Source organism: Pongo pygmaeus, chromosome 1, assembly GCF_028885625.2.
Source record: "Pongo pygmaeus isolate AG05252 chromosome 1, NHGRI_mPonPyg2-v2.0_pri, whole genome shotgun sequence".
In the NCBI taxonomy this organism is placed as follows: Eukaryota; Metazoa; Chordata; class Mammalia; order Primates; family Hominidae; genus Pongo; species Pongo pygmaeus.
The window spans coordinates 206,857,369-207,142,009 of NC_072373.2; the positions used below are offsets into that span (position 1 = coordinate 206,857,369).

Consider the following 284,641-nt stretch of genomic DNA (forward strand, 5'->3'; position numbering starts at 1 on the left):
GTGGTGGCTCACGCCCTGGTGTGTAATCCCGGCATTTTGGGAGGCCAAGGCGAGCAGATCACCTGAGGTCAGGAGTTTGAGACCAGGCTGGCCAACACGGTAAAACCCGTCTCTAATAAAAATACAAAATTAGCCAGGAGTGGTGGTGCATGCCTGTAATCCCAGCTACTCGGGGGGGCTGAAGCAGGAGAATCGCCTGAGCCTGGGAGGCGGAGGTTGCTGTGAGCCGAGATTGTGCCACTGCACTCCAGCCTGGGCGACTGAAACACTCCGTCTCAAAATAAATAAATAAATAAATAAAATTACAACAAATTTAGTTTAAAGATCTTAATTGGCATTTATTTGCAATTCTAGAATAGAGCAACACCTCATTCTGTAAAATGGAATAAGTGTTCCCATGAGCCAAGCAGAAGATTTTAGTTTTACAGACAGGAAAGGGGCAGGGAAAGCAGAAACAGAAAACAAAAGGGGGATTCATTTCCTAATAAAGGTTAAAGCAGAGGGAACATGGGCCAGGTGTGGTGGCTCATATCTGTCATCCTAGTGCCTTGGGAGCCCAGGACGGGAGGATTGCTTGAGGGCAGGAGTTCGAGACCAGCCTGGCCAACATGGTGGGACCTCGTCTCTATAAAAAATAAGAATTTAAATATTTTTTTTTGTTTTGTTTTGTTTTTTGTTTTTTGTTTTTTTGAGACAGAGTCTTGCTCTATCACCAGGCTAGAGCGCAGTGGCACGATCTCAGCTCACTACAACCTCCGCCTCCCAGGTTCAAGTGATTCTCCTGCCTCAGCCTCCCAAGTAGCTGAGATTACAGGCATGCGCCCACCACACCCAGCTAATTTTTGTACTTTTAGTAGAGACGGGGTTTCACCATGTTGGCCAGGCTGGTCTCAATCTCCTGACCTGTGATCTGCCCTCCTCAGCCTCCCAAAGTGCTGGGATTACAAGCGTGAGCCACCACACCCAGCCTTAAAGTTTCTAAAAAGCACGCCAGGTGCAGTGGCTCATGCCTGTAATCCCAGCACTTTGGGAGGCTGAGGCAGGCCTATCGCTTGAGGTCAGGAGTTAGAGACCAGCCTGGCCAACATGGTGAAACTCTGCCTCTACTAAAAAAAAAAAAAAAAAAAAAAAAAAATTAGCCGGACATGGTGGTGCATGCCTACAGTCCCAGCTACTCGGGAGGCTGAGGCAGGAGAATCGCTTGCAAAAGGTGGAGGTTGCAGTGAACTGAGATCATGCCACTGCACTCCAGCTGAGTGACAGAGCAAGGCTCCGTTTCAAAAAAAAAAAATGTTTTTAAAAAGTAGAGAGCACTTTATTATCATGCCCACTAAAATTGGCTTGTTTGGAGGTTTGGTGTTTATCTGGCTCTCTCCTGGTTTCTCAGAAGGTCAGATAAACAACTTAGTTCTGGCTTGGTAGCGTGGGCTTTGGCACAAGGAACTCCATTTCGGTCTGCTCTATTGGGCCTCATGCAGGAAGCTCAGTTCAAATCGATGGCCTCCTATAAATTTTAACATTACTAAGAGGAGACGTCAAGAATATGGAGATTCTTGTTAAAGAGACCTAACAAGATTCTTGCTAAAGGCAGGCCCAGGACATACACATCAATGGTGGGCGATGAAGAACTTGATCAGATATCCAGGGTAGGGGGATGACTTAGCAGGATGTTTTGCTAGGACTGGGCTAGGCAGACCAAAGACAGGACAGAGCCAAGTTCAAGTTCTAATTGAAAAGACAGAGGAACCGAACTAAAGTTTGCTCAAAAAGAGTGTTTGTCAGTGACAGCATCTATATTTATCTTATTATCTTGTTTATACCAACCCCTGATATTTATATAGTGTTTTCCATTTTTTCTTTTTCTTTTCTTTTTTTTGCATGTAATTACTAGGTGGTATTACTAGATGGAAAAACTGAAATTCAAGAAAATTAAGTCACATTCAGTGGCAAACTGGGAACAGAGGCTCAGGTCCCTCTGGTTCAGAGCCCAGACTCTCAATCCTTGTGCTATGTTGCTTCTCATGGAAGCTGAAAATCCAAATCTAATCTTCGGCTACCAAAGCTGCCTGCCACAGTCCTCTTTTGGAGAGAGGAATGTTATCAGCCTGTGCTTGTACTGCTGGCTGAGCTCTGTGGTGAGAGTCGAGGCAATCACTAAATGCTCTCAGGTCCCAGAGCCTGGTAGGCTCAGATCTGATCTGCCTTGGCCTCTGCCCACATGGTTATTTATAAAATTGACTGTTTACTGCTGGGGCTGGGCAGGGGCTGGACTGGGGCTGCGCAGGAAGGGCAAAGGGCAGCGCTAAAGAAATAGTCACGTGCTGGACCCTGGCATTTTTCAGACACTGGAAGCCCCAGTTTGGCTCCAAGCTCTGGTTCTATTAATCAGTCCTCTAATTCATCTGTTCCACTGTGTTCTCTCCTCTGCCCCATGGCCCAGCCTGGGTTCCTCAATACATCTGGCCTGGAATTGTGGCAGCCCAGAAAGAAACACATCTAAAAGTTAACAGCAGCTACCTCCCTGTGGTGAGATCAAGAAGCATTTTTGTTTTCTTCCTTCTATTTTTAAAAAGTTTTCCAGCCAGGCGCGGTGGCTCACGCCTGTAATTCCAGCACTTTGGGAGGCTGAGGCGGGCGGATCACAAGGCCAGGAGATCGAGACCATCCTGGCTAACACGGTGAAACCCTGTCTCTACTAAAAATACAAAAAATTAGCCAGGTGTGGTGGCGGGCGCCTGTAGTCCCAGCTACTCGGGAGGCTGAGGCAGGAGAATGGCGTGAACCCGGGAAGTGGAGCTTGCAGTGAGAGATCACGCCACTGTACTCCAGCCTGGGTGACAGAGCGAGACTCCATCTTAAAAAATAAATAAATAAATAAGTTTTCCATACCATTAATGGGCATTTAGGTTAGGGGGAGAAAAAAAAAATAGAAAGAAGTTTTCCAAAATGTCCAAAATAAGAATGTTGAGTTTTTCAGGGGGACCTTTTGTGGGTTTATTGCCTTAAGCAGCCCCCTGCCGTCTATGACGCACTGTCATGGATTCTGTCCAAGGCTCCTCTTGTGGAATTGGTTCATCAATGGATTGAATTTTTATTTATTTATTTATTTTGACGGAGTCTTGTCTGTCACCAGGCTGGAGTGCAGTGGTGCGATCTTGGTTCACTGCAGCCTCTGCCTCCTGGGTTCAAGCAATTCTCCTGCCTCAACCTCCTAAGTAGTTGAGACTACAGGTGCGTGCCACCACGCCTGGCTAATTTTTGTATTTTTAGTAGAGACAAGGTTTCACCATGTTGACCAGGATGGTCTCAATCTCTTGGCCTCGTGATCCGCCCGCCTCAGCCTCCCAAAGTGTTGGGATTACAGGCGTGAGCCACGGCACCTGGCCGGACTGAATTTCTTTTATCCCGTTTCCTTCCATTTCCCACAGCACCAAAAGTAACTCTCCTCTGGGGTACTTCTGGGTGGATAAGTATCCTTAACTTTAAATGTGTCCTTGTGAAATATGTTATACTCTTGTATATATAGAAGTTTTCTAATTTACAAAATGGTCACATGTTAGAAGCCTTATTTTGCTTCCTTTTTGACATGGCACATTGTTGGTTGCTTCTGTTTACTTTCTTTCTTTTCTTTTCTTTTCTTTTTTTTCTTTTTTTCCAAGATGGAGTTTCTCTCTATCGCCCAGGCTGGAGTGAAGTGGCATGATCTCGGCTCACTGCAACCTCTGCCCCACGGGTTCAAGCGATTCTCCTGCCTCAGCCTCTTGAGTACCTGGGATTATAGGTGCCCGCCACCATGCCTGGCTAATTTTTGTACTTTTATTAGAGACGGGGTTTCACCATGTTGGCCAGGCTGGTCTTGAACTCCTGGTCTCAAGTGATCTGCCTGCCTCGGCCTCGCAAAGTGCTGGGATTACAGGTGTGAGCCACCGTACCTGGCCTGCTTCTGTTTACTTTCATAACTGGGGGAAAAAAGGCCTGACAAATGGGCAAAATTTGGGTCTGATGGATTTCTTCTTTTTTTTTTTTTGGAGACAGAGTCTTGCTCTGTCACCAAGGCTGGAGTGCAGTGGCACAATCTCGGCTCACTGCAACCTCTGCTTCTCAGGTTCAAGAGATTCTCCTGCCTCAGCCTCTTGAGTAGCTGGGATCGTAGGGCCGCACCACCACACCCGACTAATTTTTCTATTTTTTAGTAGAGACAGGTTTCATTACGTTGGCCGGGCTGGTCTTGAACTCCTGACCTCAAGTGATCTGCCTGCCTTGGCCTCCCAAAATGTTGGGATTACAGGCATGAGCCACCCCACCCCACCTGGCCCAATGGATTATATTCTTGAAAATGATGGAAAGTAGATTTTATTTTATTTATTTATTTATTTTTGAGATGGAGTCTCGCTCTGTCCCCCAGGCTGGAGTGCAGTGGCACAATCTTGGCTCACCGCAAGCTCCGCCTCCCAGGTTCACGCCATTCTCCTGCCACAGCCTCCTGAGTAGCTGGGACTACAGGCGCCCGCCACCATGCCCGGCTAATTTTTGTATTTTTTAGTAGAGACAGGGTTTCACCACGTTAGCCAGGATGGTCTCAATCTCCTGACCTCGTGACCCACCTGCCTCGGCCTCCCAGAGTGCTGGGATTACAGGCATGAGCCACCGTGCCCAGCGGAAGGAGAGTAGATTTTAAGTGTTCTCACCACAAAAATAAGTATGTGAGGTAATGCATATGCTAATTGGTTCAATTTAGCCATTCTACAATGTATATGTATATTACAAAACATCACATTGTACATGTTAAATGTATACAATTTTTGACAATTCTAAAAAATTAATTAATTTTAAAAGGAATACTGTACAGCAGGGTTTAAAAGGCAAAACATAACAACAGTTTTGGTGAAAATATGTTATCCCATATGATTGCAGACACATTTTGTTTTATTTTCCCAAGTTAATTCAGGCACCAACATTTACACTGAAAACTGAATAATCTTTTTTTTTTCTTTTGCTCCATCGCCCAAGCTGGAGTGCAGTGCAGATCACAGCTCATTGCAGCCTTGACCTCCTGGGCTCACATGACCCTCCTGCCTCAGCCTCCGCAGTAGCTGTGAGTACAGGCATACATCACCATGCCCAGCTAATTTTTTATTTTTTGTAAAGACAGGGTCTCGCTGTGTTGCCTGGGCTGGTGTCGAACTCCTGGGCTCAAGCAATCCTTCCTCCTCGGTCTCCCACAGGCCTGGGATTACAGACATGAGCCACCATGCCCGGCTTTGAATCATCTTAGGGTCAGTTGGTTCAGACAGTGCAAAGACTGCTTCCCTGTGGCCTGACAGGAAAAGTATACCTCTCGGGAATGTTCCTCCTCAGATCAGACCCTCAGTATGACAGCACTCGGCCCCAGCACGGGGTAGATCCATCCTGTAGATGGCGGCATCTCACAGTACAAGGGCTGCTGAGGCCAGCTCTACCCAAGGAGCTGAGAAAACCACCTCCTAAACCCTCACCTACAATTGCTCCTGGCCCTCCCAGGGAAAAAAGAGAACAGACTTCCTCTGTGGGCCCCATCAGCCCTGCCCAGGGGACTTAGAGATCATGGAGCTTCCTTATTGATTCTCTTGTCCAGTGCTGCCCATAGGGAGTCCAAGGACCGACAGCCTCTGCCTCTCCTGGGAATTAGTTAGAAATGCAGATTCTTGGGCCCCACCCCAGAATACTGAATCAGAATGTCTGGGAGTGGGGCCCAGCAATCTGTGTTTTGGGGTTTTGTCTTTTAAGAGTCAAGGTTCTCTCTGTCACCCAGCCTGGAGTGCAGTAGCATGATCAGAGCCCACTATAACCTCAAACTCCTGAGTTCAAGCAAGACCTCCTCCCGCCTCAGCCTCCCAAAATGCTGGGATTACGGGCATGAGCCACCTCACCCGGCCCCAATCTGTGTTTTAACAGGCCCTATGGGTGACTTCGATGCACTCAGGCGTTTCAGGGGCAACTGTTATCTCCAACTTCCTCATTTTAGGAATGGAGAATTTGAGAACAGATACAAGAAGCAACTTGTTGCTCAGCCAGGCAATGGCAGAGACCACACAAAAACTCAGCTTCCCAGTGTTCCTTCCACTTGAACTTTCAGTAACTTCCTTTCTTTCTTCCTTCAATCACTCATTCCTTCACTCATTCATGCCTTCCACCTCCAATTACATGCTTCAGGCTGCAATGGAGGACCAGGCGTTTGGGGACAGCCTCACCCTTCTTCCTCATGTGGGGCTTTCTCAAGGCCAGAGGTCTAGGATTTAGGATTGTGGAAGCATCTGCTAGATCTCTTCCAGCTCACCCCTGGGTCTCCAATTCCAGCCCAGATAGGAGTCTGATGTAGGCTGCAGGCGGGCCCCAATCCTCAGCTCCTTCTGGTCTTCTTTTCCTCTTTCTTGGCACCTGGGGCTCTCTGTCCCATTCCTCACCGCCAATGTCTTGCTCTTGGGAGAGATGCAAGGGCTGGAGGCTGTTACTGTTCCATTTCCCAAAGGCACAAATGATCAAATTAAAGGCCCTTCCCAGCAATGGCTTTGCACTGAAGGAGCCAGGACTAGGTCCAGACCAGGGTTCACAAGTTAGCATTTTGAGCTGGATAATTCCTTGCTGCAGGGTTGTTCTGTGCATTGCAGAATGGTTAGCAGCATTCCTGGCCTCTACCTAGCAGATGTCAGTAGAATTCCTCCACCAGGTTGTGACAGCCAAAAATGTCTCCAGATATTGCCAAGTGTCCCCTCTAGGTGGTGTTGCCAGATAAGACAGAGAATGCCTGGTTACATTCTTTTTTTTCTTTTTTTTTTTTTTTGAGACAGAGTCTCACTCTGGAGCCCAAGCTGGAATGCAGTAAGGCGATCTTGGCTCTCTGCAACCTCCGCCTCTGTGGCTCAAGCATTTGTCATGCCTCAGCCTGCCGAGTAGCTGGGACTACAACTACGCACCACTACGCCCAGCTGATTTTTTGTATTTTAGTAGAGACGAGGTTTCACCACGTTGCCCAGGGTGGTCTTGAACTCCTGATCTCAGGCAGTCCATCTGCCTCTGCCTCCCAAAGTGCTAGGATAACAGGCGTGAGCCACCACGCCAGGCTGAGCATTCTAATCGCAGATAAGCAACAAGTAATTTTTAGTGCCTGAATGTCTCAACTATTGTTGCATTACCTCACATACTTATTTTTGTTGTGAGAACACTTAAAATCTACTCTCCATTGTTTTCAAGAATATAATCCATTGGGCCAGGTGGGGTTGCTCATGCCTGTAATATTTTTTACTTGAATCTTGCAACTCTACCTCAGGGGCAAAATCTTTCTTCATTGGCCCAGATCAGGGTCTGGGGTGTGGGGAGCAGTTAGTGAGAGGATCTGATGAGATAATCATAGGCCATGAGTTTACAAGGGCAAAAACTTTGCCATAATCATCTCTGTATCCTTAGAATATAATGGTGTCTCATTAAATATTTTATCTGATAGTGGGTGTGAGGACACTGGGAACTATATCAGATACCATACCTGAGTATTTACGTCCAGCCCAGGACTGGACATTAGGGACACACTCCCTAATAAATATAAACTGAAGATAATGTTTAGTTTGACTCACATAGCATTTTTTAAAGGTGTGACTTTGGGCTTTACATTCTAAAATTGGCAACTGGCTGAGCATGGCGGCTCATGCCTGTAATCCCAACAGTTTTGGAGACTGAGGCAGCGGGAGGATTGCTTGAGCCCAGGAGTTCAAAACCAGGCTAGGCAACATAGTGAGACCCCCATCTATACAAAAAATTAAAAAATAGCCAGGTATGGTGGCACATGCCTGTTCTGCCAGCTACTTGGAAGGCTGAGGTGGGAGGATCACTGGAACCCAGGAATTTGAGGCTGCAGTGAACTATGATCGTGCCGCTGTATTCCAGCCTGGGCAACACAGCAAGACCCTGCCTCAAAAAATTAAAATAAAATAAAATAAAATAAACAGGAAGTGGTTGGGCATGGTGACTCACACCTGTAATCCTAGCACTTTAGGAGGCCAAGGTGGGTGGATCACTTGAGGTCAGGAGTTCAAGACCAGCCTGGCCAGCATGGCAAAACCCTGTCTCTACTAAAACTACAAATTAGCTGGAGGTGGTTGTGCACACCTGTAGTCCCAGCTACTCAGGAGGCTGAGGCAGGAGAGTTGCTTGAACCCAGGAGGCGGAGGTTGCAGTGAGCTGAGATCGCGCCATTGTACTCCAGCCTGGGCAACAGAGCGAGACTTGGTCTCAAAACAAAAACAAACAAACAAACAAAAAACAAAACACACACCTACACAGGAAGCTATCACATAAGTCAAGATTTCTGGTATCTCTTGGAAAATACAGCACAACTTCCAAATGCTTGGAACATCTGACAGTTTGCCTATACTCCCAAGCAGAAAAGCTTGGCTGGAACTAAGAGGTACCTGCCCCTCTCTACTGGCCCAGATCAGGGTCTGGGGTGTGGGGCAGATACCTCTCAGCTGGGCCAGTGGAGAGGGTCAGGTACCTCTCAGCTCCAGCCAAGCTTTTCCACTTGGGTCCTGTGTTCCCCCTATTACCCACAGTCCCTACCACTCCCTATTGCCCCACACCAGGACCCATCACCCATTATGTTAATCTGCCTATAGGCATTTGCATTTCAAAGCTCTGGCCTAGTGGTGAAGAGGCATTGGAATGGCATGTCCTTTTAGGTGATCTATTGTAATGCTGGTGCATTATCCCCATTTTACAGATAAAGAAACTTGCCTTTAGGGAGGTTAAGTGAATCAACATTTTAACGAGGCTGGATTAGAACCCAAGTCCCTTGACTCCAGGGTCTAGGCCCATGCCCCACCCTGGCCAGAGTTCGTTGTGAGAGAGAACTCAACCGCAGGGACAAGAGCACTGTGGCACCAGGGACCTGGAGGGGAAGTGGTAACAGGCACGGAAGGCCAGACCTCCTCACACTCACTCATCTGTGAGAAAGTACAAAAGCGAGAGAAAGCTGGCTTGGGGGTGGCACTCAACAGGTGCTCTGAGTGGCACCCACGGCCAGGTCCTGGGAGAGGACAGAAAACAACTGGGACTCCTCAGCCCCCGGCAGCTCCCGGTGCCCAGCCACCCACAACACAACCGTGAGTAGCTTTTTTTGTTGTTTATTTTAGGCTTCTTCCTCATTCCCCAACACCTGTATTCTTTTTTGTTTGTTTGATTGTTTTTGAGACGGAGTTTTGCTCTGTTGACCAGGCTAAAGTACAGTGGCACAATCTCGGCTCAGTGCAACCTCCACCTCACAGGTTCAAGCGATTCTCCTGCCTCAGCTTCCCGTGTAGCTGGGATTACAGGTGTGCACTACTGCGCCTGGCTAATTTTTGTATTTTTAGTAGAGACAGGGTTTCACCATGTTGGCCAGGCTGGTCTCGAACTCCCGACTTCAGGTGATCCGTCCACCTTGGCCTCCCAAAGTGCTGGGATTACAGGCATGAGCCACTGCGCCTGGCCAAAACCTGTATTCTTACCTTATCCCTTCCCTCCAGGGACACAAGAAGCCAGGTGGGCCTGTCTGGGGCAGGGGACAGATGTCATTTCAGGACACCTGGGGTTGCGGAGGACCAGTCACAGAAATGCTCAGGGCTGGCATCCCCCTCCTAGGACCAAGAATCAGGACTTTGGCTTTCATTTCATTACAGAGACAAGAATCACACACACACAGATGGCCTTACTGTGTGCCAGGTGCTGCCCGAAGAGCTTTTAGTGGTTTGATTTATTTAATCCTCACAACAGCGGTATGCAGTAGGCGCTATCACTGTTGCCCACTTGATAGGTGGGGGCTGGGTGACTTACCTGAAATCACGCGGGCATTGAGTGAGAGCATTGGCTAGAGCCTGGGCACTCCGGCTTCGCGGCCCACCCTTCAGCCACCAGGCTATCCTGCCTTACGAGGTGTGGACTGCAACAGCAGATGGGGGCCAGGAAACGACAGGGGCTGGCAGAGGCCTTTGAGAAGACCAGGTGAGTCCCGCGCTCTCATTTTATAGATGGGGAGTCCACAAGGTAGTGTTAGGGGCACACTGGACTCAGGAGGCCAGGGGTCTGCTTTGGTGTAAGTTCCACTCAGCGGAGGGAAGAGCAGTATTTTCCAGTGTGCCCTGGGGTCAGCGTCTGGGTCTGAATCCCAGCTCTGCCACTGGTAGCTCGATGGCCTCAGGCAAATCACTCCATTTCTTTCCCGCTCAGCTTCCTCTTCTGAGAAATACGGGCCTGAGAAGGTCACTCACAGGCTTGTTGCGAGGGTCGACTGTCTGATGCGGGCACAGGGCGGGCAGTGGCACAGGGCTCGGGAATGGCTGTGGTGGAGAGTTTGATATTCACCCCATCTGCTCTTGCTGTGGATTTGAGATGAGGATAAAATGAGCCCTGGCTGCTTTTCCCGGGAATGAGTGGCAAGTAGACACGTTGGCAGCGTGAAAGCCAGGATGGAGGCTGGGGAGAAGTTCAGGGAGACCTCAGGAGGTGGAGTCCCAATAATCCTGTCCCTAGCTCTGTAACCACCTTGTGGCTTACCAGAGTGACCCCCTAACCTGCGCTAGGCAGGTGAAGCATATCCTTTACCCTTTGGCCGGCTAAGGCCAGGCTAAGGCAGTGAAGACGGGAAAATGGCAGCCTGGCTCAGCCAAGCAGAGCCCTCCAGCGTCAGCCCCCTCTCTTCTCTCCTCATTCTACAGTACCAGTCACTCTTACTGCACGCCCTCAGGTGTGCATAAAATGGTCTTTTCTTTATTCAGATTAAATCACATTCAATAGGACCCTGAGCCTCATCCTACTGGGCTAGGAGGAAATGAAATCTCCAAGTGCACTGAGCTTCCCTCACTGCCACCCCCACCCATGCACATTGACCCGGAGGACACACAGAACATAAGCGTGAGGGAGGCTCCTGGGTCCTCCTACGATGGATGCCCATTGCCCAAATGGGCTCGATTGTCTGAAGTCCAGCCTTGCCCACTTCCCTGGCATGCCTGGAGTCCAGATTCTTTGTAAGACCTGAAACCACTGTGTCTCATTTTGACATCCAGGATGTATCACCCAGTAACTTCCCCCAGAGGTCCTGCCATCTTCCCAGAAAGCAGAGTCTAGGTGCCCATGACCTCTGGTCCCCTCCCAGCCAAGGACAATCTCTCCTCTCCCCTTGGCTGTGGATGGCAGATGGACACTCTTCTCTCCCCACCCCCCACCCACGTGGCCTAACCTTCTCACTGCGCTCAGGTTCTCAGGAAAGGACAGGAAGAAGGGTTGTCTTCAAATAGCTTCTGCTTCCTACTCTCACCCCTGAAAAAAGTCCCCGAGCCATGAGACATAAAGGGCACTCTGAAAAGAGACAGGCAGCCCTATCTTACAGATGAGAAAAACCAAGACTCAGCAGCAGTGTTGACTTGCTCAGTGTCACACAGCCAAGGAACAGCGGAGCCAGTGTGAGCTGAGAGTCCTGCGCTGTGGGTTCAGAGCTTGTGCTATCAATCACATGGAATCACATGGAAACCCAAGTCTCCCTCATCAATTATTCAGGCGACCTGGGGCAAGTTACATCACCTTTCTGAATCTCAGTTTCTTCAACTCTAAAAATGACGCTATCATAGCATTCCCAACCTGCCTCAAAGGGGCTCTTGTTTTTTATTTTTTGTTTTTTTCTTTCCTTTTCTTTTCTTTCTTTTTTTTTTTTGAGACAGCGTTTTGCTCTTGTTGCCCAGGCTGGAGTGTAATGGCATAATCTTGGCTCACTGCAACCTCTGCCTCCTGGGTTCAAGCGATTCTCCTGCTTCAGCCTCTCAAGTAACTGGGATTACAGGCATGCACCACCACGCCTGGCTAATTTTGTATTTTTAGTAGAGATGGGGTTTCTGCATGTTGACCAGGCTGGTCTCAAGCTCCCGACCTCTGGTGATCCGCTCTTGTTTTTTTCTTAAGCGAACATTGATGAAGCATTTTCTACACATTTGAGCTCTGTGACCGTTCCTCATTCAGTCCTCACCACAGCCTAGGAGGGGGCTGCTATCACTAACCACATTTGCAAGGTGAGAAACTGAAGCTCACACAAGCTTAAGACTTGTCCAAGGGGCCGGGCATGGTGGCTCACACCTGTAAGCTTGGCACTTTGGGAGACCCAGGCAGGAGGATAGCTTGAGCTCAGCAGTTCAAGACCAGTCTAGGAAACATAGTGAGACCATATCTCCACAAAAAAAAAAAAAAAAAAAAAATTAAAAATTAGCCAGGTGTGGTGGCACATGCCTGTGGTCCCAGCTACTCAGGAGGCTGAGGTGGAAGGATTGTTTAAGCCTGGGAGATTGAGGTTGCAGTGAGCTATTATTGCCTGGGTAACTGAGCAAGATACTGTTTCAAAAAAAAAAAAAGGAGAGAGACTTGTCCACAGTCCCATAACTGGTGGTAATGGCAAAGCTGAGACTCAAGTCCAGCTCAATCTGGATCCAGAACCAAGCCATATTGTGGTGGGAATCAAAATAGGAGAACGGGAGTGGAAATGCCTATAGGTACGGAGATGCAGTGCAGGCTCGGGGACTCATCATCAGGGTTGTCTTTACTGTGTCACTTGCCAGGCTGCGTTTCGGATGCCTTCACATGGACAACCCGAGAACCTGCGCTGGGGAGGAAATTGGAGGGATATCATATTAATATGGCCGGCTTCTCTCCCCCTACCCCAAACTGAGCAGTCCAATCCAGTCTTGCAAGGTGTCCACTCTGTGCCAAGACCCTGAGGCTCTAGCCCTTGGCCCAGGTGACTTCCCGTTTTCATGATGATCTCTGACAGACCTTTCCTGACCGTGCTTGGGCATTATCTTATGTAATCCTCACCTCGGTCCTATAAAGGCAATTCTCTTTCTCTCCCCAAGCTATAAATGAGGACGCTGACGTATTGGGAGAGGGCAGAGTGGGAACCCACGCACAGCCAAGGCTCTCAGTCCCCAGCTGCGCTGCAGGGACCACCAGAAGAGTAAGATCAGGTCTCAGCCTTCTTCCAGAAGAACCCAGAACAGTGTAAAACTTCCAGCAGAACCCAAAACACGTGAAAAGAGAACAGTGTAAAACTGTTCTCTTTTCCCTCCATCTCCTGGGGAGAGAAAGGATGTACTCAGTCCTCACGCCATGCAGCAAAGACCTCAAATGCCAAGGAGAGAAAATGACAGACAAGGGTAGATTAATGGGGGAGGAACTGCATAGTGGAGTTAGGGCCAAGCAGGGAGGGAAGGATTCCCCAGCAGGCGAGGGAGTGAAGGCTGCTGGGGCCCCATCCAGTCTGGGAGGATGTGGGTGAGCCCATGAGCAGAGGGGACTTCATGGTTCGGTGTCCCGTGAGCTTCACGGCTTCTCCTCCCCTCCCCGACCTGCTCCCACTGCCCAGAAAGGAGGTCTCTGATCTTCTGTTCATACAGTGAGTCAAAGGCAGCTTTTCCCACTCCCTCACCCCCACCACCCCACCTGTCTCTCAGAGGCTCCCTTGCCTCCCTAGAGGTTGAAGCAACCCCTAAGTTCCTCTTTGAGAGCCACAGCTGCGTTCACAGTGTTGCCTCCGCCCAAATTCATTGAGTTTGCCCTCTGTGTCTCTCCCTGGGTCTGTTTGGGTCCTGGAAAATCTGATGGAGCTGGAAGCTGGGGAATAGAGCCCACTGAAAGCAAGGGAGGAGCCAGAGGGTGCTTCACTGACCTTCTGTAGCCCTCCCTCCCTTCTAATGTGCCCATTTGACAGGTAAAGGCCACTAAGGCTTAGACACAACAGGCAGAGACAGGAGTCAAACCCAAGTCTGTCTTCCCACTACTTTCTACCAGCTTTTCCCACTAGGGAGGGAGACGTTCCAGAAGGTTCACATCATTAGAAGGTCTTGATGCCTGTTTCTGTTTTTTAAAAATTAGTGAATAATTATTGTAATATTTAAAAGATATTTTTCTCAACATGAGATCTTCCTAGGATAAGTGGAAGAATCAAATCTGGCAGGTACAGCCAGGCATCGCTTGAGCCCAGGAATTCAAGGCTGCAGTGAGCCGAGATTGTGCTACTGCACTCTAGCCTGGGTGACAGAGCAAGATCCCTATCTCAAAAATAAAATAAATATTTAAAAAGCGATAGTCGGCGAGGCACGGTGGCTCATGCCTGTAATCCCAGCACTTTGGGAGGCCCAGGCGGGCAGATCATGAGGTCAGGATATCGAGACCATGCTGGCCAACATGGTGAAACCCCGTCTCTACTAAAAATACAAAAATTAGCCGGGCATAGTGGCATGTGCCTGTAATCCCAACTACTCAGGAGGCTGAGGCAGGAGAATTGCTTGAACCAGGGAGCCAGAGGTTGCAGTGAGCCAAGATCACGCCACTGCAGCCTGGTAACAGAGGGAGATTCCATCTCAAAAAAAAAAAAAAAAAAAAAAAGCAGTAGTTAGTGGTGATAGAACAAACTATCTCATGACTCACAACCAGGCAATTAATCATTCAGCTACAGCTTTGGCTGATATATGGCTTTACATCGTTTTTGCTCTTAATCTGATATCATTTAATTTATACCCTTACTGAGCCAATGATTAAAGACAGCATAAGAAACTGATATCAAAAATACAAGGAAGCTGGGTATGGTAGCTCACGCCTGTAATCTCAGAACTTTGGGAGGCTGAGGTGGGTGGATCACTTGAGGCCAGGAGTTTGAGACCAGCCTGGCCAACATGGTGAAACCCCATCTCTACTAAAAAAATACAAAAATTAGCCAGGTGTGGTGGCACATGCCTGTAATCCCAGCTACTTGGGAGGCTGAGGCTGGAGCATTGCTTGAACCCGGGCGGCAGAGGTTGCAGTGAGCCAAGATCACACCACTGCACTTCAGCCCGGGCAACAGAGCAAGACTCCATCTCAAAAAACAGAAGAGAAAATACAAGGAAATGACGGTGTTAACTCCTCTGCAGATTTGCTTCAAGATTCTTCTTTTTTCTCTCTCTTTTTTTTTTTTTTTTTGAGACAAGGTCTCCCTCTGTCACCAGGCTGGAGTGTAGTGGCGTGATCTCAGCTCACTGCAACCTCCACGTCCCAACCTCCACCTCCCAGGTTCAAGCGATTCTCCTGCCTCAGCCTCCCATGTAGCTGGGATTACAGGTGCATGCCACACGCCAGCTAATTTTTTTGTATTTTTAGTAGAGATAGGGTTTCACCATGTTGGCCAGGCTGGTCCCGAATTCCTGACCTCAGGTGATCCGCCCACCTTGCTCTCCTAAAGTGCTGGGATTACAGGAGTGAGCCACCATGCCCGGCCTGCTTCAAGATTCATAAATTACATTTATCTGATCAACTTTCTTATATGGCATATTAGAGAAATCCTAGTACTTCACAACATTTCGAAGGTTGGTAAGAAGAGAGAAAGATGTAGTCTGTCTTTTCCTGTACTGGGTATAAAAGAGATCTACACCTGCAAGGCATATACAGAGAGGCATGCAAATAGGGGCCTGAGACATATTTTTTCTTTTTTTTTTTTGACACAGAGTCTCACTTTGTCACCCAGGCTGGAGTGCCGTGGGCAATCATGGCTCACCGCAACCTTGACGTCCTAGATTCAAGCCATCCTCTCATCTCAGTCTCTCAAGTAGCTGAGTCTCTCAAGGAGCTGCCACCACTCCCAGCTGAATGAGACCTATTTTATCTCATCATATAGCAAACATAAAATTACTTTTAAAAAGTATACATTGGCCGGGTGCGGTGGCTCACGCCTGCAATCCGAGCACTTTGGGAAGTGCTGAAGCTCAAGGTGGATCACTTGAGCTCAGGAGTTCAAGACCAATGTGGGCAACATGGCAAAACTCCATCTCTAAAAAGAAAGAAAGAAAAATGAAAAAAAAGTTAGAGAAAAATTTTAAATGATACACTTATTGTAAATAGTACATTTGATTTAAAATCACTTCCTTTTTCATGGGCCATAGAAAATTATGAAATGGCTCCAGTAGTTTCCACTGGGGTTTGTAAAATTAAGTTTTCCATGTCCCATACATCCCGTTTAATCCTCACAACAGTCCTGAGTGGAGGTATTTTCATTATTCCCATTTTACAGACAAGGACAGTGAGGCTCAAGGAGACGACGTAATTTGCACGAGAGACCACAGCTTTAATAAGGGGCAGGAGGCGGATACAGTGGTGTGGGCCTGGAGTCCCACTGCTGGACAGTCTGAGGGGGGAAGACAGCTTAAGCCTAGTTCTCCAAAAAACATCAGAGTGGGAGCAGAATCAGAACTCACAACTATGACTCAGGCTGCCTCTGTCTACCTATTTCCTCCTTATTCTCAGTTGGTTCTGAGGATAAGTTCAGGACCAACTGAGAATCTGTGTTCAGAACCAACTGAGAATCTCTTTTACACAGAACAGGAACAGGAACTAGAAATCCAGGCCACCTTGCAAGTTTGGCTCCCAAGGCCTGAGATTGGCTTGATAGAGTGTCCCGTGATCCCGCTAGATCCCAAATCCCAGGCCAGAGATTGCAACATGTGTTCTTTGTTATGGTCCCAGGGACCAAAAGCCAACAGATGCACAAATGCACCTTAATTAATTCTATTATAGAGAGGTAGAAGGAACTTACAGGAGGATCAGCTCCCCAGATGTCTGGCCTATCCCTGGCTGTTCCTCGTCTCTCCATGGCCTGAGTCCCCACACCAGGTTTAATTCATCCATCAGCCTCTGCCCAGCTTGTCCCTTTGTCCCCTCCAGCCCCTTTGCCACCACTCACAGATCTTATCAGCCCCATGAGTCAAGCCTCTCTGCCGATGCTGGTTTCCCCAACTACAGAACAGGAGTGATACTTGTCCCCCATCATGGATTTGTTGTGTAGAATATATAAGTTAATATATAAATATATATAATATATAAAGTGCAAAGACGGCCAGGCGCGGTGGCTCATGCCTGTAATCCCAGAACTTTGGGAGGCCAAGGCAGGTGGATCACCTGAGGTCAGGAGTTTGAGACAAGCCTGGCCAACATGGTGAACCCCATCTCTACTAAAAATACAAAAACTAGCTAGCATGCTGTCAGGTACCTGTAATCCCAGCTACTTGAGAAGCTGAGGCAAGAGAATCGATTGAACCTGGGAGGCGGAGGTTGCAGTGAGCCGAGATGCACTACACTCCAGCCTGGGCGACAGGGCCAGACTCATCTCAAAAAGAAAAGAAAAGAAAAGAAAAGTTAAGTGCAGAGAATAGTGCCTGACACACAGTATACAGTAGGTGCAATTTCAGTATTAGCTGCTACTATTGTCATAATCACCAGAGTGTTTCAAGAGCTGAGCCTCCGTGGCTCTCCACATGGCTTCACAAACTCCCCTGTTCTGGGAACCAGCCTGAATTGCAACCTCAACCCCGCACTGATGCAACCCTATAAGCAAACCAGAATCATGGCTAGCGCAGGGGCTCTACCCTTTGGGATCTGGCCAAACCAGGAAGAGGTAGAGTGGCCTGGAGGCAAACCACAGGTGATTCAGAATGTTCACCACGTGGTTAACCCTGTCTTACTCCTGCTTTAGAGAGAAGCCACTATGAAAAGTCCTCATCATCAGGGGACAGGCCTCTGTGTCCCCTGGTTATAATGCGTTACTTTGTATGAAAGTTTCCTTTCCTACGGAGATCACTTCACGGACAGAATGGGTGACTGGCCACTTCCAGGTGTGATTTTAACGATGCTCCTCCCACCCCCAGACAAATGCATACTTCCCCGATGGCTGACAGATTTCACAGTAACAGGCTACCCTCAGGGTGAAAGAGATCCACACATGCTTATCAGTCATTTACACTGTAATATCACAGAGCATCAAATAATTTTCTGTAGTAGACTTTCTTTGAAAGAGGGAGATAGGCCTTTTAGTTCTTGTTATAAAAATGAAGATTAGCCAGGTGCAGTGGCTCACACTTGTAATCCCAGCACTTGGAAGCAGCACCAGGTAGATCACCTGAGGTCAGGAGTTCGAGACCAGCCTGGCCAACATGGTGAAGCCTTGTCTCTAATAAAAATACAAAAAAATTAGCTGGGTGTGGTGGCAGGCGCCCGTAATCCCAAGCTACTCGGGAGGCTGAGCCGGGAGAATCACCTGAACCCGGGAAGCAGAGGTTGTAGTGAGCCGAGATCACACCACTGCACTCCAGCCTGGGTGACAGAGCGAGACTCCAAAAAAAAAACAACCAAATGAACAGAAAAAACAGAGGATCTGAGTGACATCACCTAGATCACAAGGGAGCTCCCTAGTGGGGCAAAGCTAAGATGCCTGTCTTTAGGCAGTGTGAACTCTGGAATCTGGTAAAGCAGAAAATGGGGAGCCCAAATGCAATTTTTCAACATTTCAAAGGGCCGCCCAGAAAGATTAGAGAGAAGTCCCCGGGAGAAAGCCGCAGGAGCCAGCTGAGCAACTAGGAGGCAGGCCCCTGTGACAGTTGCAGACCTGGGCACAGGTTTGGGTTCACATCGGGCTCTGCCCTTTTGTGCAACCTCAGACAAGTCACTGCATCTTTGAGCATCGGTCTCCTTGTCTGCAAAACAGAGATGATGATAATAGGACCACCCTTCCTGACTTACTGTGAGGATTAATTGCATGTTACACAACCAGCTATTGTTAAAGTGAAGCTCCCCACAATCCCATTTTCACCCTTGCATTTATGGCCTGGCAGGTTAGGGTCTGCAAGGCTGTTTCACAGATACTATGAGGAGCACTTTTGATATGTTAACCCAGGCATGCCCTTCTTACTGATGCACGTTAAAAAAAAAAGGCTTTTTTTTTTTTTTTTTTAGGCCTGGGGTCTCACTCTGTCACCCAGGCTGGAGTGCAGTGGCATGATCACGGCTAGCTGTAGCCTCAACCACCTGGGCTCAAGTGGTCCTCCCACCTCAGCCTCCCAAGTGCCTGGGACCACAGGCATGAATTACCACCCCTGGCTAACTTTTTTTTATTTGTAGAGGCGGGGTCTTCCTATGTTGCCCAGGCTTGTCTTGAACTCCTGGGCCCAAGGGCTCCTCCCACCTCAGCCTCCCAAATTGCTGGGATTACAGGTGTGAATCACTGCACCCGGCCTCACTTTGAAAATTAGAAAGCAGGTTACCCTCCTTGAGGATGTTGGCATGTGTCAGAGAGAATACCTCCAACCAATCCATTAAGAAACAGTTATTGCTGCGGCCGGGCCTGGCCCGGCTGCGCTAGGCTAGGCTCTGGCAGGATCGCAGGGGCGGGGGTTGTAGGGGCACGGGTGGCAGCCCCGCGGGTCGCAGCGCCGCCGCCGCCGCCCATGAATGCTGCTGCCCCTGGCCTGCCTTCACCGCCGCGTCGCTCAGCGCCCGACCTCCCTGCTTTTTGCTTGCAGAGCCGCTCCCGAGACCCCGGCGCGGCGCGAGGGCGCGGGGCGGGGGTCCACAGGCGCCGAGGCTGACCCCGGCGTCCCGCCCGCAAAGATAGCGGCGGAGCTCTACGACCCCGCCAGCGCCGCGGCGGCGGTCCTAGCCCACAGCAACGCAGGCGCCGCGGTGGGCAGGAAGGCCGGGCAACGCAGCCTGCACAGCGCCCCCGCGCCCGCGCCGCCCACACTCGGCAACAACCACCGGGAGAGCCCCGAGTGGCGCTGCCGCCGCACGCTGCGCGAGAGGAACGCGCTCATGTTCAACAACGAGCTCATGGCCGACGTGCACTTTGTCATGGGACCCCCGGGGGCGACCAGGACGGTGCCCGCCCACAAGTACGTCCTGGCTGTCTGCCGCTCAGTCTTCTATGCCATGTTCTACTGGGACCTGGCGGAAGTCAAATCTGAAATTCACATTCCAGACGTGGAGCCCGCAGCCTTTCTGATCCTGTTAAACTACGTGTACAGTGATGAGATCGATCTGGAAGCGGATACGGTGCTGGCCACTCTGTAGGCGGCTAAGAAGTACATCGTCCCAGCATTGGCAAAAGCCTGCGTCAGCTTTCTGGGGACAAGTCTGAAAGCCAAGAACGCCTGCGTCCTGCTGTCCCAGAGCCGGCTGTTTGAGGAGCCCGACCTGACCCAGCGCTGCTGGGAGGTCATCGACGCACAGGCCGAGATGGCCCTGCCGTCCGAAGGCTTCTGTGAGATGGACCGGCAGACGTTGGAGATCATTGTCACTCGGGAGGCCCTCAACACCGAGGAGGCGGTGGTCTTCCAGGCCGTCCTGAACTGGGCTAAGGCAGAGTGCAAGAGGCAGGGGATGCCAGTCCACCCCACGAAACAAGAGGCGTGTTTTGGGGCAAGCCCTCTATCTGATCCGAATTCCAACCATGACCCTAGAGGAGTTTGCCAACGGTGCTGCCCAGTCAGACATCCAGACATCCTGACTCTAGAGGAGAACCACACCATCTTCCTGTGGTACACCGCCACCAACAAGCCCCGCCTGGACTTCCCCCTGATCAAGAGGAAGGGCCTCGCCCCGCAGAGGTGCCACCGATTCCAGTCTTCTGCCTACTGCAGCAACCAATGCCTGTACCGCGGGCTCTGCGACAGCATCCAGTTTGCAGTGAACAGAAGGGTATTTATTGCGGGGCTGGGCCTGTATGGGTCCAGCTCTGGGAAGGCTGAGTACAGCGTGAAGATTGAGCTCAAGAGGCTCGGGGTGGTTCTGGCTCAGAACCTGACCAAATTCATGTCGGACAGATCCAGTAACACCTTCCTGGTCTGGTTTGAACACCCGGTCCAGGTTGAACAAGACACCTTCTACACGGCCAGTGCTGTCCTGGACGGCAGCAACCTCAGCTACTTTGGGCAGGAGGGGATGACGGAAGTACAGTGCAGAAAGGTGGCCTTCCAGTTCCAGTGCTCCTCGGACAGCACCAACGGGAGTGGGGTCCAGGGTGGGCAGATCTCTGAGCTCATCTTCTATGCCTGAGGTGCCTGGGGAGGCTGCAGCAGGTCTGCGAGTGGGTGGAGGGGAAATCAGGACACTAACTGCTTCTTGACACCATGAAAGGCCACACTTAACCTTGTCTGTCTTTGGCATGTAGTCAACTGAAGCTTGATGCTGTGAAGTAGGCACCTTTTCCACACAGCCAGAGCTGGGGGATTGGAGTCTTAGGCATCTCTGGTACACTGGGGCGCACGTCTCAGGTGGAGGAAGATTTAGGGCACAAGACAGGCCCCAGATCCCCTCCCAATGGCACCCATGCCACCTGCTTTGAGGGGTTGGATGTTCCTGCCACCCTCTCGGATACTAAGTGGTTCCAAGCTTAACTGTAGACCTTCCCCTCAAATCTAAAATCGGCAAAAGCCACTTAAAATAAGAGACTTCTGTAATAATGGTTGCCTACAATTAAAAAAAGAAAGAAAGAAACAGTTACTGAGCAGTGACCATGGGTGAGGCAGGTGCACTTAAGATACAGGAGTGAACAAAACAAATAATGAGCCCTAACTCCCTTGGAGCAACCATTCTAGTGTCCTATTACTCAAATCAGTCTCCCCCAGCATTCGAGGATCAGAGTTTTTAAGGACAATTTGGTTGGTTGCTGGAAGCATGGCTCGGTAAAATGGTCCAAGGTGGGAAGGATAAAAATGAGATCAGGGAGGCCAGGCGCGGTGGCTCATGCCTATAATCTCAGCACTTTGGGAGGCCAAGGCGGGCAGTTCACCTGAGGTTGGGAGTTCAAGACCAGCCTGATCAACATGGAGAAACCCCATTTCTATTAAAAATACAAACTTGGCCAGGTGTGGTGGCACATGCCTGTAATCCCAGCTACTTGGGAGGCTGAGGCAAGAGAATTGCTTGAGCCTGGGAGGCAGAGGTTTCAGTGAGCCGAGATTGCACCATTGTACCCTAGCCTGGGCAACAAGAGTGAAACTCTGTCTCAAAAAAAAAAAAAAAATGAGATCAGGGAAGAGATGGTTGCCCAGAGGCATAAGAGAGACCCCATGCCCCTCCGTCTATAAGCCTCTAGGGGTTCACCTTGCCTGCCACCCAGACAGAGCCAATTCATCAAGACTGGAGAATTGCAATAGAGAAAGAGTAATTTATGCAGAGCTGGCTGTGCGGGAGACCGGAATTTTATTATTACTCAAATCAGTCTCCCCCAGCATTCAAGGATCAGAGTTTTTAAGGACAATTTGTTTGGTTGCGGGGAGCCAGTGAGCCAGGAGTGCTGATTGGCCAGGGATGAAATCACAGGGAGTCAAAGCTGTCCTCTTGCACTGAGTCAGTTCCTGGGTGGGGGCCACGAGATCACATGAGCCAGTTTATGGATTTGGGTGGTGCCAGCTGATCCATCAAGCGGAGGGTCTGCAAAATATCTCAAGCACTGATCGCAGGAGCAGTTTAGGGAGGGTCAGAATCTTGTAGCCTCCAGCTGCATGACTCCTAAACCAACCTTCCTTCCTTCCTTCCTCCCTCCCTCCCTCCCTCTCTCTCTTTCTCTTTCTTTCTTTCATTCATTCATTCTTTCTTTCTCTCTTGACGGAGAACCCTCTGTCGCCCAGGCTAGAGTGCAGTGACACAATCTCGGCTCACTGCACCCTCCACCTCCCGGGTTCAAGTGATTCTTCTGCCTCACCCTCTCGAGTACCTGGTATTACAGCGTGCACCACCACACCTGGCTAACTTTTGTATTTTTAGTGGAGACGGAGTTTCAGCATGTTGGCCAGGCTAGTCTTAACTCCTGACCTCAAGTGATCCACCCGCCTCAGCCTCCCAAAGTGCTGGGATTACAGGCGTGAACCACCACACCAGACCCTAAACCATAATTTCTAATCTTGTTCCTAATGTTAGTCCTACAAAGGCAATCTAGTCCCCAGGCAAGAAGGAGGTGTACTTTGGGAAAGGGCTGTTATCGTCTTAGTTTTAAACTAAGTTTCTCCCAAAGTTAGTTCAGCCTACGCCCAGGAATGAACAAGGACAGCTTGGAGGTTAGAAGCAAGATGCAGTCGGTTAAGTTAGATCTCTTTCACTGTCTCAGTCATAATTTTGCAAAGGTGGTTTCACATCTAGGCTGCCTAACTTCTGTGGTCAGGGCCTGGCACCAGATATATGAGTTTGAATTCTGACTCTGCCATTTACAAATTTTGTGACCTCGGCAAATCCAGTGTAGCTGAGCCTCTGGTTCCTCATAGATAAGATGGTGAAAATGAGACAGTCTATCTCCAAGGGCAGTTTGGAGGATAAAGGAGACAGTGCATTTCTTTGTGGTAACAACATTTAAAATCTACTCTTTTAGCATTTTGATACGGGTATTGTAACATCACATTGTATTCCATAAATATATACAATTATTATTTGTCCATAAAAAATAGAATGAAAATATTTAAAAATAATATATAGTACGGGCCAGGTGTGGTGGCTCACGCCTGTTATCCCAGCACTTTGGTAGGTGGAGGCGGTTGGATCACCTGAGGCCAGGAGTTGGAGACCAGCCTGGCCAACATGGCGAAACCCCATCTCTACTAAAAATACAAAAATTAGCTGGGCATGGTGTTGCACATCTGTAATCCCAGCTACTTAGGAGGCTGAGGCAGGAAAATCACTTCAACCTGGGAGGCGGAGCTCGCAGTGAGCCAAGATCGCGCCACTGCACTCCAGCCTGGGCAACAGAGTAAGACTCTGCCCTGTCTCCAAAAAAAAAAAAAAAGGTCAGGTGCAGTGGTTCACACCTGTAATCCTATAATCCCAGCACTTTGGGAGGCTGAGGCGGGCGGATCACAAGGTCAGGAGATCAAGACCATCCTGGCTAACATGGTGAAACCCTGTCTCTACTAAAAATTCAAAAAAAGTAATAAAAAATAGCCAGGCGTGGTGGCGGGTGCCTGTAGTCCTAGCTACTTGGGAGGCTGAGGCAGGAGAATGGCGTGAACCCTGGAGGCGAAGCTTGCAGTGAGCCAAGATCGCGCCACTGCACTCCAGCCTGAGTGACAGAGTGAGACTCCGTCTCAAAAACAAATGAACAAAGATTTAAAAAATATATAGTATGGATTTGAACAACAACAGAAAAGGACAGAGTGCTTGTAAAAGGCCTTTCACAGTGCCTGCCACAAAGGAAGCACTCAGGAGAGAGTGGCAAATTTATTTTCTTCACATAGTTTAACCACAACAACGTATTGCAACAGTTTGCATGCTGAAGCAGAGGTAAGAATCCAGCTGCCTTCTCATAAACCAGACAAAGAGATTTGCCACAAAAAGTTATTTTCATTTAAAAATGTGTTACTTCAGGGCAGGCGTGGTGGCTCATGCCTGTAATCCCAGCACTTTGGGAGGCTAAGGCAGGTGGATCACAAGGTCAGGAGTTCAAGACCAGCCTGGCCAACATGGTGAAACCCTGTCTCTACTAAAAACACAAAAATTAGCCGGGTGTGGTGGCACACGCCTGTAGTCCCAGCTACTCAGGAGGCTGAGGTGGAAGAATTGCTTGAAACCGGGAGGCAAGAGTTTGCATTGAAGCAAGATCGCACCACTGCACTCCAGCTTGGGTGACAGAGTGAGACTCAGTCTCAAAAAAAATTTTTCTATTAACATGCAATAGGATTATTAATTTTTTTTAAGTTCTCAGTTTTAGTCTCTAATATAGTCAGTACTAATAGGTGTAAACTACATCAACAAAAGCTCTTTATTGCCGAGGTAACTTTTAAGACGGTAAAGGGTCACTGAGATCGCGAAGTTTGAGAACTGCTGCCCCAGGCTTTCGTGATCTGCCTTTCTCACGCTAGCTCTTTTGCAATCTGACAATGCCCCCATTTTCTGCCCCATGTGATTAATTGCATAACTTCCATGTTGGAAAGGCCTTTTGAGATCTCATCAAAAAACCACTCCTGGCAGGTTACAGTGGCTCACACCTGTAATTCCAGCACTTTGGGAGGCTGAGGCGGGTGGATCACCTGAGGTCAGGAGTTCAAAACCAGCCAAAATAGTGAAACTCCATCACTACTAAAAATAGAAAAATGGTGGCAGGCACCTGTCATCCCAGCTACTTGGGAGGCTGAGGCAGGAAAATTTCTTGAAGCTGGGAGGAGGCAGCTGCAGTGAGCCGAGATCTCGCCACTGTATTCCAGCCTCCGGCCTGGGTGACAGAGCAAGACTCTGGGAAAAAAAAAAAAAAAAACACTCCTGGTGCAGATGGACCTACTGAGAAGGAGGCTGTTGTGCCTGAGGTTACACAGCCATCAGTTCCACCTGGGACTAGAACCAGCATCCTTCCTATCTCCTTAATCCAGGACTCTCGTCATGACAGCAAGCTGGCAGGTGCTCCCTGGCACAATCTCAGCTTCCTGTTCTTTCATATCTAAAAGTCTTGAGTGGAGACAGGGTCTTCCCCCTCTGCTTTCCTGTCCCACCCTTCCCTCCTGCCTCTCACCTCCCTCTTTGACATTCCTCCTACTAGCCCAAGGGCACAATAGAGATGACATCATCACTCTCATTGGTTACCAACTAGCAAAGAACTTGAGAAAGTGAGGAGAAAGCTCTAATGTGTACACATATATAGCATCTATACAAGCTGCCATTCATGGAGGGCTTAGCATGTGGCAGGCACTGTATTAGGCCTGAGCTAACTCAATTAGTCTTCATGCCTCCCCACCACTGATGAGACAGGTACTACTTGTTACTCCTGTTTTATGGGTGAGGAAACTGAGTGAAAGAGATGAATGAAGTGAGTGGCTTTACTTGAGAGCAAAAAGCCAATAATACTTGGCAGAGCCAAGATTGGAACTCAGTGATGTCTGACTCCAAAGCCCAACAGCCTGATGGGCAAATCCTTGTTGGTGAGAAGGTCCGGACTCCACCAGTAAGGTGGGGAAAGGACTAAAGTCTAGGGCCTGGCAGGGTGTGGTGCTTCATGCCCGTAATCTGAGCATGAACTTTGGGAAACCAAGGCGGAAGGATCACTTAAGGCCAGGAGTTTGGGACAAGCCTGGGTGATATAGTGAGACCCCATCTCTACAAAAAGTAAATAATAATAACAATAACTCAAGGCCAGCTAATGGTAGCAATGAAGGCATTACTGAGAAAAAATGGTCAGAAAAATACAAAGTCAAAAAGAGAGAGAAAATAGATGGGATTTGCCCCTGGAAATAAAGACAAAAGATTGTGCATGGTATCAGGGCCCCTCACCCTGTGCAGAGTCATACATTCAATCCTGCCTCTTTGCCAATCTGACCTTGTCATGACACAAGGACTCAAGTCCTGACCGGGCATGGTGGCTTACACTGTAATCCCAGCACTTTGGGAGGCCGAGGAGGGCGGATCAAGAGGTCAAGAGATCAAGACCATCCTGGCCAACATGAAAGCCCGTCTCCACTAAAAATACAAAAAATTAGTTGAGTGTGGTGGCGCGCACCTGTAGTCCCAGCTACTCGGGAGGCTGAGGCAGGAGAATCACTTGAACCTGGGATTCAGAGGTTGCAGTGAGCTGAGATCACGCCACTGCACTCCAGCCTGGTGATAGAGCGAGACTCTTTCTCAAAAAAAGAGAGAAAAAAAAAAAAAAGACTCAGGTCCTGGCTTTGTCTGCCACTTGCTATGGGTTTTTGGGCAAACGACTTGCCCCCTCTGAATCTATTTGCTCATGGAATAGTTGAGCAAAACCTGCCTCACATAATAGCCGTGAGCCTTCCCAGGCTGTGTAAATTGTCAAGTATGTTATGAATGTGAGGATTATTAGTCCATTCTCTAAAAGAGAAGTTGCTGAATTATAAAATAATTGAAAGAGGAAGAAGATATTTGAAAATACTCAACAAAACTGTCCTGTTGGCAGATTTCTTTTCTTTTTTTTTCTGAGTTTTGCTCTGTCACCCAGGCTGGAGCACAGTGGCGTGACCTTGGATCACTGCAACCTCCACCTCCCAGGTTCAAGCGATTCTCCTGCCTCAGCCTCCCAAGTAGCTGGGATTATAGGCACATGCCACCATGCCTGGCTAATTTTTTTGTATTTTTAGTAGAGACGGGGTTTTGCCATGTTGGCCAGGCTGGTCTCAAACTCCTGACCTCAGGTGATCCGCCCGCCTCGGCCTCCCAAAGTGCTGGGATTAGAGGCGTGAGCCACCGTGCCCGGCAGTGTTGCAGATTTCTAATTAGTCAGTTAATTTACCAAGTATTTGTTTGGAGATGGAAGGGGAGAATGCAAAGCAACTGGATGGGATCCTAGGTTTTCAAATAAATGGACAAGAGTGTGGATTCCCAATGTCCCCAGCAAGTTTCTTTTTCTTTCTTTCTTTTTTTTTTTTGAGACAGAATTTCACTCTGTTGCCCAGGGTGGAGTGCAGTGGCAGGATCGTGGCTCACTGCAGCCTCTGCTTCCCAGGTTCAAGTGATTCTCCTGCCTGGCTGATTTTTTTTTTATTTATAATACAGATGGGGTTTCACCATGTTGGCCTGGCTGGTCTTGAACTCCTGACCTCAAGTGATCCACCACCTTGGCCTCCCAAAGTGCTGGGATTACAGGTGTGAGCCACTGTGCCTGGCCAAGTTTCTTTCTCTCCCTTCCTTCCTTCCTTCCTTTTATTAAAAAAAAATTTTTTTTTGAGACAGAGTTTCGCTTTTGTTGCCCAGGCTGTGGTGCAATGGCATGATCTCAGCTCACTGCAACCTCCACCTCCCAAGTTCAAGTGATTCTCCTGCCTTAGCCTCCCGAGTAGCTGGGATTATAGGCGAGCCACCACACCCAGCTACTTTTGTGTTTTTTACTGTAGAGATGAAGTTTCACCATGTTGGTCAGGCTGGTCTTGAATTCCTGACCTCTGGTGATCCACCCACCTCGGCCTCCCAAAGTACTGGGATTACAGGCGTGAGCCACTGTGCCCAGTCTCTCTTTTTTTTTTTAATTTGAGACAGGGTCTTGCTCTGTCATCCAGGCTGGAGTGCAGTGGTGCGATCACGGCTCACTGCAGCTTCAATCTCCTGGGCTCCAGCAATCCACCACCTCAGCTTCCTGAATGGCTGGGACTACAGGCACACGACACCATGCCCAGCTAATTTTTGTATTTTTTGTAGAGATGGAGTTTCACGTTACCCAGGCTGGTCTCTAAGTCCTGAGCTCAAGTGATCTGCCCACCTCAGCCTCCCAAAGTGCTGGGACTACAGGTATGAGCCACGGTACCCAGCCCCCAGAAAGTTTCTTAACATTCCTGAGCCCCAATTTCTTCATCTATAAAATACAGAAAATAATAAGATTCTTGAAGGGTTGTTTTGAGATTTAAATGAGATAATGTGTAGAAAGTGCTAGCACAGTGCCAAGTACTCATCGTTATCCCCCAATCTTCTTTACAAATGGCAATACTGGGACAAGAGAGAGTAGGTGGCTTCTGAATAGATCCAGCTGGTGCCAGAGCCAGGGCTCAAACCCTGAGCACCTGAGATTCCGAACTCAGGACCCTTTTCTTTCCACCACATCCAACACTCTTGATAGTTCAATCAGGCAAACAATCTCCTGCTTAATTAGTTTTAAGTAATTATTTAATCTGCACATACAGAACATAGGGATTAGTTTCCCCATTCACAGAGGAAGAAACTGAAGCTCAGAGAGTTTGAGTAACTTTCCCCTAGGTCACATAGCCTATCAGTGGCTGACCTGAAATTTGAACTCAGTGATGTTTCCTTCTAAAACCTTGGCACTTAACCTTGACTAAAGTGGAAAGAGGCCTCAGACATCATTTAGCTCAGCTCTGCCCAGGAGAGAGGCTGGAGATGATGATGCAGAAGGAAGGTCCAGGAAAGGTCCAGGGAGACTGAGTGAATCCAGACAGCCTTGGTGGGGTTGATGAATGGTGAGTAGACAGCAGGCTGGGGATGGAATCCTTCAGCCCCATAGGGAAGACTGAGTTTCTTTGATAACCCATAGACATTTGAGAAAGGAACTATAGATAGAAGACCTTAATAACAATCCTTTGCTCTTAACCTATACATTACACATGCTTTCCTTTTTTTTTTTTTTTTTTTTTTTTTGAGACAGAGTCTCGCTGTGTCGCCCAGGCTGGAGTGCAATGGCGCGATCTCTGCTCACTGCAACCTCCACCTCACAGGCTCAAGTGATTCTCCTGCCTCAGCCTCCCAAGTAGCTGGGATTATAGGCACCCACTACCACTCCTGGCTAATTTTTGTAGTTTTAGTAGAGACAGGGTTTCATCATATTGGCCAGGCTGGTTTCTAACTCCTGACCTCAAATGATCTGCCTGCCTCGGCCTCCCAAAGTGCTGGGATTACAGCATGAGCCACCGCCCCCAGCCTACACATTCTTTCCTTAAAAAGACTAGAGGTGGCTACATTATCAATTGGGGCAGTTAAAATAAAAGCAAAGCATTAGAAACCACTAAAAGGAGCAATAAATAAATCAGGAACCGACCTTGAATGGCCCCGTGACTGCAGTTCCACACTGCATTTAGCTCCGGGCTTGCTGGCAGCCAAGGGAAAAAGAAGCACAGAAGTGGGTCTGAAGAAGGCTGCTTTTCTCCTAATAGACATTCATTGATTCTATAAATCCATTTTAAATATTTAGATGCTTACTTTGTGCCAGGCTTCATGCCAGTTGAGGTGCTGGAAACCCCAGGAGGAATTTATTAAAGGAACTGACTCGGGAAACAACCCCTTTGCCAGCCCTTTTCATCTCTCCTCTAGGAAAGCTTCCATATTTTGCCTTATATCAATAAACCTCCCCTGGGGCCTATATCACTAGAGAGATTTTAAGTTCCTTCCCTGCCCAGTGCTGTCCCGCCTCCCCTGCCAAACCCATTTTAGGAGTGACTGTCCTGGTGGCCTGTTCACAAGGTCAAGAGCCTGGGCAGGCACCATCCTTCTAGTTCACACTCTGCTTCGGGGCTGCTGCTTGTGGTTCCAACCTCTTTCTGCAAGTCTGGTTTTCCGGGCCAGGAGCACTAGGGTGAGAAGTATGGTGAGGCTCAGGGGGCACAAGGACTTGGAGTGGTGAGAAGTGTCTGTCATGGGCTTGGGATTGAGGAGTGGGAGCTTGAGGCCATCAAATTGCCTTGCCTGGCTGGGCTGAGTTCCATCTCCCCAAGACTGCTCTGCTCAGCTCCGGCTCCTCATCAAAAGACCTCCACCAAGAGTCTACTGTGGGGCTACCATTGTGCTAGGAGACACTTTTTTGAGCAAGTGGGATACAAAGATGACTCCACTTCCAGACCCAGATATTACTCTCAAGACAAGGAGCTCACAGTCCAGGAAGCAAGATGTGGAATGGACACATATGATACAAGCTAGACAGTGGTCTGTGCAGTAAGACTCAACAAAGGGAGATCAGAGAATGCTTCTTGGAGGAGGTGGGTTTTGATATCAAAGTAGTCATAAAAAGAGGTAAGATTTGGGCCTTCTTTTTTTTTTTTTTTTTTTTTGAGATGGAGTTTTGCTCTTGTTGCCCAGGCTGGAGTGCAATGGCATGATCTCGGCTCACTGCAACCTCTGCCTCCCAGATTCAAGCGATTCTCCTGCCTCAGCCTCCCAAGTAGCTGGGATTACAGGCGCCCACCACCACACTCGGCCAATTTTTGTATTTTTAGTAGAGGTGGGGTTTCACCATGTTGGCCAGGCTGGTCTCGAACTTCTGACCTCAGGTGATCTACCTGCCTCAGCCTCCCAAAGTGCTGGGATTACAGGTGTGAGCCACCATGCCTGGCCTGATTTGGGCTTTCAGTATAATTCATAGGTTCACACACACACACACACACACACACACACACACAAAAGATATGGTCAAAAAAACCCCACAGTCTACAGCCCCAAATCCCAGAAAAGTTTATTGCAACTGCAATCAAGGGCTACAAAGAACAGAGGGAGGCCAGCCAGGCACAGTGGCTCACGCCTGTTATCTCAACACTTTGGGAGGCTGAGGTGGGCAGATCACTTGAAGTCAGGAGTTCGAGAACAGACTGGCCATCATGGTGAAACCATGAGTCCACTAAAAACACAAAAATTATCCAGGTGTGGTGGCTCACGCCTGTAATCCCAGCTACTTGGGTGGCTGAGGCATGAGAATTGCTTGAACCTGAGAAGTTGAGGTTGCAGTGAGCTGAGATCACACCACTGCACTCCAGCCTGGGCAACAGAACAACAATCTGTATTCCAAAAAAAAAGAAGAAGAAGAACAGAGGGGGACTAGGAGAAGAAATGTGGAAGGAAGGCCCCATGTCTGAACACAGCAACAGGGGCCCAGCCAGCTGGGCAGCAGGTCAAGAGGGTCACTTTGATCTATTTCTTTTTTTTTTTTTTTTGAGACAGAGTCTCACTCTTGTTGCCCAGGCTGGAGTGCAGTGGCGCGATCTTGGCTCACTGCAACCTCCGCCTCCCAGATTCAAGCAATTCTCCTGCCTCAGCCTCCCGAGTAGCTGGGATTACAAGAGTGCACCACCACGCCCGGCTAATTTTGTATTTTTAGTAGAGATGGGATTTCACCATGTTGGCCAGTCTGGTCTCAAACTCCTGACCTCAGGTGATCTGCCTGCTTCAGCCTCCCAAAGTGCTGGGATTATAGTCATGAGCCACCTCGCCCAGCGGGTCTGTTTCTGATGGGTCATTCTTGTAGGTTGAACAAGTTTTCCAAAATGTGGTGGTTTGTCCTCAGTGGTGGCAAAGTGTCAGCTGAGAGTAAGTAGGGATTGTTCTATCTGCCTCGGCTCTCAGGCGATGGTCAGGCATGACTGGAGGACAGAATCCTTTTCTTCTTTTTTTTTTTTTTTTTTTTTTTTGAGACAAGGTCTCACTCTGTAGCCCAGGCTAAAGCACAGTGGAACAATCACTGCTTACTGCAGCCTTGACTTCCTGGGCTCAAGTGATTCTCCTGCCTCAGTCTCCCCAGTAGCTGGGACTACAGACGTGCACCACTGTGCCCAGCTAATTTTTGTATTTGTTGTAGAGATGGGGTTTTGCCATGTTGGCCAGGCTACTCCTGGGCTCAAGTGATCCACCTGTCTCTGCCTCCCAAAGTGCTGGGATTACAGGCAGAGCCCCCATGCCTGGCACAGAATCCTGTAAGAATCCTATAAACTAACTCTATTAAGCATCTCCTGCCTTTGATTAGATACCTACTGTAAACCGGGTACAGTGCCATGAATTTGGTAAACTTGTATCATTAATCTGTATAATCATGTGATATGGATAGTATTTCTCCCAGTTTACAAGTGAATGAAACAGAGGCTCAGAGAGGTGCAGTAACGTGCCCAAGGTCACACATCCTGAAAGTTGCAGAGCTGGATTTTAATCCAGGAAGGTCTGGTTCCCAAACCTGTGACATTGTGATCCAACATGCTAAGTTTCCTGGAGGAGACCTTGGGAATCACCTCCATCAATCCAACTGCTTTGAAGATGAGAAAAGAAAGGTCCAGATGGTCAGGCAAGGTGGCTCATGTCTATAATCCCAACATTTTGGGAGGCTGAGGTGGAAGGACTGCTTGAGGCCAGGAGTTTGAGACCAGCCTGAGCAACATAGCAAGACCCTATCTATATTTTTTAAATAGAAATTAAAGAAAGAAAAGAAAGGCGTTAGATAGGAAAAGGGACCTGCCCAAAGTCACTCAGTAGCAGGACAATGACTAGAACCTAGGCTTCCCTACTCCCAGTTGGGGATAAAAACGATGAGGCTTGTGGCATCAAATCTCAGCTTCCCACTGTAGGTGTGGTAGCGACAGGTAGGGTATCATTCTCCTCCTTGCCTCCAGCTCTGAGAGATTTAAACACAGCAGCAACGTGGGGCCAGCCGCTGCTGTGGCTTCTTTCACTTCATGCTTTCACTTCAGGTTAGAAAAACCCCCAGGCACACCTTTTCTGAGCAGTTTCTCAGGTCCCAAGGTTCCCTTCCCAGATGCTCAGTATGAACCAGGCTCTAGGCTGTAGCCCCTAACACCAACCCCACCATGGACGCTCCCTGTGGGAAGTGCCATATGGTTTCTGAACAGTGGTATTTTTGTTAGGTGAAGAAAGCACTTAGTCATGGTGGTTCACTTTTTTCTTTTTCTTCTTCTTTATTTATTTTTTATTTTTGAAACTGAATCTAGCTTTATTGCCCAGGCTGGAGTGCAGTGGCACAATCTCAGCTCACTGCAACCTCTGCCTCCTGGGTTCAAGTGATTCTCATACTTCAGCCTCCCGAGTAGCTGGGATTACAGGCACCTGCCCCCACTCCTGGCTAATTTTTGTATTTTTAGCAGACAGGGTTTCACTGTGTTGGCCAGGCTGGTCTCAAACTTCTGACCTCAAGTGATCTGCCCTCCTCGGCCTCCCAAAGTGCTGGGATTACAGGCGTGAGCCAGCGCGCCCGGCCTTTTTTCTTTTTTAATCAGGCAGCCCAGAATAGGTTCAGAAAGACTCCCGCTTCTCTTTTACTCTTACATCTGTACAGCATCAGGTCACAAAATGTTTTTGCATGCATCAGTGATTCTTAATATTCAGAACTCTGCTGGCACACTGATAAAAAGTGTGAATCCTTCCACCCCAACCAAAACATGCACCGACATAAAGTCTTAAATATGCCTCCAAAGGACCGATACTCCCATCCAAGCCTACCCAAGGACCCAGGGTAAGAAGCTATGATGGAGGTCATCAGCCCATTTGGCATCTCAAGGAGAATGGCACAGGTATTGTTACTGTCATTTTACAAATGAGAAAAGAAAAGGGGCTCAGAATGTTGAAGGGACTTGCCCAAAGTCACCTGATGGGCCATGGTGGAGGTGGAACTAGAACACTGTTCACTGTGGCAAACACTAAGTCTGTCTCTGTTGCGGGAAATTCAGGAACCGGAGAGACCGAACAGAGTGCAGGAAAGTGTCTATTTAAGGTGTACACCGGCTCAGCGGACATGTGTCCTGGAAGTCTGAGCCCAGGACAAAGAAAACGAGTCCCCTTTAAGCATTCTGAGGCGGGCATTATGTGAAGCAGGAAGCAGGCTTACAGAAGCAAGAATAAAGGCTGTTGTGACAGTTTTGCAACATGTCTTACATCTCTGGGAAAACTTGGTTTGCAGCTTATGCTTATTTGTCTTGTGACCTTGCAGCTATGCAGGGGAGAAAGAAACAGGAGTTTAAGGAGCCTACGAAATATGTGGAGGGTAGAAATGGTTAATGTTTCTTGGGACAGGCAGTAAATTTTTTTTTTAACTTTAACTTCGGGGGGCTACTTACATTTTTTTTTAGCCTTGGTTAATACAGCAATTCATTTTATGAGCTTTTTTTTAACTATTACTATAATTTTTACTATTATTACTTATACCATTATTCTGTTATTTTCTTAATTTCCTACTTCATCTCTGTACTGGATGTTCAGACACAGTCTTCGCCCTGGAAAAAGGCCCTGTCTAGAAGCCAGAGGTTCTGACTCCAAAAGGGATTTATATCTGTCCAAAGGGAAGACAGGGAGCTGGGTTTCCTGTTGCTCTGTGTGTCCCATTGTCAGATGTTGGCTTGTTAAGACCTGCATCCAAATGCCTGAATTTCTTGCCCTTATCTACTTTGGATAATAACCACACATGTTGGTGGCCATGCCAGGCCTAGATGAGACCTGAAGCCAGCTTCCATCAGCCCCAGCATCCCTCTTCTAGGCTGGATTCTACATGGGGTAAGCCATTTCCTGACTGGAAGGGGTTGTTTTCCAAGGAAAACAAGGGAAGAGAGTCCCTGGGTGGCAGGGGATGGGGTAGGGGGTTCCTAGCAGGGTTGCAGGGATCCTCTTAGCCACCTGAGCTGGAAACTTTCAGAAGTAGCCAGGTGGGGACGTGGGAGCTGAGAAAGGCTTGCACTGTCTGTTACTCACTAGTGACCAGGGTGGAGAGGTGAGCTGGCACCTTTTTCTGTCTGAGCTCAGGTGTGACCTTGACAACACTCAACAAAGGTTACCAGCCTGGCCAACATGGCAAAACCCTGTCTCAATTAAAAATACAAAAATTAACCAGGCGTGGTGGTGTGCACCTGTAATTCCAGCTACTTGGGAGGCTGAGGCAAGAGAATCGCTTGAACCCGGGAGGCACAAGTTGCAGTGAGCCGAGATCGTGCCACTGCACTCTAGCCTGGACAACAGAGCAAGACTCTGCCTCAAAAACAAAAACAAAAAACAAAAAACCACAAAGGGTGTCTGTCTCTAACTTGTTTGCATAGGGCCATCTCTATGCCTACTGCACTGGAGTTTTGCCTTGTGACTCGGGATATGTGGATAATTGCAGCTCTGCTGCTCATATGTTGGGTGACCTTAGGCAAATTACATCCCCATTCTTGGACTGTTTTCTGGATGGCAAAATGATGGCGTTGGATTAGAAGAGAGGTTTTTCAATCTGTTCCTAGAGGAACCTGGGCTGCCTTGAAGAAAGGATATAGTGATATGAATCCCCCTGCAGTCAAGATATGGCTTACTCCATGTAGAATCCGCCCTAGAAGAGGGATGTTGGGGGTGGCGGTAGCTGGCTTTGGGCCTCACCTAGGCCCGGCATGGCCACCAACATGTGTGGTTATTATCCAAAGTAGGTAAGGGCAGGAAATACGGGCATTTGGATGCAGGTCTTAACAAGGCAACATCAGGACGCACAGAGCAACAGGAGACCCAGCTCCCTGTCTTCCCTTTGGACAAATAGAAATCCCTTTTGGAGTCAGAACCCCTGGCTTCTAGATGGGGCCATATCTACCTGTTTTATAAACAGGGGTTATGCAGGTTGTAAAAAGCACCTCTCCTCTTAAAAATTTTAAAGTCGTTGGGTTATAATAAGAACTGACATTCATTGAGCTCTTATAATGCACCAGGCATATTATTCTTTTTTTGTTTGTTTGTTCATTTGTTTTGTTTTTTTTGAGATAGAGTCTCGCCCTGTCACCCAGGCTGGAGTGCAGTGTTGCAATCTTGGCTCACTGCAATCTCCACCTCCCAGGTTCAAGTGATTCTCCTGCCTCAGCTTCCTGAGTATCTGGGATTACAGATGCGTGCCATCACACCGGGCTAATTTTTGTATTTGTAGTAGAGACAGGGTTTCACCATGTTGGCCAGGCTCATCTCAAACTCCTGACCTTGTGATCCTCCTACCTCAGTCTCCCACAGTCCTGGGATTACAGGTGTGAGCCACCGCGCCTGGCACCTCCTTTTTTTTTTTCTAGGACAGATTATCACTATGTCGCCCAGGCTGGAGTGCAGCGGCGCAATCTCAGCTCACTGCAACCTCCGCCTGCCAGGTTCAAGTGATTCTCCTGCCTCAGCTTCCTGAGTAGCTGGGATTACAGGCGCACACCACCACATCTGGTCAATTTTTGTATTTTTAGTAGAGACAGTGTTTCACCACGTTGGCCAAGCTTGTCTCGAACTCCTGATCTCGTGATCCACCTGCTTCGGCCTCCCAAATTGCTGGGATTACAGGTGTGAGCCACTGCGCCTGGCCTAGGCATATTATTCTTAGGAACCTCACAGAGTAGGCGAACTAGCCCCATTTGAAGATGTGCCTAAGAATAATAATAACAATAACAATGGCAACAATGAACACTTCCATGTATGATAGTAGTAATTTATTTAAATACTCAGAAAATCCCATTTTACAGATGAGAAATGAGAAGACTGAGGCATTAGGTATTTTGAAAGAGGTCACTGGGTAGGATTTAAACCTACATGGTTTATTCCCATCTCCCTCACACTCATACTTGGGATCTACACTATTCAAGACAGCCCCTTTCCATCCAAGTGGATTTCATTAATTAATAGTTTTCTTTTTTCTTTTCTTTTCTCTTTTTTTTTTTTTTTAAAGAGATGGGGGTCTTTCTCTGTCAACCAGGCTGGAGTGCAGTGGCATGACCATAGCTCACTGCAGCCTCCAACTCTCAGGCTCAAGGGATCCTCCCGTTTCAACCTCCCAAAGCTCTGTAATTACTGGTGTGAGCCACTGTACCCAGCCTCAGTTAATAGCTTTTGAGGCCGGGCGTTGTGGCTCACACTTGTAACCCCAGCACTTTGGGAGCCCGAGGTGTGTGGATCACGAGGTCAGGAGTTCAAGACCAGCCTGGCCAAGATGGTGAAACCCCATCTCTACTAAAAACACAAAAAATTAGCCGGGCACAGTGGCAGACACCTGTAATCCCAGCTACTCGGGAGGCCGAGGCAGGAGAATTGCTTGAACTCAGAGGGTGGAGGTTGCAATGAGTCGAGATCGTGCCACTGCACTCCAGCCTGGGTGACAGAGTGAGACTCCATCTCAAAAAAAAAAAAAAAAATTGTTTTTGAGCACCTGCTATGCAGCAAGCATTGTGCTGAGCCACTAAAGGTCCAGAAATAATAAAGCCTTAGTTCTGACCTCGACAAGCTGTGTGGCCTCAGCCCAATGCTTTAACATTGCTGAGCTTTTATTATCTGTGAAATAGCGATAAGCATAAGTCTAATATCCTAGAGTTGCGGGGATTAAACTAGATGGTCGGCCGGGCACGTGGCTCACGCTTGTAATCCCAGCACTTTGGGAGGCTGAATCGGGTGGATCATTTGAGGTCAGGAGTTCAAGACCAGCCTGACCAACATGGTGAAACCCCGTCTCTACTAAAAATACAAAAATTAGCTAGGTGTGGTGGTGTGTGCCTGTAATCCCAGCTACTTGGGAGGCTGAGGCATAAGAATCAGTTAAACCCGGGAGGTGGAGGTTGCAGTGAGCAGAGATCGCGCCACTACACTCCAGCCTGGATGACGGAGGGAGACCCTATCTCAAAAAAACAAAAACAACAACAAAAACAAAACTAGATGGCCGCTGTGAAAAATATTTTGTGGAATTTAAATTCCATTCAAATGTTGGTCAGCATGGTTAGTGATCTAGTCGAGGGGAAAGACCAGTGCAGCACCAGTTACCATACATACAGAGCGGGTCGGGTGCTTCAGATGTGACTGCGGGATCAGGGAAGGCTTCACTGGGCAGGAGATGAGCCCAGAGGAGAGGTCAGGAGGGAAGTGGGCCAGGGAAAGGCCCCTGGTGCAAAGGCGTGGAGGCAAGAAAACAGGACTGTTTGGGAACCGTGAGGCATCCAGCTGAGCCAGGCTGGGGAATGAGTTCTGATCGGCAGGCAGCTCTCCTGGGGTCTAGAGCTGTCCCACAAAGCTATGAGACATGCGGATAATTTAAAAATTTTCCAGCTGGGCGCGGTGGCTCACATCTATAATCCCAGCACTTTGGGAGGCTGAGGTGGGCGGATCACGAGGTCAGGAGATCGAGACCATCCTGGCTAACACAGTGAAGCCCTGTCTCTACTAAAGATACAAAAAAAAAAAAACCAATTAGCCGGGCGTGGTGGCGGGCACATGTACTCCCAGCTACTTGGGAGGCTGAGGCAGGAGAATGGCGTGAACCCAGGAGGCAGAGCTTGTAGTGAGCTGAGATCAGGCCACTGCACTTTAGCCTAGGTGACAGAGCGAGACTCCGTCTCAAAAATAAATAAATAAATAAATAAATAAATAAATAAATAAATAAAAACAATAAAATTTTCCATAGACACATCTAAACATTTTAAAATAGGCCGGGCATGGTGGCTCACCCCTGTAATCCCAGCACTTCGGGAGGCTGAGGTGGGCAGATCACCTAAGGTCAGGAGTTCGAGACCAGCTTGACCAACATGGTGAAACCCCTTCTCTACTAAAAATACAAAAATTAGCCGGGCATGGTGGTACAAGCCTGTAATCCCAGCTACTTAGGAGGCTAAGGCAGGAGAATTGCTTGAACCCAGGAGGCAGAGGTTGCAATGAGCCGAGATCGCGCCACTGTACTCCAGCCTGGCCGACAAGAGCGAGGATCCAGCTCAAAAAAATAAAATAAAAATAAAAATAAATTGGTGAAACAAATTTTTATTTAACCCAATATATCCCAAAATGTTGTCATCTCAACTTGTCATCCATATAAAAAATTGAGATATTTTATATTCTTCTGTCCATGTAACCTTTGAAATTCAGTGTGTATTTTCTACCTATAGCCCATCTCAATTCAGAGAAGCCACATTTACAGCACAGCCCAGTTCTCATACTTAAAAATCTAGATCAGACCAGGTGCAAGTGTTTCATACTTGTAATCCAAGAGCTTTGGGAGGGCGAGGAAGGAGGATCACTTGAGGCCAGGAGTTCGAGGCTGCAGTGAGCTATGATTGCACCACTGCACTCCAGCCTAGGCAACAGCCACACCCTGTCTTCAAAAGAAAAAATCTATTTGTATATATATTCTTAATTTTTATTTTAAAAGAAGTTTTAAAAATACGTATATCTTTAAACTTTATAAAATAATATTGTGGGCCAGGCATGGTGGCTCATGCCTGTAATACTAGCAATTTCAGAGACTGAGGAGGGAGGACTGCTTGAGGCCAGGAGTTCAAGACCAGCCTCCTGGGCAACAAACAAGCAAGACCCTGTCTCTATTTTAAATGTCAGTTTTTGTTTGTTTGTTTGTTGTTTGTTTTTGAGACAGTTTCTGTCACCCAGGCTGGAGTGCAGTGGCTTGATCTTGGCTCACTGCAACCTCCCCCTTCCACATTCCAGTGATTCTCATGCCTCAGACTCTGGAATAGCTGGGAATGCGGGCATGAGCCACCATTTTCAGCTAATTGTTTTTTCTTTTTTTGTACTTTTAGTAGAGACTGGGTTTCACCATGTTGGCCAGGCTGATCTCAAACTTCTGACCTCAAGTGATCTGCCAGCCTTGGCCTCCCAAAGTGCTGGGATTATAGGTGTGAGCCACCATGTCCGGCCTCTATTTTAAATAATAATAGTAAAGTAATATTTTAAGTTTTAATACACTTAACTTTCAATTTTTCAATTGTAACTACTTTAGTGTTTTAATATTTAATGTTTTGAGGAAAAATAATCACTAAAGTATACATAGCCAGGTGTGGTGGCTCACGCCTCTAATCCCAGCACTTTGGGAGGCCAAGGCACGCAGATTACTTGAAGTCAGGACTTCGAGACCAGCCTGGCCAACAACCCCGTCTCTACTAAAAATACAAAAATTAGCCAGGCGTGGTGGCAGGTGCCTGTAATCCCAGCTACTCGGGATGCTGAGGCACAAGAATCGCTTGAATTCGGGAGGCAGAGGTTGCAGTGAGCCGAGATTGTGCCACTGCACTCCAGCCTGGGTGACAGAGTGAGACTCTGCCTCAAAAAAAACAAAAACAAAAACAAAAAACATAAAGACGTCTATAGAGAGGCACAGATTTTTCCTTTTGCCTCAGGCAAGGCTTGGTTTTCAACTCCAGTCTGGGGAAAATCCCTCCCGATTCTCTAAAATGTTATATTGCTGCCTGCAAGTTCTCTTCACTTTTATCTACTCATGAACCCTCTAAACTCTCCTTAAGGATTAGGCTTTACAAGGGATTGGCCCAACACTGTGGGGTTTTTTTGTTTTTGTTTGTTGTTGTTTGTTTGTTTTTTGGAGATGGAGTCTTGCTCTGTCACCCAGACGGGAGTGCAGTGGTGCAATCTCAGCTCACTGCAACCTCCGCCTCCTAGGTTCAAGCGATTCTCCTGCCTCAGCCTCCCGAGTAGCTGGGACTACAGGCGCACACCACCATGCCTGGCTAATTTTTTGTATTTTAGTAGAGACGGGGTTTCACCGTGTTGCCCAGGCTGGTCTTGAGCTCCCGAGCTCAGGCAAGTCGCCTGTTTCGGCCTCCCAAAGTACTAGGATTACAAGCATGAGCTACCGCGCCCGGCCTAACACTGTGTTTTTAAGATTCATCATTGTTGGCACGTTTTCACCACTTCGTGGTATTCCTTCGTATGGCTGTATTACAACTTATTTGTCCATTTTCCAGTTGATGGACATTTAGAATTGTTTTTCTATTTCAAAAATGCTAAAGAGAACATTCTTGTACATGCCTCCCTGGACACACCTGCAGGAGTTCCTCCAGAACATATTCCCGGGACTGCAATTGATGTATCATCAACTTCACTAGATTTTGCCAAGCTGCTCTTCAAAGTATCTGTGCCAACTTACACCCCCATTGCAATGAGAGTTCTTTTGGCTCCAAGCCTTCTCCAGCACTCAGTATGGTCAGCCTTACTTTTTTACTGATCTGATGGGAGTGAAACACATTTCTCTGTCTACTATTGAGGTTACTCATCTTTTCAAAGGATTATTGACCATTTCTCTCTCATGCCCTGTATTTTTCTTCATTGTGGTTGCTCTCCTTTTTCCTTTAGTAATCTTGCCTGTGGTCATCTATTTTATAATCTTTTCAAACAGCCAGCTTTGACTTTGTCAGTTCTTTCTCTTCCCTATAGTTTTGCCATGTCATTAATTTCTGCTCTTATTATTTCTATCTTCTGCTTTCTTTGAATGTATGCCATGGCCCTTCTTCTAATTTCATGAGTTGCATGATGAGCTCATGAGACTTTTTTATCTTGTAGTATGAGCATTTATTATTAATTTATTTATTGAGAACAGAGTCTTGCTCTGTTGTCCAGGCTGGAGTGCAGTGGCACAATCTTGGCTCACTGAAACCTCCGCCTCCCAGGTTCAAGCGATTCTCCTGCCTCAGCCTCCCAAGTAGCTGGGATTATAGGCACCAGCCACCATGCGGGCTAATTTTTTTTTTTTTTTTTTTTTGTATTTTTAGTAGAGGCGTGGTTTCACCATGTTGGCTAGGCTAGTCTGAAACTCCTGACCTCAGGTGATCCACTCGCCTTGGCCTCCCAAAGTGCTGGGATTACAAGCGTAAGCCACCGTGCTTGATAGTATCAGCATTTAGAGCTGTAAATTTCCCTTTGCATACTACTCAGATGAATCTCACACATTTTAATGTCTCACAATTTCATAGTCATTCAATGCCAAGTATCTTCTAATCTCCTTTATGACTTTTTGACCCAGGAATTATTCAAAAGTGTGTCTTTTTTTCTTTTTTCACACATCAGACTGGTAATGTGACAATGTCATCATAGGTTTGAGGGAGGAACATCTCACACATGAGCGTGAAAACCACTCATCACACTTATGAACTACAAAGGGATCCCAAAGTGTGTTTTTAAAGATCCATACCTGAGGCCAGGCACGGTAGCTCATGCCTATAATCCCAGCACTTTGGCAGGCCAAGGTGGGAGGATAACCTGAGGTCAAGAGTTCGAGACCAGCCTGGCCAATATGGTGAAACCCCATCTCTACTAAAAATACAAAAAATTAGCTGGTCGTGGTGGTGGGCGCCTGTAATCCCTGCTACTTGGGAGACTGAGGCAGGAGAACCGCTTGAACCTGGAAGGTGGAGGTTGCAGTGAGCCAAGACTGCTCCACTGCACTCCAGCCTGGGCACAACAGTGAGACTCCATCTCAAGAAAAAGATCCATACCTATGAACTTTGTTAGTAATTTTTTTTTTTAAAGACAAAGTTTCGCTCTTGTTGCCCAGGCTGGAGTGCAATGGCACGATCTTGGCTCACCGCAACCTCCGCCTTCCCAAGTTCAAGCGATTCTCCTGCCTCAGCCTCCCGACTAGCTGGAATCACAGGCAGGCACCACCATGCCCAGCTAATTTTTTGTATTTTTAGTAGAGATGAGGTTTCTTCACGTTGGTCAGGCTGATCTCGAACTCCCGACCTCAGGTGATCCGCCCACCTCGGCCTCCAAAGGGCTGGGATTACAGGCGTGAGCCACTGTGCCCGGCCTAGCAATTTTTTTTTCTTTTTTTGAGACAGGGTTTCACTCTGTCGCCCAGGCTGGAGTGCAGTGATGCTCATTGCAGCCTCCACCTCCTAGGTTCAAGCGATTCTCCTGCCTCAGCCACCTCAGTAGCTGGAATTACAGGTGCGCACCACCAGGCCTGGTTAATTTTTTTTTTGAGACGGAGTCTTACTCTGTCATCCAGGATGGAGTGCAGTAGTGTGATCTCAGCTCACTGCAAGCTCCGCCTCCCGGGTTCACGCCATTCTCCTGCCTCAGCCTCCCAAGTAGCTGGGATTACAAGTGCCTGCCACCATGCCCAGCTGATTTTTGTATTTTTAGTAGAGATGGAGTTTCACCATGTTGGCCAGGCTGGTCTCTAACTCTTGACCTCAGGTGATCCGCCCACCTCAGCCTCCCAAAGTGCTGGGGTTACAGGCATGAGCCACCACGCCCAGCCTTAATTATTAATTTCTAAATACATTTTATGTTGTCAGAATACAATTTTATACAACAGATCATTTTATATTAATTTATATTTATAATTATATTTAAATTATATGTAATATGTTAATTTATATTTAAATTACATATATAAATTATAGGCTGGGTGTGGTGGCTCACATCTGTGATCCCAGCACTTTGGGAGGCTGAGGTGGGTGGATCACCTGAGGTCAGGAGTTTGAGACCAGCCTGGCCAAGATGGTGAAACCCCATCTCTACTAAAAATATATATATAAAAAAAAGCCACGCCTGGTGGCAGGCACCTGTAATCCCAGCTACTCAGGAAGCTGAAGCAGGAGAATCGCTTGAACCCTGGAGGCAGAGGTTGCAATGAGCCAAGATCACGCCATTGCACTCCAGCCTGGATGACAAGAGTGAAATTCCATCTCAAAAAAATAAAAACTAAAAATAATGCATTTTATGTATTAGAAGGTGATAGTGGTATGGAAAAAATAAAGAGGTCAGTGTAAAGAGAACCAAAAGAAATGGAGGTTGGGCTAGGTGCAGTGGCTCATGCCTGTAATCCCAGCACTCTGGGAGGCCAAGGCGGGCAGATCATGAGGTCAGGAGATAGATACCAGTCTGACTAACAGTGAAACCCCGTCTCTACTAAAAATACGAAAAATTAGCCGGGCGTGGTAGTACACTCCCGTAGTCCCAGCTACTCGGGAGGCTGAGGCAGGAGAAAGGCTTCAACCCGGGAGGTGAAGGTTGCAGTGAGCCGAGATTGTGCCACTGCAACTCCAGCCTGGGCAACAGAACGAGACTCTGTCTCAAAAAAAAAAAAGAGTTGGAGGTTGGGATGAGTTAGGGTATTACATGGGGTAGTCAGGGTAGGTGGCATTGAAAAAGTAAGATCTGAGCAAAGACTTAAACAAGTTGAGAGCAAGCCAAGTAAGTGTTGAGGGAAAGGTGATCCAGGAAAAGGGAACAGCCAGTGCAAAGGACCTGTGGCTGAAAAGAAGACTGATTAAGAAGCCAATGTGGCTAAAGCTGGGTCACCAAGGGAATCATGGTAGAAGGGACCATAACACTAAGGACTTTGGCTTTTACATAGTGGACTAGGGAGCTATGCAGGGTTTGGGACAGAGGAATGACAAGATCCTGTATTTTTAAAGGATCACCCTGACTGCTATGTTGAAACTAGATTAGAAATGGGCCTGATTAAAAGCAGGGGGCCCAGTTAGGAAGCTATTGCAATAAACCAGAGAAGAGATGATGCCTGGTTTTTTTTTTTTTAAGCCTAAAATTAATCAATGTCTTTACCCACTTCCTAGATAAAGCTGTAACTCTATTCATCTCTTTCTTGTCTTGCATTTTGTCATTCACAATTTTATTTCTACTTTGTTTTTGTTTGAAACAAGGTCTCATTCTGTCACCCATGTTGGAGTGCAGTGGCACAATCGTAGATCACTGCACCCTTGACCACCTGGGCTCAAGTAATCCTTTGTTCTCAACCTCCCAAGTAACTGGGAATATAGGCATATGTCACCACGCCTGGCTAAATTTTTATTTCTTGTAGAGATGGGTTTCACCATGTTGCTTAGGCTGGTCTTGAACTCCTGGGCTCAAGCAATCCTGCTGCCTTGGATTCCCAAAGTGCCAGGATTTCAGGCATGAGCCACTGTGCCCAGTCTCCACCTTGGTTTTGTTTGTTTTGTTTTGTTTTTGAGACGGAGTCTCACTCTGTCACCCAGGCTGGAGTACAGCGGTATCATCTCAGCTCACTGCAACCTCTGCCTCCCAGGTTCAGGCGATTCTCCTGCCTCAGTCTCCTCAGTAGCTGAGACTACAGGTGCGTGCCACCACACCTGGCTAATTTTTGTGTTTTTAGTAGAGATGGGGTTTCACCATGTTGGCCAGGCTGATCTCGAACTCCTGACCTCATGATCTGCCCAACTCAGCCTCCCAAAGTGCTGGGATTACAGGCGTAAATTACTCACTATTATCATTGTTGTTTCATAAAGGCATTTGCTTTTCTTTACTCATATATTTGTCAACTTACTTGCTCACTATTCTTTCTTGCCCTTCTTTTCTTCCCTTTGGGTTGAATTTCCTTCTAAAATGCACATTCTTTAGATGTTCCTTCAGTGAAGGTCTGTTAGTGAACAATTTTCTTTGAATTTTTTAGACTTCATTCTTGAATGATAGTTTAGCTAGGTATAAAATTCTAGACTGACAGTTTTTTCTTTATTTTTTGGCTTCTATTGTTGCTGATCAGAAACCTGCTCTTAAAACTAATTACAGTTCTCTTACAGGTAATTTGTCTTTTCATTCTTACTGCCTTATATTTTTCTTTGTCTTTGGCATTCTGATATGTATATATATGACATACATGAATATGGAATGTGTTTTTAAAAATTCTACTTGGGGCTGGGTGTGGTGGCTCACGCCTGTAATCCCAGCACTTTGGGAGGCCAAGGTGGGCATATCACTTGAGGCCAAGAGTTTAAGCCCAGCCTGGCCAACATGAAAAAACCCCTTTTCTACTAAAAATACAAAAATTAGCTGGGCATGGTGGCACATGCCTGTAGTCCCAGCTATGTCAGGAGGCTGAGACTGGAGAATCACTTGAACCTGGGAACTCTGTCTTAAAAAAAAAAAAATTATGCTTGGGGTTCCCTGTGATTTCCAAATCTGAATAGTCTTATTTTTCATGGATCCTGAATAATTCTTTTTTTGTTGTTGAGGCAGGGTCTCATCCTGTTGCCTAGGCTGTAGTGCAATGGCACAATCATGGCTCACTGAAGCCTCGGCCTCCCTGGGCTCAAGTGATCCTCCCACCTCAGCCTCCCAAGTAGCTAAGACAATAGGCATGCACCACCATCTGTCTAATTTTTGTATTTTTTTGTAGATATGGGGTTTTTCCATGTTGCCCAGGCTGGATGGATAATTCTTTACTACTACCTCTTTGACTATTACTCACCACCAATTTTCTCTGTTTATCCACTCTAACACTCCAGTGAGATATAAACATTTTTACTCAGTCCTTCATGTCTTTTAACTTCTCTTATTTTCCATCACTTCATCTCCTTGTTCTGCATTGTGAGAAATTTCTTCAGATCTACATTCTTTTTTTTTTTTTTTGGAGATGGAGTTTCACTCTTATTGCTCAGGCTGCTGTGCAGTGGTGCAATCTCAGCTCACTGCAACCTTTGCCTCCTGGTTCAAGCAATTCTCCTGCCTCAGCCTCCTGAGTAGCTGGCGTTACAGGGGTCCACCACCGTGCCTGGCTAATTTTTGTATTTTTAATATGGACAGGGTTTCACCATGTTAGCCAGGCTAGTCTCGAACTCCTCACCTCAGGTGATCCACCACTTCAGCCTCCCAAAATGTTGGGATTACAGGCATGAGCCATTGTGCCCAGCCCCAGATCTACTTTTTTTTTTTTTTTTTTTTGAGACAGAGTCTCGCTCTGTTGCCCAGGCTGGAGTGCAGTGGCGCGATCTCAGCTCACTGCAAGCTCCGCCTCCCGGGTTCACACCATTCTCCTGCCTCAGCCTCCCAAGTAGCTGGGACTACAGGCGCCCGCCACCATGCCTGGCTAATTTTTTGTGTTTTTAGTAGAGACGGGGTTTCACTGTGTTAGCCAGGATGGTCTCCATCTCCTGACCTCCTGATCTGCCCGCCTCGGCCTCCCAAAGTGCTGGGATTACAGGTGTGAGCCACCGTACCCAGCCATGAGATCTACGTTCTAGATCAATGCTTTTCAGTTCTGTTTTGCTCTTTAACTCATCCCTTAAGGATTTCTTTTCTCAATGATTTTATTTTTCGCTTCCAGAAATTCTACTTGAATCTTTTTCAGATCTACCCAGAAACAATCTCTCATTCTGTACTCACGTTTTTAATTTTTTATTGTTTTCATATCAGACATATTTTTATAAGGTATACCCAAGAATTATATGAAGTTCTTGAAAGTGTAATTCTACTGTCTGGCGTTTCTGCTGACTCTTGCTCATGTTTCCTTATGCATTTTGCACTGTGAACTCAAATTTCACCGGCCTTTATATGTGGTATTCTCATACAACCTGTTTATAAAGTGAATCCCTCCTAATAAATGTTTAGTTTGCTTTCTAATAATGTCTAATAATAAACCATACAATATTTAGACTCCTGAGGGTTTTTTCTTCAATATTTGGGACATATACTAAAAAGTTACTTCTTATTGACATTCAATTTTTTTTTTTGAGACAGAGTCTTGCTCTGTCACCCATGCTGGAGTGCAATGGCACAATCTTGGCTCACTGCAACCTCTGCCTCCTGGGTTCAAGCAATTCTCCTGTGTCAGCCTCCCAAGTAGCTGGGACTACAGGCACGTGCCATCACGCCAGGCTAATTTTTTTGTATTTTTAGTAGAGATGGGGTTTCACCATGTTAACCAGGATGTTCTCGATCTCCTGACCTCATCATCCACCTGCCTCGGCCTCCTCAAGTGTTAGGATTACAGGCGTGAGCCAGCATGCCCAGCCAACATTCAAATTAAACTGGACTACTATATTTTATCTAGTAGAAAATGTTTTGGCCAGGCGCAGTGGCTTACGCCTGTAATTCCAGCACTTTAGGAGGCTGAGGTGGGTGGATCACCTCAGATCAGGAGTTCGAGACCAGCTGGCCAACATGGCGATACCCGGTCTCTACTAAAAGTACAAAAATTAGCTGGGTGCAGTGGGCGCCTGTAGTCCCAGCTACTTGGGAGGCTGAGGCAGGAGAATCACTTGTACCTGGGAGACAAGGGTTGCAGTGAGCCGAGATCACACCACTGCACTCCAGCCTGGGCAACAGAGCAAGATTTTGTCTCAAAAATAAATAAATAAATAAATATTAAAATAAAATAAATTGTTTAATCCTCTGTAGTTTCTCTTCCCATCATTTGATGTGAAGCCAAATCCATATCTCTGATCCCCAAATAGTTGTTAAAACTTCAGTACTTTACTTGCCGAAATTGGCAAATTAACAAAACAAAATGTAAAACAAACAAACAAAAAAACCCTCAACCTTGTCACTCTAGATTCCATTTCTTCTTGGTTTTGATTTCCTCTTGGTTTTGACTTTTTGGGATTTCCCTTGCTTCAAAAGGATGTCTTAGGATTAGTCTTTTGGAAAATGGAAGGCCAAAAATCTTATAGGTCACTTCTGCTTGTTGCATTCCCACATACCTCCCCTGAGGCAGCCAGGACAGATCTGGCTCCCCACTTGGGTGGAGAAAGGGCAAAATACAGGTGAACAAAACAGAAACTGATTTTCCAACATAGAATCCATCCATACAGGTAGCAGTTTTGGCTACAGTCAGTTATCAGGTGAGGTCATTCTTGTGCTTACTGAAAAAGATTATTTTCTTCTTCTCATTGTACTGCAGCAAAGCCTTCTAGACAAGCTCAGTGGAATCTGAAGGGCCCACCCCATGGAGGAATGCTGGGTGACAGAGATAGCCAATGGCTCCAAGGATGGCTTGGATTCCAACCCTATGAAGGATTACATGATCCTGAGCGATCCCCAGAAGACAGCTGTTGCCGTGTTGTGCACTCTTCTGGGCCTGCTAAGTGCCTTGGAGAACATGGCGGTGCTCTCTCTGATCCTGTCCTCCCACCGGCTCCGCCGGAAGCCCTCATACCTGTTCATTGGCAGCTTGGCTGGAGCTGACTTCCTGGCCAGTGTAGTCTTTGCATGCAGCTTTGTGAATTTCCATGTTTTCCATGGTATGGATTCCAAGGCTGTCTTCCTGCTGAAGATTGGCAGCGTGACCATGACCTTCACAGCCTCTGTGGGTAGCCTCCTGCTGACCGCCATTGACCGATACCTCTGCCTGCGCTACCCACCTTCCTACAAAGCTCTGCTCACCCGCGGGAGGGCACTGGTGACACTGGGCATCATGTGGGTCCTTTCAGCACTAGTCTCCTACCTGCCCTTCATGGGATGGACTTGCTGTCCCAGGCCCTGCTCTGAGCTTTTCCCACTGATCCCCAATGACTACCTGCTGAGTTGGCTCCTGTTCATCGCCTTCCTCTTTTCTGGAATCATCTACACCTATGGGCATGTTCTCTGGAAGGCCCATCAGCATGTAGCCAGCTTGTCTGGCCACCAGGACAGGCAGGTGCCAGGAATGGCCCGAATGAGGCTGGACGTGAGGTTGGCCAAGACCCTGGGGCTGGTGCTGGCTGTGCTCCTCATCTGTTGGTTCCCAGTGCTGGCCCTCATGGCCCACAGCCTGGCCACTACGCTCAGTGACCAGGTCAAGAAGGCCTTTGCCTTCTGCTCCATGCTGTGCCTCGTCAACTCCATGGTCAACCCTGTCATCTATGCTCTGCGGAGTGGGGAGATCCGCTCCTCTGCCCATCACTGCCTGGCTCGCTGGAAGAAGTGTGTGAGGGGCCTTGGGTCGGAGGCAAAAGAAGAAGCCCCAAGGTCCTCAGTCACCGAGACAGAGGCTGATGGGAAAATCACTCCGTGGCCAGATTCCAGAGATCTAGACCTCTCCGATTGCTGATGAGGCCTCTTCCCAATTTAAACAACTCAAATCAGAAATCAATTCACTCCTTGGAGGAGAGAGAGGGGTCTTGGCACTCTCTTCTTACTTAAACCAGTACCAGGCACCTAGACACGGACCCCTTTTTGCTGATGAGTGTTGGGACTGACTCCTGGAAGACAGCCTGGCCTTGCCCACCTGCACACAGTCTGTTGGATAGGTAGGGCCCATGAGGAGAAGCCAAGTGGGCAAGATGCAAAGGGCCTAGTACAGGCTCAGTTTGACAAGTCAGGTCAGGCTTCATGCCTGCATCCTCCATAGACCACAGGAGCCAAAGCAAGCCTCCAGGCCCAGCAATGAGGGACTTGGGAGAAATCTGAGAAGAATGGGTTGCTCTCTTGGGAAGTCAGGGTATCAGATGGAATGGACATCCAGGTCTTCTCCCTGCCTAATTATCAAGGCCTCCTTGGTTCTGGAGCTATGAAAGGCCCCACTTTCAGGTCACCCTTGCCACTGAGGACCCAGAACTATGCTATGATGAGGATTAAGGTGTTGACTTGCCTCTTTCAGAGATAAATGACAAGCCTTCAGTTTGGGGCATCCTGTTGTTTGGGCGAGGACTCTCTCTGATATTCTGATAATCCCCACCTGTAACCTCAGGTCCCTGGAAATACAGAGGAAGCTGGGATCGCTTGAGACACAAAAATCTTTGGAGAATTTTCTTGACCCTCTGAAGTCCTTCCAGCAGCAGTCCTGGTGGTGCTGCTGGAAGCAAGCAATGTCCTAGTCTAACCTAACTCGAAGAAAAAGGAAGATATTCACAAAGATTGTATAAATCCCCAAACTGTTCCCCCATCTGCCCCCAATTCAGCTCCCTTGCCTCCTCCACACCCCTATTACATATAATAAGCAGAGCAAGTGGGAGGAGGGGAAATGCCCTTCCTATATGCCAGGTATGGGGCTGATATTTCAGTCCATTGACCCCAGCTAGAATATAGCTCCTTGCTTTTAAAGATCTCAGGGGCCAGGCATGGTAGCTCATGCCTGTAATCCCAGTACTTTGGGAGGCCAAGGCAGGTGGATCACCTGAGGTCAGGAGTTTGAGACCAGCCTGACCAATATGGTGAAACCCTGTCTCTACTAAAAATACAAAAATTAGCAGGGCATGGTGGCAGGCACCTGTAGTCCCAGATACTCGGGAGGCTGAGACAGGAGAATTGCTTGAACCCTGGAGGCAGAGGCTGCAGTGAGCCGAGATTGTGCCACTGCACTCCAGCCTGGGTGACAGAATGAGACTCTGTCTTAAAAAAAATAAAATAAAATAGATCCCAGGGTACCCATTTTTCATATGAGGGAGGCTGGGTTCCTCCCAGAGGAGCCTAAAACAGCCAACAAAAGAAATTGTTGGCGGCAGAAGGATTGCAGAGGAATTCTAATGCAATTATTTGGGACCACAAATGGAATACAATGAAAGATATTGGTTAAACATGTCTTCGTTTAATACTTTCAAGACAAAATATCCACTAGCCATTCACTTATTCATTCATCTCATAAACATGAGCCAGGCTCTGTGTAGGGTCCTGAGTACCTAGCCATAAATGAGACCATGCCCCTGTCTCATGGGGCTTACAGTCTATATCCTGCTTGCAAGACAGCCAATAAGTCAATAAAGAAAATAATTACAGGTGGTACAACAAAGGAAATATGCAGGGTCATGTAATAGGAACAGAGTTAACTCAATAAATGGTAGGGTAGACCTACCATGTGCTCTGGTCATACAAGCCGGCTCACTTTCATTGAGCCTTTACTATGGGCCAGGCAGGGGGCTAAGTGTTTTTAAATGTCTTATTTCACTTCATCTTTCCCAACAACCTAATAAGAAGGTCTTAGTTATCTTCATTTTACAGATGTGGCAACGTCAAAGATGCAAAGTCACTTGTCTAAGGTCACCCTGCTAAGTACCAGAGCTGAGGTCTCCAACCTAGTTCTGTTTGACTTCAAAGCCTGCCCTCTTAACCACTAACCTTTTGGCCTAGTTCAGTCAAATTCTGCTTGATTATTGCTCATTAGGGATAATATTAGCTATCTGTAGCATCAGATTGCTGCAAAGTTAACTCACCGTAGATTCTTAATATACTCCATTTTATTAAATGGCCCTGTATTAATCTCCTGTAATAAATTTCTACAAATCCGGTGGCTTAACAATAGAAATTTACTCTCTCATAATTCTGGAGGCCAGAAGTCAAAATCAAGGTGTGGTAGGGCTCTGCACCCTCCAAAAGTTTAAGGGGAGAATTATTCCTTGACTCTTTCAACTTCTGGCGGTCCCTGTCATTCCTTGGCTTGTGGAAACATCACTCCTACCTCTGCCTCTGTCTTCATATGGCCTTTCCTCTGTGTCTCTTGGTGTCTTTTTTTTTTTTTTTTTTTTTTTTTTGAGACGGAGTCTCATTCTGTTGCCCAGGCAGGAGTGTGGTGGCATGATCTTGGCTCACTGCAACCTCTGTCTCTCAGGTTCAAATGATTCTCCTGCCTCAGCCTCCCAAATAGCTGGGACTACAGGCACCTGCCACCACACTCGGCTAATTTTTGTATTTTTAGTAGAGATGGGGTTTCACTATCTTGCCCAGGCAGGTCTTGAACTCCTGACCTCAAGTGATCCGCCCACCTTGGCCTCCCAAAGTGCTGGGATTACAGACGTGAGCCACCGTACCCGGCCTGGTGTCTTTTTTTAAGAACACCAATCACTGGATTTAGGCCCACCCTAATCTAGTATGAGTTCATCTTAATTTAACTAATTATATCTATAGAGACCCTGTTTCCAAATAACGTCACATTCACAGATTCCAGGTGGACAAGAAGTTTAGGGGGACACTATTCAACTCAGTACAGACCCAGGAACAAAGTCCACCCTCTGGCCTGTGATGAGTGGCAGTCACTATTTTATCCTCTCCCCCACGAGATGAGCTCCAGGTTGACCTCTGCATCCCCAGTGCTCAGTCAGGACCCAGCAGAGCATCTGAAGGGATCTGGTCAATATCTGTGGAACTGAACTGTTTCTGAAAAGCTCTGATGTATGTTTTGGAAAATCAAATCTTATTTTAACCCAGACACCAATCTTTTTGTAAGGCAAAGAAGTAGCATAAATGTTTAAAGGTGAATTTGCACGTTTATATATTGTCATTCCTAAAGTTGAAGCATGTCTTTCTTTATTCATCAGTGGAATCCTTTCTCATTTTGGCAAAGAAAATGCCCAAGTGCCTGGCACAAACAAGCACTGAGTAAATACTTCTTGAATGAATAAAACTAGATTCTAAAAATCATTTGATCAAACGCACTTCCACACTTTCTACTTCTCTCCTTTTACAACCACACTGTATTTCTGCTTTTTTTTTTTTTTTTTTTTGAGATAGAGTCTCACTCTGTCACCCAGGTTGGAGTGCAGTGGCACGCAATCTTGGCTCACTGCAACCTCCGCCTCCTGGGTTCAAGCAATTCTCCTGCCTTAGCCTCCCAAGTAGCTGGGATTACAGGTACCTGCCACCATGCCCAGCTAATTTTTGTATTTTTAGTAGAGATGGAATTTCACCATATTGGCCAGGCTGGTCTTGAACTCCCGACTTCAAGTGATCCACCCACCTTGGCCTCCCAAAGTGCTAGGATTACAGGTGTGAGCCACCACTCCCAGCCTCTATGTCTGCTTTAAGTAGAGAAGCAGAGCTTATGAGGGAAGAGAACAAGGGTGCAAAAGGGACCTAGATATCACTGAGAACTGCCCTTGCTGTTTGGTTGAGGAAATGGGCCCAGACAGTGGACAAGACTTGCTCAAGGAGACAAACAAATGGTGTCCAGTGCAACAAACCCAGGTTTCCTAACTTCCAGTTCTGTCCACTCTACATCAGTGCCTCTCACCTGTCCCTGCAGGTTCACATTTTCGTTATGTGGATAAGGAGAAATAAATTGAAGATCACAATGTCCCATTTTATCTTCCCCAAGACAAGCTCTGTAACATGAAAGACCACTATGCAAATTGATTACTAGAAAATGTGTGTGGATGGGTTTGGTTTTTTTCCTAAGGTGTTCATGCTTACTGTTTTGGGCAATATTTCAACATAATCTGGCAGAAAAAGAAATGGAAGATAAAGAAAATAGATGTAGGCCGGGTGCAGTGGCTCATGCCTGTAATCCCAGCACTTTGGGAGGCTGAGACTGGTGGATCACTTGAGGTCAGGAGTTCGAGACCAGCCTGGCCAACACGGCGAAACCCCATCTGTATTAAAAATACAAAAATTAGCCAGGCGTGGTGGCGCACCTGTAATCCCAGCTACTCAGGAGGCTAAGGCAGGAGAATGGCTTGAACCCAGGAGGTGGAGGTTGCAGTGAGCTGAGATTGCAGCACTGCATTCCAGCCTGGGCAACAGAGCAAGACTGTATCTCAAAAAAAAAAAAAAAAAAAAAGAAAGAAAGAAAAGAAAAGAAAATAGCTGTGATTCAGCAATAGTCATTTTCTCTCCTCGTCACTGCCAGAATGAGGAAGTGCTGGGTTCTGTCAACATAGGCTCTGACTTCTTATGAGGTGCAAGAAAGAAGCAACATGAACAAAGGCATAGATTTTGCACCTGGAGACACGTATTCTAGTCCCACCTCTGACCCAAACTAGCTGCATGATCTTGGGCAGCCCCCCAACCCTCTCTGGGCTTCAGTTCCCTCCTCTGTACAAGGGGAAGGGTAGCAAAGAGGATGGTGCCTAGGATCTTCAAAGTCCCTTCCAACTCTGATGTGCTGCCATTCTCTCACTGGCATGTGGGAACTGAGTGTGCTACGTGGAGTCATGAGACTTCTTCTTCGCCCAGGCTGGAGCGCAGTGGTGCGATCTCAGCTCACTGTAACCTCCACCTCCCGAGTTCAAGCAGTTCTCCTGCCTCAGCCTCCTGAGTAGCTGGGATTACAGGCGCAGCCCATGCCCGGCTAATTTTTGTATTTTTAGTAGAGATGGGGTTTCACCATGTTGGCCAGGCTGGTCTCAAACTCCCGACCTCGGGTGATCTGCCCACCTCGGCCTCCCAAAGTGCTGGGATTACAGGCATGAGCCACCTTGTCTGGTCAGAGACTTCTGACTTCTGTATTTCCCTCGCTAATGGCCTCACCTCCCGTTTGAGTATGTGTAGCATGTACAAATTGCAGAGGAACTGGGGAACTTCCCTGCCAGGCAATCCTGGGTCCTCTTGGCTCTCCACTTTCTCCTTCCTTCATTCCTTCCTTCCTTTCTTTCTTGGTCTGGCTCTGTCGCCCAGGGGCTGGAGTGCAGTGGTGAGATCTCGGTACAAGCTAAGCTATTTGAAATGCCTCGGAATTCCCAAAGAAAGCTCAGTAAATACCGGACAGATGAAACGGTCCTGCCCGCTCCCCCTCTTTCAGTACCCACTTTTCTCTTTCCTTTCCCCTCATAACGTTTCCTCCCATCATCCCTCTACCTCCTTATTTCTGTCAGGGCAGTTAGATACCCTTCCAGTCTGGTATCTCCTCCTCCAGCCTTGTGCTACAGGACAACTCAAAAGCCCCCTATGGCTCCCAAATGATCACTAAATAAACTCGTGATCTGACTTCAGCCTACCCCTGCAGGATTGCTGTGGCAAAATGTACTACTCCCAGAGGCGTGATCACGGTTCGGTTCACTGCAGCCCAAACTTCCCGGGCTCAAGCGATCCCGAACCTCCCACCTCAGCCTCCCGAGTAGCTGGGACTCCAGACGTGCACCACCACGCCAGGCTCATTTTGTTTATCTTTATAGAGACAGGCTAGTCTCCAACTTGTGGGCTCAGAGCGATCCTCCCGCCACGACTTCCCAAAGTGTTAGGATTACAGGCGTGAGCCACTGCGTCCGGCTCAATGGACTCCTTCTTAAACGTGAGTTCTCCGCACACACTGGGCCTTGCTCACCTCCACGATTTAACCTCGCAGTTAAGTCCCTTTTCAAGGTTTTTATTCGTCCTTCAGCGAAGCGCTGTCAACGCCTCCCTGCGTCTTTCCCCTTTTGAGCACCAGAGGGCGCTCCTCCGACCCGAGGAGGAAGCTACTCGGGCCAACCTGTCCAGGTTGTCCCACCCCTTTTTTCTTTCGGGCCAATCGTTAGTCAGAGTGGGCGGAGCCGCCCGCCGGCACCTGCGCGTTAAGAGTGGGCCGCGTCGCCGCCGGGTAGCGATGCGAGCTCCGGGGATGAGGTCTCGGCCGGCGGGTCCCGCGCTGTTGCTGCTGCTGCTCCTCCTCGGAGCGGCCGAGTCGGTGCGTCGGGCCCAGCCTCCGCGCCGCTACACCCCAGACTGGCCGAGCCTGGATTCTCGGCCGCTGCCGGCCTGGTTCGACGAAGCCAAGTTCGGGGTGTTCATCCACTGGGGCGTGTTCTCGGTGCCCGCCTGGGGCAGCGAGTGGTTCTGGTGGCACTGGCAGGGCGAGGGGCGGCCGCAGTACCAGCGCTTCATGCGCGACAACTACCCGCCCGGCTTCAGCTACGCCGACTTCGGGCCGCAGTTCACCGCGCGCTTCTTCCACCCGGAGGAGTGGGCCGACCTCTTCCAGGCCGCGGGCGCCAAGTGAGTGTGGTCCCGGGGAGCGGCGCCCCTTCCCGGCTTGGGCGGCAGACAGGAGGTGGGGCTGGGCGGCCAGCTGGGGCGCGCAGCTGCCGGTCGCCCCCATGACCCTGGGGCCCGCGTGTGGCCTCCTGCGGCCACAGGAGTGAGCCTGGCACACATGATGAGGAGGAGGAGGTGCGTTTGACTGGGGACTGATAAATGAAGGTTCAGGGAGATGGCGGGCTGGGAAGTCCTGGGTATCTACACCTGTGCACCGAGAGGGCTGAGTTAGGCCATACCTGATGTCCCTTCCAGATTGACAGCACTATCAGGACTCCAGGGTTTCAAATCAGTGGTGTGGAGCCTGGTTCTAATTCAACTGTGAACCTGGACAAGTCACTTCAGCCTCCCTGCAGCCTCTTCTATGGTTATAGAAGGGTTGTATCCTTTCCTTTCAGCCCTAATGTCTCTAAGAGGGAAAGAGAGGGGAGTTCTGGTATGCAGTGTATTTGGGCAACAGTACAGAGAGTCATTCGTTTGCTCCTCTCAATCCCTTTTACGTAGGAAGTTCCCAAGAAGGGTCTGACTCTCTGAGAACTGTTGGAACTTGGGGGTGGCTGGTTCAGAGAACAGAGTAGAGAGCGCTGGAGTGGGGATAAGGGGAGACCAGGACCCATGAAGTTGTCAAGGCAGGGGCTTGTCCTGAAGGAGTGAGCCTTGAGAGTCCTGTATTGACAGGTGTTAAGTCAGGGAGTGGTTACTCCCAGCTTCTAGAAAGATTCATTCGGCTGCTGGGAGAGAAGTGGGTTGGAGAAGAGTAAGAATGGAGGCGGGGAGGTTTCCCCAGCCCCTGGCTTAGAGCAGTCTTCCATCCTTATCTTGGTTCCTCAGCCATCTTCCGGGTTTTCGTTTCTCTTGAACTTTGGATTCACTTGTACTAAAGAGAAATTACAACTGGCATTTAATGTTTGCCATTAAATGTATGGGAGTATAAGACTTGATTAAGCAGAGGAAGTGTTTGTCTCCTTAGGGGCCTTAGGGATCCATAACTTACAAGTGAGAAAAATTAAAATCTGGGAGATAACCTCTTTCCATGCATTTTATTTCATGGATGAGATGACCGGCCCAAAGAGAGGAAGGAATATAATGTCCTAGACTCCCGGTCTCATGACGTCAAGGTTGTTTCCACTGCACCAGGGTCTGCAAACTGGCCAGAGGGATTGGTCCTCTGCCAGTTTTTTAAGGCCCATGAGGTGAGAATGGTTTTTACATTTTTAAAGGATTGTAAAATGTTTTAAAGAAGAATACACTACAGAGAGGAATGTGCCCCCACAGAGCCTAAAATACTATCTGGCCCTTCAAGTCCTGGAGTTCCCTACTCTGGCCAGTGATTGAACCATAAAGTGCATTACCTATTTCTCTGCCATAAAAGAAAATTAAATATTGAGTGATTTGGTTGTTATTTCAACACTTGCCTTTTCTCCCAGTTATTGGGTCTTTTGTCACCTCTATAATAAATGAGAGGCAATTTATGTAGGCTTGGTAAACCAAACAGCTTAGTTTTCTAGAAAGTTTTCTTATTTTGTTGTTGTTGTTTTGAAACAGTTTTGCTCTGTAGCCCAGGCTGGAGTACAGTTGCATGATCTCGGCTCACTGCAACCTCTGTTTCCCAGGCTCAAGTGATTCTTATGCCCCAGCCTCTCAAATACCTGGGACTACAGGCACACACCACCATGCCCGGCTAAGTTTTGTATTTTTAGTTGAGATGGGTTTTCGCCTCGTTGGCCAGGTTGGTCTTGAACCCCTGACTTCAGGTAATCCGCCCACCTTGGCCTCCCAAAGTGCTGGGATTACAGGTGTGAGCCACCATGCCTGGCCAGCAAATGGCTTAGTTTTCTATTACCTGCCATTTCCAGTAGAGATTTTTCTCCTTCAGGGCAAAGAGTGAAAGAAAGTTAATCATTCCTACCAGAAGTGTTGAAGAATCAGAGAGCTAAGGTGCACTTCTTTTCCCTTACCCACTCCTTCCTTCCCTCTGGGCCTCCTCCTTCGCTGGGGACTGAGGGTTGGGACTTCCTCAAATCTGCTTCCATTCTTGGAGCAATGCCCAAGGGGAATTGTGACTGCAGCAGCTTCCTGGATATCACTAATATAGTCACTGGTACAAGTACATTTGTTGTGATCAAGTTCTTTCAGCCATTTAAAAAGCCTCAGGCATGCTGGGCAAGTTCATGCAAGTTCACTGCCCACTTCCTTTGCTGATGTGGTTTTGCTGTCCACAGGTATGTAGTTTTGACAACAAAGCATCACGAAGGCTTCACAAACTGGCCGAGTCCCGTGTCTTGGAACTGGAACTCCAAGGATGTGGGGCCTCATCGGGATTTGGTTGGTGAATTGGGAACAGCTCTCCGGAAGAGGTGGGTGTCTAGGGATGGTTACTCTGTTATCTCTTTGGATCTGGCTGTCAAGAGTTCTGTACCTTCTCCACTCGTGTGTGTTTTCTAGGTTTTCATATAGCAAGTAGCCTGAAGGGCTTTTGGCCTTCTACTCTTGTGTGTTTTCTAGGTTTGCATTTAGCAAGTAGCCGGAAGGGCTTCTGGCCTTTGAATTGGCAATGTTTGATGCTTCACAGTTTTCACGTGACCAAAGGGGACACCATTACAGAAGTTCATGGCCATGTCTGGTTAGATGAAGGATACCCAACATAGACTACGATGCTACTTGATGTGCTGTTTGAGGAGTAGGCTGAGTGTCTGTATAAGTCATAAAGTTTGATTGGAACACAGCCATGCCTATTCATTTATGCACTGTCTGTGACTGCTTTCAAGCTACAATTTGAGAGCTGAGATAGAGACCAGATGGCCTGCAAAACCTAAAACACTATCTGGATCTTTTAGAGTTCGCTGGTCGGGTGCGTTGACTCACACCTGTAATCCCAGCACTTTGGGAGGCAGAGGCAGGCAGATTATGAGGTCAGGAGTTCAAGAACAACCTGACCAATATGGTGAAACCCTGTCTCTACTAAAAATACAAAAATTAGCCGGGCGTGGTGGCGTTTGCCTGTAGTCCCAGCAACTTGGGAGGCTGAGGTAGGAGAATCACTTGAACCCGGGAGGCGGAGGTTGCAGTGAGCCAAGATCACATCACTGCACTCCAGCGTGGGTGACAGAGCAAGACTCTGTCTCAAAAAAAAAAAAAGAAAAAAGACAAAAAGAGTTTGCTGACTCCTGTCACCTGCTCAGTTTGTTTCTCAGCACTGTGCTTTGCTTATAGTCCTGCTGTAAAACTCTGAGATGTTGATTAGATATGGACTTTAGGAGTCATGATTTTTACCATCTTTATTTAGTCCTTGGGTCATATGATGAAATACTTCAGTTGTTTTTTATCTGTGTAATTGCTTCTTGCATTATAAGGCTTTTGTAACACTCACCATTCTTAACCCAAAGCAAGCTTTATTAAATATGAAAATAGGTCATCAACCACATTTCATTTTGTGTATGTTAAGAACTATTAGTTTGGCCAGGCGTGGTGGCTTACACCTGTAATCCCAGCACTTTGGGAGGCCGAAGTGGGCAGATCATGAGGTCAGGAAATCAAGACCATCCTGCCTAACACAGTGAAACCCTGTCTCTAATAAAAATAAAAAATAAAAAATAAATTAGCCGGGTGTGGTGGTGGGCACCTGTAGTCTCAGCTATTCGGGAGGTTGAGGCAGGAGAATGGCGTGAACCTGGGAGGTGGAGCTTGCAGTGAGCCGAGATCGTGCCACTGCACTCCGGCCTGGGCGACAGAGCGAGACTCTATCTCAAAAAAAAAAAAAAAAAAAAAAAAGAAAGAAAAAAAAAAGAGAAAGAATTATTAGTAAATCTTAGATAAATAAAACAATAAACCTATATTCATTTCAACTGTGTGGAAAATGTTACTAATGATTATTTCTGAGTAAGAGTACTTTGGATATTTTATTTTCTATTTTCCAGTTTCTTTAAATATGAAATTTTATGATTGACAGGGAAGACATTTTTAAAAAATAAGACTATATGGTTTTTTGTTTTGTTTTGTTTTGAGACAGGGTTTCGCTCTGTTGCCTTTACTAGACTCCAGTGGCACAATCTCAGCTCACTGCAATCTCTACCTCCTGGGCTCAAGCCATCCTCCCACTTTAGCCTCCCAAGTAGCTGGGACTACAGGCTCGCACCACCACACTCAGCTAATTTTTACATTTTTGGTGGAGACGAGGTCTCACTATGTTGCCCAGGCTGGTCTCAAACTCATGGACTCACGGGATCTTCCAACCTCAGCCTCCCAAAGTGCTGGGATTACAGGCATGAGCCACCGCACCCAGCAGGACTATAGTCTGTTAGGATAATTGACTTAAAAGATAAAAGATGGTTTAAATAACATTTTGGTGTTAAGATATTTATGTATAAAAGGTAGTTATGTGTATAATCAAAAACACAGTAAACCTCATTTTGCTTAAGTGACTGGTGAATAATTTAAGGAAATGGTTTTGGATCCCATCCCTCTCTACATGCTCTTATGAGTGAGTGCCACTGAAATGAAAAAATGCTAGAACTGATTTTCCTTAAAATAAATTATTTGTTCTATGCTTAATGACAGTTGCCGTTCTGTTTTTCTGTTTAAGGAACATCCGCTATGGACTATACCACTCACTCTTAGAGTGGTTCCATCCACTCTATCTACTTGATAAGAAAAATGGCTTCAAAACACAGCATTTTGTCAGTGCAAAAACAATGCCAGAGCTGTACAACCTTGTTAACAGGTAAGACACTGAAATATTTTGGCCCTACGACTTTTATCAATGAAATCAGAGCTTCCTATAGGGTACCGTTAAAGTGGAGGAGGGATAGGTATGAAAAAAACCTAAAAGACATCAAAATAATAAAAAGTGGTGGTTGTATTAAGACAAAATATGTTCTTTCCTCCTGCTTTTCAGAACTTCCGTCATGTGGCCATATTGCCTTCTACATTGAAACAATCACACAAAACCCAGGATGGCAGAAAGTCAAAATTTTAGTTCACTTCTTACATGCCATTTTCCCTATGTCAGGACACTGGAGAGGGGGTGGTTTGGCATCGGGCAGATTTGTGTTTGAATTCTGGCTTCTGTTACTTACACGCCTTAAACAGAACACTCTCCTGAGCTTGATTCTCACTCTGTAAAGTGGGGATAATAATGCCTTCTTTGTAGGGCTCAAAATAGTATGTGAAATGTATCTGTCACGGTGCCTGGTACAAAGTAAGGCTGTTGTTATTACCATTATTCTTTAAATGGTCACTTTCACTTAGGGATTTGTCACTAGTTCTTCACAATGTTGTATCCCCATTTGCCTTTCTCAAGCCTGGGGACTCATAGAGGACAGTAAACCCTTAAAGCTTTAGAGGCAGCTGCCTGGACTCTCACTTTAGAGCAAAGGAAAATCACCTTTAGCCAGGCGCAGTGGCTCACGCCTGTAATCCCAGCATTTTGGGAGGCCGAGGCAGGCAGATCACTTGAAGTCAGGAGTTCGAGACCAGCCTGGCCAACACGGTGAAACCTCGTCTCTACTAAAAATACAAAAATTGGCCAGGCGTGCTGGTGCATACCTGTAGTCCCAGCTACTCGGGAGGCTGAGGCAAGAGAATCTCTTGAACCAGGGAGGCAGTTGCAGTGAGCCAAGATCCTGCTACTGTACTTCAGCCTGGGCTACAGAGGAAAACTTTGTCTCAAGAAAAGAAAAATTACCTTGTTTTCAGATTCTATCCAGATGACTTCTCTTAAGAAAATAGTAACAATTGTAAGAGACCATCAGAGACATGGACAGATTTAGACATTACTGAATCAGAGATCCCCATTCTTTTATCGTACTTGGCTATGTTGCCTTGAACAAACTACTTATCTTTCAAGATCTTGGTTTCTCTATCTGTGAAATGGGATAATAATATATCCTAGAATCATGAGAACTAATGAGGTAATGAGTTTAAATTGCCTAGTACAATTTCTTATACACAGTAAATCACAGACCATCTGTGTTATATCTTGCCACTTAGTGATCTTCCTAGAGTTTACCTGCCTAATTATGGAGTACAGTGGACAAATGGGCAGATTTGTATTTGAGTTCCACCTCCTGTTACTTACAAGCCTTGTCACCTAAAACAAATTGCCCTACTGAGCATCAGATTCTTGCTGCTCAAATGAGAATAATAATGCTTACCATATAAGTATATACATATGTATTTATATATATACACACAACATACGTGCCTTATAGGGCTCAGAGTAATAATATGCTAAAGTACAAATGGGGCTCCAATGGATTCCATAAATCTTTTGCAGTATAGACTTTGGTAATTATCCACAAAAATGCATTTTATGAATAGTTCCAACTCTTAAAACATCTTCAAAGCAAATCTTAAGTCTTGTAGTCCTGAAGCACCATTTTGTTTCCTTTGCTTCCTTGAAACATCATTCTTAATTGGAATTAGTTGCTGAAAGGAAACCAAATTGTTTGTATGCTGATTACAGCTCCAGTTTCTAAAAGGCATAAAAAAAAAGATTAGGGCAGGCACAGTGGCTCATGCCTGAAATCCCAGCATTTTGAGAAGCCGAGGCAGGTGGATCACTTGATGCCAAGAGTTCAAGACCAGCCTGGCCAAGATGGCAAAACACTGTCTGTACTGAAAATACGAAAATTAGCCAGGCATGGTGGTGCACACCTGTAATCCCAGCTACTTGGGTGGCTGAAGCGCAAGAATCACTTGAACCCAGCAGGTGAAGGTTGCAGTGAGCCGAGATCACAGCAGTGCACTCCAGCCTGGGAGACAAAGCAAGACAGTCTCAAAAAAAAAAAGGAAGAAAGGAAAAGATCAGGAGGAAATATACCAAAATGCTGTGTGTTTTTTTTTTTTTTTTTTGAGACGGAGTCTCACTCTGTCGCCCAGGCTGGAGTGCAGTGGTGCGATCTCGGCTCACTGCAAGCTCCACCTCCCAGGTTCACGCCATTCTCCTGCCTCAGCCTCCCGAGTAGCTGGGACTACAAGCGCCCGCCACCATACCCGGCTAATTTTTTTGTATTTTTAGTAGAGACAGGGTTTCACCGTGTTAGCCAGGATGGTCTCGATCTCCTGACCTCGTGATCCGCCCGTCTTGGCCTCCCAAAGTGCTGGGATTACAGGCGTGAGCCACTGCACCCAGCCTGCTGTGTTTGTTTTAAATGGTGATTTTATTAGCAAACTGGTTTTATTAGCAAATGTTTTCAGTTTTCCACATCCTCTGCACTGTGATAATTTTTTATGCCACATACTTTCAAAATGGAGGAAAATTAATTTTAAAATATTTGTTGCAAAAATCAGTCCCCAAGTCAAATGCAGTGATGTGTACCTGTAGTCCCAACTACTCAGGAGGCTGAGGCAAGAGGATCGCTTGAGCCCAGGAATTTGAGACTGTGGTGCACTATGATCGTACGTGTTGATAGCTGCTGGACTCAAGCCTGGGCAACATAGCAAAACCCTATCTCTTTAAAAAAAAAAAAGGTCCATAAGATTTTACTGTGAACATGTTCAGATAATAAGCTCTGTCCTGATCACATGTCTTCCAGCTATAAACCTGATCTGATCTGGTCTGATGGGGAGTGGGAATGTCCTGATACTTACTGGAACTCCACAAATTTTCTTTCCTGGCTCTACAATGATAGCCCTGTCAAGGTATGTGATTATATGACTTCTTTCTTATTTATCTCCTATGAAGAAAGAAAGTGCAAGGAGCCAAACTCTGGAGTGAGCAACAGCAGCAGCAGCAATAATAAACAGGAATATCAACATGGGGGCAGTAGGGACTGGGGCACTTAATGGATGGTAAAGGTTTCTCCTTTAATCTTCCCTGGCTTCCTTAGAGTATAAGCTTTCTTCTCCTTTAGTTCTTTTTTTTTTTTTTTAATTGAGACAGTCTCACTCTGTCACCCAGGCTGGAGTACAGTGGCGCGATCTCCCCGCTCACTGCAACCTCTGCCTCCCAGGTTCAAGTGATTCTCCTGCCTCAGCCTTCCGAGTAGCTGAGATTACAGGCGCCCGCCACCCTGCCCGGCTGATTTTTGTGTTTTTAGTAGAGACAGGGTTTCGCCATGTTGGGCAGGCTGCTCTCGAACCCCTGACCTCTGGTGATCCGCTCACCTTGGCCTCCCAAAGTGCTGGGATTACAGGCGTGAGCCACCGTGCCCGACAATCTCCTTTAGTTCTTAACTTTGACAGTATAGGTTTAAACAGTGGTAAATTTACATAGTAGACTAAAAATAGTAATTACAATTCCCAGACCACTACAGAAAAAATAAACTCTATTAAGCAAACAAATGTTATAAATGAGAAAACCACCAAAAAGATATTAAAACATATACTAAAATATAAAGAAAACATATAAAAGACATACAGGCCAAGCACAGCAGCTCATGCCTGTAATCCCAGCACTTTGGGAGGCCAAGGCAAGCAGATGACTTGAGTCCAGGAGTTCAAGACCAGCCTGGGTAACATAGTGAGACCTCATCTCTACAAAAAATAAACAAAATTAGCTGGGTGTGGTGGCACAGACCTGTAGTCCCAGCTACTCGGGAGGCTGACGCTGGGGGAGGCTGACGTGGGAGGATCACTTGAGCCCAAGAGGTCAAAGCTATAGTGAACCTAGATCACACCATTGTACTCCAGCCTGGGTGACAGCGAAACCCTGTCTCCAAAAAAAAAAAAAGAAAGAAAACATATAAGACATACAAAACATACAAAATTAAATGGTAGGAATAAAATGCAAATGTCTACAATCCCACCTACTCTATGTTGATTTTATAGTTTAACTCTCAAGGGGCACACTCACTTCCCTTATATCCAAATCCTTGGGGGAATGTTGCCTACCCAGTACCCCTCCCTATAATCAACACTATTAGGCAGTGCATAATGGCTGCCCATTTACAGTTTGTATTTTAGTGTACTTGCAAAATAGCAGAAACCCTAATCTTCAGTGTAGCAAATTTCAAAATTGTACATGTTCTAGATTTGTTGTGGATTTAAAAGAAAAATCTTAAGTGTAAAACCAGTTTGTACTGAGGTACCTTAGTAGTTCATAAACCTTTAAGGGTCTTGGCCAGGCGCAGTGGCTCACGCCTGTAATCCCAGCACTTTGGCAGGCCGAGGCAGGCAGATCACGAGGTCAGGAGATCAAGACCATCCTGGATAACACAGTGAAACCGCGTCTCTACTAAAAATACAAAAAGAAATTAGCCAGCCGTGGTGGTGGGTGCCTGTAGTCCCAGCTGCTCCGGAGGCTGAGGCAGGAGAATGGTGTGAATCTGGGAGGCAGAGCTTGCAGTGAGCCGAGATCGTGCCACTGCACTCCAGCCTAGGCAACAGAGCGAGACTCCTTCTCAAAAAAAAAAAAGTCTAAGGGTCTCATTGGGTCTCTGTTACTAAGCTCAGAAAATGGGAAGAAAGAAAAAAACAGATTCTATATGATGCACAGAGACAGATTAAGAGTAGTTTTCTAAAGCCAGGTGTGGTGGCTCACGCCTGTAATCCCAGCACTTTGGGAGGCCGAGGCTGGTGGATCACGAGGTCAGGAGTTCAGGACCAGCCTGGCTAACACGGTGAAACCCCGTCTCTACTGAAAATACAAAAATTAGGCCGGGCCTAATTTTTACATGCCTGTAGTCCCAGCTACTTGGGAGGCTGAGGCAGGAGAATGGCGTGAACCCGGGAGGCGGAGCTTGCAGTGAGCCGAGATGGTGCCACTGCACTCCAGCCTGGGCAACAGAACGAGACTCTGTCTCAAAAAAAAAAAAAGAAAGAAAATACAAAAATTAGTCGGGCGTGGTGGTGGGCACCTCTAATCCTGGCTACTCGGGAGGCTGAAGCAGAGAATTGCTTGAACCCGGGAGGCGGAGGTTGCAGTGAGCAGAGATCGTGCCACTGCACTCCAGCCTGGGCGACAGAGCGGGACTCCATCTCAAAAAAAAAAAGAGTGGTTTTCTGGAACTTGATGAATGTTTGTGACCTCCCAGATGTGCAGTTCATCCCTGGGTAATGAACTTTGATGTGATGTCATATCGTAATTGTCTGTATATCTGTCTCTGCTAGTCTCTGCTGGATCGTTGAGGGCAAGAACTCTGTTTTATTCACCTTGGAAACTCAGTGTCTGCCACAGTGTGAGCCTCATGATAGTTGCTGAATAAATAGGAAAAGTAGGTGGGTGTTAAACCAAGAATTCAGATTGTTAATACCCCATTTGTCTCTGAAATGGCTTCTATGTATATATGTTCAAGGTGTATACCCCTGGAGCTAGGTCGCTTGCTATGTGAGGTTACAGTCTAGTGTTTGTGCTTAAGGAGTATCACAGAAGGAAAAATGACTAGCCAAAGATGCAGGATTGGGAAAGGGAAGAAAATATCAACCCCAGTGCCATTTAAAAAGCATGACTAGCTAGACAGCCTGAGCTTTTTTGGCTTTTTTTTTTTTTTTTTTTTTTTTTGAGACGGAGTCTCGCACTGTCGCCCAGGCTGGAGTACAATGGCACGATCTCGGCTCACTGCAACCTCCGCCTCCTGGGTTCACATAATTCTCCTGCCTCAGCCTCCCGAGTAGCTGGGATTACAGGCGCACACCATCACACCTGGCTAATTTTTTGTATTTTTAGTAGAGACGGGGTTTCACCACGTTGGCCAGACTGGTCTTGAAACTCTTGACCTTGTGATCCACCCACCTCAGCCTCCCAAAGTGCTGGGATTACAGGCATGAGTCACCGCTCCCGGCCGGCCTTTCTTAAACAATAATTCCTAAGTAACCAGGACCTTCTGTGTGGGTGTGTCTCAACCCATCTTCACAGTAGCTTCGCAGACATATGGGGACTGTAGATTCTCCTTCATTTCTACCAGGATTTATTGAGAGTCGGTGCCGTAGCATGCCGCATGCTAAGCCTTGGAAATGCTGAATGAATGGTTTCTGCTCTTAGGGAACTACAGTCTGAAGAGAAAGACAGACGTACAAACAAAGTACATTGTAGGGTGACCAGTATGATAGTAGAAGTATGTCCTGAGGTCTCCACAATCCATAGACACTGGCTCGAATGCCAAACTAAAAAGTACTGCATTAGCTTCTGTGGGATGAAGGAGTGCATGGCTGTGTCTGTCCTTGACAGGCTGAGTGTACAGGGAGCATTCACATCATCTGAGGACTGAGAAAGAGGAGGTGTGGCAAGGAGACACCTTTATTCACTCTGAGCCAGAGTCTGGGCACACTGTCACTTTTATCCCTCCCTCTCAAACCCCTGTGAGGTGGGTGATATTTGCCTTTGGATTTTGTTTGTTTGGTTGGTTTTGTTTGTTTGCTTTTATAGATAAGTAACTAACTTAAAAGGTAAAGTTACCTGCCTAAGACCCCTTGACTACTAGGTGGTGGAGCCAGCTATGAACCTCAAAGCCCTTGATAATCTTGTAACCAGGTATAAACTCTGATATGATGTCATATTGTAATTGTCCACATATCTGTCTCCTCTGCTAGTCTCTGCTGGATGGTTGAGGGCAAGACCTCTGTTTTATTCACCTTGGAGACCCAGTATCTGCCCACAGTGTGAGCCCCATGGTAGTTGTTGAGTAAATACTTATTGAATAAGTGGATGGGTAGGTGTTGAATGAAGAATTAGGATTGTTAATACCCCATTTTTCTCTGAAATGGCTTTTACATACGTGTTCTTGAATTGATCTTGAGTTGTCCTTTTCAATTCTGTGACCCATGATGCCCAGACATTGATAATCGAGTACCAGACATTGGATTGAACTAGTTACAAATAATGACTATTCTTCTATTTCTCTTTGGCACTTAACTAGCTTCCATAGGAGAAACTTCATACCAATGCGAATGACTCTAAAACAGGCAAGAAATGGGAATTTTAAACTTTTATTTAATCTCCTTTTGCCGTGATGAGTTGAACATGGTTTCAGTTTTGTTTTTGTTTTTGAGACGGAGTCTCGCTCTGTCGCCTAGGCTGGAGTGCAGTGGCACGATCTCGGCTCACTGCTACCTCCGCCTCCCAGGTTCAAGCGATTCTCCTGCCTCAGCCTCCCGAGTAACTGGGACTACAGGCACGTGCCACCACGCCCAGCTAATTTTTTGTATTTTTGATAGAGACGGGGTTTCACCATGTTAGCCAGGATGGTCTCTATCTCTTGACCTCATGATCTGCCTGCCTTGGCCTCCCAAATGGTTTCAGTTTTTATCTTGTATTGGCCACCCTGTTATAAAATACACTGCCACATTTAACATTTACATTAAGATATTCCATGTATGATTTCTCATTCTTCAGCTAAACCTTGAAGGAAGAAAAAGAATTTGCTTTTTTGTTGTTGTTTTTTTTGAATGGGATTGGCTTAAGACTTTTCTTTACCTAGGTAAGGTTGGACTCATATAGTTGGAAAACAGCCTGCCATGGGTTCAGCTACCTGATTTGTAGTTCCAGCTTTTGAAACTGCCTAGAGGCGTGGCCCCAGGCAGGTCCTCTCCTGTCCATTTCTCCTCTTATAGAATAAGTGATTTACCAGATGATCTTTAAAGCAAGCTCTCCCAGCCCTGACGTGTATCTCTGCAGCAGGGTTTCTCTGCCTCAGTACTGTTAACATTTAGGGCTGAATATTTCTTTGCTGTGGGGGCTGTCCTGTGCATTGTAGGATGTTTAGTAACATCCCTGGTCTCTACCCACTAGATGGCATACCACCCCCGTTGTGACAATCAGAAATGTCTCTAGACTTTACCAAATGTCCCCTCCAGAGCAAAATTGCCCCCAGTTGAGAACCACTGCTCTAGACTAACTTTCTTGCTTCCAAATAGAGCCTTACCAAAGTGCATTACATAAAGAAGTCAAGTGGTTTTCCTCCTCATGACCAAATATTCTTTCCCTTCTTAGGATGAGGTGGTAGTAAATGACCGATGGGGTCAGAACTGTTCCTGTCACCATGGAGGATACTATAACTGTGAAGATAAATTCAAGCCACAGAGCTTGCCAGATCACAAGTGGGAGATGTGCACCAGCATTGACAAGTTTTCCTGGGGCTATCGTCGTGACATGGCAATGTCTGATGTTACAGAAGAATCTGAAATCATTTCGGTAAGAGCACCTTTGAGTTTTTTGTTTTTTTAATGAAATGGGGTCTTGCTCTGTCATGCAGGCAGTAGTGCAGTGGCACGATCATACCTCACTGTAACCTCAAACTCCTGGGGCTCAAGTGGTCCTCCCACCTCAACCTCCTGAGTAGCTAGAACTACAGGTGTGCACCTCTACATCCAGCTAATTTTTAAATTTTTTGTAGAGACAGGGTCTTGCTATGTTGCCCAGGCTGGTCTCAAACTCCTGGCCTCAAGAGATCTTCTAGCCTCAGCCTCCCAAAGCACTGGATTACAGGCATGAGCTTCGGCACCTGGCCTGAGTTCACTATTTTTTAACTATGGATCTCAAACCAGTTATTATTATTATTATTATTATTACCTTCTAACATACTATATGATTGATTTTAATTATTTTTTTCCTCTTTTTTTAAATTTTACTTTAAATTCTGGGATACATGTGCAGAGTGTGCAGGTTTGTTACATAGGTATACACGTGCCATGATAGTTTGTTGCAAACTATCAACCCGTTATCTAGGTTTTAAGCCCCGCATGCATTAGGTATTTGTTCTAATGCTCTCCCTCCCCTAGCCCCCACACTGCAACAGGCCCTGGCGTGTGATGTTCCTCTCCCTGTGTCCATGTGTTCTCATTGTTCAGCTCCCACTTATGAGTGAGAACATGTGGTGTTTGGTTTTCTGTTCCTGTGTTGGTTTGCTAAGAATGATGGTTTCCAGCTTCATCCATGTCCCTGCAAAGGACATGAACTCATTCTTTTTTATGGCTGCAAAACCAGCTTTTTTATGTAAGAGTGATGTCCAGCTTCATCCATGTCCCTGCAAAGGACACATTTTTATGGCTGCAAAAGCAGCTTTTTTATGGAAGAATGATGGAAGTACTCTGGATAGAAGTGCAGGTCAATGGAACCCTTTTAAGGACATTGAATAGACTAACAGAAACCTGTCCTAAGGAAATAATTAGAATTACACAAGAAAGTTGTGCAGAGGTCCTTCCCAGGATTATTTGTATGTATGTATGTGTGTATTTATTTATTTATGACCGAACTTCACTCTGTCACCCAGGCTAGAGTGCAGTGGTGCGATCTCGGCCTGCTGCAACCTCTGTCTCCCGGGTTCAAGCGATTCTCCTGCCTCAGCCTCCCAAATAGCTGGGAATACAGGCACATGCTACCATCCCAGCTTATTTTTGTGTTTTTAGTAGAGACAGGGTTTCTTCATGTTGGCCAGGCTTGTCTCGAACTCCTGGTAACCGTAAAAATGTTGACAAATTTAATATGGGTTAATGCTTAGAGCACTAGTGAAAAAACAAGTTACATATTGGCTGGGCACAGTGGCTCATACCTGTAATGCCAACACTTTAGGAGGCCAAGGTGGGAGGATCCTTTGAGGCCAGGAGTTCAAGACCAGCCTGGCCAACATAGAAAAACCCCATCTCTATTATTATTATTATTTTTAATAAAGTTACATATTGGCTGGGCATGGTGGTGGCTCACACTTGTAACTCCAACACTTTGGGAGACCGAGGCAAGAGGATTGCTTGAGGGCAGGAGTTTAAGACCAGCCTAACCAACATAGTGAGACCCCATCTCTATTTTAAAAAATAAAAATAAGTGGCCAGGCACGGTGGCTCACACCTGTAATCCCAGCAATTTGGGAGGCCAAGGAGGGTGGATCACAAAGTCAGGAATTGGAGACCAGCCTGTCCAATGTGGTGAAGCCCTGTCTCTACTAAAAAATACAAAAAAATTAGCCGGGCATGGTGGCGCACGCCTATAATCCCAGCTACTCAGGAGGCTGAGGCAGGAGAATTGCTTGAACCCGGGAGGCGGAGATTGCAATGAGCTGAGATTGTGCCACTGCACTCCAGCCTGGGTGACAGAGCTAGACTCCGTCTGAAAAAATAATTTTATTTAAATAATAAATAAATAAGTTACATATTATTACAACTATATAAAATTAACTACATAGGAAAAAGACTGGAAGAAGACATCAAAAGTTAATGGTGTGGTGTCACTTGGAGTACTGTAATGAATTCTTTAAATTCTTTTTTTTTTTTTTTTTTATTGAGATAGAGTTTCGCTCTTGTTGCCCAGGCTGGAGTGCAATGGCACGATCTCAGCTTGCTGCAACCTCTACCTCCCAGGTTCAAGTGATTCTCTTGCCTCAGCCTCCTGCGTAGCTGGGACTACAGGTGCCTACCACCGCGCCCAGCTAATTTTTGTATTTTTAGTAGAGACGGGGCTTCACCATGTTGGCCAGGCTGGTCTCAAACTCCTGACCTCAGGTAATCCACCTGTCTTGGCCTCCCAAAGTGCTGGGATTGCAGGTGTGATCCACCATGGCTGGCTGAATTCTTCAAATTCTATAATGAATTTAAAATTTTCTCTGTATAACCTTAGTTTTTCTGAGCTGCCTGGATATGTATAATACCTGTTCAAGGTCACAGTAAAAACACACACATCCAAATCCCATTCCAGAAGCCTTAAAGAATGTATCTCTTGGCTGGGCACGGTGGTTCACACCTGTAATCCTAGCACTTTGGGAGGCTGAGACAGGTGGATCACAAATCAGGAGTTCAAGACCAGCCTAGCCAACATAGTGAAACCGCATCTCTACGAAAAATACAAAAATTAACTGGGCACGGTGGTGCGCACCTGTAGTCCCAGCTACTCGGGAGCCTGAGGCAGGAGAATCACTTGAACCCAGGAGGCGGAGGTCGCAGTGAGCCGAGATTGTGCCCCTGCACTCCAGCCTGGGAGACAGAGCAAGACTCCGTCTCAAAAAAAAAAAAAAAAAAAGAATGTATCTCTTTATAGCAGTTTTCCCAAAGGGGCAGCATGTTCATTTATATAGCCTAATGCATAAGGAATGTCCTGAAATTCTCAGCTTCCCTGCCCACACCTCATGTTTCTGGGGCATGACCCTTCCCACTGCACCCAGCACCATGACAAGTACAGTGTCACAGAAGTGCTCCATGGCCACTCCCTGAAATTCAAGTTAATATAATATAGCATGATTTTTCATTTACTCACATGAGCCTAACCTGCTTTTATAGTGACAAAAATATATATAGAGAGAGAATTTTTAGCTCAGGTGAGGTGACTCATGCTTGTGATCCCAGCACTTTGGGAGGCCAAGGCAGGCAGATCACCTGAGGTCAGGAGTTTTGAGACTGGCCTGGCCAACATGGTGAAACCCTGTCTCTACTAAAAATAGAACGATATTAGCTGGGTGTGGTGTCGCATGCCTGTAATTCCAGCTACTCAGGAGGCTGAGGCAGGAGAATCGCTTGAACTAGGGAGGTGGAGGTTGCAGTGAGCCTAGATGCAGTTGAGCCAAGATCACACCATTGCACTCCAGCCTGGGCGACAAGAGTGAAACTCCGGCTCAAAAAAAAAAAAATTTAAAACAGCAGAGGATATTTAAAAAACAGAGTGTGCCCTAGATTCTTTTTCTTCTCTTACTGTCTATTTTAAGCATGATGCCAGGCTTGGCATTCATAGCTAGGCTTTCATTGTTTCTGTTCTCTCCAGGAACTGGTTCAGACAGTAAGTTTGGGAGGCAACTATCTTCTGAACATTGGACCAACTAAAGATGGACTGATTGTTCCCATCTTCCAAGAAAGGCTTCTTGCTGTTGGGAAATGGCTGAGCATCAACGGGGAGGCTATCTATGCCTCCAAACCATGGCGGGTGCAATGGGAAAAGAACACAACATCTGTATGGTGAGTCTTGTCTTCTGTTGTGTGTAAGAACAGGACAGTGCCCCATCCGGAACTGGTATCTCCTTGGGTCCACAATGCTACAAGCCAGGCTGGAAGTTGCTTTGAGAAAATCCAAAAGGTTATTTTCCTATAAAATTTGTACCCCATTTGAGTTATGTCTCAGGCTACTAGGTTATCTTTGACTAGTAAAGGGAGAGAGTGGGTTTGGTGAAAAGGGAAGGAGCAATAAAGCATCAGTCAATTTATTGAGATTATTACCCTGCCCCCTAAAAATAATAATGAATGCTTGGATTGTACAGAGCCCCATCCAAAATTCTTTCCATTCATACTTGGACTTCTGGATCTAGTTATTTGATCTTGGGCCCCATTTTTTCCACTGCAGAATGGAGTGATGATACTTTATAGTGTTGTGAGGATTAAATGAGATGAGTGCCAGGCACAAACTCAGTGTTCAATTAAAGGGAACTGCTTTTATTATACCAGAGAGCTTAGGTCTCTGGATCTAATCCCTCTATTAATCCCTCTGTTTTGGATGAGTTTCTGTTTAGTGGTTGTCTTAGTCCATTTTCTGTTGCTATAACTGAATCCCACAGGCTGGATTTTTATTTTATTATGATTTTTTTAGACAGTCTCACTCTGTCGCCCAGGTTGGAGTACAGTGGCACAATCTCAGCTCACTGCAACCCCTGCCTCCCAGGTTCAAGCAATTCTCCTGCCTCAGCCTCCCAAGCAGCTGGGATTATAGGCACCCACCACCACGCCCAGCTAATTTTTGCATTTTTAGTAGAGATGGGATTTCACCATGTTGGCCAGGCTGGTCTCAAACTCCTGGCCTCAAGTGATCCACCTGCCTCTGCCTCTCAGAGTGCTGGGATTACAGGCATGAGCCACTGCACCTGGCTCAGACTGGATAATTTTTAAAGAATAGAGGTTTATTTAGCTCACAGTTCTAGAGGCTGGGAAGTTCAAGAGCATAGCACCAGCATCTGGTGAGGGTCTTCCTGCTACATCATGACATGGTTGGGGACGAGAGTGGGCATGTCCACTCAGGTCTCTCTTCCTCTTATAAAGCCATTAGTCCCATCATGGGGCCCTACCCTGATTACCTTATCTGATCCTAATTACTTCCCAAAGGCCTCACCTCTAAATACTGTACCATCAACATATGAATTTGGGGATTAAGTTTCCAACACAAGATTTGGGAGATGCATTCAAATCATAGTAGTGATTTTCATCCTCTTCTCTAAACATAGTGAAATTTCAGAACAGGCTGTGTGCAGTCTCAGAAAAAAAAAAAAAAAGAAATCTCTGAACAACAAATTTGTCTTCATTGCATATCTTGTCCTTGTTATAGTCTCTGCTATTTTCACATGGATTTGGAATAGAAAAGAGATTTGAATAATAAGGTAAATGGCTCTATTTATTTGAAGTAACTGGTGTAGGAGATAATTTTTAAAGACAACCCAATTGGTAGGGAAAATAGACAATATCACCAGATAGAGTTTTATAGACTGCCTCCTTCCTGCAGACCTTCATTGGTATTGAGTTATTGGTGCTCCCTAGTAGGAGTGACAGACTCAAGGACTGGGATTTGGTAGATAATTGAAAGGGGAATGAGTGGCCTTGTGCGGTGCTTCATGCCTGTAATCCCAGCACTTTCGAAGGCCAAGGTGGGAGGATCACTTGAGCTCAGCACAACACAGCAAGTTGTGTTGGGCAACACAGCAAGACTCCATCACTTAAAAAAAGAAATTAGGTCCAGCACGGTGGCTCATGCCTGTAATCCCAACACTTTGGGAGGCCGAGGCGGGTGGATCACCTGAGGTCAGAAGTTCGAGACCAGCCTGGCCAACATGGCGAAATCCCGTCTTTACTAAAAATACAAAAATTAGCAGGTCATGGTGGCAGGCGCCTGTAACCCCAGTTACTCAGGAGCCTGAGGCAGGAGAATTGCTTGAACCTTGGAAGTGGAGGTTGTAGTGAGCCAAGATCACGCCACTGCACTCCATTCTGGACAACAAGAGCCTGGACAACAAGGCTTCGTCTCAAAAAAAATAAAAAAAATAAGGAGCTGGGCGCAATGGCTCATACCTGTAATCCCAGCACTTTGGGAGGCCAACGCAGGTGGATCACTTGAGGCCAGGAGTTGAAGACCAGCCTGGTCAACATAGCAAAATGCCATCTCTACTAAAAATACAAAAGTTAGCCAGGCGTGGTGGTGCACACCTGTAATCTAGTGACTCGGGAGGCTGAACCACAAGAATTGCTTGAACCCAGGAGGCGGAGGTTGCAGTGAGCCGACATCACACCATTGCACTCCAGCCTGGGCAACAGAGCGAGACTCTGTCTCAAAAAAAAAAAAAAAAAGAAAAGAAAAAATTAACATTAAAAAGGGGGAACGTATAAAGTTGTATATCAGGATAACAAGCCAGGTATCTTTGACAGTGTTGTTTCTGTTTTCCCAGGTATACCTCAAAGGAATTGGCTGTTTATGCCATTTTTCTGCACTGGCCAGAAGATGGAGTCTTAAACCTTGAATCCCCCATAACTACCTCAACTACGAAGGTAAAGAGGCTCAGTCAGTCCTAAGATGTAACTTTCTGTAAAGGAATTGGCAGATCCTTCCTTTCTTCCTTCCCTGCCAGGTTTCTCCCATATTCACACCTCTTTTAGACTGGCTTTCCTGCCCTGGCCCAGCGTGGCTGTTTCCCGCCATAGTCAGCCTGTATTCTATACTCATTAGTGCATTACCAGTTTGTTTCATTCCCTTTTGTTTTCTGCAGATAACAATGCTGGGAATTCAAGGAGATCTGAAGTGGTCCACAGATCCAGATAAAGGTCTCCTCATCTCTCTGCCCCAGTTGCCACCCTCTGCTGTCCCCGCAGAGTTTGCTTGGACTATAAAGCTGACAGGAGTGAAGTAATCATTTGAGTGCAAGAAGAAAGGCACTGCCCGCTGTTTTGCTGCTTCAGTTTTCCTCTTATAGTACCATCACTATAATCAACGAACTTCTCTTCTCCACCCGGAGATGGCTTTTCCAACACATTTTAATCAAAGGAACTGAGTACATTACCCTGATGTCTTAATGGACCAAAGATCTGAGATCCATTGTGATTATATCTGTATCAGGTCAGCAGAAGAAGGAACTGAGCAGTTGAACTCTGAGTTCATCAATTCTAATATTTGGAAATTATATACAATGGAATCTTCCCTCTGTTCTCTGATAACCTGCTTGCTTACTCAATGCCTTTAAGCCAAGTCACCCTGTTGCCTATGGGAGGAGGTGGAAAGGATTTGGCAAGCTCAACCACATGCTTTTAGTTAGCATCAGTTGTCACCAACACTCTTTCTGCAAAGGGCAGGAGAGCTTTGGGGGAAAGGAAAAGGCTTACCAGGCTGCTATGGTCAACTCTTCAGAAATTTCCAGAGCAATCTAAGAGCGCCAAAATTTGCTATGTTTACAGTGATACTATTAAGAAAATGAATGTGATTCTGCTCTGTCTTTTTAATATGATCAAATAAAAAAATTTGTGCATCACAATCATTTCTACCAAAAAAACATGGTATAGCTTTCTTTTCCTAGTTTCAACTTAGACTGCTTATAGCTTTATGATCAGTTTCTGGTTTGTGTGGTTTTTTTTTTAATCTTGCAAAATCTCCTTAACGCTGAACAAAAAATGTAATTCCTGTGTTTTTTCTGCTTCTCACTTCTAATACCATTCTTCTGAGTTGACTACCAGTTCAGCCTCTTTGTTAGAGATCTAATCAAGTTTTCTATTTAATTTTTCCTTAATAGATATGTTTAGAAATCTTATATCGTTTTTTTTCGAGGCAGAGTCTTGCTCTGTTGCCCAGGCTGGAGTACAGTGGTGTGATCTCAGCTCACTGCAACCTCCACCTCCCAGGTTCAAGTGATCCTCCCTCCTCAGCCTCCCAAGTAGCTGGGACTATAGGCACACACCACCATGCCCAGCTAATTTTTTTTTTTTTTTTTTTGTAGAGATGGGGTTTCACCATGTTGCCCAGGCTGGTCTCGAACTCCTGGGCTCAAGTGATCCACCTACCTCACAGCCTCCCAGCGTGCTGGGATTACAGGTGTGAGCCACCACACGCAGCCAAGTAGATATATTTAGAAATCTCTACCCAACATCTAAGGAATATATGTTTTTCTCAAGCACATGTGGAACATTTGCAAATCTCGAATACCAAAGAAGCAGTGTCATATAAGCTATTTAGTGTGTCTACAATATAATTAAAGAACAATAACAAAAACTTGGACAAGAAAAAACTATGTTTGTAAATGTTAAAATACACTAACTCATTGTGTTACTGATTCATAAATTTATGGATTGTGCCATGAGATACAAAGAATTCCAAATATGTAGTTCTGGTGAGGCAAATGAAGCCTGGTTGTGAAAGAAAAAAGTACACATTAGTGTAAGTAGATTAGCACAGCCAATTTTAATTAGGTCACTTCCTGCCCAGAGTTAGAGAGCAAGCTGATGATAATAATATTGCTTATATGGTTCTTCACAGTCTTAAAGCAACTTCATGCACACTTCTAAAAAAAAAAAAGAAAATACTTGGAATGATAGTAACACTATATATTGAACCTTATAAGATGTAGCTTTAAAAACAAAAGTACCTCAGGAAAATACAGCATTAAATGTTTATGTTAAAAAGAAAGCTGGAAAGAAGTAATGAAGGCCAGGTACAGTGGCTCACGCCTGTAGTCCTAACACTTTGGGAAGGAGAGGCGGGTGGATTTCTTGAGTCCAGGAGTTCCAGACCAGCCTGGGCAACATAGCAAGACCCCATTTCTATAGAAAATACAAAAAGTAACCAGGCATAGTGGTGCACACCTGTGGTCTCAGGTATTTGGAAGGCTTAGGTGGGAGGATTGCTTGAGCCTGGGAGGTCGAGGCTGCAGTGAGCTGAGATGGATCACACCACTAGACTCCAGCCTGGGTGACAGATCAAGACCCCGTCTCTAAATAATAAAATTTAAAAAGCAAAAGAAGTAAAGGGAAGTAAGGAGCAGCAAGGATGAAACCAAACTGTCTTTGTTCTCAGGTGATGAAACTGTCCACATAGAAAACCTCAAATAATATACAAATGAATTATTAGAATTAATGATAAGTTGTTGGCTCAGAGACAAAAATCAATTGCATTTCTACAGTCCAGAAACTAGAATACAATGAAAATATTCCATTTATCATAACAAAAGATACAAAGTAACTAAAATGAAATTAGCAAGAGTTGTGCAAGAAGCACCCAACCATTGCAGCTCCAACAGCCCCAAGTTTCCAGCTTCCATTTCCCAAAGGAAGGGGATGCAAGGGCGACAAGATGGTGCCAGGTGGCCTCTCAGACCTTTTGGAGGTTTCTTGACCCAGCCTTGCTGACTTTCTGGAGTGTGTTGGGGAAATCCTGTTGGGTGAATCCATGAAAAATTCCAACTCCTGGCAAAATCGCAAAATTGCGGCCCTAGAAATGTTCTCAGATTTTTTTTTTTTTTTAAAGACAGAGTCTTGCTCTGTTGCCCAGGCTGGAGTGCAGTGGCATGATCTTGGCTCACTGCAACCTCCACCTCCCAGGTTCAAGGGATTCACCTGCCACAGCCTCCCAAGTAGCTGGGATTACAGGCACGTGTATTTTTAGTAGAGACTGGGTTTCACCACGTTGCCAGGCTGATCTCGAACTCCTGACCTCAAGTGATCCGCCTGCCTTGGCCTCCCAAAGTGCTAGGATTACAGGCATGAGCCACTGCTCCTGGCCAAAATGTTCTCAGCTCTTAAATCTTCTAGAAGACACCAAATGTCTGGAGTGATTTACGGCATGAATCCAGGATCATTTTTATCAAGAGGAGTAGAAGAACCAAGTCCTCAAAAATTTAATTCCAAAGTATGACCCCAACACTATGTCTTCAAAACGTCCAGTGTTTCAAGTGTACCCATGCTCTTGGGTGTTATTCAATGATGGCAGCTAAGAAAACTGACAGCCCAACTGCTTTCAAAATCAAGTCCCCAATGTGTCCCCAACAATAATTCAATATCGTATCCAATGTCATTTTTTTTTTTTTTGAGATGGAGTTTCGCTCTTGTTGCCCAGGCTGGATTGCAATGGTGTGATCTTGGCTCACTGCAACCTCTGCCTCCTGGGTTCAAGCGATTCTCCTGCCTCAGCCCCCCGAGTAGCTGGTATTACAGGCACCAGCCACCACACCCGGCTAATCTTTTTGTGTTTTTAGACAAGAGGGGTTTCGCCATGTTGACCAGGCTGGTCTTGAATTCCTATCCTCAAGTGATCCGCCCACCTCAGCCTCCCAAAGTGCTGGGATTACAAGCGTGAGCCACCGCGCCCAGCCGTATCCAATGTCTTGAGTAAATCAGCTTTGTTGGGTGTTATTCAAGAACGGCTGCTATGAAAACCTGGAGAAACTCCTTTCAAAATTGAGTCCCAAATGTGTCCCTAATCCTTAAATCTTCAATGTTGCATCCAATGTCTGAAGTAAATCCACGCTATTGGATTTGATTGCAGGCTAGTTCCAACAGAGACAAGTAGATCCAACTCCTTATAAAATCAAATCTCAAACTGTGTTCCCATCTCTGAGACCCAGACTGCATCTAGTATCTGGAGTAAATCTATGCTGTTGGACATGATTCCAGATTCTAGGATAGTTATGATGGAGATAAGTTATTTCAGCTTCTTACAAATAAAGGTCCAAGGTGTGTTGTTTCCTTTCCCTGAGCAGGTGGAATAGGTCTGTGGAGAGTGACAGGCGCAGATGGTTTGCTGTGAAGATGTGGATGGAACCCCTTATAACATGGATGTCCAAGGTATGTCCTGGTTCTTAAACTTGAACTCCTGGTCTCAAGCCATCCTCCCACCTCCACCTTCCAAAGTGCTGGGATTATAGGCATGAGCTACCACGCCTGACCTCAATTCTTAAGTTTTCCAGACGGTATCAGATGTTGCTACTAAATCTGTATCCAGTAAATCCATGTTGCAGGATCTTCCACAATGGGATAATAAATTGAATGCCTTAAAAGATTTGACCTGAACTCAAATGTCTAAAGTCGTTCAGTGTTGAAATGACCGGGCAAGGTCAGGATGGATTGCAATGAAGAGTGGGTTGAATGCCTCATAAAGGCCCACAGTGTGTCTCAACTCTTCAGCTAGGGACCTTGGGAGGCCACTCACTCTCATTTGCCACAAAATCCTTGCATGACAAACTATTTTTGCACTGTGCTTATCTTAGGAAACTCCGTCTCAAAAAAAATCTTATTTTGCACTGTGCTTATCTTCCCAGGCACCAGAACCGAAGGGAAAACTTGTACATAGTTGCAAATAACTTCACACTACTCCATCCCCTCTACTGCCACAGGATCTACTTTGAGGCACTAAGAAAAAAAAAGACATCAGTTTGAAAAGTGCCCCTATCAGAACAACATGAATTCTGCTAAAATTGAAGCAAGAACAAACATCAACATTTTGTTTTTTGAGGCGGTGTCTTGCTCCGTCATCCAGGCTTGAGGGCAGCGGCGCAATCACAGCTCACTGCAACCTTCACCTCCCAGGTTGAAGAGATTCTCCTGCCTCAGCCTCCCAAGTAGCTGGGATTACAGGCAACTGCCACCACGCCCAGCCAATTTTTTGTATTTTTAGTAGAGACGGGGTTTCACCAGGTTGGCCAGGCTGGTCTCAAACTCCTGACCTCAGGTGATCTGCCTGCCTTGGCCACCCAAAGTGCTGGAATTACAGGCATAAGCTACCACACCCAGCCAAACATCAGATTTATGATGAAGCTTCGGTGGAAGAAGGTGAAATCACTGATGCTTTATGAAAAGTTTATGAGAACAATGCCTCAAATAAATCAGCAGTTTACAAATGATAACTTATTTTAAGAAAGGGTAAGACAATGTTGAGGGTGAGGCCTGCAGCAGCAGATCATCTATATCAATTTTCAAGGAAAAAATTCACTTTGTGTCTCAACTGAAGAGAACTGGCGATTAACAGCCCAAACAATAGCCAACATCATAGACATCTAATTGGTTCGGCTTACACAATTCTGACTGAAAAAGTTCAGCAAACTTTCCACTGAATGGTTGCTAAAAGTATTGCACCCAGATAGGCCGGGCGCGGTGGCCCATGCCTGTAATCCCAGCACTTTGTGAGGCCAAGGTGGATGGATCGAAAGGTCAGGGATTCAAGACCAGCCTGGCCAATATGGTGAAACCCCACCTCTACTAAAAATACAAAAATTAGGCGGCTGCAGTGGTGCGTGCCTGTAGTCCCAGCTACTCAGGAGGCTGAGGCAGAAGAATTGCTTGAACCCAGGAGGTGGAGGTTGCAGTGAGCCAAGATCGAGCCACTGCACTCCAGCCTGGGCAACAAGAGCGAAACATCGTCTCAAAAAATAATAATAATAATAAAATAATTTTTTAAACTCACCGCCTCAGCTTTATAAAGCAGAGCTTTTATTTATTTATTTATTTATTTATTTTTATTATTTTTGTTTTTGAGGTGGAGTCTTGCTCTTGTCACCTAGGCTGGAGTACAGTGTGGCACAATCTCGGCTCACTGCAACTCTGCCTCCCGGGTTCAAGCAATTCTGCCCCAGCCTCCTGAGTGGCTGCACCACCATGAGCGACTAATTTTTGTATTTTTAGTAGAGTCGGGGTTTCACCGTGTTGGTCAGTCTGGTCTCCAACTCCTGACCTCGTGATCTGCCCGCCTTGGCCTCCCAATCACTTGAACCTGGGAGGAGGAGGTTTCAGTGAGCCGAGATTGTGCCACTGCACTCCAGCCTGGGCAACAGCGTGAGACTCTGTCTCAAAAACAAACAAACAAACAAACAAAAAGGCCGGGGAAAGCTTCACCAAAGAGTACTTCCCCACTTCACGACAATGCTCCTGACTTCTTATTGTTTTGTAATCTTAAAAAAGTCTTTAAAGGGGCCGGGCGCGGTGGCTCACGCCTGTAATCCCAGCACTTTGGCAGGCCGAGGCGGGCAGATCACGAGGTCAGGAGATCGAGACCATCCTGGCGAACACAGTGAAACCCCGTCTCTACTAAAAATACAAAAATTAGCCCAGCGTGGTGGCGGGCACCTGTAATCTCAGCTACTCAGGAGGCGGAGGCACGAGAATTGCTTGAACCCGGGAAGCAGAGGTTGCAGTGAGCGAGATTACGCCACTGCACTCCAGCCTGGGCAACAAAGCGAGACTCCGAAAAAAAAAAAAAAAAAAAAGTGGGTGCTGTGGCTCACGCCTGTAATCCCAGCACTTTGAAAGTCCGAGGCCGGTGAATCACGAGGTCAGGAGATCGAGACCATCCTGGCTAACACGGTGAAACCCCGTCTCTACTAAAAATACAAAAAATTAGCTGGGCGCGGTGGCGGGCGCCTGTAGTCCCAGCTACTCGGGAGGCTGAGGCAGAAGAATGGCGTGAACCCAGGAGGCGGAGCTTGCAGTGAGCCGAGATTGTGCCACTGCACTCCAGCCTGGACGACAGAGCGAGACTCCGTCTCAAAAAAAAAAAAAAAAAAAAATCTTTAAAGGGCACCCATTTTTCTTCAGTTAATAATGCAAAAAAGACTGCATTGACATGGTTTAATTCCCAGGACCCTCTGCCCTTTAAGGATAAACTAAATGCATATCATAGCTTTACAAAAATGTCTTGCCCTTGATAGAGCTTATACTGAGAAATGAGGTTTATATTTTTTATTTTAATATTTTGATTCCATTTTCCAATAAGTTTTTAAAGTCCCCTCATATACCTAGAAGCGAAATTACTGGGTCATATGGTAACTCTATGTTTAACCCCTTTTGTTGTGATAAAATATATGTAACATAAAACTTGTCATTTTAACATTTTTAAGTGTACAATTCAGTGGCATTATTTTCACAATGTTGTGCAACTGAAACGGGTAAAGTTCCTTTTCCCCCTCGCAGGGCGTGCGAATGGGGTGTGGCGTGCGACGGGGGTGTGGCGTGCGAGGGGAGTGTGGCGTGCGAGGGGGGTGTGGCGGGCGACGGGGGTGTGGCGGGCGAGGGGGGTGTGGCGGGCGAAGGGGGTGTGACGTGAGAGGGGGGTGTGGCGTGCGAGGGGGGTGTGGCGTGCGAGGGGGGTGTGGCGTGCGAGGGGGGTGTGGCGGGCGAGGGGGGTGTGGCGGGCGAGGGGGGTGTGACGTGAGAGGGGGGTGTGGCGTGCGAGGGGGGTGTGGCGTGCGAGGGGGGTGTGGCGTGCGAGAGGGTTGTGGCTCGCTTTTTCAGAGCCAGGCTGCTCAAACCTCTAGGGGAGCATACAGACAGGCAGAGGCTGTGGGCCTCCAACCCCACGGCAGCATGTAGGGGTGGATGTTTACAGCTCCTGAAGCCCCAGTGGGCGTGTGTTACAGGGTGCTCTTTTAGTTTTGCTGTCTATAGGCGACTTGTGTTAACCAACTTAAGTGGGCTCTCAACCTTGTCATAGGACAGAGGGCTTTCTATATCCCGGGTTCTTGCCTTGGTGTACGAGAAGATCACACCTGGGCTTAGAGAATGGGTGCAAGGTTTTATTGAGTAGAGATAGCTCTTGGCAGATGTTGGAAGCCAGAAGAGAATGGAGTAGGAAGGTTTTCCCCTGGAGTGGGGCCACTCAGCAGCCCGGGACCCCCTTCCACAGTCCCAGCCAAACTCCGCGTCGTTCTGCTGGTCAGCGGCCTGCTGGCGTGCCAGTGCCTGCTGATGTGTTCCTCTGGACGTCCAGCCGCCTGTGTGTTCCTCCACTGATGTGCTCCTCTCCACGTCCGGCTACCTGTGTGTCTGCCTGCTAAGGTCTTGGGGGTTTTTATAGGCACAGGATGGGGGCGGGGCAGGCCGGGTGGTCTTGGGAAATGCAACATTTGGACAGGAAAACAAAAATGCCTGTCCTCACCTAGGTCTGTGGAGGTGGAGCTGTAGCCAAGGACCACGTTCTCACGTCCTTCTCTACCCAGCACTTCCTTCCCACCTTTCCATATCATTTATAGGGACCATGCTCTTCCCTTCCCAGCACTTCCTTTCGGTATCACAACCGTTACTGCTACGTATTTCTAAAATTTTCATTACCCCAAACAGAAATTATACAACCATTAAGCAATAACTCACCATTCGTCTCCCCACACCACCCCAGCCCCTGGGAACCTCTAATCTACTTTCTGTCTTTATAAATTTGCCATTCTAGATATTTTATATAAGTGGAATCATACAATATTTGTCATCTTGTGTCTGGCTTATTACAGCATAACGTTTAGCATATAATATTATAGCATAATATTTCAAGGTTCACCCATGTTGTAGCAGGTATCAAAATTTTACTCTTTTTTTAAGGCTGAATAATACTTCATTGCATGTTTATCCGTTCATCAGCTGATGGACATTTCAATTGTTTATGCCTTTTGGCTTTTGTGAATAATGCTGCAATGAACATTGGTGTATAAGTACATGTTTGAGTTCCTGACTTTCAGTTCTTTGGGGTATATACCTAGGAGTGGAATTGCTAAGTCATACGGTGAGTCTGTGGTTAGCGTTTTGAGGAACCACCAAACTGTTTTCCACAACGGCTGTACCACTTTACATTCCCACTAGCAATGTATGAAGGTTCCAATTTCTCCACATCTTTGTCAACACTTGTTATTATCTATTTTTTTTATTACAGCCATCCTAGTGTATGCAAAGATTCTTTTATTTTTAGGCCACTTCTTTTCAGTTATGATTTTCTAGGAAATTATCCATTTCAACAGAGTTTTCTTTTTTTTTTTTTTTTTTGAGATGGAGTCTTGCTCTGCCGCCCAGGCTGGAGTGCAGTGGCGCGATCTCGGCTCACTGCAAGCTCTGCCTCCCAGGTTCACGCCATTCTCCTGCCTCAGCCTCCCAAGTAGCTGGGACTACAGGTGCCCGCCACCACGCCCGGCTAATTTTTTGTATTTTTAGTAGAGACGGGGTTTCACCGTGTTAGCTAGGATGGTCTCGATCTCCTGACCTTGTGATCCACCCACCTCGGCCTCCCAAAGTGCTGGGATTACAGGCATGAGCCGCCACGCCCGGCCTCAACAGAGTTTTAAGATTTATTGTCCATAAATTTGTACACTAAACATTTCAGTGTTTTTTGTTGGTGGTGGTGGTTTTCTTTTTTTTTTCTTTTTTTTTTTTTCTGAGAGAGGATCTCACTCTGTCACCCAGGCTGGAGTGCAGTGGCGTGATCTCGGCTCACTGTAACCTCCACCTCCCGGGTTCAAGCAATTTCCTGTCTCAGCCTCCAGAGTAGCTGGGATCACAGGCGCCTGCCACCACCCCTGGCTAATTTTTGTATTTTTTTTTTTTCAGTAAAGACGCGGTTTCACCATGTTGGGCCAGGCTGGTCTTGAACTCCTGACCTCGTGATCCACCTGCTTCAGCCTCCCAAAGTGGTGGGATTACAGGTGTGAGCCACCACGCCCCACCTTCAGTGTTCTTTCAAAGGGCAATAAATGGGCCGGGTGCGGTGGCTCACGCCTGTAATCCCAGCACTTTGGGAGGCCGAGGCGGGCGGATCACGAGGCCAGGAGATTGAGACCATCCTGGCTAACACGGTGAAACCCCGTCTCTACTAAAAATACAAAAAAAATTAGCTGGGCGTGGTGGCGGGCGCCTGTAGTCCCAGCTACTCGGGAGGCTGAGGCAGGAGAATGGCGTGAACCCGGGAGGCAGAGCTTGCAGTGAGCTGAGATAGTGCCATTGCACTCCAGCCTGGGTGACAGAGCGAGACTCCGTCTCAAAATAAATAAATAAATAAATAAATAAATAAATAAATAAATAATAAAAAATTAAAAAATAAAGGGCAATAAACGGCCGGGCACGGTGGCTCATGCCCATAATCCCAGCACTTTGGGAGGCCAAAGCAGGTGGATCACCTGAGGTCAGGAGTTGAAGACCAGCCTGGCCAATATGGTGAAACCTCATTTCCATTAAAAATACAAAAATTAGCTTGGTAGGGTGCCACATGCCTGTGATCCCAGGTACTCAGGAGGCTGAGGCAGGAGAATCATTTGAACCCGGAGGCACAAGTTGCGGTGAGCTGAGATCGCTCCACTGCACTCCAGCCTGGGTGACAAAGCAAGCCTCTGTCTCAAAAATAAAAAATAAATTTAAAAAGGCAGTAAACATGTATGCCTTTTTTGTGATCTGTTGTGAAGCTTGTCAATTTTATTAGACTCAAAGAACCAAGTTTCTTTTTTGTTGTTGTTGTTGGATGATCCTCTTTGTTGAATATTTTCTTTTCTTTTCTTTTCTTTTTTTTTTTTGAGACGGAGTTTCGCTCTTTTTGCCCAGGCTGGAGTGCAATGGCGCAATCTTGGCTCACCACAACCTCCACCTCCCAGGTTCAAGTGATCCTCCTACCTCAGCCTCCCGAGTAGCTGAGACTACAAACATGTACCACCACGCCCAGCTAATTTTTTTTGTATTTTTTAGTAGAGACGGGGTTTCTCCATGTTGGTCAGGCTGGTCTCAAACTCCCAACCTCAGGTGATCTGCCCACCTCAGCCTTACAAAGTGCTGGGATTATAGGCATGAGCCACCGTGCCCGCTAATATTTTCTTATTTTATTCAAATTTCTACCTTTTCAGGCCAGGTGCGGTGGTTCATGCCTGAAATTCCAGCACTTCAGGAAGTTGAGGCAGGCAAATCGCTTGAGCCCAGGAGTTCATGGCGAGACCCCCTCCACAAAAAATAAAAAAATTAGCTGGGTGTGATGGTGTGTGCCTGTAGTCCCAGCTACTCTAGAGGCTGAGACAGGAGGATCACTTGAGCCCATGAGGTTGAGGCTTCAGTGAGCTGTGATCACACCACCACATTCTACTCTGGGCAACAGAGCAAGATGCTGTCTCAAAAAACAAACAAATTTCTATCTTTTATTTTGTCTTTTATTTTACTTACTTTTTGTCTGTTCTTTTTCTTACACCTTTTTCTTTTCTTTTCTTTTTATTTATTTATTTATTTTTGAGATAGAGTCTAGCTCTGTCACCCAGGCTGGAGTGCAGTAGCATGATCTCAGCTCTGCAACCTCTGCCTCCCAGGTTCAAACGATTCTCCTGCCTCAGACTCCCGAGTAGCTGTGACTACAGGCATATGCCAACATGGCTGGTTAATTTTTGTATTTTTAGTAGAGATGGGGTTTCACCATGTTGGCCAGGCCAGTCTCAAATTCCTGACCTCAGGTGATCTGCCTGCCTGGGCCTCCTAAAATGCTGGGATTATAGGCATGAGCCACTGCACCTGGCCTCACATCTTGAGTTAGAAATTTCATTCACTAATCTTCAACTACCTTTTCCAATACAAGCATTTGTCTTTTAATATATTTCCATTATCATTTAATTCTAAGTATATTATGATTTCTTTTTTTTTTTTTTTTTAGAGATGGACTCTCGCTCTGTCACCCAGGCTGGAGTACAGTGCTGTGATCTCAGCTCACTGCAACCTCCGCCTCCTGGGTTCAATTAATTCTCCTTCCTCAGCCTCTGTAGTAGCTGGGATTACAGGCATCAGCCACCATGCCCAACTAATTTTTGTATTTTTAATAGAGAAGGGGTTTTGCATGTTGGTCAGGCTGGTCTTGAATTCCTAACCTCGAGTGATCCACCCTTCTCAGCCTCCCAAAGTGCTGGGATTACAGGTGTGTGCCACCACACCTGGCCTATTATAATTTCTTTCTTTCTTTCTTTCTTTTTTTTTTTTAGACCGAGTCTTGCTCTTCTTGTCCAGGCTGGAGTGCAATGGCACAATCTTGGCTCACTGTAACCTCTGCCTCCCAGGTTGAAGCAATTCTCCTGCCTCAGCCTCCCAAGTAGCTGGGATTACAGGCACCTGCCACCACGCCCAGCCAATTTTTTGTATTTTTAGTAGAGACAGGGTTTCACCATGTTGGCCAGGCTGGTCTGGAACTCCTGACCTCAGGAGATCCACCTGCCTCGGTCTCCCAAAGTGCTGAGATTACAGGTGTGAGCCAGCCTATAATTTCTATTATGATTTTTTTCTTTGACTCATGAGTTAGGGTTTTTTTCCCCATACTTTCCAAGCATAAGGTTATGTCTAACTTAATTGCTCTATTTCTAACTTGAGTTTTCCATCAGAATTGTGTAAACTGAACCAATTGAGATGTCTATGGTGTTGGCTATTGTTTGTGTTGTTAATTATCGGTCCTCTTCAATTAAGGCACAAACGAGATGAATTTTTCCTCAAAAATTGATGTGGATGACCTGCTGCTGTGGGCTTCATTTTCAACATAATTTCGTCTCTTCTTAAAATGAGTTATCCAGTTGGGTATGGTGGCTTATGCCTGCAATCCCAGCACTTTGGGATGCCAAGGTGAGAGGATCACTTGAGCCCAGGAGTTCAAGACCAGCCTTGGCAACATAGTAAGACCCCCATCTCTACAAAAAATACAAAACAAAAAATTCAGCTGGGCATGGAGTCATGTGCCTGTCATCCCAGCTACTTGGGAGGCTGAGGTGGGAGTATCGCTTGAACCCAAAGGCTCAAGGCTGCAGTGAGCTACAATTGTGCCACTGCACTCCAGCCTGGGTGATAGAGAAAGACCCTGTTTCAAACACACACACACACATACACACACACACACACACACTTTTCCATTTGTCATTAATTATGGTTAATTAATAGGATATGTATGTCACCAATTTTTTGAAATTTGCTTTATGGCCCAGAATATCATAAATGTTCATAAAAGTTGACACTAAGTTCCACTAATGTAAAAAGTCTGCTATTGCCCTCACAGTGTTTGCAGAAAGGCAGATGTTGGATTTAAACATTATTATTCCCACTTGCAGAAGAGATGGCATCTGCTTTTAAGGAAAAGCTGTAAACAAAAATTTGCTGTTGTGCATTAGAAATGCAATCTGAGGCCAGGCGTGGTGGCTCACGCCTGTAATTTCAGCACTTTGGGAGGCCGAGGCGGGTGGATCACCTGAGGTCAGGAGTTTGAGACCAGCCTGACCAATATAGTGAAACCCCGTCTCTACTAAAAATACAAAAATTAGCCAGGTGTGGTGGTGGGCACCTGTAGTCCCAGCTATTCGGGAGGCTGAGACAGGAGAATTTCTTGAACCCAGAAGGCAGAGGTTGCAGTGAGCCAAGATCACGCCACTGCACTCCTGCCTGGCGACAGAGCAAGACTCCATCTCATTAAAAAAAATTTAAAAAGAAAAAAATGTCCTGGGAAAAAAAACCTATTACCATAAAATCTGAAGGTCTGAGAAAGGTGCACAGAATTGTGGTGAATCTTATTTACTACTGCGGTCTCAGCACCTAGCACCAACTTGTGCCTTAATCACAGCAGCCATCTCTTTTAGTAATTTGGAGAAAAAAGAAGAGGAAAGAGGGAATAGTGTTAGCATGTAGCAAAGAAAGCATTCTCTAGAGTCAGATTTGGGTCTGAACTTACCTACCATACATGATCTTAGAAAAGTTATTTAATGTCTCTTAAGCCTCCGTTTCCTCATTTCTCAGATAGAAAGAGTAACATTTATGGTGCAGAGTTTGATTACTCATGAAAAGTTACTATATATCACAACCAATATAGAAAAGATACTTAATAAATGGTAGGGGCTATTGTTAATAATTATTGTAAGCTTTGTAATTGAGGGTGGGTTACAGTGCAAAAAAGGAAACATCTTGGTTAAAATAAGATTCCAACTAAGGGTGACCCTGAGCAGTCTCTTACAGTTGCTAGTATTACTCTTTCAGTATTTACTTAATGCCATCAAATGTGCCTGGTATTGGAGACACCACATTCAACAACCAGTTAAAGTCTCTGCCCTTTAGTTTAGACATTTGCCTCAGAGCTGTGCTCGTAAGTTATTTACTTTTGTAGAATTTGCCAACAAGGGCTTTTAGGGGGGCAAACAGAGGAAGGAGAGAAGCTTCGTGTCTGTGACAATTAGGAGTAGTAGGGACTGGGGAGCTGGCAAGGGTAAGCCTTACCTAAGTCTTTTTTTCTTGTGCAGTTTCTTATTTTTTTTAATTGCGTAAAATATATATAGCATAAAGTTTACCATTTTAACTCAGTGCCATTAAGTACATTCACATTGTTATACAACCATCTCCACTATCCAGAACTCCTTCATATCCCAAACTGAAATTCTGTACCCATTAAACAATAATTCCCAATTTCTTTCCACTCCCAGCCCCTGATAACTACTGTTCAACTTTTTTTCTCTATGAATTTGACTATTTTAAGTCCTCATTGTAATAGTTAGGATTCTCCAGAGAAACAAAACCAATAAAAGATGATATATAGGCCAGACCCAGTGGCTCACGTCTGTAATCCCAACACTTTTGGAGGCTGCTGGAGCACCTGAGGTCAGGAGTTCAAGACCAGCCTGGCCAACATGGTGAAACCCCGTCTCTATTTAAAAAAATGCAAAAATTAGCCAGGCATGCTGTTGGGTGCCTGTAGTCCCAGCTACTCGGGGGGCTGAGGCGGGAGAATCACTTGACCCGTGGAGGTTGCAGTGAGCCAAGATCGCACCACTGCACTCCAGCCTGGGCAACAAGAGCAAAACTCTATCTCAAAAAAAAAAAAAAAAAAAAGATATGTATATGTATGAAATATCATGATCTGCTGTCAGCAAGCTGGAGACCAAAAAAAGCCAGTGAGGTGTAGCTCCAGTGGAAGCCCAGGGGCCTGAGAATGAGGGGAACCAATGGTGTAGTGTAAGTCCCAGTCTGAATGTAGAAGAGAGAATTCTTCCTTCCCCACCTTTTTGTTCTATTCAGGCCTTCGAAGAATTGGATGATGCCCCCCACATTGAGGGAGTAATCTGCTTTACTCCCTCTACTGATTCAAATGCTAACCTCATTCAGAAATGCCCTCACAGACACACCCAGAAATAATGTGTAGTCAAATATTTGGATACCCTGTGGCCTAGTCAAGTTGACACATAAAATTAACCATCACACCCACACAAGTGGAATCATGAAATTTGCCCTTTAGTGTCTGGCTTAGCAGAATATTTTTAAGGTTTATCCATGTTGTAACATGTATCAGAATTGTGTATCTTTTTAAGAATGAGTAAATATTGTAGGTATACAATATAACACATTTTGTTCATCCATTTATCTGTTAATGAACATGTGGGTTCTGTACACCTTTTGGCCATCACAGATGTTACTATGAGCAACATTATTGCTCATTGTGTTAGGGTTCTCCAGAGAAACAGAACCAATAGGAGATCATATACATATATAATAAGTATATTATCTATATACTATATAAAATATATAATTATAAATAAAATAAATATATAATCTGTTATATAATAATTTATAAATATATATCATATATTAATATATTAAAAATTATATATGTAAATTTATATATACATAAAAGCTACTCAGGAGGCTGAGGTGGAAGGGTCACCTGAGCCCAGGGAGGTGGAGGCTGCAGTGAGCTGTGATTGCACCACTGCACTCCAGCCTAGGTGACACAGTGAGACCCTGTCTCAAAAAAAAAAAAAAAAAAAGCTGGGCGCGGTGGCTCACGCCTGTAATCCCAGCACTTTGGGAGGCCAAGGTGGCTGGATTGCTTGAGGTCAGCAGTTCGAGACCAGCCTGACCAACATGGTGAAACCCCATCTCTACTAAAAATACAAAAATTAGCCAGGTGTGGTGTGTATGCCTGTAATCCCAGCTTCTCAGGAGGCTGAAGCATGAAAATTGCTTGAACCCAGGAGGCGGAGGTTGCAGCGAGCTGAGATTGCACCACTGCACTCCAGCCTGGACAATAGAGTGAGACTCAGTCTCAAAAAAATAAATAAATAAAACAAAAATAAAAACAAACATTACCACATGATCCAGGAATTTCACTTCTAGAAATATACTGAAAATAATTGAAAACAAGGAATTAAACAGATATTCACATACCAATAATGTTGCTATGTTTGCTCATAAATATATATTCTTGTATACACAGAATAAATATATATATTTATATGTAAATTGGTATAACAATACCAATAATGTTGCTATGTTGCTCATAAATATATATTCTTGTATACATAGGATATAAATAAATATGTATATTTATAAATAAATTTATATCTATACATTCTCTATATAAATATATATAAATATATTTATATTCTGTATATACAAGAATATATATTTATGAGCAACATAGCAACACTATTGGTATGTGTACATATGTTTAAGTCCCTGTTTTCAATTATTTTGGGTATATTCTTAGAAGTGAAATTCCTGGATCATATGGTAATTTTTATTTTTATTTTTTATATTTTTTCAGACAGAGTCTCACTGTCACCTAGGCTGGAGTGCAGCGGTACAATCACAGCTCACTGCAGCCTCCACCTCCCCGGGCTCAGGTGTTCCTCCCACCTCAGCCTCCTGAGTAGCTTGGACTACAGACATGTGCCACCACACTGGGGTAATTTTTTTTTTTTTTTTGAGACGGAGTCTTGCTCTGTTGCCCAGGCTGGAGTGCAGTGGCGTGATCTCGGCTCACTGCAAGCTCCGCCTCCCGGGTTCACGCCATTCTCCTGCCTTAGCCTCCCAAGTAGCTGGGACTACAGGTGCCCGCCACCACACCTGGCTAATTTTTTGTATTTTTTAGTAGAGATGGGGTTTCACCGTGTTAGCCAGGATGGTCTTGATTTCCTGACCTCGTGATCCGCCCACCTTGGCCTCCCAAAGTGCTGGGATTACAGGCATGAGCCACCGTGCCCAGCCCACACTAGGGTAATTTTTGTATTTTTTGTAGAGACGAGGTTTACTATGTTACCCAGGCTGGTCTTGAACTCCTAACCTGAAGCAATCCACCTACTGTGGCCTCCCAAAATGGCAGAATTATAGGTCTGAGCCCCTGCACCTGGCTGTTAATTCTATGTTCAATTTTGTGAGGTATACTGTTTTTCACAGTGGTGGCACCATTTTACATTTTCATCATCAATGCACAAGTGTTCTAATTTCTCTACATCCTTGCTAACAAGTGTTATTTTTCAGGGTTTTGTTTGAAAAAGTGTTATAGCCATTGTAGCTGCTATGAAGTGATATCCCTTTCTAGCTTTGATTTGCATTTCCCTAATGATTAGTGATGTTGAGCAGCTTATGTGCTTATCAGCCATTTGTATATCTTCTTTGGAGAAATCTCTGTGCAAGTCCTTGCCCATTTTGGGGTTGGTTTTTTGTTGTTGTTGAGCTTTAAGAGTCCTTTATATATTCTGGATATGAAGCCCTTATCAGAGACCTGATTTACAAATATTTTCTCCCATTCTGTGGGTTGCCTTTTCACTCTGTGAGTAGTGTCCTTTGATGCACAAAACTTTTTAATTTTGATGAAGTCTCATTTATTAATTTTTTTCTTTTCTTTTTTTTGAGACAAAGTCTTGCTCTGTTGCCCAGACTGGAGTGCAGTGGCGTGACCTTGGCTCACTGCAACTTCCCCGTCCAGGCTCAAGAGATCCTCCCACTTTAGCCTCTGGAGTATCTGGGACTACAGGTGTGCATGCCACCATGCCCAGCTAATTTTTTTGCAGAGATGAGGTTTCATCATACTGCCCAGGCTGGTCTTAACTCGTGGGCTCAAGTGATCCTCTCACCTCAGCGTCCCAAAGTGCTGGGATTACAGGCATAAGCCACCAAGCCTGGCCAATTTTTATTCTTTTGTTGCCTGTGTTTTTGGTGTCATATCTAAGAAATTATTGCCAGATCCAATGCTATGAAGCTCTTTCTCCTACATATTTTTTCTTTAAACAAAATCAACTTTTATTTTAGATACAGGGGGTACCTGTGCAGGTTTGTTACATGGGTCTCTTGCATCCAGGTAGAGAGTACAGTACCCAATAGGTAGTTTTTGAAGACATTCCCCCTCCCTCTCCCACTCCCAGTAGTCTGCAATGACTATTGTTCCCTTTTTTTTTTTTTTGAGATGGAGTCTCCATCTGTCACCAGGCTGGAGTGCAGTGGCGCGATCTTGGCTCACTGCAACCTCCATGTCCAGGGTTCAAGTGATTCTCCTGCCTCAGCCTCCTGAGTAGCTGGGACTACAGGCACGCGTCACCACACCCAGCTAATTTTTGTATTTTTAGTAGAGACGGGGTTTCACCATGTTGACCAGGATGGTCTCAATCTCTTGACATCGTGATCCACCCACCTCGGCTTCCCAAAATGCTGGGATTACAGGCATAAGCCACTGCACCTGGCCTTGTTTTGTTTTTTGAGACAGAATCTCACTTTGTTGCCCAGGTTGGAGTACAGTGGCACGATGTCAGCTCACTGCAGCCTCCACCTCCTAGGTTCAAGCTATTCTCCTGCCTCAGCCACCCAATTAGCTGGGATTACAGATGCCTGCTACCACACCCAGCTTATTTTTGTATTATTAGTAGAGATGGGGTTTCATCATGTTGGCCAGGCTGGTCTCAAACTCCTGACTTTAAGTGATCCACCCACCTCAGCCTCCCAAAGTGTTGGGATTACAGGCGTGAGCCACCACACCTGGCTATTTTTCTTATTTATTGAATAGACTTGGGGTCTCACTTTATTGGCCAGAGTGGTCTTCAAGTTCTGACCTCAAGTGATGCTCCCACCTTGGCCTCCCAAAGTGCTGGGATTACCGGTGTAAGCCACCGCACCCAGCCTTTCTTATTATTATTTTTATTTTTTTAGATCACTCTTTTATTATTTTATAGAGCAATATTTTATATTTTGGGCCTGGCACAGTGGCTCACGCCTGTAATCCCAGCACTTTGGGAGGCCAAGGAGGGTGGATTGCTTCAGCCCAGGCCAACATGGTGAAATCCCCCATCTCTACTAAAAATACAAACATTATCTGGGTACGGTGATGGGCACCTGTAATCCCAGCTACTCCGGAGGCTGAGGCAGGAGAATCGCTTGAACTCCGGGGACAGAGGTTGCAGTGAGCCGAGATCACGCCACTGCACTCCAGCCTGGGCAACACAGTGAGACTTCGTCTTAATAAATAAATAAATAAATATAGATAGATAGATAAAATTCTAGTTCTTTATTTTAAATAAAGTTTGTACCCACTAAATTGATACTGTAACCAATTGGTGGGGTACAACATACAGTTTGAAAAACAGTGCTCTGGCCGAGGGCGGTGGCTTTCACCTGTAATCCCGGCATTTTCGGAAGCCAAGGCGGGCGGATCACCTGAGGTCAGGAATTTGAGACCAGCCTGGCCAACATGGTGAAACCTCGTTTCTACTAAAAACACTAAAATTAGCCAGGCATGGTGGTGCACACGTGTAATCCCAGCTACTCGGGAGACTGAGGCACAAGAATCTCTTGAACTCGGGAGGCGGAGGTTGCAGTGAGCCGAAATCGCGCCACTGCACTCCAACCTGGGTGACAGGGTGAGACTCCATCTCAAACAAACAAACAAAACAAAATAAAAAAACACCAACAAAACAAAAAAGAGAAAAACAGTGTTCTAAGCATTTTCTTTGCCTCAGGGCCATTGAGAATGCTACACCGTCTGGAAAGTTTTTCTTGTATCCTCTTCACCTGGATAGATTTTTTTTTTCAGCCCTTCAGAAAGTACACCTAGGTAAATCTTAATCATTTTTTTAAGGTATGAAATCTAAGGATGCCCCCTCTGTGGAGCTGCCTGCCTGTGTTTGAATCCTGAAGATCGTGATGCGTGAGTTAATCCGCACTAGGAACTCGGAACAGTGAGCAGCAAATCGTAAAACTGCTTCTTATAGTGTAAGTTAGAAATGACACGACTGTTTGTGTAACTATTAATATGTGTCTCCTCACACCTCCCACACTCTAAACACAAGAAGCCACAGAATCTGGTTAATTTCTGTTCATGTTTTTGTTTGTTTGGTTTTGTTTTTTTTTGTTTTTGACAGGCTCTCACTGTGTCGCCCAGGCTGGAGTGCAGTGGCACGATCTCCGCTCGCTGCAAGCTCGCCTCCCGGGTTCAAACAATTCTCCTGCTTCAGCCTCCCAAGTAGCTAGGATTACAGGCGCCCACCACCACGCCCGGCTTTTTTTTTTTTTTTTTTTTTTGTATTTTTTGTAGAGACAGGGGTTTCGCCATGTTACCCAGGCTGGTCTCGAATTCCTGACCTCAGGTGATCTACCCGCCTCGGTCTCCCAAAGTGCTAGGATTACATGGTGTCCAGGCTGATTCTGTTCATCTTTATATTCCTAGCGTCTCACTTGGCCTGGCATGGAAGAGGCACTCGGAATCTAAACGGAGAGAGGCTGGGGGTGGAGCCAGCTTCGGAAGTCACTGCGGAGGGGCGGGGGCGGGGCCTCGCCCACCAGACGAGCCGTCGGTCAGGCGGGGCTCAGCTGGACTGCCGCTGGGGATTCTGGGCCAAGATGGCAGCGATGAGGAAGGCGCTTCCGCGGCGACTGGTGGGCTTGGCGTCCCTCCGGGCTGTAAGTGCCCCGAGCCGCCGAGGCAGCGGCCCTGCAGGCACTCTGACTGTCAGGGTCGGGGGCTTGGCCCGTGGTGGCTGCTGTCTTAGAGGCGAGGCCGGACAGCTCTCAGGCCAGAGTCGGGAGGGCGTTGGAGTCCTGGACCCTCCCTTTTTCCCTCAACTCCTTTGAAGGGGATGGGAAAACTGAGGTCCGGAGAGGTGGAGTGACTTGTCTGAGTCATGGAGACCTGGGACGCCATCCTAGGCGTCCTGATTCCCCGCCCAGGGCCCTTTCCGATGACCCTGGCCCCTTTTTCCCTCTAATTGAACTTAGACCTCTCCAACTCTTCATTAGTGAAAATCACGAACACCCTTCCATTTCCTTCGTCTCCATTTCCAACTCTTGTTGCTTTTAGAGATGGTTGGGGAACTATCCCAGCCTACCGAGCGGGACTTGCGTTGATTGGAGCCAAGCTGTGATTCCCTTGGAATTGCACTTTGATCCTGTTCGATCCTGATGTTTTCCCCTCTCCCATTCTCAGCGCAGAAAAAGTGTGGGAGACGTAGCTGTATGGAGCAGAAAAAATAAAAGCTGAAGCTAGGGTGTCCCAGTAGTTCTGCCACTTTCTAGACTTAATGACATAGTTATTTACTTTCTCTAAACCTCAGCTCTTTCATCTGTAAAACGGACAACATTCCCTTGGGGTTGTTTTGGAAATTAGAGAAAATGTAAGTAATACATTTGGCAGTGTTCTGGCTCCTAGTAAGTGATCAGTCGGTGGTGGTATTTTTACCTTAGAGAGTTGAGAAGGAGTTATAGCTGTATAGAGGGAAAAATACACTCCTGGCACTGGGTCCCTCTCAGAAAGCCACGTTAATGTCTTTACTTGGCCATTCACCTGCACCACCTGCTCATGTGTAAAATGAAGATGGCAATTCCAACTCGGAAAGTTAAGAAAATTAAACGAAATAGTAGATATTAATAAGCTTTTAAGAAATATTTGGTGTAATGAGATGGCCCTCCATGGGGTTCCAAGCATAGGAACCAGTATTAGTATTAGAACCAGATATGGGTTGAAGTCCAAGCTCTGTCACTTTCTAATTGTGATTTTTGGGTAACCTTTCTGAGGCTTAGTTTCTTCACCTACAGAGTTGGGATAATAATAGTCCCTGGCCTGTAGTTTAACACTGGGTTTAGTCAGTATTCGCTGTTGGTGTTGATGTAGGTACACCATACCTCAGGACACTGTGGCACAGTACTTGTGTGGTTAGGGGGACCCTCTCTGAGCAGAGCTTTACAGAGAAGGAACGGGATGTTTAACCAGAAGAGAAGACTGTGGACTGAACGGTGGTAAAGAGACAACAGTGGCCCAGAGGTTAGGAGCTTGCACTCTAGAGCCACACTGCCAGGTTTAGATACTGCCTCAGTGACTAGCTCCCCATGTCACTTCGGGAAGATTACTTAATCCCTTTGGGCCTCAGATTTCTTTTTTTTTTCCTGAGACGGTGTCTTGCTCTGTCATCTGTCACCCAGACTGGAGTGCAGTGGCGCAATCTCAGCTCACTACAACCTCTGCCTCCCAGGTTCAAGCGATTCTTCTGCCTCAGCCTCCCAAGTGGGGCCTTAGATTTCTTACAGTAAAATGGGGATGATGATAGTTCCTACCTGATAAGATTGTTGAGAGGACAGTATGGGTTAATATGTAAATGGCTCACCAGGCGTGGTGGCTCATGCCTATAATCCTAGCACTTTGGGAGGCTGAGGTGGTGGATCACTTGAGGTCGGGAGTTCGAGACCAGCCTGGCCAACCTGGTGAAACCCCGTCTCTACTAAAATACAAAAAATTAGCCAGGCGTGGTGGTGCGCACCTGTAGTCCCAGCTACTCGGGAGGCTGAGGCAGGGGAATCACTTGAACCTGGGAGGTGGAGGTTGCAGTGAGCCAAGATTGCGCCACTGCTCTCCAGCCTGGAGACAGAATGAGACTCTATCTCAAATAAATAAATAAATAAATATGTAAATGGTTCTTGTATGTGCCTGGCAAATATTAAGTGTTTAAAAACTGTGAATTATTATGTGAAGAGCTGTTACGGGGAAGGAAGGAAGTGGAATTGAGTTTATAATGTTCTAATAAAAGCAACTTGGAAGCAGGTTTTAGAATTTTTTTTTTTTTTTGAGATGAAGTCTTGCTCTTGTCCCCCAGGCTGGAGTACAATGGCATGATCTCGGCTCACTGCAACCTCCTCCTCCTGGGTTCAAGCAATTCTTCTGCCTCAGCCTCCCGAGTAGCTGGGATTACAGGCACCTGCCGCCATGCCCAGCTAATTTATGTATTTTTAGTAGAGACAGGGCTTCACCATATTGGCTAGGCTGGTCTCGAACTCCTGACCTCAGGTGATCCGCCCACCTCGGCTTCCCAAAGTGCTGGGATTACAGGCGTGAGCCACCACGCTTGGCCTGAAGCAGGTTTTATATTATCTCAGCAACACTCAACTGTTATTTATCGAGCCCCTATTATGTCCCAGGGCCTTAGAAATACAGCATTGAATAAAACAAAGTCCCTGTCTCATGAAACTTATACTCCAGTGAGATAGTTTTAGGGTGATATACTAGCAGAGGCTGAACATCCCTGTTGGAGGGAGATTCAAGTTGCAGGGACCTTCCAACTTAGCCTGTTGACGTCATGAAATTCAGTGGCTCATCGCCTTAGTCTCTAAGAAGCCTTGTTGGCTAAAACAAGGCCAGTCAGGTGAGTTGTACATGTTCCAGCTCCTTCCTAGCAGGGAATTCCTGGGGGGCTTCAGGGGGTTGAGATCCTTAGCAGATCACACAGTGTGCCTCCCGCTTTGCCCCGTTGTAGTATATTTATCCAGATTAAATCTATAAAACAAAGTTGATTTGAACAGTTACAGTATCAAGACAGGTAGAGGAAAGAGGAAAAAGAAAGTATTGTGTTACTTGATAGGGAAGACTAAGATTTTGAGCTGACTTTATATAGAGGAGACTCAGGGCATTTTGTAAAAAATGTCTTCAGCTACTGGGGGTGTCACCTCCCCTTAGACCCATGCTTGTCATCACCCAGCCTATGACTGTAACAGAATAGAGCCCTCCTGCATCTCGCCCGTACCCCAAAAAGTCCAGGACTGACTACTCCCCACACTCAGTAATTGCTCTCTTCTGGGACAGCTATGTCCTTCATGGTTTATGTGTTACTTTAGTAACTTTAAAGAGTGGCTACTTTGTACCAAACAGTGCCAAACACTAGGGATGAAGTGGAGTTGAGACAGACAATTTCCCTCAAAGAGCTTATGTTCTACTGGAAGAGACATTGAGTAGGTATTCTTTATCGTGCTTTGAAGGAAATAATTATAGCTCTGCAATAGAAAATAATGGGGGTGGGAGGAATGGCAGCTTTGCAAAGGGTGGTCAGAGGAAGCCTCTCGGCAACTGAAAGATGAGAGAGAGATGTGAGAAGAGCCAGTTTTTTTAAAAAAGCCAGATGAGGAACCCTGGGGCAGAGGGAAGAGAAGGCAGGGAGCTTAGCAACCTGTTGGGTGGAGGTTGGGAGTGGACAGTAGGGGCAAGTGATGATTCCAGGAGGTCAGAGGAGCCAACTCATAGAGTCTTCTCTTTTCTTTTCTTAATTGGAAAGCATCAAGTGACATACAGAGTCATTTAATTTTTTTTTTTTTGAGACAGGGTCTTGCTCTGTTGCCCAGTCTGGAGTGTAGTGGCACAGTCATAGCTCACTGCAGGCTCAACCTTCTGGGCTCAAGCGATTCTCCCACTCAGCCTCTTGAGAAGCTGGGACTACAGGTCCATTCCACCGCACCTGGCTAATTTTTCTATTTTTAGTAGAGACGGGGTTTCTTAATCATGTTGGCCAGGCCGGTTTCGAACCTCTGGCCTCAAGTGATCTGCCTGCCTTAGCCTCCCAAAGTGCTGGGATTACAGGCATGAGCCACCGTGCCTGGCCTTTTTTTTTTTGAAATGGAGTCTTCCTCTGTCGCCCAAGGTGGAGTACAGTGGCACGATCTTGGCTCATTGCAACTTCCACCTCCCTGGTTCAAGCAATTCTCCTGCCTCGGCCTCTTGAGTAGCTGGAATTACAGGCGTGCACCACCACACCCGGCTATTTTTTGCGTATTTTTAGTAGAGACGGGGCTTCACCATGTTGGTCAGGCTGGTCTCAAACTCCTGACCTCAAGTGATCACCCGCCTCGGCCTCCCAAAATACTGGGATTACAGGCATGAGCCACTGCCCCCTGCAATACCCAGCCTTTTTAAACTCCTTCTGACATACATACAGCAGCATACTGAGTCCTACAGGCCATGGCGAATAGGTGAAAGGGATCAATGAAGTTCTGGCTTATGCAGTAGGGTGCATGCGATGCCTTTTACAGAGATGGAAAGGGTGGAGTCAGACGGGCTTTAGGAGAAATTAGAGTTCTGTTTCAGGACTGCTAAACTGAAGAGATGCGAATAGAGGCTGTCAGGTAGGCAGTGGAAAAGGAGTCTGGACTTCAGGGGAGAACCTGTACTGGAAGGATGAATCTCTTGCTTGTTCCTGTTACTAAGTGAAATATTCTTTTTGTTCTTAATTCTAAAATAGACCAAATGTGAATTAAATGGTGAGAAATATTTCTTCTTGTCTCATTATTAGTGAAGATAGATCCATTCTTTCATATTGGTCTCCCTGGGAATTGTGGCAATCTCTTCCTCATACTTTTTGTTTCCTCTTTGAAACCAAAGGTCAGCACCTCATCTATGGGCACTTTACCAAAGCGGGTGAAAATTGTGGAAGTTGGTCCCCGAGATGGACTACAAAATGAAAAGGTAAAGTTGGAAATGAGCCAAAAAAAAGTTTTTCAAGCATCTGCTTTGAGTATTACGTGTGATAGGTGCAATGGCAGTGGACAGAGCTATGCAAGATGTGATTCCTCTGCACAAGTTAGGGGAGAGTAGAGGAGGCCAAACAGGGACAGACACCTGTGACAGTTAAATGATCTAAAATGGTGGGGCAACCTGGGTGGGTGGCTCATGCCTGTCATCCCTAATTACTTGGGAGGCTGAGGTGGGAGAATGGCTTGAGCCCAGGAGTTTGAGACCAGTCTGGGCAATATAGCAAGACTCCATCTTATTAAAAACTATATGTATATACATAAATTGAATGGTGGTGCAACAGGTTTGGTTTCCCCAGGTCCACAGCCCAGTGGGGTGGGGTAGACCCAGCAATTCCATGTAGGGGGATTTATCCAAAGCAAGTCATGAAGGCCAAATGTAGAGATTTAGCCTTGGGGGTGTTCCTTACAAACCTGTTGGTAAGCGCAGAACAGTTGGAAACAACTTAAATATTTAGTATGAGGAAAGTTGGGTCAGATACACTATGGACTTTTTATAAAATGAAATATTATGAGGCCATTAATAACATAGGCATATATAAAGTAACTCAAGCAGGTTATAAAATAGTGCATGTGGCTGGGCATGGTGGTGGCTGATACCTGTAATCCCAGCACTTCAGGAGGCTGAGGCAGAGCACGATTCTGTCTCCAAACAAAAACAAATAGTGCATATGCGCGTGCGCACGCGTGTGTGTGTGTGTTTTTTGGGAGATGGCGTCTCACTCTGTCGCCCAGGCTGGAGTGCAATGGTGCAATCTCGGCTCACCTCAACCTCCACCTCCTGGGTTCAAGTGATTCTCCTGCCTCAGCCTCCCGAGTAGCTAGGATTACAGGCCCCTGCCACCATGCCCAGATGATTTTTGTATTTTTAGTAGAGATGGGATTTCACCAGCTTGGCCAGGCTGGTCTTGAACTCCCGACCTCAGGTGATCCACCTGCCTCGGCCTCCCAAAGTGCTGGGATTACAGGCATGAGCCAATGCGCCCGGCCATGTATTTTTTAATCTTGCACTTTTATGTAAGAAAAAAGTTTATATATGTATGGGAGCATTTACCTAGACTAGGACCTAGACCAGCACTTTCTGTGAAGATGGAAATATTCTGGACCTGAGCTTTTCCATGTGGTGGCCACTACACCCATGTAGCCCTTGAGAACCTGAGATGTGACTAGTGTGGCCAAGGAATTGTATTTTTATTTTTATACAATTTTTATTAAATTTAAATAACTGCATGTGACTAGTGACATATGGGCTGCACAGACCTAGAAGGTTACACACCAGGGTGTTAATAGTGTTATCACTGGGAGGTTCTAAGGGTAGTTTTCTTTTGTTTTTGGCATGTTTTTCTGAAAGAATCATATATTGATTATTTTTTCAATAAGAAAAGCTTTTTTCTTTTTTTCTTTTTTTTTGTTTAGCACGTCCATCCTAGCTTTAATAGTGAGTGCCTGTTGGAAACAATAGTGTGTAAGTTCCCAAAGGGCAGAATCCTGTCTGTTCTGCTTCTGCTTACTGCTATATCCCTGGCACCTAGCACAATGCCTGCAACATGGAGGGCTTTCAAAAATTATTTGACAGGCCGGGCATGATGGCTTATGCCTGTAATACTAGCACTTTGGGAGGCTGAGGCAGGCAGATCACCTGAGGTCAGGAGTTTGAGACCAGCCTGGCCAACATGGTGAAACCCTGTTTCTACTAAAATAAATGAGCTGGGGTGGTGGCTTGTGTAATCCCATCTACTCTAGAGGCTGAGGCAGGAGAATCGCTTGAACCCGGGAGGCGGAGGTTGCAGTGAGCCGAGATTGTGCCACTGCACTCCAGTCGGGGCAACAGAGTGAGACTCCATCTCAAAAAAAAAAAAAAAAAAAAAATTGCGGAATAGATTAAGTTAGAGCAGTGGGAGAGAAATTGGAGAAGGCAGGCGAGGGGAGGACCTAGCGAGAAGGACCTGGAGTTTTTTTGTGTGTTCTTTTTGTTTGAGACAGGGTCTTGCTCTGTGTCACTTAGTGCAGTGGCACAATCATTGCTCACTGCAGCCTCGACTTCCCGGGCTCCAGTGATCACCTCAGCCTCCTGAGTAGCTGGATCACAGACACGTGCCACCACACCTGGGTAATTTTTGTATTTTTTGTAGAGAGAGGGTCTCGCCATGTTGCCCAGGCTGATCTCAAACTCCTAAGCTTAAACGATCTGCCTGCCTCAGCCTCTCAAAGTGCTGGGATTACAGGCATGTGTCCGCCTGGACCTGGAGTTCTCAGAATTTTTTGCCTAATCCTGTAAATATTAGGGAGGCATAGAAAGCTTTTGATGCAAGAGAATGGAAGATTGGAAGCTGCATTTTAGGAGGATTCCTGTGTGGGATGAATTAGTGGCTTGAGACTATGCCATGTTATATACAGGATAATGATGGTAGATTTGGAAAGAGGAATCCGTAGAATCTGTTGAGCTACTGGACATGGTGGGGAGGAAGATAAAGAAGCTAAATGCTGAACACATGAGGCTGAAGTCCTATGCCAGTTGGGAGACAGAAGCGAGGAGGGTGTGATACTTTGGGGGCCCCATCCCATACTCCCCAGAGGGTTACTCATCTCTGCCCTTTCAGGCCATCACATATTGCTCTCAGTTTGTTTATGATGGGATTATAAATGATCACACATTTACTTACGGGAAAGCCTGCATGGCAGAATAATATTTCCATGTAAATAACTCCTTTTCAGGTGAGAAGCTGTATCCACTGCAAAAAATTATCTATAGTACTTGAACTAACAGGTACTGCATTCTGAGGCTGTTTTATTACTAACTTTGCTGCCTTGGTGTTTCTCTCTCCACTATAGAATATCGTATCTACTCCAGTGAAAATCAAGCTGATAGACATGCTTTCTGAAGCAGGACTCTCTGTTATAGAAACCACCAGCTTTGTGTCTCCTAAGTGGGTTCCCCAGGTGAGCCCTAGCCCTCAGTGAGAGGCCTTTCTCCAGGGATGAAAAGTTTTGCATTTGCCTTTGAAGCAAGTATAAGTTGAGAACATAGGTTTCCAAGCCCCTGGGCTTGAGAGGTCTCAGGTGATTCATAGCACTGTGTTGCAGCAAAAGAACATGACCCTTGGGTTCAGTCTTGGCTCTCCTCTGACTTGCTCAGTGACATTGCTAAGGCCTTTCCCCTCCTCGATGTTAGAGATGACCTCTTCTAGCCCTAAAGTCTAAAACCCTCTATGCCTGTCTGTGGTTTCTTTGTTTGTAAAAGAGGAAGACTGACAACTCCTGCTTCACAAAGATAGTTAAATGGAGAAGAAACATCCTGTTACAAAGAAGTGTTTAACACAGAGCTGAGCTCAGTGCCTGGCCCAGAGTACATTCTCAATAAATGGCTGGTAGTAGTATTCCTGCTGTTTCTGCATATGTAAAGCTGGCAGTATGGGCCATATGGAGAAACTGGGATCTCACCCAAACCAAGGGCCCTTCTGAGCCGTCAGCAGTCAAACAAACAGTAAAAGTATTGGAGAGACTCAGCTCTGCAGAAGGAATTACTCGCTGAGAGTTCTGGAGAACAGAGGTTTTGTGATGAAAAGGTTTTCTCTAACTGAACTCTCTGCCTGCTCTTGGTGATGACTTGGCAATGTCTCCCTTGGTTCCTAGATGGGTGACCACACTGAAGTCTTGAAGGGCATTCAGAAGTTTCCTGGCATCAACTACCCAGTCCTGACCCCAAATTTGAAAGGCTTCGAGGCAGCGGTAAGAGGATAGCTTGTTGCTGGGGGCTCCTGAAATGAGATTGATGGCATTGGTCCCTGCCTTGTCTTGGGGCCTCAGACCCCTGTCCTGGGATGTCCATCTGAACAGCTTGTCTGTCAGCCAGACCCTGGGGCAAACCTTGCCCTGCCGCTCACTGCTCTGTGATCTTGAGAAGTTGACGAGCCTATAAAATAGGGCTAAATGATAGTACCTGAAGTTGTGAGCATTTCAGAAGATAGGATGCATGTACATTGCTTAGCAAGAGCCAGATAAAAGGTAACTGCTTAATAAATGTTAGCTCTTTTGATTATCCACTTCTTTAGAGAAAGGTAACCAAACTCTCCACAAGAGTTTCAACAGTAGTTGCTGGCATCTGCCAACTTTCTTACAATTTTAGACAAGAACATCTTTGGAGATGTTGGTTCTGTATTTAGGCAAAAACCTTTTTTTGGCTGGGCACAGTGGCTCACACCTATAATCCCAGCACTTTGGGAGCTGAGGCAGGAGAACAGCTTGAGGCCAGAAGCTTGAGACCAGCCTGAGCAACATAAGGAGACCTTGTCTCTACAAAAAAAAAAAAAAAAAAAAAAAAAAAAAATCAATTAGCTGGCTGTAATGGCATGCACCTGTAGTCCTAGCTACTCGGGAGACTGAGGCACAGGATGGCTTGAGACTAGGAGTTCGAGGCTGCAGTGAGCCATGATAATACCGCTGCACTCATCCAGCCTGGGTGACAGAGCAAGAAAAAAAAAAAAAAGCTTTTTCTCAAGAGTGACTTCCAGGGTGGTGATGGTGGTGGTGGTGGTTTCCTTGGGGAAAGTCAAAGTTTTTTTTTTTTTTTTATTAAGAGAAATTACTGTGTTTGTTTCCTAGTGCTACTCTAAGAAAGCACTACAGGCCGGGCGCGATGGCTCACGCCTGTAATCCCAGCACTTTGGGAGACCAAGGCGGGCAGATCATGAGGTCAGGAGATCGAGACCATCCTGGCTAACATGGTGAAACCCCATCTCTACTAAAAATACAAAACATTAGCCGGGTGTGGTGGCAGGCACCTGTACTCCTAGCTACTTAGGAGGCTGAGGCAGGAGAATCACTTGAACCCGGAAGGCGGAGGTTGCAGTGAGCCAAGATCATGCCACTGCATTCCAGCCTGGGTGACAGAGCGAGACTCTGTCTCAAAAAAAAAAAAAAAAAAAAAGAAAAAAAAAAAGAAAGCACTACAAATTGGGTGGCTTAAAAACAACAGAAATTTATTCTCTCACAGTTCTGGAGGCCAGAAGTCCCAAATCAAGGTGTCAGCAGGATTGGTTCCTTCTGAGGCCTCTGGGAGAATCTGTCCCATGCCTCTCTGCTGGGGTCTGGTGGTGGCCAGTAGTCCTTGGCATTGCCTGGCTTGTAGATGCATCTCTCCAGTCTCTGCCTCCATTTTCCCAGGGCCACCTTTTCTGTGTCTCTGTGTCTTCACATGGCCGTCTTTTGTTTTTGTTTTTTTTTAGACGGAGTCTTGCTGTGTCGCCCAGGCTGGAGTACAGTGGCATGATCTCGGCTCACTGCAAGCTCCGCCTCCCAGGTTCAAGTGATTCTCCCACCTCAGCCTCCTGAGTAGCTGGGACTACACGCGTGTGCCACCACGCCCGGCTAATTTTTTGTATTTTTGGTAGAGATAGGGTTTCACTGTGTTAGCCAGGATGGTCTCGCTCTCCTGACCTCATGATCTGCCCGCCTCAGCCTCCCAAAGTGCTGAGATTACAGGCGTGAGCCACCGCGCCCCGCTGGCCATCTTTTTTTAAGGTCACCAGTTGTATGGGATTAGGGACCCACCCTATTCCAGTATGGCTTCATCTTAACTAATGATATCTGCAATGACCCTGTTTCCAAATAAGGTCATATTCTGAGGTGCTGGGTTTTAATCCTTCAACATATCTTTTTAGGAGGACACAATTCAACCCATAACATTCACATAACATAAAATTTACCTTAAGAGAAATTTTTTGCCACTCTGTGTCAGTGTTCTTTAAAGACAAAAGTGCTGGCTGGGCGTGATGGCTGACACCTGTAATCTCAGCACTTTGGGAGGCTGAGGCGGGTGGATCACAAGGTCAGGAGTTCAAAACCAGCCTGACCAACATGGTGAAATGCTGTCTCTACTAAAAATACAAAAATTAGCCAGGCGTGGTGGTGGGCTCCTGTAATCCCAGCTACTCAGGAGGCTGAGGCAGGAGAATCGCTTGAACCCAGGAGGTGGAGGTTGCAGTGAGCCGAGATCATGCCACTGCACTCCAGCCTGGGGGACAAAGCAAGACTCCATCTCAAACAAAAAAAGAGAAAAGTGCTGAAAGGAGTTCACCTGGATGTTGGCAGGTTGCTGCTGGAGCCAAGGAAGTAGCCATCTTTGGAGCTGCCTCAGAGCTCTTCACCAAGAAGAACATCAATTGTTCCATAGAGGAGAGTTTTCAGAGGTTTGACGCAATCCTGAAGGCAGCGCAGTCAGCCAATATTTCTGTGCGGGGGTGAGTCCAGAGCACATTGGTATCCTTTCCTCTGTACCGTTCTGGAATGGGGCTAGACTCTGACTCAAGTGGTCCTCCTGCCACAAACGTCTTATTCTGGATGGGGGCAGCCCGAGCTCCATACCTAGACATCTTTTCCCAAATAAGTGTGGTCAGAAGAAATCCTAGCAAGTATTTTCTCTCAAACCTGAATTTTGGGTCAGTTTACCAGCTAGCCATGATAGCATGCGCCTGTAGTCCTAGCAACTTGGGAGACTGAGGCAGAGGATGGCTTGAGACCAGGAGTTCGAGGCTGCAGTGAGCCATGATAGCACCACTGCTATCATGCTAAAGGAATCTAGCAGGACAGGACACTAACGGGTTTGTGGAGGTCAGTTGAGTTCTGGCTTTATCACTAGCTCTTCACACATCCCTGGAGAATTACCTAGGCTTCTATGTTTCCAACATCATGTCTCTAATATCAGTGGTTCCAGGCATTGTGTGTGTATTATCTATAATAATTGAAACCTCACAATAGCCCAGCAGGGAGTGGGTTATCCCCACTTTATAAATTCAAAACCGAGGCTCAGGAAGGGCGAATAGTCTACTGTAAGGTCACACTGCTGTGCAAATTGCAGCCAGAGGCCGGGCATGGTGGCTCACACCTGTAATCCCAGCACTCTGGGAGGACAAGGCAGGTAGATCACCTGAGGTCAAGAGTTCAAGACCAGCCTGGCCAACATGGTGAAACCCCATCTCTACTAAAAATACAAAAATTAGCTGGGCGTGGTAGCGGATACAAACCCTGTCTTTACCAAAAATACAAAAATTAGCTGTAATTCTAGCTACTTGGGAGGCTGAGGCAGGAGAATCACTTGAACCTGGGAGGCGGAGGTTGTGGTGAGCCGAGATCACACCACTGTACTCCGGCCTGGGTGACAGAGCAAAACTCCGTCTCAAAAAAAAAAAAAAAAAAAAAAATTGCAGCCAGAATGATCGTTTAAAAGTGCACATCTGGGCTGAACATGGTGGCTCATGCCTGTAATCCCAGCACTTTGGGAGGCCGAGGTGGGCAGATCACCTGAGGTCAGGAGTTCGAGACCAGCCTGGCCAACATGGGGAAGGAAACCCCATCTCTACTAAAAATACAAAAATTAGCCGGGTGTGGTGGCATGCACCTGTAATCCCAGCTACTCAGGAGGCTGAGGCAGGAGAATCACTTGAACCCAGGAAGCAGAGGTTGCAGTTAGCCGAGATCACGCCACTGCACTCCAGCCTAGGTGACAGAGCGAGACTCTGTCTCAAAAACAAAAACCAAAAAAACCCCACAAAAGTGCACATCTGATCACATCCCTCCTGGTTAAAAAGCTTTCAGTGACTAATCAAGTGCAGACTTTTTAATGAGGTTTACAAACCCTGCATGATTTGGTCCCGGCTCTTTTCTGTAGCCCTACTGTTCAAGTTCCCTTCTGGCCCCTGCTTCCTCTTCACGGTACACTCCAGCCCAACTGGAACTTCCTTCTGTTTGTCACATGCCTCCACTCTTGCCTCTGGGCCTTTGCACATGCTTTCTGTAGACTCAAAACAACCTTCCTTGGGAGGCCAAGGTGGGCGGGTTGCTTCAGCCCCGGAGTTTGTGACCAGCTTGGGCCTGGGCAACATGGTGAAACCCCAGCTCTACAAAAAAAAAGCCAGGTGTGGTTGCATGTGCCTGTAGTCCCAGCTACTCAGGAGGCTAAGGTGGGAAGATCACCTGAGCCTGGGAGGTCCAAGCTGAAGTGAGCCAAAATCATGCCACTGCACACCAGCATGGGTGTAAGAGTAAGACTCTGTCTCCAAAAAATAAAAAAGAACACTTCCTCCACATCATGCTTCTCGGGGATAACTCCTGCTCATCCTTCAGGTCTTCTTGTGGGAGTCAGTTCCTCTAAGAAGCTGCTCCAGTCCTTCAGCTGGAGTTAGCGCCCTTCTCTGGGACCCCATAGTGTCGGGACATCCTCTAAATGTAGCACTTAGCTGCTTGTTAAATTCCCTCCCTGCCCGACCCCACTAGACCGTGCCCTCCATGAGGGCAAAGCCCATATCTCTCCCAGTCCCTGGGGTGCTCCACTCTCCCAGCTTGGGGCCTAGCCACAGTGGGCACTCAGTCACTGACGGGCAGGTGGATGAATGGGGAAGCAGGTGCTCCAGTAACATCGGCCCAAATCCCAGATCTGTGTCTTTCTAAGCATCTCTCTTACCTTTTTCTTGCTCAGCAGTGGTTGGAGAATAAGTGGGAGCATCAAAATGGAAAAGTACACCGAGATCTTTGAGTCTGAAATTATTTATCTGTTGAACATTTATTATGCCTCTTAATATGCAGAATTTGCTTGACTCTAAAGGGTTTTAAAGACAGCTCCAACAGGGCGGGTGGAAATAGAAGTCACCTACATCCCAAATCCACCCTCCTTACCATAGCCCTAAGACCGATGATGAGACTAGTGCCCACCTCGCTGACCTCCTGATCTCATGCTTCCTTTCCCCTTGCTCTCTCTGCCTCAGCTGTCCTTTGTTCTGTCTGGGGCATGCCTGGCTGTTCTGTCTCAGGGCTTTCCCTAGGTCTTCTCTCTGCCTGGAATGCTCTTCTCACAGACCCCCCTGGCTCCTCTCAGCTCCAACATCCTGTCCTCAGAGGGGTCTTTCCTGGGCCCTCACTACAGTTGGCCTCCTCCACTTGCTCCTATCATTTCCCATCTTTCCTCTGTAGCACATCACTTCTGAGATTTTCTCCATTACTTACTTGGTTGCTTTTTTATTGGCCGTCTCCGTAACTTGAGATAAGCTCTGAGAGGGCAGGAACCTTATCAGTTTTGCCCTCTGCTCTGTGCCAGTGCCTGGCACATAGCAGGCAACTCAGTAAACATCAGGCGAATAAATGAACGAATGAATCCTCTAGCAGCTCACTGGGGCAGCTCATAGCTTGGTCCTCAGGCCAGCCCAGCCTGTTACTGACTCATATCCAACTCAGCTCTTGTTCTGAGTTTGGTTTTACCCAGTCTTTGGTCTCCTTTTGGAGTACTGGCCCCAGCTCCCCTGGCACGTAGTTTTGCTCCGTCTCCCCACCATACAACCCAGCTGCTTACTCTCCTTGCCCTCTCTAGCTCCTGCTCCGCTTATTGTAAATCCTTGGCTGCCTCTCCTGAGGCCTATGCAACTTCTGCTTCCTCAATTGTAGGTCCATTGTCCCCCAGTTCCCTGCCGTTGCTCTCTACTGCCTCCTCCTGGCACTGAGTTGTACCATCCCTGCCCTTACTCTGCCCAGCTGCAGGTGTTGATTGCACACTGATGAGAAATGTGTGTTAAACAGCCCTGCCTCAGTTCTGCTAGCCAAAAAGCTCAGGACACTGACCTCATTCCTCCCCTGTCTTCCCACAGGTACGTCTCCTGTGCTCTTGGCTGCCCTTATGAAGGGAAGATCTCCCCAGCTAAAGTAGCTGAGGTGTGTGCATGTGTCAGGGCAGGGGGTTTGGTGAGGGTTGGCCACCTTGTCTGCCCCTGAGCGCATAGGTTCCTCTCCCCACCCTTTCCTGCAGGTTCCTGACTTCATTCATTCACCCACCTCCTTCATTAAGCTCCCTGCTGTGAGCACAGCCCTGCACTTGCTCCCTAGAGGCCCCCCTCCTGGCCGAACATGTAGTCCTTGAAGCCCCTGGCCTCTACCCAGCCTGAAAACCTCCGATTCAGTTTCCAGTCTGGTCGTTGAGGTGATTCTCTGAGGAGGGGCTCCTTACCCAGGAGTTCCCACAGTTCCTTGTAGTGATTGAAAGGCCACAACCCTGATGTCCTCTGAACAGTCACCAGGTCGGCACTGAGAAGAACACGGCACGGGAATTGAGTTTGACCAGCCCAAGAACTTACGTCATTTAGTCCTCAAAAACCACTGTGCAAATTTGGTATTATTATTCCCTTTTACAGTTGAGGAAACTGACACTAAATAACTTGCCACACAGGTTACAAATGGGGAAATCAGGTATCAAACCCCATTTTTTCTCTCTCCAAAGCCCACTTCTTCCCAGGATACTTTGTGGCATCCAGATAGGTGGAATGGTAGCAGTAGCAACTGTTTCTTGGGAGCAGCTGCCCTGCTCCAGGTCTTAGCCTCAGTTGCCACAATCCTTGCCATATGACCAAAGGGTCATCACCATTTTTCAGAAGCAGAAATTGAAGCTCAGAAAAGTTAAGTTGCTTGCCAAGGCCCACAGCTAGTGAGCAGCAGAACTAGGACTTTAACCCAGCGTCTCCTGACTTCAAAGGCCTGCTCCTTCCCCTGCACCCTGCTGCCCCCTAAAGGCCAGCCACTGCCACCCCACACTCTGTGCAGGGCCACTGGGGAAGCCACGCCACCATTTCATTTATTTAGCAGATCATTGGTGTCTTCTGCTCCCCTTTCCCTGCTACATCCCTCTGCAGCTTGTCCAGCAGCCCCGTGTGGGCAACAGCTCCTTGGGTGAGGCCATCTTTTTTTAAGTTCACCAGTCGTATGGGATTAGGGGCCCACCCTATTCCAGTATGGCTTATTCCAATTGGACCCATATTGGACCTATTCCAATATGGACCCATTTTGCAGTGGTTTTAGAGATGTGCAAATGGGCTTCTAAACATTTAAATAGTGATGTACCTTTATTAAAAAATATAACTATTGGCCGGGCGTGGTGGCTCACACCTGTAATCCCAGCACTTTGGGAGGCTGAGATGGGCGGATCACGAGGTCAGGAGATCGAGACCATCCTGGCTAACATGGTGAAACCCCGTCTCTACTAAAAATACAAAAAATTAGCCAGGCGTGGTGGTGGGCGCCTGTAGTCCCAGCTACTCGGGAGGCTGAGGTAGGAGAATGGCGTGAACCCAGGAGGCGGAGCTTGCAGTGAGCTGAGATTGCGCCACCGCACTCCAGCCTGGGCAACAGAGGGAAACTCCGTTTCAAAAAAAAAAAAAAAAAAAGATATATATATATATACACACACATATATATATACACACATATATATACACATATATATATATACACACATAGATACACACATATATACACACACATATATATATACACACATATATATACACATATATATATACACACATATATACACACACACATATATATATACACACACACATATATATATATATGACTATTGGCCGGGTATGGTGGCTCACAACTGTAATCCCAGCACTTTGGGAGGCCGAAGTGGGTGGATCACCTGAGGTCAGGAGTTCAAGACCAGCCTGGCCAACATGGTGAAACTCCGTCTCTACTGAAAATACAAAAAATTAGTGGGGCGTGGTAGTAGGTGCCTATAATCCCAGCTACTTGGGAGACTGAGACAGGAGAATCACTTGAACCCAGGAGGCAGAGGTTGCAATGAGCCAAGATTGTGCCACTGCACTCCAGCCTGGGCAACAGAGCGAGACTCTCTCAAAAATATATATATATAAACTATATATATTATTATACATATATACATATACATATATTTTTATGTATTATGTATATATAATTATATACATAATATATAAAATTATACACAATATATAATATACAAAATTATATACATTATAATTATATATACATAATAATTACACAATATATAATTATATATTATAATATATAATTATATACATTATATATTATAATATATAATTATATACATTATATATTATATAATTATATACATTATATATTATATAATTATATACATTATATATTATATATTACATACATTTTATATATATATACTATTAGCTGGGCATGGTGGTGCACACCTGTGGTCCAAGCTACTTGGGAGGCTGAGGTGGATTGCTTGAGTCTGAGAGGCCAAGGTTGCAGTGAGCCGAGATCACACCACTGCACTCCAGCCTGAATGACAGAGTGAGACCCTGTCTCAAAAAGAAAAAAGAAAAAAAATATAACTAGCATCTCAGACCCATGATTTCATGGATTTTATTGCTGAGGATAAAACGACATGGAAGGAATCAACTTCACTGATTCCCGCACCTGCACCTGACAGTATGATGTGACGGTGGTAAATGAAAGACTGAAGTCTGAGGGGCACAGGTAGGGAGGAAAGTACGGGGGTTGGAGCCTCAGGACTGTGGGCTGGCTCCAGCGGCAGGCTCTGCCCCTTAAGCCTCAGCCTCCTGATCATAGATTGAGGATCATCATTCCCAGTTGGAGTGGTGAGGAGCATGTAATCCAGCAGGAATTGAGTGCGTCATACACAGAAGTGTTCTGCCCAGGCAAAGGCCCCCTGCTTTTGAGTGCACAGATCCCCTGGCTGGTGGATTCTGTATCCTCCAAGTGCCTGCTTGCTTCCTTAGGTCACCAAGAAGTTGTATTCAATGGGCTGCTACGAGATCTCCCTGGGGGACACCATTGGTGTGGGCACCCCAGGGATCATGAAAGACATGCTGTCTGCTGTCATGCAGGAAGTGCCTCTGGCTGCCCTGGCTGTCCACTGCCATGACACCTATGGCCAAGCCCTGGCCAACACCTTGATGGCCCTGCAGGTAATTGAAAGCATATGCCCATTCTCCCAAAGGCCACGGTGGGCAGGACAGCTTGTTATCATCTATTCTTTCAGCAAACATTTACTGATGCCAGTATGCCAGGTTCCGAGCTGGCAATGGTGGACACAGTCATGGTGACACTGCCCAGATGTGAAGTGTGCACCTCTGTGTTGGGGAGACAGTCAAGGGAGTTACATGGCAATCCTACTGCATTATGACAGATGCTATGAAGGGAGGAGCACGGGGCTCAGGAAGCCCAGAGGGGCCCCATCCCAGCTGAGGAGATCTGGGAGGATTTGCAAAAGAGGCCTCAGTGAAGCTTGAAGGACAAAGTAAGCTGCTGTTGAAGGAAGAGGAAAGGTGACTAGGCAGAATTGCACCTCAGGACTGATGTGGGGTTCAGGGAGGACTCATACAACATACAGGGTTTTCAGTGTGCGGGTGTGTAGCAGAAGCAGGTGAGGAGGCAGGAGGTAGAGAAGCCAGCAGACGTCACTCAGCGGGAGAGGCTTTAACGCCGTTCCCCACAGATTGAGCTAAGACCTCAGATTAGTTTCCCTTGAGGTTTGCTTCTCATGGGCTGGTCCAGAATGGAGATCCATTGGCTGGCGGCTGGATAGAAGTATTCTTAGTGTCTGACCACAGCTACCTTGCTGTAGCATTGGCCTAACCTTCCATCTCTAGGATAGTGTTGGCAGTCCCAGCCACTTTTTTTTTTTCTCTCAATTATCCCCTAGAGGTTCGTATCTAAGCCAGGTGAGTCTGTTACGTTCTGGGCCGGTTTCCTCAGAGTTGTGGCTGTCAAGGTTAAGGTTCGTAGTTCTGGGGTCTGCTCATTTCTCGGCTTACTGTGACACCCTGCCCTGGCTCCTGGGCTTTCCTTCGGCTCATGCGTTTCCCAGCCAGGCAGGCAGGGAGAGTGACTTCCTCTCCTATGCCTTGCCAGGCAGGTATAGGGGAATTCTGCACAGCTGAGGTGAGTCTGAGGCAAAACTTCATCCTGATCAGGCTCAGGACACTCCTGCTCCTCTGTGCTTCTCTGTTTCATGGCAGTGATATCTCAGAATCCCCTTTTTGAAAATTTATCAGGGAACAGGTTGAGCTGTGTGATGTCTGGCAGTAGCTTCCCGTGACCTCCCTCTTCCATCAGTTATTTCGGAAATATGGATCGATGTGCCAGGTTAAGTGCTGACTTAGACAACAGTAACAAGACCCAATCCCTGCCGTTTGGGAACTCATGTTATGGTGGGTGGGGAAGACGGATGGAAGATTACAGGCATGTAAATAACACATTGTAAGACCATTTATTCACCTATTAAAACCTAACCTAACAGTGCCTAGTGTGCTAGGCACTGTTCTCAGCATTAAGGATTCAGCTGTGACCAAAACAGAGTCTCTGACCTCACGAGGTTGACACTCTAATACGATGAGACAGATAATAAATAAACAAACATACAGCAGGCCAGGTGTTCATAAACACTGGAGAAAAAATGAAGCAGGTTAAGGCAGTGCTAGGCCTTTCTGTAGATTGGCCTCACTCAGAAGGTAGCATTTGAGAGAGACCTGAGGGAAGCGAGTGAGTGAGGCCTGCGGACCCCTAGCAGGGAGGGGGAGGGAAGGGAGCCCCACCCAGGAAAGCAGGCGCAGAGCCCCTGAGGGAGGCGTGTGCTTGCTGTGTTCAGGGATCATGAGGAGGCATGTGGCGGGAGAAGTGTGACCAAGGAGAGAGGGGCAGAGATGTCAGGGTTAGAGGAAGGCCAGATCGGGGGCCTTGTAGGACTTTGACTCTTTCAGACTGAGCTGGGAAGCTAACAGAGTCTTGAGCAGGGGCGGGGAGAGAGATAATCTGAAATGTTCCCTTTGAGAGGCTTCTCGGCCAGGCATGGTGGTTCACACCCGTAATCCCAGCACTTTGGGAGGCTGAGGCAGGTGGATCACTTGAGGTCAGGAGTTTGAGACCAGCCTGGCCAACATGGTGAAACCCTGTCTCAACTAAAAATATAAAAACTAGCTGGGCGTGGTGGCATGAGCCTGTAATCCCAGCTATTTGCGAGGCTGAGGCTTGAGAATCACTTGAGCCCGGGAGGTGGAGGTTGCAGTGATTTGCAGTGAGCCGAGATGGCGCCAGTGCACTCCAGCCTGGGCAACAGAGTGAGACTTCTTATCAAAAAAAAAAAAAAAAAAAAAAAAAAAAGAGGCTCCTCTGGGTGCTGTGTAGAGAATACACTGTAGAGAGACAGAAGAACCAGTTTGGAGCCTACAGCAATCCAGGTGAGAGACATGGCAAGGAGGCCTGGAGGGCAGAGGTGCGTGACTGGATCTCAGCAGTTCGTGTTCTGATCTGTGAAGCTCGAGACATCTATAGGCAGGTATGTTAACCTGGGTGCAGTTAACTGGGAGTGAGTGGAGATAGAGAAGCTGTCTGAGGAGTGAGCAGTAAGGGCTCCAGCCGAGATCAGGGAGGTGAGGAAGAGCCAGCAAAGACTGGCTCGAGGCCTCAGGAGACTCCAGAGCACTAGGAGGAAAACCAAGGGATGTGGAGCCCTGGAAGCCACATGGAGAAGGTGTCCAAGATGATGCGGCTAGTCAAGTGCAAAGATGAAGAGACTTGACCTTTGTACTTAGCTACAGGGAGGCCACCAGTGGCCTTGACTAGAGCTGTTTCAGTGGAGGAGTCGTGGGGACGCAAACCTGTTTCGAATGGGTTCAAGTGAGAATGGTAGATGTTAAATGGGAACAGCTCTTTTGAGGGACTTTGCTTTGAATGGGGGGAAAGAAATAGGAGGTTAGAGGGTTCCAAAAAGGTTTGTAAAAGATGGGAGAGATCGCAGGCTGTGTGAGGATGACCCAGTGGAGGGGAGTAACAGGTTGCAGCAGAGAGGGAGAGACTTACTGGAGCACATCCTGAAGCAGGTGGGAATGGGCCTCACGCCAAGGTGGAGGGGTTGGCCTTGGCTAGGAGCTCGGGGTCCATCTCAGGCAGCATGAGGGACAGTGGGTCTGTAGGCCCAGATGTAGGCAGGTGGGTAGATGTGACAGTGGGAGTCAATGGAGACATCTCTTTTGATTGCATCCGTTTCCATAAAGCAGCAGATGAGAATGAGGATGGGGAAGGGAGTGATAGAGGTTTAAGAAGAGAGGAGAAAGTGAAATAGTCATTTGGGAGAGTGGGAGGTGACTGACCTGGGAAGATGGGATATGGCCCTCGTGTGGCAAGGGCCCTGACTGAGAGTAGCCTGGAGGTGGTGGGGGGGGGGGGGTAAGTGGCCGGGGAGGGGGAGGATAATAAATGAATCACAGTAAACAACAGGGGTCTGAAATCTCAGCATTGGGAGGTGGTTAGGCTGGATCAGAAAAGGTCTCCCTGAGCAGGTGGCTTTCAGACTGGAACCTAAAGGGTGAGAGTCCACCATGAAAGGAAAGATACTGCTGGCAGAGGAAACAGTGTAACAGAAACTAAAAGGAGAAGCACTGTCTCTTTCTGTGGGATTGTCGTGTCAACAGAATCATAAGCCAAAGCAAAGAATGACTCTAGAATTTCAGGCAACAGACGATTGGGAGGTTTGCAAGGCTCAGCTCTGTGGGCTTTTGTCCCCAGCAACAACCGTGTTTCACCATCCTTATGTTTCTAGATGGGAGTGAGTGTCGTGGACTCTTCTGTGGCAGGACTTGGAGGCTGTCCCTACGCACAGGGGGCATCAGGAAACTTGGCCACGGAAGACCTAGTCTACATGCTAGAGGGCTTGGGCATTCACACGGTAAGCCCACCCAACCCCTGGTGGTGACAGCCCTGAACTGACGAGGGGGCCTGAAGCTGAGAACAAAAGCGGATGGGGGTATTTGGGGTTGTTAAGGTGCTGAGGAGTAAAGAGGGAAAGTGTTAGCCAGGCGCAGTGGCTCATGCCTTTAATCTCAGCACTTTGGGAGGCTGAGGCAGGAGGGTCACTTGAGCCCAGGAGTTCGAGGCTGCAGTGAGCTATGATCCTGCCAGTGTACTCCAGCCTGGGTGAAACAGCAAGACCCTGTCTCTTCAAAACAAAACAAAAGAGGGGAAGGGTGTCGGGGATTATGGATATTTGATCTAATATTTTAATGTTTGTGAGAGTAGGGTTGAGTGAGGCCACACACATGGGCACAAGAAGGCTGGAGTGTCAGGGTGACTTTGACAGTTCAGTCCTAGGAGACACCGGGAACATGGAAGAGGCCCTGGGAAGGGTCAGGTTCATGACCTGAAATGAGTCAGTTCTCTCTTGGCTTTGTTTTGTTCTCTGTAAAATGAGGACAGTAGTGTTAGACAGCTCACCAGGGATCCACCAGAGTCCACCAGGGCCCTCAGTGGCGGGACGGAAGCAGAATAGCATCTGTGCTTAAAGATCAGATGGAACTGGGTTTAAAGCCTACTCCTGCCACTCACAGGCTATGAGACCTCAGACAAATTATTTCATCTCTCTGAACCTAAGAAATGGGAATAATAATGCCGTCTATCTCATGGAGCCATTGTGACGATTAAGTAAGAAAACGTATGTAGAGGGCCAGGCGCACACCTGTAATCCCAGCACTTTGGGAGGCCAAGGCGGGTGGATCACCTGAGGTCAAGAGTTTGAGACCAGCCTGGCCAATATGGTGAAACCCTGTCTCCACTAACAATAGAAAAATTGCTGGGCACAGTGGCTCACGCCTGTAATCCCAACGCTTTGGGAGGCCAGGGTGGGCAGATCGCCTGAGGTCAGGAGTTCGAGACCAGCTTGGCCGAAATGGTGAAACCCCATCTCTACTAAAAATACAAAAATTAGCTGGGTGTGGTGGTGCGCACCTGTAATCCCAACTACTTGGGAGGCTGAGGCAGGAGAATTGCTTGAACCCAGGAGTCGGAGGTTGCAGTGAGCCAAGATCACGCCACTGTACTCCAGCCTGGTGACAGAGTGAGACTCCCTCTCAAAAAAAAAAAAAAAAAAAAGAAAAGAAAAATTAGCTGGGTGTGGTGGCACACACCTGTAACCCCAGCTACTCAGGAGGCTGAGGCAGGAGAATCACTTGAACACAGGAGGCAGAGGTTGCAGTGAGCTGAGTGCGTGCCATTGCACTCCAGCCTGGGCGACAAGAGCAAACTCTGTCTCCAAAAAAAAAAGAAAGAAAACTTATGTAGAATGCTTATCACAGAGCTGAGCACAGAGTGCACTTCAGCAAATATGAGCTACTGTATGAACAGAGGGTTTCTGCCTGGCTCTTTCAGTTGGTGTTTTTATCCCTCCCTCTCTGCCTCACAATTGTCACTTGAATATCAGTTTTTTACCTCTGTGGGCCAGGCCCTGTGCTGGGCCCTGAAGAGGGACTACTGAACAAGACTGATAAGATCTGTGCCCTGGTAGTGGCACTACAAACCATGATAGAGATGGGCATCTTACACGAGGGGGAGTCAGAGGAATAACCCAGGTGCCAGACAGACAGGAGCTCACAGGCAGCTGGTGCCCCACTGTCAAGGAAAAAGCCTGTTTATCTTCACCTTTACTTTTCAGTATCACAGTTGTCTGTCCATGCTGATGTTTTCCCTGGTGTTGAGGGCATACCATGACTTACTGCATCCTCTAACTTGTTTCTCAAAGGGTGTGAATCTCCAGAAGCTTCTGGAAGCTGGAAACTTTATCTGTCAAGCCCTGAACAGAAAAACTAGCTCCAAAGTGGCTCAGGCTACCTGTAAACTCTGAGCCCCTTGCCCACCTGAAGCCCTGGGGATGATGTGGAAATAGGGGCACACACTGATTCATGGATGGGGACATGGAAATGAGAATAGGTTAAATGGTACCGGTACCTCATAGCCAGCTCTACACAGAGGTCTCTCCTGGCAGAAAGCAGGTGAGGGGCAGGAGGAGCTGCTTGGCAGAAGGACCTCCTGCCCAGACCTGAGTAGGAGTGAGAGGCTTTGAGGGCTGAAGTCTCCCTTCGTTACGGACCCTGGCCCAGGAGTTGAATGCCTGAGGACATGTGGGAACCCCATTCCCTACTTAGCATGATCCTTGAGTCTCCTCTCTGGATGGAATCCGCGAGCTGTCCACCTGGTCACCCTCTACACGGCTCTACCCTGCCATGGCCTTGGGGTCCTTGCTCTTTGACTTCTCAGGACACAGGTCATGGAGGTTCTTCCCAAGCTGGCAGAGGCCATTTGTGGAAAATGGAGAGCTTCGTGGTGGCCATCTGCCAACTCCAGCATCTCTGGAAAATCTCCACGCTGAATGTGATTTTTGAAAACAGGTTATGTAATTAAAGGTTGAATGGCACATCATAATTCCAGCATTCGGTTGTGCAGCTGTGTATATACATGAGCGTGGGGGAGTAAAATACTTTACCATGTTGCACTCTGAGAGGAAAATGGAGACTATGAACTAGTTTATTAATCTTTGGATTTCCTCCCTGTTTCCCCACCTGAGCCGCAAATCCATAGTGACTGGAAATCAGTGGTTTTGGGCTTACTCAGGAGGCTGCTTGCGGCAGTTGCTGGCCAGAACACCGACGGGGTTGTTTTTGAGCTTTGCCTCTGTGACTGGGGCTATTGCACAAGCTCCCCTGAGGGCACACTTGCTGCTTCGGGCCTCGGTGGCCCGGCCTCTCCCTGGCGCTCCCAGGCCCGGGAGCGCTCACCTGTCGGTTCCCCGGGCTCTGCGGGCAGGCGCTGATTCCCGGCTGCGGGGACACCTGTGCGCTCCTGCATTTAGGCCTCCTTTGCTCTGGTTTCATCACACAGGATGTGGTATTTTGTGCATATTATTCTCTAGCTCTACTACTTTTCATTGTAAACAAACAATCATTTTCTAACCTGCCGTCGTGGCAGGCAGAGTGCAGACCGACCCTTCCCGGCAGGTGGGGGCCGCGGTGAGGGCTGAGAGCCAAGAGCGCTGGAACTGCTAGTGTGGCCTGATAGCTTCCTCCAGCTCCTTGGTTTATTTGCAAACTGGACTTCCAGCACTAGGCCCCCTGCGACCCCCTCCTGCCTTAGTCCCGTGGGATCGGGTAGTTCAAGATTTTGAATTCATGGTTTGGCAGACACCAGCAAGTCTGAAAACCTGCGGGTCAGAGTGGGGCGGAGGCGTGGGCCCCCTACTCTCTGCCCCCTGCCCCCTCGGAAGCGCGGCAGGGGTTGGGACCTCTTCCAGGGGTTGGGACGAGTTGGCGCGGGGACCCGAGGCACCGGCAAATACCCACCGGCTCCTGGGACCTGGCGCCGGCGGCGCCTCTCGCGGGGTGGCACCGCCCACTTCCGCCTTACGCGGGCGAGCGCCGCGCAGTCTTCGTCACAGCGCGGAGGCCTTTTGTCCTCCCGCCGTCCCCGTAGTGGCCGTAACCCGAGTGACACGTTTCCTTGGGGGCGTGGAGGGGTGGGGTCGGGGTCGGGGTGGGCCGTCAGCACTTAAAGGGCCCGCCGCTCGGGCGCAGGAGGCGGTGCCTCTGGAGCAAGCGTGGGGCGCGGGAACCCGAGCAGGTTCGGGAGACGGAATGAAGGGCCGGGTGGGCTCGCGAGGGGCCGGGGAGTCCGCGGGGAGCGAGGGAGTTTCCGAGGGGCGGGTCGTGTTCCTGGCAGCGTCCCTCCAGGGCAGGCCCGCCCCCTTTCTCCCAGTTCCCCGCTGCCCGGGCTGGGGCGGCCGGGGTTCATTCATTCCCGGCCTGGGGACTCCTAGCTCGGCCCCGCTCCGCGCTACAGCCCAAAGCCCAGCCTGAGACCCAGCCGCCCTCGAGTGCCCACGGCCTAGCTCCCCTTCCCTCCAGCAGACAGACTGGGAAAACCGAGTGGGCGACGGCTGAGCAAGGTCACTCCGCTGGTCGGGGGCGCAGCCGGCCTCAGACCAGCTTTCCTGCTTTTCCCAGGGCCTCTCTGCGACCACTTTCGGGGTCCGCGCCAGGCGCGGGGCGGGGGCGGGGGCGGCTTCGGCGCGGCGGGCAGAGTCCAGCGGGGAGCGGTGGGGGAAGGGCGAGCCGCCTGGGGAGGGGGCCGGGCTGCGAGCCTGGAGATCCAGATTCCAGCCCGCTGTCGCCAGCTGTGGGACCGAAGGGCAATTGTTTCACCTCTCTGGCCCTAGTATCTGTATCTGTAAAGTGCCAGTGATAATACCTGTCTCACCGAGATGCTGGGGGAATTCAGGAAAATCATGCAAAAGTGCCTGGTACAGAGCCTGGCACGCAGAGGGCTCTTGGTCAAGTGGGTTGGAGCTGCGTGAGCCCAGAAGGGTATAGAGGCAGCGTGGAGGAAGGCGGCAGCGGGCCCGGTCGCTGGGAATGAAAGGCCTCAGTGTCTGGGGCTTCCTCCCCGTTCTACCCGCAGAGTTTGTTCAGGGTGGAGGTGCGCACCTGGCCAAGTCCACGTGTACACAGCCCACCCAGAGTGGCCTAAGTTGGGCGGGATTCCTAACTCCGAGCCAGGAGTGACCGGGCTGGCCCTGGCATGGGCAGAGGCTGAGCGGGGGTTGGGGTGGGGCCCCCTCCAGGACCAACCACGGTGTGGTTGCCCCTGAGCTGGCCTCAGCCTGCCTGGCGAAGGACCTCACCCTTGAGGCCATGTGATCTATTTCCTGCTTCCTCCCAGCTGACCCTTGAGGGAAAGGGGGTGGGGGCCACCTAGAGCAGGAGGTATTAGTCACTGCGCCCAGGAGCCAGTTTACACCTAGCGAAGGCGGAGGCATTGGACAGGCCTGGGTCTGAGCAGACAGAACCCCTTCCTGGGACCCTGGAGCCCTAATCGTGCTGCCATTTTCCTTCTGTCCAGGACTCTCCAGTCCTCAGTCACCTTGGAGAAAGAAGTGTGGATCCTCAGATTCCATCTTTTCCAACTCCAAGGCAAGTGGAACTAGAAAATAAGGTGCCTGTGTGTCAGTCTCCCCAGCTCTGCTGTGGCAGGCCCTTAAGATCACCTCACTGAACCCTCACGCTGCCTCATGAAGTTTATACAATTATTAGCTCCGTTTTACAGAGATAGAAACTGAGGCCAAGAGGCTAATTAATTTCCAAAGCCTAAGGCCAGAAAGTGATGGTATCCAGACTTGCCCCAGGGCTGACTTCTGAACCAGCCTGGTACCTAGGGCACACTGCCGCCTCCTTCCAAAGTGAGCTTAGGGGGCAGGATTCCAGTGGGAAGGAAGCTCTAAGCAGGCAGCCTCAGCCACCTCTGAGACTCTGTGTCCTGGGCCAGGTGCCATGGCAGAGAAGGTGCTGGTAACAGGTGGGGCTGGCTACATTGGCAGCCACACGGTGCTGGAGCTGCTGGAGGCCGGCTACTTGCCTGTGGTCATCGACAACTTCCATAATGCCTTCCGTGGTGAGCGGGGCAGTGGGGCTGGGGCTACTTGAGGGGATGGCAGAAGCAAAACCCTGGGTTCCACCTCCACCACCGGGCGGGGAAAGTGTGTCTGGCTAGTCCCTGGGAACACAGCACCCCATGTCGTGATGATGTGACCTACATGTACCCTACCAGGAGGGGGCTCCCTGCCTGAGAGCCTGCGGCGGGTCCAGGAGCTGACAGGCCGCTCTGTGGAGTTTGAGGAGATGGACATTTTGGACCAGGGAGCCCTACAGCGTCTCTTCAAAAAGGTGGGTGCAGGCTGGGCGTGGTGGCTCACGCCTGTAATCCCAGCACTTTGGAAGGCCGAGGTGAGGAGATCACTTGAGCCCAGGTGTTCAAGACCAGCCTGCTCAACACGGTGAAACCCCATCTCTACAGAAGAATACAAAAATTAGCTGGGCATGGTAGCCCATACCTGTGGTCCCAGCTACTTGGGAGGCTGGCATGGGAGGATGGCTTGAGCCTGGGAGGTGGAGATTGCAGTGAGCTGAGATGGCACCACTGCACTCCAGCTTGGACAACAGAGCGAGACTGTCAAAAAAAAAAAAAAAAAAGGTGGGTGCAGGCAGGCAGGCCAGGGGCATTGCCAAGGACTAAGACCAGTAGAGCAACCTCTGGCCATGTCGCCCCCGCAGCACAGCTTTATGGCAGTCATCCACTTTGCGGGGCTCAAGGCCGTGGGCGAGTCGGTGCAGAAGCCTCTGGATTATTACAGAGTTAACCTGACCGGGACCATCCAGCTTCTGGAGGTGAGAGGCATGGGGCAGGGCACAGACACTAGGAGGGTGCCCAGCTGGGCCCCAGCCTGGCAGGCAGTGCCAAACACAGAGCCCAAGCTGTATCATCCTGGCCTCATGTCTTTACCTCCCAGTCTCAGTTTCCCCATCTGTAAATGAGAGTGCTTATCACCTCAGCCCCATTCTCCTGTGGAGGAGTAACGGTGGGAGTAATGTGTGAGGCAGAGGCCACTGATGCCCTCTCTACGGCCAGATCATGAAGGCCCACGGGGTGAAGAACCTGGTGTTCAGCAGCTCAGCCACTGTGTACGGGAACCCCCAGTACCTGCCCCTGGACGAGGCCCACCCCACGGGTGGTTGTACCAACCCTTATGGCAAGTCCAAGTTCTTCATCGAGGAAATGATCCGGGACCTGTGCCAGGCAGACAAGGTGAGGGCCCCCTTGACAGTGCCCTGGCTCCGCTGATCAATGGACTCCTCAGGGCCCACCCTGAGCCCAAGGGTGGGATTCCGAACACCCCCACTAAGGAGGAAGCTAAGGCTCAGGCAGTTGCAGTGGAGGGCCCCATCCCCTGCTTGTTTCTAAAGATAATAGACAACTGGCCGGGAGCAGTGGCTCATATCTGTAATCTCAGCACTTTGGGAGGCCCAGGTGGGCAGATCACTTGAGGTCAGGAGTTCCAGACCAGCCTGGACAACATGGTAAAACTCCCATCTCTACTAAAAATACAAACATTAGCCGGGCATGGTGGTGTGTGCCTGTGGTCCCAGCTATTCGGGAGGCTGAGGCACAAGAATTGCTTGAACCTGGAAGGCAGAGGTTGCAGTGAGCCACATCAGGCCACTACACTCCAGCCTGGGCCATAGTGAGACTCCATCTCAAAAAAACAGAACAGGCATGGGGGAGGGCTCTGGGTTCAGCTGGGACACGCTGCCTGTGCCTCTGGCCTCACCACCTGACCCACATCCCACAGACTTGGAACGCAGTGCTGCTGCGCTATTTCAACCCCACAGGTGCCCATGCCTCTGGCTGCATCGGCGAGGATCCCCAGGGCATACCCAACAACCTCATGCCTTATGTCTCCCAGGTAAGGCAAAAGGGAAGAGACAGAGGAGTGGCCCTGGGGTTATAGCTGGTGCCTGGGATCTGGGACGAACTGACCTGATCTCCACCTCCAGGTGGCGATCGGGCGACGGGAGGCCCTGAATGTCTTTGGCAATGACTATGACACAGAGGATGGCACAGGTGAGCCTAGGACCAGGGGGACCTAGGAGTGGGAGCAAGGAAGGAGAGTCAGGGGGAACAGACTCCCCATCCAACACACTCCCTTCTCTGTAGGTGTCCGGGATTACATCCATGTCGTGGATCTGGCCAAGGGCCATATTGCAGCCTTAAGGAAGCTGAAAGAACAGTGTGGCTGCCGGGTAGGAAGAGAAGGGAGAAGTGAGGGAGGGGAGGGACCAGATCCAGGCAGAGAGGCCCAGAGGGGTGGTCTGTCCAGCCCCTTCCATAAACCCTGTTCTCCGCGGGGCAGATCTACAACCTGGGCACGGGCACAGGCTATTCAGTGCTGCAGATGGTCCAAGCTATGGAGAAGGCCTCTGGGAAGAAGGTAGGCTCCCCCCCGCCCCACCCACCTCACCCCACCCAGCTCTCAGCAACAGAGCAGCTTTGGCCCTTCCCACTCACCTCTCTAGAGGGCACCTGGCACTGCCCAGTCTCCTCAGCCTGCCTAGCACCCAGTGCCTGCGGGCGAGCCACTGCTCTGCACTTCCGCTTCTTAAAGACCTGGCCAGCAGCTGGGCCAGGGCCGGCTCAGCTAAGCTCCAACTACCTCCTGTCTTGCAGATCCCGTACAAGGTGGTGGCACGGCGGGAAGGTGATGTGGCAGCCTGTTACGCCAACCCCAGCCTGGCTCATGAGGAGCTGGGGTGGACAGCAGCCTTAGGGCTGGACAGGATGTGTGAGTGCTGGCCTGACCCCTGCAGTTAGGGGCCAGGGAGGGGCTAAATCAGATCTGGGCATGCCCACCCAGGGTGGGCTGTGGGGTGGGGGAGGCTCTGCATTCCACCGTGGGCCCTGAGCACACACCTCGCCGTGTTGCAGGTGAGGATCTCTGGCGCTGGCAGAAGCAGAATCCTTCAGGCTTTGGCACGCAAGCCTGAGGACCCTCCCCTACCAAGGACCAGGAAAAACAGCAGCTGCCTGCTCTCCAGCCTCTGGCAGGAACCCAGGGCCCTGGAGCTGCTGGGGCCAAGCCAAGGCCTCCCCTACCTCAAACCCCAGCTGGGCCCACTCAGCCCACCAGGCATGAGGCCAAGGGCTCCACTGACCAGCAGGCCGAGGTCTCTAACTCTTATCTTCCACAGGGTCCAAGAGTTCATCAGGACCACCAAGAGTGAGTGAGGGGGCAAGGCTCTGGAACAAAACCTCCTCCTCCCAGGCACTCATTTATACTGCTCTGAAAGAGCTTTCCAAAGTATTTAAAAATAAAAACAAGTTTTCTTACACTGGGGCAGGTTCTCACAGATGGTCACTATTCACCCCTGGAATAGAATCAGCCAGGCCTGAGCGTTGAGGAAGCAATTTCTTTAATTTTATCGGAATCCAGGACACAACAAGAAAAACACCCAAAAACCACATGGAGACAAAAGACGAGACACAACTCCTCCCCCGCTGCCTCCCTGCTCTAGAGTGGGGACAAGGTGGGGAGACAGCTGGGGGAGACCTGAACCTCAGTCCAGCCCTACAGGCTCCAGGCCTGCAGGGAAGGAGGGTAATGGGGAGGCAGGGCCCAGCCCCCCAGTGTGGGGAAACAGCTGAGGGAAGGCCCCCCTCAAAAGGCTCCACCTCCTCACCAGCACTCCTGCCCAGGGACAGGGAGCCCACAGCAGCAAGGGGACCCCGGGGCCATGGCCACATTCATGACTGAGAAGCAGCTGAGTGGAGGCAGGAGACACACGATTATCTGGGCAGAATCAGTTGGGGCAGGGGCCTGGGAGGGCCCCATGGGCCAAACCCTGAGGTCACAGGAGGGGGCCCAAAGCGGGGCTAGTGAGTGAGGTCCTGAGTGAGTGGGTCAGCGGCTGGGCCCCTTTCTCCAGCTGCCTGTAGCCCCTCCAATACTGCTGCCAGGGGGGCCCGCCTCCAGGGAAATGGGATAAGAAAGCAGCCTGCCCCTGCTGCAGACAGAGCCAGGTGGCTGAGGCCAGGAAGGAAGGCCCGGCCAGGCCTTGCCACCTGCCCCCAGAGGCCTGTGGGAAAAGGACAGGTCAGGAAGGGTGGGGACAGGGGCTCGACCGGCTCAGATCCAAGATGGTGCCACGCTTGCTTGCTGAGTCCCCCATGAGCTGGGGTACTGCACTGGGGCCAGCGACTAGTTAGACAGGAGGCAGCAGCTTCTCAAGAAATTCCTTCACAGCTGCCATCTCCTGAGGGAATTAAGAGGGGATCACGAGAGGCTCCTGGCTGGAGGCAGAGAAGTGGGAGTGGGAAATGGTCCCCCCACTGACCTGAGGACAGGAGCTGTGCATGACACCCGGGTATGTCTTGAACTGGACCCTGGCAGGTGTGACAACAGACCGGAGCTTTTCAGCCGTCAGGGCCCCAAACCGTACGGGTACCATGGGGTCCAGCTCCCCATGGCACTGGAGGATGGCCAGGTCCTTGGCACTGCCATTAGCTGCCTGGGGGCCGGACAGGACTCAGGGCAAAGCTAGTGCTGCAGCAGTCCCCAAGCCATGAGGATACAGACACAAAGGGCGGGGGGGTCAGTGGGGACATTCACCTGGGGGAAGGCCCGGTGCAGAGGCAGCCAGCAGCTCAACGCCACGATGCCAGCCAGAGGGTGGGGGCAGGTGAGGGCCGTGTAGAGGGACAGGGCCCCGCCCTGGAGGGAGGAGAGAGAGGGGTCATGAGGGCACAGCTCAGTCACCGGCCACCCCACCCCCTAACCCCCACACCCTTCTCCCCTCACCTGTGAAAAGCCTCCCAGGACGATTCGATTGGCAGGGATCCCGTTCTTCATTTCATGCTCAATCAAGGCCTTGACTGGGGGGAGGGGGCGTGAGTGGGTAGGGGGAAGCTGCCAAGGGGCCCAATAAGGAAGCCAGGCTGAGGAACCACCCAGTGCTTTCCTGGGGGGCAGGGGAAGGAGGATGCGGAGGAGGGGCTGGGGTCTTACTGTTCTCTGCTGCCTTCTTGATGCCAGCCTCGTCCTCTGGGGCATCTGGACTCAGCCCCATCAGGTCAAACCTGGGGAGTAGAGGCACTGGCAGCTATAGAAAACCCCAGCCAGCCAGCCCCCTGTGGCTCCCTCAGCCCAAGTGTCCTCGTCCCCCTGCCCACCCCCACTCCCAAACTCACCAGGAGGGCATCACCATCTTCATGTTGAGGGTCACAGGGATCCTAGGCCTGGGGAAAGAGAGCCAGAGGGCCCATCATGCTCAGGAGGAATGAGGAGGCCAGAGCCCAGAGCCTGGAGTGGGGCCGCGCCGCCCCTGGAGGCCCCTCCCAGCTGGCAGGGCCTGTGTTTAAGGTGTTGCCAGGCAACCTGCCACGTGGGGCTGGAGGCTGTGGTTGGGGCAAAGCGCCAGCAATGGAGAAGCAGAGCCCAGCGCTTGGTGTGACGGGGTCCCAGGTAGTTGGTGAGTACTTGGGGAAGGGGCAAAGGGAGGTGTGGGTTCTAGGAGAGCTCAGGTCTAGGAGGCCCTAGGGCTGGGGACTGGTGCTGGACCCCACTCCTGGGGGCTCCACAGGAGCTAAGGCTGAAAATGCCAAATCTGACTGCCCTGAGCCCAAGCCCCAGGATGCAACTGACAGGAGAGAACAGGCCTGGGATGACAGGACCACCCCCAGATGATCCCCAGCCTCAGCCCCTCCCTTGCTGGGGTGACACTCACGCATGGGGACAGATGTACTTGACGTGAGGGAGCCGGATGGTGGAGAGGGCGTCAGCCCAGCTGTGCCTGTAGGAGGGACGGGAGAAAAGGCTCCGATGTGGTAGGAAGAGAAGGCCTCTCCAGTCCACTGCTGGGCCAGGCCCCCTCCTTAAGGAGCACCCCTCCTCAGTCACTTACCCTGTGTCTCCAAGTCCATGTAAAAAAATAACCTGGAAAAAGATGGGAAATGGGGAGACAGGAAGGCTCCCCCTAGGTCCTCCAACTTCTGCCCACCCCTCCCCCACCCCCAAGGACCTGGGGTAACCCAGGTAGGTAGCAGCCAAACAAGTGACTACCCCGAGCCTGCTGGCCTCAGGATACTCCCTGCTCATCACTGCCACCTCCATTCTCCCACACCCCCTCCAGCCAGTCCTCCAGCTGCTCCCACAGTGTCTGGCCATGGGTGAAAGGGGACCCTTACCGCAGCCGTTTCCCGCTCAGCTCCAGACACGGTGGCAGCATCGGTGAGCAGGGGCACAGACATGGTGTTACCACACATACACCACACGGCTCCACGGCGGGGGCCTGCACACATCGGGGTGGCGGTCAAGAGCAAAACCAGGCACAGGACACACTCCTGGCCCAAGAGGCAACCAGGCCATCAGCCCCACACAGCACCCAGGTTCTGTCCTGGGCACAAAGAATAGTCAAGCAAGAAGTTCCAGGGCACAGCAGAAGGAAGTCTGCCTCAGTTCCAGGGCTGAAAGGCAGAGACAGCCTCCCTAGTGGCCCAGAACGTGTGTCTCTGGTTCTGGCCCAACCACAGGACCTGAGCTTGCTGGAGACAGGCAGAGGCAGGGCATAGGGACTGTAGGGCAGGGGGCAAAGGGGAGGCGGCTGCACGCCTGCTTCATTCCCCCTCTAACTCCCCGGGGTGAGTGCCTTCCCCCTCCTCTCCAATCATCCCTGGGTCCCTGCCTCCCCAACTCCCGGCCCTATGGGAAATGGAGAGAAAAATGCCAGGGAAAGGAGCTTCCATCCCCTACTCAGTGCCGCCTCCAACCCCCATCTCAACCTCCCCCCACCCAGCCCCCATCCAGCCTTCACAGCAGTTTCTGGCCCATCCATTCCCAGACCCCCAGGGGGCTGCCCATGTCCCCAGAAAGCGTAAGAACTCCACACCCCCCTAAACGGAGCTACCTGCTGCTGCTGCTGCCACTGACTGCAAACGAGCCCCGGCTTGACCACGCTCTGGGACTCCCAAACACAAAAGAATGTCAGGCTGGCTGGCCCCTCCCCATCCTCGGCGTTCTCCAAACTCGCCGGAAGCTTCCACTACCTGCCTCCAAGTGCCTGCCCACCCCTCCCAACTGGCCTCACCTTCCATCTCTGACCCCTGAGGGCAGCTCCCCACAATGGGATCGTTCACCTGTGACCCGGGGTTCCTCTTCCCATGGGGAATGCACCTCCTGCCCTGAGCTGCGATTCCCTTCCTTCTTCACCGTGGGGACTTGCACCTCCCGCCCAGGCTCCCTCCTCGGAGGGGTGCCTTCCCCCTGACCTGTCTCTCTCTCTACACCTTGAGAACTTCCATCCTGACCCAGGATCTCCCACTCCCCACAATGGGAACTTCTGTTCTGACCAAGGGTCACCCTACCCAGTGGCATTTTCCACCCTGACCCAGGACTCCCACCTGCCCACAATGGAGCTTTGTACCTTTGACTCTGGGGAAGCCCCCGCCCCACAACGGGCTCTTCTACTTCCGACCCCTAAAAGTCTGTCTCATTATACCCAGACAACCCCTTGCCTAGCCCCGCTCCACTCCCGAAGTCTCCAAGACTGGACAGCGCCTTCGCACCTCACTCCCCACCCCCATTCCCCCCATCGCGGTTCCCCCTCCCTGCTCTCCGGGACCCTCCCCAGGCCGACCTCCCCCTACACGCCCATCCTCCGCAGCCGCCGGCTGGGTACCTCCACTCCCTGGGACTTCCGAGGCCGCTTGGGCGATTCTCCTCTTTCTCCCGCAGACACACACTCTTCCCCCTCGGCCGCCCCCGCCGGAACTTCCGTTTAAGTCCCGGGAACCCAGCCATCGCGCTGCCGGAAGTAGCCTGGCCGACAGTACGGAACCCGGAAGCGGGGACCCGGCTTCGCTGGATAGAAGCTGCCATGTTGGAAGCGGCGGGGCTACTCCCTGTCATTCAGCCGCGCAGTAGCTGGGTTCTTACCCGCTCCCACCTTGTAGATTCGAGACAGGGCACCCAAGACTCCCACTTGCTACCACCACCCATGCGCCTCCTGGAGGAGGGCTGACCGGAAGGAGAGGCATCCCTCACACTATTGTTTGCATAAACTTTACCACCTTCCCATCCTCATGGGACACACCTCTTAAGGCCTCGGGTGTCTGCCACTGGCTTTCATGCCCTATTCCAGGATCATGAATGGAATGACACACTCTGAACCGAAGAGACCTTACAGATCATCTAGTTCTCTAGCCTTAAAGATGGAGAAACTGAGGCTCAAGGAAGGCATGTAAACAGCAACCTCGGGATTCCATTGAAATTCTGCCTCTTTGGATCTCCTTCCTGGGATATAAAATGGTTAATAACCACCCTGCCTCCTTCACAGCTTTGTTGGTAGGCTTAAATGAGGTTGTGTGAACATGCTTTATACCGTAAAATCACAGCGTGAGGTGTTAATCATGCAAAAAAGGACCTAGGAAAAATACAAAGGCCGTATCAGGAGAGCTGGACAGGCACTGGCGGTGTTAGCGCTGCCCTTCACAAGCAATGTCATGCAGACAGTGCACAAAACGCTGCCATCAAGCTGAAGTGGAAATAGGTATCAGGGACCACAGAAAAGCCAGAAGGGAGGCAAACTGAGTTGAAGGAGCATGTCCCTGAGAATGTGTGGGGATCTGCAAATAGGAAATGAGTCACACTTGCCCCTCAGCCGCTTAGGACTCACTCTCCCAGCTTAGCCTATACTAGTGTTTTCTTTGAACAGAAAGAAAACAGTACAGCCGGGCGCGGTGGCTCACGCCTGTAATCCTAGCACTTTGGGAGGCCGAGGTGGGCGGATCACGAGGTCAGGAGATCGAGACCATCCTGGCTAACACGGTGAAACCCCGTCTCTACTAAAAATACAAAAAATTAGCCGGGCGAGGTGGCGGGCGCCTGTAGTCCCAGCTACTCGGAAGACTGAGGCAGGAGAATGGCGTGAACCTGGGAGGCGGAGCTTGCAGTGAGCCGAGATTGCGCCACTGCACTTCAGCCTGGGCGACAGAGCGAGACTCCATCTCAAAAAAAAAAAAAGAAAGAAAGAAAGAAAGAAAACAGTACAAAGTTGGAAGCTCAACAAAGCACTTTCCCCCAGGCCCAGAGGCAATTTGGTCCTAAGTACTCAACAGGTCAGGGAGCTTACAGTACCAGGATTCACTCACGGCAGGAAGCCTTTGGGCCTAGGGGACCACCACAAGCCAAGGACCCAGGACTGAATGTCAAAAGAAGATGGAGGGTAATGTCCCCACTTATGGAAGAATGAACAGTTCCTCCTGCAACCTCAATCACCTGAGACACCATGACACTTAAATTCTTCAGAGTGAAGCTTCAAATTCAGAGGCTCAGTCCCAGTAGCTGTGATTAATACTTTAATTAGTGGAATTAGTGAAGGGCTAGTCTGCTCTAAGATTTTTAAGTTTATTTTCCCCACTACTCCAAATTCAAACATAGCCCTTAAGTCCAAAAAATGATCCAACTGAAATAAAGAGGCTATGGCTGAGTGAATAGGACCCTTCATGCTTTTCAAGAACAGCATTTGCATTCTGGTTTATTTCAGGCTGCATTTTAGAAATTTTGAGGGCCAACAAGGTTTGGTGGTAGCAGACCTTTCCTAGGACAGGCTGGAGAAACAGTGGCTATATCCTCCAAACAACAGCATGGGCCAATCCCTCAGAGGAATTCTCCCAAAAGGATCAGATTCAACACTAATTCCCTTTATCACCTGTTCCTGTTTTCTGCGAGGGAGAGAATACTAACCATATCAAATCCCCTTTTTAGATACTTACATTCTCTTCAATTGCTAAACTGACTTTCAAAATTTAAGTCCAAAGTCTTTGGTCTACCTGGAGACCACATGAGCTGCTCAATTACTTTCCTCACCTTCATTTCTTCTGATGAGCTCCAGAATCTGTTCTCCCTTATTTTTGTAAATGTCATTCTACAAATTACTTCCTTTTGTGCAAAATGAAATATAGGGTTTTTTGTTGTTGTTGTTGTTTTGAGACAAGGTCTCACTCTGTTGCCTCAGGCTGGGGTGCAGTGGCGCAATCATGGCTTACTGTGGCCTCGGCCTCCTGGGCTCCAGTGATCCTCCCACCTCAGCCTCCCAAGTGGCTGGGACTACAGGTGCACGCCACCATGCCCAGTTAATTTTTGTGAAATACAGGTTTTCAACCCCACCTTCTTCTTTACTATATATGGGTGTAGGAGTGTTTTTGGCCTACTGTACAAAATTAAGCTTGACCATTCCTGGAGAAACTGATCCAGTATTTATTTATTTTTTTTTTTGAGACAGAGTCTCACTCTGTTGCCCAGGCTGGAGTGCAGTGGCGTGATCTCAGCTCACTGCAAGCTCCGCTTCCCGGGTTCACGCCATTCTCCTGCCTCAGCCTCCTGAGTAGCTGGGACTACAGGCGCCCGCCACCGCACCCAGCTAATTTTTTATATTTTATTAGAGACGGGGTTTCACCGTGGTCTCGATCTCCTGACCTCGTGATCCGCCCGCCTCGGCCTCCCAAAGTGCTGGGATTACAGGCGTGAGCCACCATGCCCAGCTCCAGTCTTGATTTAATTGTGGCACTTCCTATAATCTACCTAGTCCAAAACAACAAAAAATTTCAAAGTTCAGTACAGTTCCCCATGAAATGAAAGTTGCATCAGTGGCTATCAAGAACTCAAAAGAAAATACAAACATTAAGTCTGGCAAGGATTTATTAGGAAGCTTATTAGTCACAGTGAATAAAAGCCATGAAAAGAAGAACTCAAATCTCCAAATTCTGGCATTGGACTTACAACACTAGTTAGAAGCTAATAAACATTAAGGAAGTTCCAAGGGTAATCTTAACTAAGTCTCAATCTTACCGACCAGATTACCCACACAAACAGAAATGATCCCCATGCTCTCCCCAGACTGCTTAGCTAGGCAGCAGAAAAGACCTTCTCCCCAAGCTTAAGCTATCACGTGTCAGCAGGAGACTCCTGTCCTTCTAGCTATAACCACAGGACACATGTGCGTGACAGACAACTCCAAGCTGGGCAACTTGACAAGAATGCTGAACAATGAGGGGGAAAGGAGCAAGCAGGAACAAGTGTTTTAGTTGGAGACCCTCCTGATGGCTACTACTAACATAATCCTGAGGCGTCAGAAAGTTTCCTATAGCCCACACATAGTTTCCTTTAAAAAAAAAAACAAAAAAAAACAAGTCACACAACAATCCTGCCACAAAGCAACATGACACTTGGAATCACATGGCCACATTAACTGGAAAAGCAAGCGTTATCCATGACTGCCAGATGCCACCCAGCCCGAGACCCAATTTCCGCAGCGCCCTAGAGAACCACGATGGTCCTCTGGCACCTACACAACCCTCCCAGTGGTGTCGTATCTTCCGTAGGCCAGGTTTCTGCAGCAAGCCCCAAAGACAAAGCTTGGCAGAGGCTGTGGCAGCCAACTCTCTCTGGAGCCTCATCCCTTTGTCCTTCCCAACAGGTAGTCGTACATCTTCACTGAGACAGCGCCTCTATGGGAGCCTCGGCCAGCCCTTAGGAAATAAAGTGTGTCTGTGGGGTAACCTGATGGACCCTATGGTCTGCTGGGTTGGCAGATGCTTCATAATTGCAGATGGTCACCTCGTGTCGGCGAAGCTGCAAGAAAATTGAGGCTGGGTCAGCCAGCCATTAAAAGAACTGTCCTTTCCCACACCACACACATTGCAGTAGTCCTTATTCAGGTTCATTTCTAGGAGTCATCATTTAATATCTCCTTATTTTAATACTTAGAAGTCATCATCTAATATCTCCCAATTTTGATACTTTTTAACTCCAGAAAGCTGCAAAGATCATTATCATTGATTCACCCTGTAACTTTGAAGATTCATTCTCCCTACTATAATGGGGGTACCATAAGAACAGGAACTTGTCTATGGTATTATCTTATCCCTGGTTCATGAATAGAAAAGATTATCAAAAATACTCAATGAAAGCATTTGAAAGTAAAAAACTGTGAATTAATATAAATGACAATTTCAGGCTGGGCAAGGTGGCTCACACCTGTAATCCCAACACTTTGGGAGGCTGAGATGGGCAGATCACCTGAGGTCAGGAGTTCGAGACCAGCCTGGCCAACATGGCAAAACCCCGTCTCTACTAAAAATACAAAAAAATTAGCCGGGCGTGGGAGTGGGCACCTGTAATCCCAGCTACTCGGGGCACTGAGGCAGGAGAATCACTTGAACCTGGGAGGCGGAGGTCACAGTGAGCTGAGATATATATATAATACATAATAATATATATATAATATATTATATATATATATTATATATATTATATATATAATATTTATATATAATATATTATATATATTATATATTATATATTATATATTATATTATATATATTATATATTATATATATTATATATTATATATATAATATATTATATATATTATATATTATATATATTATATAATATATATATTATATATATTATATAATATATATATTATATATATTATATATATTATATATTATATATATTATATATATTATATATTATATATATTATATATAATATATATTATATATTATATATATTATATATATTATATATATTATATATTATATATATTATATATATAAAAATAACAGTTTCAACCCCCTTAAAAATACCTGTAGTTTCTCAAATGAGACGAAAAGTTTATACTGATAAAAACCAAGAAAAATAATAAACTGGGAGTAATTGTGACACTTGCTCTTTTCCCTTCCCTGGAAGCTCCCATCACCACAGTGTACAGACATGTAGACATGAGGGGAAAACCTTTCCAACCCCATCTTACCTCAGTCCACTCTCCTCTCAGGCCAATATAAAAGACCTTTGTCGTATCTGCTCCAAAGTTTTTTGAAATATGAATTGAGAGATGATAGACATTTGAAAAACGAGAAATTCTAGAGGATGACAGGAATAGGGAAAGAAGGTATGAATTATAGTTCACTGAGTATCTCACCACCATGTAAAACAACAATTCAGCTCCAGCTTGTAAAAGCCAGGCAAAGTCAGAGCTCCTGAGTTCTTCCTTCTCCTTTGGACAGGCAATTAATTCAATGACCATTTACTGAGCACCTGCCAGATCCTGTCCAAGGCAGTAGGGATAAACACTGCTCCTGCCCTCAAAGAACAGGAATGAGAAATGCTGCATAACCCAGCAGGGATTCTAAAGCACATTTAGTGTTAACCTAAACTAACGGGAGACACATCTTTCCTAAACCACCCTAGGAGTTCATTCAGATCTGCCAATTGCTTGCAAGTTAACAAGTCTGTGGCTTGCACTGAATCTCTGCCAAAAATTGACCAAGCCAAAGATCAAGTCTCCTCCACTGTTTTAACTCATTTCCAATGCTAAGAGAGCAGGAGACTGGCCAAAAATAAATGGCAAGCCCTATAAGAAGCCATAGAGAATGGAAGACAGGCCCAGTGCTTACTTTGTAGCATACTCTAATTCTCCCGTAAGATCCCGGTTCAGACTAAAGGTCTGATCTGGCTCCCTTTCTGTATCATCAAAGGACATCTGTGGAATATTCTTGTACCTGAGAAAGGAAAGGAAAGAAAAGTCAAGAAATGTGCATTATCACATGTTTCAGGTTTTCAAAATTTTCTACTGACTGCTCAGTCGCCTTTGATTCTATCAACAGGCGACTGAATTTGGGGGTCAAATTTTAGAAATGACATTTTATACAAGTATCTCCAAATATCCTTTTTTTTTTTTTTGAGACAGAGTCTCACTGTGTCACCCAGGCTGGAGTGCAATGGTGCAATCTCAGCTCACTGCAACCTTCACCTCCCAGGTTCAAGTGACTCTCATGCCTCAGCCTCCTGAGTAGCTGGGACTACAGGCGTACGCCACCATGCCCGGCTAATTTTGGTACTTTTAGTAAAGACAGGGTTTCACCATGTTGGCAATGCTGGTCTCTAACTCCCAACCTCAGGTGACCCGCCTACGTCGGTCTCTCAAAGTGCTGGAATTACAGGCATGGGCCACCGTGTCCAGCCTACAAATATCTTTAATCCAACAAAAAAAGAGCTGAGATCTGCAACATAACCCCATGGCATCTTTGAGTGGGTTAATATCACATGAGAAGCAATACACAAAGAGACGGCTCAAACTAGGTCACATGCAGCAAATGCATGGAGAAAATAAACAACTCAGCACATTCAGACCAAACTGAGGATGTCATTAAATAAAACAGCTTACCCATGGGAAAAATACATACTTTGGCAGAAACATACTACACACAGTTAAGAGATAAAAGATCAGGTAACCCAATGCTCAAGCATTTTTTTGTGTCCAAAAACTACATCATACACTCAGTCACCTTACAGTTCTTAAAACATTTATAACATGGGGATTTCCATTTTGAAAGAGCACAAAAGACTGCAATCTCACATCCAAACTGCTAGAGAGGGTGCAATGAGCCAAGATCACGCCACTGTACTCCAGCCTGGGTGACAGAGAGACTCTGTCTCAGAATAAATAAAAAGTAAACTGCTAAAGAAAATGTTTTTCAAAGAGTAATCTAAAAAGCAGCTGTCTCTATAACCCACAAATTTCCAAAGACTAAGCCACATGTCCCCACCAATTCCAGGGTGTTTTATTAACACACCCACACAGAAGAGGCCTCAATATTAGCTGGGGCAAAATGCATGTAATTTAAGAAAGCCGCTGGGCGCGGTGGCTCACGCCTGTAATCCTAGCACTTTGGGAGGCCGAGGCGGGCGGATCACGAGGTCAGGAGATTGAGACCATCCTGGCTTACATGGTGAAACCCCATCTCTACTAAAAATACAAAAAATTAGCCGGGCGTGGTGGCGGGCGCCTGTAGTCCCAGCTACTCGGGAGGCTGAGGCAGGAGAATGGCGTGAACCTGGGAGGCGGAACTTGGAGTGAGCCGAGATCGTGCCACGGGACTCCAGCCTGGGCGACAGAGCGAGACTCCATCTCAAAAAAAAAAAAAAAAAGAGAGCAAATGTTTACTTCAAAGTGTTTCTAAGAATGATGCACCACAGAATAATAATAATAGTAAACATTTATGAGCAGCATAATGAGCAGCAGTATAGCGCTGTAGTTAAAATCTAGAGCTAGACTTTCTAGGATTCAAGCCTGGCTCTGTCACTTAACAGCTAAGTAAATTTGGGCACCTGATTTAACCTCTGTTTCCTCATCTGTAAAATGGGAATAATAATAGTACATATTCCACACAGTTGGTATGGAGATGAAATTGAATCGATTCTAAGTAATGCATATATTGAAAAAACTTTACTATGGAAAAGTTCAAACTTACACAAAAAAAGAGATTACATAATGAGTCTCCACATACTCTTCACTCATCTTCAATGATCAACATTTTGTTGATTTTGCCTATCAGCCCGATTTTGTTTCAGCTCAATATTTTAAAGCAATCCCAGACACACCATTTCACCTATAAATATTCCAGTATGGGCCACGCGCAGTGGCTTATGCCTGTAATCCCAGCACTCTGGGAGGCGGAGGCAGGCGGATCACTTGAGGTCAGGAATTCAAGAGCTGCCTGGTCAACATGGCAAAACCCTGTCTCTACTAAAAATAAAAAAAAATTAGCCAGGCCTGGTGATGTGTGCCTGTAATCCCAGCTACTCAGGAGGCTGAAGCAAGAGAATCACTTGACCCCAAGAGGCGGAGGTTGCAGTGAGCCAAGATTGAGCCCTGCACTCAAGCCTAGGCAACAGAGCAGAACACCGTCTTAAAATATATATATATACACACACACACACACACACAAACACACACGTATATATACACATGCGTATATACGTATATATACACACATGTGCCTGTAATCCCAGCACTTCGGGAGGCTGAGGTGGGCGGATTACGAGGTCAGGAGATCAAGACCATCCTTGCTAACACAGTGAAACCCTATCTCTACTAAAAAATACAAAAAATTAGCCAGGCATGGTGGCGGGCGCCTGTAGTCCCAGCTACTCAGGAGGCTGAGATGGCAGAATGGCGTGAACCCAGGAGGCGGAGCTTGCAGTGAGCTGAGATCGCACCACTGCACTCCAGCCTGGGCGACAGAGTGAGACTCTGTCTCAAAAAATAAAATAAAATAAAATACATATATGTAATACCATTTTACAATAATTGACAATATCAACAGATAACAAAATTAACAGCAATTCTTTTTTTTTGGCTGGGTGCAGTGGCTCACTCCTGTAATTTCAGCACACTGGGAGGCTGAGGTGGGCAGACTGCTTGATCCCAGGAGTTCAAGACCAGCCTGGGCAACATAGCAAAACCCCATCTCTGCAAAAAAAATACATAAATTAGCTGGGCGTGGTGGCACACGTCTGTATTCCCAGCTGCTTGGGAGGCTGCGGTGGGAGGACTGCTTGAGCTGAGGAGGTCGAGGCTGCAGTGAGCTATGATCACACCACTGCACTCCAGCCTAGGTGACAAAGTGAGGCCCTATCTCAAAATATATAAATAAATAATTTTTTTTAAAGCCTTGCTCTGTTGCCCAGGCTGGGGTCCAGTATATGATCTTATGATCTTAATTCACCATAACCTTTAATTCCTAGGCTCAAGTGATCCTTTGGCCTCGGCCTCCCCAAAGTGCTGGGATTGAGGCATGAGCCACTGTGCCCAGCCCAGTGGTAATTCTTTTTTTTTCTTCTTTTGAGACAGAGTCTTGCGCTGTCGCACATGCTGGAGTGCAGTGGTATGATCTTGGCTCACTGCAACCTCCGCCTCCCGGGTTCAAGTGATTCTCCTGCCTCAGCCTCTCGAATAGCTGGGATTACAGGCGCCTGCCACCATGACTGGCTAATTCTTGTGTTTTTAGTAGAGACAGGGTTTCACCATGTTGGCCAGGCTGGTCTTGAACTCCTGACCTCAGGTGATCTGCCTGTCTCGGCTTCCCAAAGTGCTGGGATTATAGGTGTGAGCCACTGCACCTGGCTGAATGGTAATTCTTTAGTAACACGTAACACCTTATCTGTGTTCAAACTTCCCTGATTTAATAATACTCTCAATCTAATTTTTCTGGATGTGTCAATGGCATGTCATAGTTAGACAGCATTTTTTCTGTATTAATTGTATATAATATAATGGTACATTTTACAATCAATGACATCTTACATTTGATAAAGTATAATATATGTTGTGTGCTTAGAACTAAGGGCTATGTATTCTTATCTGTTTACCCAAAATTGGACACTGTGCTCCAGACCTAATCTAAGCTCTTTACATGTTTTATCTCATTTAAGCCTCTCCACAGTCTTATGAGGTATGTATGCACTGTTACCATTCCCATGTTAGATACAGAAAATCCAGGCATAGAGAAGATAAGGTCTCAAAGTCATGAAGCTAGCAAGTTGTACAGCCATTATTTGAACCCAGTTTACTCCAGACCCCACACTCTAAACCACAATGCAGCATGGATGCCTAATATTCTCAGTTCAGTCCATCATCTTCCCAGTAAATGAGTCTCCAAAAGCATCAAAGGTATTATTTCCTTAAAATGACTAAATACATGGATTTGCTTTCAAATTCATGTTTCTAATTACTCAACTATAATATATCTTAAATCTCTGGAAGTTCTTTAATCAATTTTTCAGATGAATTTTTTTTTTTGAGACAGAGTCTCACTCTGTTGCCCAGGCTGGAATGCAGTGGTGCAATCTTGGCTCACTGCAACCTGCACCTCCCCGGTTCAAGTGATTCTCATGCTTCAGCCTCTCCAGTAGCTAGGATTACAGGCCTGTGCCACCGCACCCAGCTAATTTTTGTATTTTTAGTAGAGACAGGGTTTCGCCATGTTGACCAGGCTGATCTTGAACTCCTGGCCTCAAGTGATCTGCCCACCTCGGCCTCCCAAAGTGCTGGGATTTGAATTTTTTTTTTCTTTTTTTTTGCGATGGAGTCTTGCTCTGTCACCCAGACTGGAGTGCAGTGGCACGATCTTGGCTCACTGCAACCTCTGCCATCTGGGTTCAAGCGATTCTCCTGCCTCAGCCTCCCAAGTAGCTGGGATTACAGGCGTGTGCCACCACGCCCAGCTAATTTTTGTATTTTTAGTAGAGACGGGGTTTCAGCATCTTGGTCAGGCTGGTCTTGAACTCCTGACCTCGTGATCCATCAGTCTCGGCCTCCCAAAGTGCTGGGATTACAGGTGTGAACCACCATGCTCGGCCTTTAGGATTTGAATTTTTTATTTATTTGTTTTTATTATTACTTTTGAGATGGGGTCTCATTCTGTCATCCAGGCTGGAGTGCAGTGGTGAGATCTCAGCTCGCTGCAACCTCCGCCTCCCAGGTTCAAGCAATTCTTCTGCCTCACCGCCCCCCAGTAGCTGGGATTACATGCATGCACCACCAGGCCCAGCTAATTTTTGTATTTTTAGTAGAGATGGGGTTTTACCAGGTTGGCCAGGCTAGTCTCGAACCTCAGGTGATCTGCCCGCCTCAGCCTCCCAAAGTGCTGGGATTACAAGCGTAAGCCACCGTGCCCAGCCTATATATCATCTTTGATTGGTTTTGTGAGATAAGCTACTGCACCCGGCCTGAATTTTTTAAATGTAAAGTTCTTCTTATATGTTTCCCCAGCACTCAGAAAGCAGTTTTCCCTTTCTTTTAGGAAGGCTGTTCTGGAATAAGGTAAGTTGTCAAAAAGGGTACTAGCTCTGGTGGCAAAAGATTCAGTGTTGCAAGAGGTATACACAACTTTGCTAACTAAATGACACACAAACTCAGGTGGAGTAATTCCACGTCAACAAAACACGTAAGATCATTACTGTATGAAACAGCAAGGAAAAATGTTGAAGCTAACCCCAAGAATGGAATCCATAAAGATCATATGAGATCTGCAGCTAGTTATTAAAACTGCAGAGTCATCAACAAGTGACATTTACACAATGCTCTCTGAATGAATCATGTCATAGTAAGCACTTTGAAATATGAGACAAGCTGTTGGGCCTAAAGATGCTTAATCTAAAAAAGTCATTAATTCAGGAAGAAATATATGTATTCCAATGCAGAATGAGAACAGGACCAAAATATTTTAAAAGGGGAAATATTAAACCCGGTAAGAAGAAAAATGATACTATTCTGGAATAAAATGTTACCAGAAAAAGAGAATTAGGAGCTCCTTGAAGGCCTAAGCCTTTGCCACTTACAGTCTCATCTCAGAGGGGTGTGAGTCATCATCCTCTCCCATTATAATGATGCCTTTGAGCTTGACATTGCCCGTAAATCTGCCAGAATGCAAAAGAGAAGGTTGTCAACCTGGATTTGAATACCTGTTTACTTGTGTGACCCTGGGCAAGACCCTTCCCCTGTATGGGCTTCAGTTTACCCATCTGTCAACTTGTATGAGATAATTTCTAAGATCCTGTCTACCTCTAGCATTCTACAATTCTAAGAAATTTACCTCAATTTCTCAGTTATTGTTCTACAAATACATCTGTTTCCAGTCTGCACCAAGAAAGCTATGATGCTTTCCTCCTCAAACCCACCAAAGTAATTTATCCCATTTCTAGAAGCAAATGTGTGCTCTTGACACCAGTGAATGAATCCATCTGAGGCAACTGGGTACAGCCTATTTAGCCTGAGGTAGGCACCAAGGAGATACTTACGGAATATTAAACAGAAGCTCTTCATCTGCATCACTTTCAACAAACTGGAGGGGATGGGGAGGGGGGAGGAGAAAGCAACAAATATTTGCTGAGAGCCTACAATTTCAGGCATCTCCCACCCTGTTCTACAACTGGGGTGCAATGGGAAGAGTCACTCTCCCTTGGTTTTCCAAGACTTATTAACTTGAAGCTAACCAGTCTTATCCAGTGTCCTAACAGCCACAGGCCATCCAACTGTAAGGTTCTTAACAAAAAGCCCATGAATGAATTTCCAGGGTCGAAGAGCCTTCTGAAGTGTGAACTGAAAGGCAGGTGTTTATGTGCATTTTTCTGAGGAGAAGGTCCATTGCTTTCAAACAGATAGCAAAGGGGCCTGCGACCCCACAATGTAAAGAACCTTTGCTCTATATGGGAAACACCTTTCATCTCCCTAGGCTCGTCTTCACCAGGTAATATGATGAGGCAGCCATTAGCACCAATGGTCCAACGGCCCTCACGACCATCCTCTCTAACCCACACAGCCCTGGAATAGAGCGTTAGGCTGTGTAGCTTGACAAAACTGTCCCCGTTCCCTCTCGGCCTCAGTTTCCCTATATGCAAAATGGGGAGACTCAACGCTGCTCGCCTCCCAAAGAACTGGCAGGAGACAGGCACGGAAAAGCGCTTGGCAACCAGGCTGTCGTTATTTTTAACATCAGAAATGAGTAGACCGACGGCCCGAGGCCCCACGCGCACCCTGCCCCGCCCGCCCCAAGCCCCAGGCGGCCCACCTTGGAGCGGTCGGTCCGTTCCTCCCACGGCTTGAAGACGCCGCGGCCGCTGCCCTCGCGGCTCTCGTTAAGGCACTGCAGCCGCTCCAGGTCGATGCGCAGGTACAGGCCATAGGCCAGGCCGCGCTGCTCGGGCGGCTCCTCCCGTTCGGCGGCGCAGCGGCAGCCGCCCCCGCCGTGACTGTGACCGTGAGACATGGCGACACCGCCACCTGTGCGTCCTCTCGGCCCCACCGCCGCGCTCGCTCGGCTCGGCTCGGCTCAGACCAGCTCCGCGCCGCTCAGCCCCGGCAGCTAAGCGCGCCGCGCCTGCCGCGTCGTAAAAGGCGCCGCTGCGCAGCGCATGCGCGTGGGGAGAAGGCGGGGGTGGGGTCGAGCGGAACTGACGTAGGACGCGCGCCTCCCAGGTGCCAGAGTTCGTGTTGACACCAGTCCTGGCGCTGGATGCTGCTGCTGTCCCAGCTTCCCAGGTGTGGAAACTGAAGGACCAAGAGATTAAACGGGTGTGCTGAGTAAACTCACAGGCTGAGGTTCGAATTCTCCTCCCCCCACGAGGCTGGAGCCTGTGCTGTCTTCCTTGATCGCCACGTTTCTTTGCGAGCTGATGAAGGAAAGTGTGAGGAATGATAAGGCCCTGGAAACTGGAGAACGCGAGCTTATCGCTGTCTCACATGCGCACGGCTTAGACTTTGAGAGCTCACAGGCCCACTTGCATAACCACTTTCTTGATAGCGGGGTTACAGCTTGAGAGCACGGGGCTTTGTGCACGGCCAGACCTAGAGACTACTCCTGGGTCTGCTACTGGCCATTATGACACCTTAAGTCATTTCCCCTATTCTGAGACTCCGTTTCCCCGTCTGTAAGGTGGAAAGAATAGTATCTGTTTCATAGGATCACAGTGAGTATTAAATGAAATAATGCAATTAAAGAACTCTGCAGGCCGGGCGCGGTGGCTCACGCCTGTAATCCCAGCACTTTGGGAGGCCGAGGCGGGCGGATCACGATCGAGATCATCCTAGCCAACATGGTGAAACCCCGTCTCTACTAAAAATACAAAAATTAGCTAGGCGTGGTGGCGCGAGCCTGTAGTCCCAGCTACTCGGGAGGCTGAAGCAGGAGAATCGCTTGAACCCGGGAGGCAGAGGTTGCAGTGAGCCGAGATCGCGCCACGGCACTCCAGCCTGGCGACAGAGCAAGACTCCGTCTCAAAAAGAAAGAAAAAAGAACTCAGCAAATGGCTGACACATGATGGGCATTCAGTAGCCGATGGTTATTACGGTCAAATCCAACCACAGCCACTTACTAGCTGCGTGGCCTTGGGCAAGTGACTTGATCTGAACTCAGTTTACCCCCTGTGAAGTGAAGGGATTGGACTAGATGATCTCTGCGTTTCCTCCCCCATGTGATATTTCAGAGTACGTTTTTTCAAACAGCTGGTTGTGGCCTGTCAATAGGTTTTAAAATCCGTTTATAGAGAATTGTGATCAATATTAAAAAAAAAATAGAATACAAAAAAAAAAAAAACAATGTATCACACATTTCAAGTCTCAATTGATGAAACTTTTGTTTCAGTTTTGAGTTTGTATTCAGACACAATATGACGTGTTTTTCATATTGTGGGTTGAGATCAAAATAATTAAAAGTCACTGTTTAGAGGTGAAATAATCTTGTTTTCAGGATAGGGTGTTTTCCTACTCTCTGGTGGGGAAAAGACAGGATACAGAAAGAGAGTTATGGGATACCCTGGCTACCCTCTTCCCTTCACATCTGGCTCTGGAGTGCTCAGTGGGGCTGGTGAAGTATAGACCAAAATATCCGTTTTTTCAAGTTCCATTCAGAAATATTTTTTGGGCCACGTGCAATGCCTCATGCCTGTAATCTGAGCACTTTTGGGAGGCCAAGGTGGGAGGATCACTTGAGCCCAGGAGTTTGAGGCTAGCCTGGGCAACATAGGGAGACACCATCTTTACAAAAATAATAAAAAATATTAGCCCAGCATTGTGGCTCATGCCTGTGGTCCCAGCTATTTGGGAGGCTGAAGTGGAAGGATCTCCTGAGCCTGGGAGGGTGAGGCTGTAGTGAGCTGTAATCATGCCACTGCACTCCAACCTGGGTATCAGAGCAAGACTGTCTCAAAAAAATAAAAACAAGAAAAATATTTTGATGTCCTACTTTAGTTACTTGTGCAATAAGCAAGCTTGGTTCTGTTTCAAAATAGCTCAGTGCCATGAATTATTCCTGCTTTTAGGTCACAGTTTCAGGTAAAGGACCCGGAATGTGGCAAACAGTAAATGTTTACTTGACTGATACACTTAGCCTTTCTTTGAAAAGACTGTCCTATTGAAGGACCAACTCAGGCCTTACCCAGGAGATCTACTCATTTTGACTTTTTTCTTGTTGCCTTCATTAATGATTTATTTGAGCACTGTGTGCTAAGCACATTATGTAGTTCATCTCAATTGTCACATGAACTTTAAGAGCTAGGTACAGCCAGGCATGGTGGCTCACACCTGTAACACTTTGGGAGGCCGAGGCGGGTAGATTTTTGTATTTTTAGTAGAGACGGGGTTTCACCATGCAGGCCAGGCTGGTCTCAAACTCCTGACCTCAAGTGACCTCAAGTGACTTGAGGTCAGGAGTTTAAGACCAGCCTGGCCAGCATGGTGAAACCCCGTCTCTACTAAAAATACAAAAATTAGCCAGGCTTCGTGCGTGTGCCTGTAATCCCAGCTACTCAGGAGGCTGAGGCAGGAGAATTGCTTGAACCCAGGAGGCAGAGGTTGCAGTGAGCCGAGATTGTGCCACTGCACTCCAGCCTGAGCGACAGAGCGAGACTTCATCTCAAAAAAAAAAAAAAAAAAAAAAAAAAAGAGAGCTAGGTGCTATTACCTACTGTTATCTCCAATTTGAGGATGAGGAAAACTGAGGCTGAAAGAGGTAAATTAACTTGCCTGAGACCAGGTAAAGTTAGGAGGTAACCAGGCTTTGAACACATCCTGTAGTGTTCTTGTAACACGTCAATAGTTTCCTGGTTAGGGTGGGGAGGTCGAGGCGGGAGGTGTACACAAAGTTGGGGAGGTTGAGGCGGGAGGTGCACACAAAGTAAATATGCTGTATCAATTAGCTTATGCTGTGTAACAAATTACCCTAAAACTTTGATAGCTTTAAACAACATTGATTAATTCTCATGATCCTGTGGATTAGGTTTTCTGGGCCAGTTCAGCTTGGGCTGGAAAGTTTGGGATGGTCTCACTCTCGTCTGCTTGATGCTGGCTGTTAGCTGGGATGATGGGACCACATGTTTCCAGCGGACAAGCCTAGCTAAATTACATGGTGATAATTGCAGAGTTCCCAGGAGCAAGAGAGGGCAAGACTCAATTGCACAAGCACTTTTTTTTTTTTTTTTTTTGAGATGGAGTCTTGCTCTGTCACCCAAGCTGGAGTGCAGTGGCACAATCTCCGCTCACTGCAACCTCCCCCTCCCGGGTTCAAGCGATTCTCCTGCCTCAGCCTTCCGAGTAGCTGGGATTACAGGCACCTGCCACCACGCCTGGCTAATTTTTGTATTTTTAGTAGAGATGGGGTTTCACCTTGTTGGGCAGGCTGGTCTCAAACTTCTGACCTCAGGTGATCTGCCCACCTCGGCCTCCCAAAGTGCTAGGATTACAGGCATGAGTCACTGCGCCCTGCCAGCACAAGCACTTTTTAAGCCTTACATCTATAATCTTTCTATAATGACCCATCGCCAAATCCAAATTCTAGAGTGGAGAGCTAGACTGTAGACTTCACCTCCTGATTGGAAGAACTGCAAAATACTGTGGCTCCTCCCCTCCCAGTAGGTCTGTATTAGTTGTCTTTTGTTGTGTAACAAATTATTCCCAAACTTAATGGCTTAAAACTGTAGCAGGACAAGCTGCAGACAAAACCTGTCAGACACCAGGTTAAAGGAAGAGACTTTATTCAGCCAGCAGCGTCAGCAGAGTTGCATCTCAAGAACCAAGCTCTCCAAAGAAAAAGTTCCCGGCCCTTTTAAGGGCTTGTAACTCTAAGGGGGTCCACATGAAAGGGTTGTGATAGATTGAGCAAGTGATCTATAGGTAACACATGTGGTTAGAGTTGGGGCGTTAATCTTTAACGTCAGGCCTGGTAAGTGGCATCAGTTGGTCTTGCCACTGACTTCATTCCTGTTGTTTTTCAGCTTTTACTTCTTCCTTCTCTTCAGAGACAGTAAGAGAAATGGCCTCTCTCCTCGAAACAACAATTAACATTTATCATCTCACAGTTTCTGTGAGGAATTTGAGAGCGTCCTAGCTGGGTGGTTCTGGCTTGGGGTCTCTCATGAGCCTGAAATCATATGAAGGCTTGGCCAGGGCTGGAGAAGCCCCGGCTGGCAAGTTTGTGCAGGCTGTTGGCAGGAGGCCCCAGTTCCTTACCACAAGGACCTCTCAATAGTACTGTTTGAGTGTCCTCATGATACAGCAGCTGGTTTTCAGCAGAGCAAGTGATCTAAGGGCAAGGTAGAGACCACCAATGTCTTTTATGACCTAGCCACAGAAGTCCCATATTGTCAATTTTGCAACATCCCATGGTTTCACAGGTCAGCCATATTCAGTGTGTGTGGGAACTTTGTAAGAGTGCAGATACCAGAAGGTAGAAATCATTAGAGGCCACCTTAGTGGCTGGCTACCATGCTGCCATACATGTTAAGTGGCACTGAAAATGGCTTTATTCTACTGTATTTAATTAGTAGTTTGGCTGTGGATAGAATTCTTTCATAATTGTGAAGAAATTGCTCTGGTTTTTTTCTGGCTTTGATAAATACAATGCTGTTCTGACTCCTGATTCTTTGGGTTTTCCCCCCATCCCGTTTTCTGGAAGCTTTTAAGATCTTCTCTTGGTATTCTAGAATGTGATGATTTTTGTTGTGCTTTTGTCTCTTTTGTCATTCATTGTGCTGGATACCTCAGGGACCTTTTCAATTTAGAACCCCTAGAACAAAGTGTGAGCCCGCAGGTTAGAACCTCTGCATGCGTGGACACAACACCCTGCCAGGCAAACAGATTTAGAGATATGGGGAGAACGGGGCAGGGCTAGGGTCCTGTTCTCTGCCTCCCACCACCTTCTAGTACAGAACTCTGAGAGGCCCAAAAATGTGAATGTGGTCTTCCAGGTCACTGTGAATGTTTATTTATTGACATAGCAGAATAGATTGTCTTTTATTTAATAGTTCATTAGGGTCATTTATAATTTTTTAAGTATGCATTCAGCTGTATTCTTGCCGCTGTCCTGCAAATATTAGGTTCGGCCTACTAGGCAAATTGCTTAACCTCCCTAGGTCTCAGATTTTTTTCTTTTTTCTTTTTATTTATTTATTTTTTTCTAGGCCTCAGATTTGTCTTACATAAAATGGGAATCATAAGAGTACCTATGTTGTGGAGTGCTATGACAGTAATGTGAAATAACACATGAAAGTGTTTGGTATAACATGTGGTCCACAGGGAAAGGCTATTACTGTAGCCGCCCCCCTCCCCTGCCCCCGACTTGGTTTTGCTTTCTGTGGTTTCAGTTACATGCAGTCAACCGCTGTCCAAAAATATTAAATGGAAATTTTCAGAAATAAACCATCTGTAAGTTTTAAATTGCACGCTGTCCTGAGTAGCATGATGAAGTCTTGTGCTGTCCCGCTCCGTCCACCTGGGGAACCTGAATCGTCCCTTTGTCTAGTGCCTCCACGCTGTATACACTCCCTGTTCCTTAGTCACTTACTAAGTAAGTGCCCTGTTCGTTATTGGATCAACTGCCGTGGTATTGCAATGCTTGTGTTCAAGTCACCCTTATTTGACTTAATAATGGCCCCAAAGTACAAGAGTAGTGATGCTAGCAATTTGGATATGCCAAAGAGAAGCCATAAAGTTCTTTCTTTAAGTGAAAAAGGTAAAAGTTATAATAAGGAAAGAAAAAATAAAGTATGCTGAGGTCGCTAAGATCTGTAGTAAGAACGAATCTTCTATTTGTGAAATTATGAAGAAGGAAAAAGACATACCTGCTAGTTTTCCTGCCACACATGAAACTGCAAAAGTTATGACCACGGTGCCTGATAACTGTATTACATCATATTGCTATAATTATTCTATTTTATTATTAGTTGTTAATCTCTTATCGTGCCTAATTTATAAATTAAATGTAATCATAGGTATATATGTATAGAAAAAAACATAGTACTGTATATATAGGGTTCAGTACTATTCAGTCATCCCCTGAGGGTCTTGGAACATATCGCCCACAGATAATGGGGGACTGCGGATAATCTCCAGTTTATGGTGGTTCGACTTATGACTTTGTGACTTTACAATGGTGCAAAAGTGATAAGAATTCAGCATTCTTCTCGACAAGTGGACGAGCATCTACTGTGCTTTCACAGCGGCTATCACTATTGCCAGCAGCAAGACTGTCAGCTCGGCGCCCTCGTCTGGTTGGATGGGAAACTGCAGTTGCTAAGGGAGCTGGGTTTGGAAGGACCGGCCAGGGTTGCAGGGTGGCCTAGCTGTGATTTGGGAGTAATGCCTTGTGTCTCTGCTTACTGTCTCCTCTCTTGCACTCCTATGTTGCAGGAATCTCTGAGGACAAATGGGAATTCTCACTGATTTCTAGGACTACCCTGGGGCAGGTAAGAAAAGCATCCGAGTTTTTTCTCATTGTTCCATTTATAAACTTTTTTTTTTTTTTTGGAGATAGGGTCTCACTCTGCCACCCAGGCTGGAGTGCAGTGGCACAATCTTGGCTCACTGCAAGTTCTGCCTCCTGAGCTCAACCAGTCCTCCCACTTCAGCCTCCTGAGTAGCTGGGACTACAGGTGCATGCCACCATGCCCAGGTAATTTTTGTATTTTTTGTAGAAATGGAGTTTCATCACATTGCCTAGGCTGGTCTCGAAATCCTGGACTCAAGTAATCTGCTGGCCTCAGCCTCCCTAACTGCTGGGACTACAGACAGGCCTGAGCGACCACCCCTGGCTGTAAACATTTTCTTAGCTCAAGGACTGCTGAATTTGTATCCATTTTCTTCTCTCCTATCTCAATTGGGTGGGTGAAATGATACTGTTAATTATTTTCTGTTACTTTCGAATGCTTCTTTGTGGTGAACTGAGGGCATAGTAATACTGTAGCAGCTAACAACCATATGGGTCTGGAGGGCTTTACTAATGTTATTTTTTAATCTTCCTAGTTGCAGGTGTTTTATTATTAGCTTCATTTTATGGATAAGAAAACTGGGCACAGAGAGGCTGAGTTACTTGCTCAAGTTCATACAGGTGGTCAGTAGTAGAGCTAGGATTTGAACCTGGCAGTCAGCCTCCGGAGTTCATGTTATGTTTATTTATTTATTTTTTGAGACAAGGTCTTGCTCTGCCACGCAGACTGGAGGGCAGTGTCGTGATCTCAGCTCACTGCAGCCTTGACACCCCCGGGCTTAAGTGATCCTCCTGCCTCAGCCTCTTGAGTAGCTGGGACTACAGGCACACATCACCATGCCTGGCTAATTTTTGTATATTTTGTAGAGACGGAGTTTTGCCGTGTTGCCCAGGCTGGTCTCAAACTCCTGGGATCAAAGGATGCGCCCATGTTAGCCTCTCAAAATGCTGGGATTATAGGTGTGAGCTACCGAGTCTATGTTCTTTTTTTTTTTTTTGAGGCAGGGTCTCGCTCTGTCCCCCCAGGCTGGAGTGCAGTGGCATGATCTCAGCTCACTGCAAGCTCCGCCTCCCGGGTTCACGCCATTCTCCTGCCTCAGCCTCCAGAGTAGCTGGGACTACAGGAACCCACCACCACGCCCGGCTAATTTTTTGTATTTTTAGTAGAGACGGGGTTTCACCGTGTCAGCCAGGATGGTCTCTATCTCCTGACCTCGTGATCTGCCTGCCTCAGCCTCCCAAAGTGCTGGGATTACAGGCGTGAGCCACCGCGCCTGGCCTGAGTCCGTGTTCTTAACCACACTGAACCTCCTCCAAATATTATTTAATATTTATGATTTACAATGTGCCAGGCTGAGACCCCAGAGCTTAGGCTCTTCTTCACCATGCTGCACTTACCAGCTGTGTTACCTTGGACAAGTCATTTTCCTCAGAGCTTAGTTTATAACAACAACTGTTTACTAAACGCCCACTCCGTGATTGGCGCCTGGCCTAATCCATCATCATCATCATCCTGGCTAACATGTCCTGAGCTCTTTCTGTGTGCTAGGCACTGTTCTAAGCATTTTAACACTGCAAGGTTGATTTATTTTCCCTTTTTTCTTCTTCTTTTTTTTTTTTTTTTTTTGAGATGGAGCCTCGCTCTGTCACCCAGGCTGGAGTGCAGTGGCACAATCTCAGCTCACTGCAACCTACACCTCCTGGGTTCAAGTGATTCTTCTGCCTCAGCCTCCTGAGTACCTGGGACTACAGGCGCACACCACCATACCCGGCTAATTATTATTATTATTATTTTAATTAATTAATATATATTTTTTGAGACAGAGTCTCACTGTGTCGCCCAGGCTGGAGTGCAGTGGTGTGATCTCAGCTCACTGCAAGCTCTGTCCCCCGGGTTCACGCCATTCTCCTGCCTCAGCCTCCCGAGTAGCTGGGACCACAGGCACCCACCACCATGCCCAGCTAATTTTTTGTATTTTTAGTAGAGATGGGGTTAGTAGAGATGGTCTTGATTTCCTGACCTTGTGATCCGCCCGCCTCGGCCTCCCAAAGTGCAAAGTGCTGGGATTACAGGCATGAGCCACCGCGCCCGGCCTTTTTTTTTTTTTTTGAGATGGAGTCTCACTCTGTCACCTAGGCTGGAGTGCAGTGGCGTATTCTTGGCTCACTGCGACCTCCACCTCCCAGGTTCAAGCAATTCTCCTGCCTCATCCTCCTGAGTAGCTGGGATTACAGGCACACACCACCACGCCTGGCTAATTTTTGTGTTTTTAGTAAAGACAGGGTTTCACCATGATGGTCAGGCTGATCTCGAACTCCTGACCTCGTGATCCACCTTCCTTGACCTCCCAAAGTGCTGGGATTACAAGTGTGGGCCACCGCATCTCGCCTAATTTTTGTAGTTTTAGTACAGACGGGGTTTCACCATATTGGCCAGGCTGGTCTCAAGCTCCTGACCTCTTGATCCGCCCGCCTGGGCCTCCTGAAGTGCTGGGATTACAGCTATGAGCCACCATGCCCAGCCTATTTTCCTCATTTTTAGAGAAAGAAACTGAGAAAGAGATTAAGTGACGTGCTCAAGGCCACATGGCTAGAAAGTGTGGAGTTTGAAGCCAAGTCTGACGTCTGACTCCACAGCCTGTGCGCTTAGCTGCCCTTCTCCGAGCCTTGTGGATTACCTAGAGCCTAGGCTGTCATGATTACCTTTGGAGGTTTTTTTGTTTTTTTTGATCAGCGTACATTTTTTTCTGGATTTTTAGTTTTTTCTAATAAGTTTTGGGGGAATAAGTGGTGTTTGGTTACATGAATAAGTTCTTTAGTGGTGATCTCTGAGGTTTTGGTGCACCCAACCTTTGGAGTCTTTAATGCTGTTAGCAAATATTCCAGTTCTCTGCATCCAGGAACATGGATGGGTTGTGCTTCCTTGACCCCATGAATTAAGGTGCAGCCAATGCAATATGATGGCAATGATAGATGTCACTTCTAGATATAACTTACAGTTATATCAATATTGTAATTAATATTATATTTTTATTATTATAATTAATGTTAATAATATATTAATATTCTCCACTTGCCTCAAAAATCTTACAAGCATGGGGATGGCACCTCCCTTAGCCTGGGCCCCTGAGTGAGGATGACATAAAGCTGATCCCTGTCAGACCCACAATGGACAGGCGGTGAGACCTCTGTTGTTGCAAGCCACTGAGATTTGGGGGTTGTTGCTGCAACAGAACCGTGTCCAAGGCTTCTCAACTTTGGCTCTATTTACGTTTTCGGCCAGATAATTCTTTGCTGGGAGAGGGGCGCTGTCTTGTGCGTTGTAGCATGGATAGCAGCATCTCTGGCCTCTGTCCACTAGATGCCCATAGCTCCCCAACAACAGCGACAACCAAAATGTCTCCAGACGTTGCCAAGTGTCTTACTGGGAACAAAGTCACCTCTAGTTGAGAACTACTGCCAAGCCTATTCCTTTTTTCCTTTTTTTTTTTGAGACAGGGTCTCACTTTGTCACCCAGGCTGGAGCTTTGTCACTCAGTGCAACCTTTGCTTCCCAGGTTCAAGGGATTTTCCCACCTCAGCCTCCCAAATAGCTGGGACTGCAGGCATACGCCACCACACCTGGCTAATTTTTGTATATTTTGGTAGAGACAGGGTTTCACCATGTTGGCAGGCTGGTCTCAAACTCCTGACCTCAAGTGATCCACCTGCCTCGGCCTCCAAAGTTCTGGGATTACAGGCATGAGCCACCGCACCTGGCCGGCCTTTTTCTTTAAATCCAGAAGAGGTGGCAACACTGGGCCCTGTCTTCAACCTGGAAGCAATAAAGTGGAGCTGTGTGAATAGCTCCATTTTATTTCTGTTCCCATCACAGCCTGCTGTCACATACCAAACCCCTGGTATTTGAGTTTGTGGCCCGAAGAAGAAATTAGGTGGTCTTCCTTTTTAGTGGTTGTTAGAAGCTGCAGTTTAAGGGACCTGAAAAAATAAGAATGGGGCCCCAAAACAGAAAAGTCAAACTAACTCTGGGGAAGCAGGCACTAAGATTTCAGTTATCAGGAAGGACTTGTTGACCTCAAAATAGTTCTTAGCTTGTGACCCTAAAGTTTGAATTCCCATCAGTAAAAAACAAAACCTTTTTCTTTCATTCCACATTTAGAGGGAAAGAAGGAAGGACACTAAAATGTGGTTCCCCTTCTGTCATTGAATCCTTATAAGAATTCCTGCGGAGTGTCATAATTCCCATTTTACCAATGAGGAAACTGAGGCTCAGAGAGGTGTGGGAGTGGTGGAGGCAGGATTTGAACCTGGGTCTCATTCCAAAGGTCATGCATGCTTTTTCCGCTACACTAGGCATTCCCAAACCAGGCCGCTCATCGAGTTCATTGGGGGAGGCCTACAAAAGCGTACCTGTTTCCAGATCCTACCTTTGACCTATTCAACCATATTTCTTCAGTAGGGCCCAGAAACCTGTACTTTAAAGAATTATTTGTGGCCGGGCGTCGTGGCTCACGCCTGTAATCCCAGCACTTTTGGAGGCCAAGGTGGGTGGATCATGAGGTCAGGAGATCAAGACCATCCTGGCTAACACGGTGAAACCCCGTCTCTACTAAAAATACAAAAAATTAGCCGAGTGTGGTGGCGGGCGCCTGTAGTCCCAGCTACTTGGGAGGCTGAGGCAGGAGAATGGCGTGAACCTGGGAGGCGGAGCTTGCAGTGAGTGGAGATCGCGCCACTGCACTCCAGCCCTGGCGACAGAGCGAGACGCCGTCTCAAAAAAAAAAAAAAAAAAAAAAAAAGCCAGGCGCGGTGGCTCACGCCTGTAATCCCAGCACTTTGGGAGGCCGAGGCGGGCAGATCACGAGGTCAAGAAATCGAGACCATCCTGGCCAACATGGTGAAACCCCGTGTCCACCAAAAATATAGGTGGGTATGGTGGCGCACACTCGTAGTCCCAGCTTCTCGGGAGCCTGAGGCAGAATTGCTTGAATCTGGGAAGCGGAGGTTGCAGTGAGCCAAGATAGCCACTGCACTCCAACCTGCCAATAGAACAAGACTCTGTCTCAAAAAAAAAAAAAAAAAAGAATTATTTGTGCAGTTATTTGATAACTGTTTCCCTACTAGATGAAAGCTTCATGAGGGCAAGGGCCATGTCTCTTTTTTTTTTCTTTTTTTGAGACGGAGTTTCGCTCTTGTTGTCCAGACTGGAGTGCAATGGCGCAATCTCGGCTCACTGCAACCTCCACCTCCTGGGTTCAAGCGATTCTCCTGCCTCAGCCTCCCAAGTAGCTGGGATTACAGGCATGCACCACCACGCCCAGCTAATTTTGTATTTTTAGTAAAGACGGAGTTTCTCCATGTTGGTCAGGCTGGTCTGGAACTCCCAGCCTCAGGTGATTCATCTGCCTTGACCTCCCAAAGTGCTGGGATTACAGGCGTGAGCCACCATGCCCGGCCTTTTTTTTTTCTTTTTCGAGACAGGGTCTTGCTCTTTCACCCATGCTGGTGCGCAGTGGGATGATCTTGGCTCACTGCAGCCTCAACCTCCTCGAGTTCAAGCAATCCTCCCACCTCAGCCTCCTGAGTAGCTAGAACTACAGGTTCATGCCACCATGCCCAACTAATATTTTATTTTATTGTTTATTTTTATTTTATTTTATTTTGAATGGCATGATCTTGGCTCACTGCAATCTCCACCTCCCAGGTTCAAGGTATTCTCCTGCTTCAGCCTCCCGAGTAGCTGGGATTACAGGCATGTGCCACCACGCCCGGCTAATTTTGTATTTTTAGTAGAGACGGGGTTTCTCCATGTTGGTCAGGCTGGTCTTGATCTCCTGACCTCAGGTGATCCGCCCACCTCAGCCTCCCAAAGTGCTGGGATTACAGGCGTGAGCCACCGCGCCTGGCCTAATATTTTATTTTTTTAGAGACAAGATCTCACTATGTTGCCCAGGCTAGTTTCGACCTCCTGGACTCAAGCAATCTCTCACTCGGCCCCCCAAAGTGCTGGGATTACAGCTGTGAGCCACTGTCCCCAGCCTGCCATGTCTGACTTAGTCAGTGACGCAGAGTGGGAAGCAATGCAAGTATTTGCTTAGTACTAAATCAACAAGCTTCCTAGTCCTGACCTAGGGACCTGCTGTGAAGAGCTATTCCACTGTGGCAAATTCTCTGGAGCAGTTCTCAAACTTCAGTGTACATTTTAAGAATTGCTTAGTGTCGGCCGGGCGTGATGGCTCATGACTGTAATCCCAGCACTTTGGGAGGCAGAGGCGGGTGGATCATTTGAGGTCAGGAGTTCAAGACTAGCCTGGCCAACATGGTGAAACCCTGTCTCTACTAAAAATACAAAAATTAGCCGGGTCATAGTGACGCATGCCTATAATCCCAGCTACTTGGGAGACTGAGGCAGGAGAATCGCTTGAGCTTGGGAGGCGGAGGTTGCAGTGAGCTGAGATCACGCCACTGCACTCCAGTCTGGGGAACAGAGCAAGACTCCATCTCAAAAAAAAAAAATAAAATAATTGCTTAGTGTCAGGCCGGGCACAATGGCTCATGCCTGTAATCCCAGCACTTTGGGAGGTCGAGGCAGGTGGATCTCACCTGATCTCACCTGAGGTCAGGAGTTCAAGACCAGCCTAGCCAACATGGTGAAACCTATCTCTACTAAAAATACAAAAGTTGGTGCACGCCTGTAGTCCCAGCTACTAGGGAGGCTGAAGCAGGAGAATCACATGAACCCGGGAGGCGGAGGTTGCAGTGAGCCAAGAGTGATCAAGCTACTGCATTCCAGCCTGGGTGACAGAGTGAGACTTCACCTCAAAAAAAAAAAAAAATTGCTTAGTGTCTCAGTCATTTCAGGCTACTGTAACAACTTACCATAGACTGAGTGGCTTAGGCAACGAACATTTACTTCTCACAGTTCTAGAGGCTGGAAGTCCAAGATCAAGGCGCTGGCCAATTCTGTGTCTGGTGAGGGCCCTCTTCCTGGTTTGCAGACTGCCGTCTTCTCATTTCCTCACATGGTGGAGAACAAGGAGCAAGAGCAACTCTCATTTCTCTTATGAGGGAGAATCCTATTCATGAAGCCTCTACCCACGTGACCTAATTACCTCCAAAGGCGCATCTAATACTGTCATATTGGGTCTTAGGATTTCAGCATAGGAATTTTGGGGAGACACAGACATTTAGTCCGTAACACTTGAGTTGCGTCTTTTTAAATGCATATTCTGAGGCCCCAACCCAAGACTCTGTGCTTGAGAGACAGATACAGTGATATAAAATTTTGATGGCTGGAACTTTCCTTAGTCTTTGAAAAGAGTTGAGACAATAGACATAGAGAAGTTCAGGGGGCCGGGCGAGGTGCCTCATGCCTGTAATCCCTGCACTTTGGGAGGCGAAGGTAGACTGATTGAGCTCAAGAGTTCAAGACCAGCCTGGGCAACATGGCAAAACTCCATCTCTCCCAAAAAAATACCAAAAAATTATCTGGGAGTGGTGGTGCACATCTGTAGTCACAGCTACTTGGGAGGCTGAGGTGGGAGGAACACTTGAGCCTGGGAGGTTGAGGTTGCAGTGAGCCAAGATCCCACCGCTGCACTCCATCCTGGGTGACAGAGTGAGACTGTCTCAAAAAGAAAAAAAGAGTGAGAGAAAGAAGTTCAGGGGCCTCTGAAGACAAACCGTTTCACCATTTAGCAAATAACCAGAAAGAGATGAAAGTGGATGAGAAACCCTGTGATGGGGGCATCTGTCAAGTTGATAAGCCAGGTAGGATTCTGGTGGGCATCAGTTACATGAAGCAGACAAAAGATATCATTCTTAGAAATGACTGTTGAACTTGAGGATAAAGAATTTTTAGGCTGGGCACAGTGGCTCACACCTGTAATCCCAGCACTTTGGGAGGCCAAAGCGGGCAGATGGCTTGAGGTTGGGAGTTCGAGACCAGCCTGGCCAACATGGTGAAACCCTGTCTCTACTAAAAATATAAAAATTAGCTGGGCGTGGTGGCACATGTCTGTAATCCCAGCTACTCGCGAGGCTGAGGCTGCAGTGAGCTGAGATCGTGCCACCGCACACCAGCCTGGGCAACAGAGCAAGACTCCGTCACAAAAAAAGAATTAAAAAAAAAAAAAAACCCAGAAACAACTGTGGCCTTGGCTCAGGCATCTTTTGTTTTGGAGGTCGGCTTTGCTTCAGAGGCCAAATTGGGTATGCATGTCAGTGTATGAGATGGTAAATGTGACTGAGAGCATGTGTTTCGGAGTCAGGCCAATACATAGCACCACTGCTCACTGATTCTGTGACCTTAGGCAAGTTCTTCATCTCTCTGTGCTTTGATTTTTCTCATTTTCATTAAAACAATTTTTAAAAATTTATTTCTACAGACACTATGGTGACTTAAGTTCTCATTTTTATTTTTTAATCCCCTGGATTTACCAGGATTAAGTTGTCATTTTTAAAATGGGGCCATGACTGTTTACCTCACAGGATCATTGTGATAACAGAGGCAGTGTACACACGAAGGAATGGTGGCACCTAGTAGGTGCATAATCAATAAAGTCAGTTACTCCTCCCCAACTGTGTCAGAGTCTATTACTCCATATCCTAAGGTCTAATACAGGTCCTGGCTCAGCAAATGTTTAATTAATCGATAAAGGACAGATTTGTATGTTTGATGGAAGGTCCAATCCACTTGCTGTATGCAGGGTTGAAGCCAAATCCGTGGCTCCATTAGCAAGTGCTAAAGCGCCTGCAGCTCAGCCAGAGCCACCACAGCAGGTTCTCATTAAGTCTTTGCTGGCATGACTTTCCTGCATTCATGTTCCTTCTGTTCTCATTAGACTGCCCGTGTAAGCTGAGACCTACTGGTCCGTCACAGCCCGTGGAAACTGAAAGGCAGAGTGGCACAAACCTTACAGTTAGAGAATCATGGTGTCAAATCCTTCCATTTGCCACTTTATTAGCTACGCAACTTGGCCATGTTAATTTCACTCCTTCCCCTCACCCCCCGTTTGTTTTTTGTTTTTTTTTGGAGACAGGGTCTTGCTCTGTCGCCCATGCTGGAGTGCAGTGGCAATCATGGCTTATTGCAGCCTCAACCTCCTGGGCTCAAACCATCCTCCCACCTCAGCCTCCCAAGTGGCTGGGACTAAAGGTGTGTGCCACCACACCCAGCTAGTTTTGTATCTTTTGTAGAGATAGAGTTTTGCCATGTTGACAAGGCTGGTCTCGAACTCTTGAACTCCAGCAATCCACCCGCCTTGGCCTCCCAAAGTGTTGGGATTACAGGCATGAGCCACAGTCCCTCCTAACCCACTACCCCTGTTTTTTTTTTGAGGCAAAAAAAGAGATGGGGTTTTGCCATGTTGCCCAGGCTGGTCTTGTTCTGTCATCTAGACTGGAGTGCAGTAGCATAATCACAGCTCACTGTAGCCTCGACCTCCCAAGCTCAAGTGATCCTCCCACCTCAGCCTCTCACGTAGCTGGGACTATAGGTGCACCATCACACCTGGCTAATTTTTAATCTTTTCTAGAGACAGGGTCTCAATATGTTGCTCAGGCTGGTCTTGAACTCTTGGGCTCAAGCAATCCTCCTGCCTTCACCCTTCAGTGTTGGGATTACAGATATGAACCACCATGCCCGGCCCCATTTCACCCCTTTGAACCAGTTTCTAATTTTAAGATGGGGTTACTAGGGTTCCAAGTATAATAAGGGACAGTGCCTGTTCCCCGCAAATGCTGAGTTCCCTCCCTTTGCTCACAGAATTCTTTCCCCCTGAAATTCCTCTTTCCTCTTCCTACTATGTTAAAAACAGAAATATCGGCATCGTTTAAGGCCAAGCCCAAGGATGCTGATTAAGATCTCTGCCTTAGGAGGTTGCAGTGAGCCGAGATCGCCTCCTCCAGACGTCAGCCTAGGCAACAAGAGCGAAACTCCATCTCAAAAAAAAAAAAAAAAAAAATCTCTGCTTTAAACAGTCCAAGAATCAGGCATTTTCTAACTTCTTTCCACTGACGCTGTAAGGAAGACACAGTATATGGAGTTTGTTTTTTATTTAGACATGGAATTTTCCTTTTCATATAACTTATCTAATTAAAATATTCATCTCGGTAGTTACCACAAAAAAGTAACATAGAAAATTGTATTTACATTTTGGGACCAAAATACAAATGAAGAGCAGGATGACACCTTGCTCCTTTCCCTCCCGCTTCCCAGAAAGAAAAAGCCCCAAAGAAACTGCTCAGTACACCAAGGATCACAAAAGGGTAATTTGTAATTTGGTGATTTGTATGTAGTGTAGCACAGAAAAAAAATTGCACAAGTTTTTCCATAAATGAGACCAAAGGTTCAAATTCATCCTGTGTCAGGTTCAAATTCATCCTGTGTCTGCTCTGCAGCCATTTTAGTAAGCTGGGCAAGGAGGTCATTTAGAAATTGGGTTTTTCCTCTTTCCCCTGACTCTTCGCACCAAGTCACATCCCTGATGTAGATACTCTTGGGGGAGGGGAAAACATCTGGCTCTATGCAAACAGGGTTCATCAAAAATCTTTATGTGCCAAAATGGATACTGACATTGCTATGAACAAATCTGTCTTTTCTTCTCTCCCTGCCTAAAGACTCCTAAAAGGGAAATTAAATCATACACAACTGAATCTAAGATATGAAAAACTAGTTTCAATGACAAAGACTTGAACACACAGTTAAGAGATAAATTCAAGGTGGCAGACACCTAGAAAAAGCTATTCTAGGCAGCAGACATCTGGCACCTGACCCAAATGTTCATTTGGTTTCAGGTAAGAGGCTTCCTAATATTAGATATGTGGGGCAGGCTAGGGATAGGGGTGGAATGGTGGTACAAGTGACCAAGAGAAGTAAAGTAATGCTTTACCCATTCAAAAATATAGCAAATTAAAACACAGTAACGTTTGTGTCCTGTCACAACAGGCACCCTGCACAGCAATACACACTGAACAATGTCGAGTTTCTGCTGAATAGACTTCCTACGTTGCTCTGGAATTCAAAGTTGGCCTAACTGAGGTCTCCAGTTACAGAAAACACTGGCTCTGTATCCTGGGCTTTGAGAAAACTTGTCAGGCTGTCACACTTACCATCCCCTCAGTCTGCCTGTCAGGTTCCTTAAGGACGCATATCTCAAATGTATGGCATCTACCTCTACCTGGGTCACAACCAAGTGGGTTTCTACTAGATCGGTGTTCCTTGACAGCCAACAAGGGAGCTGACACTGCCCTCTTAAGTTCTGATCTTGCTCCTGTTCAACTGGAACTTGATGGATCCCATGTGGTTTCCCCCATCCTGACGCTGTGGCTCAGACACTCTCCCTAAGCTGGTCCTTCCCTCCAAATCCTGCCTTAAACACTCAGAAGGCAGAAAACACTTCAGCAGCAAAGTCCTCTTCCCAAGCCAACAGTTGTGTTCTTCCAATCACATGATCTTACCTTTTCAATAAAAGGCAAAACAAACCAATTTCCAACATAGCATTACAGCCTTTAAAACCATTCACTTCTCATAGTGATTCACAGAGAACAAGAGATTGAAGTGCTGGCTTTTAAATGTCTAACAAGTTGCATTCAGGGCTACAAAAAGCCCTGCCGTGTGTGTTTTTCCTTCATGCTGTTGAGGGGAAGGAAAGATAGGGAAGGGCAGTGGGGGGAAACCCTAAAATTTTCAATCAGAAACTGGAAATTGTAAAAGTGGGAGGTGGGGAGTTCTGCGCAAATCAGTCTCCCAAGGTTCTGCGTCCTCTAGTGAGCCTCAAAGAAAAAAAAAAACAAAAAGGTGGGGACTCGCAAAAAGGATGAGGGAAAGGCTCCAGACCTACAGAGCACCTCCCTTAATAAATACCAGTTAGTGAGTAAGAAAGAGATGCACCTGCACAGGAATGCACAGCAACACTGGGGAGGGCCTGAGGTGGAGTCCGCCGAGCACCCTGTCGCCCCACTGAGGCTCCCTTGGGGACGGGCAGTCTAGTGCTCATTCCTTGCCCTACGTGCAGCAGGTACTGTGCAGGCTCTGGAGATGCCCAGTCCTCTGTCTGGACCAGAGTCCACTCAGAGCTGAGCTGGGGCAGGAGACTGGCTTTCACTAGGCTTTCATCTGATTTTAATAAGGACCTGGAAGATAAAAAGCTAAATGTGTGGTAGAGGACAAAAAACAAAAACAAAAACAAACCTGGGGGATAATATAAATACAATCTGGGGGCAATATTTATTAATTAAAACTATGTCTTATAGTTTACAAAGATGCTAATGAAAACAAAAGTATAATTGACCTTTAAAATCCTCAGTGAGACAGAGGCTTCACATCTTCTTCAGAATTCTGAAGTGTGCTCCAGGCAGAGAGGCGGGGCTGTGGCACGCAGGTTCCCAGGGGCAGCACCTGCAGACTGCAGGACTCGGAGACCAAAAGGATCCACAAAGCAAGACTCCAGTCTCCTGTAGAATTTCATTCCCCAACCCCCACTGTCCTTGTATTCCTGCCTCCCCAGATTCCATTTCCAAGGCAAGTCCTCAGTTTATCGTCGGGAGAATCTGTTCTTGAAAGCTTTAATTGTCTTAGCCATCATTGGGGCAATTTCTGTGAAGAGAAACAAGGCAGCTGTCTCAGATCTGTGGCGGCTTAGACACAGCCCCAGTAGTTTACAGTCAAAGCCAGCTCTGCTATTCTTGGCTGTGCACCACCAGGCAGAGATACAAGTAGTAACTATCTCCTCTGTTCACAATGCAATAAAAGCAACAGCACAGAGGAGACACTTTCGGAGGACCTGCCAGGGGCCTAACAACCACTCTCTCTAACCACCTGCACCAAGGCTCAGAGAGCCTGGCCAACTTGCCCATGGTTGTACAGTAAGGTACAGAATTACAATTCAATCTTTGTCAGACTTTCTTGTTTTTATTTTTGTAAAGAAAGGGTCTCACTCTGTCACCCTGGCTAGGGTGCAGTGGCACAATCACAGCACACTGTAGCCTCTACCTCCTAGACTCCAGAGTAGCTGAGACTACAGGAGTGTGCCACCATGCCTGGCTAATTTTTTTTATTTTCTGTAGAGTCAGGGTCTCACTATGTTGCTCAGGCTGGTCTCGATCTCCTGGGCTCAAGCACCGTCCTACCCCAGCCTCCCAACGTGCTGGGATTACAGGTGTGTGTGAACCACTGCGCCCCGGCCCTTGCCAGACTCTAAAGGCCATACTCAGTCATAATTTAACTTTGCCTCACAAATAGCCAAACCAGTAAACAGCACGTCTACCCCCAATATGTCCAGTGTAGAAACAGGTCTAAGGTGGCTATGCAAGTACTGCCTAAGGGAGGCCAGCCTGCCTCCTGAATGGTTATTCTGAGAATAGCTGCAGCTCAAGCCGGGACTCCCACCCTCCCATGGGCCCTGCAATTAATACAGAATAAGACTTAAGTTAGGACATCCCCTTAGGATACTGGGGATAATCTATGGTAATAAAGTTAACAAAATACAAAATAGACGCAACTAGATATAAAGAATAAATATTTGGAAGACCCGGTCAGGCATGGTGGTTCATGCTTGTAATCCCAGGACTTTGGGAGGCTGAGGCGGGCGAATCACAAGGTCAGGAGTTCGAGACCAGCCTGGCCAACATGGTGAAACCCCGTCTCTACTAAAAATACAAAAAATTAGCTGGGCGAAGTGGCGGGCACCTGTAATCCCAGCTACTTGGGAGGCTGAGGCAGGAGAATCGCTTGAACCTGGTAGGTGGAGGTTGCAGTGAGCCAAGATCATGCCACTGCACTCCAGCCCAGGCGACAGAGTGACTCTGCCTCAAAAAAAAAAAAAAAAAATTGAAAGACCCAATTAGATATAAAGAATAAATATTTGGAAGCTAGAGTTAAAAGATTATAGAAAAACAGTAAGAGGGCCTGTCATTTAGCTGTTAATATTAGTAATTATGAACACTGTGGTATTGCCTAGAGAAGTAAGTTTACATTTAGGTGAACAAAGAAGAGTGCCAAAATAGTCATTCACAATGATATTTATTTACTTATTTAGAGACAGTGTCTCACTCTGTCATCCAGGCTGGAGGGCAGTGGCACAATCCCGGCTCACTGCAACCTCTGCCTCCCAGGTTCAAGCAATTCTCCTGTCTCAGCCACCCGAGTACCTGAGATTATAGGCAAGTGCCACTATGGTGGGCTAACTGTTCTATTTTTAATAGAGACAGGGACTATGCCTGGCCAGATACTATTTTCTACTTTCACTTTTTTTTTTTTCAGAGACAGGGTTGGCTGGGTACGGTGGCTCACGCCTGTAATCCCAGCACTTGGGAGGCCGAGGCGGGCAGATCACGAGGTCAGGAGATCGAGACCATCCTGGCTAACATGGTGAAACCCCGTCTCTACTGAAAAACAGAAAAAATTAGGTGGGCGTGGTGGTGGGCGCCTGTAGTCCCAGCTACTCGGGAGGCTGAGGCAGGAAAATGGCGTGAACCCGGAAGGCGGAGCTTGCAGTAAGCCGAGATCGTGCCACTGCACTCCAGCCTGGGTGACAGAGCGAGACTCCATCTCAAAAAATCCTCCCACCTCAGTCTCCTGAGTAGCTGGGACTACAGGTGTGTACCACTATGCCCTATTTTTTAATTTTTTGTAGATGGTCTCATTACGTTGTCCAGGCTGGTCTTGAACTCCTGGATTCAAGGGATCCTCCTGCCTCAGGCTGCCAAAGTGCTGGCATTACAGGCATGAGCCACTGCACCCAGACTCACTATAATTATTTAAGAGATATAATGCACTATGGACAAAGCAGGGGGAAGGAGGGACTGACATGCAGACCAGCTATGTGCAAGGCATCATGCACATGCAACATGCAGTCCACAAAATGTAATACAGTGAATAATGACATTGAGAGTTAAAAACTAGTTCTGAAATAATATTTGAGCAGGAACTCCAAGTTACTTACTCTTCACAGTGGGTTTCCTAGGATCATAGGAAACAGTGCTGCTGACCACTGGTGCCAAGTGGGCACTGCTGGTGCTTGGGCCATCATAGGCCGGCTCCTCGGGGCTGGGGTTAAAGCTGTTGCTACTGGCGGAAGCATGGCTGCTTCCTGTGGGGTACGGGGCTGGCTTAATCCTGCAACATAGGACAACACTGGTTAGCCATGAGCACAAGAAATCTGCCCTGAGCATGAACAGCCTGAAGCTGACCTGTGTGAGGATGACTCACCCTATTTGTGGCTTTGACCAGTGGACCCTATCACCCTGGATTCTGGTGGTGGCTCAGAGATGTCCCCATTATCCTTTCAGAATAAATGATAATCTCAACTAACTTTTCACTGTTTTGGTATAAATCTGTATTTTGAAAAGGCTAATGTGGCTTAGACAAAATAACAATCATTGCAGAAATGTGTTTTTTGTTTAGATGGGAAAAGGGAAAGCATAAGGGAATGTTTCCCATAAGCCAGGCTTTGCTCTCCATTTAATCTTGACTACCCTAGGGCAGGGGTAATTATCACCTTGCACTGCAGTCCAAAAAGCGGAGGCTGAGGGAGGTGAGGGAAGTGCTGAGCTGATGAGGTCTGCCTCCAGAGCCCACAGTCTGCACTGCCTCACTTTCACCAAAAGCAATTTGCTTCCTGCCACTATGGCTACCTCTAAGGGTTGATAGCACACAAAAGCCAGGTAAGAACACAGATCTTACTTGATTTTCTCAGGGACAGCTGCTCCTCCCGTTCCAAATTTTTCCTGCCTCCTCCGGACGTCACGAGGTGGCTTGGCCACAGAGTTGACAAAGGCCATCTTTGCTTGTCGGCCTGTGGAATTATGGAGATGAACATCTGCCTTCTTGAGCAGAGATACTACTGTTATTTAAATAATCCACGGGCTTTTCGAGTGCCCTGAAACCCCACTGTAGGGTAGAATGGGCGGTGGCAGAAGAAATACCCACCCTGCTACCTGATGTAGGGGCGAGCAGTCCTACACCAGCCAAGCCCACCAACACCCTGCTATTGACCAGAACACTCATCCTGCCAGTTCTCCCCCAGCTCTCCCGTCTCCGTTACCTTTGGGCTTATTGGCATGTGCGAACTGGATATTCTTTGTTAGTACTCGTAGCCGCTGCTCTCGGGCGTCCTGAAGCCGCAGGTACATCTCTCGCCACGACTCATACTCTTCGGGTCTTTCTTCCTTAAAGTCTCGGTGACAATGAACTTTCCATAATTGATCTGTTTCTTCAATTAATACCTGAAACCAGAACCAGGACATCGTTTGTGTACAAGCACTTTTCCATATTTCTTTTTTTTTTTTTTTTGAGACAGTCTTGCTCTGTCGCGTAGACTGCAGTGCAGTGGTGCAATTTCAGCTCACTGCAACGCTTGCCTCCTGGGTTCAAGCGATTCTCGTGCCTCAGCCTCCCAAGTAGCCAGGACTACAGATGCTTACCACCACGCCCAGCTAATTTTTTATATTTTTAGTAGACACGGGGTTTTGCCATGTTGTCCAGGCTGGTCTTGAACTCCTGACCTCAGGTGATCCGCCTGCCTTGGCCTCCCAGAATGCTGGGATTACAGGCGTGTGTCACCACGCCTGGCCCCATATCTTTTTCTGATTATTTAATTACCTAGGAGTGACCAGTTTCCCAATAATTTTTTGGTCTTCATCTTAGTAGTATGTTAAAATACTACAATGCTAGGAAAAAAATAACTCACTAAATTTTAAAAATGCGAAGTGTGAGGCACTATGCTAGTTGCTTTTGGTGGCTGTGACAGGATATCACAAAAATTTGTGTAAGATCAGTCTTTTCCTTTAGAAAATCGCAAAGGGTAGAACTGCGATCAAGCCAAATCAGGTACTTCCCAACACTACGCTGATCTGTGATGGCAAAGGGACAACCTAAGAAGGATGTTAAGTTATTGGCCAGGCGCGTTGGCTCATGCCTGTAATCCCAGCACTTCGGGAGGCCAAGAGTCTGAGAGTCCATCTCTCCAAAAAATAAAAATATTAGCCAGGTGTGGTGGTATGTGCCTGTAGTCCCAGCTACTTGGGAGGATCACTTAAGCCCAGGAGTTCAAGGATGCAGTAAGCCATGATTAGGCCACTGTACTGCAGTCTAAGCAACAGAGGTAGACCCTGTCTCCACAAAAAAAAAAAAAAAAAAAAGGTGTTAGGTCATAAAACTTTCAGAATTAAAGAGAGACAGCTGATGCAATCAAATGTGTATACCCTACATCCTAAGGAGGATTCTGGATAAATCTTGATGTCTCTTAAGAGACATCCAGCCAATCACCAGATGTCAGAGTGTCAACACAAAGTGCTTTCCCCGCCCTGGGTCCCAGCTACTCTGCTGCCACAATTCTGCCTTTACCTTCATGACTAGGCAAGCTCAAGGGACGTGTTAAAAGTGTTTTTCTTCTCCCTTTGAATCCCACCCTGATCCTAGCCCAAGAGGCCCACTTAAGGTGCCAGGAGCAGGTGCTAATAACATGCTTGTTTAAAGGCCCAGTGGCAAACCAAATATACCCAGAACAATGCTCTGACCACTGATCTGCCCTTCAGCCACAGCGGAGTCACAGGGACAAAGCTATTTCTGGAGGTACAAGCCAGAAAAGTGCCTTCTTCCCCACCAAACAGAATACTCACATGATTGTATTCCTCTATGCGATACAGCTGATCAGGTGTACACCTCTCCAAAACGGGTTCAAGAACTGAGTATGGGACTCCTCCCACTTCAAAGATTGCTGCAGAGAAACCAAAGGTGAAGACACTGAGTAGCAGCCAAGCCACCCAGTGATAAGGTCCAAGTGCTACAATGTGCTTGAGAGCTAGAGAGAAGCGTGTGACTTACAATCAATGTTGTTTTTAAGTACTCGGATGCATTGCTGGTGCAAGGTCATCATTTTAGGGAGATAGGCACACTTGGAACCAGAATACACCTGCATCTTGGAATTCATTCTGCGCCCAGTAAATCCAGCTGCTTCTTCTTCCTGGGGTGAAGAGAACGCTATAGGGCAAGAAAAACCCAAAAGGGAATTACAGAAGGCCCTAAGTGATCCAGTGAAAACTCTCCTTCTACCCCCTTCGGCCTCCTACTTCCCTTTCCCAGTGGCAATCCACACTACAGATTTTTGTAGATCCTTCCAGAGAATTTAAAAATAAGCTCCTGTAATCCCAGCACTTTAGGAGGCCACGGCAGATGAATCATCTGAGGTCAAGAGTTCGAGATCAGCCTGCCCAACATGCACCTGTAGTCCCAGCTACTCAGGAGGCTGAGGCAGAGGAATTGCTTGAACCTAGGAGGTGGAGGCTGCAGTGAGCCAAGATGGAGCTACTGCACTCCAGCCTGAGCAACACAGCAAGACTCTCAACAGCAACAACAACAAAAAGTAAATGTATCTTATTCCTTTTAAGCCAATTAATCAACTCACTACATACATTGCTTTTTTTCATTTGCCACATCTGAGAGACCATTCCATGTCAGTGCATAGACTTTCCACATTTTTTTTCTTACTGTGGCATAGGATGCCACTGTGTAGATGAACCATGATTTATCTGTTAGTCTCCTGCTGATAGACCCTTATGTGGCTTCTACTTCTTTTGCTATGAAAATTAGACATTTTTTTCTTTCAGACAAAAATCCTATGTAACATATAGGATAAAGGGCTGCTAATAACAGCAGCAGCAATTTACTGAACAATTACTATGTGATAAACCCAGAGCAAAAAGGCATCACTTCTGAATTCATTAAACTGAGCCCTATGGGGCAGATACCATTATAACTCCCATTTACACAATATATACAACTAAGGTCCAAAGAAATTAAGATATTTCTCAAGGTCATATAACTTGCAGAAACCAGAGTTGGGATTCAAACCCAAGCCATCAAACTTCAGAGTCTATGCACTTAGGAAATGCATCAAAAATCTGATGTTATGGTGATAGTTTTTTTGTTTTTGAAACAGTCTTGCTCTGTCACCCAAGCTAGAGTTGCAGGGATGCAATCATAGCTCACTGCAGCCTTGAACTCCTGGGCTCAAGTGATCCTCCCACCTCAGCCTACCAAGTACCTGGGATGTGCCACCATGCCTGGCTACTTTTTTTCCCTTGTAGAGACAGCATCTTGCTGTGTTGACCAGGGTGGTTTAGAACTCTTTTTTTTTGAAATGGAGTTTCCCTCTTGTCGCCCAGGCTTGAGTGCAATGGAGTAATCTCGGCCCACTGCAACCTCCACCTCCCAGGTTCAAGCAATTCTCCTGCCTCAGCCTCCGGAGTAGCTGGGATTACAGGCACGCGCCACCATGCCTGGCTAATTTTTGTATTTTTAGTAGAGACAGCGTTTCACCATGTTGGCCAGGCTGATCTCGAACTTCTTACCTAAGGTGATCCGGCCGCCTCGGCCTCCCAAAGTGCTGGGATTACAGGAGTGAGCCACCACACCTGGTTGGTTTAGAACTCTTGGCCGCAAGCAATCCTCTTACCTCAGCCTCCCAAAGTGCTGGAATTATAGGTGTGAGCCACTGCACCCTGCCTTGAATGAATTTTTAAATCTTTTTCCCATTAAGAAAAAGAAGATATAGAAAATTACCTTTTCGCTTTGGCTGGAATGAGGATATCAGCTCGAGGGAAGGCAGTGGACGGTAATTGGCCTGTATCACGGGTAACGGGAGGTCTGGCAACACTGGCAACACATCAGGCACCTGCAGGGGACAGACCCATGGGTGGAGAGTCAGTGAGTACAAGCACAGCTCTCTTTCCTAAGTATATTCCCGGGAGCATTAACTGGACATCTTGCACAGGAAGATCCAGGTTGGAGGGGGCCACAGTCATGTCTGACACCACCTCAGTCAGGAAATAAATACAGATGGGCCCATCACAAGAGAATAATGCAGAAAATTCTTATTTGCGGTACGATATACCCTGACAACCAGTGAAGCCCAGAGGAAATTACTGCACACTGAAATTCAACAGGCCCCCCAAAAGCAAGCTAAAGAAAACAGTGGCAGGGCAATCCTCTGAGCTCTGCAGGGCCAGGTGCTCTGGGTAGGAAGCCACCAAGGGGCTGAAGGGGTTACCTTTCTCAGCTTGGCTGAATCAGCTCCAGCCGGCTTCTCTGACTTGGTTTTGTTCACCTTGGGTAATTTCTGAACTGAGTCCAAGTTTTTACTAGTGCTTTTAGAGTCATTTTTTTTAAGTCCTTTATCTCCAAGGGCTGTGGCTGAAGTTTTCACAGTCTTTTTCTTTTTCTTCCGGGGCTGGTCATAGCTGAGGTAGGATTCGAAAGACATGGTTGGCTGCTCGAATTCATCCTCCATATCTGTCTCCTCAACTTTAGGGAGGGAGCCCAGTGACTTTCTATCCGAATTCGTTTTGACTTTCCCTTCTGGAGTCTTTAGGTTGTTAGAACCCTTCTCCTTTACCTTGGGCAACAGGTCTCCTGCTCCTTTTCCTGTCTCAAAGCTGTCCAGACCTTGCTTGCTTTTGTCCAATTTGGCTTTCTCTGGGTCTCTGTGCTTTGGCTTTTTCAGGTGGTTGTCTGAAGCGGCCTCTGAGGGAGGCAAACACTTCTTCTTCAGGCTGCTGCCCTCTCTGTCCTTCTCTTTCTTTACGCCACTAGAGGGCGGTTTCTCCCTTGCACTGTCCCCTGAAGGTGGCCTTCGGTTCTCCTCTTTGGAGAGGGCCTTGTGTGATTTCTCTCTGCTCACCACAGAGGCCTTCTCATCACTCTTGGCATCCACGGGGCGTTTGTCCTTGTGGGAAGATTTGTGCTCCTTGTTTTGACTCACAACCCCTTTACCATGGGGTTCACCCAGGTGTCGTTCTTGGCTGGCCCCCAGTCTGTCCTGAAAGGCATTGCTGTGGCCTTTCCCAGGCTTCTGGTGTGAAACAATGGGCTCCTGGTCCTCCTCCAGGGATCTGTAGTGGTCGACATACATCTGATGAGGACTGGTACAAGATGGAGGGGATTGAACATGGCCATAATCAGAAGACTCAGGGTCTGAAGAGTAAGTTGGTGACATTCTGTGACACCTCTTTCTCTCGTCTCTCCTCTCATGACCGTGAGACACTTTGTGAGGTCTCTCAAGCTCCGAGAGTTTCCTATGTTTCTTCTGCCTGTGGTCAGGGCTATAGGATCGGCTCCCCGTGGCTTTCCAGGTTTCTTGGTAGTCCCCCTCCATCTCCTCCTCCTTCTGCAGGGCATCCCGAGGGCGCTTTCGGGAATTGCTCTTCTCAAAGTCCTGTTCATCAGGCTCAGCATTTCTAAAATAAAAGAAAAAGCAGACAAAGTAGGTCTAAATCTTGCTTCTTGAAGGACAAAGTCACAGAACCTGAACTCACCAAAGAAGTGAAGATGCAGAGTTAGAAACAACAAGGTCTTAAGAAGAAGATAAGTGGGTTATGCTTAAAGATACTCAAGTCTTAAAACTGGGAAAACCCAAATGAGAAATGGTGAGTTTAACTACAAGATGCAAAGATCAAATATCTCATATACATGAAAATGTGAAGATTTATTAAAACATGAGAACATGTTTAATTTGTTATATAAAATGGGGGCTGCTCATTATTTATCTAGTTCACAACTAAAAAAAATGCCATTTAAGGAGCAGTTAGAAAGAAACATACCAGGCCGGGTGTGGTGGCTCACGCCTGTAATCCCAGCACTTTGGGAGGCCGAGGCGGGCAGATCACGAGGTCAGGAGATCGAAAACATCCTATCCTGGCTAATACGGCGAAACCCTGTCTCTACTAAAAATACAAAAAATTAGCTGGGCATGGTGGCAGGCGCCTGTGGTCCCAGCTACTCGGGAGGCTGAGGCAGGAGAATGGCGTGAACCCAGGAGGCAGAGCTTGCAGTGAGCCGAGATCATGCCACTGCACTCCAGCCTGGGCAACAGAGTGAGACTCCGTCTCAAAAAAAAAAAAAAAAAAAAAAGAAACATACCAAAATGTTCATAACGTTTGTCTTTGCATGATAGAAATAGGAAATTTTGATTTCCATTTTTAATATTTTCTAATATTCTACAATGATCATGGATTATTTTTATAATTGAGGCAGAACAGTTTCAGAAGGCAAAAGAGAAATAATAAAGAAAACTTTTTCTATCTGTAAATTTAACCATGAAATTGAACAAACCTAAAGAGAAATGTTCTTACCGTTCCACAGGAACCAGCTTCTTCCACTGGGCCACTAGGTCCCTGGCAAAGCTTCCAACATGCTCGTGTTTTCGCAAGCTATTTACTGTTTTCCCAACCCCAGTCTCCTAAAATTTGACAAAGTAATTGTTAGAGGGGTCTGGAACTAGGCTAACGTTTTTCTAAAGAAATAAGGCCTTCTACTTTGAGAAACTCAACAAGCAATTCTTCCTTCCTACAACATACCCTGCAAATCTTAACACTGAATTACTTTGTGTCTATGCCCCAAATCTCTAATGACACACAGTAGCAAAGCGTACCAAGTTCAGAACTTTAATAACAAGAGTGATTAGGGTAGGTGTTGGGCACTAAGATAAGAGCTTTGCATACAGTTCTGAATCAGTCTTTACAATAACTCTGTGAAGCAGGAATCAGACCCATTTTACATAGGAACAGCCTAAAGTCATAGAACTCAGATTTGAATCTGGGAATAGTTGATGCCAAAGTCAATATTCTTTTAATTCTAATTTTGAAATAAAGTCACATAACAATATTCACCATTTTAACTAAAGTACATAATTCAGTGGTTTCCAGAACATTCACAATATTGTATAACCATTATAACCATCTAATTCCAGAACATTTACATTACCCTAAAAAGAAATCCTGTTCCTCCCAATTCTCCTAGCCCCTGGCAACCACTAATCTACTTTCTGTCTATGGATTTGCCTATTCTGGACATTTCATGTAAATGGAATCAGACAATATATGGCCTTTTGTGTCTGGTTTCTTTCACTTCCAAAGCCCGTACTTGTAACCTTATTCTACACACTCTCCAGTGAGAAGAGAATGGGATATCATTATATAATATTTAAAGTCACACAGTTCTTACCGCAAGAATGTCTACTGTAATAGGCAGGGTGGAGAGTTTCTTCAAATATTTCAATAGCTGCAGAGAAGAAAACATTAATTTCAATAGTCATATTCACTTTAACAAGAATATCCGATTATTAAGTGCTTAGTGCTAACCATTTACAGTAATGAGTATAAGTATTATGCCTATTTATAGTAATAAGTAATATCTCTATTTTACAAGTATGAAAATAGGCTCATAAAAGTTATGTTTCTTGTCCCAAGATGCAAGTGGGGCAAGATTCACTCAGGTCTGTGGCTTCAGATGCCCTGCTTTCAACCACTGTGCTACCCCAAGGGGAAATAAGATGTAGAGAAGAGAATCAAAACTTACCAACTCTGATAAATGCCATCAACAACTATCACTTTTGTCCTAGTTTTGATAGAATTTATGAGAAAGGTACCAATTTTAGGACAATTACCCACGAACCTGGCACAGAGGAAGTAAAAGGAAGAAAAGGCCTCTACAGGAAAAGACCATCATGTTTCCAGAAGGGCCACAGTGTTTAACAGAATTGTTTTCTTCTATGTAAGTGTAAAGCCAAGAGCAATTTCGAGTTGCCAGAATCAGAGCTTTGATGTTAATGGTGGACACAAAATACCTGGGTAGATTAGAAAAGTGATCTGGGTTTGACCACATTTCCTTCCTATAGTTCCTAAAACTAGGTCAAAATCAGTACAGCAGAGCTGTTAAGATGGAGTTCTGGAGTCAGAGACAGGCTTCACAGTCTGGCTTTGTCACTCCTTGATGGGTGATCTTGAATAAGTAAAAAACCTCCCCAAACTTCAGTTACTTCATCTGCAAAATAGGAACTTGGTCCTGTCTCTACTTCACAAACTATGAGGATTCAGAGACAAACCATGTGCAGTCCTTAGTCATAGTGTCTAGAACACTATGAAAGCTCACTAAATACTTATCATTTCATTCATCGACTGACAGCTTTCAGCGTTCTGCCTTTGATCTTCAACCAGATATTCCTCAGCCAATTCGTACTTGCTCTAACAAAAGTTATGACCGGCCACAACTTTCTCTAGGAAATGTCTGTGTGTATCTAAACATACTTACCATACAAGGAGTGCTTCAAAATACAAGTAGTTTAAAATAGATAACTGTGGTTACCTTTGCATTTAAACATTATATAACAAGATCTGCTCTTTTACCATGTGTGGCCCAGACTATAATTGGTATGCCATATTGCTATTAGGTGGAGTAACAAGTCTGTTTTTCTGGTCATTCTACTTCAATCATTACTTAACATGGTCACCAGACAGAGCAATTGGATCACAAGTGATAATCCTGAGATCAAGTAAGAGGCCAAGTGGCATATCTAGGGAGTTTCACCTTCATAGTTGAGTGAAAATTATCCCCCACTTCAAATCCTATCACCACCATCATCCAACTCAGGAAGAATTTTGTGTTTCTTGCCACCCAAGCTATGGTTGCAAAGACTAATGCCAATTCCTTCACTTAAAGGAAAATTTTAAGTCACTGAAAAGGTCAAAAACAAGTGGTTCTCTCATAATGCCATTCCTTGGAAGGGGTAGGTTGGGAACATTCACATACCATCTACTGTGTGTCAGCTACTACACTAAGTTCTTACACGTGTTACCTCATTTCATTCCCACTAACCAACTCTATAAAGTGGATGTTACTCTCCCCATTTTACAGATATTGCAACTGAACCCAATCAGGTTAGGTAACTTGCTTAACAAGCTGGAAAGTCAAATGTGTCTACTACAGTAAGTAAAGCCAGGAGAAGCATTCAACATCAGAACACTGTCCTTAGGAAAAGAAGATAGAGCGGCAGCACATATACTTCTTAGCATACTTGCAAGAAAGCAGAAAAACTCCTCCTGTGATGTCATTAGACAGTTCAGAACCCACATAGTAAAGGAGGTCACCAAGGGGACAAAGGTGTCCCAGGACCTCTACAAAGCCAACATATAAGGATGAGGCTGGAAGTCACTGTGGGTGTGTTTATCTCAAAGCCTAGCACTAACTGGAAGAACAAATCCTGTCTTTCTGCTTTACTTTGGGTTATTAGGGGTGATTTAAAAGCAGCTAAAACTAAAACCCTCAAGATTTTCAGACTCATTTAGTCTAACACAAGAGAAAAAAGGACTTCACAACCCCTCTATTTTCAGTAAATTTCAAGAAAGAACACAGCAATAACAAGGCAAAGGCACATTGGGCATCCTCAGGTGGATCGAAACTTGCTGTTATCAAACAAGGTACCAACTGTAGAGCTTGTAAGAACTGATACCAGCAACTGAGAAATATCAAACATTTGCGGGGTACATGTTGAGGCATGTCAGTTGTCCCCTGTACAATCCTTCAACCCAAAAAAGCAAAAAATATTTTTAATGTCACCTGCCATCAAAATGTTCTTGGTAGCTTTCACAGTGAAAATGTAACACAGGACAAGTAACTTTTTTCTTTTTTTTGGAGACAGAGTTTTGCTCTTGTTGTCCAGGCTGGAGTGCAATGGTGCCATCTCGGCTCACTGCAAACTCCGCCTCCTGGGTTCAAGAGATTCTCCTGTCTCAGTCTCCCGAGTAGCTGGGATTACAGGCACCACCACCATGACCAACTAATTCTTGTATTTTTAGTAGAGACGGGGTTTCATCATGTTGGCCAGGCTGGTCTCGAACTCTTGACCTCAGGATCTGCCCGCCTTGGCCTCCCAAAGTGCTGTGATTACAAGCGTGAGCCACCATGCCCAGCCAACTGTGTGTGTGTGTGTGTTTTTTTTTTTGAGACGGAGTTTCGCTCTTGTTGCCCAGGCTGGAGTGCAATGGCGCGATCTCGGCTCACTGCAACCTCTGTCTCTCAGGTTCGAGTGTTCTCCTGCCTCAGCCTCCCGAGCAGCTGGGATTACAGGCGCCTGCCACCACACCCGGATAATTTTCATACTTTTAGTAGAGAAGGGGTTTCACCATGTTGGCCAGGCTGGTCTCGAACTCCTGATCTCAGGTGATCCACTCACCTCGGCCTCCCAAAGTGCTGGGATTACAGGCATGAGCCACTGCACTCGGCCTAAGGACAGGTAACTTTTATCAGCCATGAACTATGAAACATAAAAACAGAAACCAAGTGGTCCTAGATTGCTGATACCTTCTCCCTCAAGTGAGCCAAGATAACAGATGAAAAAGTGAAAACAGAGTTACAGCAATGTCTAATACCAAAAAATCCATGAACATAGGTGTGGAATCAAATCCTTGGCTAATAATGGTTTGAAAGCAAGATCTGGTTGTAAATTCAACAGGGCTATATAATCATCTTGCAATTTCACATACAACCTGTAGGAGCTTGTTAGGTTACCAGAAGGTTGAGAGGAACAAGGCCAACATGATAGCTTGCAATTTTCCCTCTGCAGTTAACTCATTTCTGAATGCCTATTATTATGCCCTTTGCAAAAATGATCTCCCAACATTTTCTCATCTTCATGATGCTCACTTCACAATGCAAAGCTAGAAGTTCAGGGTGATTTTCTATCTAGAAAGAGCCCAAATCCTTAAAAAAAAAAAAAAAATTAATAGTTCAACTAGGTTGAGGTGGAATAAGCCTTTTCCTAATTTTGTATTTCATGCAAATCAACTAACAGAAAAACTACTTCCAAATCTAAATTCTAGTTAAAAAAAAATGACTGTAGACACTACATAGAACATTTTTATCTGACAGAAATAAAGAACAAATAGTGGGTAGTTATTATATGGCATTGCTTTAAGGTATCAAACGTCAGTCACAGATCTTACAGTGTTCAGGGAAACAAACTAGTACTAAAAAATAATGACCATTTATTAGATGTCCACAAGGGGTTACTGTAAAAAGAAACTTTAATTATGCCTGACCACTAGGTACGGTACTGAAGCTGCAACAGAAAACATGGCACAATGAAAGCATTTTAAGTTTTCCCAGATTTTTAACTAAAATGGCTTCCTGAAGAAGTGAATCTTCGAGCTAGGTATGAACGAGGAGCCTTAAAAAGTGGTCTGATGGTGAGAGGCTGTGTACGGCCTTTGGAATTGGAGAAACCCTACCTCCAACAGGCTAGAACAAGGTAAAGAGAAAGTGGTTCTTCAAGAAAAAAAACCCCAAAGAACGACGATCGGTTTTCTGAGCACTGACTTTCAGCCTGGTACCTTAGCCTTTCAGGTTAGCCCTAGGAAGCAGCAGGTGAGGAAGAGGCTCAGCAGAGCAGTTCCCCCACGGCCCTAGCGCTCCCTCCACGACTTTCTTTTCCACCAGGACTGAGCTTCAACTCCTAGAACTGCCCGCCCCGGCCAGAATGATGACGGAGAATGCCAAACACATAAGTGCTTTTTCATCGTTGTATTTCCACTTAAAAAATCCTGACAGCTGAGTTCAAGACCAGCCTGGCCAAGATGGTGAAACCCTGTCTCTACTAAAAATACAAAAATTAGCCAGGCGTGGTGGCGGGCGCCTATAATCCCAGCTACTCGGGAGGCTGAGGCAGAGAATTGCTTGAACCCGGGAGACGGAGGTTGCAGTGAGCCGAGATCGCGCCACTGCACTCCAGCCTGGGCGACCGGAGCAAGATTCGTCTCAAAAAAAAAAAAAAAAAAAATCCTGACAACCACCAGACTGTCCCCTGGAGACCAGAGAAGTGAGTGACAGAAAGATGGAAAGGTACAAGAACGCATTTAACTTAATGTTCGGTTTGTAAAATAAACAACAAAAACTAGTTAACTACAATTAAAAATGGTTGTCCATCACTCGAACAACGAGAAACAGTAGCTCTTACCTTCCTATTAATGGCCAAAAGGAAACCTAGCTGCAACTTCCAACCCCGGGCCCCCGCCTCTTTTTCAATTCCAACCTAAGTTTTCAGGAGTATGCCTAGGTGACGTGAGGCTTTATTCTGTTTTGAAAGGGATTCACTGAGAAAGCGAAAGGTCCACGCTCTGATATCCAGCCGGAGAATAGTAACCACGTCTCCGAGAGGCGCGGACCACATCGCGAGTCCAGGCTCCGCAGCGCTCGGGCGCCCCGTCTCCTCCCTCCCAGCGAACACGCACCCGCCGGGGAGTCCGCGCCGCTCCGCCGGGAGCCGGGCACCAGCGCAGGCACCGGGAGGCCAGCGAGGCGGCGGCCAGCGCCCTCCCGCCCCGGGCACGCTCTCCCGCAGGAAACAGCTGGCTCGGGACGCCACGGAGCGCCTCTGGGAGGAAGCGCTAGGCACGCGGTGTCCGCACCAGGCGCACCCCCGTCCCGGGCCCGTGAGGGAGGGGGAGCGGCCGGGGCCCCGCGTTCCGACGCCCGACGCACGGGGTCCCAACGCGCGGGCAGCGGTCAATGGCCGCGAACTTCACCACCCCAGCCCCGCGGGGCCTGGCTCAGGGTCCCAGCCCCCGAACCCCGCCGCGCTGGGGCCGCGACCGTTACGGGGCCCTCACCGACCCAACGCCCACCCCGCTACGCGCCGCCCCCTAGCTCACCTTCTTAGGGTCCGGGTTCGCGGCCAGGCGCGCCTGCAGCTTCTCCACAACTTGGAGCGCCGACTCCGCCGCCATCGCTGTCACTGGCGCGGCCTCCTCGCCGGAACTGGGCTCGCGTCGCGTCCTCGGGCCGCAGCTCCGCCCTCCGTGCATCCCCGGCGGAGACGGAAGCGCGCCTGGCCCCTTCCGGGCCTCGGCTGGGGTGTGTGGGGGGCGGCGGGCTGCAGGCTCCGCCCCCAGGGCCGGTCCCCAGCGCCCACCCGCCAGCCGTGCACTCCTCGCGCCCCGGGCCCAAGTGTGCGCGCTGGGGGCTGGGGGCTGCTCGGGCCGTACGCGCCTCCGCCGCCGGCACCCCCGCTCCTGGTGCTCGCGTGCTGAGCCCAAGCCTGGAAGACCTCTCCAGGGTCCAGTTCAAGACGGAATGAGGCCACCGCGCCAGACCCTGGCCTTATAAATCCCAACGCTTTCTCCCGCCCAGGGCTTAGCCACGCCCTAATCAACACCCTGTCGGGGGTCCCGGGCTGGTGCCCATCCTAGGAGTCCGCAGGTACCCGCGGTAGCAGCCACCCTAGGCTGAGCACACGATGCGTCAGTAGTTAGACTATCTTTTCCAGCCTCAGTACAACCTGATGAAACGAGTTGTATGATCTTCATTTTACACATGAGGAAACTGAGGTTCAGGGAGACCAAATTAACTTGCAGATGGCCGCAGGACAGGAAAGAACTGAAAATGGAACCTGAATCTAAGATGTCTAGGACCATTGTGAGCGCACATTTCTGAACAGGTCGAGGAATTGAGGCCCACAGAAAGGGATTTTTCAAAATTCAAACAGCTTAGTTCCTTCCATGAGGCAATAATAGCCCATGTGTCTTGTTTTCCCCACAAACAGTGTCTGGCACATAGGCACTAAATAAATACTTCTTGAATGAATGTATAGATAGATAGATGTTTCCTCTGATGACCTGCCAATGAGACGTAGGGCTTGAATCAGAAGAGCCCAAGATACTATTCTTCAGGCTGTCTACTCTCATCCTAAAAGCACTAAGTTTTACCATTACTAATACTACTACTAAAAAGAGCAACTAAATAGTTGCAAACTCACTTAAAGTACCAGCACTGATTACATCTCATTTGATCCGATCAAAGTAGAACCTAATCAGATCTTCAGCAGCAAATTGGCAATGCACCTAGGCTGATCTCTCCCTCAAAGCAGGAAAGCCCAGAGATTCTTCCAGATTCCAGCTCTGGAAGAAACAAAAACACCTGAAACATAAGTTGTTTCTTCAAATGAGCATTCATTCACTCACTATGCTGAAAAGCCCTCCCTACCATGTCACCACTCCTCCATTTGGCACCCCTCCCCCAGTTCCCTAAGCAACTGACCACGTTTTCAGGGTGTAAGTGGTCAGTTTATTTATCTGTCTTGCCACTGGGCTGTTTATCAAGTACAGTAACTGACCTGTCCAACTTTGAATCTCTGCCACCTAGCATCATCTAGACCTTATAATCAGCATTGGATATAAAGTCCATACAAAACTAATGACCATCCACTTGGTGCCCTAAGGCTCAATTGAGGGATGTTGTAGAAACGGCATTGAACTGGGTGTAGGAAAACTTCGATTCTAGTCCCAGCAGTAGCGTCTCCCTCCTTTGCGTAGCAAATACTTTTACATTTTATATTCCTTCCATTTTGAAAATGTAGCACTGGTGTAATGGAATACAGACTGATTCTTGAAGCAGAATTGCTGAGTAATTGGCCTGGCACATACTCGGGACACATGAAACATTCTGCAGATGTTACCCAGAGAGAGCTCAATAACCAAAATGAAAAGAAACAATGAGGCTGGGATAGTGGCTCACACCTGTAATCCCAGCACTTTGGGGGTCAAGACAGGAGGACTGCTTGAGCTCCGGAGTTTGAGACCAGCCTGGGTAACGTAGTAAGATCCAGCCTCTACATAAAATACAAAAATTTTAAAATTAGCCAGGCATGGTGGTGCGTGCTTGTAGTCCCAGCTACTTGAGAGGCTGAGTTAGGAGAACCACTTGAGCCCAGGAGATCAAGACTGCAGTGAGCCACGATCGCACCACTGCTCCAGCCTGGGCAACAGAAGAAACAAAACAAAAAAACAGAAAGAAAGAAACAATGAATGCTTCTGGGGGATCCTGGAGTGGGTGTGCTGCTCCCACACAGCCACCCCTATGTCAGCCTGAGTCAGGCTTACCTGCAAAGTACTGTTACATTTAGATATATGACTTTTTCTTTTTCTTTTTTTTTTTTTTTTTTGAGACAGAGTCTCACTCTGTTACCCAGGCTGGAGTGCAATGGCGAGATCTGGGCTCACTGCAACCTCTGCCTCCCAGGTTCAAGCAATTCTCCTGCCTCAGCCTCCCCAGTAGCTGAGACTACAGGCATGCGCCACTACACTCGGCTAATTTTTGTATTTCTGGTAGAGACGGGGTTTCACCATGTTGGCCAGGCTGGTCTCGAACTGTTGACCTCAAGTGATTCACCCGCCTCAGCCTCCCAAAGTGCTGCGATTACAGGCATGAGCCACCACGCCTGGTCTGGATATATGACTTCTAGGATGAGCAGCTAATTATACATGTGTAATTCTCTGATTTTTAAAAAAAAAACTTTTCAACCACTTCTAAAATTGGTACTCTGTATGTATTCACTGGGGGATTACCATTGTAACCCTTGGTTTACACACGAGTGTTCAACACAGGAATGAGATCCCTAAGGTCAGAGGCTATTTACCCATCTTCGATCAGCAACATTTAGCACATAGGTGAGATTCAGTAAGTTTCTTGAAAACTGAAATAATTATTATTAAATTTAAATTATTAAATTTAAGGCTAGACTGATATGTCATCTGAAAACCTAAGAGGGGCTCCTCAGCTCTCTTATCAGCACTACAGAGCCCTCTGCGAGAGTAACTAAAAGACCCATCCTATTCTGTTCGGGAGATGAATTCAAGGCTATACTAGGGGAGAAGGATGGGCAAGGAGGCTCTCATCTGCTCCGTATACTTTTTTGAATTTTTGCAGCAAGTATAGTCTACTCAGTACAGTCTCGTTCAGTCGCCCAGGCTGGAGTGCAATGGCGTGATCTCGGCTCACTGCAAGCTCTGCCTCCCGGGTTCACGCCATTCTCCTGCCTCAGCCTCCCCAGTAGCTGGGACTACAGGCGCCCGCCACTACACCCGGCTAATTTTTTTTGTATTTTTAATAGAGACAAGGTTTCACCGTGTTAGCCAGTCTGGTCTCAATCTCCTGACCTCGTGATCCGCCCGTCTCGGCCTCCCAAGGTGCTGGGATTACAGGCATGAGCCACCGCACCCGGCCCTTATTTATTTATTTATTTATTTTTGAGACAGGGTCTCACTCTGTTGCCCGGGCTGGAGTGCCCTGACACATTCACGGCTCACTGTCAGTCTTGACCTCCTGGGCTCAAGTAATCCTGTTGCCTCAGCTTGGGACTACAGGTGTATGCCACCATGCCCAGCTAATGTTTTTATTTTTATTTTTTGTAGAGAAAAGGTCTCACTAGGTTGCCCACGCTGGTCTTGAACTCCTGGGCTCAAGTGATCCTCCCGCCTTAGCCTCCCAAAGTGTTGAGATTACAGGCATGAGCAACTGCACCCAGTCTGGTCTATTTTTATAATGAAAATAACTTAAAGGTATTTTAATTTTGGAAAAGAGTAATCCTAGACTGGCTAGCATTAGAGAGATTTAAAACACTGAAAGACAAGTTAAAAAAATTTTCAGGCCGGGCGCAGTGGCTCATGCCTGTAATCTCAGCACTTTGGGAGGCCGAGGCGGGTAGATCACCTGAGGTCCGGAGTTCGAGACCAGCCTGGCCAACATGGTGAAACCCCGTCTCTACTAAAAACACGAAAATTAGCCCAGCGTGGTGGCACCTGTCTGTAATCATAGCTACTCAGGAGGCAGAGGCAGGAGAATTGCTTGAACCCAGGAGGCGGAGGTTGCAGTGAGCCAAGACTGCGCCATTGCACTCCAGCCTGGGCAACAACTGTCTCAAAAAAAAAAAAAAAAAAAATTGGCCGGGTGTGGTGGCGGGTGCCTGTAATCCCAGCTACTTGGGAGGCTGAGGCAGGAAAGTCACTTGAACCTGGGAGATGGAGGTTGCAGTGAGCTGAGACTGCACCCACCATTGCACTCCAGCCAGAGCAACAAGAGCGAAACTATCTCAAAAAAAAAAAAAAAAAAAAAAATCAACCATCTTGTCCTCATAGCAGAGAGGAGCCCTTTCATAAAACAGTCAAGTAAGATTCTGCGGGCCTGACAGTGTGCTAAGTGAGGCATACTGGCTCAAGCGGGTATTGGACCTCTTCTGCCGAGAGGTCTGCCACTCTATCTTAGCAAGATAGAGTGTCTGCCACTCTATCTTAGCAAGTGCCTTAGCAAGTGCTGAGAGGTCTGCCACTCTATCTTAGCAAGTAGGCAGCATCTGAAGTTGCTTGGATGGTGGTGTAAAGAACAAAGGTCGGAGCTTAGTGACAACCTGGCCTCCAATCCCAATTCCACCAATGCTAGCCATGGCTCCTGATCAAGTTACTTAAACTTGCTGAAATTTTTTCCTCCTACTGTATAGATATCCTGAGGCTTATTAATATGTCAAGTAATTGGCATATAATGGGTCTTTTTGAAAAGGCAGCAATTATTGGGGAAAATGTATTGCCTTGGTAAAGAAAATATAATGTGCTGCTGTAAAGCAAGATATAAAATCCTCCATCTGGCAAGTTTTTCTTTTTTTTTTCTTTTTGTTTTTTGTTTTTTGTTTTTTTTGAGACAGAGTCTCGCTCTGTCAGCCATGCTAGAGTGCAATGGCAGGATCTTGTTTCACTACAACCTCTGCCTCCTGGGCTCAAGCAATTCTCCTGCCTCAGCCTCCTCAGTAGCTGGGATTACAGGTGTGTGCCACCACGCCTGGCTAATTTTTATATTTTTAGTAGAGACAGGGTTTCACCATGTTGGCCAGGCTAGTCTCGAACTCCTGACCTCAGGTGATCCACCTGCCTCGGCCTCCCAAAGTGCTGGGATTACAGGCGTGAGCCACCATGCCTGGCCCATCTGGCCAGTTTTGTTCTGCACAGCTGTGGCCACTGTTCTCTTCCCCATGGGTTCATCTTTCTGAATTGACTACACTCATCTTTGTTTCACATCCTTCAACCAACATTCAGTTGGTTATTTACTTACGGATGGCATCTTTTTGGGTTTCACAAACTGAATTCACCCTCTTCAAATATAGTAATGGCATGTGGAGACTGCCAGCTCCAGTGTGTAGTGTTTGAGATTCAAAATCCACAACTTTCACAGAATGTCTTGAAAGGTGGATGAAACTTTCCACTAACAATTTAAAGATATCAGACCTAGATACCCTCTGAGGCCTTTTGTCAAAAGAGGGTAGAACACAGCCTTCTCTCTGCTCATGAAGAGCAGTCTACTGAGAATCTGTATTTACTAGGGGGAAAAAAAAAGCTACCATTAAAATTAAAAAGTAGGTCGGGCACAGTGGCTCACGCCCGTAGTCCCAGCACTTTGGAAGGCTGAGGCGGGTGGATCACCTGGGGTCAGTAGTTCGAGATCAGTCTGGCAAAACCCCGTTTCTACTTAAAATAACAAAAATTAGCCAGTCTTGGTGGTACACGCCTGTAGTCCCAGCCAGTCGGGAGGCTGAGGCAGGAGAATCGCTTGAACCCGGGAGGCAGAGGTTGTAGTGAGCCCAGATAGTGCCACTGCACTCCAGCCTGGGCAACAGAGCGAGTACTCTGTCTCAAAAAAAAAAAAAAAAAAAAAAATTAAAAAGTAACAAGTATACTTTGATACTGTTAAACTTTATGGATTTATATAAATTGTATCCAGGTGGAAGCCTGTCTGCAGGCCTTCCCTTAGCTCTTTATCTTGTTTTATTTTTGTTACAGCACTTAGACAATTTGAAATTACCTTACTTCAGTGGCACATAATGCACTTAAGAGGCACTTTTTATAGTCTCTTCCCAATTTGTAAGCTCCATGAGACATCACTGTAGCTAAAACAGTGCCTGGTTACCTAATAGGCATTCCATAATTTTTTTTTTTTTTTTCTTTGAGACAGGAGTTTCACTCTTGTCATCCAGGCTGGAGTGTAATGGCACAATCTCGGCTCACTGCAACCTCCACCTCCCAGATTCAAGCTATTCTCCTGCTTCAGCCTCCAGAGTAGCTGGGATTACAGGCGCCTGCCACCACACCCAGCTAATTTTTGTATTTTTAGTACAGACGGGGTTTCACCATGTTGGCCAGGCTGGTCTTGAACTCCTGACCTCAGGAGATCCGCCCACCTCGGCCTCCCAAAGTGCTGGGATTACAGGTGTGAGCCACCACGTCTGGCCAGCACTCCATAAATATTGACTGATTTGAATGAAAACTTTGCCTTCCAGCCTTGTTGTACAGATCACATGAGAAAACACTTGGCAAAGTGCTATAAACAATGCTCATTTTACTGATGAGTAAACTGATACTTAGGAAACAAGTGACACCGTGCCCTCAGCCCCAGAAACTGAGAATGTGGTTGTGGTCTTTGCTGAGAGTGCCCTTGGAACAAAGTTGTTAGAGTGTGAGCTGCTAGGCATGGTGGCATGCACCTGTAGTCCCAGCTATTCTGGAGGCTGAGGCAGGAGGATCACCTGAGCCCAGGAGTTCTGGGCTGTAGTGCACTATACCAATCAGGTGTCCGCACTAAGTTTAGCATCAATAAGGTATGCCCCCAGGGAGCTGGGGACCACCAGGTTGCCTAAGAATGGGTGAACCGTTCCAGGTCGGAAATGGAGCAGGTCAGAGTTCCCATGCGGATCAGTAGTGGGATCATGCCTATGTACAGCCACTGCACTCCAGCCTGGGCAACATAGTGAGACCCCATTTCAAAACAAAACAAATGTGTGAGCTAAAGGCAACTAGCCTAGAAATGACAGGGATAACAGGAAAAAGCAAAAAAGGAGAGTGGGGAGAGAGAGGAAGAAGGAGCAACTGACTGATTTGATCGATTAAGTTTTCATCCCCAATATTGGCAGATGTCTCTGAACTTTGTGAATTTGAGTGTCCACAGATTACAAATTCTCAAAGGGGTCTATGTCTCTTTCCTCTCTTAAAAAAATTAAAGATTGGGCTGGGCGTGGTGGCTCACACCTGTAATCCCAGCACTGTGGGAGGCCAAGGTGGGCGGATCACGAGGTCAGGAGATCGAGACCATCCTGGCTAACATGGTGAAACCCCATCTCTACTAAAATACAAGAAATTAGCTGGGCGTGGTGGCGGGCGCCTGTAGTCCCAGCTACTCGGGAGGCTGAGGCAGGAGAATGGCATGAACCTGGGAGGCGGAGCTTGCAGTGAGCCGAGATTGCACCACTGCACTCCAGCCTGGGCAACAGAGCGAGACTCCGTCTCAAAAAAATAAATAAATAAATAAAAATAAAAATAAAAATAAAAGATTAAAGACTACTGAGTTAAGTAGGGAAGAAGAAAGCAACAGCACAAAAGGGGCTGGGAATGCCTGCCATTTGTGAGGCTCCTCTCAGTGGCTCAGCTCTGTGCTACCTTTACATACTTTTTCTTTTTTTTTTTTTTTGGAGATGAAGTCTTGCTCTGTCACCCAGGCTGGAGTGCAATGGCATGATCTTGGCTCACTGCAACCTCTCCCTCCTGGGTTCAAGCGATTCTCCTGCCTCAGCCTCCTGAGTAGCTAGGATTACAGGCGCATGCCACCACACCTGGCTAATTTTTGCATTTTTAGTAGAAATGGGGTTTCACCATGTTGGCCAGACTGGTCTCGAACTCCTGACCTCATGATCCACCAACTTTGGCCTCCCAAAATGCTGGCATTACAGGCGTGAGCCATCGCACCAGGCCTACATACATTTAAGAACAGAGCACTGGAAGTTCAGATAGGTTAAGTAACTCGCCTCAAATTTGGGAAATGACTAACCCAAAATGTGAGCCAAGTCTGCTCAGCTCCAAAACCCACACTAGCCTGTACTCTGTGTCTGAACACCTGGGTGCAGGTCACCCCTCCTCCATTCCTAACTCACTGTATGACTCTGGCCATCTGTTAACAGAGGAGGGTTGATTGGCCAGAGTAATGATAACAACAACAATGATGATGCTAACACTACTAATTCTTGAGTGCTTACAATGTGCGAGGCACTGTGCTAAGAAATTTGCAGTAATTCTGAACTTTATCCTTAAAATAATCCTCAATATAGACATATAGTCTCCATTGCACATTTGAGGAAGCCGAGACTCGCTGAGGCTATATGACCTAGACAAGGTCAAAGAGCTTGTAAGCAGCACAGCCAGGACCCAAGCCAGATTTGTCTGGCACAAACACTCAAGCTCTTTGACCGTAAGCTGTCTTGCTTCCTGTTGCCCAAAAAGCCACCTGGGAAGATACTTCCAACACTTCATTCGTTCATTCAATCCAGCTTTGGTGCATGTGGCTGGAGTGGAATAAGAAAGGGGAAAGGTGGTATAAGATGAACTTGGCAAGAAAGGCAGAGGTAGATTACAGGGTCTCGGAACCTTATGTAGGATCCATGATAAGGAATTTGTATTTTATTGTAAAGTTTTGTGGATTCTAAGTAGAGGAGTAGCAAAATGTACAATTATCTTAACTCTGAACACAGTATATCAAGAATGAAGGGCCAAGCACAGTGGCTCATGCCTGTAATCAAAGTGCTGCCTGTAATCCCAGCACTTTGGGAGGCCGAGGCCGGCGGATCACTTGAGGTCAGGAGTTCAAGACCAGCCTGGCCAACATGGCAAAACTCCGTCTCTACTGAAAATACAAAAATTATCCAAGTGTGGTAGCGCACACCTGTAATCCCAGCTACTAGGGAGGCCGAGGCAGGAGAATTGCTTGAACCAGGGGACAGAGGTTGCAGGGAGCCAAGATCGTGCCACTGAACTTCACCCAGGGAGACAGAGAAAGACTCTGTCTCAAAAAAAAAAAAAAAAAAAAAAAAAAGAATTAAGGACTACAATCTATCTGATACTGTACTTTAAAACAAACTCAACAATCCCTTGTAAAAGTCACCTGATCACAGAGACCTTTCCTAATCACCCTATGCAAAATAACTTTTCTTCAAAGTACTTAACACTATCTTGCATATTTTGTATAGTTTCTCTCTCCACCCCTAGAATATAAGCTCTGTGAAAGCAGGAATGTTAGTTTTGGTGTTTAATTTTTTTTTTTTTTAGACAGAGTTTCACTCTTGTTGCCCAGGCTGGAGTGCAGTGGCACGATCTCAGCTCACCGCAACCTCTGCCTCTTAGATTCAAGCGACTGTCCTGCCTCAGCCTCCCGAGTAGCTGGGATTACAGGCATGTGCCACCATACCTGGCTAATTTTGTATTTTTAGTAGAGATGGGGTTTCTCCATGTTGGTCAGGCTAGTCTCAAACTCCCGACCTCAGGTGATCCGCCCACCTCGGCCTTCCAAAGTGCTGGGATTACAGGCGTGAGCCACAGCGCCCAGCCAAAAAATTTTTTTAATTTTTAAATTTTTTATTTTTTAATAGAGATAGGGTCTCGATGTTGCCCAGCCTGGTCTCAAACCTCTGAGCTCAAGCAATCCACCTGCCTCGGCCTTCCAAAATGCTGGAATTAACATGAACCATGGTGCCTGGCTGGACTTTGTTTCTGTTCATTGCTTTGTTGTTCATCATCACCTAGTACAGGGCCAGATAGGCCATCAATATTTTTTTTGTTTGTTTTTTTTTGAGACAGGGTCTCACTCTGTCACCCAGGTTGGAGTGCAATGGTGCGATCTCAGCTCATTGCAACCTCTGCCTCCCAGTTTCAAGCGATTCTCATGCCTCAGCCTCTCAAGCAGCTGCAATTACAGGCATGTGCCACCACACCTGGCTAATTTTTGTAATTTTAGTAGAGACAGGGTTTCACCATATTGGCCAAGCTGGTCTTGAACTCCCGACCTCAGGTGATCCACCCACCTCAGCCTCCCAGAGTGCTCTGATTACAGGCATAAGCCACCACACCTGGCCAATAAATCTTTATTGAATGAATAAACAAAGGTATACTATACTTCCCTCAAATAACAGTCTATGCTCACTGTCTATGCTTGTCTCTCAGCCACCCCTCAGTGCAATCTGAATTTTGGTTTCCATTCTCACCACTCTACTGGAAAAAACTTTTCTAAGGTCACCAGTGAAATCCCAATGACAACACCTGAAGGTGTTTTTGTTGTGGCAGATCTCTGCTATATCTGACATTTGTGATCACTCCACTCCATGAAATTCCGTTCTGTTGGCTTCCATGACACTTTACTCTCCTGAATAACTTCCAAAGTTTTTGACTATTGGCTGGGCGCGGTGGCTTATGCCTGTAATCCCAGCCCTTTGAGAGACCAAGGCGGGCGGATCACCTGAGGTCAGGAGTTTGAGACCAGCCTGGTCAACATGGTGAAACCCCATCTCTACTAAAAAATACAAAAATTAGCCAGGCATGGTGGCGTGAGCCTGTAGTCCCAGCTACTTGGGAGGCTGAGGCATGAGAATCACTTGAGCCCAGGAGGTGGAGGTTGCAGTGATTTGCAGTGAGCTGAGATGGCGCCAGTGCACTCCAGCCTGGGTGACAGAGCAAGACTCCATCTCAAAAAAAAAAAAAAAAAAAGTTTCTGACTATTCCCTCTGTCACCTTTATGCTCTCCCTTTTTGCTACTTCTCTACCTTGAATGCTGTAGTTCTTCAGGGTGTAGTCCTGGGCGCATGACTTTTATGACAATACACACTCTTTTTGAGCATTCTCATCCACTCTCACAGTTGGCTACCACCATCTATAGGCTGGTACTACCCAAATCTATAGGTCTAGTCCCAGGCTTTCAGTTGCCTGGATAGAGTTCAGAATCCATCTGAATGGACACTTCCCCATTGGTACTCCCCCGTCTCTATGACTCAGCAGGTTAGAGATGGAATGTGTCATCTTCTTCTTAAATTTCCTCTCTTCTGGTGAGCTAGAAGCTGTTGAGACAGAGAGGACTAAGCAGCTTGCTGCCCTCAAGACCTCCATCTGCTCCATAAGGGAAGGCAAAAATCTACTCTTAGGAGGATTTGCAGCAAAACACTCATCAAAATGGCTGCTTCCTTAGCTCCTCTATTGGAGGGCTGATACCCCAGTCTTGAGGACTATCTGTACCCAGTGGTTCAGCTCTGAACCCTCACCCTGGGCATCTCCAATTGGAGGGCACCATGGGCACCTCAAATGTAAGATGTGCAAGATTACCTCATTATTTTCCCTCCTAAATCATCACTTCCCCCCTCTATAGCTGGCACCATCACCTGCCCCTAACCCTCTAGGATAGAACCCTAAAAGTCCTTTTTTATTTTTGAGTCAGAGTCTTGCTCTGTCGCCCAGGCCAGAGTGCAGTGGCGCAATCTCAGCTCACTGCAACCTCCACCTCCCAGATTCAAGAGTTTCTCCTGCCTCAGCCTCCCAAGTAGCTGGGATTACAGGTGCGTGCCACCACGCCCAGCTAAGTTTCGTATTTTTTTAAGTAGAGATGGGGTTTCACCATGTTGGCCAGGCTGGTCTCAAACTCCTGACCTCAAGTGATCCGCCTGCTAGCCTCCCAAAGTGCTGGGATTACAGGTGTGAGCCACCGCGCCTGGCCCTGAAAGTCTTTTTTTTTTTTTTTTTTTTTTTTGAGACAGAGTCTCACTCTGTTGCCCAGGCTGGAGTGCAGTGACATGATCTCGGCTCACTGCAACCTCTGCCTCCCGAGTTCAAGCAATTCTCCTGCCTCAGCCTCCTGAGTAGCTGGGATTAAAGGCACCTGCCACCAAGCCCACCTAATTTTTGTATTTTTAGTAGAGACGGGGTTTCACCATGTTGGTCAGGCTGAGTCTCGAACCCCTCACCTCGTGATCCACCTGCCTCAGCCTCCCAAAGTGCTGGGATTACAGGCATGAGCCACCATGCCCGGCCGAAAGTCATTCTTGATTCTTCTTTTCTCTCCCACCATATCCAATTAGTCCTAGTGATTTTCATTCTCAAACATTTCTTGTTTCCATTTTCTTTTCTATATTCTTATTGCCATGAACCTTCTTAGCCTCTTAACTGATGTCTATGCTCTCAAAATGTCCCATTACATGCTTCTTTTTTTTTTTTTTTTTTTGACAGGGTTTCGCCCTTGTTGCCCAGGTTGGAGTACAATGGCGCGATCTTGGCTCACTGAAACTTCTGTCTCCTGGGTTGAAGCGATTCTCCTGCCTCAGTGTCCCGAGTCACTGGGATTAAAGGCACCTGCCACCATGCCCAGCTAATTTTTGTTATTTTTAGTAGAGACGGGGTTTCGCCATGTTGGCCAGGCTCGTCTCGAACTCCTGACCTCGGGTGATCCACCCACCTTGGCCTCCCAAAGTGCTAGGATTACAGGCGTGAGCCACCGCACCCAGCTGACATGCTTCTTCTTGAGACGGAGTCTCACTGTGTCACCCAGGCTGGAGTGCAGTGGCTTGATCTCTGCTCACTGCAACCTCCACCTCCCAGGTTCAAGCGATTCTCCTGCCTTGGCCTCTTGAGTAGCTGGGACTACAGGCACATGCCACCGCACCCAGCTAATTTTTGTATTTTTAGTAGAGACAGGGTTTCACCATGTTGGCCAGGATGGTCTGGATTTCCTGACCTTGTGATCCACCCGCCTGAGCCTCCCAAAGTGCTGAGATTACAGGCGTGCCTCACCACGCCCAGCCAACATGCTTCTTTAATAATTTCTTAGACTTCTATTGTTTGTGGAAGGGGAAATTTATAGGCAGAGGTTGGTGGGCAACAGAATCTAGCAAGAAATTTGTTTTTATTGAATTTCTTTTTACAATTACCTTCTTTATATGGCAAGTGATAATGCTTTTAAATTTTTGACCTAAACTTTCCTTTTAAAATGAATTTAAGTTAGAAAAGTGAGTCTTGGCTGGGCGTGGTGGCTCATGCCTGTAATCCCAGCGCTTTGGGAGGCCAAGGCAGGTGGATCACAAAGTCAGAAGTGTGAGACCAGCCTGGCCAACATGGTGAAACCCCATCTCTACTAAAAATACAAAAATTAGCTGGGCGTGGTGGCGTACGCCTGTAATCCAAGCTACTCAGGAGGCTGAGGCAGGAGAATTGCTTGAACCCAGGAGCTGGAGGTTACAGTGAACCAAGATTGCACCACGGCACTCCAACCTGGGGGACAGAGAAAGACTCTGTCTCAGAAAAAAAAAAAAAAAAAAAAAAAAGAAGAAGAAGAAGAAAAAGAAAAGGAAGTGAGTCTCTCTGAATAAAAATTAAGTGGATCATAGTAGGTAGGTAGGAACTCAGAGAAGGTAAAAATCATGAAGGTGGATAAAAAATGACAGAAGTTAGCTGGGCATGATGGTGGCGCCTGAAGGCTCAGCTACTCAGGAGGCTGAAGCAGGAGGATCACTTGAGCCCAGGAGTTCGAGGTTACAGTGAGCCTTGATTGCACCATTGCACTCCACCCTGGAAGACAGAGTGAGACCCTGTCTCAAATAATAATAATAATAATAATAACAGAAGTTTGGGAAACAATATAAAGTCCAAAACTCTTAGGGTGACATATTAGCTTGAAACCACATAAAATTGATGATATCTATTTTGATATACAAAAAATGGCAGTTTCATGGCCGGGCATGATGGCTCACGCCTGTAATCCCAGCACTTTGGGAGGCTAAGGCAGGCGGATAACCTGAGGACAGGAGTTCGAGACCAGCCTAGCCAACATGGTGAAACCCTGTCTCTACTGAAAATACAAAATTAGCCAGGTGTGGTGGGTGCCTGTAATCCCAACTACTTGGGAGGCTGAGGCAGGAGAATCGCTTGAACCTGGGAGGTAGAGGTTGCAGTGAGCTGAGATCATGCCACTGTACTCCAGCCTGGGCAACAAGAGTGAAAACTCCATCTCGGGGAAAAAAAAATGGCAGTTTTAGGTCTGGCACGGTGGCTCACATCTGTAATCCCAGCACTTTGGGAGGCTAAGGCAGGTGGGTCATCTGAGGTCAGGAGTTCATGACCAGCCTGGCCAACATGGTGAAACTCCGTCTCCATAAAAAGAAAAACACAAAAATTAGCTAGGCATGATGGTGCATGCCTGTAGTCCCAGCTACACGGGAGGCTGAAGCAGGAAAATCGCTTGAACCTGGGAGGTGGAGGTTGCAGTGAGCTAAGATCATGCCGCTGCACTCTAGCCTGGGCGACAGAGTGAGACTCGATCTCAAAAAAAAAAAAAAAAAGCAGTTTCATATGGGTCAATATAATAGAAAGTCCTACATTTTCAGGCCCCTATGTTCCAGCAAAACCAACTGCTTGTCATTGTTGTGCACTTGCAACATTATTTGTTTCCTCCGTGCCTTTGTGCAAGCCAGTTCCTTATCTGGATACCCACACACTCTTAGGATTCAGGTGTCCCCACCTTCTGGAACCTTCCCTGTCATCTGTCCCCCAAGACAGGTGAAGTGCTCCTCAGTGCTTCCCTAATGCAGTCAGCATGGCTGTCTAAATGTTTAGGTTTGTCTACCCCACTAGCCTATGAACTCCTCTAGGGCAAGGACAATTTTTTGGTAGCTAACCAAGTATGTGAGTTAATGAATATCTACAAAGAAAGGAGGCCTAACTCTGCCGGGAGAGCCACAGAAGGTTTCAGAAAGGGACCATCTGACCTAGATCTTGAAGGAGGAGGAGGAAGGAATTTGCCAGATGAGAAGTGAGTGGAAGGATACTCCGGGTGAGGCGACAGCAGGTATAAAGGGGCTGGAGTTCCGATGGAGTCTGCAGTGTTAGAGGAAATGTAAGCACGGCTTGAGAAGGCGGCAGAAGGAGAGCCAAGAGAAAAAGGCCATCTTCACAGGGGATACCCTCCCTCCTGAATCTTGGTCAAGACACCCTGAAACTGATAAACACATCCACAAATACTCCCCAGTGGGTACTGATTAAAGGGGCTGTGGGACTAGAGTGTTCTTCTGCCTTGAAGACAAAAACAAAAAACAAAAAACAAAAAACAAATTATCTGAGCACAGATGTAAAACCAGTCACATGGAACCACTATGTTCAAACTAGCGTGACATTCTGCAGCCCTCAAGGAACTACTCTCTAGAGAAGTCACAGTAGGCCGGGCACGGTGACTCATGCCTGTAATCCCAGCACTTTGGGAGGCTGAGGTGGGTGGATCACCTGAGGTCAGAAGTTTGAGGCCAGCCTGGCCAATATGGTGAAACCCCATCTCTACTAAAAATACAAAAATTATCTGGGCATGGTAACGGGCACCTCTAATTCCAGCTACTCGGGAAGCTGAGGCAGGATAATTACTTGAACCTGGGAGGCGGAGATTGCAGTGAGCTGAGATTGCCCCACTGCACTCCAGCCTAGGCGACAGAGCAAGACTCCGTCTCAAAAAAAGAAAAAGAAAAAAGAAAGAAAAGAAAAAAGAATCATTGTTCCCTTAAGGCCAGCAGGTTCCCCTTTCACTTCCTGGTTTGAATGGGGCAGGACACAGGCAAACCTCTAGAAGCGTGTTTCCTCACGAAAGTGGGGAGTTGTGATTGCTGAATACGCTGATAACTAAATCAATAATACTTGTGCCAAGAACTAGAGAATAAAGAAGAAATATGCTCTTGAAACAGGAATAAAGATTCATTCAAATATTTATTGAACCCCTCCTCTGTGGCGGTACTGGGCTTGATGCTTGGCCTCCTGAGACGTGCAGACAGCCCCAAACCTAAACAAGAGTCCAGGCTAGTGGATGTGATGTTATTCAAAAGAAATATTTCACTAGGGAAGCCCTAAATCTCTCCATACCTAAAGGATGATCTGAAGACTTAAAACAAAAATTCTACTGAGGGAGAAGAAAGTTCCATAGATGTATTTTTTTAAAATGTTCAATCTCAGCAGTAATCAGGGAAATGCAAATTGCGTTTTAATTTGAATTGAAACACCATTTCAAGCCCACTAAACTGATTTAGTACCTGATAGGATGACTAAGCCAGCACACCTGAGGTGGCAGAACAGTAAACATGACCCAAGTACCGAGGAGCTACAGGTACAGCAGGCGCTTAGTAAATATTTTGCTAAGTCAAGCACAGAAAGCCTAGAACATAGATAGCAAACTGGCAGCTTGTGGGCTAAATACAGCCTACCGACATGTTTTGTTTGCTCTTCCAATGTTTACAAAAATAAAATAATTGCCAAGAGTTTAAAATGAGGAGATTTCACAACTTCTCTTTAGAAACAGTAAGATCTAGCAGCTCCTGGCCCAGTCTCCATGGGGCAACACGTGGCCGCAGCTGAGAGCAACAGAGAGAGCCCTATGTCTTTCACCACATCCCCACTACAGCCCCGGCCTTCCACGCTGGGGCTGCTGCACCATCTTCCATTCTGTCTAGCCCTAGAAGCACAGAAGTGTGCTCCTCCTTGGCTAGAGTTTAATGGGATCCACTCTCAGGGAGAAAATTCAGAGACTGGTATTATGAACTCTGCAATGGAGCCAGGAACTACGGCCAGGGACAGTTTCTTCAGTGAGATACTGACATCCTATTATCCCAAATCCTTAAAACCCTACAGGGTTGATGCTATCATCAACATTGTTCATTCACAATTGGAAACTGCGGCTCAAAGAAGTTAAGAAATTTGCCCAATGGGTGGCATAACTGGAACGGAAACTCAAGAATTTCTGACTTAGCTAATATTAATTAAGCATATTCATATGCTAAGCACTTAAATATATCACATGAGCTAAATAATTTGATTCTCACTTCAACCCTGTGGGATAGAAACAATTACTAAACCCATTTTACTTGTGAGGAAACTATGGCACAGAAGGTTAATGACTAGTGAAAGGCCACACAGCTAATTGGAGGCAGAACTGAGATTTGAATCCAGCAGACTTACAACACAGCTTGAATCTCAGCAAGGCAGGTGGCTGCCTGCCTCTAGTAGCTTCTGCAGAGTGAGTCCCCACTTCACCAACCCCACCAATTCCCTCTTCATGCTCACCGCTGTTAACAGTTCAGTGCCTTCAAGACAGAAGCACTGTCTATGGTGGCTTTTAATACCCCAATGGAATGCCACATACCATCCCGCAACGTGCTTACCCGTCTCTCTTTTTTTTTTTTTGAGACGGAGTTTCACTCTTGCTGCCCAGGCTGGAGTGCAACGGTGCAATCTCGGATCACCACAACCTCTGCCTCCTGGGTTCAAGCGATTCTCCTGCCTCAGCATCCCGAGTAGCTGGGATTACAGGCATGCACCACCATGCCCAGCTATTTTTTTTATTTTTAGTAGAGACGGGGTTTCTCCATATTGGTCAGACTGGTCTTGAACTCCCGACCTCAGGTGATCCACCCACCTCGGCCTCCCAAAGTGCTGGGATTACAGGTGTGAACCAGTGCGCCCGGCCCGCTTATCCTTCTCTTAATAATACACTGTGGAGCACCTTCCATATCAGCATGCTATTCCATTCTGTAGACTTACTGTAATTTATTTAACTTATAAATATTTAAGGCAGGGTAAGGTGGATCATGCCTATTATCCCAACACTTTGGGAGGCCAAGGCGGGAGGAGCACTTGAGCCCAGGAGTTTGAGATCAACCCAGGTAACAGAGCGAGCAAGATCCAGTCTCTACAAAAAAAATTTTTAGGCCGGGTGCGGTGGCTCACGCCTCTAATCCCAGCACTTTGGGAGGCGAAGGCAGGCGGATCACCTGAGATCAGGAGTTCAAGACCAGCCAGGCCAACATGGGGAAACCCCATCTCTACTAAAAATACAAAAATTAGCCAGGCGTGGTGGCGGGTGCCTGTAATCCCAGCTACTCGGGAGGCCGAGAAGGGAGAATCGCTTGAACCTGGGAAGTGGAGGTTGCAGTGAGCCGAGATCGTGCCATTCCAGCCTGGGTGACAGAGCAACATTCCATCTAAAAAAAAAAATAATAAATAAATAAATAAATAAATAAATATTGCCAGGCGCGGTGGCTCACACCTGTAATCCCAGCACTTTGGGAGGCTGAGGCGGGTAGATCATGAGGTCAGGAGATGGAGACCAGCCTGGCCAACATGGTGAAACCCTGTCTCTACTAAAAATATAAAAATTAGCCAGGTGTGGTGGCACGTGCCTGTAGTCCCAACTACTAGGGAGGCTGAGGCAGGAGAATCGCTTGAACTCAGGAGGCGGAGGCTGCAGTGAGCCGAGATCATGCCACTGCACTCCAGCCTGGGCGACAGAGCGAGACTCCGTCTCAAAATAAATAAATAAATAAATAAATATTTATGTTGTCCTCTATTTTTTTCTTTTTCTTTTTTTTGAGACGGAGTCTCGCTCTGTCGCCCAGGCTGGAGTGCAGTGGTGCGATCTTGGCTCACTGCAAGCTCTGCCTCCCGGGTTCACGCCATTTTCCTGCTTCAGCCTCCTGAGTAGCTGGGACTACAGGCGCCTGCCACCACACCTGGCTAATTTTTTTTTTTTTTTTTATTTTTAGTAGAGACGGGGTTTCACCATGTTAGCCAGGATGGTCTTGATCTCCTGACCTTGTGATCCGCCTGCCTTGGCCTCCCAAAGTGCTGGGATTACAGGCATGAGCCACCGCGCCCGGCCTTTTTTTTTGAGACAGAGTATTGCTCTGTCGCCCAGGCTAGAGTACAGTGGTGCAATCTTGGCTCACTGCAACCTCCATCTCCTGGGTTCAAGCAGTTCTCCTGCTTCAGCCTCCCAAGTAGCTGGGATTACAGGCGCACGCCACCATGCCCGGCTAATTTTTATATTTTTAGTAGAGACAGGGTTTCACCATGTTGGCCAGGCTGGTGTCGAACTCCTGACCTCAGGTGAGTCCGCCCGCCTCAGACTCCCAAAGTGCTGGGATTACAGGCGTGAGCCACTGTGCCCAGCCTAGTTTTCCCTTCTTTAAAAAACAACTGATGCATTCACCTACATTTGTGCAGTTGGACACTGTAGGATAATTCTAAGTAGAATTCTGGAGTTAAGGTCATGCATCTATAAGATTTTGATAGATACTGTAAAATTCTCCTCCAGAAAGGCTCTGCCAATGTACATTTCCACCAACACTGTAAGAAGTGCCTGTTTTCCATGCCCTTGCCTACGATGGGTATATTTTCCTGTTGCTTTTTCTGTACCACACATAAACTGCCTCCCTTAAGCTGCCTTCTTGTTTTTATAATTTGTTCAGTTTCACCAGCATGATTACAACTATAAAAGGAAAAAAACAAAATAATCTACGTCTAGGAAACACACCAAAATAATGGCAGTGATTGGATTTATGTGGGCATGACATAAGTGATTTTTTTTTTTTTTTGAGATGGAGTTTCGCTCTTGTTGCCCAGGCTGGAGTGCAATGACGCAATCTTGGCTCACTGCAACCTCCGCCTCCCAGGTTCAAGCAATTCTCCTGTCTCAGCCTCCCGAGTAGCTGGGATTACAGGCATGCGCCACCATGCCCGGCTAATTGTGTATTTTTAGTAGAGACGAGGGTTTCTCCATGTTGGTCAGGCTGGTCTTGAACCCCTGACCTCAGGTGATCCGCCTGCCTTGGCCTCCCAAAGTGCTGGGATTACAGCCATGAGCCACCGAGCCCGGCCTATAAGTGATTTTTTTTTCAGTATTTTCCAAATGCTCTTAAGTGAGTATTGCAGAAATTTTCTCCCTATTCCCCCACCCATCCTTTTATTTTAAAGAAGAAAAAGGCCCAGAGTGTTAATCTTCAGGGCAACATGGAGGAGAGTGGCTAAAGAGACTGTTGCCCTGTAGTGCAGTCAGGTTTTGTAGGACAACTGATGCTTCCCCTGCTGCCCTCCACAACTCTCACAAGTGGATGGACTGAATAGGGAAGGTGGTAAAGAAGAAATGAAAGTAGCTGGAACTACTCAGGGCCTGAGGCAAAGTGAAAAAGAGTAAGAAGCCCAAAAAGGGGCCGGGTGCAGTGGCTCAAGCCTATAATCCCAGCATTTTGGGAGGCCGAGGTGGGGCGGATCATGAGGTCAGGAGTTAGAGCCCAGCCTGACTAGCATGGTGAAACCCCGTCTCTACTAAAAATACAAAAATTAGCTGGGCATGGTGGTGGGCAGCTGTAATCCCAGCTACTCAGGAGGCTGAGGCAGAGGAATAGCTTGAACCCAGGAGGCAGAGGTTGCAGTGAGCCGAGATCACACCACTGCACTCCAGCCTGGGTGACAGAGCGAGAATCCGTCTAAAAAAAAAACACCAAAAAAGCCCAAAAAGAGATCAGACAGCTGTTTATAGAGGCCGGTTAGAACTTTACTCAGCAAGAGGCAGGGCGTGGTGGCTCACGCCTGTAATCCCAGCACTTTGGGAGGCCGAGGCGGATGGATCACGAGGTCAGGAGATGGAGACCATCCTGGTTAACGTGGTGAAACCCCGTCTCTACTAAAAATACAAAAAAAATTAGCTGGGCATGGTGGTGGGCGCCTGTAGTCCCAGCTATTCGGGAGGCTGAGGCAGGAGACTGGCGTGAATCTGGGAGGCGGAGCTTGCAGTGAGCCGAGATGGCGCCACTGCACTCCAGCCTGGGCGACAGAGCGAGACTCCATCTCAAAAAAAAAAAAAAAAAAAAAAAAGAACTTTACTCAGCAAGGAAACCCTCCCTAAACCTGTTTCTGCCCCTACTTCCCACTCCGGGAAAGGGCACCATTATTTGCCAAGTGGCTCAAGTCTGAAGTCAAGAGGCTATCCTGGACTCTGACATACCTACCCATCCACCAGATCCTGTTGATGGTATCCTCCTAAACTCCCTCAAAACCTGTTTGCTTCTTCCATCTCATTCTCTCTCACCTGGATTAAGCTGCATCTGCCTCTCCACAACTGCCCTCTGCACCCTACCCCACCCATCTCCTACAGAGCTGTCAATTCAAATTGACTCTGATATGCAAATCTGATTTCGAGTAAAACCCTTCAGTGCTCCCCTGTGGCCTGCAGCCCTGATACTCAACCCTGGCTACACATTAGAGTCACTTGGGGAGCTTTAAAACTGATCCCAACACCAAGTCCCCATATCTTAAGAGACTCAGACCAAATGTTTTTAGTTCTTTTTTTTTTTTTTGAGATGGAGTTTTGCTCTTGTTGCCCAGGCTGGAGTGGAATGGCACGATCTCAGCCCACCGAAACCTCCACCTCCCGGGTTCAAGCGATTCTCCTGCCTCAGCCTCCCGAGTAGCTGGGATTACAGGCACGTGCCACCACGCTCGGCTAATTTTGTATTTTCAGTAGAGACAGGATTTCTCCATATTGGTCAGGCTGGTCTCGAACTCCTTACCTCAGGTGATCTGCCCACCTCAGCCTCCTAAAGTGTATTACAGGCATGAGCCACCGCACCCAGCATTTTTTTTTTTTTAAGACAGAGTCTTGCTCTGTCACCCAGGCTAGACTGCAGTGGCACGATCTCAGCTCACTGCAACCTCCGCATCCCAGGTTCAAGCGATTCTCGTGCCTCAGCCTCTTGTCTTGAGTAGCTGGGATTACAGGCGCCCGCCACCGCGCCCAGCTAATTTTTGTATTTTTAGTAGAGACGGGGTTTCACCATCTTGGCCAGGCTGGCCTCGAACCCCTGACCTTGTGATCCACTTGCCTCAGCCTCCCAAAGTGCTGGGATTACAGGCGTGAGCCACCACGCCCAGCCCATGTCATTCCTTTTCTTGAGACAAGGTCTTGCTGCCACTTAGGCTGCAGTGCAGTGGTGTGATCACAGCTCACTGCAGCCTCAACCTCCCACCTACCTCCCAAGTAGCTGGGACTACAGGTGCACGCCACCATGCCCACCTTATTTTTTTATTTTTTGTAGAGATAGGGTTTCGCTATGTTGCTCAGGCTGGTCTCGAACTCCTGGGCTCAAGCAGTCTGCCTGCCTCAGCCTCCCAAAGTGCTGGGATTACAGGCATGAGCCACAGTGCCTAGCCTGTCATTCATCATTTTTTTTTTTTTTTTTTTGAGATGGAGTCTCGCTCTGTCACCCAGGCTGGATAGCAGTGGTGCAATCTCAGCTCACAGCAACCTCTGCCTCTTGGGTTCAAGCGATTCTCCTGCCTTAGCCTCCCGAGTAGCTGGGATTATAGGCACACACCACCACACCCAGCTAATTTTTGTATTTTTAGTAGAGACATCGTTTTACCACGTTGGCCAGGCTGGTCTCAAACTCCTGAACTCAAGTGATCTGCCCGCCTCGGCCTCCCAAAGTGCTGAGATTACAGGTGTGAGCCACCGTGCCTGGCCCTGTCATTCATTCTTTCAGCAAAAATTTACTAAGCACCTACTATGTGCCAGGTGCCTTGCTTGCACTGATGTGCCTGGTACGTAGGCGCAGTATGAACAGTAACATTTAGGCCCCTCACAAAGCCTACAGCCTGTTAGGGTCAATGAGGCTTTTAGTGTTTTTTTTTTTTTTTTTTTGAGACAGAGTCTGTTGCCCAGGCTGGAGTACAGTGGCACAATCTCGGCTCACTGCAACTTCCGCCTCCCAGGTTCAAGCGATTCTCCTGTCTCAGCCTCCCGAGTAGCTGGAATTACAGATGTGTGCTACCATGCCTGGCTAATTTTTTTTGTATTTTTAGGAGAGATGGGTTTTCACCATGTTGGCCAGGCTGGTCTCGAACTCCTGACTTCAGGTGATCCACCTCCCTTGGCCTCCCAAAGTGCTGGGATTACAGGCGTGAGCCACCATTCCTGGGCTGAGGCTCTTAGTGGTTTTTTTTGTTTGTTTGCTTTTTTTTTTGGCTCTTAGTGTTTTAAGCCTTACTTCTGGCCCCTCTCACCTCTTACTCTTTGTTCTAGTCATCATGACAGAGTTGGGATTTCCCAAACTTGCCCCATTGCAGCCTCAGGGTCTATAAATATGCCAACCCAAAATTCCAGCCCTCAGCCTCCTGGCGTCATTAAGACTCAGTTCGAGAATCACTTCCTCTGCGCAACCTGTTCCTAACCCCACCCCAGATCTGCCCCAGATAATCGCGCACCCATCACTGGAAGTCTCTCGTGTGGTTGTCACTGTCCATTTCTTTGTGTGGTGTCCTCACTAGACTGTGAGCTCCTTGCAAGCAGGGACTGTGACTAAACCATCTCTGTATCCCTGCTGGGGGCACTAACTAGCTGGTGAACCCGTAAGTACGTGGACTTGAACGGCCCAGTGGAGGGTCTGTATGAGAGGTATCCGCATAGGACAATACACGGTATGAGAGAAGAACTGCAGCTTCAGAAGGGCTAGGAGGCCAGGTTCTCAGCAGGAGTTTCCAGAGCACATAGCCTGTAACGACCAGGAAACAGACAGAGATACAGAGCCTCGAAGCTGAGAAAGACAGTGCCTTACTTCTCCTTGAAGAGGGGCCTTGTGTGGTGAAAGTAACACATCTGTGTTCTAATTTGAATCTTCACCGGCTATGTGACTTTGGGTTAGACGGACTTCTAATATTTGCATGGCTGATGGCAAAAGTGTATACAGAGGCCCACATACCATTTATCTAAATATTTAAAAGTTAAAAACTAACAAACCATTAAATACAGTTTTCACTCTATCCTATCCTATTCTGTTCTCTTACTTTGATGAATATACCTTCATAATGACCTGGGGCTAGGTTTAAATTTAACATTCTCAGATTCCTAAGAGTTCTTGGGGATGTGGTGGCACAAGGAGAACTAGCCCCTGACCTACATGCTGTTCTTCCCACCTGCATTAGGCAGAATAATGTCCCCTCCCTACCCCAGGTGTCCACACCCTGATCCCAGGAACCTGTGAATATGTTATCTTACATGGCAAGGGGAAATTAAAATTGCTAATCAGGCCAAGCATGGTGGCTCACACCTGTAATCCCAGCACTTTGGGAGGCTGAGGCAGGAGGATCACTTGAGCTCAGGGGTTTGAGACCAGCCTGGGCAACATTGCAAGACCTCATTTCAACTTATATTACAAATTTATTTATTTTAATACAATAAAAATTGCTAATCAGCTGACCTCAAGATAGGGAGATTATCCTGGATTATTGGGGTGGCCCAAAGTAATCACAAGGGTGCTTCTAAGTGAAAGCGAGAGGCATGAGTCAGAGTCAGAGAAGATGTGATGACAGAGGCAAAGGCTGGAGTGATGGGATTGCTGGCTTTGAAGGTGGCCACCAGCCAAGGAACACAGGTGGCCTCTAGAAGCTGGAAAAGGCAAGCAAACAGATTCTCCCTGGAGCCTCAGGAAGGACACAGCCACGGCTATACCTTGATTATAGCCCAGTGAGACCCATTTTGGACTTCTGGCCTCCATAAATGTCAGATAGTAAGTTTGCGGTAATTTTTTTACAGCAGAAATAGGAAATGAATACACTGCCCTAGTCCCTGTCCTGCACCACAGGGCCTCACGTTCAGCCCAGGGGTCACACCAGCTCCTAAGTGCAAAGTCACACTCACAAACAGATGCCCCTTGGCCACCCCTTGGGCCTAGGGGTACACACACCAGTGTTCTGGGGAGGAGGGACCCAAGGAAGAGGCTCTGGAAAACAGCAGGGAAATCTGGGGTTGTGACATGTGTAGCATGGTCTAGAAAGGGGTATGGGCTCAGGGTTGGCACAGCTCCTAGGCTGCACGGTCTCCTCACCTGCTCACTTGGGTCAAATGGCTCCACTTCCCTGAGTCTCATCTGTAAAATCAACCATGTGGATCATTATTGAGCACATCATCTGCGCCAAGTGTCCTACTTAGTATCAGAGATTTGAGAATGCTGGATCCTTGTCCTCAAGGAACTTATCTCCTAGTAATTCTGACCTCACAGGGCTTCTACCCAAGAAGGGAATGGTAGGTAAAGCAGCTGACACATAGAAACCCCTCAATAAACTTTATTTTCCATTCCTTTCTACTTAACCAAATCAAGGGGCTTACCAATTAAAAATAAAAATCCCTTGCCCAAACTCTTTGATGGATTCCATCTGCTCCTAGGAGGAGCCTAAAATCCTTTGCAAGCCCAACCTCCACTCCCACTCTGTGTTCCACATACAAACCTTGTAATTCCTCAACTCCACCAAAGGGGCGCTCCTGCTTCTGGCCTTCGCCTTGCTGTTCCTGCTGCCTGGAATGTTTTGTCTTCCACAAACACCCACCCCTTCTCACCAAGCTTTCTTTTTCAGGGCTTAGTTGAAATGCCATTCTCCTGATGAAGCTCTTCTCGGTTTCAGAACCCCACTAACCTGAGCAGGTTCACCTGCCATCTTCTCTCCCAACGCCAGATAGGACTCTCTGTAGCACTGAACACGATGGCTATTATACGACTACTATTTGTATTACCTTTTGTTGGTTAAATATAAAATGAATTTATTTTCATAATTTTTTATTTCATTTTCTCCAAGACAAAGTCTCAAATGTATTGTCTTTGTGTTGTGGTAAAATAAATATATATATCTAACATTTAGGTATGCTATTCAGTCAGTGGCATTCTGTAGATCCACACTGCAACCATCACCAGTATCCATCTTATCCATCTCCAGGACTTTTTCCATCCCATGCTCAAACTCTGCACCCAATAAACAATAACTCCCTATTTCTCCCTCCCCCAGCCCCTGGCAACCATAGTTCTATTTTTATCTCTATGACTGTGACTACTCTAGGTACCTCACATAAGTGGAATCATAGAATATTTGTCCTGTTCTGATTGGTCTATTTCACTTACTATAGTGTTTTCGAGGTTCACCCAAATGGTAGCACGTATCAGGATTTCATTCCTTTTTTTTTTAAGGTTGAGTAATATTTCATTGTATGGACAGACCACGTTTTGTTCATCTATTCGTTTGCTGATGGATATTTGGGTTGTTTCCACCTTTGGCTATTATGAATAGGGGTGCTATGAACATCAGTGTACACATATTGGTTCCTGGGCTTTCCATTCTTTTGGGAATATGCCCAGAAGTGGAATTGCTGGATCAAATGGTAATTCTATACTTAATATGTATTACTTTTTGTCCACTTTTTATTGGTTTATGCTCCCTCCCCACTTCCTCCACGGTAGTCTAGCACCGTGAAGGTAGAAGCCATGTCTGTCTTCCTCTGTGTTTCATTGTGTGGTACCCTCACTAGACTGTGAGCTCCTTGTAGGCACGGATTGTGACTAAACCATCTCTATATCCCTGGTGAGGGCACTAAATAGCTGGTGAACCCATAAGTAAGTGAACTAGAACAAAGCGCCTAGAATAAAGGCGATACATTGCTGGGTCCAGCATGGGCTTGGCCCTTCAATCAACATTTGTTAAATTAATGAAACAATGGCTATTTAGCTGACTTAGGTGAAGGCTGGAAGCCTGAAGCAGATGTCACAGAAGAAAAGTGACAGCAATTCCTGACAGGGATTTTCACTCCCAGAGGTCTCAAAGAGACTGACTGCCCATAGATCTGCCTGGTTTTCTCCCTTTCTTTTTCTTTCTTTTTTTTTTTTTTTCCCAAGACGGAGTCGCACTCTGTTGCCCAGGCTGGAGTGCCATGGCGTGATCTTGGCTCACTGCAACCTCTGCCTCCCGGATTCAAGAGATTCACATGCCCAGCCTCCTGATTGAGCAGCTGGGATTACAGGTGCACACCACCATACCCGGCTAATTTTTGTATTTTCAGTAGAGATAGGGTTTCACCATGTTGGTCAGGCTGGTCTCGAACTCCCTCGTGATCCGCCTGCCTCGGCCTCCCAAAGTGCTGGTATTACATGCGCGAGCCACTGCACCCAGAGATGAGCTCTCGCCATGCTGCCTGGCTGAAATGCAGTGGCTATTCACAGGTTCAATCACAGCATGCTGCGGTCTTCAACTCCTGGGCTCAGCCGCCCACGTAGCTGGGACTACAGATGCAAGCCATGTTTTTGTTTCCTTAAGTTTTCTGACATTCATGCCTTTACATGGGGTTTCATCCTCCCTATGTTCTTATCCGAAGCTATTTGGTAGAATCATATAAAACTGAGCCAGGCACTGTGGCACATGCCTGCAATCCCAGCTACTTGGGAGAATGAGTGGGAGGATTGCTTGAGCCCAGGAGTTTGAAAACAGCCTGGGCAACATAGCAAGACCCCGTCTCAAAAACCAAACCAAACAAAATTGAGCCCACGGATCTATGCTTCGTATCTCCTCTTGGGGCAACAGAGCACAGTGTGAGGGGTCACTGTGAATCAGGAGGATCAGGGTTAGCACTCAAGTTCCACCCCTTCCTGGTGGTGATTCTGAGGCTCTCTTTTCCTTGTAAAATAGGAATGTTATATATAATTCATAGGACAACTGTAAAGATGATCTCAAATATGTCAAACACCTAGGACAAAGGAGATACATACTGGCCATAAGTGTTAGTTCTCCCTTACCTCCTCCTCCTCCTGTCCTTTCTCCATTCCTCTCAATCCCCCTGTGTGTGCTCAGCTGACAGACATGATAAAATCTTTTTTTTTACATCAGCATGAGGGAAATTTCTAAAACAAGGACCAAAGGAATATACCCTAGAGCACAGAGGAATTCATTATACACACATTCTGTCCATAGAGGTTCAGTCCACAATTAAAGCTGAGAGATTCTGGCCCGGCACAGTGGCTCACGCCTGTAATCCTAGCACTTTGGGAGGCTGAGGTGGGCAGATCACCTGAGGTCAGGAGTTCGAGACCAGCCTGGCCAGCATGGCAAAACCCCATTTCTACTAAAACTACAAAAATTAGCCGGGCACAGTAGTGGGTGCCTGTAGTCCCAGCTACTCGGGAGGCTGAGGCAGGAGAATCACTTGAACCTGGGAGGCGGAGATTGCGGTGAGCCAAGATCGTGCCATTGCACTTCAGCCTGGGCAACAGAGAGAGACTCTGTCTTAAATACCAAACAAAACAAAAAAACTGAGAGATTTTTTACTATTCCCAGGTAAGAAATGTTAGACACATTGACAAACACTGACCACAAGACCACATGGATGATGGCAGCAACTCACAGGTTTACACTGTGGTGGGGTTTGCCTGGAACTCTCACATATATGATCTCTCTTGAACCGGGCAGGAAACAGATGGAAAGCATAAAGATTTACCTACGGTTACACGGCCTATATAAGGCAGTAGGGTATAATGCAAAGCATTCAGGAGATTTGGGTTCAAACTCTGACCCTGTCATTCCCTCATTCTGTGACTTAAAGCGATATAAAGTAAATGAAACTCTGGTTATCTGTTTAAAAAAAGATAATTACTTGAGGCATATGATTTTTAGACACTTGTCCTCTACAGTATGATACTGTACCTTCTCTGAGAGAGAGAAAGGACAAACTGAATGCAGAGGGGGAAAGGCCAGCATCAAGTTCCACCCAAAGGATGCTTGGGGAGAGGTGCTGGGAGGATGGTGTGTCGAGGGAGGGCATGGAATCTGTGTCCTCTCCCCCATACCTTGCCTTTGCATCTCTTCATCTGGCTGTTCACAAATGTTAAGTGTCTCCCTGTGTTCTGTGAGCCATTTTAGGCAAATTAATTGAATCCAAGGAGGGGTAGTGGGAACCGTGATTTATAGTCTGTTGGTCAGAAGTATAAGTGATAACCAAGTTGTGATTGGCATCTGAGGTGGGGGCAGTCTTATGGGACTGAGACCTCTATGGAAAAGAGCAGGACACTGGGCAGAACGGTGCCTAGAGACCTTTAAAAGTAAGCCACCGTTGTAGTAACCACACAAAGGTTGATCCCTACAGAAGACTTGATGCTCACCGCATAAGCCCAAGCAAGCCTAAGCCTTAGCATCTTGATGCCAACTATGACCAAAGCTTCCACCTGGTTTCTCTGCTTCTGCCATACCCACCCCTGCAACCCATTCTCCACATTGCCACTACAGTCACCTTTTCAAAATTGAAAATGAGGGCTGGGCACTGTGGTCCATGCCTGTAGTCCCAGCTACTGGAGATGCCCAGGCAGGAGGATAGCTTGAGGTCAGGGGTTCAAAACCAGGCTAAGCAATATAGCAAGATCCCATATTTAAAACTTAAATAAAAGAAAATGCGGTCATATGCCCTCCGCAGCTGAAAACTCTCTAACAGCTCCTGATCTCACTTCATAAACAAATGAACAAACAAATAAATAAATAATGCTTAGAAGACCAGTGGCATCAGCATCACCTGGGAACTTGTTAGAAATGCAAATGCAAATTCTTTTTTTTTTGAGACAGAGTTTTGCTCTTGTTGCCCAGGCTGGAGTGCAATGGCACAATCTCGGCTCACTGCAACCTCCTCCTCCCGGGTTCAAGCGATTCTCCTGCCTCAGCCTCCCAAGTAGCTGGGATTACAGACATGCACCACCACACCCAGCTTATTTGGTATTTTTAGTAGAGACAGGGTTTCACCATGTTGGTCAGGCTGGTCTCGAACTCCTGACCTCAGGTGATCCACCTGCCTTGGCCTCCCGAAGTGCTGGGATTACAGGTGTGAGCCATCACGCCAGGCTAGAAATGCAAATTTTCATCCCCATTTAAGATCTACTGAATCAGAATCCCTAGGGAGTCCAGGAGTCTATGTTCTTTTTTTTTTTTTTTTTTTTTTTTTTTGAGATGGAGTCTCACTCTGTCACCCAGGCTGGAGTGCAGTAGCGCGATCTCGGCTCACTGCAAGGTCTGCCTCCCAGGTTCAAGAGATTCTCCTGCCTCAGACTCCCGAGTAGCTGGGGGGACTAGAGATGCCCACCACCACACCCAGCTAATTTTTAATTTTTTGTATTTTGGGTAGAGACGAGGTTTCACCATGTTGGCCAGGTTGGTTTCGAACGGCTGGCCTCAAGTGATCCACCCACCTCGGCCTCCCAAAGTGCTGAGATTACAAGTGTGAGTCACTGCACCCGGCCTGGACCTTGCTTTAATATGTCAACTTCCCTGTTAAAATATAAACCTCCAAACTGACCACAGTCTTCCAGATATGCTCTGATCAGTGGCAGGTACTTTGAAAGACTGGACCAGGATACTAGATTAAGATTAACGTATCTCAAGCCAAGCTCCTTATTCTGTAATTGCTTTATAGAACCTACACTAGATAACTTCAAATTTGTTGTTACCATCTTCAAAAACATGAGAAAAGTATTGACTTGAAAATTGTAGACCAACGCTTGTCAATTCTACTGAAAACACTTGATATTCTAGAGGATAAAAGACTTTTGAGAATTCCCAAGTATATGCCTCCATATAACTGTCTCTAGAATATGAAATAAAATATAACTAGAAAAAGACCCTTGGATACCACTGATCTTATAAATCCAGGACTACAGTGCTTTATAGAGTTAGTTAAATTATCTTTCCAACTTTTGCCTAACCTTTTTCTTCTTTGATAATTTTTTTTTTTTTTTTTTTTTGCAAGAGGGAGTCTTGCTCTATCACCCAGGCTGGAGTGCAGTGGCGCTATCTTGGCTCACTGCAAGCTCTGCCTTCCGGGTTCACACCATTCTCCTGCCTCAGCCTCCTGCGTAGCTGGGACCACAGGCGCCCGCCACCACGCCCAACTAATTTTTTGTATTTTCAGTAAAGACAGGGTTTCACCGTGTTAGGCAGGATGGTCTCGATCTCCTGACCTTGTGATCCGCCTGCCTCGGCCTCCCAAAGTGCTGGGATTACAGGCGTGAGCCACCGCGCCCGCCCAGTAATTTTTATACTGGATGAAAATGATGAGAACAAATGGCTTTTCCTCTGCTGCAGAATAAACAGTACTGTCTATACAGAGGCTGCCTCCCATCATGGATCCAAGTCTCTGATGAATCTGACCTCTATCTCCAGCTGGTTTCCATCTCAGAAATCGTTTTCTTTAGATTGCCTCATTTTCTCTCGTCTTCCATCACCTTCACTAGCAGGTGACTTTCATATAGACGTCAGTTATGGTATCTCAGCAAAATTATAAATTAAAATTTGCTATGGACTTTCAGGGTTGCATGTAAACAGCAGTAATTAACACCAGATGTCACTTGACTATCTTTACTTGCCACCCCCTCTCCAACTGCCTCAATTAGGCCAAATCATCTCTCATCAGGAATATGGCAAAATGTTCCTGCTTCTTCTGCCTTTGCCCTGTACACTGCCCTTGTTCCCTGTACACTGTTGCTAGGAGGAGCTTTCTTTTTTTTTTTTTTTTTTTGGAGACGGAGTCTCGCTGTCTCGCCCAGGCTGGAGTGCAGTGGTGCGGTCTCGGCTCACTGCAAGCTCCGCCTCCCGGGTTCACACCATTCTCCTGCCTCAGCCTCCCAAGCAGCTGGGACTACAGGAGCCCGCCACCACACCTGGCTAATTTTTTGTATTTTTAGTAGAGATGGGGTTTCACCGTGTTAGCCAGGATGGTCTCGATCTCCTGACCTCATGATCCGCCCACCTCGGCCTCCCAAAGTGCTGGGATTACAGGCGTGAGCCACCGTGCCCAGCCTAGGATGAGCTTTCTAAACATAAAGGTAACTGATAATGGTTATGACCATTTGTGTCATAGTTATATGCCAGGTACTTACATTATTTTTGCTCCTCATAATAACCAAGTCAGATAGGAATATTTATTTCTATTTCCCCAAGAAACTGAATTCAGATAAATTAAGAAAGACATGAAGATCACAAGGTTATTAAGAGCCAGAACTGGGATTCCATCCCACATCTCTATGGCTCCAGAGCCCATGCCCTTCCCATTGCAGCTGACTGGATTTCAAGACCAGGCTCAGGCTCTTTAGGTTGATGTTCAAGGCCCTTCAAAAATCTAGTGAATTCAGTCCCACTTCCTGTCAGGCCCCCAACGCTCTCTCAACTCCAGGCATACCAAATACTTAATATCCTTCTCGCTTCCATAACTTAGTGATCCCTATTGCCTTGCCTGAGATGACTTTTCTCCAAACTCTTTTCTTTGCCTGGTTTGCTCATGATAATAGATCTAAATCAAACGGGTTTTTTGTAATCCCCCCCCCCCCAACCCCACACCACCACTCCTTCACACAGTGCTCACAGAACTACTTAAGCAAACTCCTGCCACACCATATGTCACCCTGTGTTCTAACCTGCTGTATCCTACAGTGTGGGGTGGCACTACTGGCAGCCCAAATGATTTTAGATGGCACATGGATACCATATTAATTAACAATGAATCACAAAGTGAGAAAGTCATTCTCTTTCCAGTTGTCTTTCAATCTCTCTGACGACAATGAGGAAGGGTCAGTATGGTGCTGGTGTATTAAGGTGGTGATTAACAGCATGGCCTCTGGAGCCAGACTGCCTGGGTTCAATCTCCGCTATACCACTTAACAGCTGAATGGATTCTCTGTGCTGTATCCCCCAGATCCCAACACACAGCCAGGCACACAATAAAAATTTGCCAAATGAATGAGTTCAGCAAACATTCTTAGAACAGAATCAATGGGAGGCATTCCTAAGGCTTGACAGAAGACAGATAGATGCCTTCCGAGTTCATGAACCTGAATCCAAGAGGGATGTATATAGTCTAACACAGTTCCTTCACAAACCTGAATCCAAGAGGGATGTTTATAGTCTAACACAGTGGTTCTCAAAGCTTGGTTCCAGGATCAGCCTCAGCATCACCTGGGAACTTGCTAGAAATGCAGATTCTCAGACACCCCAGATTTACTGAATCAGAGATTCTGAGGGTGGGGGCCCAACAATCCAGCTTTTACAAGCCATACAGGAGATTCTAATGTACTCTCATGTTTGAGCATCACTGATCTCGTAGGACAAAGATGCAGAGCAGCTGGAAGGCAGGCAAGGCAGAACCCAGAGAACACAGACAGACAGGAAAGAGCTGCTCGCAGGACATCTCTGTATCAGAACAGACCTGCAGATTGAGACACTACCAGGAAGAGCCACGAGAGTTCAACCTTGTCAAGACGGTGAAATGATTTGTCTCTTATGGATCTGTCAGATGCTAGGCAGGAAACCAGGCCATCTGGGTTACGCTTGGCTCTGCTACTAACCAGCTGTGTGATCTTGAGCATGGCCCTTTACCTCTCAAACCTATTTCTTTACCCATAGAGGCGTCATTGAGGGTCCTCTCCTCAGAGTTCCCCACACGTGGCGCAGGACTCTCCCAGTGACTCATCCCTACCTTTATTTCTACTTCACTGAGAAAATGAAAGCAATGCAAAGAGAACTGAACCCAGGACTGAATCTTAGGGTACTTCAGCATTAAGAGGCCTGAGAGGCGGCCGGGCACATCCACAGAACTCCATCCCATATCTACCACCAGCCAACATGTGCACTCACACAGGCAGGCTCCCAACTTATCACCAACACCCCAGCCATGCTTCTATCCAAGTCTAAACCCCCTCTGTGTGCTACAAGCCAACCCTTCTCACTCACTCAAAGATATTGCTACTGCAGGTCTCCCTTCTCCCACATCAATTTTTCTCTCTACTAGATTTTCCCAGTCATAGAAAGATTTTTTTCCCACTTTTGTTCCCCTTGACAGCAGAACTCCTTGGAAGCATTGTCTACCAGTTGTCCCCAGTCACTCTCCTCACCTTCTCTCTGAAGCCCACTATACTCAGGCTTTCTGGCCCATCACCCTGGCAGCACTGCTCCAGGGAGGCCACGAGAGGCCTTCATGCTGTGAAGTCCAATGCCTAATTCAAAGTCCTCGTTTTACCGGACTCTTTGGGAGCACTCACCTCAGTTCATCATCCCTTCTCCTTCACACACCCTCACTTTACTTCCAGGTTACCAGGCACTTGGTTTTTCTCCTACTTTACTGGTCCCTCTTCTTAGTCTCCTTTGCCAATTCCTCTTGTTTTCTCACAACTCTTTTTATTACTATTCTTATTTTTTGAGTTGAGACAGGGTCTTGTTCTTTTTTCTTTTTTGAGACAGAGTCTCACTCTGTCACCCAGGCTGGAGTGCAATGGCGTGATCTCAGCTCACTGCAAGCTCCGCCTCCCAGGTTCACGCTATTCTCCTGCCTCAGCCTCCCGAGTAGCTGGGACTACAGACGCCCGTCACCATGCCCCGCTAATTTTTTGTATTTTTTGTAGAGACAGGGTTTCACCGTGTTAGCCAGGATGGTCTCGATCTCCTGACCTCGTGATCTGCCCACCTCAGCCTCCCAAAGTGCTGGGATTACAGGCGTGAGCCACCATGCCCAGCCAAGACAGGGTCTTGTTCTTTTGCTGAGGCTGGAGTCCAGTGGTGTGATCTCAGCTCAGTGCAGTGTTGTACTGCTGGACTCAAGAAATCCTCCTGTCTTGGCCTCCCAAGTGGCTAGGACTACAGGTATGCACCACCATGCCTGGTTAGCTTTTTTAAAACAATTTTAATAGAGACTCACTGTGAGGCTTTGCTATGTTGCCCAGGCTGGTCTCGAATGCCTGGCCTCAAGCAATCCTCGCACTTTGGCCTCCCAAATGCTGGGATTACAGGTGTGAGACACTGTGCCCAGCCGCCTCTCAGGCCTCTTAATGCTGAAGTACCCTAAGGTTCAGTCCTGGGTCCTTTTCTCTTTTTGTCATACTCACTCCCCTATGACTTCATCCAGTCTCAAGACTGTAAATATGGACCTCCCTATGCTGAAGACCTCCAAACAGATATCTGCAGCCCAGCCTCCAGAATGCCTACTCAACATCTTCCTTTAGATGATAGATTTTAAGTTACACATGTTCAAAATGGAATTCCTGTCAAATCTGTTCCATGCTACCTTTTCCGTCGAAATTTACAGCAACTCCATACTTCTTTTGCTAGGGGCCAGAAACTTGAGTCATTCTCAACTTCACTTTCTCTCTTATCTTTCATCCAGTTGTCCATGGAAATCTTGCTGGTTTACCTTCAAGATGTATCTATCATCTGCCCATGTCTCACTACCTCCAATGCTGCCACGTCGTCTGGACCAGCATGAATGCCTGGCCTCAACCTCCCGGGCTCAAGCTATCTTCCTGCCTCAGCGTCCCAAGCAGATAGGACTACAGTTGCACCAGCGCACTCAGCTTAACAATACTTTCTGATAGGTCTTTCTGCTTCCACCCTTCCCCCCATATTCTGTTTTTAATATGTAGTTACAGTTTTAAAATGGAAGTCAGATCATGCGATGCCTCTGCCAACCTAACAAGGAGTGATTCATTTCGCTCACAGTAAAGGCCACAGTCTTTCTAACAGCCTACACAGCCTGCACAGCGGCTGCCCATCACCTCTGACCCCTCCTCCTCTTGCCCTCTCACACTGCCTAGCTGTAGTGGGCTCAGTGCTATAATGCACCTCTGCCTGAAGGCCTTTGCTCTAGCTCTTCCATCTCTCCAAAAGCTCCCCCTCACAGATCCAAGTGCCCAACCCTTACCCACTTCGAATCTCATCTTCTCAGTGAGGCCTCCTCTGACCAGCTTTTCCTCATCCCCTCACCCTACTCTACTTTTTCTTTTCCCAACACACATACCATCTTATAACATTCTCTGTAACTTACTCGTGGATTGCTTATTGTCTGTCTCCCTCCACTAGAATGTAAGCTCCAAGGCAGGTATCTTTGTCTTTGTTCACTGATGTATCCTATGCCCCTTAAACAGTGCCCAGCACATGGCAGACACTCAAAAAAAAATTACTGAATAAGTGACTTTAGTGGACACACTTTTTAAAAATCTTTTTGTTTTTTGTTTTTTCTTTTTTTGAGACAAAGGCTTGCTTGCTCTGTCTCCCAGGCTGGAGTGCAGTGGTGTGATCTTGGCTCACTGCAACCTCCGCCTCCCAGGTTCAAGCAATTCTCCTGCAGTAGTTGGGACTACAGGTGCCCACCACCATGCCTGGCTAATTTTTGTGGCAGAAACAGGGTTTCACCGATGTTGCCCAAGCTGGTCTCCTGAGCTCAAGCGATCCACCTGCCTCAGCCTCCCAAAGTGCTGGGATTACAGGCGTGAGCCACCGTGCCTGGCCTTTTTCTTTAAGAGACAGGTGTTCACTCTCACCCAGGATGAAGTGCAGTGGTGTGATCACAGCTCACTGCAGCCTTGAACTCCTGAGATCAAGCGATCCTCCTGCCTGAGCCTCCCAAGTAGCTGGGACCAAAGACACGGACCACTACACCTGGCTAGTTTTTATTTTTAATTTTTTGAGATGGAATCGCACTCTGTCACCCAGGCTGGAGTGCAGTGGCACAATCTTGGCTGACTGCAACCTCTGCCTCCCAGGTTCAAGCTATTCTCTTGCCCCAACCTCCTGAGTAGCTGGGACTACAGGCGCCCATCATGCCCAGCTAATTATTTTGTATTTTTAGTAGAGACGGGGTTTCACCATGTTCACCAGGTTGGTCTCGATCTCTTGACCTTGTGATCTGCCCGCCTCGGCCTCCCAAAGTGCTGGGATTACAGGTGTGAGCCACCACGCCCGGGCTATTTTTATCTGTTTGTTTGTTTGAAATGGAATCTCACTCTTAGCCAGGCTGGAGTGCAATGGCGCAATCTCGGCTCACTGCAACCTCTGCCTCCCGGGTTCAAGCGATTCTCCTGTCTCAGCCTCCCGAGCAGCTGGGATTACAGGCACCTGCCAGCACACCCCGATAATTTTTGTATTTTCAGTAGAGACAGGGTTTCACTATATTTGTCAGGCTGGTCTCAAACTCCTGACCTCAGGTGACCCACCCGCCTCAGCCTTCCAAAGTGCTGGGATTACAGGCGTGAGCCACCGCACCCGGCCGGCCGGCTAATTTAGATAAAAAAATTTGTAGCAATGGGGTCTTACTATGTTGCCCAGGCTGGTCTCAAACTTCTGGCTTCAAGCAATCCTTCCAAATGAGCCACAACACCCAGCCAGTCACATTTTTTAAACAGTTACATCTTTATTTTAGTATACTAGAAAGTAATACAATAAACATGTCAAACCTGCAAATTCAGTAGTGACAGAGTTCTTTTATGACTTTTAAACAAAGTATCAGGTAAATAATTGTATTTCCTAAGTAACCTGAAGGTGTTACTTCAAACTGAGAAAGCCTCCCCTCCATACAGCAGAGGCAAATTCAAACCCTCCACCATTCTGGAGGGCCTTTACTGGTAAGGGTTGCACTGGAGAACTCCCAAATCTGACTGTGCATACAACTCACCTAGGAAGCTTGTTAAACTTTAAACAGAGTCCTTTGTTCCATTTTAAGTTCTCTGGAGTTGGGGCCTGGAATGTACATTTTAAACAAATATCTCAGGTGATTCTCCTATACCCAGCCCAGTACTGTGCAAAGCTTAGGGAGTGGTGGATTAGATAACCTCTGAGGGCTCTTCTAGCTCAGAACTTCTGCCTCTGTGGTTGAAACTTGATCAACACATCACACACTGCAGCGTTTTTCAAACTGCGGATTAAAATCTACTTACTGGGCTGGGCGTAGTGGCTCATGCCTATAATTCCAGCACCTTGGGAGGCCAAGGCAGGCTCACTTGAGCCCAGTTAGAGGTTACAGTGAGCTGTGAACACACCACTGCACTCCAGCCTGGGTGACTGAGCAAGTCCCTGTCTCAAAAAACAATCTCCTTAATGGGTGATATGATTTGGCCCTGTGCCCCACCCAAATCTCATCTCAAATTGTAATCCCCACGTGTGGAGGGAGGGACCTGGTGAGAGGTGACTGGATCATGGGGGTGGTTTCCTCCATGCTGTTCTCGTGATAGAGTTCTCACGAGATCTGATGGTTTAAAACTTCACCCTTTGTGCTGTCTCTTGCCTGCCACCCTGTAAGACGTGCCTTGCTTCCCCTTCCACCATAATTTTAAGTTTCCTGATGCCTCCCCAGCCATGCGGAACTATGAGTCAATTAAAATCTCTTTTCTTATTTGCCCAGTCTCAGGTAGTTCTTTATAGCAGTGTGAAAACAGACTAATACAATGGGTTAGAATCAGCATTGGGGCCGGGCACTGTGGCTCACACCTGTAATCCCAGCACTTTGGGAGGCCAAGGCAGGCAGATCACTTGAGATCGGGAGTTCAAGACCAGACTGGTCAACATGCTGAAAACCCGTCTCTACTAAAATTACAAAAATTAGCCAGGCGTGGTGGTGCACACCTGTAGTCCCAGCTACTCAGGAGGCTGAGGCAGGAAAATCACTCGAACCTGGGAGGCAGAGGTTGCAGTGAGCTGAGATCACACCACTGCATTCCCGCCTGGACAACAAAGCAAGACCTTGTCTCAAAAAAAAAAAAAAAAAAAGAGAGAGAGAGATCAGCATTAGGAAAAAAAATTAAACTACTATACAATAGGACTGCATTACCTGTAGTAAGATTGTTTCATGAAGCTTTTTCCAGAGGTGAATATATATGTATGCAGTGATATATAAAATACATTTTTTGCCCTTCCTGTACTCTGAAGGGATTTTTTTTTAGCTGTGAACTGTAGTCAAAAACCTTTGAAAGCCACTGCTGTTGAGAAAACAATGATTCTCAATCTTCAGTGTTGTAAGAATGTGAATTCTTGAACCCTACAAAAACCAAGTTTCTGAGACAAGTTCAGGAATCTGTGTGTATGTATTATACATATTTATATAATATATATTTATATATTTATATAATATATATTTATATTATATATGATATATATTTATATATCATATATTATATATTATATATCATATAATTCATATTATATTTATATTATATAATATATAATATATAAAAATATATATTATATATATTTATATAACATATATTTATATATTATATTATATAAATATATTATATATTTATATTATATAGCATTATATATAATATATATATTTTATATACAAAATATATTATATATTATATATATAAAATATATATATTATATATATATTATATATATTATATATATAAAATATATTATATATTATATATATAAAATATATATATTATATATATATTATATATATTATATATATAATATATATTATATATATTATATATATTATATATATAATATATATATTATATATATATTATATATATTATATATATTATATATATATTATATATATTATATATAATATATATATTATATATATATATTATATATATATAATATATATGGTTTTGAGATGGGAGTTTGGCTCTTGTTGCCCAGGCTGGAGTGCAATGGCACAACCTCAGCTCACTGCAACCTCCGCCTCCCGGGTTCAAGCGATTCTCCTGCCTCAGCCTTCCAAGTAGCTGGGATTACAAGCACCCGCCACCAGGTCTGGCTAATTTTTTGTATTTAGTAGACGGGGTTTCACCATGTTGGTCAGGCTGGTCTCGAACTCCTGACCTACCTGCCTCAGGTGATCTACCTGCCTCAGCCTCCCAAAGTGCTGGGATCACAGGAATGAGCCACTGCACCTGGTCTTTTTTTTTTTTTTCTTTAGAGAGGGTCTTACTCTGTCACCCACGGTGGAGTGTAGTGATGTGATCACGACTCACTGCAGCCTCAAATTCCTGGGCTCAAGTGATCCTTGCCCCTCAGCCTCTTGAGTAGCTGGGACTACAGGTGCCAGTACCCAACTCATCCAGTATTTTCCTATACTTGGGAAGGAGGGGGTTGGAATGCCCGCAGGTGGTACAATTTTTTTTTTTTTTTTTTTTGGTGGTGGTAAGAAATGATTTGAAAAAGCAGTTAATGTCACTATACTGTTATATTGAGGAGAAATCTTATTTAAATAATGTCAAAGAGGGGCACTGGGTTTTTTTCTACCTGAAAAACAGGCAGAAGAGGCACAAGTATTAATACTTATTTTTGCTCACCTAGCAGCAGGGACTGTATATCCATCTGGTTCAATGCTATACTTCAGGTAGATAAGCACTCAAATATTAAATGAATTCCTTGTCTTCTTTTCTTCACCAGCAAAGAATGATGCTCAAATCACAGAATAAAACCTCTTAAATTTAAGTTTACCACAGAATACCAAGAATATACTCAATTATTACATAATATTTACAATACTTTGAACAGCTCCTACTATATATGCTGAGTGATTTACATATACTATCTTTAATTTCTGAAAATAACCCTGTAAAGTAGGTGTTAAACCTATTTTACACAAGATCTGAGGTCCAGAGAGGCTGGCTGACTTGCCCACCTTCTCACCCAGGTAGTCAGTGGCAGTGTTGCTGTCTGTGTCCAATCTGAGCAACAAGCTGGTCTCAAGGGCCAGACACTAGCAATATAGAGTAAGACATGGCCCTGTGACTGAGATTACAGAATGTCTGCTACAAAGTATATACACCTTCCATTTTAAGAAATGTTTTTCCTTTAATTGTAATTCAGGAGCTACTTGGGTGTTCGTCCGTATTTAGGATTTACTCAATTGTTGACAAGTAAAGGCCAACTCCATTTTGATGATTCCCAGCCTTCCTTGGGGATTTGGGGGAAAGGGGCTAGAAGGATAATCAGTGAAAGTACACCCTCTTCTGGAGTTTGCCTGAGTGACCACCCTGAGAGTAACAACCATTGCACAACTATTTCCTAATGTCAGGGGTGGAAGGGGAACCAAGTGGCAGTTACAGGCTCTTCATAGAAAACAAGCCTACGCTATCTGCCAGGGACCATTCTGAGCACTTTATCCCACATTCCTGCAAGGCATTTGAGATGCTTAAATTTAAAATTTTTTTTTATTTCTTATCTTTTTGAGATGGAGTCTCGCTCTGTCATCCAGACTGGAGTGCAGTGGTGCGATCTTGGCTCACTGCAAGCTCCGCCTCCCAGATTCACGCCATTCTCCTGCCTCAGCCTCCCAAATAGCTGGGACTACTGGCACCCGCCACCAAGCCCGGCTAATTTTTTGTATTTTTAGTAGAGATGGGGTTTCACCATGTTAGCCAGGATGGTCTCGATCTCCTGACCTCGTGATCCACCCGCCTCAGCCTCCCAAAGTGCTGGGATTATAGGCATGAGCCACCGCGCCTGGCCTAAATTTTTTACTTTAATTAATTTAGAGACAGGGTCTTGCTTGGTTGCCCAGTGATGCGATCATGGCTCACTGCAGCCTCAAACTCCTGAGTTCAAAGGATCCTCCTGCCTCAGCCTCAAACTCAAGTAATTAGGACTACAAGTACATGCCACCACACCTGGCTAATTTTTATAGTCAGGGTCTCACTGGCTAGTCTCAAACTCCTGGACTCAATCCATCCTCCTGCCTCTGCCTCCCAAAGTGCTGGGACTATAGGTGTGAGCCACCATGCCCTATTTTATTTTTTTGAGACAGGGTCTCCCTCTGTTGCCCAGGCAGGATTGCAGTGGCATGATGCAGCTCACTGCAACCTTCACCTCTCCGGCTCAAGCAATCCTCTCACCTCAGCCTCCTGAGTAGCTGGGACTACAGATGCGCACTACCACTCCCGGTGGGGTTTCTCCATGTTGCCCAGGCTGGTCTTGAATTCCTGCACTCAAGTGATCTGCCCACCTAGGCCTCCCAAAGTGCTGAGATTGCAGGCATGCGCCACTATGCCTGGCCTATTTTTTTTTATTGATACAAAATAGATGTACGTATTTTGGAGTACATGTGATATTCTGATACATTCGTACAATGTGTAATGATCAAATCAGGGTAACCGGGGTATCTGCTACCTTAAACATTTATCTTTCTTTATGCTGGTAACATCAGAATTATTCTCTATTTTATGGCATGAACCCGGGAGGCGGAGCTTGCAGTGAGCCGAGATTGCGCCACTGCACTCCAGCCTGGGCGACAGAGCGAGATTCCATCTCAAAAAAAAAAAAAAAAAAAAAAAGAATTATTCTCTATTTTAAAATACAAATCATTAACTAGTCACCCTATTGATCTATCAAACACTGGGTCTTATTTCCTCTAACTATATTTCTATACCCATTAATCAACCTCTCTTCATCCCCCCAGCCTTAAATTCCAAACTCTGTGCTCTTAACCACTATGATACGCCATGTCACGTTTGAACAGAATCGATCTTTAAAGCAAAAAATAAAGCACTGTGTTCCAGAGGCAGTCATCAGAGCATTTCAAAGAGTTGAGTCATGTTATCAAAGCCTTACATTCAGCAGGGTAACTAAGAGGGTCTAGAATTTCATTTGTGTCTATTGTTGAATGCCTTTGCCTTTCAAGCTCCTTTTAGATTCCAGGTAACTACTTACATACTTATTGCATAAAAAATTGTATCAATCTTAGGCTGAGTTGGGTGGACCACAAGGTCAGGAGTTCGAGACCAGCCTGGCCAACACAGTGTAACCCTGTCTCTACTAAAAATACAAAAATTAGCTGGGCGTGGTGGCGGACGCCTGTAATCCCAGCTACTCGGGAGGCTGAGGCAAGAGAATAGCTTGAACCCGGGAGGCAGAGGCTGCAGTGAGCTGAGATTGCGCCACTGCACTCCAGCCTGGGTGACAGAACTAGACTCCCTCTCAGAAAAAAAAAAGTATCAATCTTGACAAAAGGTAATTACAAAACATCACACATCATCAGTTTGGTTCACTGATTTGTGAAAACAAACCATTTATACTTGTTTCCTCAGCTTTCTAGCATTTGCCACCTTAAGCAGAGTCAAGTTCAGTTCTCCTGGTGCCCTCCAAGTGCCTTAGGCTAGATTCCCCTCTGACAACCACACTGTGGTTTCCATAACAAGCAGCTCTGACTAGTTCTGTATCCCCAGGCACTAGGTTGGTCCCCAGTGGCTGGCAGCTTAAACTATGTGTGGGTGGTTTCTGGGCCAGAGTACCTAGAAGGCTTGGGCCTTAACCCTTTAGGACTCAGTTGCCTTTGGCAGACTACTCATTCTGGTCTTCAACCACCAGTTGGCTAGAGCACCTCAGCATTTGCGTTGAGTTTAGCAGGTTAGGACTAGCCAGTGTGTTAAACTGCAAGAAAAGGAAGCTTAAGCACACAATTTAGAAGATAAAGGGGTTATACGCAAAAATCCAACATGCTCCACTTTAGAGGGCCAGACTGTAACTTGCCAGGTTCCTTGCCCATGGTCGTAACACTAGCAGGGAAAGCAGAACCAAAATCAGAACATGGGTAACTAGCCTTGGCAACACAGTGAGACCCTTTTCTCTACCAAAAAAAAAAAAAGTTGGGCATGCTGGCATGCAACTGTAGTCCCAGCTACTCGGGAGATCGAGGTAGAAGGATCACTTGAGCCCAGGAGGTTGAGGCTGAAGTGAGTTGTGATGGTACCACTGCACTCCAGCATGACAGTGCAAGACCCTGTCTCAAAAACAAATGAATATGGATAACCTTTTTCCTGTTTAGTGTTCTTTCCACAATACCACACCATTGAACAGCTCAAGATACCTTGCAAGGACCTTAAAGGTACTCACTGGACAGAGGGCAAGACAGCAGGATAAAAGAGCCTCTGTTGGACAGTTTAATGAAACTGACATTTAGTGACAGCTACATAATTACGTCCCATATATTTCCAAAATGAAATATTGTATAGCCACTGCAATATACTGAGAATGCAACTGTTAAAGGGAAAAAGTAAAAACACCTCCCAACTATATTTAAAAGAAAAAAAGCCTTAGCTGTGTTTACTACTTGGTGTTTCCAACAGTAAAAGAGAATCCACTGCCACCTCAGTATTGTAATTATTGTGTATAATTTTTTATCAAATTTTTTTTTTTTTTCTGAGACAGGGTCCACTCCGACTTTCATGGGTAGCAGCTGAAGAAACGAGAAAAATAACCACACAGTAAGAACTTCATAAGAACTGAATGTGTTAAGGAAACCTCCTTGGGTATCATGTCCTTCCTGCTTTTTTTGGCCACTACCTCTACACTTTAGTATGCGTACAAATCACCTGCAGATCTCGTTAAATTAGATTCTAATTCAGTAGGCCTGAGGTAGGGCCCACGAGTTTTAACAAGCTCCCAGGCGATCCTATCTACCCACTTGGTACAAGCTCAACCACAAATGACAGTGCTGTAGATACCAGTACGACATTTGTTTTCAAGTCAAGCTTCTAGCCAGAATAGGGGCAAGCTGTCTAGCTACTGGGTAGGTGTCTGTCTCTAGTGGTTCCAGTCATCCAGATGTTTCATGACCTACCCAAAATCTCAATGCTATTTAGAGCTAGGACTAAAACCTGGTTAGCTCTTTGAACTCCCAACAGTGCTTTTTCCACTGGGTCAGGAGCACAGCTGTTTTGTTTTTAATGGGAAGTCAACTGAGTACACAAACAATACACAAGGACCAAATGAAGGCTCAGCAGGTTTATATTGTTAAAATTGAGAGACTCTACATTTTGTATTTCTGAAATGCTTTATTTAGATGAAACCAGCATTTGTTCTCCGCACCCAGCACTAATTAACTATCCATTCACCAAATCTGTTCTGAAACATATTTATGGCATGTTATTTAATTCAGAAGTTAGTAAAAAACAAGTATGGTTCCCCCTACAAAAATGAAGATGAATTTTAAGAATGAGACTCCTTCACCCCATTTGAGGTGGGGGCCCTGGCCCTATAGTAAAAGATTGAGAAATGAAAGCACATATTTTAAATGAAATAAAAAGTATACGGCAACATGTTCCATGATTCTCCCCTTTCATCAACTAGAGCTCATCTTACGGGGTAAGGTAACTTTATTTTCATTTAAAAATGAGGCACACCAAATAATCTATTTCCAGGTTTCAAAATACCTACAAAAGCAGCAAATTTGAGAACCTCTGAACAGCAATGAACGGGTGGCCCAAGGACAACTGAACTCTAATCAGTCACAAATTAGTAAATTATCTAACTGAATTAACATGTGCTCCAAAATTTAAACCTGAAATTGAAAATGATGAACCAATGGCCAAGTATTGTGTCAGAAAAATGATGGCTTTTGCCAGGTGCAGTGGCTCACGCCTGTAATCCCAACATTTTGGGAGGCTGAGTTCAAGACGAGCCTAGCGAACATGGTGAAACCCCATCTCTACAAAAAAACACCAGCTGGGCGTGGTGGTGGATGGCTGTAATCCTAATTACTCGGGAGGCCGAGGTGGGAGGATTGCTTGAACCCAGGAGGCGAAGGTTGCAGAGATCATGCCACTGCACACTCCAGCCTGGGTGACAAAGAGAAACTCTGTCTCAAAAAAAACAACCACCAAAAACAAACAAACAAAAATGATGGCTTTTTAGCATCAACTTCAGTTAGATATAGAAAATCACTACAGGGGCTGGGCATGATGGCTCATACCTGTAATCCCAGCACTTTGGGAGGCCAAGGCGGGCAGATCATGAGGTCAGAAGATCAAGACCTTCCTGGCTAACACGGTGAAACCCCGTCTCTACTAAAAATAAAAAAATTAGCCGGGCGTGGTGGCGGGCGCCTGTAGTCCCAGCTACTCGGGAGGATGAGGCAGGAGAACGGCGTGAACCCAGAGGCAGAGCTTGCAGTGAGATCGCGCCACTGCACTCCAGCCCGGGCAACAGAGCAAGACTCGTCTCAAAAAAAACAAAACAAAACAAAACAAAACAAAAACAGACAATCACCACAGGGAAAGTATTTTCATTTTTGCACCAAAGGGAAGCAAGCTAGCAGAAGTAACATTTCTCATATACCCAAACACAAAAACAAAACCCCTTTTGAGCCCTACGAGCCTGGTGCTAGTCTGAGCATTTTGTAAGTATTAAATTATTTAATCCTGAGAGATATTACTATTACTGCCTCCTGATACAGATAAGGAAACTGAGGCAGATTAACAACTCACCCGAGGTAACAGTTAAAGGAGAGGGCTGGAAATGGAAAGACTGCCCTCTTATCTGCACATACTGCCTCCCAAGAACCTTATATTCTCATTGTAAAAGAAACCTGAGCCTTAACAGTTAAGTCTAAATTTAATCTCAACCATCACACTAAAGCCTGTCATTCCTTCATGACACATCAATGCTGATAAAATTTCTAGTACAGAACAGAATCACTGAATAGCAGGGAGCCTCCTGGAACACAGGAGCACTGCACCCTGCTTAATCAAGGCTCTAAATTCAAACCCCAACATCAACCAAACCCTCCCCTCTAAATGGGGCTACTGCACCACAGCACATCAACCAAGGTGTGGCAAGCACAGGCAATGAATGCTATGAAGCTTGGACTTGGATCTGCCAGGAAATACTGGCATCCAATCAGAGGATGACAGGGTTGTTACCAGCTACTCCCATCGAAGCTTTAAGTGGCTTGAGGTCCAAGGACTTGAATATGGCCAGGATCCTTTCACAGAACACACAACAGAATTGCACATTTCACTGAAAACTTTTTATTGCTCTTTTGGATAGAAACGGGAATTTATTTGCCAGGAAGGATGATCCCATCATACTGAAAAAGAAGAGATTTAATTTTTTCAGAACAGGAGGCAACAGCAGAGATTGCAGCAATGGCTAACTTTTGAGAATTCAAATCTGATTGATACATGAACTTGGGCTCTGAATCTCATCCTCTTCTGGACTAAATAGGAAGCTGGCTGGTTTTTACACTGTGCTGAACTGCACTATCATCTGAGAAAGGGGGCTCCTGTTAAAGCCATATTCCTCCCCTTCCATCTACTTCCATTCATGGTGACGGGGAGAAGGCCTAGTTCTGGATGTTCTTTTACACCATCATCCCTGGAAGCCCGATTTGTCAAGGTACCCAATATTCTAACTTTAAAGAAGACACCCAGCAAATAGTACTATATTTTGCATCCCCAAATCCCAACTCCATTCACCAACACCACATTCCACCACTTCACTTGAGATAAATCAGCTTTACCTTCTGCTGGAACCAGCGCATGGCCTCCTCTTTGCTGATTCTGTGTTTGGCCCCAATGCAGCCTGTCCTGCGCTTCTTGTCTGCGATGCTGAAACCTGGCCTACCCAGCACCTGTCCCAGGAATAACCAACAGTCACCTAGCCAGCTCAGAGTCAAGAGCAGATGGACAAGACTCACACATTACAGACAGATCTTCAAAGAGTCACTTGGCAGCCCAATGTATTCTGGAGCAAGACCCATGATCTGTGTCTGACAAAGCTGCCACCAGCATCCCACACAACACACAGCCATACTATAGGTTTGCTTTGGAGGATGGAACTTTCAGCACCCCCCAACCCAGCCTATCTTCCAGTGGTGCTGAGGATCCTCCATTACTGCTCCCAAATCTCCAAACATTTGTCTTTTTAAAAATAACGTTTAAAAATCTATTGCCACACCAGCAGTGTAGAAAACATACGACTATGAGAAGCACAAATATATATATTTTGTTCCTTCTGCTTCAGCTCAAAAGTGCTTCCCAAAGGTGTGCTGTTCCTCCAACATCCTGTGAGTATCCAGTTCTTATTACTTGTCTGTCTAATGAGGGTGCCACCATCTTTCAGGTACCACACTAGTCAGGACTTCTGATTTAGGCTATTCAGTTTTATTGTTGGACCAAAACACGGCAGTAACACAAAAGGTCATTTCTATGTTAAAACCCCCTTCCTGAGCAAACCACTGCATCACCCAAAGCTGTTTCTATAGGAAGAACCAGGGGAAGAACAGCCTCAGTGCAGCCAACCAACCCACAGGCCAAATGTGGCACCAATACTGCCTCTCTCCAAAGTTTCAAATCACTGGCTGGAGGGAACAGTTTCCTTCATCCACCTTTAAGCCATGTGGGTGCTTTACAGATCCTCGACTGCAAGCTCCCCAACAGCAGGGATCTTGTCCATCTTGTTCAGTGCTGCACCCCTACATTTGCCACAAATGAGGCACATTACCCCAAGGGGGAGGAGAACACAAAGGCAGACAATATTCAAAGCTGCAACTCAACATGTGAACACCAACATACCACATACGAAATAAAGATTCCCCTCTCCTCACAGACCAGGAGCGGGAAAAGATTAAATATTCATACCACATAGAAGTCCAGGCCGTAGATACCAATGCTTGGGTCATATTTGATACCCAGATCGATGTGTTCCTGGATCCCAAAACCAAAGTTTCCAGTATCTGAGAAGTTGTTTTTTCTTAACTCATACTCCCGCACCTGTGGAGAAAAATGCAGCAATAACATTCCTTGTCATCTTCAACTCCCTCCCACCCCCAAGCAACTATTAATAGCTCAGCCTGCAACATGCACCCCAGAGCAAACAGAAGTCAATGAAACTTGGCTGGGAACACAACCTGACTTCCTCACTACACCACAACTATAGATTCACACCCCAACTACCCAGTATGGCCTCTCCCAGCTTCCAAAGAGCAGAGAAAAACCCAGAGAAAGCAGAGGCATGAAATGACTCCCAAGCATCCTTTCTCTCTCTCTTTTTTTTTTTTTTTGAGACAAGAGTCTCACTCTGTGGCCTAAGCTGGAGTGCAGTGGCAGGATATCAGCTCGCTGCAACCTCTACCTCCCGGGTTCTAGCAATTCTCGTGCCTCAGCTTCCCGAGTAGCTGGGAGTACAGGCGCCCGCCACCAAGCCCGGCTAATTTTTATATTTTTAGTAGAGATGGTGTTTCACCATGTTGGCCAGGATGGTCTCGAACTCCTGGCCACAAGTGATCCATCCGCCTTGGCCTCCCAAAGTGTTGGGATTACAGGCGTTGAGCCACCGTGCCCGGCCTCAAGCATCTTTTAAACCACCAAGAATAGTTTAACCCTGCTGATTGTAGAAAAAGCCTTTTAGAACCTTAAGTAAATAAATATCAAGGAACCAAAGAACAGAACATTAAATGTAACTTATCTACATGTGTTACTAAGGGAGTGCTGATCAATATCACTCCATTAGAGGATCAGGCTCACCTTTAGACCCTTCTCCAAGATTTCTTCTGCCTTGGCCCCTCGAACTGTGCAGTGGACAGCAATCTTTTCATTTCTCCGGATGCCAAAGGATCTGACAGTGTACCTAGCTGCAGGAAGGCAGTAACAAGGAGTCAGATGCCATCATACCCCCACTACACTCACCTCTTTCCCAGAACACCATCTCCATACTTAAAGAGACATTAAGCATTCATCCACACTCTTTTAAGTTGTGGTGTTCTAATTAGTGTCGCCCACATCTATTAATAAGATTTCATCCACAGCACAGATTTTCCCATTTCCAGACATCCAGCCATCCTTCAGCAGTTAAGAACAGTCATAACGCCGAAGTTCCAGGAAGGGCAAGTTCACAACCAGAACAGGCCGAAGAAATCACTAGTAGGCTATCATGTTCCAAAGAAAACAAAGCATTATGGACAACATCTAGTATTTGCTGAAACCTTATTGTACTGTTAGCCATATTTTACAGGTGAGGTTTTGAGAGGTTTATTCACTTGCCAAACATCACAGCTGGTAACAAAAAGCAGGAGTGGAATCCAAAGACTTGCCATATTTCACTATTCTAAAGCAACTACACATGTACAACTCATTTTATCTTCCACAATTATAAAGTATTACTCTCTTTATGCAAAGAAAAAAGCAGAGGTCCAGAGAGCCCAGAGTCAGACCAGCAAATGGTGAAGCCATCACTCAAACCCAGGCAATCTGTATACAACTTTTGAGATAGGGTCAACCAGGCTGGAGTGCAGTGGCACTATCATAGACCACTGAAGACTCATGCTCCTGTACAGCCCTGTTCTTAATGCAGCCTATATAACCCTAACTGCTAATCAGATCTAATGATCTTTACTTCGTTCCTGACATTTCCACTCTATCTCATATCCTAGTTACTTGGGAAAATCTTTACTTGGGCTAGTCTTAGCTTAAGACCTGCTCATATAAAATCTAGTGTTCCAACCCCACACGCCATCTTGAAAAAAAAAAAAGACACTTCTTGGCTGGCTCATGAATTTAATGCTTTAAGTGATGCCGACTGTCACTTTCTAAACAGACTCGACAGCAGGTAAATCAAGAAACAAAGAGGCGACACAAGAGAGCAAGCCCCGTATGTCCTTGTCACTACTCACCTTTGGAAAACACAGGGGTCTGCCCTGTGAGCTGCTCCAACACCTTGGCTGCTCGGGTCAGTCTGTCTCCACTCTCTCCAACACAGATGTTGAGACAGAGTTTGCGGATGCGAAGTTCCCGCATGGGGTTCTCCTTTTCACCTTGATCCTGCTGCAACAGGGAAGAGCAGCAGTCAATACACTCACAGCTGAGAGCCCTGAGTTTTACTACTTTCTATCTGCACAGGATTTTTATTTCTGCTCATCCCAAATCGTAACGAAGACCCTAAATGTTTAAAAGGTATCATGTTTGGGGGGCATCAAGGGAAGAAGACAGCTCGGGACCTATTCTTCCTCCACGAACGGAACGGGTGAAGAGAAAACTCAGGACAGGTATTGAGTGTTAAAAGATACGGACACTGAGATCGAACCCTAAGAGGCTCAGGGTAACGAAGAGCGCCCCCCATTGTAAGGCCAACTAAGGGGAGTAAGCGAGGAAACAGAACTTAATTGCTCAGTTAACACGAAACACGTGGTTATGCGACGTCCAGCATCCCATTCGGAAGCTGTCTAAAGGCTGACACCTTCCCTAAGCGGAGCAACCGGCTAAGGTTTCGTAGCACCGAGCAAGTCTCAAGTCCCCGGGACCAGGAAAAGGCCCGGACCCCCTGCCTCAGAACCCTCCATTCACCCCATCTGCCCTCGCTGCAGCCTCCTGGCCGTGCTTCTGAGCATTCCGGGTAACTGCCCGGAGCCGCTCCTAAAACGATGGCAGGGAAAGTGACATAATTCAACCCTGCGTCCTTGGCTCGAACAGCTCTGCCAGTTTTGGGCCGGCAAGCATTGCGGGCTCCATATTCCTCGGGCTGCGGGCAAAGTAGCCCCCGCAGGCTCGGCCTGCCATGGATGGCAACGGATAAAGGAAAGCAAATCCAGGTACCAGCTACTCACCGCCATGATGGAGAGCAGGAAGAGAAAACGGAGCTTCCGGCCCAGGGCCTTATGGGCCAGGAGGCGGGCTCTTTTCCCAGGCTAACCACAGAGATGAAGAAGAGGAAGAGAGGCGCATTTGGCAGAACAGTGCAGCGTCCGCTTCTCCCTTGTGGGTAGTGCTAGCAACTGCAGGCGACCCTGGCTGAAGACCGGGATCTGGGTTTTCCAAAAACAGTTTTTGAAAACTCCCGAATCAGCATGTCCTTGAGTTTCCGGACCTTGAGGACGTTCTCTCCTCCCAGTGTCAGGAGCTGGTGGTCCTTGTGTGATGAGAACGCCAAAACTACATTAAATCAATCATGCAAATTATGACGCAAATTTATTCTGTAACAATGTAAACAAATATAATTTTTTTATTTATTTATTTATTGAGACGGAGCCTTGCTCTGTCACCCAGGCTGGAGTGCAGTGGCGTGATATCGGCTCACTGCAACCTCCGCCTCCCGGGTTCAAGCGATTCTCCTGCATCAGCCTCCCAAGTAGCTGGGATTACAGGCACGCACCACCACACCTGTCTAATTTGTTGGTATTTTTAGTAGAGATGGGGTTTCACCATGTTGGTCGGGCTGGTCTGGAACTCCTGACCTCAAATGATCCACCCGCCTTGGCCTCCCAAAGTGCTGGGATTACAGGCGTGAGCCACCACGCCGGGCACAAATAGAATTTATACAAACGGAAAGGAGTGGTGGGCTTAAGAGTCCCGAGTTTGAAGACAGGCAGATGTGGTCCTGTCTCGACCAGCTAGTAGCTATGTGACCTTGGGCAAGTTACTACAGGGTGCGTATTCCTAATCTGAAAAGCCTGGGACCAGACGGTTTTTAGATTTGGGATTTTTCCGGATTTTGGAATATTTGCATAAGCATAATGAGATATCTTGGGGATGGGACCCAAGTCTGAACATGAAATTAACTTATATTCCATATACACCTTATGCACATAGTCTGAAGGTAATTTTATACAATATTTTAAGTAAGTTTGTGCGTGAAACAAAGTTTGTATACATTGAACCATCAGAAAGCAAAGGTGTCACTATCTCAGCCACCCTTGTGGACAATCTCTGGTTGGTTGGCCTAACCATTTTTCCAGACTGTAAATGTATATGCTACTGATAGGCAATACTTTCTTACGCTTATTCACATGTAAGTACTTAACAGCTGCCAGGCGCTGTGGCTTACGCCTGTAATCCCAGCACTTTGGGAGACCGAGACGGGCAGATCGCGAGGTCAGGAAATCGAGACCATCCTGGCTAACACAGTGAAACCCCGTCTCTACTAAAAATACAAAAAAAAAGAAAAAAAAATTAGCTGGGCGTGGTGGCGGGCGCCTGTAGTCCCAGCTACTCTGGAGGCTGAGGCAGGAGAATGGCGTGAACCTGGGAGGCGGAGCTTGCAGTGAGCCGAGGTCGCGCCACTGCACTCCAGCCTGGGCGACAGAGCGAGACTCCGTTTCAAAAATAAAAAATAAAAAATAAGTTCTTAACAGCAAAATATATGCTATGTCATTAATGCAGTGAAAAAGTAATGTGTTCAGGGCAACTAAGCAGCAGAGGAGCATCACCAGAAAACCTGGATCAGCTGTGAAACAACAGCGACCCCCCCCCCTCCCCCCCGCCACCCCCACCTCGGCCCCGCCAACCAGGCCAGGCGCTGTGGCTCACACTTGTAATCCCAGCGCTTTGGGAGGCTAAGGCGGGTGGATCACTTAAGGTCAGGAGTTTGAGACCAGCCTGGCCAACAGGGTGAAACCCCGTCACTACTAAAAATACAAAAATTAACCGGGCCTGGTGCTGCATGCCTGTAATCCGAGCTACTCGGAAGGCTGAGGCAGGAGAATCGCTTGAACCGGGGAGAAGAAGCTTGCAGTGAGCCAAGATCACGCCACGGCACTCCAGCCTGGGTGATAGAGCAAGACCCTGTCTCAAAACAAACAAATAAACAAACAAAAAACAGCGACCACAAGTGGCAGGCTTTCCGTCTCCACCTATGATGCAGTGTTTTGATTAAAAGATTACTGTACACTGAATTTTTTTTTAAGGTGAGAAAAAACATCAGAAGCAGTTGAAGGAGCAGAAAGTTGGTCCCCTAGGGAAAAGGAGGCATTCTCCTGGATGGCTTTTAAAAATGTTTCCTCCAGAGTCATCTGCCTTTTTTTTTTTTCTTTTTCTATTTTTGTTTGTTTTTTGTTTTGTTTTGTGGCAGGGGCTTGCTCTGTTGCCCAGGCTGGAGTGCAGTGGTGTGATCTTGGCTCACTGCAGCCATGACCTCCTGGGCTCACATGATCCTCCCACCTCAGCCTCCCACATAGCTAGGACCACAGGTGCACACTACCATGCCCAGCTAATTCTTTAAATTTTTTGTAGAGATGGGGTCTTGCCATGTTGCCCAGGCTGGTCACCAACTCCTGGGCTCAAGCAATCCTCTCACCTTTGCCTTCCAAAGTGCTGGGATTACAGGCATGAACTGCCACACCAAGCTTCATCTGCCTCGTTACCAATGGTTTTTGTCTTAGACATGATTTTGTTATGAATGCATTCTGCTCTTGCCCCTCAATAAGCTCATCATGCATTTTCTTTTTTTTTTTTTTCCTTTTTTTTTTCTTTTTGAGATGGAATCTCACTCTGTTGCCCAGGCTGGAGTGCAGTGGCTCCATCTTGGTTCACTGCAACCTCCGCCTCCTGGGTTCAAACAATTCTCCTGCCTCAGCCTCCCGAGTAGCTGGGATTACAGGCATCCACCACCATGCCCGGCTAATTTTTGTATTTTTTTTTTAGTAGAGACAGGGTTTCACCATGTTGGCCAGGCTGGTCTCAAACTCCTGACCTCAAGTGATCCACCCGCCTCAGCCTCCCAAAGTGCTGGGATTACAGGCATGAGCCACTGCACCTAGCCCACAAATCTTTAAAAATGTAACATCATGTCTCGTCTTAAATTTCTGCAACCAGTCAGGTGCAGTGGCTCATACCTGTAATCCCAACAGTTTGGGAGGCCAAAGTGGGAGGGTTGCTTGAGCCTAGGAGTTTACGACCAGCCTGGGCAATATGGCAAGACCCTGTCTCTACAAAAAATTTATTAGCCTGGCATGATGGTGTATGTGTGTGTGTTCCCAGCTACTTGGGAGGCTGAGGTGGGAGGATGGCTTGAGCCTAGGAGGCTGAGTCTGCAGTGAGCCATATTTATGTCACTGCACTCGAGCCTCGGTAATAGAGTGAGACCCTGTCCCCACACCCCAAAAAATTCAGCAATCAGCTTGTTGAATATTCAGTTTCCTTAAATTTTCTGTTCATCATGATAGATCTTGCTTGTTTCACCTTCAGTATACCATTAAGCGGCACATGTTGGATGGATCCATCAGTGCAATGCTGATGGTCTACTCTTTCTTTTCTTTTCTTTTTTGTTGAGACAGAGTCTTGCTCTGTCATCCAGGCTGGAGTGCAGTGGCATGATCTCAAGTCACTGCAACCTCCATCTCCCGGGTTCAAGAAATTCTCCTGCCTCAGCCTCCTGAGTAGCTGGGATTACAGGCACCTGCCACCACGCCTGGCTAATTTTTGTAGTTTTAGTAGAGATGGGGTTTCACCATGTTGGCCAGCTGGTCTTGAACACCTGACCTCAAGTGATCCACCCACCTCAGCCTCCCAAAGTTGTGGGACTACAGGTGTGAGCCATCGTGCCCAGCCAGATGGATCTACTCTTTCAATACACAATGAAGATCTTCATTTTTTTGCTTTATGCATTGTTTTTCTCTTTTTCATTAACTTCTGTTCATCATTTTCAGCATATAGAACTTCACCAGTTTATCCTTCTGTTTCTTTCTTTCTTTCTTTTTTTTTTTTTGAGATGGATTCTTGCTCTTGTTGTCCAGGCTGGAGTGCAGCGGCGCGATCTCGGCTCACTGCAACCTCTGCCTCCCAGGTTTCAATTCTCTTGCCTCAGCAATTCCCTTGCCTCAGCCTCCTGAGTAGCTGCGATTACAGGCGCCTGCCACCACGCCTGGCTAATTTTTTTGTACTCTTTTTTTTTCTTTTTTTTCTTTTTTTGAGACGGAGTCTCCCTCTGTTGCCCAGGCTGGAGTACAGTGGCACAATCTCGGCTCACTGCAACCTCCGCCTCCTGGGTTCACGCAATTCTCCTGCCTCAGCCTCCCAAGTAGCTGGGACTACAGGCATGCACCACCACACCCGGCTAGTTTTTTTGTACTTTTAGTAGAGACAGGGTTTCACCATGTTGGCCAGGCTGGTCTCGAACTCCTGACCTCAGGTGATCCACCCACCTCGGCCTCCCAAAGTGCTGGGATTACAGGCATGAGCCACCGCGCCTGGCTGTCCTTCTGTTTCTTTAAATCATCTACGGTGTTTATGCCAACACCATACTCTTCTGTAGGATATTTCACACCTACACTTCTGTCCCATTTCTCCAGCAACTTGACTTTCTGTGCTATAAACATAACTGCTTCCTCTTTTTCTTTTTTTTTTTTTGAGATGGAGTCTCACTCTGTCGCCCAGGCTGGAGTGCAGTGGTGCCATATAGGCTCACTGCAACCTCTGCCTCCCGGGTTCAAGCGATTCTCCTGTCTCAGCCTCCCGAGTAGCTGATTACAGGCGCCTGCCACTACACTGAGCTAATTTTTGTATTTTTGGTAGAGACAGGGGTTTCACCATGTTGGCCAGCTGGTCTCGAACTCCTGACCTCAAGTGATCCACCCGCCTTGGCCTCCCAAAGTGTTGAGATTGCAGACGTGAGCCACCTTGCCTGGCCTGCTTCCTCTTTTCCTTATCACTATTACTCGTAGGAGTATCTGCAGGCCTTTCTTTACGCTTTCAACAATATCTTTACACCACAGAACAGAAAATAATAATTAAAAAAACACAGTGAGTGATGTGCATAGATCTCTGCCCTATTTGAGGCATGTGGGGAGCCTGCAGTTGGCATGTCTGGCCTGCACATGTGCCATCATGTTACCCTTTTTTTTTGTTTTTTGTTTTTTTTTTGAGATGGAATCTTGCTCTGTCTCCCAGGCTGGAGTGCAGTGGTGCGATCTCGGCTCACTGCCACTTTCGCCTCCCAGGTTCAAGCGATCCTCCTGCCTCACCCTCCAAAGTAGCTAGGATTACAGGCATGCGCCACCACACCCAGCTAATTTTGTATTTTTAGTAGAAACGGGGTTCTACCATGTTGGCCAGGCTGGTCTTGGACTCAGCCTCCCACCTCAGCCTCCCAAAGTGCTGGGATTACAGGCATGAGCCACCACGCTCAGCCTTGTGTTACCTCTTGTGGACATGCTTTCGTGGCGGAATCTGAGTGGGAGTGGAAAAGAGATATCACAGCTGAAGGGGGCTGGGAGTGTCTTTTTTCCCTCGGGAATGCTGAATAAACTGTGTGCTGTGTACCTGCATTTTAACTGCCACCTGTCACATGAGGTCAGGTGTGAAATTTTCCACTGTGGCTTCATGTCAGTGCTCAAAGTGTTTCAGAGTTTAGAGCATTCCAGATTTGGGGTTTTCAGATTATGGATGCTCAGTCTATAATTAGAATCCTATCAGCCTCAGTTTTCCTCATCTGTAAAATGGGTACCATAAAATAATTATGTAAAGCACTTGATAAGCCTGAAATAAATTGTGACTCTTGTTATTAATATAAAGCTGGTATATCCAAGCAACACCCTCTTCTAAAAAGTGTTAGACATGGTATTGTAATCAAGAGATGGCCTGCAGGTTAGCCTCTGATACACAAGGACTTCAAACCGGACAGTAAGAGGTCCCCCTGGCTTGCACTGAATCCTCAGCAGCAGGACCCATGGATAGGAGACCAGGACCCACGTTCCAGGCTGTAGCTAGCTTTGAGTCAGCCAGTTCCTTTAATAGGAACAAACTGATGGAAAGAGGAGAACACAGCAGGTTTTGGTAGGGAAGGAACCAAGCTTCTTCCTTCTGCTGGCACAATTCCCTTCTCCCATCCTCATAAGCCATAAGCGAGATAGAAACCCCAGTCTCCCCTGATTTCACCCAGAGGGACCAGAGGGCACTTCTGGGAAACTGGGCTGATGGAGGAGGGCAAATGGAAAAGGCCCCGCCTTTGAGCCTCCACCCTCAAGTACCCACTGGCCAACTCAGAGGTGGGGTTTCAGCCAGACTCCCAGGAAGGGCTGCTTCGAAACTTGGAATAAAGAAACAACGGAATGGGCCAGGCACGGTGGCTCATGCCTGTAATCCCAGCATTTTGGGAGGCCGAGGTGGGTGGATCACCTGAAGTCAGGAGTTCAAGACCAGCCTGGCCAACATGGTGAAACCCTGTCTCTACTAAAAATACAAAATATTAGCCGGGTGTGGTGGCGGGCGCCTGTAGTCCCAGCTACTTGGGAGGCTGAGCCAGGAGAATCACTTGAACCGGGAGGCAGAGGTTACAGTGAGCCGAGATTGTGCCATTGCACTTCAACCTGGGCAACAAGAGCAAAACTCTGTCTCAAAAAAAAAAAAAAAAGAAAGAAAAAGAAACAGCTGAATGTAACACGTGGTCCTGGATTTTCTTTTGCTGTAAAGCATGTTATTGGGACAATTGGCAAAATCTGAATAAGGTCTATAGATTTCAGAAATGTGTCGTGTTTATGTCCTCATTCTGATTACTGGATCTTGGTTATGTAAGAAAATGTTCTTGTGTTTAAATAAAAGCACATTCAGTATTTGCAGTAGAGGGGCATTGTATCTGCAGCTTACTCTCAAATGGCTCAGAATGAAACAAATTTAGAGGGGAAATAATAAAGCAAATGTAGCATGTAGAGCTTCATCTTGGATTTTAATCTGCCATATTGACTTCTGATTTTTTTTTTTTTTTTTTTTTTTTTAGAGACAAGTCTTGCTATGTTGTCCAGGCTGGTCTTGAACTCCTGGACACCTTGGCCTCCCAAAGTCCTAGGATTACAGGCATGAGCCGCTGCTGCTGACTTCTGATTAACCCCAGTTCCAGGAATGCCTCTATGATTTCTACTTTATCTACTATTAAGAGCTGTAAATCCTGCCCTTTAGTCAAAACAATCATGATGTTAGCATTGTAAACCCTTAATATAAATCCTCTTCTTAAGCAAATTATAGGCTATGTCACACATAGCATTTTTGCCTTTCCCAGAGGGTTGACCTCAATTGTCCTACACATTTCTTCTGAAGCACATATACCCTTTCACTATGGTATATGAGCCCTGGGTCTTGGGGGTAATAGTACGGGGACCCACTGTCTCATGGCTGCCCGAGACATGACTTCTCTTCTAAGTGTCTTACATGTTTCTTTCTGATAAACTAGATTTGTCATCCTCTTTCTTCAGCCCATCAGCTCCCTTGGCCTTTGAGGGTAGGTTTGGATATACCTTCTCACCACAGAACATGGTAAAGTTAAGTTTTAGGGAATCTGCTGGGCATGGTGGCACACATTTATAATCCCAGCGGTGGAAGAGGCTAAGGCAAGAGGATCCTTTGCGCCCAGGAGTTTGAGACTGCAATGAGCTATGATCCAACCACTGCACCCCAGCTTGGGTGACACAGCCAGACGATACCTGGCCCCCTCTCAATCAATCAATCAATCAATAAAGGACTTGGGGAATCTAGGTGAAGGATATATGGGACTTCTTGCAACTTCTTTGTAACTTAAAGGGAAAAGGTACCTGGGGAGACATAAAATTGAACTCATTCTCAAAAGCTCAATCCCCACCCCAACTCCACCTTTTCTTCAAACAAACTTTCCAGAATAGCTCTTAATTGGCTATATTGCCCATACTGTGATAATGAGGGTGGCTGATTAATAACTAATTTACTGTCTCCACCAGGCACCAGCTCACTCAACCTTCAGCATCCCTGTGGAGGCAGATACTATTGCTTTCCCATTTTACAGATGAGCAGACGAACACATAGAAGTTTAGTAACTTTTTTTTCTTTTTTTTTTGAGATGGAGGAGTTTCGCTCTGTCACCTAGGCTGGAGTGGAATGGCGCGATATCTCGGCTTACTGCAACCTCCATCTCCTGGGTTCAAGCAATTCTCCTGCCTCAGCCTCCCGAGTAGCTGGGATTACAGGTGCCCGCCATCACGTCTGGCTAATTTTTGTATTTTTGGTAGAGAAAGGGTTTTGCCATGTTGGCCAGGGTGGTCTCGAACTCCTGGCCTCAGGTGATCTACCCGCCTCAGACGCCCAAAGTGCTGGGATTACAGGTGTGAGCCACTGTGTCCAGCCGTGTCCAGCTTTTTTTTTTTTTTTTAGACAGAGTCTTGCTCTGTCACCCAGGTTGGAGTGCAGTGGTGTGATCTCAGCTCACTGCAACCTCTGCCTCCCGAGTTCAAGCAATTCTTGTGCCTCAGCTTCCTGAGTAGCTGGGACTACAGGCGCGCACCACCATGCCCAGCTAATTTTTGTATTTTAGTAGAGATGATGTTTTGCCATGTTGGCTAGAATGGTCTCAAACTCCTGACTTCAAGTGATCTGCCCTCCTCAGCCTCCCAAAGTGCTGGGATTACAGGCATACGCCACTGTGCCCGGCCCTTTTTCTGGGTTTCTTTGTTTTTTTCACTCAGTTGCCCAGGCTGGAGTGCAGAGGCACGATCTCAGCTCACTGCAGCCTCGACCTCCTGGGCTCAAGTGATCCTACCACCTCAGCCTCCCAAGTAGCTGGAACCACAGGTATGCATCACCACACCTGGCCAATTTTTTTGTATTTTTTGTAGAGATGAAGTCTCACTATACTGCCCAGGCTAGTCTTGAACTCCTGAGCTCAAGTGATCCACCCACCTCGGCCTCCCAAAATGCTGGGATTATAGGCATGCACCGCCACGCCTGGTCTAGTAACTTTTAAGACAGTAACGAAGTCAGGCAGTCTAATACCAGCGTCCCGTCCTATTTTAGAAGCTGACAGACCAGGCTAGGGCCCAGACCTTCCCCTCAGTTTTCCCTCCATGCATTTTCTTCTTTACAACCCCAGCTGTCTGGTTCTTGCATCTGGACACCCAGTAACCCACCTGCCTCCTCATTGCTTGAGACAGAGGTCAGTAGAGGCAGAGGCAAAAAGACTTGCTTTGCTTTATGCAACGCCTCAAGCTCATCAGCAGAAAGAAAACCATATTTGCAGGATCAGGATTAAGATAGTTCAGACAGCTGGGTGCGGTGGTTTACACCTGTAATCTCAGCACTTTGAAAGGCCAAGACGGGCGGATGAGGTCAGGAGTTTGGGACCAGCCTGGCCAACAGGGTGAAACCCCGTCTCTATGAAAAATACTAAAATTAGCCAGGCGTGGTGGTGGGAGCCTGTAATCCCAGCTACTGGGGAGGCTGAGGCAGGAGAATCGTTTGAACTTGGGAAGTGGAGGTGGCAGTGAGCCGAGATCGCATCATTGCACTCCAGCCTGGGAGAAGAGCAAGACTCTGTCTCAAAAAAGAAAAGACAGGGCCGGGCATAGTGGCTCACACCTGTAATCCCAGCACTTTGGGAGGCCAAGTTGGGTGGATCACAAGGTCAGGAGATTGAGACCATCCTGGCTAACACGGTGAAACCCCATCTCTACTAAAAATACAAAAAAATAGCCGAGTGTGGTGGCAGGCGCCTCTAGTCCCAGCTACTTGGGAGGCTGAGGCAGGAAAATGGTGTGAACCCGGGAGGCGGAGCTTGCAGTGAGCTGAGATCGTGCCATTGCACTCCAGACTGGGCAACAGAGCCAGACTCCATCTCAAAAAAAAAAAAAAAAGAAGAAAGAAAAAGAAAAGAAAAGACAGTTCAGGCAAGAGAACAAGTCCAAGGCTTCTCCTTGAGCCACTCTTCCCAGGTGAGGCTCTACCACTCACTTCCTGGCTGCCTTCCTGGCTGCCTTGGTGACCTTGCTGCCAGTAGCTGCTTTTTTCTCCAATCTTGATGGCCCCAACAGCCACTGTCTGCTTCATGTCACACACAGAGAAGTGACCTAGGACATAGGACGTGAAGAAATAGGGGGAATACTTTTCAGAACAGGAGCTGTGGGACACTTGCAGAGGAGGTCAAGTGGGCCAAGAAAGTGATCATTTGAGTTATATATATGAGCTCATGTTCATTCTCCCAGTAATTCACAGTACATCTCTTGTACCCATTTTACAGGTGAGAAAAGTGAGGCAGAGAAGTTGAAGGTCACTTGGTTGCAATGGTTAAAAACCTAGAAGTTGGCCGGGCGTGGCGGCTCATGCCTGTAATCCCAGCACTTTGGGAGGCCAAGGCGGGCGGATCACGAGGTCAGGAGATTGAGACCATCCTGGCTAACACGGTGGAACCCCGTCTCTACTAAAAATACAAAAAATTAGCCGGGCGTGGTGGTGGGCGCCTGTAGTCCCAGCTATTCAGGAGGCTGAGGCAGGAGAATGGCGTGAACCTGGGAGGCGGGGCTTGCAGTGAGCCGAGATCTCGCCACCGCACTCCAGCCTGGGTGACAAAGCAAGACTCCGTCTCAAAAAAAAAAAAAAAAAAAACCTAGAAGTTGGCCAGTAGCGGTGGCTCATGCTTGTAATCCTAGCACTTTGGGAGGCTGAGGTGGGTGGGTCACCTGAAGTCGGGAGTTTGAGACCAGCCTAGCCAACATGGTGAAACCCTGCTTCTATTAAAAATACAAGAAAAAAAAAAAAAGAAAAAGAAAAATTAGCTGGATGTGGTGATTGGCGCCTGTAATCCCAGCTACTGGGGAGGCTGAGGCAGGAGAATCGCTTGAACCCGGGAAGCGGAGGTTGCAGTGAGCTGAGATTGCACCATTGCACTCCAGCCTGGGCGAGAAAGCAAGACTCTGTCTCAAAAACAAAAACAAAAACAAAAAGAAACTAGAAGTCTTACCAGCCCTTATATTCTTAGCTGCCCAACTCTCCTGCTGCCATCAGCAATGATCACAGGGAAAGCTTTCCTTTTGGTGCAGTCACCTTACCAAAGGAATGCTCCCAGCCTCCAAGCAACCAGCAATTCCCCCATGTCCATCACAACCCATGCAGTGGTTCTCACAGTCAACTGGCAACCTGGAAGTTGCTTCTCCTGAGGTTTTTTGTTTGTTTGTTTTTTGTTTTTTGTTTTTGGGAAACGGAGTTTCACTCTTGTTGCCCAGGCTGGAGTACAATGGCACGATCTCAACTCACTGCAACCTCCACCTCCCGGGTTCAAGCGATTGAGTCTCCTGCCTCAGCCTCCCCAGTAGCTGGGATTACAGGTGCCTGCCACCATGCCTGGCTAATTTTTGTATTTTCAGTAGAGACAGGGTTTCGTCATGTTGGCCAGGCTGGTCTTGAACTCCTGACTTCAGGTGATCCACCCACCTCAGCCTCCCGAAGTGCTGGGATTACAGGCGTGAGCCACCGCGCCCAGCCCCTGAGGGTTCTTGAAGGCATCCCTGACTTCATGTTGCAGAGGAAAAGGCTTCGGCTCCTGGATTTGTGTCTCATAATATTTTGGTATGGGTAGGAAGACCTAACCCAACATTGCAAGATTTATGCTGGCAGCCTCTTTAGCCCAGCTCTAAAATTAGCCTTTATAGATTCACCCTTTTCCCCATTAACTGGGAGAACTGAAGGACTTGTTCTTCTTGCTCAGGCACAAATGTCTAACATATAGCACAGAACCTGGCACAGAAGCACTATGTGAAAGAGCCTACTCCCTAGATATTTGAGTTCAGAATGTAGTTCAAGCCCAGCCATGCAAGTGATACCTGGAGAGTCTAAGAAACAGACTCCTAGGCTGCAGCCTTAACCGGGTATCTCTATCAGGGTGTGAGCCTCTAGGTTTAAAAGGCTTCATCAGTGGTTATGATAATCCAGCAGGTTTGAAAGCCACCGTCCTAGACAGCAGGAAGGGAAAAACCTCCCTACCCATCTCTGCTCTACTCACCTTCTCTAGAGCAGTGTTTCTCAAACATTGATGTGACGTCCAGTTACCTGGGGGATCTTGTTAAAACGCAGATTTGAATTCAGCAGGTCTAGATGGAAAATGAGATTCTTCTATTTATCTTTCTTTTCTTTTTCTTTTTTTTTTTGAGACAGGGTCTTGCTGTGTCTCCAAGATTGGAGTGCAGTGGCGTGATCATAGCTCACTGCAGCCTCAAACTCCTGTGCCCAAGCCATCTCCCCACCTCAGCATCCCCAAGCACCACCATGCCCGGCCAATTTTTAAAATGTTTTATAGAGATGGGGGTCTTGCTATGTTGCTCAGGCTGGCCTCAAACTCTTGGCCTCAAGCAATCCTCCTGCCTCAGCCTCCCAAAGCACTAGGATTACAGGTATGAGCCACTGCACTCAGCCAGATTCTGCATATCTAACTCCCAGGGCATGCCTGTGAAGCGGGTCCATGAACAACACTTTGAGTAGCAAGGCTTCAGAGTGGTCCCCACCTTGCTGTGACACCAGGCAAGCCCCTTTCTCTCTGTGGGCTCTTCTAACCTGGCTTTCAGATCCTTGTGACTAGGTTCTACTGCCTGGCTCAGGTGGCCAACTGGCTTCCTGGACCCAGAAGGAGGAAGGGGCAGCCCCGGTGGCCAGGTGCTGTTGGGTCTTACTGAGGGGCGGGTAGCCTGAAGAAGCTTTCCACGCACATGGGCTTGCCCAGGATCATCTGGGCGATGGCCAAGTCCCCAGACTTCAAAGCTCTGGGGTTGTCTTCCACTTGATTGCCCAAGCGCTGGTTTGCAAACTTGCTGCTCTGCAAACATGCAGGCAATGTGGGCTGTGTGGTGGTACAAAACTGGTGAGTAGCCAGCTGTGGTGCAGCGAAGGTAGTTGAGAATGATCACCTGGAGGCCACGGTGGGATGGGGCGGGGAGAAAAGGGGGCATCAGCTAAGCCCCATCCAAAGGAGGTGACCCTGACCAACTAAGAGGTCAGGCACCTTGGGCACATTTTATTCTTTAATTTTTTGAGACAGAGTCTCACTCTGTTGCCCAGACTGGAGTGCAGTGGCGCGATCTCTGCTCAGTGCAACCTCTACCTCCCAGGTTCAAGTGATCCTCCTGCCTCAGCCACCCTAGTAGCTGGGATTACAGGCACATGCCACCATGCCCAGCTAATTTTTGTATTTTTAGTAGAGACAGAGTTTCGCCATGTCTGGCCTGGCCAACATGTGCCCAGCCCCAGAATCTCTATTTTTGAAACACCTTCCCAGGTGATTGTAAACCACCTGGTTTAAGAAATACTGCTTTTCAGCCAGGCATGGTGGCTCATGCCTGTAATCCCAGCACTTTGGGAGGCCGAGGCGGGCAGATCACTTGAGGTCAGGAGTTCAAGACCAGCCTGGCCAACATGGTGAAACCCCATCTCTACTAACAATACAAAAATTAGCTGAGTGTGGTGGCACGTGCCTGCAGTCCCAGCTACTCGGGAGGCTGAGGCAAGAGAATCGCTTGAACCTGGGAGGCAAGGTTGCAGTGAGCTGAGATCCTGCCACTGCACTCCAGTCTCCACAAGAGTGAGACTCCTTCTCAAAAAAAAAAAAAAAAAAAAAAAAGAAAGAAAGAAAGAAAAGAAAAGAAAAAAAGAAATACTGTTTTTCAAGATGGTATTGTGGAAATTAACAGATTCATAGAAGTACATTGGTTTGTTCAAGGGTGCACACAAATAAGAGGCAGAGTAAGAATTCTAACCCAGGCAGTCTGTCTCCACCTCCACAGTAGTCAAGAGCCTAATACAGAGCCCATGCCCTGTGACCACTCTGAGTGAGCCAGCAGCCCTAGGAGCAGTGGGACATGCCCCTCAGTGGGCATCTCACCTGGGAGACAAAGCTCGCCACCTGTGAGGGCAGGTCATTCTTGCTGTCCTGCCATGTCACCTCGCCTGATGTCCTTTACTGATATGTTCTTCACATGGAAACCCACCTTGCCACCAGGCAGGGCCTTGGTGCATCTCCACAGACTCGACTTCCATGGTGATGTTGCATGGGGCGAAGGTCACCACCATGCCTGCTTCCACCTGCCCCACAAGCACAGTGCCAATACCTGGAGGGACAGAGCACCCAGGGCCATCAGCAACGAGACCCCAGTAGGCCCCCAACCCCAAGCACCTCCACAAGGCACGAACTTGTCCCCAGTCTTGTACCCGCCTGTCAGGGGCAGCCACAGGGGCTTGTCCGTGGAGTGGGTACCGGTGTGATTGAGTCCAATGCTTTTAGCAGTGTCACACCTGCCACATTCCACTCCTTCCTGGTGACCTTACAGCCTTCAAACCAGGGCATCTGTAAAAGCCACCAAATGTGCAGCTCATTTAGCCCAGAGAGAGCATGGGTCTGATCCAGGGCCCAGCCTGCAATTAACATGAACCTCAAGGGACGTATTCTAAACCTTGGTTTCCCCGTCTGTGAAACAGAGATCTCACCATCTACCTTACGGGCTGTTGTAAAGACACAAAAGACCACACATGAGCCATCTCATGACATCTACTGTGTACTTGCTAAATGATTATGATTAAATCTCACAGGCCCTGTGAGATTGGCTCCCTGCATCAAGCTAATATATTTCAGAAAGCAGAGATTCCTGGAATCTGAATATCCCTTAGATCCCATTCTATCTGTTCATTACACAGGTGGAGATACTGAGGTCCAGAGAAGGGAGGGACTTGTTAACATACAGCAAGTTAAATAAGTGTCAGGAGTAAAAATAAAAGTAAGATTCAAATACTCTAACACTCATTCTTTTTTTTTTTTCTTTTCTTTTTTTTTTTGACACAGTCTCACTTTATCACCAGGCTGGAGTGCAGTGGCACAATCTCGGCTCACTGCAACCTCCGCCTCCCGGGTTCAAGCAATTCTCCTGCCTCAGCCTCCCCAAGTAGCTGGGACTACAAATGCACGCCACCATGCCAGGCTAAGTTTTGCATTTTTAGTAGAGACGGGGTTTTGCCATGTTGGTCAGGCTGGCCTTGAACTTCTGACCTCAGGTGATCCACCCACCTCAGTCTCCCAAAATGCTGGGATTATAGGCATGAGCCACCACGCCTGGCCTCTAACACTCATTCTACAAAGGAAGACGGTTTGGTGCAGTGGCTCATGCCTGTAATCCCAGCACTTTGGGAGGCTGGGTGGGTGCATCACCTGAGGTCAGGAGTTCAAGACCAGCCTGGCCAACACGGCAAAACCTTGTCTCTACTAAAAATACAAAAATCAGCCTGGCACAGTGGTGCATGCCTGTAGTCCCAGCTACTCGGGGAGGCTGAGGAAGGAGAATCGTTTGAACCTGGGAGGCAGAGGTTGCAGTGAGCCAAGATCACTCCACTGCACTTCAGCCTGGGCGACAGAGCAAGACTCCATCTCAAAATAATAAATAAATAAATAAATAAATAAATAAATACTAAGACTAAAGTTTCTAAAGACTCAGACATTTCCCAGTGAAGTTGCCTGTATTAGTCCGTTCTCACGCTGCTAATAAAGAGATACCCAAGACTGGGTAATTTATAAAGAAAAGAGGTTTAATTGACTCACAGTTCCACATGGCTGGGGAGGCCTCAGGAAACTTACAATCATGGTGGAAGGGGAAGCAAACACGTCCTTCTTCACATGGCAGCAGGAAGGAGAAGTGCCGAGCAAAGAGAGAAAAGCCCCTTATAAAACCATCAGACCTCGTGAGAACTCTCTCACTATCATGAGAACATAATGGGAGAAACTGCCCGCATGATTTAATTATCTCCACCTGGTCCCACCCTTGACACATAGGGATTATTACAATTCAAGGTGAGATTTGGGTCGGGACACAGAGGCAAACCATATCAGTGCCCTGAAGAATGTGCTTCAGGGTCTCAAAACTGTTCCTAAGGATGCTGACTTGTAAGCAAAGCCACCATTGTTGAGTGTAAGACCTTCCAGGGGGATGATTTCAGTATGGCAATGCATATATGCATACCTTTTAAGAAGATATAATATTTACTCATCTAAAAACCCTGGCCAAAGCTTACAGACAATTGCTTCTTGGCATTTTGGCTAAGATCAGGTGCAAAGCTCAGAGACATAACCTTTGCCTTCAAAGACTGGAAACACAGGACAGAAGAGGTATAGAAGGAACAAAGGTGGCTGATATTAAGGGCTAAGTGGGCAGCCAGACTATCACAGCAGCAGAGTTGGTAGACACATAGGCTTAGATCCAACACACTGCCAGAAACTCAATAAAATGCTTCTCCTTTCCCGTCACAGGTCCTGGAGTAAATCTCTAGGCTTCAAAACTTCAGTCTCCCATCAGCATCGAAAACAATGCCAACTCCAACCTTAGCACAATAGAGGAAGGACACACAGCAGCTGGTCGACCCTCAGACATGGGAGGATGCAGTGACTGCATCAGGGGAGGCTTTGACAGGTGGGGGAAGGGGGCTCTAGACAAGGGAAACCTTCCATGGCAGAGAACCAGAGCTACACAGTATAGAAGCCACACAAAGCATATCTTGACTCATGGACTCAAAAATTGGTATCCCAAGGAAGAAAGCTACTGTTTCTGTTTATATTCAACTCTTTTTGGGGTGGACGAGTAGTGGATAGGAGGCTTTGAAAGCATTTTTTAGTGAGCACTTTTATATAAATAATTCAAGTTTGTAAAAGGAATATTTTCTCTTTCTCAGAAAGGATAATTGAGGATCAGAAGTGGGTTGCCCAAGGCCCAGTGACTGGCAAATGACCAGATCAGAAGTCGAAAATGAGACCAACTCCCCAGACTCAAATACAAGCCTCTTCCCACTGAGCCTGCAGTGAGGGTGAGGTAGTGATGAACTTTACCCGTTGGTTTGATGAACTTGGTGACTCACTTGGTTCTATGCCAACCCATAGTCCTGCTACTATAAGCCTATGAGGTCAGCAAACTACAAGTTGAATATCTAGTTCACTAGCTGCAGGCTAACATGCTTTGTTCTTTTGGCATCTAGAATACAGTAGGTGTGTAATAAATGCTCGGAGGACGTGGGGATGAAATTCATGTGTCTCACTAGCTGAGATGTGTGATAATACTCAGGTTATGGGAAACAGGCACTGAAGCTTCAGGTTTCTGCTCTAATGTCATCTTAGAGTCCACACCTGCTTGAATACCTGATGTACAGTAACTCTCCCACACTGTGTCCCTTCACCTTTTTGTAGAATTTTCTGAAGCACTTGTCATCGTCTGCCTTACCCCTTCCCAGTCTCCCAGGAGACTGAGCTCCAACAGCAGAGTTGCTTCTTATTCGCTGCTGCACCAAGGACAGTGCCCGGCATACTGGCGCTCAGTCACCATTTGAAGGGACACCCTGCCCCTGCAGGTCTAGTCTTTTCTCAAGAGCAATTGGGCAGTCTGTGTCAGAAGATTCCAAAAATAATGCCTACCTTTTGTTTCTTTCTTTTTTTTTTTGAATGAAACTCTTGTAGAGGTAGGGTCTTGCTACATTGCCCAGGCTAGTTTCGAACTCCTGGCCACCAGTAATGCTCCAGCCTCAGCCTCCCAAAATGCTGGGATTACAGGTTTGAACCACCATGCCCAGTGGTTCATGAAGAATTTATTTCATTTGGTAGTTATAATTAAACTACCAAAGACACATGGAAAGATTTATTTACCAAGATGCTTATGACAGGTTTTAATTTTTTTTAGTAGAGTTAACATTCTTAATTATGGCAGTTTTTTGTTTTCTGAGATGGGGTCTCACTCTGTCATCCAGGCTGGAGTGCAGTGGCATGATCATGGCTCACTGCAGCCTTGACCTTCCAGGCTCAAGCAATCCTCCCATCCCAGCCTCCTCAGTAGCATGCACCATCACGCCTGGCTAAGTTTTCTTTCCTTTTTTTTTTTTTTTTTTTTGTAGAGACAAGCTCTCACTATGTTGGCCAACTGATATCTTGGACTTCTGGGCTCAAGCAATCCTCCCGCCTTGGCGTCCCAAAGTGCTAGGATTACAGGCATGAGCCACCATGCCCAGCTCAATTATGGCAGTTTTTAATAAATTTAGAAACAATAGAAGCTGGTGACCTTAGGCTATCACCTAACTGCACTGTGTCCCAGTTTTCTTACTTTACCTGGGAATAAAATGCCTTCATCATGGGGTTGTATACATGTAAAGCACTCAGTCTTAAATCATTAATCGCCATTTACAGTGAATCATGGATATAGCCAACCTACCTACCTAGTGAGATGTGATATAAAACACCCATTAACTCTCCAACAGTTTAAATGGCAAAGAAAGTTTTAAAAATGTGTATAGAGCATTATGTATAGTTTGAGTCCAGCTGTGAATACCTAGAAAGAATTGCATGAAAACTAGGTTATCTATAACTAGGTTATCTGTAAGTCATGGGGTGGCAGTTTATGCTTCATATCTGCAAGAAATGCTTATTGTAAAGATGTTAGACATTAATTTTATAATCAGAAGAAGATAGCTATGTACACGTGGAGCAAAAGGCTAAGAATTCTCAAGTTAATTATAGAAAAGGTAGGCTTTAGGCAAATGTACTAAGTAATAACAATTAGCCTGCGAGCACCAACTGTCTGTGTGAGCGGATGTCCACGTGAAGTCTTTTGTTTAATTCTTACAACCCCATGAAGTGAGTCCAAAGGCCCAGAGCATTAATATTAATACCTCACCTGCTCCTTTACTGTGGGCAAAGGGTAGAGTTGGGGCTTGAATTCAGGTCTGATGTTAGAACTCAACTCTTTTGGTAGGGAGATACTTGTCCAGGAATGTCAAAACCTGTTTGAACGTGGGATCCCTGAGCAGAGGGACTGTGTCTTAGACACATTTATATTGCGCCCACACTGCCTAAGGTGGGATAACTTAGACACCATAAGCATTGGCTAGAATTCTAGACCCAGCCAGCACTGCCCAGTGGAACTTTCTGCAATGATGTAAATATTCTATTACTGCACTCGCTGTTCAATATGATCATGATAGTAAGTTCTCACGAGATCTGATGGTTTTTTTAAGGAGCTTCCCCCTTCACTTGGCCCTCATTCTTCTTCCTGCCGTCACATGAAGAAGGACATGTTTGCTTCCCCTTCTGCCATGATTGTAAGTTTCCTAAGGCCTCCCCAGCCATGCTGAACCGTGAGTCAGTTAAACCTCTTTCCTTTGTAAATTACCCAGTCTCAGGTATGTCTTCATTAGCAGTGTTTCCACCCTGCCTTTAGCTTGTCTAGCACCCAGGAGTATATGAAGGAGCCTTTGCCCATCTGGACCAGGAGTGAGAAGGAGAACTCCAGGGTCCCCCCCTTTTTTTTTTTTTTTAATGGAGTCTTGCTCTGTCACCCAGGCTGGAGTACAGTGGCATGATCTTGGCTCACTGCAACCTCCACCTCCTGGGTTCAAGCGATTCTCCTGGCTCAGCCCCCTGAGTAGCTGGGATTACAGGCACGTGCCACCATGCCCGGCTAATTTTTGTATTTTTAGTAGAGACAGGGTTTCACCATGTTGGTCAGGCTGGTCTTGAACTCCTGACCTCATGATCCTCCTCCTCGGCCTCCCAAAGCGCTGGGATTACAGGCATGAGCCACTGCACCTGGCCTACCTCTACTTCTAAAGCTCCCCATCAACCAAGAAGAAAGTTCCCAAATAAGTTGAGAGTCAGAAGGGACAGTAACAAGGCAGTGTGATGGAGAAGTCTTTGAATTTTTAAATTTAAATTTAAATTTTTAGAGACAGGGTCTTACTTTGTCATCAAGGCTAGAGTGCAATGGCATAAACATGGCTCACTGCAACCTCGACCTCCTCGACCTACTGGGCTTAAGTGATCCCCCTTCCTCAGCGCCCCGAGTAGCTGGGACCACAGGCACATGCCATCATACCTGGCTCATTTTTGTATTTTTAGTAGAGACAGGGTTTTGCCATATTGCCCAGGCTAGTCTCAAACCCCTGAGCTCAAGCAATCCACCTACCTCGGGCTCACAAAGTGTTAGGATTATAGGTGTGAACCACCATCCCCAACACAAATTTTTAAAATAATAGAATATATTACTTGAACAATTAGGCCCGCGCCCTCCCTTCCTCCCTCCCTCCCTTCTTTTTTCTTTCCTTTTTTTTTTTTTGAGACGGAGTCTCGCTCTGTCGCCCAGGCTGGAGTGCAGTGGCGTGATCTCGGCTCAATGCCAGCTCCGCCTCCCGGGTTCATGCCATTCTCCTGCCTCAGCCTCCTGAGTAGCTGGGACTACAGGCACCCGCCACCATGCCCGGCTAATTTTTTTTTTTTTTGTATTTTTAGTAAAGATGGGGTTTCATCATGCTAGCCAGGACGGTCTCCATCTCCTGACCTCGTGATCCACCACCCTCAGCCTCCCAAAGTGCTGGGATTACAGGCTTGAGCCACAGCGCCTGGCCCCTCCTTCCTCCCTTCCTTCCTTCCTCCCTCCCTTCCTCCCTCTCTCCCTTCCTTCCTTCCTTTCTCCTTCCTTCCTTCTTTCTTTCCTTCCTTCCTTTCTTTCTCCTTTCTTCCTTCCTTCTTTCTCTCTTTCTTCTTTTCTTTCTGATGGAGTCTTGCTCTGTCACCCAGGCTGGAGTGCAGTGGCACAATCTCGGCTCACTGCACCCTTCACCTCCCAGGTTCAAGCAGTTCTCCTGCCTCAGCCTCCAGAGTAGCTGAGATTGATTACAGGTGCCTACCATCACGCCCAGCTAATTTTTTGTATTTCTAGTAGAGATGGGGTTTCACCATATTGGCCAGGCTGGTCTCAAACTCCTGACCTCAGGCAATCCACCTGCCTCGGCCTCCCAAAGTGCTGGGATTACAGGCGTGAGTCATTGTGCCCAGCCTGGTTTTCCTTTAAGAGCAAATTTTAGAGTCAAAGTGACCCAAGGCCATTCATAAAGTGCCTAGCCTGACACATGGGCCTACCACATGGTCAGCAAGACTTTAAATTAGCAATAGCAGCAAACACTTATGTAATGTTCCCCATGTATCTGGTGTTGTTTTAAGCACTTAACTCAGATTATCTCATTTAATTCTTGCAACAACTCAATGAAGTTTTATTTTTTAATTTTAATTATTATTATTATGTTATTTTTTTAATTTTTGAGATGGAGTCACACTCTTTCGCCCAGGCTGGAGTGCAGTGGCACCATCTTGGCTCACTGTAACCTCCAGCTTCCAGGTTCAAGCGATTCTCCAACCTCAGCCTCCCAAGTAGCTGGGATTACAGGTGTGTGCCACTGCACCCAGCCTAATTTTTATTATTTTTTTATTTTTAGTTTTTGAGACAGGATCTCACTCTGTTGCCCAGAAGTACGACAGAGTGCACTTCTAGGCTGGAGTGCAATGGTGGCTCTATCAGGGCTCACCGCAGCCTTGACTTCCTGGGCTCAAGTGATCCTCCCACCCCCGCCTCTTGAGTAGCTGGGACTACAGGCACAGTCACCACCATGCCAAGCTAATTTGTGTGTGTGTGTGTGTGTGTGTGTGTGTGTGTGTGTGTAGACTGGGTCTCACCAAGTTGCCCAGGCAGGTCTTGAATTCCTGGGCTCAAGCAATCTACCCACCTCGACCTTCCACAGGGCTGAGATTACAAGCATGGGCCACTGTGCCCAGCTGTATTTTTAGTTTTTATTTTTTCTTTCTGAAAACACTGTGGTGACTTATTAATGAAGTTTTATTACCTCCATTTTGCAAATGAAATGAGAGAAATGAACTAGCTTAAGATCATACAGCTAATAAACAGGAGAACCAGGATTTGAACCCAGGGAGTTGGACTCTAAAGTTCAAGCCCTTGAACGCTACCCTATGGTAAATGGTAGCTATGACTGACGGTTACACCTGGGAACGTTGCACTTCTTTCAGCACTGGTAAAAATGAGGCTACTAAAAAAGTCAATAGAACATATAGGTTACCACATCAGTCTCGCCAGCTGGGAGATCCTGGCTATTTGTTTATTTCAGCTGTAATTAGAGTGCTGTGCTAAGCCCTAAGGCATAGTGGAGGATAAAACAGACCGGAGACCAGGTGGCTTCCTCAAGAAAACTAATCAGGTCATTCGGAGACAGGACTAGAACACCAGGCCTCCTGACTTTTGCTACTATAGGAATGTTTACAAAGTAGTTTTGAATATACATTAGATAACCAGTTCCCAAAGAGTAGGGACCTAAGGGTTTTCAAGGGCGAAACTATTTCTGTAACAATGCTAACACATTTTCCCTCTCATTCTCGCATGAGTGCACAGTGGGGTTTTCTAGGGGCACATGACGTGTAAAATTGCAATGGGCTGAAGAAGCAGATATAAGAATCTAGCTGTCTTCTATTAAGCCAGACAGTAAAGAGATCTGCAAAAATGTAAAACAATGCTATCCTTTTGTGATTTTTTGCCTTGGGAAATAGTTATTCTTCACACATTAAAAATGTGGTATGTTGGCTGGGCACGGTAGCTCACGCCTGTAATCCCAGCACTTAGGGAGGCCGAGGTGGGTGGATCACTTTAGGTTGGGAGTTTGAGACTAGCCTGACCAACATGGAGAAACCCCGTCTCTACTAAAAATACAAAATTAGGCCGGAAGTGGTGGCTCACGCCTGTAATCCCAGCACTTTGGGAGGCTGAGGGGGGTGGATCACGAGGTCAGGAGACCGAGACCATCCTGGCTAACACAGTGAAACCCCATCTCTACTAAAAATACAAAAAATTAAAAAAAAAAATTAGCTGAGCGTGGTGGTGGGCGGCTGTAGTCCCAGCTACTTGGGAGGCTGAGGCAGGAGAATGGTGTGAACCCAGGAGGTGGAGCTTGCAGTGAGCTGAGATCGCGCCACTGCACTCCAGCCTGGGCGACAGAGTGAGACTTCGTCTCAAAAAAAAAAAAAAATTTGCTGGGTGCTGTGGCTTATGCCTGTAATCCCAGCTACTCGGGAGGCTGAGGCGGGAGAATCACTTGAACTCAGGAGGCAGAGGTTGTGGTGGGCCAAGATCACACCATTGCACTCCAGTCTGGGCAACAAGAGTGAAACTCTGTCTCAAAAACAAAAACAACAACAACAAAAAGTGATGTGTTAATATGTAAGGAGTTTATACTGCTATTTTAAAATAATAACATTTTTAATTTTTTTAATTTCATATTTTATTTATTTATTTATTTATTTTTTTTGAGACAGAGTCTCACCCTGTTGCCTGGGCTGGAGTGCAGTGGTGCGATCTCATCTCACTGCAACCTCCACCTCACGGGTTCAAGTAATTATCATGCCTCAGCCTCCTAAGTAGCTGGGAATACAGGCATGCACCACCATGCTTGGCTAATTTTTGTATTTTTAGTAGAGACGGGGGTTTTCCAAGAAGATTATGGAAAAAGGAATGATCTGATATGGTGATTCTCCAACTTTCTGCTCTTGGGAACCCTTTACACTCCTGAAGGGACTCCAAAGGGATTTGATTATGTGAATTAGAGCTATCTACATTCACCATATTCAAAATTAAAACTGAGCTGTTTTGTTTTGAGATGTAGTCTCACTCTGTCACCCAGGCTGGAGTGCAGTGGCGCAATCTCGGCTCATTGCAACCTCAGCCTCTCAGGCTCAAGTGATTCTCGTGCCTCAGCCTCCCTAGTAGTTGAGTTTCCAGGCATGCACCACCACATCCGGCTAATTTTTGTATTTTTAGTAGAGATGGGGTTTCTGCATGTTGGCCAGGCTGGTCTCGAACTCCCGCCCTAAAGTGATTGGCCCACCTTGGCCTCCCAAAGTGCTAGGATTACAGGCATGAGCTACCACGCCCGGCCGATAATTAAAACCGGCGCAGTGGCCCATGCCTGTAATCCCAGCACTTTGGGAGACCAAGGCGAGCCAATCACTTGAGGTCAAGAGTTCGAGACCAGCCTGGCCAACATGGGGAAACCCCATCTCTACTAAAAATACAAAAATTAGCCGGCCATGGTGGCACGCACCTGTAATCCCAGCTACTCAAGAGGCTGAGGCATGAGAATTGCTTGAACCCGGGAAGTGGAAGTTGCAGTGAGCCGAGATGGGCCACTGCACTCCAGCCTGGGCAACTCCGTCTCAAAAAAAAAAAAAAAAAAAGAAACACATGGGGGCGCTCTCGCCACAAACTGCAGAGAAAAATGATCTTAAAACCAAGGACATTGGAGGGCCTTGGATGCCTGGGTGGCTGCTATTACAACACTTTTCTGATCATATTGTCACCAATTCTGGTCTTTCCCCTTAGGTTACAACGTAGTGATAGGGATGGTTGGGTAATGTAGCTAATTTCACCATCCTGTAAGCTTTGTTTTCCACGAATTATTTCGCATCTTGGTGTATTGATGTAATTTCTTGGCTATAACTCCCACAAGTTCATAAAAGGTAAAGTGAGGCCCTATGACACCCATCTCTGGCCTTTTAGGCCATGCTTCTGAAAGCATCTGTGGAGTGTTGGGAAGGAAACTGGCTTTGGCATCCAAAGACCAGGCACCAGGTCTCAGCTTCACCACTTCCTGGCTGTGTGAACTTTCACCTCTCTGAGCCTCATTATCTCACCACTAAGAGAAGGACGGTAATAGATGTCCTCACAGAATTATTGTGAAGAGCAGATGAGCAGTAAAATGGCTTTATAAACTGTACTGTAGGAAGGTCTATATTTGTTATGACACTGGCCTGTGGAAATATGTAAATAAGTAAGTGTCTAATATGTGGTTTTTAAAGATGCTGATTCTTTGCTGTCCTAATTCCCTATTGTTGCAGAAATTTCATTTTACCTCTCAAGAGGTTTTTCTGGTATCTGGACTTTAAAAAATACAGGGCTGAGCTTTTGGCCAGGGTGATGTTGGTAGTGACCCAATTGTCTGGAAAGTCTTTCTGTGCACCAGCCCGTTACAGTGCCAGAAATCCCACCATTGGCAATCTGCTGCTTTAGATTCTTCTTATAAAACATCAACAACTCCTCTTCTTCTTTTCTTTCTTCCCTCCTTCCAAAAACCTTTTCCACTGGCTTGCTGATTCCTTAAATTCTACTTTCAGATCACTGAGTGATCTTGGCTCACTGCAACCTCCATCTCCTGGGTTCAAGCAATTCTCCTGCCTCAGCCTCCCAAGTAGCCGGGATTACAGGCGCCTGCCACCATGCCTGGCGAATTTTTTATTTTGTATTTTTAGTAGAGATGGGGTTTCACCATGTTGGCCAGGCTGGTTTCAAACTCCTGACCTCAAGTGATCCGGCTGCCCCGGCCTTCCCAAGTGCTAGGATCACAGGCGTGAGCCACTGCGCCCTGCCTACTTTCAGACACTTTGATTTGGTCTAAGACTTCAGCTCCCAGCTAAAACTGCTTCTAGCTCTAAGGAAAACCAATACTGAGGCCTGGTGCTGTGATTTACACCTGTAGTCCCAGCTACTTGAGAGGCTGAGGCAGAAGAATCACTTGAGCTCAGGAGGTCAAGGCTATAGTGAGCTATGATCACACCACTGAACTCCAACTTGGGCAACAGAGGAATATCCTGTTTCTAAAAACAGACAAACAAACAAACAAACAGAAAAGCCAGTACTGGACACTTTTATTAGATTAGGGGGTCTTACAGGGCAAGGGCTGTGTCTCAGTTACCTTTGCATCCTTCAGGGCCTAGCAAAGGGCCTGGTGCACAGTAGGTCTTTAATGAATGTTCATGGAACTGGCACATTTTTTTTTTTTTTGGCTTGTTTTTTAGAAATGGGGTTTCACCATGTTGCCCAGGCTGGTCTCAAACTCCTGAGCTCAAGCAATCCTCCCACCTCAGCCTCTCAAAGTCCTGGGACTACAGGTGTAAGCCACTGCACCTGGCCAGAACTGGCAAGTTTTGTCTAGCACCAGACTAAAGCATTATTCCATCATTCTTGCAGCTAAGAATGAGGTAAGAGAGTGCAAGACAGGGGGTTGGGCTCAGTCTTTCACTGAGGTTGACTTAATATCAGATCTTTGTAGGTCTGTCTTTTTTCCCTGACATTAATATTTGGGCTTGAAAAAAAGATGTAAAAGAAATACGTGTTTAATATAAAGGTTACAGAAAGAAGAAAACCAAATTATTCATGATCCTACAACCACCACAGACTAATCACAGTTAAGTTAGTATATTTTCATCGGATAATTTTCTTTTTCTTTCTCCTTTCCTTTTTTTTTTTTTGAGGCAGGTTCTTACTCTGTTTCCCAGGCTAGAGTGTAGTGGCGCAATCACAGCTCACTGTAGCCTATACCTCCTGGGCTCAAGTGATCCTCCTACTTTGGCCTCCCAAAGTGATAGGATTATAGGGGTGAGCCACTACACCTAGCCTTTTTCTTCTTTAAAGAAAATCTTATTTCTTCCTATGAGTATAAAAGTTATATATATATCATAACTTTTATAATATATCATAACTTTTATAATATATATTTTATATATATATATATAGAAATGTAACAGGGTATAGACATTTTGGAAAATAGTTTGGCAGTTTCTTTTTTGAGATGGAGTCTTTCTCTGTCACCCAGGCTGGAGTGCAGTGGCATGATCTCGATTCACTGCAACCTCTGCCTCCCAGGTTCAAGCGATTCTCCTGTCTCAGCCTCCCGAGTAGCTGGGATTACAGGGGTGCACCACCACGTCCGGTTAATTTTTGTATTTTTAGTAGTAATTTTGTATTTTTAGTAGAAGTAGGGTTTCACCTTGTTGGCCAGGCTGGTCTCGAGCTCCTGACCTCGTGATCTGCCCACCCTGCCTCCCAAAGTGCTGGGATTACAGGCATAAGCCACCGCACCTGGCCTGCAATTTCTTATAAGACTAAACAGGCAATCATCATATAACCCAGCAATTGTATTCTTGTGCATTTATCCCAGATAAATTAAAATTTAAGTTCACACAAAAACCTGCAGAGAAACGTTGTTTTTTGTTTTTTGTTTTTTTGAGATGGAGTCTTGCTCTGTCTCCCAGGCTGGAGTGCAGTGGCGCGATCTCGGCTCACTGTAAGCTCTGCCTCCCGGGTTCACACCATTCTCCTGCCTCAGCCTCCAGAGTAGCTGGGACTACAGGCACCTGTCACCACGCCCGGCTAATTTTTTTGTATTTTTAGTAGAGACAGGGTTTCACCATGTTAGCCAGGATGGTCTGGATCTCCCGACCTCGTGATCCACCCGCCTCGGCTTCCCAAAGTGCTGGGATTACAGGCGTGAGCCACTAAGCCTGGCCTGAGAAATGTTTATGGCAGCTTTATTTGTAACAACAAAATACTGGAAACAACCCTTCAGTGGGATAATGGTTGACCAAACTCTGGTACATCCATACCATGGAATACTCTCCAGCAATAGCAAGGAATGAACTACTGATACACACAGCAACCTAGATGGACATCAAGGGTGTTATGCTTAGTGAAAAAAAGCCAGTGTCAAAAGATTACATACTGTGTGATTTCATTTACATAACATCTCAAAGTGACACAACTATAGAGATGGAGAGCAGATTAGTGGTTGCCAGAGGATGAAGACGGGGTGAAGAGCTGGGAGAAGGTGAGGGTGGCTGAGAATACAAAGAGGTAGCATAAGGCTATGATTTTGAGGTGATGGAATGGTTCTGTATCTTAACTGTGGTGTTGGTTACACAAATTTATACGTAGGATAAAACTAGAACTACACACACACAAATGAATGCAGTTTTTAAACATGGTAAAAACTGAGTAAGGTCTGTAGACTGGCTAATAGTGATACACCAAGAGCAATGTCAGTTTTCTGGTTTAGATGTTATACTATGGCTGTATAAGATTTCACCATTGGGGATGGGTAGGGTGGCTCATGCCTATAATCCCAGCACTTTGGGAAGTCAAGGCAGGCAGATCACCTGAGGTCAGGAGTTCAAGACCAGCCTGGCCAACACGGCAGAATCCCATCTCTACTAAAAATACAAAAATTAGCTGGGTGTGGCGGCGCATGCCTGTAGTCCCAGCTACTTGGGAGGCTGAGGCAGGAGAATTCCTTGAACCTGGGAGGTAGAGGTTGCAGTGAGCCAAGATTATGCCACTGCACTCCAGCCTGGGCAACAGAGCGAGACTCCAACTCACACACACACAAAAAAGATCTCACCATTGGGGAAGCTGGGTGAATGGTATGTGAATCCCTGTGTGCTGTTCTTACACTTGCCTTTGAGTGTGTAATTATTTCAAAACGAAGAGTTTAAAATTTGGGTGGGGGAAGTACCTAGGTGAGACCTCTCCACCATTGTCCAATGTGTTTATTGCAAGGACTCCCCCTCTCCAGAGTGGGATGCCACGTTTCCAACATCCTACCTCCTGTAGCTTGGAGAAGGGGTTGATGTTTATGTGGACTTTTCAGGTACCTGTGGAGGACAGTGGGGGCAGCAATACCTGATGAGTGAATGGAAGGAGAGAGAAAAGAAGTGGCAACTGTAGACAGATGAGTCAGGTATGGCACCAAGGACCAGCCTGAACATGCCTGAAAATCAGCCCATATGCCAAATGGAATAGGAGGGACTTGGGTCTCTGACTCCTAAGACAAAGACCTCTCCTTTTATTGAATTATGTGGTTTTCCAAATCTTTCTGTGATTATACTTAGGGGATATTTTAAAGACTGCACAGTTCTGGAACCCTTCTCTTTAGTTGATCCTGATTATACAGTGAATGTTTGTGTCCTTCCAAATTCATATATTACAATCCTTACCCCAAAGGTGATGGTATTAGGAGGTGGGGTATTTGGGAGGTGATTGGGTCATGAGAGTGGAGCCCTCATGATAGGGATTAGTGCCTTTATCAAAGAGACCTCCAAGAGCTAGCTAGCCCCTTGTACCACATCAGGACACAGCAAGAAGGCACCCTCTATGAATCAGGAAGAGGGCCCTCACCAGACACCAAATCTGCCAGCACTTTGTTCTTGGATCTCCCAGCGTCCAGAACTGTAAGAAATAAATGTCTGTTTAAGGCACCCAATTTATGGTATTTTGTTTTAGCAGCCCAAACAGACTACGATAGTCTTTTTTTTTTGAGATGGAGTTTCATTCTTGTTGCCCAGGCGGCAGTGCAATGGCACGATCTCGGCTCACCGCAACCTCCGCCTCCTGGGTTCAAGCGATTCTCCCGCCTCTGCCTCCCGAGTAGTTGGGATTACAGGCATGCACCACCATGCCCAGCTAATTTTGTATTTTTAGTAGAGATGGGGTTTCTCCATGTTGGTCAGGCTGGTCTTGAACTCCCGACCTAAAGTAATCCACCTGCCTCGGCCTCCCAAAGTGCTGGGATTACAGGCATGAGCCACTGCGCCCGGCCTTAAGATAGTCTTTTTAAAAACTTTAAAATAGTGCATTAAATATACAGAACACTTCTGCTTCTGGCCAAGATGGGATAACAGAGACCAGATATATTCTCCCAACTGAAACAATGGAAAAAACTGGACAAAATCTATGAAACAATGGTTTTCTGATATTGGACCTCACCAGTGCAGGACAGTGATTCCCGAGAGAGGGGAAACAAATGAGGTGAGTCTTATGATTGCCCCCCCCACCCCCCACCTTGCTGCCTGAAACGAGTTTCTGAGCTGCGGCATGTGGAAGGGAGCTGCATTAAGAGGGTTGGGGCCGGGCACCGTGGCTCACACCCAGGTGGAGCCTGATGGACTTCTGGAGCTGAGCAGCTGGAGCTGAGAGTCCAGGGAGGCCGCAGTGGCTGGAGTTCAGGGCAGAGTATTGGAGAGAAGAGAGCTGCAGAGAGCTCCCTCTTCACTGATCAGCACATGTGTGTAAGGAAGCTTCCTGAGTCTGGGGAAGAATCACCTGAAAGGACCAGAGGAAACAATCCTCACAGTTCACATGGCAACAGGAGTACTCTGTGTTCCCACCAGGCAGAGTAGAAAACCTCTTAATTCCAGGGGGATTGGGTACAGTCCTCAGAAGTGTATTGTTTCAGTAGTGGGACAAAATGAGCCCCAGAATAAAGGCTTCTCTGGTTTCACCTAACAGCCTCAAAGTCTGGCCAGGCGCAGTGGCTCACGCCTGTAATCCCAGCACTTTGGGAGGTGGAGGCGTGGGGATCACTTGAGGTCAGGAGGTCAACACCAGCCTGGCCAATGTGGAGAAACCCCGTCTCTACTAAAAATACAAAAATTAGCCAGGCGTGGTGGCAGGCACCTGTAATCCAGCTACTCAGGAGGCTGAGGGAGGAGAATTGCTTGACCCCAGGAGGTGGAGGTTGCAGTGAGCCGAGATCGTGCCACTGCACTCTAGCCTGGGTGACAGAGCGAGACTCCATCTCAAAAAAAAAAGGCCGGGCGCGGTGGCTCACGCCTGTAATCCCAGCACTTTGGGAGGCCGAGGCGGGCGGATCACGAGGTCAGGAGATCGAGACCACGGTGAAACCCTGTCTCTACTAAAGATACAAAAAAACAGCCGGGCGCGGTGGCGGCGCCTGTAGTCCCAGCTACTCGGGAGGCTGAGGCAGGAGAATGGCGTGAACCCGGGAGGCAGAGTTTGCAGTGAGCTGAGATCGCGCCACTGCACTCCAGCCTGGGTGACAGAGTGAGACTCCGTCTCAAAAAAAAAAAAAAAAAAAAAGACTCAAAGTAAACCTCAAAAGGATTAAACTGTTTCCAAGTAACCTTAAGTATCCCATAACACATTTCAAGAATATTCATAGGAACACGAAAATATCTAGCACCCGAAGAGGTGCAATTCACAATGTCTGGCATCACCAGATTAAAAATTACTAGGTATGCAAAGAGGAAAGTAAATAAGACCTAAAATGAAAAGAAAAATAAATTAATAGAAACAAACTGAGAAATGGTACAGATGATAGAATTAATAGAAAAGGGATATCATGGCATCTTGGTTGGGCTGGAAAAAAAAAAAGAAGAAAGAAAAAGAAAAAAAAACAGAAAAGGGAATTAAATGTTACTGTAACTATACAGTATCCCACATGGTCAAACAGGTAAAAGAAAGATTAAGTATGATAAGTAGAGACATGGAAGATTTTGTAGATATGGGCAGAAGCGGGAGAGTCTCGTTATGTTGCCCAGGCTGGTCTTGAACACCCGGCTTCAAGCAATCCTCTCACCTTGGCCTCTCAAAATGCTGGGATTACATGCGTGAGCCACCATGCCCAGCCTGGACATGGAAGACTTTTCAAAGACCCAAATCAAACTTCTAGAAATTAAAACAACAACATGTAAAATGAAAAATACCATTGCTAGGAGTGACAGCAGGTTAGATACTGCCAATGAAAAGATTGGTGAACTTGAAGGCATAGCAATAGAAAGTATCCAAAATGAAATAAATTTAAAAAAAGATTTAAAAATAGTTACAGAGCATCAAGGAGCTTTGCAACAACTTCAAGCAGCTCAATATATGTGTAAATGAAGTCCCCAAAGGAGGCAGAGGGAAAAGAAAGATAAAAAATATTTAAATAAATAATGGCCAAATTTTTTTCAAGCTTGATGAAAACTGTACTCCTATGGATCCAAAAACTTCAACAGACCACAAGCACTAAAATCCATGAACCTAACTTTGAAACCACACTAGGAAGCGAAGAGACAGCTTATCCCAGAGCTATAGCCTGCGTAGTCAACTTTCCTCTGTACAAAGTTGTCTGTGTTCCTGCCTGGAACCACCCAGCGGAACAGAGGTGATGGAACTGCATGGTCCAAAGGAAAACTCCGAGGAGCTGGGTTTGGGTTCCAATTCTGCTTCAGTTAGCCCTTGAGGAATATTAAGAGGGTTGGGGCTGGGCACAGTGGCTCATACCTATAATCCCAGCACTTTGGGAAGCCAAGGCAGGCGGATCGCCTGAGGTCAGGAGTTCGAGACCAGCCTGACCAACATGGTGAAACCCCATCTCTACTAAAAATACAAAAATTAGCTAGATGTGGTGGCAGGTGCCTGTAATCCCAGCTACTCGGGAGGCTAAGGCAGGAAAATCGCTTCAACCTGGGACGCTGAGGTTGCAGTGAGCCAAGATCGCGCCACTGCACTCCAGCCTGGGCAATAGAGAGAGACTCTGTCTCAAAAAAGGAAAAAAGACCAGCCTGGGCAACATAGTGAGACCCCCATCTCTACAAAAAAATTAAAAGTTGTTTAGCTGGGCATGGTGGCAGTGCCTGTAGTCCCAGCCATTCGGGAGGCTGAGGCAATAGGATTGTTTGAGCCCAGGAGGTTGAGGTTGCAGTGAGCCAAGGTAATGCCACTACATTGTAGCCTGAGGACAGAGTGGGACCCGGTATCTTAAACAAACAAACAAACAAACAAAAACTTGCAAAGCAAATTGTATCATTCCATCTTTGTAACAAAGCAAAAAATGAAAAAAACTCAAAATATACATATATAGTGAATAGTGTGGATAAATAAATTCCAAAATCAACATTAGGTCTCACAATCCAACATTAGATTGCAGGGAACTACAGAGAGATTGACTTTTCGTATTTCCATCTAGTTTGTTTTGTTACAATGGCATGTATTATTTTTGTAACAGAAAAATTTTATAAAAATTCAAAACAAAACAAAAACCAAACCCACACTGCCAAAGGTCGCTCCAAGGTTTCCACAACCCAAGGCCCTCCCAGAGCTTCTGAGCCCCCTGGAAAGCAGCTTGCACCTTCAGCCCCTAGGGGGGCTGTCCACTCAAGCCCAGGCCTGGAGTTCTGGTACAAGGCTGGCCGTGGGGAAAAGCATTAAAGTCCCGGGACAGGAGGAAGACAAGCCTCCAGGAAGCCAGGGTGTCCCACGGATGGGAAACCCAGCCAGGACTGGGCTCAAGAAGGTGCTGCCAGTGTGGTTCTCACCCCTGGAGCTGCCTGGTGCTGGGGTGCAAGGGGTGATGGGAGCAGAAAGTGGGAATAAATGCAGATTCTGAGACATAACTCAGGACGCTTCAGATGTGTTTTTGTAATAAAGTGGATTCTTTTATGGAACCCAAATACCAAACCCACCAAAGCTAATTTGTTCAATGCTTAGTCCTATTATTACCAATATTTACAAGTGTGCACCATGTGCCAGGCAGTGTGTTTTACACACATTAGCCTTTATTCCTCCTACATCACATGAGGTTCGTTTTTATCATCATTTCCATTTTACAGATGCGGAAACAGAGAGTGAGAGAAGTGAAGTGACTTATTCAGGGCACACAGCCAGCAAAAGCCAGGCTAGGATGCAAACCTAGCCCAGGCTCCCAGCCACCATGCTGTACTGCCTCCCAGCCTGCTAGGCACAGGGACATAGACGGAGCTTCAGCGCTTCCGTCTATGATGGAGACAGTACAGGTCTGGAGTGACGAGTCCTGCTTATGATCGCAGGAGCCCCACTGGGCTCAGGAGCACTGAGGTGGGGGCGTTGGGCTGCAGAGATCCTAGGCAGGACTGAGGAGTCCACAAGCCACACCTGAATTCTTACCCAGCCACTTTTGGCCTCTCAGTAATCTCCACGGCCAGCACCACACCCTGCCTCTAGCAGTTTGTAGCTCCCCCTCTAAAATGCTGGCCAAATCCCTTGCCTATATCCCTCTCAGCACAGTTGACTTTTCTAAAAAACAATATAGTCCTGTGGCTAAGGACGTGGTCCGTAGGCCGTGGAGGTCCACAGACCTGAGTTTAAATTCCAGCTTTGGCCAGGCGTGGTAACTCACTCCTATAATCCCAGCATTTTGGGAGGCCAAGGCAGGTGGATCATTTGAGGTCAGGAATTCGAGACCAACCTGGCCAACATGGTGAAACCCTATCTCTACTAAAAATACAAAAATTAGCCAGGCATGGTAGCATACCCCTGTAATTCCAGCTACTCAGGAGGCTGAGGCAGGAGAATCACTTGAACCTGGGAAGCGGAGGTTGCAGTGAGCCGAGATGGTGCCACTGCACACCAGCCTGGGTGACAAAGCAAGACTCCATCTCGAATAGATAAATGAATAGATAAATAAATTCCAGCTTTGACTCTGGTGGTATATGGGTGAGGTGGGGAGATGGAAATGGAATTCCCAAATATACATCAGCCCAACAGCCCTAAATCGCCTTCTTTACTATTAGGAAAACAAAACAACAACAAAAAAATGGTGTCATGAATATGAACAGCATTGTCAGATGAATTAGTTGAAGTGGTTTTTTTTGTACTGTGTCCTCAAATTTAATGGATTAAAAGGCCGGGAGCAGTGGCTCACGCCTGTAATCCCAGCACTTTGGGAGGCCGAGCTGGGCGGATCACCTGAGGTCAGGAGCTGGAGACCAGCCTGGCCAACATGGTGAAACCTCGTCTCTACTAAAAATACAAAAATTAGTCAGGCATGGTGGTGGGCACCTATAATCCCAGCTATTCGGAAGGCTGAGGCAGGAGAATCGCTTGAACCTGGGAGGCAGAGGTTGCAGTGAGCCCAGATTGCACCATTGCACTCCAGCCTGGGCAACAAGAGTGAGATTGCGTCTCAAAAAAAAAAAAAAAAAATGCATTCATTAATGTGTCTTGTATATATATATTTAAAAAACCTCTACCAAAAAAAAAAAAAAATCCAGCTTTGCTATTCACTAGCTGTGTCATCTGTGTGGCCTTTGGCAAGTGACTTAACCTCTGAGCCTCAGTTTCCTCCTCCCGAAAATGAGAATACTAATATGTATTTAATATAACTTTTTTTTTTTTTTTTAAGAGGCCAGGTCTTGCTATGTGGCCCAGGTTGGACTCAAAACTCCTGGGTCAAGCGATCCTCCCTAATAGTTGGGACTACAAGCACATACCACCACGCCCAGCTTTCATGGAGCCATTGAGAGGATACATTGAGGTCACATATGTGAACATACCTGACACATACTGAGTATTCAATAAATGATAGTTCTGTCTCCTGTGAACCTCTGTTTGTTTATTAAAAAGAGGAAGTTGGATAAAAATTTAGGGCTTCTCAATTTTTCTATTTAAAAACACCCGTGAGCTTTTCTCTTTCTCTCTAAATATGTTTTGAAATTCTGGTTCATACACAATGGAATACTATGCAGCTGTAATAAAGAAGACTTTTCAAAATTAGTTAAGGGAAAAAAGTAAGGTTAGGAATAGTGCGTCTTGTACACTAGAATCTATGTTAAAAAGAAGGGGAGAGGCTGGGCATGGTGGCTTATGCCTGTAATCTCAGCACTTTGGGAGGCCAAGGCAGGTGGATCACTTGAGATCAGGAGTTGGAGACCAGCCTGGCCAACATGGTGAAACCCTGTCTCTACTAAAAATACAAAATAAGCTGGGCATGGTGGCAGGCACCTGTAATCCCAGCTACTCGAGAGGGTGAGGCAGGAGAAATCGCTTGTACCTGGGAGGTGGAGGTTGCAGTGAGCTGAAATCATACCACTGTACTCCAGCCTGGGCAACAGAGCAAGACTCAGTCTCAAAAAAAAAAAAAAAAAAAAAAAAGGTGAGAGAACAATATATAGGCACACTCCCAGGTCTTTCATTCCCTCAACCACCCAGACCATGGCACAGTTGACAAGAGTTTCAACCCCCCACTCTGAGGAAGCCGCAAGTCCACCCAACGTCATGGGGTGATGCTCCCCAGGTTAAAGGACAGGATTTGAGGTTCACAGTTCCAGAAGCTCTATCAGTGCCTTAAATCTGATATTCTGGGATTCTCTACATCCAACAGCAGCAGAAATGCCGCAAGTTGGCATGGTCTGTGGCAGAGTGGGGAAGTTCTGCCTGGAGAAACCATTTCAGATCAGCTTTAGAAGAGGGAGAGGGAATGCTGCTAGCCATCTGACCCAACAAACTGATTTAAGTGAGTCACAGGGAGGGGGGACAGAATCCGTAGTGCCATGGGCAAAGCTGGCATCCATACCCCCTCAACAGGGTCCTTGCCTTGGCCAGTCAGATATCCCACAGCCATGCAAGACAAGATGACCCATCTGTTGCTGTGGTGTCTGGAATGCCAAATAAGAAGCTGTGTACCTGGCAGAGGAGGAGGAGAGAGAAGAAATACAATTTAATCATTTGTGCCAGGAGACAACCTCCCATCTCTGCCTCCCTCCTTCCCTCGGGCCTGGTCATGTGCATGTGTGCCGACCTCCCCCATCAGACTGTGAGTTCTGGCAGGCAGAGGTGGGTCTGATTCAACGCTGACTCTAACTCCTAGCCAGAGCATGGCACAGAGTGGATGCTCACTACTTGTTCATTGAGTGACTTACTGGTGACCTGAAGTCATTCTCAGTTTCTTCCCCTGTCATCCATTCTGTCACCCACTTCTGTCAGTTCTTCCTCTGAAATGCCCCAGGGTCAGCCCTCACTATTTGCTGCATGGGAAGCAGTCTAGGTAGTTAGTGGTTACAAGCATGGGCGTTGAAGTTGAGTTTTCTGGGTTTGAATCTTGATTCCACCTACTAAGTTGCAAGGAGGCCTCAGGAGACTCATCTTTTCTCCGCACCTCCAGATCGTTACTAACATGCTTCCCTCTGCCAAGAATGCTCTCTCCTAATATCCCCACCTAGTGCATCTCATCTTCCAAGGCCCAACCCATCGGTCACTCTTTCTGAAGGCTGCTCTGAGCCCCTGGGAAAGAAGCATCTCTCTTCCCTCCTGGTTCTACTAGAGCATAGGTCAGACTTCTTGAACTAGCAGTTATGATATGGTAATAGACTATAGACTATGTCATGTTCATCTATGCATTCATTTATTTTGTTTTTTGAGCAAGAATGATTGAGCACCTACCATGTGCCAAGCACTGTTCTAGTCACTGGTGAATGAAAGCACCAAAGCCCCTGGCCCTGGGGAGCTGGCATTTTAGCTTCCCCCGTGGTCCTAGAGGCAGCTCTAATGTGGTACAAACCACTTAGTCTTAGAGTCAGGGGAGCTGGGCTCAAATATTGGCCCTGATCTTCCACAGCTATGAGATCCTGGGTACATTTCTTTTTCTTTTCTTTTTTTTTTTGGAGTGTGCAGTGGCATGATCTCAGCTCACTGCAACCTCTGCCCCCCCCAAGTTTAAGCAATTCTCCTGCCTCAGCCTCCTGAGTAGCTGGGATTACAGGTATGTGCCACCACGCACGCTGGCTTATTTTTTGTATTATTATTATTTGTGTAGAGACAAGGTTTTGCCATGTTGGCCAGGCTGGTCTCGAACTCCTGACCTCAGGTGATCCACCTGCTGGGATTACAGGCGTGAGCCACCACAGCCGACTGAAATATTTCTTTACTGTGAAGACAAATGACTGCTCAAATAGGATGAAAGGCAGAATGAAAGGTAACTGACTTTACCTTTAATTGGCTTTAGTGGCTAAGAGACCACATAAAGGGCATAAACCTGTCCCAGTGTTAACAGACCTAATTTTTTTTTTTTTTTTTTTTGAGATGGAGTCTCGCTCTGTCACCCAGGCTGGAGTGCAGTGGTGCAATCTCGGCTCACTGCAAACTCCGCCTTCCGGGTTCGCACCATTCTCCTGCCTCAGCCTCCACAGTAGCTGGGACTACAGGCGCCCGCCACCACACCTGGCTAATTTTTAGTAGAGATGGGGTTTTGCCGTGTTAGCCAGGATGGTCTTGATCTCCTGACCTCGTGATCCACCCGCCTCAGCCTCCCAAAGTGCTGGGATTACAGGTGTGAGCCACTGCGCCCAGCCTTTCAGACCTAATTTTTTAATGGTGTCTCAAATTTCATGAAAGCATTATTCAGGCTAAATCCAGACCTTTTGCGATTGGATTTAGCCTGTGGGTCCCACTTTTGTCCTCTGTTTGGGCTATCTACTTCTGACCTCCTATTTCCAATCAGAGCCAAGCCTTTGCCCAGGGTGGGAAGGGTGGAGACGGTAGGGAGGATACGGGAGGGGAAGGAGAGGCCCCACCTAGGAGAGATGTCTTCAGGTTCACCAAGAAGCCTGCTTGGTTGAGTGTCGTCAAGGTCACGATGAGAAAGAACAAGATGACTGAGATGATGCAGTCACAGCCCGCATAGATCACAGCCAAGACCAATAGGACAGGGCCTCGCATTTTGGGGGAAATAGTGGACCGATGGACAATCTGTCCAGGTGAGACTCTCTCTTCCCTCCTCCCTTCAGTCCTCCCGGACTTCTCCTCCCAGTCATTATCCTCGGTCCCCACTCCTGCCCTTCTCCCTCCTCCCTCTCCCTCTCTGTTTCTTCTTCCCACCTTCCCCTCTTCTGCAGGGATTCACCAGAACCCAGACTTAGGAGGCTGGCTAGTTGAGTGAGCCACCTGGCTTCTTTCTGCCTCACTTAACTCATTAAGAGAATGGGGTGGCCAGGTGTGGTGGTTCATGCCTGAAATCCCAGCACTTTGGGAGGCCGAGGCAGGCGGATCACCTGAGGTCAGGAGTTCAAGACCAGCCTGGCCAACATGGTGAAACCCCGTCTCTACTAAAAATACAAAATTAGCCGGGTGTGGTGGCACACATCTGTAGCTCCAGCTCCTCGGGAGGCTGAGGCAGGAGACTCGCTTGAACCCGGGAGGCAGAGGTTGCAGTGAGCCGAGATTGCGCCATTACACTCCAGCCTGGGTGACAGAGTGAGACTTCATCTCAAAAAAAAAAAAAAAAAAAAATTGATTCCTCAGCCACAACAGCTAAATTTCAAGCGCTAAGAGCTACATGTGGCTCATAACCAATATTCAACAGTATGGATATAAAATATTTTTGTTAGCACAAAAATAGAAAGTTCTTTTTTTTTGTCTTTTTTTTTTTCCTTTTTGTGGAGAATAGGGTCTCGTTATGTTGCCCAGGCAGGTCTCGAACTCCTGGGCTCAAGCTATCTTCCCACCTCTGCCTCCCTGAGAGCTGGGATTACAGGCATGAGCCACTGCACCTGGCAAAAACAGAAAGTTCTATTGAACAGCACTGCTCTTGGAGAAATCGTCTGGCTGTCTGAAAATGTGAGCCTGAGCCATGGTGCTAGGGGACCTGAGTTTCTGTCCAGCCCCATCACTGACTGGCCAGGCAGTCTTGGACAAACCACATACCTCTGCGCCTCATTCTCTCTGTGAACTGTGGGCAGAGGTGGGACCAGGCAATATGTGAGTCTCCTTCAAGCTCTGACCTTCTGGGGTGAATTCCATGAACTCTGAATTCAGTTTCCAGCTACCTCCACCCCAGTCCCTCCGGAGTGTCTCAGCTGGCCCAGACTTTTCCTGTCTAACAAGAGGAGATCAGATGAACTCATTTGCCCTCGGGCTGTGACGCACTGTGTGTTTCTCAAGGGACAACATCTGACTGGACCTGGCCCGGTGTGAGCCAATCAGAATCTCCCTAACCAGAGCCTGGTTTAGGGACTTAGGGTCAGTTAGTGAGTCTCTGCAGGTAGTTGAGACTGTCCCTGGGAGAAGCAGGTGGCTATAGCCATGAGGCTGTGCGTGACTGAGTGGAGGAGAATGCCAGTCTGGAGAGAAGACAGGAGAGGGTGAGAGAGAGGAGGAGAGAGGAAAACACAGCCCACCTCCAGGGATTAGCAGAGAGAAGAATCCCCAGTTTAGGCTCTTGGAATCTGTGACACCCTTGTGTTTTTTAATACATTCTCCCCACTTTCTATTATTTCTAAAAGTTCCAACTTATTTCTGTTTCTTGTCACCAAAGGTTCCTAACCCATATGGGTTAAAGTGAAGGGGTTTGCTTTATTACTTTTCTGAAAATTTGAGTAAGTTTTCAGTTGGAAAAAAGTGCAAGGTAAAAAAGAACACACACACACACACACACACATCATGCACGCAAAAGTAACAAGAACAAACGAAAGGAAAGCAGCTATCCGTTACTGATTTGACAAGTGTTTCTGGAGCACCTACACCATGCCAGGCATTGTATCCAGAGCCTTAGACACATGACGTTGTCTAATCTTCCCTACAACCCTTGAAAGGTGGGCAATGTTTTCTCCATTTCAGAGACAAGGGAATTGAGGCACAGAGAGGTTAAAGGACAGGGCAAGGACACACAGCTGGCCAGCAGCAGAGACAACTTGAGCCAGGGCTTGGCGAGAGGACAGTCAGCTGGGTCTTTCTGACATCAGCACAGCTCCTGAGCAAGGAGATTTCTTGGGTGGGGACCCACTTGGCTCAGAGAGTGCAGCAAGCCAGAAAGACCCCACCCTGCCATGAGGGCGCAACACGGTCATTCTGGCTACAGAGGAGCACAGTGGTCTTTCCACGGTTTGAAGCGGGAAGGGTAGGTTCAAGAAGAAAATCCTCCAAAGTAAAAAATACTTGGAATCTTTCAATATCCCTTGTTTTCCATCTTCTCCAGATTTCTCCTATAAAAAAGCCTTTCTGGATTGAGAGTACAAATCATTCCTCTCCTAGCTCCATGGAGGAAGAGAAGAGGCAATACCAAAATTACTTCTGGAATCAAGAGCTTACTTTGCAGTTGCTCAACTTAATATACAAAAATCTCTTACGGCCAGGTGCGGTGGTTCACACCTGTAATCCCAGCACTTTGGGAGGCCGAGGCAGGCGAATCACCTGAGGTCAGGAGTTTGAGACCAACCTGGCCAACACGGTGAAACTTGTCTCTACTAAAAAAAAAAAATTAAAAAAAAAAAAAAAGCCAGGCGTGGTGGTAGGCACCTGTAATCCCAGCAACTTGGGAGGCTGAGGCAGGAGAATCACTTGAACCCGGGAGACGGAGGTTGCAGTGAGCTGAGATCATGCCACTGTACTCCAGCCTGGGCGACAGAGCAAGACTGTCTGAAAAAAAAAAAAAAAATCTCTTTCAAATCATTAAGAGGAGGCCACTGGCTGGGGTAGCTCATGCCTCTAATCCCAGCACTTTGGGAGGCTGAGGCAGGAGGATCACTTGAGCCCAGAAGTTGGAGACCAGTCTGGGCAATATAGGGAGACTCCATCTCTACAAAAAAAAAAAATTTTTTTTAATTGGTTGGGCGCAGTGTCTCACGTCTGTAATCCCAACGCTTTGGGAGGCCAAGGTGGGCGGATCACCTGAGGTTGGGAGTTTGAGACCAGCCTGACCAACATGGAGAAACCCCATCTCTGCTAAATATACAAAATTAGCCAGGTGTGGTGGCACATGCCTTTTATCTCTGCTACTCAGGAGGCTGAGGCAGGAGAGTTGTTTGAACTCGAGAGGTTACGGTGAGCCAAGATCGCACCATTGCACTCCAGCCTGGGCAACAACAGCGAAACTCCATCTCAAAAAAAAAAAAAAAAAAAAAAATTGGTTGGGCACAGTGTCTCATGCCTGTAATCACAGCACTCTGGGAGGCCAAGGTGGGCGGATCACCTGAGGTCAGGAGTTTGAGAACAGCCTGGCCAACATGGTGAAACCCCATCTCTACCAAAACATACAAAAATTAGGGCCGGGAGCGGTGGCTCACGCCTGTAATCCTAACACTTTGGGAGGCCGAGGCAGGCGGATCACGAGGTCAGGAGATCGAGAACATTCTGGCTAACAGGGTAAAAATCCGTCCGTACTAAAAATACAAAAAACTTAGCTGGGCGTGGTGGTGGGCGCCTGTAGTCCCAGCTACTCAGGAGGCTGAGGCAGGAGAATGGTGTGAACCCAGGAGGCAGAGGTTGCAGTAAGCCGAGATCGCACCACTGCACTGCAGCCTGGGCAACAGAGTGAGACTCTAGCTCGAAAAATATATATATATATATATATTAGCCAGGTATGGTGGTGTGCGCTATTCGGAGGCTGAGGCAGGAGAATCGCTTAAACCCGGGAGGCGTCACTGCACTCCAGCCTGGGTGACAGAGCAAGACTCTGTCTCAAAAATAAATACATAAATAAAAATAAAAATTAGTGAAGCATGATGACACACACCTGTAGTCACAGCTACTCAGGAGAATTGCTTGGGTGTGCAGCCAGCTGTGATCACACCACTGTACTCCAGCCTGGGCGACAGAGCAAGAGCAAGACTCTGTTTCTCTCTCTAAATAAAAGGCAAATTAAAACAGTAGATCATTTCTTTTTATCTTCCAGGTTTTCAAGCAATAGAAAAATTATAAAAACCATTGTTGATGAAGATGCAGGAAAACAGGCACTCTTGCTGGGCGTGGTGGCTCATGCCTGTAATCCCAGCACTTTGGGAGGCTGAGGCAGGCAGATCACGAGGTCAAGAGATCAAGACCATCCTGCCTAACACAGTGAAACCCCATTTCTACTAAAAAATACAAAAAATTAGCCGGGCGTGGTGGCGGGCGCCTGTAGTCCCAGCTACTCCGGAGGCTGAGGCAGGAGAATGGTGTGAACCCGGAAGGCAGAGCTTGCAGTGAGCTGAGATCGCACCACTGCACTCCAGTCTGGGCGACAGAGCGAGACTCCGTCTCAAAAAACAAACAAACAAAAAAAGAAAATGGGCCTCTCACAGTCTCATACTTTGCTGATAGGAGTTTCAAATGACATAATTTATCTGAAGGGTATTTTGGAAATATGAATCTAAAGCCTTAAAATGTGCATCCTTCTGACTCAGTAATTCAACTTGAGATACTTTTCAAAGGAAATATAATTACAGGTGTTCTTTCTTGAGTTATTTACAACAGTGGGAGTGTCTCTGGGGTGGGCTGAGACTGCCAGGGTGGTGGGGGCACTCACAGGGTTTGGGGCCGCTGCTATTTAACAACTGGAGCAGAAATATTTGCATCGTTTACCAACCAATACCGCCATACTGCACATATTCAATGTCATTTTTTTGTTTATTTGTTTTGTTTCGTTTTTGAGACAGAGTCTCGCTCTTGTTGTCCAGGCTGGAGTGCAGTGGTGCAATCTTGGCTCACTGCAACCTCTGCCTCCCAGGTTCAAGAGATTCTCCTGCTTCAACCTCCCAAGTAGCTGGGATTACAGGCACGCGCCACCATGCCTGGCTGATTTTTATAGTTTTAGTAGAGACGGGGTTTCATCATGTTGGCCAGTCTGGTCTCAAACTCCTGACCTCAAGTGATCTGCCCTCCTCAGCCTCCCAAAGTGATGGGATTACAGGCGTGAGCCACTGCGCCCAGCCAATGCCAGTTTTTAAAACTAAAAAAAAAAAAAAAATTTAAGGGTTGCTCCTTCTTCCTCATAAAATTAGAGGTGGGAGCTGGAATGCGAGTTCTTGCCTTTCTAGTTGAGCACAGGTGCTGCGGCTGCACTCCAGGTGGGCTCCTATCTTCAGGACCAGCAGCAGGACAAGGTCACCAGGGTCCAGCACAGTGGCTGTGGACACCAGAAGGCACAGCAAGGAAGATACCAGAAGCCCTATGTCCAGGGCTCACTTCCAGTCAAAATCATGGCGGTCAAAGTGATGAGGACGCCATAGAAGGCACAGAAGAGGAAGGAGGCTCTCCTGTCTGAGCTCCAGCTGTACACACGCACTTGCAATATGGGAGGGCTAGGACCCTCAGTGGGAGGGTTGCCACCTGAGCCCATTCAGCCCACTCCATGTTGCCCTGCAGTTTGTGTATATTCTCCCCATTTTCAGATGGGGAAACCGAGACTCAGAGAAGTGAAATGACTCATGCAAAGTCACACTGCTGGTAAGTGGGGGGACTGGGATTTCAATACATGTCCCTCATTTCCTGAGGTCTTTGCCAGTATGCCACTCCCAGTATATTTGTTGATGGATTGAGACAAGCTGAGTTAACATCTTCACCAGATTTGGGGAGGCAGAGGGATTGGGGGTGTCCTCTGGGGGTCAAGTCATCAGCAAATGAGATTTGAGTCAAGCTGGATCTCATTCAATGCAATGTTCCCCGTGACATGCTACCTCCAGGCCTTTGCTCGGGCTCTTTCCTCTGCTGATAGCACTCACCCCTCCACAGTCCAAATCCTGCTTCACACGCCAATAGATGTCCACATTTACTCCTTCCAACAACCCCTCCAGATAGGTAAGACCACGTTTCCCCATTCCAACAATGAAGAGATTCACGCTGGGAGGGGAAGTAATGTAACTAAGATCACCCAGTTAGTAAGTTACAGAGCTGGGATTAAAGCCCAAGTCTGTCTGAGTCCAGAGAAATTCTCACCTTTCACCAGATCTTAACTTTGTAATTTAATAATCAACAACCTTGTGAAGTAGGTTGTTAGAGGTTAGAGACATTAATAGTAGGTTAGAGACACTATTTTCCCCTTTTACAGATGAGGAAACTGAGGCTTAGAGGAGGCAATTAGAATAGTAGTTAAGTGGTTGGTCTTTGGGTTCAAATCCCTGCTGCGGCACTTATAAGTTGTGTGACCTTAGGCAAGTGACTTCATGTCTTTGAACCTCAGCCTCCCATCTGTAAAAGAGGCTGAGTAATAGTACTCACTTCAGAGCTTTACGCAATGATTAAATGAGATGAAGGTATCTTATGCATTCAATGACTTAACACATGGAAAACACTTATCTGGATGGTAACTGGTATTTGTTGCCCAAGTGACGCCTGCCTGAATGGGACCACCTAAAGGGGAATTTCCTCCTCCTTGATAACAGGTTTCATACACTGGGCTTTCTCTCCAGGTCAGGCAGCTCTAAGATCCCCAGTCAGAGTAGAAACCTGAACCCAGGGGAAGAGAGAGGCTGAGGCGGCCTCTGCAGAACGTGGTACCTTGGTTTGGGAGGAATGTGTCGCATGGCGGTTCTTTGCCTGAGTCTCTGAACAGGTCTCACCGGGGGTGTTGGCTGAAGGTTGCTACTGTAGGTTGTTGCTACATCTTCCTCGTGGTCAAGTACACCCCACACATGGACATGAGCCTAACCATGGCCGTGATGTGGGGAGTAGGTGACTGTGAGGAAGACGTGCATGAGGCATATCAAGCTGAATGGGAGGAAGCAGAGGCCTGGAACTGGGGTCATGTTCCAGGATCTCATCCCACCCCAGGCCTCCAGAGCTTTTGCTGTCAGAGCCATTTTCAAGATTTAAAAAAGTAGGGCACACGCTTGGATTGTCCCATGTTACCAGCTAATGAGGAGCAGAGCCTGGAGTCGCACTAGGTTTATCTGACCTCCAAGTTCTCTTTCCCGTTACTCTGGGGGAAGTCCCTCATTCAACACAAAGTCATGGCTTATGTCATGTGTCTCCTGGTGGGGACCCAGGAACCTCCTCTGCAGCATCCTAGTACCTGGCCCAGGGCCTGGCCCTAATTGGAAGCACAATGAATGTTTGTTGACTAAATAAATGAATGACGCATTCCAAGCAGAGCCAGTTGCACGTTCTCCCTGGGAAGGAGGTGGATGAAAAGTGAACCCACAGAGGTCATTGAAGTCTCTTCCTGCACCCTCAGGCCTGCTCCTCTACCCACAGTCTGGCCTCTAACTCTGTTCCTCAGCCCCCAGCTTCCCAGAGGGGCTTTGGATCTCATAGTCGGCCCCCTGGCATCCTTCTTAAAGGTCAAGAACACCGGGGAGGGGTGAGAGGCCTCCAGACCTGTAGATGCTCAGGACCAAGGGTTGAGCAGAATAAGGTCCCTGTTCTCAGGAAGCTCCTGAACTATTGGGTAAGAGAGGCCCCAAATGTGCAGCGACACAAATGACAAGAATTCCCTACAAGGGAGGGAGCATGGAGGAGCTGTGGGGGCGGGGAGGAGGAGCCCTCCATGGACTGTGCATGGGTGCGGAGGTCAGGGAAGCTTCATTTCTAAGCTGGGGACGGAGAGCCGAGCAGGAGTTGACCAGATAAATAGGTAAGAAAGGGGTAGAGGAAGAATACGTTGGAAGATCCAGAGGAAGGGGATCTTGTAGAACACCCAGAGACAGGAAAGAAGGTCCGGCAAGGGCTGGAGAGGTGGGGTCCCTAACACACAGCCACAGAGATCATGCCCAGATCTCAGACGGCGGGGAGCTGCCTTTGTCTGCTCGGGATGCCATAACAAAATACCACAGACTTCGTAGCTAAATAACAGATATTGATGTCTCACTGTTCTGGAGGCCAGAAGTCCAAGATCAAGGTGCGAGCAGATTCAGTTTCCGGTGAGGGCTCTCTTCCTGGCTTGTAGACAGCTGTCTTCTTGCTGTGTCCTCATATGGCCTTTTCTTTGTGTGTGTGCTCACAGGGGGAAAGAGGAGAGTGAGCTCTGCAGTGTCTCCTCTTATAAGGACACGAATCCCAAGGGATCAGGGTCCCACTCTTATGACCTCATTTAACCTTAATTTCTTCCTAAAGGCCCCTTTTCCAAACACAGTTGCAATGGGACTTAAAGCTGCAACATGTGATTCTGGGGAGGACACAATTCAGTCCACAGCAGGGACCATGGAAGGTTTTAAGCAGGGAGGTGCTAGGGTCAGATTGGCCTTTGGGGAGCTCTCTCTGGCCGCAGAAGGGAGGATGGGCCGGAGCAGGCAGGACTGGAAGCTGTCTGAGCGGTTGCTCTCGTCCAGCGGTGAGAAGTGTCACTGGACCAGAAGCATGGCATTTGGGAGGGAGTGGGGGAGCTGCTCAGTAAGCTTGGATCCGTGGGACTCAATGTGAAAAGAGGGCTTAGAGAGGGGGAAAGGTCAAGGATGACCGCCAGATTCCCAGCTTGGGTAAGAGGGGGATGCAGGGACAGTTTCATGGGCGTGTGACCTGCATGGTCCCACACACCAAAGGGCCCAGCGTTTGTTTAATGCTCTGCTGTTGCTGTCTTGAATTATTAACAATTTTTTAACTGTTTAACAAGAGGCTCTGTATTTTGATTTTGCACTGGGACCTGCAAATTCTTGAGCCATTCTGCATGGATGGGGGTCTGTGAACCTCTCTCCTCCTCCACAGATCACCGGACTGGAGCAGGGAGGGAGCTGGCCTCTCTGTAACCTCTCTCTCTTGAGATGGTTACTTGATACCAGCCTTATTTCTGCCAAAACTCAAACAAGGACAACAACACAAAAAACCCTCCTAATTAACACCCTCAGCACCACTAGCAGTTAAGGGCAAGGGCTTTAGAGTCTCTGAGAAGAAAGCAAATCAGGTGCTGAATTTATTGCCTTTAGGAATTTTTGAGACTCCATTGCCTTATCTATGGGGTGACCATGGACTTTATTGACCAGCTCAGTACGCTTCTGAGACTAGAATGGGAAAGTGGGAATAAAATACTCCCTATGCTGGGACAATAGGTGCCAACTGGGTCTGTCCCATCCAAACTGGGACACATGATCCCCTACTTTTCTGTAAAATGGGATTAAATAGAACCATGCACAGAATGCTGGGGGCCCAAAGTAAGTGCTCAGTGAGCAGCACCTTCACTATTTCTTTTTATTGTTTTATTTTTATTTTTATTTTTTTGAGATGGAGTCTTACTCTGTTGCCCAGGCTAGAGTGCAGTGGCACGATCTCGGCTCACTGCAACCTCCGCCTCCCCGGTTCAAGTAATTCTCATGTCTTAGACTCCTGAGTAGCTGGGACTACAGGCATGTGCCACCATGCCTGGCTAATTTTTTGTGTTTTTTGTAGAGATGGGGTTTCACCATGTTGCCCAGGCTGATCTTGAACTCATGACCTCAGGTGATCCGCCAGCCTTGGCCTCCCAAAGTGCTGGGATTACAGGCATGAGCCACCATGCCCAGCCTTTTTTTTTTTTTTGAGATAGAGTCTCGCTCTGTCACCCACACTGGAGTACAGTGGCATGATCTCTGCTCACTGCAAACTCAGCTTCCCAAGTTCAAGAGATTCTCTTGCCTCAGCCTCCTAAGTAGCTGGGAACAGGCACCCGCCAGGACATCGGGCTAATTTCTGCATTTTTGATAGAGATGAGGTTTCACTATGTTGGCCAGGCTGGTCTTGAACTCCTGACCTCAAGTGATCCACCTGCCTCAGCCTCTCAAAGTGCTGGGATTACAGGCATGAGCCACCATGCCTGGCCATCTTATCATTATTTATTTATTTATTAGACAGAGTTTTGCTCATTGCACAGGCTGGAGTGCAATGGCAAGATCTCGGCTCACTGCAACCTCCGCCTCACGGGTTCAAGTGATTCTCCTGCCTCAGCCTCCCAAGTAGCTGGGATTGCAGGCATGCGCCACCATGCCTGGCTAATTTTTGTATTTTTAGTAGAGATAGGGCTTCACCATGTTGGCCAGGCTGGTCTTGAACTCCTGACCTCAAGTGATCCACCTGCCTTGGCCTCCCAAAGTCCTAGGATTACAGGCATGGGCCACCACGCCCAGCCATCCTATCATTATTTCTACACTTTGCAGTCACTCTCAATTGGTGTCTAAATGTCATTCACTTGTCAATCACTCACTACCCACCATATGTCAGGCACACAGCGTTGGTGCTCCTGATGTGAACATGTACTGATAATTCATCTATTCAGCCCACATTTTGTGAGCAGCTCCTATCTGCCAGGCTAGGTTCTGAGGCTAGGCTTGTTCTGGGGATCCAAAGATGAGTGACACCACTTGTCCTCCTGGGGCTTGCAATTTTGTAGGGTATGGTGGGTGGAAGCGTGTCTCCCAAAAATGCATATCCACCTAGAACTTCAGAATATGACCTTACTTGAAAACAGGGTCGGCCGGGCGCAGTGGCTCATGCCTGTAATCCCAGCACTTTGGGAGGCTGAGGCGGGTGGATCACGAAGTCAGGAGATTGAGACCATCCTGGCCAACACAGTGAAACCCCGTCTCTACTAAAAATACAAAAAAATTAGCCGGGCATGGTGGCGGGCGCCTGTAGTCCCAGCTATTCGGGAGGCTGAGGCAGGAGAATGGCGTGAACCCAGGAGGCAGAGCTTGCAGTGAGCCAAGATAGTGCCACTGCACTCCAGCCTGGGCGACAGACTGAGACTCCATCTCAAAAAAAAAAAAAAAAAAAAAAAAAGAAAAGAAAGAAAGAAAGAAAAAGAAAACAGGGTCTTTGCAGATGTAATTAAGATAAGTATCAAAATAAAATCATGCTGGATTAGGGTGGGCCCGAAATCCAATGAGAGTGTCTTGATAAGAGACAGAAGAGTGCACAGAGACACAGACGAAAAGGCCTTGTGAAGACAGAAGCAGAGACTGGAGGGCAGGGGCACTCCACAAAATGCCAAGGATTTTGCCAGCAGCCACCAAAAGTTAGGAGAAAGGCATGGAATGGATCTTCCCTTAGACCCTCCATCACCCAGGCTGGAGTACAGTGGCGTGATCTCAGCGCATTGCAACCTCCGCCTCCTGGACTCAAGCAATCCTCCTGCCTCAGCCCCCGAAGTAGTTGGGACTACAGGCTGGCTATTTTTTGTATTTTTTTGTAGAGATGGTGTTTCACCATGTTGCCCAGGCTGGTCTCAAACTCCTGCGCTCAAGCAATCCTCCCACCTCAGCCTCCCAAAGTGCTGGGATTATAGGTATAAGCCACCGCGCTGAGCCCACCTTGATTTCAGACTTCTGGAAGAACCATGAGAATAAATTTCTGTTGCTTTCAGCTACCAAGTCTGTAGTAATTTGTTACAGCAGCCCTAAGAAAATAATCCGTAGAGGACACAGATGACATCCACATTGATAACTAAATGAATAATTATACAATAGCTACCTCCAGGGAGAGGTAGTGATGAGGAGGTGTCACAAGGAGGCTTCTGGGGAACTGGTAATGTTCACTTCTTGACCTACGGGCAGGTTATGCAGATGGGTTCATTTTGTGAAGGTGTATTGAGCTGTACACAGGATTTGTGTGTTTTTGTGTTTGTTATACTTCAGGAAAAACTTAAAAAGATAAATTGCACAGGCCAGGCGCAGTGGCTCACGCCTGTAATCCCAGGACTTTGGCAGGCCAAGGCGGGTGGATCACTTGAGGTTAGGAGTTTGAGAGCAACCTGGCCAACATGGTGAAACCCTGTCTCTAATAAAAATACAAAAATTAGCCAGGCATGGTGGTACAGACCTATAATCCCAGCTACTCAGAGGCTGAGACAGGAGAATTGCTTGAACTCGGGAGGTGAAAGTTGCAGTGAGCCAAGATCATGCCACTGCACTCCAGCCTGGGTGACTGAGTGAGACTCCATCCCCCAAAAATAATAAAACAAAATAAAATTTAAAAAGATAAATTGCATAGGTAGATGTATAACTATAGATTGTGGTAAGTGCTTTGAAACAAAACTCATAGGTTATAGAAGACAGTATTTTTTAGTCAGCTGGGACTGGTATAACAAAATACCACAAACTGGGTGGCTTAAACAACATACATTTATTTCTCACAGTTGTGGAGGCTGGGAAGTCCAAGATTAAGGTGCCAGCAGATTCCTGGTGAGGGCTCTCTCCCTGGGCTTGCAGACAGCCACCCTCTTGCTGGGTCCTCACATGGTGGAAAGAGAATCATCTCTTTTCTTCTTCTTACAAAGCCACCCTTCTCTGTTTACAGTTTTGTAACATTGGTAATCTGTGATGGTAGCATCTGTCATTTATTGAACACCTATGTTCCAGAAACTTTACTATGAAATAGGTACTATTGTCCCTCATTCCAGATGATGAGGCTGGGGCTCACTTGCCTGTTCCTGGTAGATGGAGAATCTGTCTCATACCCTCTGACCCCACTGTCACTGTCTCTGAGCCAGCCATGCCTCAGGATCAGGCCTGGGGTGCAGGTGGAGGGCGTTGGGGAGCTTTCTATTTCCCTTACTACTGGTCCCAGTGATGTGGAGGATGACAGCCTGGAGGGAGGTGTCTGGGACAGCATCTGGCCAGGCGCCTGGTAGGGTGGTTTGCCCAACTGCCTGGGATGAGCTGCTTAGCCTCTCCATTTTCCTGAAAACCCAGGGCAAGAGGGTGTCTGGGAGGGAGGAGGACAAAGAGACCCAGTCACCTGGGTCACCACCTGGAGTGGCAGTTGGGGAGGAAGTAGGACACGCTGGCTGCCTTCTCCAGCCCTGGGCTCTTTCCCATCCCCTGGGCCTGACTTCAGTGCCCACCTCTAGGAGGGAGAGTCAGAGAACCAGACTCACCTGCTTCCGAGCAGCTGTGGAGGCGACAGCCAGGTCTTAATGGCCTCTCCAGGGTCAGCTGAGGCCTGCCACGGGCACCTCCCCTCATAGCTGGACTGCTATTCAGAACACTGCAGCTGCAAGAAATTAGAGAAGCGAGGAGGCTGAGCAAGGAGCTGGTGCCAGGGGAGATCAGGGAGGAAGGGAATCAGGGCACCTTCTGGTCCTCCCAGTTCCTGAAAACCTACTGTCAGGCTCTACTTCCCCAAACAGCGTTTAAGGGAAGCCAGCCCCCTACCACAGGCTGTGCACTGCTCTGAACAACTCCAGGAGGCACCATCACATGGGTGACCACTCGTGGTCTTGTGGTTCTCCGCTGCCGCCCATGCCAGCCCTGCTTGGGTCCTGTCACCTCATCCCCTCACTCACAAACCTGGTTTCCCCAGCCCGGCGCCCAAACCCATGCTTCATCGATTCATTCTTTCCTTTAATATGTGTTTGTTAAGTGCCAGAACCACCCACGGGGCTTTAAGTTCTAGGGACATAGTAGGGTCAAGGCAGTCACCTCGGCCTTTGCAGTCTGGTGGGAAGCTTGGAGAGATGAACATTAAGCAGACACAATGAAATCTGGCTTGATAAAACTCCAATTAATCCCCTTGAGAGTTCACCAGCAGTCTCCGTTCTTTCAATAAAATCCGCAGCCTGGAGCTCAGGAGACAATGAATGTTCAGAGCCAGTGTTTCCCTCTGCAATCTGCCCCTGCACATCTGGTTTTATCTAAAGTCCTGGTACCTGCCCACTACCAGCTCCAACTGGGTCAGAACACAGGGCTTCTACCGAGTAAATACAAATATTTAACCACTTATACATATGATGACTACTTGGCAGGAGAAGCATTGCAAGTGTGTAACATGGGAATTCGACCCCATTTTAGCAATCCAGGAGGGCTTCCCAGGAGAGGTGACTTTTAAGATGTGCTCGGAAGGATGACTCAGAGTTGATCCAGACTTCTTGGGGGAGAGAAGAAGCCTTCCTGGCCCCTCAACAACCCAGATTGCTCAGCCACAGTCAGACAACCCATGCCACCAGGATGTCACCAAGATTTGACCACCGAGACTCTCAGACACTCTCTCTCCCTGGCACACATACACACTCGTACCCACGATGACAGCCATGGGACGGCCCGGCAGCCGGACGTCTTTGTCCCCCACTCCCAGCCTGATGGCCACCCCAATAGGCAGTCCTTTGCTCCTTCACTCTGCTTCCCATCAGTCCCCTCCTTCTGGGAGTCACAACTCCCTGGGTTGTGACTCTGGCTTCATATTCACTGGCCATGTGACCCTGGGCACATTACTCAAGCTCCTGGATACTGCTCCTCCACTGTCAATGAGGGTCATGATCCTCCCTGCCTCTCAGGGCCACAGAGAAGGTTAAGGCTCATAATTCCCGTAAAGCACCTTTGCAGTGCCTGTCCCTCCACAGTGGCAGCTCTTAGCACAGTTGCTGTCACTGTCATTCGCTGTGGCCTTGCTCTGGCCCCACCCCCATGCCCCTCCTTCTCCCAGCCTACTGTCTCCCCACTTCTGCCTGGGCCTCCTCTCTCTCTCTCCTCTCGCTCCTTCCAGAGCCTGAGACCCAGAAGTCCTGAAGGGCTGGGGACAGGGAAGGGGCAGCCAGCTCCCCAAACAGAAATGTCACCTGCTTGGAGTCCCCAGTGGAGGGGTGGGGTGGAAGCTTTCTGCTCAGCCTTGAGAACCCTGCCCTAACCTCCTACAGAGCCTGATACAGGCTCAAACCTGCATCAGGTCAAAAAACCCCCGCAGAGACAGAGCTGAGTAGGTTAGGCCGCTACCTGAACCTGTGTCGCCGTCTGCAAGCCAGCCAGGGAGGGGACTGGCCTCACCCCCTCAGGGGGGTGCAGATGCTCTGGGATCTAAGTCCACACTGAGGACAGCTGGAGGTGGAGAGCACCTCACGAAGGGGGGGTTTGAATCCCGGGGCCTCATTTACTCCTCTGGATCATCTTTGAGAAGTCGCCTCTTCTCTCCAAGCCTTGGTCTCCTCATTGGTAAGACGAGGCTGGACAATTCCTGCCTACCACCCACTCAGGGCTGTTGGGAGAAACAGAGTTGAGAAGAGGGCAGAAGGGAATTCCGTCAAGCCTGGGAACCAACGCCTTTCCGTCGCCGGTTGAGCTCTACGTTTTGGCCAGCAGATGGCGCGATAGAAGCGCCAGTGTCTCAGCTCCAGGCCCGTGACATTTGTTAAACGTGGCGAAACTGTTACTCAAGATCCCAAACTCTAGAGCTGATGATCTCAGATTCTACCCGCTTAAGCTGCGCGCGGTGGCTCGCGCCTGTAATCCCAGCACTTTGGGAGGCCGAGGTGGGTGGGTCACGAGGTCAGGAGTTCAAGACCAGCCTGGCCAACATGGTGAAGCCCTATCTCTACTAAAAATACAAAAATTAGCCCGGCGTGGTGGCGGGCACTTGTAATCTCAGCTACTTAGGAGGCTGAGGCACAAGAATTGCTTGAACCCGGGAAGCAGAGGTTGCAGTGAGCCGAGATTGTGCCACTGCACTCCAGCATGGGTGACAAAGTGAGACTCCAAATCAAAAAAAAAAAAAAAAAAAAAAGCCGGGTGCGGTGGCTCACGCCTGTAATCCCAGCACTTTGGGAGGCCAAGGCCGGTGGATCACAAGGTCAGGAGATCAAGACCATCCTGGCTAACAGGTGAAACCCCGTCTCTACTAAAAATACAAAAAATTAGCCGGGCATGGTGGTGGGCGCCTGTAGTCCCAGCTACTCGCAAGGCTGAGGCAGGAGAATGGCGTGAATCTGGGAGGCGGAGCTTGCAGTGAGCTGAGATCCAGCCACTGCACTCCAGCCTGGGCGACAGAGCAAGATTCCGTCTCTCTCTCTCTCTATATATATATATTTACCTCCTTAATAGCAATGTGACTGGGTAAGCTACTTAACCTCTCTGAACCTCAGTTTCCTCATCTGGCCTCCCTTCTTCTGGGGTTGTTGGAGGATTGATTTTCTCCAGGATGCAGAGCGCAGCGTCAGTGCTCAGTGACATGACTGGTACAACCCACTCAAGGGCGAGGCTGCAGCTCCGTCCATCCCTACTAAGCACCCCTGGCTTCAGCCACACTCCGTTCCCACTCCAGCCAGGCCCCCAGGTTTCACTCATACCCTCTGCCCTCTGACTGGAATGTTCTCTTCCTCCTTGTTTCATGATTTCCTAGGAACTTTGAGACTTCTTAGATTTTTCCCTAATTGTATTTTTAAAACTTTATCCAGGTATTACTTATAGATCATACAATTCACTCACTTTAAGGGTACAAGTCAACGATTTTCAGTGAGTTTACCAAGTTGTGCTCAAGATTTGATTTTCAAAATCCTGCGTCTCAAATTCTACCTCTTTCCTGAGTCTCAGACCATGTGTTCTGCTGCCCCTTGGCTGTTGCCCCTTGGCTGTCCCCTGCCCCGCCAACTCAGTACATCCCCAGCCGGATTCATCACTGTCCTCCCTTCCCTTCTCCTCTCCCATGTCCCTTCTTGGCCAGCAATCCCATCCTTTTTCTCTACGTTCTTAGCACTTTGTTCGAGACCTGGCACATAGTAGGTGCTCAATAAAGTTTTGCTAAGTGGGCTAGGCACATGGCTCACACCTGTAATCTCAACACTTTGGGAGGCTGAGGTGGGCAGATCACTTGAGGTCAGGTGTTCGAGACCAGCCTGGCCAACATGGTGAAAACCCATCTCTACTAAAAAATACAAAAATTAGCTGGGCATGGTGGCGTGTGCCTGTAATCCCAGCTACTTGGGAGGCTGAGGCAGGAGAATTGCTTGAACCCGGGAGGTAGAGGTTGCAGCGAGCTGAGATGGCGCCACTGCTCTCCAGCCTGGGCCACAGAGCAAGACTCCATCTAAAAAAAAAAAAAAAAAAAAAGTTTGCTGAGTGAATGAATAAAACGAACGTGACCCTTTATCCACATTTGATTGTTCACCCCTCACCTCCCACCACCCAGTCACCTGTTAGATCTACCTTGGAACTGTCTGCCTGGTGTTCACCCTTCCCAGAGCCCTGCTGCCCTGGCCTCATACTCACCCACGCCCTGCCTCACTGTCTCTCCTCTGTTTTTTTATTTTTTTTACTTCCTCTCTGCCCCATCCCAGAGTGACTTCTCAGAAAAGCACACGTGATCCCACCACCCTCTCCCTAAGAATGTGCTACCCACTCATCTGCAATGATGTCAACACCCCCAAGTCTAACACCAGCAGCCCCAGTGATTTGGTCCCAGCCCATTTCTTAGCCTCAGACTCAACCCTCTCCTTCCCCTCTCCAACTCTCTCAGGTTTTAATCATCCCAAACCACAAGAGCAGTATGATGCCATGATTAAAAGGCAGGACGGGGTCAGGCTTCCTGGAGTCCACATCCCAGTG

The 284,641-nt window shown here is 47.1% G+C and overlaps 8 protein-coding genes, 1 non-coding gene and 1 pseudogene across 19 annotated transcripts; 5 read left to right on the plus strand and 5 right to left on the minus strand.

Annotated features, from left to right (window-relative positions):
* Window positions 1–8,982: 8,982 nt before the first annotated feature.
* Window positions 8,983–53,561, plus strand: CNR2 (cannabinoid receptor 2). Of its 2 annotated transcripts, XM_054457868.1 has the most exons (3): window positions 8,983–9,131; window positions 45,275–45,311; window positions 48,410–51,915. In XM_054457868.1, the coding sequence occupies exon 3, from the start codon at window positions 48,455–48,457 to the stop codon at window positions 49,535–49,537; it is 1,083 nt and encodes a 360-aa protein (XP_054313843.1). In that variant the 5' UTR covers window positions 8,983–9,131; window positions 45,275–45,311; window positions 48,410–48,454; the 3' UTR covers window positions 49,538–51,915. The 2 variants fall into 2 exon arrangements, with proteins under 2 accessions (XP_054313843.1, XP_054313836.1); XM_054457861.1 differs by lacking the exon at window positions 45,275–45,311 and having other exon boundaries at window positions 48,410–53,561.
* On the plus strand, window positions 19,297–20,898 carry LOC129017359 (BTB/POZ domain-containing protein 6-like; annotated as a pseudogene).
* Window positions 41,806–41,907, minus strand: LOC129024171 (small nucleolar RNA U13). The gene has a single exon (XR_008497037.1). It is a non-coding gene; the product is annotated as a small nucleolar RNA U13 (small nucleolar RNA).
* A 2,085-nt stretch (window positions 53,562–55,646) lies between the features above and the next one.
* Window positions 55,647–76,633, plus strand: FUCA1 (alpha-L-fucosidase 1). Its single transcript, XM_054449083.2, has 8 exons — window positions 55,647–56,106; window positions 58,368–58,502; window positions 60,728–60,865; window positions 63,681–63,786; window positions 69,014–69,214; window positions 72,764–72,954; window positions 75,420–75,519; window positions 75,738–76,633. Exons 1-8 carry the CDS (start codon window positions 55,718–55,720, stop codon window positions 75,876–75,878), a joined length of 1,401 nt encoding a protein of 466 aa, XP_054305058.1. The 5' UTR covers window positions 55,647–55,717; the 3' UTR covers window positions 75,879–76,633.
* A 19,619-nt stretch (window positions 76,634–96,252) lies between these two features.
* HMGCL (3-hydroxy-3-methylglutaryl-CoA lyase) lies at window positions 96,253–120,332 on the plus strand. Of its 5 annotated transcripts, none has more exons than XM_054500635.2 (9): window positions 96,253–96,399; window positions 101,132–101,215; window positions 104,113–104,220; window positions 104,914–105,009; window positions 107,371–107,519; window positions 110,913–110,976; window positions 113,856–114,044; window positions 117,677–117,802; window positions 119,648–120,332. In XM_054500635.2, the coding sequence occupies exons 1-9, from the start codon at window positions 96,340–96,342 to the stop codon at window positions 119,747–119,749; spliced, it is 978 nt and encodes a 325-aa protein (XP_054356610.1). In that variant the 5' UTR covers window positions 96,253–96,339; the 3' UTR covers window positions 119,750–120,332. The 5 variants fall into 5 exon arrangements, with proteins under 5 accessions (XP_054356610.1, XP_063514689.1, XP_063514691.1 ...); XM_054500643.2 differs by lacking the exon at window positions 96,253–96,399 and adding an exon at window positions 98,863–99,128; XM_063658616.1 differs by lacking the exon at window positions 96,253–96,399 and adding an exon at window positions 99,693–99,711.
* Window positions 120,333–121,308: 976 nt separating this feature from the next.
* GALE (UDP-galactose-4-epimerase) lies at window positions 121,309–126,622 on the plus strand. 5 transcript variants are annotated; one of them, XM_054500574.1, is made up of 12 exons: window positions 121,309–121,518; window positions 122,797–122,867; window positions 123,220–123,345; window positions 123,502–123,617; window positions 124,005–124,118; window positions 124,360–124,536; window positions 125,081–125,194; window positions 125,286–125,352; window positions 125,446–125,531; window positions 125,642–125,719; window positions 125,956–126,070; window positions 126,214–126,622. In XM_054500574.1, the coding sequence occupies exons 3-12, from the start codon at window positions 123,225–123,227 to the stop codon at window positions 126,270–126,272; spliced, it is 1,047 nt and encodes a 348-aa protein (XP_054356549.1). In that variant the 5' UTR covers window positions 121,309–121,518; window positions 122,797–122,867; window positions 123,220–123,224; the 3' UTR covers window positions 126,273–126,622. The 5 variants fall into 5 exon arrangements, with proteins under 5 accessions (XP_054356549.1, XP_054356577.1, XP_054356599.1 ...); XM_054500593.2 differs by having other exon boundaries at window positions 121,480–121,843; XM_054500602.1 differs by lacking the exon at window positions 125,642–125,719.
* Window positions 126,623–126,681: 59 nt separating this feature from the next.
* On the minus strand, window positions 126,682–132,030 carry LYPLA2 (lysophospholipase 2). Of its 2 annotated transcripts, none has more exons than XM_063658623.1 (10): window positions 130,188–132,030; window positions 129,469–129,572; window positions 129,186–129,217; window positions 129,009–129,074; window positions 128,473–128,520; window positions 128,291–128,361; window positions 128,084–128,157; window positions 127,895–127,996; window positions 127,620–127,793; window positions 126,682–127,538 (listed from the first exon to the last, which is right to left on the minus strand). In XM_063658623.1, exons 1-10 carry the CDS (start codon window positions 130,372–130,374, stop codon window positions 127,488–127,490), a joined length of 909 nt encoding a protein of 302 aa, XP_063514693.1. In that variant the 5' UTR covers window positions 130,375–132,030; the 3' UTR covers window positions 126,682–127,487. The 2 variants fall into 2 exon arrangements, with proteins under 2 accessions (XP_063514693.1, XP_054356635.1); XM_054500660.2 differs by having other exon boundaries at window positions 130,959–132,013.
* A 1,930-nt stretch (window positions 132,031–133,960) lies between these two features.
* Window positions 133,961–144,080, minus strand: PITHD1 (PITH domain containing 1). Its single transcript, XM_054500673.2, has 6 exons — window positions 143,702–144,080; window positions 142,932–142,975; window positions 142,473–142,550; window positions 136,745–136,849; window positions 136,102–136,210; window positions 133,961–134,911 (listed from the first exon to the last, which is right to left on the minus strand). Exons 1-6 carry the CDS (start codon window positions 143,897–143,899, stop codon window positions 134,810–134,812), a joined length of 636 nt encoding a protein of 211 aa, XP_054356648.1. The 5' UTR covers window positions 143,900–144,080; the 3' UTR covers window positions 133,961–134,809.
* A 16,349-nt stretch (window positions 144,081–160,429) lies between these two features.
* On the minus strand, window positions 160,430–179,265 carry ELOA (elongin A). Its single transcript, XM_054500688.2, has 11 exons — window positions 178,871–179,265; window positions 173,391–173,447; window positions 172,520–172,626; window positions 170,440–171,625; window positions 169,953–170,064; window positions 168,216–168,371; window positions 168,011–168,108; window positions 166,435–166,615; window positions 166,074–166,185; window positions 165,334–165,506; window positions 160,430–162,986 (listed from the first exon to the last, which is right to left on the minus strand). Exons 1-11 carry the CDS (start codon window positions 179,021–179,023, stop codon window positions 162,925–162,927), a joined length of 2,397 nt encoding a protein of 798 aa, XP_054356663.1. The 5' UTR covers window positions 179,024–179,265; the 3' UTR covers window positions 160,430–162,924.
* A 45,731-nt stretch (window positions 179,266–224,996) lies between these two features.
* On the minus strand, window positions 224,997–229,587 carry RPL11 (ribosomal protein L11). The gene is made up of 5 exons (XM_063658636.1): window positions 228,654–229,587; window positions 227,509–227,615; window positions 226,624–226,755; window positions 225,504–225,614; window positions 224,997–225,071 (listed from the first exon to the last, which is right to left on the minus strand). Exons 1-5 carry the CDS (start codon window positions 228,775–228,777, stop codon window positions 225,042–225,044), a joined length of 504 nt encoding a protein of 167 aa, XP_063514706.1. The 5' UTR covers window positions 228,778–229,587; the 3' UTR covers window positions 224,997–225,041.
* Between the last annotated feature and the right edge of the window lie 55,054 nt (window positions 229,588–284,641).

Bases quoted from the DNA above. Each gene is read 5' to 3' on its own strand.
- ELOA (XM_054500688.2), bottom strand. From the start codon at position 179,023: ATGCACGGAGGGCGGAGCTGCGGCCCGAGGACGCGACGCGAGCCCAGT. The intron at 173,448-178,870 runs GTGAGCTAGGGG...TCTTCTCTGCAG, and splicing joins CGAACCCGGACCCTAAGAAG to CTATTGAAATATTTGAAGAA. The intron at 172,627-173,390 runs GTAAGAACTGTG...GTCAAATTTTAG, and splicing joins TTACAGTAGACATTCTTGCG to GAGACTGGGGTTGGGAAAAC.
- GALE (XM_054500574.1), top strand. From the start codon at position 123,225: ATGGCAGAGAAGGTGCTGGTAACAGGTGGGGCTGGCTACATTGGCAGC. The intron at 125,720-125,955 runs GTAGGCTCCCCC...CCTGTCTTGCAG, and splicing joins AGAAGGCCTCTGGGAAGAAG to ATCCCGTACAAGGTGGTGGC. The intron at 126,071-126,213 runs GTGAGTGCTGGC...GCCGTGTTGCAG, and splicing joins CTTAGGGCTGGACAGGATGT to GTGAGGATCTCTGGCGCTGG.
- FUCA1 (XM_054449083.2), top strand. From the start codon at position 55,718: ATGCGAGCTCCGGGGATGAGGTCTCGGCCGGCGGGTCCCGCGCTGTTG. The intron at 56,107-58,367 runs GTGAGTGTGGTC...TGCTGTCCACAG, and splicing joins TTCCAGGCCGCGGGCGCCAA to GTATGTAGTTTTGACAACAA. The intron at 58,503-60,727 runs GTGGGTGTCTAG...TTTCTGTTTAAG, and splicing joins GGAACAGCTCTCCGGAAGAG to GAACATCCGCTATGGACTAT.
- HMGCL (XM_054500635.2), top strand. From the start codon at position 96,340: ATGGCAGCGATGAGGAAGGCGCTTCCGCGGCGACTGGTGGGCTTGGCG. The intron at 104,221-104,913 runs GTGAGCCCTAGC...CTTGGTTCCTAG, and splicing joins CTCCTAAGTGGGTTCCCCAG to ATGGGTGACCACACTGAAGT. The intron at 114,045-117,676 runs GTAATTGAAAGC...TTATGTTTCTAG, and splicing joins ACACCTTGATGGCCCTGCAG to ATGGGAGTGAGTGTCGTGGA.
- PITHD1 (XM_054500673.2), bottom strand. From the start codon at position 143,899: ATGTCTCACGGTCACAGTCACGGCGGGGGCGGCTGCCGCTGCGCCGCC. The intron at 142,551-142,931 runs GTAAGTATCTCC...GCATTCTGGCAG, and splicing joins GAGCTTCTGTTTAATATTCC to ATTTACGGGCAATGTCAAGC. The intron at 136,850-142,472 runs GTAAGTGGCAAA...TTCCTTTCTCAG, and splicing joins CACCCCTCTGAGATGAGACT to GTACAAGAATATTCCACAGA.
- RPL11 (XM_063658636.1), bottom strand. From the start codon at position 228,777: ATGCGGGAACTTCGCATCCGCAAACTCTGTCTCAACATCTGTGTTGGA. The intron at 226,756-227,508 runs GTGAGCCTGATC...TTTTCTCCACAG, and splicing joins TCTTGGAGAAGGGTCTAAAG to GTGCGGGAGTATGAGTTAAG. The intron at 225,615-226,623 runs GTATGAATATTT...TTCCTGGGACAG, and splicing joins ACGGCCTGGACTTCTATGTG to GTGCTGGGTAGGCCAGGTTT.
- CNR2 (XM_054457861.1), top strand. From the start codon at position 48,455: ATGGAGGAATGCTGGGTGACAGAGATAGCCAATGGCTCCAAGGATGGC.
- LYPLA2 (XM_063658623.1), bottom strand. From the start codon at position 130,374: ATGGAAGGTGAGGCCAGTTGGGAGGGGTGGGCAGGCACTTGGAGGCAG. The intron at 128,521-129,008 runs GTGAGTGTCACC...CTCTTTCCCCAG, and splicing joins AAGTACATCTGTCCCCATGC to GCCTAGGATCCCTGTGACCC. The intron at 127,539-127,619 runs GTCAGTGGGGGG...TAATTCCCTCAG, and splicing joins TGCACAGCTCCTGTCCTCAG to GAGATGGCAGCTGTGAAGGA.